This window comes from Cricetulus griseus, chromosome 9 (assembly GCF_003668045.3).
Source record: "Cricetulus griseus strain 17A/GY chromosome 9, alternate assembly CriGri-PICRH-1.0, whole genome shotgun sequence".
NCBI lineage: Eukaryota > Metazoa > Chordata > Mammalia > Rodentia > Cricetidae > Cricetulus > Cricetulus griseus.
The window spans coordinates 6,300,874-6,585,055 of record NC_048602.1 but is presented as its reverse complement, the minus strand read 5'-3'; the positions used below and the strand labels follow the sequence as shown (position 1 = coordinate 6,585,055).

General features: G+C 50.9%; 6 protein-coding genes across 24 annotated transcripts in view; 3 read left to right on the top strand and 3 right to left on the bottom strand.

Moving 5' to 3' along the window:
* The window catches only part of LOC113837214 (protein YIF1B), a 10,693-nt gene extending 1,473 nt beyond the window's left edge, over positions 1-9,220 (top strand). For all 4 annotated transcript variants that reach the window (XM_027430562.2, XM_027430561.2, XM_027430560.2 and 1 more), the window contains exons 2-8: positions 5,305-5,543; positions 5,632-5,736; positions 5,829-5,907; positions 6,017-6,074; positions 6,940-7,095; positions 7,171-7,264; positions 8,937-9,220. In XM_027430562.2, the coding sequence (XP_027286363.1) occupies positions 5,340-5,543; positions 5,632-5,736; positions 5,829-5,907; positions 6,017-6,074; positions 6,940-7,095; positions 7,171-7,264; positions 8,937-9,092 (852 nt within the window). In that variant the 5' untranslated portion in view covers positions 5,305-5,339 and the 3' untranslated portion in view covers positions 9,093-9,220. The remainder of the gene's footprint in view (positions 1-5,304; positions 5,544-5,631; positions 5,737-5,828; positions 5,908-6,016; positions 6,075-6,939; positions 7,096-7,170; positions 7,265-8,936) is intronic.
* On the bottom strand, positions 9,217-10,625 carry LOC113837215 (immortalization up-regulated protein-like). The gene is made up of 4 exons (XM_027430564.2): positions 10,474-10,625; positions 10,282-10,358; positions 9,573-9,644; positions 9,217-9,395 (listed from the first exon to the last, which is right to left on the bottom strand). The coding sequence occupies exons 1-4, from the start codon at positions 10,493-10,495 to the stop codon at positions 9,288-9,290; spliced, it is 279 nt and encodes a 92-aa protein (XP_027286365.1). The 5' UTR covers positions 10,496-10,625; the 3' UTR covers positions 9,217-9,287.
* Positions 10,626-18,152: 7,527 nt separating this feature from the next.
* Spint2 (serine peptidase inhibitor, Kunitz type 2) lies at positions 18,153-41,074 on the bottom strand. Of its 2 annotated transcripts, XM_027430565.2 has the most exons (7): positions 40,527-41,074; positions 24,847-25,017; positions 21,963-22,022; positions 20,928-20,981; positions 20,223-20,384; positions 19,946-19,984; positions 18,153-18,703 (listed from the first exon to the last, which is right to left on the bottom strand). In XM_027430565.2, the coding sequence occupies exons 1-7, from the start codon at positions 40,630-40,632 to the stop codon at positions 18,537-18,539; spliced, it is 759 nt and encodes a 252-aa protein (XP_027286366.1). In that variant the 5' UTR covers positions 40,633-41,074; the 3' UTR covers positions 18,153-18,536. The 2 variants fall into 2 exon arrangements, with proteins under 2 accessions (XP_027286366.1, XP_027286367.1); XM_027430566.2 differs by lacking the exon at positions 24,847-25,017 and having other exon boundaries at positions 18,155-18,703; positions 40,527-41,071.
* A 2,449-nt stretch (positions 41,075-43,523) lies between these two features.
* On the top strand, positions 43,524-48,123 carry Ppp1r14a (protein phosphatase 1 regulatory inhibitor subunit 14A). Its single transcript, XM_027430567.2, has 4 exons — positions 43,524-43,888; positions 45,841-45,921; positions 46,385-46,417; positions 47,538-48,123. The coding sequence occupies exons 1-4, from the start codon at positions 43,688-43,690 to the stop codon at positions 47,664-47,666; spliced, it is 444 nt and encodes a 147-aa protein (XP_027286368.1). The 5' UTR covers positions 43,524-43,687; the 3' UTR covers positions 47,667-48,123.
* Positions 48,124-57,141: 9,018 nt separating this feature from the next.
* LOC103161811 (zinc finger protein neuro-d4) lies at positions 57,142-71,079 on the top strand. Of its 12 annotated transcripts, none has more exons than XM_035449415.1 (12): positions 57,142-57,227; positions 62,763-62,923; positions 63,025-63,132; positions 64,783-64,910; positions 65,143-65,232; positions 66,301-66,379; positions 66,600-66,731; positions 67,588-67,638; positions 67,731-67,850; positions 69,058-69,170; positions 69,725-69,806; positions 69,953-71,079. In XM_035449415.1, exons 1-12 carry the CDS (start codon positions 57,196-57,198, stop codon positions 70,021-70,023), a joined length of 1,167 nt encoding a protein of 388 aa, XP_035305306.1. In that variant the 5' UTR covers positions 57,142-57,195; the 3' UTR covers positions 70,024-71,079. The 12 variants fall into 12 exon arrangements, with proteins under 12 accessions (XP_035305306.1, XP_035305305.1, XP_035305307.1 ...); XM_035449414.1 differs by having other exon boundaries at positions 69,695-69,806; XM_027430579.2 differs by lacking the exon at positions 57,142-57,227 and adding an exon at positions 60,882-60,979 and having other exon boundaries at positions 69,695-69,806.
* A 2,781-nt stretch (positions 71,080-73,860) lies between these two features.
* On the bottom strand, positions 73,861-279,702 carry Sipa1l3 (signal induced proliferation associated 1 like 3). 4 transcript variants are annotated; one of them, XM_027430581.2, is made up of 22 exons: positions 279,472-279,702; positions 192,276-192,352; positions 161,702-163,531; positions 159,337-159,467; positions 150,887-151,075; positions 150,090-150,264; positions 148,459-148,562; positions 145,242-145,399; positions 138,367-138,943; positions 129,406-129,680; positions 125,642-125,893; positions 124,138-124,275; positions 111,081-111,208; positions 107,930-108,048; positions 105,720-106,147; positions 97,774-97,995; positions 86,355-86,520; positions 85,401-85,647; positions 82,824-82,967; positions 79,278-79,413; positions 77,581-77,662; positions 73,861-75,762 (listed from the first exon to the last, which is right to left on the bottom strand). In XM_027430581.2, exons 3-22 carry the CDS (start codon positions 163,218-163,220, stop codon positions 75,622-75,624), a joined length of 5,331 nt encoding a protein of 1,776 aa, XP_027286382.1. In that variant the 5' UTR covers positions 163,221-163,531; positions 192,276-192,352; positions 279,472-279,702; the 3' UTR covers positions 73,861-75,621. The 4 variants fall into 4 exon arrangements, with proteins under 4 accessions (XP_027286382.1, XP_027286385.1, XP_027286383.1 ...); XM_027430584.2 differs by having other exon boundaries at positions 85,401-85,644; XM_027430582.2 differs by lacking the exon at positions 279,472-279,702 and adding an exon at positions 267,073-267,699.
* Between the last annotated feature and the right edge of the window lie 4,480 nt (positions 279,703-284,182).

Genomic DNA, 284,182 nt, shown 5'->3' with positions numbered 1-284,182 from the left:
TAAAAGCTGTTTTCTGACACATGCATACACACACACACACACACACACACACACACACACACACACACACACGGGGAGCGGTGGGAGAATTAAGAAGAATTAGTTCTTTCTGAAAAGGGTGCTGAACAGATGGGAATGTGGGATGCAGTTATAGAACTTAGTTGTTGGGGGATTTTTGTTTTGTTTTGTTTTTCTTTTGTTTTTGAGACAGGGTTTCTCTGTATTGTTTTGGAGCGTGTCCTGGAACTCACTCTGTAGACCAGGCTGGTCTCGAACTCACAGAGATCCACCTGCCTCTGCCTCCTGAGTGCTGGGATTAAAGGTGTGCGCCACCAACATCCAGCCAGAACTCAGTTATTAGGGCTTGTAGTATTGTTGCTTCCTTAAAGAGGGCATGCCTAAATGATAAAAATCTAGGGGATTCATGCAGGAAAGGAGGGGAGCCCTGTGCCAAGAAAATAGACTATTTAGTAGATATGGAGGAGGGAAAAGAGGACCCTGGGCGTTGTGAGACAGAACAAGTGAGATGAGAACATTGAGCAGAGCCCTGACATTGGCAGGTGCCCATAGGGACGGTGTTCCAGGATGTTTGAGTTGCATGATAAAGCAGAGATTTTGTCGAAGTTGGGACCTGAGAGGGGGCCTGAGGGCTAGGACCAGAGTGGCTGGCAGGGTTGAGGATGGGTCACACGGGCTGTCTGAATGTGATTCTTAGCACAGTGGTCTTTGATCTTAGGCAGAAGATGAAAAAGTTCATGCAGGTGACATGGCACATGCCTATAATCCAAGCATTTGTAAGGCAGAGGCAGGAGGATTACCAGTGAGTTCCCAGGACAGCAAGAACTACATAGTGAGATCTTAAAAAAACAAAAAGACAGATATATGCGTATCACAGGGCAAGGACTGGTGGTGTAGGTTTATAATCCCAGCTGTTTGGGAGGCTGAGGCCCCTCAAATTCAAGGCCAGCCTTACATAATTAGTTCCAAGTCAGCCTGGAGATTTTAGACCCAGTTGTTTCTATTTATTTATTTATTGGTTTTTTGAGACAGGGTTTCTCTGTGGCTTTGGAGGCTGTCCTGGAACTAGCTCTTGTAGACCAGGCTGGTCTAGAACTCATAGAGATCCACCTGCCTCTGTCTCCGGAGATCAAAGATGTGCACCACCAACCCCCGGATGTTGTTTTGTTTTGTTTCTATTGAGACAGACATGCACCATCACACCCAGCAAGACCCTGTCTTTAAAAGCCTGACGATGGTAGTGCACATTTTTGATCACAGCACTCAGGAGGCAGAGGCAGGTGGATCTCTGTGAGTTCGAGGTCAGCCTGGTCTATAAAGCAAATTCCAGGACAGCCAGAGCTGTTACACAGAGAAACCCTGTCTGGAAAAACCAAAAACAATAAAAAGTAAAAAAGGGGCCTGATGATGCAGCTAAGTAGTAGGACCCCTGCTTAGCATGCACAAGGCCCTGGTTCTCAGTAGTCCGTTCTTCAAAAGAAGCATCTGGTCGCCTACTAGAGACCGCTTTGGTGGCACTAAGGGCAGGCAAGGAGCCTGGTATAGTGGTGCACACCTGTGTTCCCCGCCCTCCAGAGAATAGTGAGTGAAGGCAGCCTGAGCTACATAGCAAGGCCCTGACTCAAAAACGAGGGAAAAAAAGAAAAAGCAAGTAGGCAGGACCCAGTGAGGCCCAATGATAGTGACAAAGTGGGGGGTAAGAGACACTGGGGTGAGAAGTAGGGGACTGTTGGCCGGACGTCAGAGAGGGCCAGGTGGGCAGAAAAGTGCCCAGAGGCAGCCAGTAGTAGTTCTTGGAAGCGGAAGACCTGAGGCTGGACCCGGAAGGTGTCAGAGCAGCCGGAGATGGAGCCAAAGGCGCTGTGGCTGTGAGAGCTCATTGTGAGTGAAAGTGCCCTCGGTGAGGGGAAGAGAGGAGGGCCAGGGTGGGAAATCGGGTCACCCATTTCTGAGAGCTGGAAAGGACCCAGCCCGGAGAATGACCAGGAAGGCAGGAGCATCGCTTGTCCTGTCTGTTGCTGCGTCTACAGCAGGGCCTCATGACAGAAGTCCTAGCCAGATGTTTCTTGGGTGAGAGGGCGAGGTGAATCGGGGGTTTTGTGGTATCTTAGAAGCAGGGTTGGCACCAACTGGGTGGACGGCACCGAATGCTTAGATAGGAGTGGAGGAGTGAGCCTGAGGTATACAGACGACAATTGTCCTAGATACTGGAAGGTTGAGGCAGAAGGCCAACCTGGGCCAGCTACACAGTAAGGCCCTGTTTCAAAAAACGGTGGAGGAGGGCTGGGTAAATGACACAATCAAGGGCACCTTGCTCAAGAGCGAGGACCTGAGTTTGGATCCCTGGCACCCACGGAAATAGGTGGGCATGGCAGTCCAGGCTGTGGTCCCAGCCCTGCGGAGGCCAAGACGGGATTCCTAGGGCTTGTTGTCCAGCCTGCATAGCCAGACCGGTGAGCTGCAGGCTCAGTGAGAGATTGAGAAAGACAGCTGGTGTTGACCTCTGGCCTCTGCACATGCATGCACCCTGAGTGCACACACAGACATGGACACACGGAGTTAGAGAGGGGGCTCCTCGGGTAAGAGCACTTGTTGCTCGTACAGGACCTGGTTCTGTTCCCAGCACGCGCATGGTGGCTCTCACAACAGCAGGGGAAACTCATACCCATATATAAACAAGTAAATTCTAAAAACAAAACATGTTTACATAATCCTCCCGCCTCAGCCTCCTGAGGGCTGGGATTGTAGATGTGAGCCTTCCAGCTGGGCTGGAAGTTTATGAGGGTATCACAACAGTCAGCTTGATAGACTACAGAGGAGATAATTGACAGGCAGGTTCACTCATGGACTGATTGCTACTCCCCAAGTTGCAGTCCTATGTACACAGTTCCCAGTGGCTTGCTCAACAGTCGGGATCTGGGACCCTGGGGCTATCTCCCCATACAACACCTCCCACCCCTGCTGAGACCAGTCTTGGAAGGTAGGGGATTCCTCCCACTTCCTCTCCACACCCCAGCTCAGCACCTTTCAGCATGCCCTGCCCCCTGGCTCTGTACATAAATGGCCACTTTCAATATTGCCACCCCCAGCAATGTCCACCCTGGTCTCTAGCCTGACCCACTCAGCAGCCACTACTCTTCCAATGGCTTACCACCCTCTCTTGAAGTCAGATGGAACTTTTTTTTTTTTTTGGTTTTTTGGAGACAGGGTTTCTCTGTGTAGTTTTGGAGCCTATTCTGGCACTCGCTTTGGAGACCAGGCTGGCCTCGAACTCACAGAGATCCGCCTGCCTCTGCCTCCCAAGTGCTGGGATTAAAGGCCATGTGCCACCAACGCCCGGTGTCAGATGGAACTTTTACAAATTATTTTGGGGTTTTGTTTTTGTCTTATGCCATGCTGGAAACTGAACCCTCTATCTTGTAACCCTGTACCTTGTATATGCTTGGGTCAGCACTCTACCAGTTGTTTTTTTTTGGGGGGGGGGGCGGGGGAGAAGGTTGTGAGTGTTTGTATGTGTTTGTTTGAGTTTGTATGTGTATGCTAGAGGTCAACTTTGGATTCCATTCCTTATCTACCTTGGTTTGGGGTTGTTTTTTGTTGTCTTAAAGATTTTATTTAATTTTATGTTGGTGCGTGCGTGCACACGTGCCTGTGGAGGCTGGGGCAGGGTTCGATTCCCTGGAGTTAACTTTACAGGTGGTTGTGGGTGCTGGGAATTGAACTCGGGTCTTTTTTTTTTTTTTTTTTTTGGTTTTTCGAGATAGGGTTTCTCTGTGTAGCTTTGGAGCCTATTCTGGCACTCGCTCTGGAGACCAGGCTGGCCTCGAACTCACAGAGATCCGCCTGCCTCTGCCTCCCGAGTGCTGGGATTAAAGGCGTGCGCCACCAATGCCCGGCTGAACTCGGGTCCTTTATAAGAACAACCAGGGCTCTTAACCACTGAGCCATCTTCCCAGCCTCAAATTTCAGCTTTTCTTTCTCCTATAAAATGCGGACAAAGGGGGCTGGAGAGATGGCTCAGAGGTTAAGAGCACTGGTTGCCCTTCCAGAGGGTCCCGAGTTCAATTCCCAGCAACCATGTGGTAGCTCACAATCATCTATAATAAGGTCTGGTGCCCTCTTCTGGCCTGCAGGCATACATGCAGATAAAACACTGTATACATATTAAATAAATAATTTTTTTTTAAAAAATGTGAATAATAGCAAGCTGCCTTGAGAAGCCCATTGCCTGCTTGCCTGGGTGTATCTTACTTTCTGGGATTCTTAGAGAAGCCCACACCCATGCTCTCTGTGTGTCTTCTCTTTCTGAGAGCCTCTCTCTTAACCCTTGTGCTTAAGCCTAATTGGAAATGTCTTGTTAAATCCCAACTCTGCCTCACTAAAACTAATTTTAACGTGGTAATAGCACCAGTAGAATCGGGCTGGCTGTGAGTGAATGAGCTATCGTGTTGTACACGTGGTGCAGGTCAGTGCTCGCTCAAGGTTAAATGATCATAGCACTTACTAGACACTCTTGAGCTGAACACCTGCTCTGCTGTGCACTGAGCCGGGCTTTTGTACTAGCCATGTAGCTGGCTGGGCGCTGTTTTGCATGTGTGTCCCATAGGGTAAGTGGCCAGTCTAGGCTTGCTGTAGGAGCTGGGGCAGTCAGCTGTGAAGTAGGTGCTATTTCCGCCCCGGGAACCTTACAGTGAACAAAAGAAAGAGGTCCTCTGCCGTTGATGCTCGGTGCTGTCGACGTCAGTGGGGAGGGATTGGTGGGTGCTGCCAAGAGAGGTACAGTGTATATATGCAGCGAGACCTTGGGGAAAGAGGAGAGAGCCATGGAGTGTGAGGGGAGAATGTTCCAGGCAGAGGCATGGCTAGAACATAGGCCCTGAGCCAGGTCAGGGAACACTGAGACGCCCAGCAGTGGAGACTAAGGGAAGTCATGTATGGAAGGAGTAGGGACAGGGGGGCCCTGTTTGCAATGGGGGTACAGGGTTTTGTACACAGAGTAGGCACCGGGACCATGGAGCTGTCATGGGCACCACCATTTGTCTGGACAGATGAAAACTGAGGGTGAATGGTGGGTAGGCAGGTGCTGGGTGACGGGTGGATGAATTGACCATGGCAGGTGAGTGGATGGATAGATGACGGACAGACAGAGGAATGGAGGGGTGCTCGGATGGCAACCCATCTGACATCCCAGCCGGGGCTGTTTTGGTGATGCTTGCCCCAGTTGTCACCGGAGCAGGTAGTAGAACCCGTGCCGAAGTAATGAGCTCCCTCCGTTTTCCTCTGCAGCCTCAAAGCGGAGGGTCCCGGCGTCCCAGCCAGGCATGGCTGATCCCCACCAGTTTTTCGATGACACAAGTTCAGCCCCGAGTCGGGGCTATGGAGGCCAGCCGTCACATGGTGGCCTGGGTTACCCCTCCCCTTCCTCCTCACACGAGGCAGCCTTCCTGGCCGACCCTATGTCCAACATGGCAATGGCCTATGGGAGCAGCCTGGCCGCTCACGGCAAGGAGCTGGTAGACAAGAACGTGAGTAGGCTGGCCTGGCTGGGCTGTGGGCTGTGGGCAGGGGCCGCCAAGGGCCACAGGGCCTCAGGCTTGAGCTTTGCCTCCCCAGATTGACCGCTTCATCCCTGTCACCAAGCTCAAGTATTACTTTGCTGTGGACACCGTGTACGTGGGCAAGAAGCTGGGCCTGCTGGTCTTTCCCTACCTACACCAGGTCAGCACCACCCGCTGCTTAGCACCTGCCTGAAAGCAGGGTGGGGGGGACCTCACTCTGGGTTCCTGCCACTCCCCCAATTCTCCCCACAGGACTGGGAGGTACAATACCAGCAGGATACCCCAGTGGCCCCCCGCTTTGACATCAACGCTCCAGACCTCTACATTCCAGGTTGCGCCCTCCCGCCACTGCCTGGGCATGTCTGGGGCAGACGTTTGGGTGTCTGATAGCTAAGAAGGGTCTCCTTCTTCTGACAATTGTCTGTGTCTGCCTTCCACAGCCATGGCTTTCATCACCTACATCCTGGTGGCCGGCCTTGCACTGGGGACCCAGGACAGGTAAGGATGCCGGAGCAGGGAAATGGGGTGGGAATGTGAGGCCAAGAGTTGGCTGAGACAGTTGTCACATCAGTGAGTGACGTTCTTCACCCACCCACATGAAGTCCACTGTACCCTTTTGTGCTGGGTGACCTTCTCAGTCCACGCTTCCTTCCCGTTTTCCTCACCCACAAATCTGCCCTTGCACTCACAGCTCCCTAAATGAGCCGCTCCCCACCAGCACCCCTGTACTCTTGCTCTAGTAGCCTCTGGAACGTGTGGTCTAAGAGGCGGTCCTGGCCTCCCCCACCCTATTCCGTCCAGCTGTCTGTGGCTCAGAGACCAAGCCCACTCCTTGCTCACTCTGCCCCACTGTGGCTGCAACTGCTGCCTGCTGGCTCGCGGCCTTTGCATATCCAGTTGGTGTCTTGACTCAGGAAACAGGCTCTTCCCCTCCACGCTCCCAGCACCTGCTCACTCACTGTGGTTCCCATCCTGTGTCACTTCCTGACCTCCAGGCTGTCAGGCTCCACCTCTCACTCGTGGCTGCCTGTTCCTTCCCTTTGGTGGCACCAGTGGGTTCATTGCTAAGGCTCTGGGATAGGGCAGAGCCCGAGGTCCTACCCCACCAGCTCCTGACTCTTCAGGCTTCAGCTCAGCTGTCCCTCCTTTAGGGAGGAACCCTCCCGGTACCCCTCGCAGGGCTCAGGGGTCCCTCATTCAAGTCCTGACCCGAGTGTCACTGTCTGGGGACAGAGCCAGATCCTTGTTGGTGGTCCCTGCTCCATCTCCAGTGGCCCGCAACACAGGCTGCTCCAGGGGAGATTCAGGGGATGCCTAAGCCTCCAGCCCCATGACAGAGCAAGTGTGGTTGTCACTCTGGCAGGTTCTCCCCAGACCTCCTGGGCCTGCAGGCGAGCTCGGCACTGGCCTGGCTGACCCTGGAAGTTGTTGCCATCCTGCTCAGTCTCTACCTGGTCACTGTCAACACTGACCTCACCACCATTGACCTGGTGGCCTTCTTGGGCTACAAATATGTCGGGTGAGTGCCCCTACCCTGCCTGCTGGTCCCGGACCTTGGCCTCTTCTTCAAACCGCTTTCTCCCCCCACTCTCAGGATGATTGGTGGGGTCCTCGTGGGTCTGCTCTTTGGAAAGATTGGCTACTACGTGGTGCTTGGCTGGTGCTGTGTGTCCATCTTTGTGTTCATGGTGAGTGGGGCTTTCGGGGTGGGCAAGACTGAGACCCAGGCCTCCTGGACAGACCTGGGGAAGTCTTCAGAGCATCCAAGTACAGAGAACTTAGAGCAAGCAGAGTCATAGTGCTGAACTGGGGGTGCTTAGAGCGCCCACACCTGGGAGCTAAGAGCCCCCCTGGAGGAGGGAGTCTCCTATGTGAGTCCTTTGGGAAGAGCAAGAAGCAGTCAGGAAGCAGGGGCCAGGGTTGCCTGGCACAGAGGCTCTGGGTTTGGTACTGGCCCTTACTTCTGTTCCCATATCCTGGGCTCTCTGCCAGCATGCCCCTGGAGGGAGACTGAGTCCTTCCAGTCCTGATTAAGGGCAGTGGGGACTGCCACCCTTAGGTTGGCCCTAAGCTGTACTCAGAGTGAATCGTTTACTTCTTTGTAAAATGGGTTGTCTCATGACTGCACGTCAGGGTCTTAGGAGGATTTAGACCCAGCATGCGTGAGAAGCAGAGGGCAAACACTGTCGGGTAATTCTGACCCGCTGGGGAGATGGCTCCCTCAGTAAAGATGACCTGAGTTAAATCCCTAGACTCCACATTAAAAAAAGTCGGGGAGGGCTGGAGAGATGGCTCAGAGGTTAAGAGCACTAGCAGCTCTTCCAGAGGTCATGAGTTCAATTCCCAGCAACCACATGGTGGCTCACAGCTATCTATAATGACATCTGGTGCTCTCTTCTGGTGTACAGGCAAAACATGCAGATAGAACACTGTATACATAATAAATAAATAAAATTAAAAAAAAAAACTTTAATCCCAGCAGAGGCAGGTGGATCTCTGAGTTCGAGGCCAGCCTGGTCTACAGAGCTAGTTCCAGGACAGCCGGGGCTACACAGAGAAGCCCTGTCTCAGAAAAACTGTAGGAGGGGGAAAGCCCCGAGTGGAGGTTTGCCCTTATAATTTCAGGGCTGGGATGTGAAGAAGGTGGGTACCTGCGGCTCACTCATCTGCCAGGCTGGCCTACTTGGGAAATGCCTGGTTAGTGAGAGACCCTATCTTGGGGGGAAAAAAGGTTGACACCCAAAAGTTAGCAAGTATGTGTGTATGTGTGTACACACAGGCACACACATCCAAAAATCTCTGAGCATCTGGGGCCTGTCTGATGGCTAAGCAGGCCAAGGGCACTTGCCTGACCACCTGGGCTCTGTCCCTGGAACCCACAGTGGAAGGAGAGAACTGACTCCTACAAGTTGTGCTAACTTCCATACCAGAGCTCAAATGCTCAAACCCCACCAAACAAATACATGAATATTAAAAAAACAAAACAAAACAAAAAACGAGTGTGACTTGGGGCTGTAATTCCAGCACTGAGGAGATTGAGGCAAGTTTGAGGCCAAGTTGGTCTACATAGAAGGTTCCAGGCCAACCAGGGCTCCATCAAGATCCTGCCCTGTACTCCTCTCAAAAAAGACAATGCACCCGAGCATGAGAAAGAAAAGAGCTCTTCTAGCTTGTCTTGAAAACGTGTCTTCTGGGGCTGGGTAGGGCACTGACTGACTGGTAGGAGGGGTGAGGACCTGCGTGGCACGAGGGAGGGAGGAGACTGTCCCGGGAGGGCGGGAGCTGCAGCTCCTCCCCTGAATGACATGCTTTGCCGCTGGACCCCACGCTGACCCTCCATCCTGCCCCCTTGCCACGCAGATCCGGACGCTGCGGCTGAAGATCCTGGCGCAGGCGGCCGCCGAAGGGGTGCCCGTGCGCGGGGCGCGCAACCAGCTGCGCATGTACCTGACCATGGCGGTGGCGGCCGCGCAGCCGCTCCTCATGTACTGGCTCACCTTCCACCTGGTGCGGTGAGCCGCCCGCCCGGCCTCCAGCGCCGCATTCATCTCGCCCGGCCCGGGCCCCCTCCGTTGTCCCCCCCCCCCAGCCAAGGTGCTCTTGTCGCCCCCTGCACGACCGCAACAATAAACCTGACGGGTTCAGCGCGGCCTCCGCTCCTGACCGGCAGGGGGCGCCGGGGAGCGGGGCGGGCCGCCAGCTTTTAATGAGTCAGTGGGCGGGCTTCTTCTCCTGCTTCTTTTTCTTCTCCTTCTTCACCTTGGGCTTCTTGGCCTTGTCCGAGGCGCCTTCGTGCTTCTTGCAGCCAGCCGCGTGCTTCTGCGGGTCCGGGACGGTGGGCGGGGCAGGGGGACAGGGACAGGGACAGGGAGAGGGAGAAGAGGCGGCCGGGTTGGCAGCGGAACTGGACCTGCCCCACCCAGGATCCGCTCCTGATCCGGGCCCGAGTCCGGGTGCTGCGGGAGAGAGGGTGCAGGGAGAGGGTCGGCCCCTTACCTTTCCCTCCGCCTCGGAGTCGCTGGAGCTGCTGCTGCTGCTGCTGGAGTCCGAGGAGCTGCTGGCTCCATGCTGGGGGTGGGGTGGGGGGTGACAGTGAGGGCTGGGCCATGCTGGGGGGGTGAGGTGGGTAGGGGTGACAGTGAGGGCTGGGCCATGCTGGGGTGGGTGGGGGGTGACAGTGGTGCTGGATGGGGCTGGGGGGTGAGGTTGACAGTGAGGGCTGGACCATGCTGGGGGGGTGGGTGGGGGGGGGTGACAGTGAGGGCTGACCATGCTGGGGGGGTGAGGTGGGGTAGGGGTGACAGTGAGGGCTGGGGCCATGCTGGGGGTGGGGTGGGGGGTGACAGTGAGGGCTGGACCATGCTGGGGTGGGGTGAGGTGAGGGGTGACAGTGAGGGCTGGGCCATGCTGGGGGGTGGGTGGGTGGGTGGGGGTGACAGTGAGGGCTGGACCATGCTGGGGGTGGGGTGGGGTGGGTGACAGTGAGGCTGGACATGCTGGGGGTGGGGTGAGGTGAGGGACAGTGAGGGCTGGGCCATGCTGGGGGTGGGGTGAGGTGAGGTGGGGTGGGGTGGGGGGTGACAGTGAGGCTGGACCTGCTGCTCGTGCAGCTTCCCACCCAGGCTGGAAGGCGCAGATGCCCGGGACACAGCCAGTCCCCATCCTGGGCCCTGGGGACAAGATGCCAGGAGGTGGGGTGACTTACCTTGGGCTTGTGGCCCGGGGCTTTGGGAGGACAGTGCTTGGGGTTTCCCTCTGGCTTCTTAGAGCCGGGGCCCACGGCTGCAGAGAGGGGGGGGGGGTTAGATGCGACCGTCCCTTCGGTGGGAGCCCCTGGATTCCAGTCCGGCCCCACCTCACCGCCAATCCAGCAGACCCACCGTCCCTGGGAGCCTACCTGCAGCCAGGTCGAACTCCATGGCGATGATCCGTCACTCCGGAGGTCAGAGGCTTAGGTAGTGCCCGGGGCAGGGGTGCGGCCGCACGGCCTGCCCACCTCAAGAATCCGGCGAAGCCCCGCCCTCCGGACCTTTGTGCCCCCTGAGCTCTTGGGCCCTGACTCATTACCCTGCCGCTCCCAGCCGCACCCAGACTTTCCCCTGTGGGAAACGGGGGTCATGAATCACCCCCTTCGCGGGCGGGGGTGCTTGCTTTGAAAGAGGCCTTCCACGTACACTGAACAACGTGTCTGAGGGGTTTGCAGCCCACGCTAGAGCAGCATGGTGGCAGGTGGGAGGGGGCCTCAGCAAAGTTGCACCCAGGGGTGATGGGGGAAGACAAGGCAGATGGTTAGACTCGGGGCCTGGCAGAGGAAGTGCTTGCGAAATGTGTTGCCTTGTTTTGATAAAGACAGGTGCCTCAATTTGGGCTGTAAAAACAAGCACACCAGATAAGTGGCTTAAGCAGTAATTTAAACCTCGCAGGTGTCCAGGCTGGGAACTTGATATTCAGGCATAGGCCGAGAGAGCCCTAGAATGCTTCCTGAAAAGTTCTCTTGGCTTCTTTCTTTCTTTCTTTCTTTCTTTCTTTCTTTCTTTCTTTCTTTCTTTCTTATTTTATTCATTGAGACAGGGTTTCTCTTTGTAACAGCCTTGGCTGTCCTAGAACTCGATTTATAAACCAGGCTGGCCTCGATCTCACAGAGATCCACCTGCCTCTGCCTCCCTGCTGGGATTAAAGGCGCACCACTACTGCCCAGTCTTTTTTTGTTGTTGGTTTTTGGTTTTTCGAGACAGGGTTTCTCTGTGTAGCTTTGGAGCCTATCCTGGCACTCTCTGGAGACCAGGCTGGCCTGGAACTCAGAGAGATCCACCTGCCTCTGCCTCCCGAGTGCTGGGATTAAAAGGATGCGTCACCAACGCCCGGCTTCACCCAGTGCTCTTAACCACTGAGCCATCTCTTCAGCCCCACCTTGGTTTTTCAGATATCTGGGTGTAGGCTCTAATCCCACTCAAGACTTTCACTCTCAAGGTCCTATTACCTTCAACAGTACCACAGCTTTTACAGACACAAACATTAGTTCCAGCCTGGGTGCAGGATTGTAATTCTGCTTTTCAGGAGGATTTAAAGTTCTGCTGTAGCCTGGGCTACATAGCATAATGGAGTGCCGGCCTGGTAGCACACACCTTTATTTAATCCTACCACTTGAGAGGCAGAGGCAGGCAGATACCTGAATTCGGGCCAGCCTGGGCTCTATCCTAAAAAAAAATGAGGCTGGTGAGGTGGCCCATTGGGTAAAGACACCTGCCAAGGCCAGTGAGCTGAGTTCAGTCCCCAAGGCCCACGTGGAGGAGAGAGCTGGCTCCTGCAAGCTGTTTTTGGCCTTCCTCGGGTACACACAAAACAATAAAATAATTATAATAGAAAAATGTTACAAACAAAGCGCCTACTCATTCATAACTGCAGAAGAGAGCCTCTGGGTGGGAACAGGTGGCTATGCGCCACCCCAGACGCCTGCTTAAATGTCTGTTTGCAGAAATGCCAGCCCTGGCTACTGCAGGCCCGTCGTTCTAGCACACACTTGGTGCTTACCATTATCTGAAACACTTTTTTTCCCCCTTGGTTTTTTTGAGACAGGGTTTCTCTGAATTTGAGGCCAGAGTGGTCTACAGAGCAAGTTCCAGGACAGCCAGGGCTACACAGAAACCCTGTCTTAGAGAGAGAGAGAGAGAGAGAGAGAGAGAGAGAGAGAGAGAGAGAGAAAGATAATAAATGAAGATAGGAAGGGTGTTATACATACAAGAGTTCAGAGGTTCAAAGGCCTTCAGGCAGGCAGGAATGCTGTCTGAGGACATCAGAATGGAAAGATAGGAGGGGAGCGGTTGGAAGGGAGGGTGAGCACCTTTGGTCTGTATCGTGAGGGGGGTGGGGTGGGGGTGTGAGCAGTGATGGTTGGGCCCGAAGCTCATGCAGGATAGGAGAGAAAGTCTGTCCAGGCCTGAGGGTGGAGACCCTGTCTGCTTTGCTCCTCACCCAGACAAGTGACTCAGAGTGGTGTGTATTGTCATCTGGTGACTTGTCAAGGTTTACCTCTGACTGGGGAGTGCCGACACACACACCTCAATTACCCTCACTAGGCATGGCACTCTGGACCTCTTTTCCCCGGTGTAAAGGGGGACAAGTGGCCTGTCGTTCAAGCCCTGGAAAGGAAGGAGAGGTGGAGGGTTACTAGTGAGAGGCCACTCCAAGCTACACAGTAAGACCCCGGTCTCAAAACACCACGTTGAGGGGCTGCAGAGATGCCTTAATGGTTGAGAGCACTTGATCTTGAGAAAACCCAGGTTCAATTCCTAGCACTCACATGGTGTTTTGAAACTGCGTCTAAGGGCTCTGGTACCTTTTTCTTACCTCCATGGGCACCGGGCATGTACATGGTGCATATCTTAGGGTTTCTGTTGCTGTGAAGACACCATGACCACGGCAACTTTTACAAACATTTCATCGGGCTGGCTGGCTAACAGTTCAGAGGTTTAGTCCATTTTCATCACAGTGGGGAGCCTGGTAGCATACAGGCAGACATGGTATTCGAGAGGTAGCCGAGAGTCCTATATCTTACAGGCAGCAGGAAGTCAGCTGAGACACTGGGTGGTGTCCTGAGCCTAGGAAACCTCCAAGCCCACCCCCCACAGTGACACACTTCCTCCACAAAACCATATTCACTCCAACAAAGCCACACCTAATAGTGACACTCCCTGTGAAATTATGGGGCACATGTATAGGGATGATCAAAACGCTCATACACACAAACCTAAAAATGAAAAAAATAAGCTGGGCAGTGGTGGCGCACACCTTTAACCCCAGCACTTGGGAGGCAGAGGCAGGTGGATCTCTGAACTCAAGACCAGTCTGGTCTACAGAGTGAGTTCCAAGACAGCCAGGGCTACTCGGAGAAATCTTGTCTCTAAAACAAACAAACAAAGAGATGGTTCGGTGGTTAGGACCATGTGCTATGCAGAAGACCTGGGTCAAGTTTGCCTGAACCCACACCAGGTGGCTCCCAACTGCTGCTTCTGACCTCCACAGGCACAGGTACACACCTGGCATACACTCACACAGAAACACAAGTCTATTTTTAAGACAATAAGCCAGTCCTGTGTGGTGGTGCACACCTTTGATTCCAGCACTCTGTGAGTTTGAGGCCAGCCAGGGATACGTAGTAAGACATCGTCTCAAAGAAACAAAGTAAGTTGGGACTGGGGACATAGCTCAGTAGGTAAAGTGACTGTCATACAACTGAGTTCAGATCCCCGAGCCTGGGGAGTTCGAGTACTGGACAAGGTAGAACACGTCTGTAACCTTGATGTTCCTGGGGGTGAGACGGGAGGCAGAGATATACCCAGAAGCCCACGGGCCCACTGGGCCTGCACACCCAGAGCAAACAAGACCTTGACTGGACTGGAGAGAAGGCTCAGCAGTTAAGAGCACAAACACCGACTGCCCTTCCATAGGACCCAGGTTCAATTCCCAGCACCCACATGGTGCTTCACAACCGTTTATAACTCCAGTTTCCAGGAATTAGATGTCTTCTGGCCTTTGCTGGCACTTACACTCACACAGATACACACATACTCATAACTAAATAACAAAATCTTGAGAGACATAAAAGAGATCTTGTCTCGAGGTAGAAAATAAGGACCAGAATCTGAGGTAGTCTTCTGACCTCTGTGTGCTCCAGTGTGCAAGTGGGCACACACACACAGAGAGGGATGGACCTTACCTCAGTGGTAGAGCACTTTTCCCAGAATCCAATGAGGGGGATGGGAGTGTGGCTCAGTCATAGAGTACTTGCCTAGCAAATACAAGGTCCTGGGTTCTGTCTCAGTCCCACAGAATAAAGTAGAAAATAAAGCAAAAAACCCAGCTCTCTTAATGTAAATAGCTTTGCAGAATCTACGTGCCCTAAACACGCAGTGTTCATTAATGTCAGCTGCACCTTTAACCCTCCCCTCCACACTGAGGGCCAGTGTTGGTGTTGAGCCTACTCCTCTGCCCTGACCTCCACAGTAGCTTGGTTTATAAGCCTGTCCACCAGGCCCTGCTAGAGTGGGGCTTCTCAAAGCCCGTGCACAAAGCTTAGTAGACCATGGAGCAGCAGAGGCTTCTGTACCCTGGAGCTACAGCGACTGTCTTGCTATGTTGGTTTCAGAGTTGGAAAGCAGGGGAGGACATGGCTTTGGCTCTAATTTGCACCTTCCCCTTCTCCTCACCCCACAGGCACTGTGCTTGCCCTTCAGGTAGTCTCGAATTCGCTGAGATCCAGGATACCAGCTACCAGCGCTTAAAGAGCTGGTGTCCCTTTTCTCACGTGTAAGCCCAAGTTGGTGGGAAGCCAGAGTGAGTGAGTGAGAGTTGGACGTCTCCTCTCAGGTCCCTCGGCCTCACTGGTCTGCACTCCTCTACCACACAGGTGGGGGTGTAGGTCTGTTTCTTTGCTTTGCTACTTCTGCCCCCAAAACCTTGGTGCCAAGGGTGTTAAACAGTGCCATTCTGCCCTTCCAGAAAAGGGTGCTTGCTTTTCAAATGGTCTGCAGCAATGGGTTCCTCTCCCTTCTTACCTGGAGAAAGGTATCCTCGGGGGCTCACTGGGGATTTGCTACTTCAATTTATAAAAATGTTTCTGGTCCACACTTACAGTGGGCAGGGAAGCCAAGATGCCGAGGGACCCAGCTGTTGGGACAGTTATATGCATTTCCTGGACTGCTATATGCCTGGGTTCCTCCTACATGCTTGAGGTCACAAGTTTGACTGGAAAAGTTGGCTTGGTTTAGTCTTTCCCGGAGTTTCCATGAACAGAGGCCCTGCTCCTATAAACAACATTATCCCCAGTCAACCACAACCGTCTTCCTTCCCATCAGACCAGCACTGTCCTGGCCTGTGACCACCACCAAAGCTTCGGTGGTCCTTCGGACACTGATCAGCAAATCTGAGGATGCGGTAAGGGGCCAAGCTGGGCTCCACACAGTTGTCAGTCCAGGACTTTAACAGGACCCCAGAAGAATGCGTATATGACCATTCAGTGAGCTGTGACAACAGAGGGACAAATAGCTGAGGGGTATAGCTCAATGGTCTGCCAATTGCCTAGCATCAACAAAGAGGTGCTACAGAGCTTAGAGAACCTTCAGACAGCTTTGTATCAGAGCTCTCCCCTCCTCCCTAAACATGGGAGCTGCAAATGCAACTTGGAAGAAATGACCTGACCACTTACACCTTGAAGCCCTAAGGTCTTGGGTTCCTGGTAGCAGGGTATGCCATGGATTCCAGAGAAGAGCTTAAACAGCTTCTTCGAGTGCCAGTTGCTCACCACAGAGCCTCTTGTGGGGTTTGATGTGAGCACAAGACCTGCAGGGGCAGAGGCCCATGTGGAGGGACTCTGCCGGCAGTCCAGTTTCCAGCCCTAAACCATGTGGGCTTCTGAGTGTGTGGCTCCACTCAACACTTTGGTTTTTTCGAGACAGGGTTGGTTTCTCTGTAGCTTTGGAGCCTGTCCTGAAGCTCGCTCTTGTAGACCGTCTAGACTGGCCTTGAACTCAGGGATCCGCCTGCCTCTGCCTCCTGAGTGCTGGGACCAAAGGCGTGCAACCACCACCACCCAGCTCCACTTAACACTTTGATTAATCCGACCAATAGAGGGCATGGTGCCACTCCTTCACCTTGTTTCACCCCAGGCAGCAAAGTGAGGCATCACTACCTCTCCATCCTGAGCCTTAGGCCTGAGAAGGATTAGCACATTGTTTTCTTTTTTTTGTTTTTTCGAGACAGGGTTTGTCTGTGGCTTTGGAGGCTGTGCTGGAACTAGCTCTTGTAGACCAGGCTGGTCTCGAACTCACAGAGATCCGCCTGCCTCTGCCTCTGCCTCCCGAGTGCTGGGATTAAAGGTGTGCGCCACCACCGTCTGGCGGATTAGCACATTTTACAGGCTCTATCATCCAGTGGACCTGACTGACCTGTGACCTTTAGTGTTACTGTCAATCACTATAAGAGCCAAAATGACAACCTCTATTACCATAAACAGACATTCTGTGGTCACCAACCCCAAAAACATAGAAGTGGCATGAAGACACATAGGACATTTGGCTCCAGAGCCATTCATAAACTTGATGTGGCTCTCTGAGGTGTGTGTGCATGCGTGTGTGATGTTTTTGGATCTCCTGGAACTGGAATAACAGATGGTTGAGAGCCACCGTGTGGTAGTTGGAGATTGAAAGCAGGTCCAAGAGCCATCTCTCCTGCCCAAATGTTCCTATCTTTGAGACAGGGTCTCACTGTATAGCCCAGGTTGGCCTCGAACCCATTATCCTCCTCCCTCTGCTTCTGAGTGCCAGGATTACAGGGGTGCACCACTACCTCCAGGCCAGACTCTCTTAGAGTGGCCATATACTGGAGAAGCAAGGACAGTGCTTACTTTCAGAAGGGTGACCCAAGAGATGATAACAGTCTACCAGGGATCATGCCTCAGGACTTATGTGGAGGACATGGAGTTTCCATGAGAGTCCAGGGGGGAAGGAAGCCCACAGGGAGGCAAGGTGGCAGGGCCTGGCAGGTCTCACTTGGGGGCCCCATCAGCCAGTGCTGTGACAGGCTGCATCTTAGTCTAGCTGGCCCACACCCTCCAAGGTCATGAGAATGAAAACGGCCCCCTTAGGCTCATAGGGAGGGGCACTATTAGGAGGTATGGTCTTTTTGGAGTAGGCGTGGTCTTGCTGAAGTGTCACTAGGGATGGCCTTTGAGGTCCCTCTCTTCCTACTGCCTGATTTAAAATGCAGAGCTCTCTGGGCTCCTCCTCCAGCAGAACATCGGCCCGCACACTGCCAGGACAACAACGGACTCAACCTCTGGACTGTAAGTCATCACCTCAATTCAATGTTTTCCTTTCTACGAGTTGCCGTGGTCATGGTAACCCTTCACAACAAGAGAAACTAAGACACCGTCCACAGCTGTACCAAGGGGTAAACTCTATTCCTCAGTGAGTCAGTGATTATTCAGGAATGTGGCTAGGAATTTCAAAGTGTAAAAAAGGAGCTGGAGAGATGGCTCAGTAAGAGCACTGGCTTCTCTTGCAGAGGACCTGGGTTTGGTTCCCAGCACCCACGTGGTGGCTCACAACCATCTGTAACTCTAGTTCCAGGGGATCCAACACCTTCTTCTAGCATGGTACCCCTCAAGTACCAGGCATGTACATGGTACACAGACATACATGCAGGCAAAACAGTTATACTCATAATATGACAATAAATCTTTTGCCTCTGCCTCCTGAGTGCTGGGATCAAAGGTGTGTGCCACCACCACCTGTCAAACATAAATCTTTAAAAAAAAAAACTTGTGAGGGACTTTGGGGTGCAGCTCCAGGTGCAGGGACACACACCTGTGATGTCAGCACTAGGAGCAGCATCAAGGTCACATCATCTCAGCTACAAAGCGTTTAAGGTCAGCCTGAGATACACAACACCCTGTACAGCATAAAAAAGAAAAAACATACTCTGTCTCCAAAATGAAAAAGGAGCAAAAGGCCTGTCTGCAGATGGTACGTACATCAAGTCCCGAGAAAGACGTTAACAGATGTTATTAATAAGTCACAAACAAACAAACTACTTAGTAAATTTTATTTTAAAAGGCCCATTTCATTAAACACATATATTTTCAGAATCCCAATTAAAAAACCTTTATCTACTTAAAAAAAAAAAACCCACATAAATCACACAAACAAAGCAAGCTACCAGAAGAGGAATGCTAGTGGGCTGAAGGAGGCAATGGGTGGAAAGGCGGGTTGGGGGGGGAAGCTACTGAGAGGACGGAAGTCAGGGAGGTAAGTAGCCAAACAGGACAAGGAAGAGCCTCTCTGCCCTCCCTGCCACGGGAAAACAAAGACCAAACTTCCCTAATGATCTCATAGATACAAGCAGTGGCTCTGTTTTTAAGAAACATGTTTTCCCCTCCCTCCTGTTCTCCCAGCATCGGGGCCTTTACAAGACACAGGTGTTCTTCACCAGCTGTTCCTTGTCATCCCCAGTGCTCCAGACGGTGCGGAGAGCACGCTCCTGCTTCCTGCGTGCCACACGGACCAGGCAGACCACAGAGGCCCCCAGGAGGAGGATCAGGACCATCACGAAGAGCCCCACCAGGACCACCGCTGGGAATAAGAGGGGACAGGTAAGACGAGGAGGGACATGGACAGAAGGCCAGCAGGGTGACCCCAGAAGAGGACCAGATGCCTCCTCAACCTGAGAGTCTGGAGAGACGGCCTGCCAGCATGGTCCCCTGTCATGCCACATACACAGAACGGCTCGTGTCCTTGATAACTTTGTTTCTGTATGTTTGCCAGCATGGATTCCCTTAACTCACGTCACAAATGGTTGTAAGCCGCCATGTGAGTGCTGGGGATGGACCCTGGGCTGTCACATTGGAAGCAAGTGCCCTTGCCTGCTGAGCCATCACACCAGCCCTATTTCGGTTACCTGAGACAAGGTCTCAAGTGGCCCAGGGTGACTTTAAACATCCTATGTAGCTGAGTCTGGCCTTGAACTCCTGAATGGCAACAGATGAACCTCGGCAGGTGGCTGCCTGAGCAATAAGCCTGGCTGGTGAGAGTGTACCCAGCAGTACTGGGAGGGACCCAGGGCTCCTGATTGCAGGTGAGTAACTGCAGCTGCCCCACTGCTCAGCTGAGAAGCTTCCTTTCCAGGTGGAGCTCCATCTCCTGGCTCCCCTCCTGCACTGGCTATTGGATCTATCTACCCTTTTGGAGCAATCCCCTGCCCAACTCCACCCACAACTAGCCCTCAAGACCTGGGCACCTCTCCAGCCCCAGCCTTGAGAACCAGATTCTATTTCTAGAACAAGGCAGACTTGTAAGCCAGGTCTTGGCTCCTCAACAAGGAAAAAGATCAAGAGAGAGGCCAAACCAGTATGGCAGGTTGATAGGACAGCACTCACTGCCTACACACAGGCCCAGAAGCAGAAGTGGGAGAATACAGGGTCTCCTCACCAGGCCAGACTGGTCTTGACACCCCTGACCACCTCTTCATTCCCCAAGGAGGTTAAGTCCCCTCCACCCCCCTGGGTTACCCTCAGGCTTGTGTGTGAACTCCATAGGATAGGCCTGTCTGCCAGACACTCCTTGTGGCCCAAACAGGCTACCTAGGGATTCAGGCTCAGCCTCCACTTGTATAGTGTTTACTGTAGGACAAATGTTCACAAGTTCCAAGCTGCTAGCCCCTTTCATATAGACACAGCACTCTGCCACAAGGACATTCCACTGAAGAACAATATTTTAAACAAGGCAGAAAACATAGCTGGACAGAGCCCAGTTAGTCCAGGAAGGCCAGTGGCAGGGAGGTGGGAGGCAGGGAGAGAAGGCTAGGAGGCCACTTACCTTTTACTCCAGGGGCTAGGACAGGATATGTCTGTTTGCCTAAAGAGAACACAAAATCTGAGGTCAGTACACCATGCTCTCCATCCTTTGGGCTGGGACCAAAATGGGTCCCCTCAGCCTCCTGAACACTAAGGCTCTCCCCAAGAGCCCTGGAGGCTCTGAAACATTGTCATTCAAGGGTCTGATAGGTATTTCCAAAGCCCTCATTTTAGGGAGCAGGACAGGGAAAGGGCCTCTCTAGGGCCCCATAGTCAAGGGATGGGGTCAGTTGACTTGCCAGAGCAGCGCTGCATGCACGCCTCCTGGGAGAGGTAGCTGTTCTTGTTGCCCCGGCATCCGCCGTAGATGAAGCTGTCACAGGAATTCTTCTCAACGTTATAGTACCAGCGAGGGAAGGCTGCACGGCAAGGCCCAGTGACAGCCTTTGGGACACAGTATTCTACAAGCAAGAGTAAGGAACCCTCAGGAGGACAAATCAGCAGGGTCAAGCCTAGAAAGCCTACAGACAGCTCAGCAGGTGGAGTGCAGTCCGCACTCTCCAAGAGCAGCAGAGCCAAGCCTAGAGTGCTTACACGGACAGCTCAGCGGGTGTTGAGAGTGTTGAGAGGGCCATCCGTCCAAGGCCTGTGGGTCAGACTTCCAGTACGGCCTGGGGACACCAGCCTTACATTTCCTTTTCTGTTTTGTGTGTGTGCGCGCGCGCGAGTGCTCTCTGTCAGGGGACCTTCACTTTACACAAGGGAGTTACATACAGGCAATAGCTCCTATGCACAGCACAGGGCTGTGAGAGTTAAGGTGTGGTTAGTTCTAGAAGCACACAATGGCTGTCTTCACTCTGCCGGCACTTTGAAGCCTGACAGCCTGTCGTCCCAATCCCTGCTCTAAAGTACAACACCTGGGAAGGTTTGGAGGCCCTGCCTACCAAGTTCCTCCTAGTGAGTCTCAATGCCAAGCACATAAGGACACAGTTTTGAAGTTATACCTTCATAGTTGAAGATCTCACCAGAGAGGTCCTCAGAATCCTGCTTCCTGGGAACTGCAACATGAAAAGTGTGGTTTAGGAGGACACAAGACAATTGGCTTAGCAGGGCTGACTGTAAAGGGCCCATGGAGGGAGCATAGGCAGTGTCATAATTAAAGGAGTGGACATATCCCTTGGTCCTGATGTCCTCTGGAGCACAGGACACACTGATGAACACTGGAGGTAGGTGGGACTCCTGTCACTGCAGTGGTTACCAAGGAAACTAATCTCAGCCATGTTTCTGAGATGATCAAGAAAACAGCTTTGTTCACTTTCTGACAAACCCAGAAACTTCTGGGGAATTTCCTTCAGAGATCCAGGCTGGAAATAAGGGTTGCCATGCAGGGTCAAACAGCCAACAAGGGCCTGGAACAACTGGGAAGTGCTCTAGCCTGACCCCCAGCTTTCGCATAAGGCTTCGGAGCACCAGCAGCTACCAAACTCCACACATGTGTTGTCAGAGATGGGAAGACCAGGGCCCAGACTGTGGAACTGGCCACTGGGGGCTGGGTTATCCCCATCAGGGTTCTATAGCTCCTCCCCCTATCCGTGGAAGGGCTGGCCTTGCTGGCCCTGCTGAGGCCCTGGCCTGAGGCCTAACCCCAAGGGTACAATCACTAGTAGGGACCACTCACCCAGGCTCCTGCGGCAGAGTCCCTTAAGCATAAAAGAGGAGCAGGGCGGCTACTGCCAGCACTACAAAGCAAACTAACACAAAGCTCTAGATGAAGGACAGCAGAGGACAGAGGGGCGGGGTGGCAGAGGGCAAAGGACTTCTAGCAGGAGGGAGACAGCAACCCCAGTGGGGAGCAGAGGACACAACACAGCAGGCACAGCCTGGAGGGCAGGGCCTGAGCCTCACACCTCTGCCCAAAAAGTGCCTGATGCTGGTGCACTGGAGGCAGATGTGGGCGCACTTTACGATCCCCAATTACAAGTGTCCCTTTCAGTCACCATCCAGGCGGCCTTCACTCTACCCGGGTCTTAGGAACCTACCACTCAGGACAGAAGAGTCAGCTCCATTTCCGGTCCTGGCCACACCATCAATGGTGCTCCCTGTGAGGGGACAAAGACCAGAAAAGAAAATCAGTATCAAGTGGGGCCCTATGTGCCACAACCAGTCCTCGTTTCTTCTTTCCCTGGAGTCCCCGGGGCTGTTTGAGGAACTGGGACTGTCTGAGGAGTCAGCACAAGCTGAAGCAAAAGGACTCACAGTCAGGGCTCCCAGGGCCACCTATTCTGCTGAGCCCATCGCCCCCGCCCCCCCCCCCCGGAAGTCGAGCTACGACATTTAAAAATTATTTTGTGTGTATGCATGCATGCATGTCTGTGTCATGGGGCACATGTGAAGGAGTCAGTTCTCCAGGCTTGGCCTTTACCCACTGAGCCATCTCACTGTCCCCATCTGAACACAGATCGTAAGCAGAGAGAGATTAGTGGAGATGCTGAGGGAAATGGTAAGACACACCTGTGAGTGGGTGTGCCCTTTTCAGGGAGAGCTGCGCCTCTACATTAGTAGGTAGGGCCGATTTTCTTGTATTTGTTTGTTTATTTATTTGGTTTTTCCAGACAGGGTTTCTCTGTATTGCTTTGGAGTCAGCCTGTCCTGGAACTAGCTGTTGTAGACCAGGCTGGCTTCGAACTCACAGAGATCCGTCTGCCTCTGCCTCCCAAGTGCTGGGATTAAAGGCACCACCAACGCCCGGCTGCGCTTTTCTCTTAAATGTTAAAAATAAATAAATAAATAAAAGTGTGTATGCCTGAATGAGTATGAGTTTATGTGTTCCACCTGCCTACAGATGCCTGATGCAGTCAAAAAGGGGTACTGGATTTAGGAACTGGGATTACAGGCAGTTGTGAGCTTCCTGATGTGGGTGCTGGGAACTGAACCCTGGTCTTCTGTAAGACCAGTAAATGCTCTTAACACGAAGCCATCTCTCCAGCTCCTTATTTTGACTTTTTGAGACAGGTTATCATCCTGTCACTGAGACTGGCCTGGAACTGTATAGTCCAACTGGCCTCAGACTTGTAGAAATCCTCCTATAAGAGTGTTAGGCGTGAGCCATCACACCCAGTTTGTATTTTCTTTATCTAGAATCCTTAAAGGCACAGAACAGTGCAATGCATTCAATATTGCTGAACCACACACACACTCTTGAAATGGCAGAGAAGACACACTGTGCATGGTGACATACCTGTAGTCCCAACTACTCAGCAGGCTGAGGCAAGATATTCAAAGCAGCCAGCCTAGGCAATACAGAGAGACCTTGTCCCAATAGAAGGGTGGGGGGTGGGGCTGGAGTGGAGCAACAAACTTCAAAACAGCCTGTTTATTATGTGTGGTGTGGATGTTTCTTTTTTGGACAGAAGATCTTGCTGTATTGCCCAGGCTGGTCTCAACTCCTGGAATCCACCTGCATCAGCCTCTCAATTTTGCAGCTGGGTATCACCATGCCTGGCATCTGATGTCGTTGTCTCTAGTACAAATTAAGATAGTAGGTGGAAGTGCCTGGGGCTGGCCTGGCCAGATCCCCTCAATCTGCCTCCTACCTGTGCCCTCATCAGGCCACTTTCCGGCAATGTGCTAGAAACCTTGCCTCTGTAGACTGAATTCGGGCACAGGGACACTCTGGTCCCCTAGGAGGTTCTAGTTCCCATTACAAGTTAATAAACTGGCACACACCCTCAACAGAACTGGCAAAGGACTCCAGGGACCAGAGGCTTTGGCAATTTTCAGCTTGCCTTACAGATTCCTTCCCACGAGAGTGCCAAGAGACATACAACCAAATGCCCACCAAGAGCTGTGCAGGCCCTTGTAGCTGGGGTCAAGTTCTAGACCACATCCAGGGGGATAGTGAGTGCCTTATGCCCACTGTCTCCTGTTCATGCTCACTCCAACCCTCTTTCTAAGACGGTCATAGCACAACAAAGGGGAGCAAACAACATTTCCCAAATCTTCCCCTGACACAGGAGAGGAAAACACAAGAAATAACATTTTCTGCACTCAGTTTCTGGATGAACCAGTTACCACCCAAAAGGTGAAGGACTGGCCTGCACCATCTAAAACCACACCCTAGATAGGCATGGTGGCGGGCACCTATAAACTAAGTACTTAGAGGCAGAAAGAAGCAGCAAGATAAAGAGGTTAAGACTTCCTTGGACCACACAGTAAAAGCACACATCCCCAAACAAGCAAACTGTCTTTCCCCATGCTCAGCCTGTGCACTTCACCCACTGCACAAGACCTGACTGCTGATGGCCTCACACCACCTCAACATGTTCATCTGACTTCTGAACGCACAGCTCCAAGCTGAGAGAGTAGACAGAAAACCACAAGCATCACCGTTTGTGGGGGACTGACTGTGAAACACTGGGGCTTAACAGAAAACCATCACGGTTTCAAGTCATCAGAAAAATCTGCATGCTCCGAAAGGCTGTGCAAAATCTTTGTGAGCAGCTAGGCCCCAGCCTTGGGGACAGCATCGAGGGATCAGGACTTGGAGCTCTCTGCTGGGGCTTCAGGTTTTATTTGAACTGTAAGGGTCAGAGCCTCGTAAGTAAAGACTGGGAGGAGTGTGGATTCCAGGGAGCATACTCCAGCACTAACACAGCTTCGTGAGCTTTTCGGGTCACTTGTCTCAGAGGTTAAGAAATAACCCTAATTTTAGCCTGGAGAACAAGGGCCTGTAGGAGTGGATCAGGAGGCCAGGTGGTAGTTCAACTCTTTCCAGTAAGAAGTAGAGAGCATGTTGTGAAACCAGTATGGCCACAGGACCAGCACACTGGGCCTGCTTTTGCATCCCACCCCATTCCAGGTTCTGGACCCAGTCAACATCCTAACTGAACTCTAAACATCAAATTGTCCAAACTCCAGTCTTACCAGTGACACCAGCACACTTCTCAAGACACTCCTCCTTGCTCTGGTAGTTATTGCCATTTCCTTCACAGCCTCCATACACAAATGGCTGGCAGGACCCATCAGTGACATTGTACCACCACCTGGGGATGGAAGCCCGGCATCTCCCCACTACCTTCGAAACTCCACAAGACTCTGAAACAAAACAGAACCCATGTGGGTTGATGGGGACAGTCCCGGGGTCAAAGGACACACACACGTTCTATAGGAGGAAGTCTGTGTCTTCAAGACACTCCAAAGGGGAAGCAAAGTATTCTGGGCCTACCAGTTCCTCCTGACCTGGTCCCAAAGCCTGTCCTGACACTGTCCTCCTCCGATGGAGAGAAACACCTGATGCAGCGGCAGCTGCAGGTGGCTTCTGTCCTCGACACCCCTTCCTTAACGGGGGCACAGTGAGGAGTGAGGGTACGGCTCAGCAGAGCACTAGACAGACACATGCCAGGCCCTACAGTCCTCTTACAAAGACATTCGGATACAAAACCCACACTCAAATCCAAGAACCTCATAGACAAGCTTCCTAACCCTAGTTTCTCACCTCTAAAGGGCAACCCAGCTTGTGGGCTTGGGTTCCAGGGAGTCCGAAGGTTTGTTCCACTTCGATCAAAGGGAAAAATACCAACCACAGTATTCCAGACACATTTGCAGTCACTGTTAGAGGCTGGTCAGGGGGCTGTGAACAAGGCAAGGGAATCGGCCTCAAGAATGGAAAGCCACCAGAACCTGATCACAGATCCCATGTCTTCCTCTGCAGTGCACACTGTTCTGTGTGCCCAGCCTGGAGGCCAACCTGATGAGCACCCAAATGACAGCTCTCAGCCCAACTGTCCCAGAGCTGCTCTTGTTCCTCTCCTCCACTGGAGATAATCTTGGGAAATGCGAGGGGCAGGTTTATGCTTCCGCTCCATCTCTCAAATTGTTATGATGATGGGCATGGAACCAGACGTTCTCAAAACATCAATCTATACACACAACACACTGCTACTGTGCAGAACAAAAACTTCCCCTCAGCAACTCCCATACATGCCAATCAATCTCAATGAACTAAGAGAAAAGGAAAATTTCAGGGCCAGAGAGGTGCTCAGTGGGTAAAAGGACTAGCACAAGCCTGATGACCTGAGTTCAACATCTGGAACCCCCCCAAAGGGCTGGATGCAGTACCACATTCACTCCCAGCCCTCCTGCAGCATGGGCAGAGTTAAAGGTGCTTGCTGCTACTCCTGGCTTTCATGTAGGTACTGGTCCTCAAGCCTGTGACTTGAATCATCTCCCCAGCAAGGCTCATGGCACAGGTTTGTAACCCTAGCTACCTGGAGCAAGAATCAGAGGGATGGAAAGTTCAAAGCCAGCCTGAGGAATTTAGTAAGCCTGTCTCAAAACTTAAAAAAATCCAGGAAGAACCAGTGACACCTCACTCAGTGGTAACATACTTGCCTACTAAGTACAAGGTTCAAGGCTACCACAGTAAGAAAAGAAAAAGAACCAGCTGGCATACACCTATGACAGACGCTTTTGACATCATGCCAAAGGTCACAACACACAGAATGGATCAACAATGCCCAGAGTAAACACACGGAGCAGAATCTTCTGGTTTCGACTTGGCCCAGCATACATACTGTCAGGTGGGGGAGGCAACGCTGCTAACAGCAACACAAAATGAAGAGGACCCATGCTAAGCTGAGAGTCCTGGTGGCCACCAATTGTGGTTCTATTGTTGCTTTCTGTGGTTTTAGGTACAGTGTGCTGGCACACACCCATAATCCCACCTCCTGAGAGGTAGAGGCAGGAGGATCAGGAATTTAAAGCTAACCTCACTCAGCAACACAGTGAATTCAAGGCTAGTATGGCCACCGAAGACTGGGGAAAAAAAAAAAAAAAAAAAACCCTAAAACCAGAGCACTGGCAAGATGGTTTACTACTTTCAGCCAAGCCAGACAGCTTAGCTCAATCCCTGGTACCTGCACAGTAGAAGAGAATCCACTCCCAAGAGGTGTTCTCATCTGACCTCAAGTGCAATGGCATGCTTTTCAGAGGGCGCATGTGCACAAATACACACTAAATAGAAAAACAAACAGGAAAATGTAATCTTCACAATGAAACAGAACCTCAAATAACACCCTTTGCTTCCAAACATGAGCACTGAAGCTTGGAGAGAACTAAATTCACAGTGATCTGCTCAGAGCCCAGGTGCTGGGACAAGGTCTCCCGAGAGCAGCGGAGGGGCCCGAGTGGCATCAACATGCAGTGGGAAAACACACAGCCAGCAGAGCTCCTTGGAAGCCAACATTCCTTGGGCCCTTTATCGCAATCTGAGGCCTCTGCTCTCAGTTACGGGGTCACTCACAGTGACATGCCACAAGTGCTAGCCAAGGCTGCAAGGATGTGACTGGACACAATCTCAGCAAGCTATTTCTTAATAAGGGCTTTGACTGTTAAACAAAAAGACTGGAAAAAAAAAAATGACTTGGTTGTGTGTGGTGGCGCACACCTTTAGTCCCAGTACTCGGGAGGCAGATCTCGAGTTTAAGACCAGCCTGGTCTACACAGCTAGCCAGAGAGACCCTGTCGTGAAAGAAGGAAACGTGAATGGTCTGGGTATCTGCAGGTAATCACGAAAGGTGTGTTCCCTGCTTGTTTGTTGGTTTCTTTTCAGCGCTGAGGAAAAGCCCAGGGCCTAGACAAGCACTCTACAGGAGCTACACTGTGGCCTCAAGTCCTATTGGCACACTCACACATACTAAAACACAATGGTTTTTTTGGGGGAACAAGGTCTTTACAAGTGGCCTAAGCTGGCCTCAGCTTCCCAAATGCCAGGATTACAAGCACATCCAACCTAGACTACAAAATTACTTCCATCACTTCCAAATTCAGTGAGAAAATCAGGAAGGCTGGACAGATGGTCATCCATTCCTAATTCCAGGACTCAGGCAGAGGCAAAGATCACCCCAGATTGAAGCCTAGCATGGTCTACTCAAACTGAGTTCCAGGCCAGTCAGGAGAACAGAGCAAGACTCTGTCTTTTATACCTCCTATCCCCTCTCTCCATGAAAACCAGGAAGAAGCTGAAGGGAATAAATCCTAATTTGGCAGGCATTCAGAACATACACTGCTGTAAAATTACAGACTGGTGTCTGGGAATGCTGTCCAAAGGAAACTGGTTCCTCTGGTTCTCAGGTCACTAGTTTTAACCAAGACAATCTGCCAATGGTTCACATGACTACACACCCTGCTCTGCCAAATGGAAAGAAAGAGCTGTTGTCGCTTTTTTTTGAGAGAGGGTCTCTGTGTAGCTTCCCTGCCTTCCTGGAACTCTAAGAACTGGGAGCCACCAAGCACCACCTGCTGCCATCTTTAACAAGGTCATTACACAAAAGTTTAGGATCACCAGTGTGCTTTATAGGCTTCAAAAGACAGACCTAATTCTTTTTTTTTAAAATACAAATACTGCAGCTGCAATGCAAGTTTCCTTTAGGAATATACCAAATACGCTGGAGGGACAGGAAACAGAGACTCTAATACCAGTGTGACGCTTCTATGTATTATCATTTCGTGGTTCCGGAGACTGAACCGGGGCCTCACATGTGGTAGGCAAGTGTTCTACTACAGGGCAATGTCCCCAACCTTTCTCATCTTCCCATCTGGTCTCTCATCTGGAGCTTGGTGTTTTGTTTTTTGATGAGACAGGGTTTTATGTAACCAGAGTTGGCCTTGAACTTGTTTTATGTAGCTGTGGCGGCTTTGAAGGAGTGATCCTCTTATCTCTACCTCCTCTCCACCAAGGCTGGGATTCACCACTATACCCAGGCCTTTTTCTTTTTTAAGGCAGCATCTCACACAGTAGCCCAGGCTGGCTTTGAACTCAAGCCTCAACCTACTAAGTGCTGAGATTACAAGTGTGCAGCTCCATATACTCCAAACACCAGGCTTCTTATGTTTCTACAGTTCATTCTGGAAGGACGTGTGTATTCAGGGAATGGAACCCAGCTAGGGTGTGTGAGACAAAAGCTCTATCACTGAGCTACACCCCAGCTTCCAAACTTACTGGGTTTTTTGGTTTTTTTTTTTTTTTTTTTTTTTGAGACAAGGTTTCTCTCTGTAACAGTTTTGTCTCTCCTGGAACTCACTCTGTAGACTAGGCTGGGCTCGAACTCAGAGATCCACCTGCCTCTGCCTCCCGAGTGCTGGGATTAAAGGCATGCACCACCACTGCCAGGTGAAAAGCAATCTTATACCTGTCATCTTTAATGTTTGTTAAATTGCCACAATTGTAATCCCAGCACTGAGAAGGCAGGGAGGCCAATCTGTGCTACACAGTGAGAACCTGTCTCAAAATAAAACGAATTATCAAAACAAATAATCTGGGTACAGATGTAAAAACAGGTATTTACATAGCATATTCATTTTGTGTGAGACAGGGCCTTGCCGAGCAGCCCACACTGACCCTGGCCTTACTATGCAGACCAGGCTGGTCTGGAACTCACAGAGATTACCCTACATCCAGCCGCTTCTTATTAATATTGAGAATTGAAGTGCATTTCTTCCCCCACATAACAGATTTTCTGGTATTCTCCCCATACTTCCAATGACATGGCACAGGCCATCACTTGGCCTTTTCTAAGTCTAGAACCACTTGTAACATTGTAGCTTTTTCTCCTGCAGTGTCCAGAACTTGATCTAAGGGTGGGCATGGTAGTTATGCACTCTTAATCCTAGGACCTCACACCCAGCACTCAGGACGCAGAGGCTCTCTGTTGAGAGTTCCAGGCCAGCCTGACTGCACAGTGGGTTCCAGAACAGCCAGGGCTGTCTAGTGAACTGTATCTAAAATAAAAATAAAGCTCTGCTCTGAGTTGCTTTACTCTACAAAAGTCTGCTGCCTTCACTCCCCCGGGACATGGCACAGAAGGAGCACCGCTCTCTTCGCTTCTGTGAAGCTTTTCAAGCCTCTAATGGGGGCAGTGTCTCCTTGGCCAGTTCTCCCACCAGTGTGGAACTTCATGTCCAGGGTTACTGCTTTCTCTCAGGTACATTGTGTTTTTTCTGCAGTCCCCTCTTTACTCATTCCTGTAAGCTGTCACACAGGTTGTCACAGGGATGAGGGCAGTACAAATCACATGCTCTGCTGTGTACATTAGCCAAGCGGCCAGACCGCATCAGCAACCCCTCAAGCACCAGTGACTCACAAAGCATCTCAGCAGCTGGGCCTGCTCCCCATCCCCAGCACTCACAACTAATGAACCTCAGAGGCTCACACACGAACCCTACTGCAGAGCCTCACATTACCCAGGAAAACTGGTAATGAAAATTCCGACATGTGGAAAACTGCCTTTACCACAGGCCAGCATGACAACACAAAAGCTGTCGCAGACAATGCACAAATGGATGGCTGCACTACAACAAGCCTTGTTTACATGCTTTAAAACTTCATTTCATAGAGTTTCCAAATCACAACATAGTGTTCCCTGGATCTTGTTCAACTACTCAAAAACAAACTGCTGGGTGTGTTAGCACACACCTGGAAATGCAGCACTTGGGGGTGGAGGCTGGCATTTTTACAAGGTGCAATTTAGGGCCGGGAAGACTGGTGAGATGGTTCAGTGGACTCTGGCCTTTAAAGCCTAAGAACCTGAGTCTGACCCCTCGATCCCACAGTGGAAGGAGGAGACTGACTTCTAAGTGCGTGGTGGTACGCTAGTGCTCCCCCACTCATGTGCATCGTCATACACATACATATGGTAATGAAATTAAAAAGATAACACGTCACTTCTTCTTTGAAGTGTTTAGAAAATGCCATTCACCACATGACATACTACAGCTTGAGAAGTGAGAACCCATATCCCAGACTTTGAAGGTTTGCATGCCCCACCACACATTTCTCAGTTTATTCTTTGTCAAAAAGCCTAGACCGTGCAGAAAGCAACTCAGCTCTCCTCATTACAGCCACTTAGAACTCCTAAGAGTAAGGACCAGAGGGAATCAGGTTATTAGCTATGAAGATCTTCAGATATCGTGAAGCCCGCAGGCCACACAAGCAGCAAATGTAAAGATGTAAGCAGGACATGGTGGTGCACAGGGTTAACACCAGTACTCAGGAGGTAGAGGCAGGTGGATCTCTGTGAGTTCCAGCCCAGCTAGGGCTCTGTAGTGTGAGTGGAGAAGGAAGAAGAGTGAGGAAAGAAAGTGGAAGGGAGATGAGAGAGAAGAAAAAGAGATTTCACAGAGCAGGGCCAGCTGTTACCACATCCACACAGGGCCTGGTGCCCACAGATCTACAGCTGAGAAATCCCACCAACACATCTGTTTGTGCCGGCAAAACCACCAGAGACATCCAGATAAGGGAATACTCCAAGCTGTTAAAAATAGACACGTGTGCACCAGGGTAGAAAAATGTCCAAGACAGAGGAGTGAAGAGCAGAGTGGTTTTTTAAGTTAGAGTTTAACAAATGTAGCTCTGGCTGTCCTGGAACTCACTGTGTAGATCAGGCTAACCTCAAACTCAGATCCATCGATCTACCTGCCTCTGCCTCCTGAGTGCTGGGATTAGAGGTGTGCACTACCACACTCAAGTGTTTTTATGATTTAAACTTTCCCTTTTTAATTTAGAAACATATGATGCTGTTGATAAAAAGAGGCACAGTGCTGCATACCTTTAATTCCAGCACTCAGGAGGCAGAGTTCACAGCCAGCCAGAACTGCATAGAGAGAATTAGTCCCAAAAACATCAAAGGAAGGAGAGGTAGGGAAGGGAGAAGAGGGGAGAAGAGAGGGTAAGGGACACAGCTCTTTCCCACACTCTTTCACTTGTTTTCAAGTACTAAAAATATAATCCAGGTCTTTCTGTACAACAGGCAAGCTCCACTCCCAGCTCTGAATTTTAGGAGCAACCCTAGGTACACCACATCAGACTGTAAGGTAGAGACTCCCAGGTACTGGTCACCTGCACACAGGGGCCTGCCATCTGCATCAATGAGCCTCCATTGGTCTCATCTCATGAAGGCGTTACTTTTGCTTTGTTTTTCCAGGTTTCTCTGTGCAGCCCTGGCTGTCCTGGAACTTGTTCTGTAATCAGGCTGACCTCAAATTTACAGAGATCCACCTGTCTCTGCCTCCCTAAATGCTGGGATTAAAGGAGTGTGCCACCACACCTGCCTGAAGGCATCACTGTTTAAAACCTTTATTTCATGTGCATGCTTGGAACCCTAAACAGTTAGAAGAGGGCGTTGAATCCCTGGAATTAGAAATAGCTGAGAGCTGCCATGAAAATGCTGGCAACTCACCCCAGGGTCTCTGGAAAAGCAGCCAATGCCCTTAAAGGCTGAGCCACCCTGCAGTCTGGACAGCACATGACACACCTTTGCGTTTAGTTTACCGGTAACCCAGGCTGGCCTCCCACCTGCTCTTCCCTACTGCTGCCAATCCTGGGCCTTTTTGTTTTCTTTTCTTCTATTATTTATTTTCCTTTTGAGACAGGGTCAGCTTAGCTCTGGCTACCCGGAAAAACTCTATGTAGACCAAGATGACCTTGAATTCACAAAGATCCACCTGTCTCTACCTCTCGAGTGCTGGGATTAAAGGTGTGTGCCCTTCTTGCTTTCTTAAATCTTTAGTCATAGCACTCAGGTGACAGAAGCAGGCAGATCTCTGAGTTTGAGGTCAGCCTGGTCTACAGAACAAGTTCCAGGACAGCCAGGGCTACACAGAGAAACCCTGTCTTGAAAAAGGAAAACACAAAAAAAAAAAAAAAAAAAAAAAAAAAAAAAAAAAAAAAAAAAAGCTAAAAACCAAGCATAGGATACAATGACAGTCTCAAAAAACAGAAACGCCACAGGTACATGTGTATGCACACATTCACATAAATTTCCCCACCCTCAACTATTTTACACTAGGTGTGGTACCCCCTGTCCATATTCCCAGCACTCCGGCACACCAGGGAGTCAGACGGGAGGATCCTGAGTCCCAGGCAGTCTGAGCCACAGAGACCTTATCTGAGAAATACTTGTCATGTCAGGCTGGGATGTAGCTCAGTCACAGAGCAGAATTCTTGTTTAGAATGTGAATGGGTTCAAATCTCAGCCCACTGAAGAGGCTACTTAGGGTGGGGTGTGGCTTAATGGCAGGGCAGAGCTCCCTGAGGAAAACTGTGGACCAGTTTGGGAAACAGATGCTATATGGAAGCCGGGAGAGCATGCAACTTCACTATGGGAATCTAGAGGCATGTCAGGGTGAAAAGGCGTTTCCTGCCTTCTCCCTTTTCTTGGCTTGTGTCAAACGACCTCCTACCTTAGCCTCCTGAGCTGGGATCTCACATCAGAGCCACCCCTCTCAGCAGGGATGCTCTTAAAGATGCTCTTGAAAGTCCTGAGATGGAGGGAGTGTGGATTATCTGCATTCAGAATAAACTGGGCCCATCAAGTGGGGATGTGTGCTTGCCCTCATCTGGAGGGGGACTTCCACAAGGAAAATTATAATCACACCCCAAATTCAAAGGGCTTATTATAACCTGTATGAAGTACAAAGGAAATGACCAAAGGGAGTAACACAGTAGGAATCATTTAGCAGAAGTACGCAACACAGATTGCAGAATACCTGGAGTCTGGGAAGGAAGCTGTTCCAGTAAAGAACTAGTGCATTCGTCCTGCCTCTGACTGGCTAGCTTCCTGGCAGCTCCACCAACCTTGTTTAGTTCCTTATTCATACTGTGGAACTGCAACACAACACAACACATGAGGATGGCAGAGGTGTGTGTGTGTGTCTCAGAGAGAGAGAGAGAGAGAGAGAGAGAGAGAGAGAGAGAGAGAGAAGTTGAGTACATTCAGTGGGTGACGAGAGTTTTATTTCAAGAGCGGCACTGTAAGGAGGGAACAGACTTCTACAGGTTGTCCTCTAGCACGCAAACACATGTGAGCACAGGCACACCCACACCCACAAATAAACATTTACAAAATCTAATGAGGGGCTGGAGAGATGGCTCAGTGGTTAAGAGCACTGGCTGCTCTTCCCTAGGACCAAGGTTTGATTCTCAGCACCACATGATGGCTCAGAATCACCTGTAACTCCAGTTCCAGCGAGAACACCATCTGCTGGTCTCGAGGACACACACATGGCGCATGGATAGAAATTTAAAAGTCTGAGTCTAATGGAAGAATAAACTTTTAAAACAGTACTGAGAATGAATGCAGGCCTCACACATGGCAGGCAAGGGCTCTAGAATTGAGCCACATCCCACCCTCTCTAGTTTCCATTTTGAGGAAGGGCCTCATGAAGCTGTCCTGACTGGCCTTTAAAGCTTTGATTCTTCTCCCTGGTAGTTGGGGTTATAGGCCTGTACTCCAGGCCTGGACAAAAAGCCTCCTATTCTTTGGTACAGCAAGCCCACTTTCTGGCTTAAGCTGGCCAAACACAGTGGTGTGAGCCAAGACTCCATGAGGAGGCTGAGCAAGAGAACTGCTTCATTTTACTAGTTCAAAGCCAGCATGGGCACACGTCAAACACTAGTTCAAAATCCCAACCCCACAGTTTCTAGGCGCTCTGGGGCTAGAGCAAAGGCCTGCCTATGAAGCCACCATTTCCCTGTGTGTTGCTGAGGACATTATGAACATAACTAGACGCTCTGGGGCTAGAGCAAAGGCCTGCCTATGAAGCCACCATTTCCCTGTGTGTTGCTGAGGACATTATGAACATAACTGGCAGAGCTTCTGTCTGTGTGATTTACACCAGTTAGGTATTTAGGAAGTATCAAAGTGTTTCTTGGCAAGTTCATTTGCAAGCACTGGCCTGTGCCCTTCCCTTAAACTTAGCTTCTGGCTATGGAACAAGCCATTAATCTTTTATTCTTCATTTTGAGACCAGGTCTCATGCAGGCTAGCCTTGAACTCAACTGCTATGTAGCAGAGGATAACCTTTAATTCTTTCTTCCTCCCCCAATCCCCACTGCCAGAGCGCTGGAACTACAGGCATTAAGGAAGATCCCCGCCGGGACTTCAAGCATTTGAGGAAGCAGCCCCTCGCCATCAATCTTGAGGCTATCTGGACAAAGTAGAACGTCAGTTTGCTTCCTCTTCATAGATCCCCACCCCCACCCCAGATGCATTCTGCTGCCTTGCCCATTCACTGCCTAAAGCTAAGCAAAGCTAGGCACTGAGAACTTAGGTGTGAAGATTACTTATCAATGACTAAAATAAGCCAGGTGCAGTGGTGCAGCTCTGTAACACTTGGGGGCCAAGGCAGGACTACTGCTATTTGGCCAAAAAAGGAAAAACTAAAAGCTTTCAACAAGGACTACACACTTTATGAAGGCGGAACTAACCATATTGACACTGCAAAAAAGAGGGTGAGCAGCAGGTTTCACTGGAATTCAACAAAGCAGGTGACGGACAGGGAAAGATAAAGTCAAAACAGCCCCGGGCCAAACAGGACAGCCATAAGAACCCCTCTCCCCTGCTGGATTTCTCAGGTGACAACAGCAATGTCTCCAAGTGGTCTGGCCCCTCATCTGCACCATGACACTTTGGTATAGGAGTGCAAATAAATAAGGAGTTGGGAGGCAGAGTGAGGGATCTGGGGAAAAAAGAAACCTGGACTTCAGCTACTGTCTGCACATCTGGTGTGTTTTCCCCCTCAAAACAAAAAACCACCAGAAGACATTTTCTGTTGTGGTTGTTTAAGACAGGTCTCAAGTAGCTGAGAAGGGACTCAAACTCCTGACCCTTCTTGCCTCAGTTTTCTGAGATGGTATTACAGGCTGGCATCATCACACCTCTTATGTTTTATGTCTTCCTTCCTTCCTTTCTTTCTGGTTTTTTCGAGACAGATTTTCTCTGTAGCTTTGGAGCCTGTCCTGGAACTTGCTGTGTAGACCAGGCTGGCCTCAAACACATAGAGATCCGCTTGTCGCTGCCTCCCGAGTGTTGGAATTAAAAGCCTGTGCTGCGGCCACCACCACCTGGTATGACTCTTTTTCATAAAAGTGGAGAAACCGGACAAGAAGACACTCAGGGTTGTTTTGCTAAAAACATTCTTGTCTATTGAGACTCATTCTAGCCTGGTACTCCTTGAACTCCCGATCTGCCTCTACCATGCCTGGACTTGTGCTGGGGTTTTTTTTTTAAGAGAGAGGTTTCACTACATTGCCCAGGGCTTATCTCAAGTGATCCTCTTGCCTCAGTCTCCCAAAACAATGTTTTAACCCTGAGGTTCTAAAGGTGATATATACTTTATACTCATACTTTATAAAGTAGGTACTTGCTGGGTTGTGGTGGCTTACATCTTTAATCCCAGCACTCAGGAGGCAGAGGCAGGAGGATCTCTGTGAGTTCAAGACCAGCCTGGTCTACAGAGTGAGTTCCAGTGCAGCCTCCAATGCCACAGAGAAACCTTTGTCTCCAAAAAACAAAAAAAGAAGTAGGTACTTACTAAGTACATATTGGCTAAATTAATACATATTTCAAACAGCCTTGCCCACAACAGGACAACCACCTCGTCAATGTATCCAGCTGACCCCAAGTCCAGATGAACTTCAGCTCTTAAGCTGCCATGCTGACCATCAGGGTCATAACCACCCATGTGAGCAAGGAGACTAAAGAGCCGGGGACTAATGGCATGTTTCGGGGACTGGTGGAAAAGCATGTCTTGCAATTTAGGTATCTCGAAGCTGTAAGTAACCCAGGAGGCTAATGGAAACTGACGCTTGCTTCAAAGTCAGTGGAGGCTCTGGAATGAACACTGCTGGGCTCAGCTCCAATGGAAATTCCCAAGAACCATCAACAAAGAAGCCAGATCAAGTAACCATTAACAGCTAATGCCCGAGGTGCAGCTAACAGTTACTGGCAGCAGGAGCTGAACTTAAGTGATGACTCTTAAAGGAATTTCCAACTTGGGAAAACTGTATTATCTCATCTTGTAATTATGATCAAAATTATATTATTTCAGCCAAGGTAGGTGGCACAAGCTTGTCATCCCAGATATTCAGGAGGCTGAGGTAAAAGATCCCAAGTACAAGGCCTACCTGGGCCACAGAAGGAGTTCAGGGCCAACCTAGGCAACTTGGAGTCAGCCTCAAAATAAGCACATACATATAATCCCATTACTAGAAAAGCAAAGGCAAGATAGTCCTCAAGGTCATCTTCATGTTATGTGAGGCCAGTTTAGGCCATGTAAGACACTGTTACAAAATAACAGACATAAATGTAAAAAAAAAAGCATACAAAGTGATTGTCTGACATAGGTGAGACTGTAAGTTAAACCCTCAGCCCTAAAAAGAAAAAATTCAGGGCCCTTTAAATATCAGGATTATCACCTAAGGCCTAAGGAAGTGACACACTTGGTAAAGTATTCCTCTTTTAGGAAGTAGCATGTTCCCCAAAAACTGACATACGTGTGTGTGTGTGTGTGTGTGTGTGTGTGTGTGTGTGAGAGAGAGAGAGAGAGAGAGAGACAGAGACAGAGAGAGAGAGAGAGAGAGAGAGAACGAACCAAAGGGAGTGCAGTCCCGTGATACAGCCACAACCCAAGACATACAGGGCAGGCAGGTAACCCAGAGAAGGAGTATCAGAGTCTTGGAAGTGTCTTGTCTCACAAAAGTTCTTGGCTGTACCCATGGGTGCCATGTGGAAACACAGGCCTGTATTTTGCTCAGGTCCTATCAATCAGATCTTCATACTTTCAGGCAATGTCAATTCCCAACTTTGGAAATCATACATTTATCTTAGTTGTAAGGCCTCCTGTGTCTCCATGGCAGACTGAGACTGTCCCTGAATGCTGGATGGAAACACCAGGTGCAAGATCAGCTTTACTCTGCTTGCCTAAGTAACCAGTGACACCCTTCCTACTGCCCTCAGTCACCAACAGTCAGGCCATAAAACATCAGCCACACCCATTCAAGGTTCTCCACAACCCTCAACAGCCTCCATTCAACTCCAGTACCCTTTCATTTCATCAGTCTCTTTTCTGAACCTTTAAAAAAATTTTTTTAACCCAGTTGGTTGTGGTGGCACACACCTTTAATCCCAGTGCTCAGGAAGCAGAGATAGGTGGATTTGAGTTCTAGGCCAGCCTGGGCTACAGAGAATTTCCAGGACAGCCAGAGAGCTGCTTAAACAGAGAAGCCCTAATTCAAAAAACAAGCAGAAAGAATAAATTTAATTTAAAAAATTTAAGGCTGATTTTATATGCATCAGTGTTTTACGTGTGTGTGTGTGTGTGTGTGTGTGTGTGTGTGTGTATACATACATATATGTATGTATGTATGTATGTATGTATGTATGTATGTATGTATATATATGCACCAGGTGCATACCTGATGACTGAGAAAATCAGAAGAGGGCATCAGGTCCCTTGGACCTGGTGTTATGGCTGTGAGCCACCATGTGGTCCCTGAACTGAACTGATCAACCCTCTGCAAGAACACTGAGCTGACTCTCCATCCCCATGAGCCACCATGACACCTTTCTCTAACCAGCATCTAGATGCCTGCTTCTCGGAGCATTCTCCCTCCACCCTCCCTAACCTCTTGTGGAAAAGAAAAACAAACAAAACCATCTGTCATCAAAATAAAAGGCTGTGCCATCTGACTACCCAGGGCCTCTCTTCTCTGTAATCCTTACCTGTCTGTCTCAGGCTGTTATTACTTGTGGGGGATTTCCAGTCAAGACAAATGAGCCTCCTCTGTCTGTCCTCACATCACTCAGTGTAACCCTAATGTTTACATTTCTTCATCACCTGTTCCATCTAGTTTTCTAGGTGTCAACCTGCAGGCCCTATTCCCCACCTTTCAGTGCCCCTCAACCCCTGGTGTAGATAAAATTCCATGAACAGCCTTTCACATCCACCCCTGTCCTCCGCCCTTCACTTCCCCTTGTTGGCACTGTGCAGCTAAACATGCCAGAGAAACACCCCACCTGAGTACACGATTTTGCTTACACTTACACACACACACACACACACACACACACACACACACACACACACACACTACCCAAAACTGCCTCCTGCCTCAGATCAAGCTGTTGAAGCTTTCAGACAAACAGCACTTGAGATAAGTGAGGGCAGAAAGGTCAGTAGGTCTGGCCAGGGGCAGCAGTCAGGCCAAAGCCAACAGGCAAGGACTGCTCAGCTTGCAACCTTCCTAAGGCCTGTGGCGGCACTCCCACATCAGGCTGGTCCCAGGCTTAGAGAACATGCAGAAGCGTAACCAGAGGTAGTCGCAGGCCAGGTAACTCCAGGTACAAAGTGACAATTATGTCTTTATCTGAAAAAGCCCCTAAGGGCTGCTGGAGGCTGGTTTATGCTACAATCATCAACAGCTGTGTTCCTAACTCTGGATCTAGAGCTGAGCCACTCGCTCCCCACTGGCCCTTGGCATTCCCAACTTTTTTTTCCAGTCTTAAGATACAGGGAATAAACCATTTCTCAGAAGCTACCATAGGGATAGCCTGCCTGCCTGCCTGCCACGCTTTCTGCTTTCCCTTTCATCCAATAGGCTGACCAGAAGGCCTTGCGCTATGTGGCTGCCGTCCATTTCTCACTCCTCTTCTCCTTCCTCACTCCTGTTCCAGCCTTGGGGACTGTCTTTTCCTTGACCACAACCAAGTTTACTATGGACCAAGGCTTTTGTTTCTCCACTACTCCCATAGGACACTGATCCCAAGGTCTCGGTACGACTGCCAACCTCCTCAATTCTTCCTGCTAGGACTCAGACGTCACCTTCCTCAGACACCCTCCCAGCTAGGGTGCCCCTCATCTTCTATCACCAGTTCGGCCTGTCTGCGGGTGCCGCTTAGTCATTTAGTCTTTGGCAAGTACTCTGCATTTAAGTGTGTGCTCGCCATCTCCTCTCCCACTGGAATCCAAGCTCCGCGAAAGGAAGAACCTGTCTCGTCTGAGTCAACTCCTATCACCAGGGCTAGCGAGCACAGTCGTCGTCACCGCCACTCGGCGGGCACTCCAAGCGTCTACTACTCAAATCAATGAACTCTTTTCAGAGCCGGCTAGCGCTTGCTCAAGTACTAACGACACTTGAAGAAGCCAAGGCCAGCTGCTGAATGCCAATACCAACAACACTCTCCTTCCTCCCAGGTGCCCGGGCCCGGGCTGGCACCCTGGCCAAGCTCCTCCCGTCTGCCACTGTTGTTTTTTTTTTTCTTCTCGCTTCGGGACCTCACTTCGGGAAGGCTGCTGCCCTTCAGCAGGTGTCCTCGGAGCGACTTCCCTGTACCCAAAGCTGCCAACGGGGCAGCCAAACAAACCCCCGCCTCTGGAAGCCTGGCTGCCCCCCCCTTCCCTCTCCCTCCCTCTCCCCAGGCTTTCTTTGGCCATGCAGTTTCCGCCTCGTTGAGTTCCTCACCCACTTCCTGCCCCTGGGGAGACCAGCGCCGCCACGCCTTCCCGGATCAATGTCCCCCAGCTCCCTTCCCAAGGGACACTTGGCTTTACTCTTACACCGCGGCGATCGCCCGCTCGCCCGCTCGCTCTCTCTCTGTTGGCTCCGATGTGTCCCCAGCCTCCCTCCCACCTGCAAGGCCGGCTCGCCCCGCACACCCTCGCCATCCCCGACGCCCCAGCGACGCCCGTGCGCCCCGGATCCCCTCTCCAGCCACCCCCGTCCCCCCGTCCCGCTCCTCCTCCTGGATGCCCGCCCGCGGGGCCCTCACCGTGGATGTCTCGGTCTCCGCCGGCCGCCTCGGCCCCGGAGAGGAGCAGCGAAGCCAAGAGGGCGAGGAGCGCCCGGCCCCGCCGCGGCCCACACAGCTGCGCCATGACCTGCCGCCCGCGAGCCGGGCCCGGAGCCGCCGCCGGCCGTTAGGGTCTCCCGGGCAGGTGTGGAGGGCCCGCGGCCGCGCACGCGCCCTGGAGGCCCGCGCGCTCAGGTGCGGCTGCGCCCGGAGCGGGGGCGGATCGCGAGGCGGCGCCCCCTTGGGGGGGGGGTGTTGTTTGGCTTTTTTTCTTTTTTCTTTGGCGCGTACGGGTCCCGACGCGCCCCTGGACGCTCGGCGGCGCTTCTACCCGGGACTGGGGGAAAGTCCACACGTCCAGACGTCCGGGGGTCGCTACCGCGAATGGCGGCCGCTGGGAAGCCAGAGACGCCGGCGGCCGGGCTGGGGGCGGAGCGCACCTGGCGGGGCGGGGCGGGCACGGCGCAGGCGCGGAGGGCGGGCACCTGAGCCGCCGCTCTCCCTCCTTCACCTGGGACCGCCCCCTGGCTCCTGGGACGGGGCGTGGCTTGCGTCTGCCCCGCCCCCCCCAGCGGCGCCCGGGCGGGAGGGGGTGATTCCCGCGGAGCGGAGCGCTCTCCCTCACCCTTGTTCCGCGCGGGTTTTGAGCGCGACGCCACCACGGCGCCTTTCGCTCTCGCGCTGGGACCAGGGCAAGGGATACGCAGTTCTGGGTGAAGCCGAGGCTTTCTGCTCGCCTGGCTTCAGCCTTTTCCGTCACGGGCGAGGGCTTTATGCTGCCGAAATTCGGCGATCGCGGAGCCACGACCGAATGTCCCGGACTCGGAAGGGACCACGCCAGACTGGCCTGTGTGTCGTCAGACGGGAGCAGAGGGAAGAGTGACGAGGAATGCGATGGGGAAATCCTAGGGCTGAGCGAGCAGGGGGTGAGACGGTGAAAACCAGTGCGAGATAGGAGCACGCCCACACAGGTGCCCTGCTCAGCTCGACGGCCGGCCAGGACTGCCTGGAAAGAGGATCCCCCAGACCCTGCACGCGAAGACACGAGTACACAGTTATAGAGGGGTCTTAGGACGAAGATCAGAGCCTCAGGATGCGGGAAGACACGTGTACACAGTTACAGAGGGGTCTTAGGACGAAGATCAGAACCTCAGGATTCGGGAAGACACGAGTACACAGTTATAGAGGGGTCTTAGGATGAAGATCAGAGCCTCAGGATGCGGGAAGACACAGTTATAGAGAGGTCTTAGGACGAAAGTCAGAACCTCAGGATGCAGGAAGACACACACAGTTATAGAGGGGTCTTAGGACAAAGGTCAGAGCCTCAGGATGCAGGAAGACACACACAGTTATAGAGAGGTCTTAGGACGAAGGTCAGAGCCTCAGGATGAACAGACCTGAGCTGAAGGGGGGGTGGGGGCAGAGGAGACCCACGGAGCACTACAATAGAACCAGGGTGGGTTTCTGGGAAGGGTGTCCCAGAAACAAACTGGATGAATGAAGCCGGACTAACAGGAGTACCGCATCACCGCCAAGACAATTAAAGTGATCACAGTATCCCTGAAAAGAGTGCTCTCAATCATGAGGTGGTGGCGCTTGCCTTTAATCCCAGCACTTGGAGGCAGAGGCAGGCGGATCTCTGTGAGTTCAAGGTCAGCCTGTTCTACAAGAGCTAGTTACACAGGGAGCTACACAAGGCAACACTGTCTTGAAAAACAAAACAAACAAACAAAAAAAACAAAAGCAAAAAAGAAAAGATAAGGAACAAATACCGAAAGCATCAGGAGCAGTGGATACATACATCTTTTTTTTTTTTTAAGATTATTTTATGTGGGTGAGTGTTCTGCCTGCATACATACATGAGCACCACACGTGTGTGCCTGTTGCTCACAGAGACCAGAAGAGGGCATTAGGTCCCCTGCAACTAGAGTCACAGGTGGTTGTGAGCCGCCGTGTGGAAGCGGAGAACTGAATCCAGGTCCTTTGCAAGAGCAGCCCGTGCTCTTAACTTCTGAGCCATGTCTCAATGCCCCCCACCCCACTTTTGAGATAATTCTCACTGTGTAGCAAGGGCTTATCTTGAACTTTCATGTATCCTCCTGCCTCAGCCTGTCTTTGCCACCTCACTTCGGAAGCTGGGATTCATCATGCCTGGCTTTAAAAAACATTATTTGTGTGTGCGTGCGTGTGCGTTCCTGTGTGTGTGTGTGTGTGTCTGCCGGTGCTGTGGTACATTTAGAGGTTTGAGAATAACTTGCAGGAGTTGAGACAGAATCAGGTCCTTAGGTGTAGCTCCAAAAGCCCCTTTATAGGTGGAGCCATCTCACCCTTCCGGGCTTTGCTTGTTTTGAGGCAGGGTCTGCAGCTCAGCCTGTCCCGGAACTCAGAAACTGTGTGGTCCATAAACTCCTGAATCTCCTGCCTCCACCTCTCCTAAGTGCCAGGGTTACAGGCAGCTGACGCCACTCAATAAATACTGTGTGCTGGAGGAAATGAACACAGGAATGGATAAAAGGGCGGATAAGTGAGTGAATCAATGAGCGAGGTAACTACATGATGGTTCAAGGGTTAGGCCCAGCTCAGATTCCCCGGAGCACTAGATTAGCATTCCTGAGCTCCCAGGCTCGGTCTCTTTTTCTTTCCTTTTCTTTTTTGTTTCCTAGAAGCTGATAGAGTTGGGTGTGGAGGCTCGAGTCTGGAATCAAAGCATTTAGAGGGTAGAGGCAGGAGGTTGAGGAGTTCAAGGTCAGACGTGGCCTAAAGAGAAGCTGCTGGGCAACCCAACCCCTTAGAGCGAAGCTCCGGCGCCCCTGCAGCACCCCTCGCTGCCGCCAGAGGGCGCACGGGGCCGACCCCGGAGCGTGTCCCGGGACCCCGCCCCGGGGATGTGCACCCGGGGCGCTCTGAGCTGAGTGTCCCCCACCCCACCCCCCCACCCATCTGCATCCCACAGGACCCTGGCTTGAAGCCTGCCCATTAGCCTGCTCGCCTCTGCAGGAAGGGAAACTGAGGCCCGGCGACCGGAGCGGGGCGGGTCCCAGAGCACGAGCCCCCGCCCCCGGCGGCCCCGCCCCGGCCCGTAAGAGCCCCGAGCGCGAGGCAGGGTGCAAAGTGGGGACGGCGGGCAGGCAGGCCAGGCGATGGCAGCGCAGCGGCTGGGCAAGCGCGTGCTGAGCAAGCTTCAGTCCCCGTCGCGGGCCCGCGGCCCGGGGGGCAGCCCCAGCGGGCTGCAAAAGCGGCACGCGCGAGTCACCGTCAAGTACGACCGGCGGGAGCTGCAGCGGCGGCTGGACGTGGAGAAGTGGATCGACGGACGCCTGGAAGAGCTGTACCGCGGCAGGGTGAGACTCGGAGGGAACGGGGCTGGGGGGACAGAGGTGGCCCGGGACACAGGCCTTCCTGCAGAGCCCCTTCGACCTTGGTGACCCTGGTACATGCTCACCGATGCACCGGCAGCGACCTCGGCGACAGACACATGTCCTGAGGCCCTGGTCTCTGTGCTCCGGGGGCATCCAGCTTGTGGACACACAGAGACGTACACCCAGGTTCCCCAGACATGTGTGCATCCAAACGCTTGGGAAAACCCTGTGTGTGTGTGTGTGTGTGTGTGTGTGTGTGTGTGTGTGTGTGTGTGTGTATCGTGTAGCCTATACAGGAGATGAGAAAGAATTGGTGGGCCAGAACCAACGTATTGAGAGAACGGATAGGGAGAGGGGATGTCCTTAAGCCAAACATAGACTTGGGTGACTAGGCAGATAGGGTCACAGCACAGACCATCAGCAGAGGAAGCAACAGTGTACACAGATGACGGAAGTCACAGCCACTCATAGACACAGCACCAGGAGTGAGCCACGCACAAACTTACGGGAACACAAACGGCTCAAGCTAAGGGACAGCATGACACGATAACATGCACACACACAACACGATCACCCTCAATGCCAAGTGGTGTTACAGCTGTACAGAGACGCGTATCAGCTTAAGCCGTAGCCATCCAAGCTCCTATAGCTGTCCTGGGACACAAACTGAATCAAATTACATGGGACCTTCTATTATCGGCTAAATGCCTACAAACCCAAGGACAGATGTCACACACATCTGTGGAAATTGTAGCTACAACTGGAACCGCTAAAGGTGCCTCGGGCATTAGGACCTTTGGAAACCACGCTGGGCATAGCTGCTCATGCCTGTGATCTCAGCAATTGGGAGGCGAGGCAGGAGGGTTAGGAGTTCAAAGGCCAACCTTGGATAAGGAGAGACCCTGTCCAAAAAAATCTAAAACAAACCTAGTGTGGTGGTGCACACCCTTTAGACTCAGCACTCAGGAGACAGCGGTAGAGGCAGAAGCTGGTGAATCACTTTGAGTTCAAGGCCAGCCAAAGATACCTAGACTCTATCTTAAAAAGAAATAAATGGATTGATAAAGGTGGTTCCTATAGCTTATCGTGTCCGGATTTCAATAGCCACATCAAAGCAGCAACCACACTAGATACATTCACTCGGGTGAACAAAGCCGCCTTCATGAGGCCCAGCGCACATAGACGCCAGAGGTCTCATCCCCCACACAGGACAGTGCCCTCACTCCCCAGCTAGGCAGCAGGACTTTAGGCTGGGAAACTAGAGGCTTAGGCCCAAGGGGCCTCTGACCCCTGACAGCTGGGTCTCCATCATGACCAGATATGTTTTGTACCACTGTGCCATGAGCTCTGGCCTTCCCTCAGAGACCTCTGTTGTTCTCAGCCCACCATGCTGAGCCTAGGTGGTCAATTCACTGACCCAGAAGCCTGCAGTGTAGCCCAGGGAGGCCCGGCTGGCCCTAAGCCCAGAAGCCCTTCTGGTCCCCAGGGGAAGGGGCCCGCCCCGGCAGGCTCCCCTCCCCCACACCCACGGCTAAGTAAGACTTTCCCTTGAAAGGGCAGAAGCCAACCTGAATCCCAGAATCTGACATTCCGAGACTCGACCAGGCCTGCTTTGCCGAGTAGGAATTGCAGCCAAGGAGAGAGCCCAGTGCCAGCCCCAAGGTCTCCGAGGCCCAGCCAAGGGTGCAGGCATCGGGCTGGTACCAGGGCCTGGGCCTCCTTCCACCCAGCTGTCACCCCACTCCACCCCCAAACACCACCCAGATGTCTGTCTCAGTGGTGCTGTCCCTGCCTGCCCCATTATTGCTGCAGGCCCAGCCAGCTGGGCCTCGCTCGGGTTGATGGAGTGTGTACCTCCAGAGCCCTGGACAAAAGGCTGTGGAGGGGGGACGGGGAGACATGGGCCCTGACCAGCCTGCTCTCCCTGACCTTAGGAGTCAGATATGCCAGATGAGGTCAACATTGATGAGCTGTTGGAATTGGACAGTGAAGAGGAGAGAAGTCGGAAAATCCAGGTACGTGGGGAGAGAGGAGAAAGCCGCCCCTCCCCCACCCCAGTCCAACATCTTGCAGGGCCCTGAACGGAATAGCCCAAGTTGACATGTTTATTAAACACTTCCTATGCCAGATACTAAATCCTCTGCAAAACACTACAAAGTAGACACGTTTACCACCATAAGGAAAATGAGGGCCGGAGAGGTTGAATCCTTTGCTCAGGGACACACAGCTCATCTTGACTAGAGCTGGGAGCCAAACCCAGACTGTCCTTTCCCCTCTGATCTCTCTGCAGAGGCCTGGCTTTCTGGCCTTCTGATCTGGTGGTGCAGCCCTGGCTTGGCTTGTGTGCCCCGGCTTGAAGCCACAGGGGCAGTTCTGACCGTCTTTTGTCTTGCTCCCTTGGGGAAGGGGAGGGCTCCAAGGAAATAGATGTGTCAGTCATTTACTATTTTTTTTTTTGTCCCCACCCACCCCTCATAGGGACTCTTGGAGTCCTGCAGGAATCCCACGGAGGTGAGTTTCTATCCTTACAGGATTGGTCCCCTCACCTTTATGGAGGAGGCGGAGGCAGGCCTAGGGAACTCCTGGGAGCCCCCATCTCTGTCCTGTCTTTGTTATCACTGTCTGCTCCTCCTACCTCCCATCTGCCACCCGCTCCACAGGCAGCTGCCTCAGAGCCCCTCCCCCAGAGGCTCCGGTTTCTGCACATATGGTACCTGCCCCTTGCTGGTTGTCTTGGGGGGGGGGGCTCACCCTCTGTCCATCTCTGTCCCCTGTGACTGTCTCTACCATCCACCATCCTGGGGTTCCCCATCTACCTCTTGGGGGCCTCCCATCCTGCAGGTCCTGGAGCTGGGCAGTCCAACCACTCCCATTTCCTTCCCTGCTTTAAAAGGGAAAATATTCATGGTTCTCCCCTCTGCTCTTAGCTGCCTGAGGGACACACGTCACTGCCTGTCAGTCTGCCTGGAGCTGGCTCAGACCTGGTCTCTGGGGACTGTTTCCCAGCATGAGAAACATCTTCTGTATGAGCCTGTGTCTGTCTGTAATTCTCTCTCAGCTCTGGGTTTTAGATTGTCTCTCCATGTCTCTCTATTTTTACTTCATTTTATGTGGATACGAGTTTTGCCTTCATGTATGTCCATGTACCACCACACGCATGCCTGGTGCCTATGGAGACTGGAAGAGGGTATTGGATGCCCTGGAACTGGAGTTACAGACGATTGTGAGCTGCCATGTGGGCGCTGGGAACTGAACCTGGGTCCTCTGGAAAAGCAACAAGTGCTGTTAACCACTGAGCCCTCTTACACACACACACACACACACACACACACACACACACACACACACACACACACTTTTTCTTGAGATAGGGTCTCAGCATGTAAATTCATAGCAACAATTCTCCTGCCTCCGATGAGATTACTGGCCCAGGCAGTAAACACACACACACACACACACACACACACACACACACACACACACGCTGTTCTCCTGTCTATCTTAGTCTCCCTCTTCTCTCTACTTGGCTCCAGCTCCTGCTTTGAAGAAGTTGATTCTGAAGAGGAGCTGGCATGGATGGGGTGGGAGGCCTGTCTCCTGCTTTGTTCTCAGAATCCTTCTCTGTCCTTAGGACTTCATCCAGGAGCTGCTGGCCAAGCTCCGGGGCTTACACAAGCAGCCGGGCTTCCCACAGCCCAGCCGCGCAGATGACCGCAGCCTGAGCCCCCACCAGGACCGGGCCCACACCGCCCCACCCTGACCGACGCCCACCTCTGTATTCCACCCCCAAAGCCCAGATTGTTTCTAAGTTGTATTTAATGGTTCTGTAACTGCCTCCAGTATCTGGCTTTTCCTCTCCCTGCCACTGGCCTTCTGCAGCCCCTGCCCTTGGTCCCCAAGCCACAGCTGGCCCTGACAGATGGAAAAACATTCCTCCTTGCCACAGAGCCTGAGAACATACCCTGCTGACCCCGAGGCGTCTTGGAGACTCACATCCTGTCCCCACCTCCCCCCCCAAAAAATAAATTCAGCCCCAACCAGGGCAGATCCCTGGACCACAGGACATGTGGTGATGCACACAGCCAGCTGTGACCTCTGTCATCTCCCCATAGGGCATCACACAGCCATGAGGCCATTAGTCCACTCCATGGAGAATGTGCTTGGTGTGGCGTTGGAGTTGAAGCCACAGGCCACCAATAAATGACATTCAAATGGGAGAGAAGGGCGTGGTGATTGGTGAGAGAGGGTGAGAGCAAGACCAAGGGTGGAAAGAGCCCTTAGCCCTTGGGGTTGAGAAGCAGAACAATAGGACAATAGAGGGCTTGCCCAGAAACCACCAGTGATAGCTAGGGGCCGTGGCTGGGCAGTAGAGCTCCTACTTAGCATAAAGTAGGCTCCATTCCCAGCAACACAAAGGAAAGAAAGGAAAGGAAAGAAATCCGGGAGGGCTTTCTGGAAGAAGCAGCATCAAGGCAACAAGAACTTCCACAGGCTGTTTCAACCGTATCTTCAGACTGAACTTGGAAGCAAAGTGGTTCCGGTTGGGGGTGATGTCAACTATTCATCAGGATGGGCATTTCCCTAGATCTAGGCAGAGAAGTCCAGTGCACAAGGATTATGGATGCCTTCCATACTGAGTTATAGGAGTCCTGGAGGGTCTCAGAAGTGGACAGTGGCCATTTAACACCAGCCTGTGTGTGATGAGGCAGAGTGGCTGCCACGGCTGAAACCCTGCTCCCAAAGTCGGGATGTCTAGGAAAACATCTCACCATCTCTCTAGTGCCATTGCCCACCCCGCTGCCTCTCCAGGATCAGGGTTCGGTCCTGGAGATCTGAGCCATAGACCAGCAGGCAAAGATTGGTTAGCATCTGGGACACCTTGGCGGTCCAGCCCTGCTACTGGCCTAACTATCCCTAGGCAGGCTTCTCAGCTTTGAGCCTTCTGTCTTGGGTGGAGGGTGGAGGGTGGAGGGGAGGGGATGTCTAGCAGCTCCCATCACCTGGGTTGCTGTCCCAGGGCATTGCGTGAGCTGGGGCACCTTCTACTTCCCTTTCACAGAACCTGTTTTCGGTTCCTAGTGGTGGTGGAGGTGACAAACCCCAGGTTAAAGCTCTGGGTGTTCACAGTGTTGGAGGTCTCAGTTTCCTATAGAAAACAAGAAACCTTACAGATGAGCCCCAGGTCATCAGTACCACTGCCGAAAGTCACACAGCCAGGGCATGGTGGCGCTCGCCTTTAATCCCAGCACCCAGGAGGCAGAGGCAGGAGGATTTCTGTGAGTTCGAGGCCAGCCTGGTCTACAGAGCAAGTTCTAGGACAGGCTCCAAAGCTACACAGAGAAACCCTGTCTCCAAAACAAAAGCTTAAGCGGAGGACAGTGCTCTTTAGTCCTGGTACTCGGGCCAGAGGCAGAAGGACCGAGTTACAGGCTGGGTTCTATAGTCTGCCCTTTGTCAAATAAGTAAAATAAAAATGACAAGGAACCGCCAAGATGGCTCAGCTGGTACAGGGGCTTGCTGCTCAGCCTGAGGGCTTGAGTTCAGTCCCCAGGTAAAGGTGCTTGGCTGTGTGGTCTTGAGAAGTCCTTTGACCTCGCAGAGTCTCCATGCCTACATCTTCGAATAAAGATGATTAAAAGGGTGCTGACTCCCGAGGGCTGTGTGGTTTCCTGAAGAGATGCGGTGTGTAAACATGACGAAGCCCAGCATGTGGAAAGGGGCCAATCGCCCCAACCAGGAACCTGGGAGCTCTACACCACATGCCATGTGGTGCGAAGTCCGAGAGGCTGACCTCCTTCACTGTCCTCTCACTGGGTCCCAAGCCTGCCCTTGGACCCACACCCCACAGTTCGTCTGCTCTCAGGGTAGAAAAATGACGTTTTTCTTACCATCACCTCCCAGTCTCCGCCCACCCTGTTCCCTCTTCCCCTTTCCTCCAAAATTGTCTTACCCCCCCCCCCAACTTTGGTAAAAGTACATTTCCGCAGCTCAGTGACACCTGTTGTCAACAGGTGTGACAACCCGAGAATTCCATCTTGAGGACCCACGTGGTGGGAGGAGAGAGCACACTTCTGTGAGTTGTCCTCTGACCTCCACAGGTGCCCTCTCCCAAATAAATACTTTTCAAAAAGTCAACTTCTGGCAGTTCCCCCAGTAGTCTGTCTGTCTTTGTCTTTCTTTCTTTCTTTCTTTCTTTCTTTCTTTCTTTCTTTCTTTCTTTCTTTTGTTCTCTCTCTGTCCTCCATTTGGTGATCTGTCTTTTAAAATTCTTATTTAGATGCATGAATATTTTGCTGCATGTATGTTTGTCTGTGCAACGTGTGTGTGCCTGGTGCCCAAGGGCTTCAGGAGTCGGTGTCAGATCCCCTGGAACTGGAGTTGCAGCTGTTATGAGCTCCACGGGTTGCTGGAAATGGAACCTGGGTCTTCTGGAAGAGCAGCCAGTGTTTTTTTTGTTTTTTGTTTTTTGTTTGTTGTTTGGTTGGTTTGTTTTCTGTTTTTTGTTTTTTTGTTTTTTTGGTTTTTTTGTTTTTTGTTTTTCGAGACAGGGTTTCTCTGTGTAGCTTTGGAGCCTATCCTGGAACTTGCTCTGGAGACCACGCTGGCCTCGAACTCACAGAGATCCGCCTGCCTCTGCCTCCCGAGTGCTGGGATTAAAGGTGTGCGCCACCAACGCCTGGCTGCAGCCAGTACTCTTAATGCCTGAATCAACTATCCCCCCAAATAAATATTTAAAAATATTTTTTGTTTCGTTTTTGTTTTTTGTGGTGTTTTTTTGTTTGTTTGTTTGTTTGGTTGTTTTTTTTTGTTTCTTTGTTTTGTTTTGTTTTGTTTTGTTTTTGCCGCTTTAATCCCCAAACTTGGAAGGCAGAGGTAGGCAGATCTCTGAGTTCCAGGCCAGCCTGCTCTACAGAGCGAGTTCCAGGACAGCCAGGGCTACACAGAGAAACCCTGTCTCAGGAGGGAAAAAAGGTAATTTTTTTTCCCCTCTCACTCTGTCTGGTCCCCTGTTGCTTTACTGTAGTCATCCACACACCTGGTTTCTTGCCTACATGGACCTGCCACCGCGCTTTCCTGGGTCCCAAATTCTCCTGTCACCACTGCCATGAAACATCTGTTGTTAGAATTAACCTGATTAATTTCTTCCACAAAATTTAGTGTGCCACCAAACTACCCATGCATTTGTCTTGAGATTCGTTGCAGTCGGTTAGAAGTTGCTAGCTACCAGTGCCCCCTAGTGGCCATATTTATCTAGCTGCAGCCTGTGCTGACATGAAGTCTCCTCCTGGCTATTTGAGCCTTTCTGGCCTCTCTCCTTCTCTCCCTCTCCATCCATCCACCTACCATTCTTTCTTGTCTGCGTCTCACATTGCCCGGGCTGCCCTCAAATTTCCTACTTAGCAGAGGACGAGCATGAACTCCTGATTCTCCCACATCCACCCGGGAATACGGAAATTACAGGCAGGCAGCAGCTTGCCTGGCTGTGGGAATTAGTTTTAAAACTATATATATTCCAAATCCAGGTCTGGGTCAATCCCAGAACTCTGGAGGTTGAGACAAGATCTCAAGTTCAAAGGCCAGCCTAAGATATGGTCAGAGTCTGAAAATCAAAGGCTGAAGATATAGCTTAGCCTAGCATGTTCCAGACCCTGGGTTTGTACTTAGGCATTGAAAAAAGAAAGAAAACAAGATTTTATTTTGACTTGGTATCTAAAGTTCTGTTCAAGCTCAGCTGGCTCTACGTTTTTTTTTTTTTGTTTGTTTTTTGTTTTTTGTTTTTTTTTTTTTTTTTTGAGTCAGGGTTTCTCTGTAGCTTTGGAGGCTGTCCTGGCACTCGCTCTGTAGACCAGGCTGGTCTCGAACTCCTAGAGATCCATCTGCCTCTGCCTCCCGAGTGCTGGAATTAAAGGCTTGTGCTACCAATGCCCGGCCGGTTCTACTTTTCTATTGCTTTGGGCCTGAGGTGAGACAGGGCATCTTGGCGTGTGTGTGCGCGTGTGTGTGCGTGCGTGCGTGCGTGCGTGCGTGCGTGCGTGTGTGTGTGTGTGTGTGTGTGTGTGTGTGTGTGTGTGTGTGTGTGTTATAATGGGGGTGTGTGGGGGTGCATGAGCCAGAGGAAGCTACTCCCCTCCTGGTGTCCCTGAAGCAATGCAAGATGGGAAAGCACTTGGAATAAGACACTCGATGAGGGCCTGTCCCCAGTGACCTACCCCTCCAACCAGGCTGGCCAACTACTAGTTCATTCAGCTACCAAGTTCTCCGTGGATAATCCATGGAAGTCCCTGAATCCATGCTGCCTCATCAGGCTGTGCTGCAACTGTCTTTGTAGTCTAGGCTGCTCTGGAGCTCACTGAGGAGCCCAGGTTGCTCTTCTTGAACTTGAAGTGACCCTCCTGGCTTTTGTTTTTTTTTTTTTTTTGAGACAGGGTTTCTCTGTTGTAGCCATAGCTGTCCTAGAACTCTCTGTGTAGACCAGGCTGGCCTTGAACTCAGAGATCCAGCTGTCTCTGCCTCCGGAGTGCTGGGGTTAAAGCCATGTGACACCATCACTCAGCAGCCTTATTTATTTATTTATTTATTTATTTATTTATTTATTTATTACATTCCAATCCCAGTTTCCCCTTCCTCCTCTCCTCCCGCTCCCCTCCCTCCTCCCCACTCCCATCTACTAAGCCTGTCCTATCATCTAGCTGAGGCAGGACCAAGGCACCTCTCCACCCTCACACCCCTGTGTCTAGGCTGGGCTTGGTATCTCCCCATATAGAATGGGCTCCACTGAGTCAGTTTGTGCATTAGTGTTAGGTCTTGAACTCACTGCCAGTGGCCTCGTATATTGTCCCAGTCACACCATTGTCACCTATATGAAGGGAGTCTAGTTCGGTCTTATGCAGGCTTCCAACTAGTCCTTTTTTTTTTTTTTTTTTTTTTTTTTTTCGAGGCAGGGTTTCTCTGTGTAGCTTTGGAGCCTATCCTGGCACTCGCTCTGGAGACCAGGCTGGCCTCGAACTCACACAGATCCACCTGCCTCTGCCTCCCGAGTGCTGGGATTAAAGGCGTGCGCCACCAACGCCCGGCTAGTCTTAGCCTTTTAAGTGCTACGGTTGCAGGTGTGAGCCACCATGCCTGGGACATGGTCTCATGATGTAGCCCAGGCTGGTGTCTAGATGGAAATCCCCTGCCTCAGTATTGCCCCATTCTGGGTTACTCCACGCTCAGTTCCTCAGCTCCATTTCTCTGCTATAGTTTATCTGAAGGAAACACAGCTGTCTCTTCCATTCCCTCCAGCCACGGGTTGGCATTTCCTCCCCTCCTCTCCACATGAGTGTCAGGGACTCCATGGAGCTAGACTGTAGTCACAGCTGGAACCCGGCACCTCTGCATGATATGCTGGTGCTGTACTTCCGAGCTGCGCCCAGGATTCCTTCTCTTTCCTCCAGACACCCAGCCATTGTCTCTATCTCCCTGTTGTTTTTCCTGTGTGTTTAACTCTCGGTGATGCCAACCCAAGTCTCCATTCTCCATTCTAGGAGCTCTTGCTTGTCAGCCCTCCGACTTCCCTCAGCACACCATAAAAGGTCCCAACTCCCAGCTGTCTCTCTCACCTGCCCTTCGCCTCCCGACCACACCATGAAGCCATACCTGGAATCCAACAAGCTCAACACACCCACCCCAGAGGTTGCACAACGTGGTCTCTCCCACGTGGGCTCCCAGCTCAGACCGCTCAGGACATGGCACCTCCCGTCCCTCCAGCGGCACCAGCCACAGGCGTGAGCCATCTTTTTCATCTCAAAGACTTGTTGCTTTTTGCCCCCCAAATTCTCTATGCATGAACCCTGTCCATTCTGCAGGGGAGGTAGTGTAACAGCCCAGAAGCCATTAGACCCTAGTCACATAGAAGGAACTGGAGTCTCGGCAAATGTGAACTGACAGCAAACATATATATATATATATGTTTTTGGGGGACAGGGTCTTTTGTAGTCTAGTCTGGCTTCCAAACTGATATGTTGCCACATCCTGGCTGGGACTTGGCTTGACTCGGGCAATGAGGGAATGAAGAAAGGGCAGACACGTAGACAGTAGACACACGTACAGAGAAACTGGGGCCAGGTGGGCTGTGCTTGTCCTGATGGACGGCCCTTACTACTCAATAGCTCAGCACCGCAGCGCTTAGTTATATGATGCAAAAGGGGTTGGGCTAGCCCCTGTCAGGGGGAGGTCTCTGTAGACCAGCCGTCTCAGGTTGCAGTCATCTGGGAGGAAGAAGTGACAATTGCTAGTTTTGCACACACTGTCAACACTTGGCAAGGGAAGGTATTGCCATCCCCCTGAGCCTCGGCCTTGGGAGAAAGGCTTTGCCACTCCCATGGGTCTGAAGTATTGGGTTCCTTGATGTGGCTGTGCCCGTGTCAAACAACACACCCTTACTCAGGACTTCATCCACTCCTGCACATTCGCTCAAGGCTTTCTGAACACCCCTCAATGTTATCGAACATGATTTTGAACTCCCGCACCTGGGTTCACAGGTGCAAGCCACCTCTGCTGACGACAGGTAGGCACCACCGCACCTAGCTGTAACACAGGAGTATGAGGCCGGGGTGGGGATCAGAACCGGTGCCTGTGTCCTGAATAGGGTCGGAGGTTCAGCACTGAGTCGGTGTCTCCCTGGCTGGCCCCAGATCTGAGATGTGGCTTCTCCATGCCACACAAGAACTGACTCTGCGGGACAAAGGCTGGGCCACAGTGCCCTCTGGTGGCCAGTTCTTTCGATTCCTGATTGAAGAGAAATGGCCAAAGGTTTAAAACACTTTTAAGCTCAGCACTCAGACATAGACAGGGGCAGAGGCAGTCAGATCCCGGAGTTCGAGGGCAGCCTGGTCTACAGAGTGAGTTAGTTCCAGGACAGCCAGGGCTAAACAGAGAAATCCTGTCTCAAAAAACAGAAGCACAAACAAACAATAATACAAATAAAAATAGCATCGGTCCCCAGCACTTGAGTGACAGAATGATCAGGCATCAAGGATGAAAGAGATCAGGATGCAGACTTTATCCAGTGATCAGGATCAAGGGGACAGGTTTAAAAGTATCCATACACAGGTCAGCCAGAAACACAGAACACATCGCTTTCAGGCAGCTAGCTCAGGGGCTCCTTAGGGCCATCCCATAATACTCTGGGGATAAGTAAAGATACCTATTTATATTCTGCTCCCTGCCAGGATATATTTCTCCAACTTGCTATGCAGCCAAAGCAGGCCTTGAATTCCTGCTCCTCCTGCCCCAGCATCCTGAGAGCTACCTATTAAACTCCCTTCTCTCTGCCTGGGGCTCTCCACAGGGTGACCTCCCTAGCCCAGAAGCCCCCAACCTGCCTTCAACTCAGGCTGCCCAGGTGTGTGGCAGAGCACAGCTGGTCACCTTCTGTCTGCTGGGTGCTGGGCTTGTGCCTCAGAGATGCACAGGGAAGAGGGCAGTGGAATAGGGGACCAATTGGGAATTTTATTCATTCATTCATTCATTCAGGCAGTGAAGACACTGCTGTAAATGGGCAAGGTTTCTCTGTGTGGCCCTGGCTGTCCTGGAACTTGCTCTGTAGAACAGGCAGGCCTTGAATTCAGAGATCTACCTGCCTTTGCTTCCTGAGTGCTGGGATTAAAGGCACAAGCTACCCCTGCCCCCTGAGAACCAGTGTTCTACTGACTGGAGGCAGAGAGTGAACTAAATATTATATTATACATATACACATATATTATAATAGGGATGATAAACATCCAAAAGAAAAGGTATTTCCTGGGCCTGGTAGTATAGACCTGTAATTGTAGCGTGCACAAGAGATAAATAATGAATTCAAAGCCTGCTTAGGCTACAGTGTGAGTTCAAGACCAGCCTGGTCAACTTAGTGAGACCCTATATGGAATAAAAGGTAAAAAGGAGGGCCAGTGAGATGGCTCAGTGGGTAAAAGCCTTTGCCACCAAAGCCTGATGACCTGAGTTCTGTTTCTGGGACTCACGTGGTGGGAGAGAACCTCCTCCAGTAAGTTGTCCTCTGACCCCCCACCAGCCCCATGAACTGTGGTAGCCCCATGAGTGGGCATGTGGGAATGGCCACAGAATTCATTAAATATATATATTTTAAAGTAGGACTGGAGAGATGGCAAGCTGAGCCTGAAGTCCCCAGTTCTATCCCCAGGACCTGCATAATGGATGGAGACCGTTGTTAACTGTTGTATGGGGGTTTGGGATGATGGGATTTGCTGTGGGTGTGGAATGCTCTAAGAAGGAGCCAGAAGGATGACTCTCTCTCTCTCTTGGAACACAATATGCTTTCTTCACAGTGGTCTACAAGACCTTCCACCATCTAGGTGGTCAGCCCTTGCTCATCTCAAACTTGCCTCACTTTCAATTCACGTACTGGTATCTTTCATTTTTAAGATTTAGTTTTAGATTCATTGATTTTATTTTCTCTATATTAATGCTTGCTTTCGTGTGTACCTTCGGCGTGTCTGGTGCCCACAGAGGCCAGAAGAGAATGTCAGACCCCTGAAGCTGGGGTTACAGGTGATTGTGGCCAGCCCACAGAGGGTGCTGGGACCCGAACCTGGGTCCTTTGGAAGCACAGGAAGAACTCTTAACTGCTGAGCTACCTCTCCAGCACTAGAATCTGAACTTCTTGCTATGTTCCCAGGGCTTAGCAGAGTGCTGACCATAGGTGCTCAGTCAATGAACAAAGACATTGATCAAACCCATCTGTTCCAGGATAGCTTTACAGGTTAGAGCCACTCAGACAAGCAGGCACAGGAAAAAAAAAATATTCCACACACCCTGTGGGTCATCCACATCCCTTGGGGGTGGCGGTGGCGGTGTACTGAACTAGATAGTGGAGGAAGCCCCATCTGGGAACCAAGCATCCCCAGAATGGGAAGGAAGGATGCTCTGGAGGGATACCCAGCCCCTCCTTGTATCCCTAGCAACCAATGGGTTCGCCATCCTCCCAACGGCCCCTGGGACGTGTAGTCCCTGCAGGGGCGCCCTCGGGCGCCGCCGTGCGCCCCTAGACTCCAGGTCCCGTCGTGCGCTGGGAGGCGCGGGGATTGGCTGAGCCCCGCCCCCGGTCCGCCCCGCTTCGCTCGCGCCGCAGCCCCAAGAATGAATGAAATCGTAGCGCGCTGGGCGGCAGAGCGGGCGGCGCAGGCCGGGCTGGGCCCCGCGCGCGGCGGCGGCAGCGCGGCGGCGGCGCGGCGGCGGCGGCGGCGGCAGCAGCGCCCCGGGCCGGAGGCGGCCCAGCCGAGCGGGCCATGGCCACCGCCATTCAGAACCCGCTCAAGTCGTGAGTGTCCCCCTCCCCAGGCTGGACCCCCCTCACCCAGGAGCCGATCCTCCCCCAGCGCTCCCCGGGGCTGGGGTGGGGGACGCAGCGCGTGGATGGTAGGGGTGGTACTCGGGGACCCCCTGTGCGCCCCCCCCCCGCTCCCCTGCAAGCCCTCCGCCCCCTGGGGTTAGGTATGGGAGCTCTGGTGGGTCGCGAGGGCTCCTCTTTGTCGCTGTCACTGAAGGAATGTGGCGCGGGCTAGGGGGTGGCGGAGGCCGTGTCCCCACCCAGAGTGGGGGTAGGGGCTTCGCTCGCCTACTCCACCTCTGCTCCCCGGCGTCTTGGGGCGGGTGCACGACTGACTGCCCTGCCCCGGGCGGGTGGGAGGTGCCAACCTCTAAGTACCGACCTGGATCCTCAGGCTCCTCACCGCCCATTGCCCTCGCCAGAGCACCGTCCTCTTGTCGGGTCTTTCTCCCGGAGCCCCGCGGCTGCAGAGTGGGAGCTGGGAGCATCCCCGTTTGAGTCCTTGCCGCCTCCTCTCTTTGCTCCCGGGTTTCCAAGACCTCCCAGTCCCGACGTCTGTGTCGGCTCGGACCGTGGCCACCCTCCTTCTCCCCGCCCATACCCATCGAACGCGAGCGCCTCCCATCCCTTTGAGGACCCGTGCCTCGGGAGCCGGTTCCGCGAGCGCCTCCCTCTCCCGGAATTCCCTCCCTTTTGGCTCGTCGCTGCTCTCCTTTGAGCGCTGGCCGCCCGCTGGGCCCGGGGACTAGGAACCCGGACGCCTGGGTTGGAGGCCAGCCTCTCCCCGCTCCTTGCCACCCGACGCCGCCTTCTCCTTTTTATGCCTCCCTCTCTCCGTCCTTCCCGGGGATCCCGGACCCCCGGGTCCCAGCGCTCTCCCACCGCCACCAACACCCCCTCTTTCCCTGGCGGTGACAGCCGGCTACGAGTGACAGGAGCGTGGCCGCTCCCGCCCTCGCTCCCTGCAGGAGAGCGGCACTCCCCTCCCCCGCTCCCGACCGGGCGGAGGAGGCGGAGGGCGAGCGCCCGCGGCGGGCGCCGCACAAAGGGGCCGGGGCTGTCTCCCCCCCTCTCCCCACCGCCCGCACTTACAGACTTGACCTTGAGCCTGGAGCGCTGGGGTGACAGGGGGCGTGTGCCTCCAACCCCCATCCACCTACGGAAGGGTCGTTGGAACCAAAACCCCTCCCCAGTTGCTTCTGTTTCTGGGATGGGGAGGGGGATGAGAGTTGGGGGGGGCAGGGATTCACAGGCACACGCCTACAAGGGAGACCGTCTGGTGCCTGGGTCAGTGCGAGGGGGAGGGCAATGGTAACGAATTGTGCTTCCCTTTTGGAGGGACACCCCGAAATCGGTGGACACTGGAGTTCCAGTCTGGGTTGGTGGGTCTGTAGACAGGTTGGAGGGAACATGTTTGGCACTCTGCAGGAGCGTGGAGGACAGTCAGAGGGGACTGAATGGCCAGGGTCTCTTCTGGTTACTTTCCAAGGGGCCTATTGGGCTGGAATTGGGGGCACACTCGTCCCTAAGGAGTGCCAGAGCCACAGGTCGTGGTGGCACACGCCTTTAACCCCAGCCCTAGGGAGGCAGACACAGGGGGATCTCTGCCAGCTTGGCTTATATAGTGCGCTCCAGGCCTTCTGGGGCTAGAGCCAAATCCCCTCGGGAAGGCGAGCCCGCTGGCACCCGCTTTAGCTCTTCCTGCCTGAATTCACACTGGGCTTGAAGCCTTTGGTTTCCTGCTCTGGGCCTCAGTGTTACCGAGTGTGGGTTGGGCGGCATAACTGTTTGTATCACCTCACGGGGGCAGCAGTGAGGTTCACAGGGGTCGCCGAGTTATTTAGCAGACATGATCTTACAGGGGCTTGGACTTTTTGCTTGTGTGCCACCGTGTTGGGCTTTTTAGTTTTGTTTGTTTGTTTTTAAGACAAACTCTTAAGAACTCTCTAGCACAGGCTGCCCTCAAACTCAAGCAAGCTTCCCGTCTCAGCTCTCTGAATGCTAGCTAGGCTGCTATCTGAGCCACCGGACCTCACTAGAGAGGCCAGCCATCTTTCTAAAGCACTGACCCAAAGTATTGGCTGTTGCTGTGGGTGTAAAGAGTGACTAATATTATAACACAGGGCACTGGACTCTGGAGCAGGAGCATTGCTTGGGCAACTGAGAGGACTGGGAGGCTAGCTCTGAGGAGAGTGGGTGGAGAAGAGTCTGTGATGGCGATGGGCGAGGAAAGGGCAGCCAGGCCCTTTCCTAGCGGCAGCTGGGACTTCTGAGGTGACACACCTACTACACTCAAGTGAGGACCCGACCTGGGGCAGGGGTGTGAGGGCAGGGTGAAGATAGAGGTGTGGAGCCGGTTGCGGAGGGTGCTGGGGATCTGGTGGGCGATGGAGGTGAGAGAATGGTGGTAGGGACCCTCTGAGCTGAAGGAAAGGGCATATCATGACATGGTGCATGGGGGGGGCAGCACTGGGGTGTGGAGAGGAGGCTGAGTGAGGGGGCACCAGCATCCCTCTTTTAATTCCGGGCAGGAAGTGAATCAGATGCCCTACCTACGCTGGGGAAGGGGTGGGTCAAGGTCTTGAATGACTTGGGGACATTTGTGGCAGGGAGTTAAGATTGGGGGTGTGTGTAGTTCAGGAAATCTTGAGTCTTAGCCCGGTGGGTGGAACACCCCCTGCTGGACAACGGGGTATTTGTATTAACACTTGATATGCTAATTTATGCAGCCACTCAAATCAGAGTGCTAAGTTATTCCCCAGAGGGTGTGTGTGTGTGTGTGTGTGTGTGTGTGTGTGTGAGAGAGAGAGAGAGAGAGAGAGAGAGAGAGAGAGAGAGAGAGAGAGAGAGAGAGGGAGAGAGAGAGACTCGGTAGGTCAGCTCTTCGCTGGGGTTCTGTTAGGAGGATAGGGTGTGTGGATGCCGAGGGAGAAGAGTGGAAGGGACCAGGTGAATGAATCTTTCGTCTTTCAGTGCTACCTTCAGACAGCAGTCAGGGGCAGAGAACAGGTAAGGTTTCTCCTCCAGATCTCAAAGTCCTCGTCTGGAAAATAAGGACAGTAATAGTTTAGTCTGGGGAGAGCTGTGTTAAGCAAATGTTAAGTAACCACTCAACGTATATTTGTTGGACACCTACTAGGGCGGGCAGGCATTATTCTTTCTAGAGCGGCGTAACCACTTTATGCCTTGGTACGTGTCAGATCCTCTTTGTAGATGTCTTCTCTGTGGAATAAATGGATTTATTAGTACTTGCCAGGTACTATTTCTTCATGTGGGACTGCGATTGAACCCATGGGCTCTCGATCACTTTCTTTTACCAGAACCACCCCCAAGCCCTGCTATGTATCTTTGAAAACACTTTACAGCGACTGGTGTGGTTTCACACACCTCAGGGAGGCAGAGGCAGGAGAACTATAGTTTGAGGCCAGCTTGAGCTGGACAGTAGGATTCTGTCACGAAAGCAGCCACTTACCCTGTCACTCATCTACTCTTCAGTCCGATGAGGTGTTATAACTATTTTCTAAAGGAGGAGACAGGCCCAGAAAGGTTAAGTCATGTGCCCGAGGTCCTATCAGCGAGGATCTGAGCCCGGGAAGGATGACGACAGTCCTGTAGTCCTGCGGAGGAGTGGACCCGGGTGACCGACCGCGACAGTCAGCCCTGGGACACGATGGGTGCTCCAGAGTTTGGAGGGCATGGTGGGAGAGGTGGCGTCAACTCCGGCATGCTGGTGACACGGCTGGGTGGGCACTGGCGAGGTCTGGGCGCCTGTGGCGGGGCGTGAGTGAAGGTGGGGTGTGTGAGAGCCTGCGAGCCGAGCGTGGCTGTGTGTAAGCGGCCACGTGCGCGTGTGTGCGTGCATGCGTCTGTGCACGTGGGACCGGGGACTGCGTGATCCTCCATCCCCCGGTGCCCCGGGTTAGAGGACCCGCGGGGGGACTACCACTCCCGGCATGGCCCGGGCGCCCCGCCCCGCCGTCCTGATTGGCTGAGATCCGCGTGCTCCCGCCCCCCGGGAATGAATGGATGGGCGGCCTCAGCGCCCGCCCGACCGCTGGGAGGACCGACCCGGCAGGGACCTGCTGGGGGCAGGACCCGGGGAGCAAGATGGCCACGGTCATCCCCGGCCCCCTGAGGTGGTGCGGGCGGGCGAGCGGGCGAGCGGGGCGAGTGGGAGGCGGGGGCGGGTCTGCGCGGCCGCGCGCGCGCGCGTGTGCGTGTCTCTGTGTGTGTGTGTGTGTGTGTGTGTGTGTGTGTGTGTGTGTGTGTGTGTGTGGCCGCTGGGGGTGGGGCCGGTGGGGTGTCAGGGGGCTGTCACCGTGTGCGAGCGAGCGAGCGGGGGTGCGAGCGTGTGTGACTGCGGGTGTCTGGCAAGGGTGATGTCCGGGGCGGGTGCAGGGCGTGGGGGAGGGGTCCCCCAGGGCTTCCAGGGGACGGGGGTCATGTCCCCTCCCGGGGATGCCACGGTCTGCAAGAGGGGGAAGCGGCGTAGGGAACCTGAGTACACGCGAGTCGAGCCCACGCTACCTTTGTCTTGGGGCGTGGAGTGTGTTGTGCGACTTGTGCGTTGCTTTTTTGTTTTGTTTTCTGGCCGGATGTGTGGGTATGTGCGTATGGTTGTCTCTTTTATTCTGCACGGTGCCCATCTGGGCATTCGGGTCCCCTCCGAGTGTGTGCGCGCGCGTCTGCTGAGGCTGCACCCTCGAGGCTGCGTCTTTGCACGGGGAGGTGTGAGGCTGGGTGCGAGCACGGGCGGACCTGGCTGTCCCTCCGTCTCCGAGGCGTGTACCTGTGCTTGGGAATGCGCTTCGAGTTTGGGGTCGCGTTTCCCCCCGGGTGTGAGCGTGCGCGCGTGTGACTGCGTGGTCTCTTTGTATCGTGTGTTTGACACCCCGTGTCTTTGGAGAGAGGTGTGTGGGCAAGCCGCTTTGGACACCGTGCGACTGTTGCGACGTTTGCGCGTAGTACGTTGCCACGCCGGGGGGCTTTGTGGACAATGTGTTTATCTTGGGGGTCTCTGGATGCGTGGCGTGCAGAGGTAGTTTTATGGCCTGTTTCTGACCCCAGTCTGTGTGTCTGTGTGTCTGTGTGTGTGTGAATGTGTTTGCTTCTCCTTTGTGAATTTTGGGATATGTTTCCCTTTGTGTGTGAATCCCGTGTGGCCATGTGCGATTTGTTTGTTTTGGGTGTTTGGCTACGTTCGTGTGTGCATGGGTCCCGCTGCTGCTGCTGCTGCTGCTGCTGCGTTTCGCTCTGTGAACACACTTCTTACTTAACCTGAGACATAATCAAGTTCCAGGTAGCGGCCTCCCAGCCAGCCAGCCAGCCAGCCAGCACCCCGCCCCGCCCCCGGGTCCCCAGGGATGGGAGGAGGAGGAGGGGGAGGGGGCCCTGGCTGGTTCGCCCTTTGCGGACCGGCGGCGGCGGGAACGGGAGGCCCGGGGCGTGGGGGGGGGGGTGGTGGTGGAGGGTGCTGGACCTCCCTGGCTGACAGCCGCTCGCCCGCTGCTCGCCCGCCCCCCTCAGCCTCGGCGAGGACTTCTACCGGGAGGCCATCGAGCACTGCCGCAGCTACAACGCGCGCCTGTGCGCCGAGCGCAGCCTGCGCCTGCCCTTTCTCGACTCGCAGACCGGCGTGGCCCAGAACAACTGCTACATCTGGATGGAGAAGACCCACCGCGGGCCTGGTACCCGCCGCGAGGCTGGGGCGGGGCGGGGCCTGCGTCCCGGGGCCGCACGCTCACTGCCGCCCTCCCTCCCTCTCCCTCCATCCCTCCCTCTCCTCCAGGTCTGGCCCCAGGACAGATCTACACTTACCCCGCCCGCTGTTGGAGGAAGAAACGGAGACTCAACATCCTGGAGGACCCCAGGCTGCGGCCCTGCGAGTACAAGATCGGTGGGTGGAGCTGTGGCCCCTGCGCCCGCTGTGGCCCCCATCGAAGTCCTCAGCCCCACTGCTGTCAGCCAGAATGTAGCCTTTATTTCCCCTGGGTGTCTCCACAACAGGCTATCTGTGTCGTCGTCGTCCCCCCCCTCCCCGTGTCTTGAGTTACTTCCTTTGAGTTTCTGAGCTTCCAGATGTACCTGCTGTGTGGGCCGTGGCGAGCAGGTGTACGGAGGACATCCTTTTATCTGTGTCTAGATAGATAACTGTGTGCGCTCCCCTGTGAGCCGGGGTACGCCCATGTCCCGCTGTGTTTCTTTCTGTGGGTGCTGGAGGGCATCTGGCTATCTCCCTGTGTGTTTGGATGACTTAGTAGTGTTTCTCAACCTGTGTTTTGGGGTTGCGTATCCGGTATCCTGTATACCAGGCATTTACATTACGATTCATAAGGGTAGCAAAATTAAAGTTATGAAGTAGCCACGAAATAATTTTGTGGTTGGGGGGTCATTACAACATGAGGAACTGTATTAAAGGGTCACAGCGTTGGGAAAGTTGAGAACCACTGAGTTGAGTGTCTCATTGTAACTGTTGCTGAGTGTTTTAGAATGCCTGTTTCTTTCTAGGTGTTTCCAAGTGTGTGTGTGTGTGTGTGTGTGTGTGTGTGTGTGTGTGTGTGCTGGGACTGTGTATATCTACCTCTTCTGGGGGTATATATGGTTCCACCAGAATGTCCTGCTGGGGTCCTGATGCTGAGAAATTGCTATGGAGATTTTCGGCTTGTTTCTGTGTTAGGTGCTTCTTGAGGTGTGTGCTAGTTCATAGACTGACTGGAGTTAGTGCTTTCCCAAGTGTGTGTTCATGAAGGGCAGACGCAGGTGTGTCCCCCCCCCCATGTGTCTCCTCTGTGTGTGTGTGTGTGTGTGTGTGTGTGTGTGTTGTTCTTATATCAGGAGTGCAGGCTGGCTGTGTCTTCCTGTGTGTATGTGTGAGACTTTTCAAGTAGACTACCTGTGTTTCTCTGTGTATGTCTGTGAGTGTCCAGGTATATCATAGGGCCTGGGTCTTCCTAATTAATGTGGGTCCAGATCTATTTGTGGCTCTGCCATCTCCTTCTGAGTACCCAGGGTTTAATTGTATGTCTTCTGAGTGTGCAGCTATATTCGAAGGTCTGGTGTGTCTGACCACCTATCTGCATGTCCTGCGTGTGTGTGTGTGTGTGTGTGTGTGTGTGTGTGTGTGTGTCTGTGTGTATCCTATTCAAATGTTTAACTTTCTTTGGGTGTGTCTGAGGGCTGGACTTTGACTACACAGCTGTTTACGAGGGCCTATATTGTTTCTGAGGGTTTCTGGATATATTCAGCATTCTGGCCTTGTCTTTTTTTTATTGAGTAGAGCTGAGGGTGTGGCTGTGTCTCCCCAGGATCTGGGTACACTTTCCAGGGCCTGAGGTTGAATCTTTATGTCCTTGTTGGCTGAGTGTATGCTGGGTGAGGGAGAACCTGTCACTGCCACAAGAACCATGCCTGTGTCTGTCTTGGCCTTGCCCCCCAACCCCTCTGCAACCTTCTGCACTGCAACGCCCCCCACCACCCCCCACTGCAACCTGGGCACTCTGCAACAGTCTCCTCGATTGACACTGCTTTCCCTGTGGACTGTTCCCAGATTGTGAGGTACCCCTGAAGAAGGAGGGTGGCCTTCCGGAAGGGCCAGTCCTCGAGGCTCTGCTGTGTGCCGAGACAGGAGAGAAGAAAGTAGAGCTGAAGGAAGAGGAGACCATCATGGACTGTCAGGTAGGAGCTCCCACCCTGACTGCAGGGCCGCTCTCACCCTGTCACCTGTCACCACTTGGCCTTCCTGCTCTGAACCACCTGGCTCCATAGGGCCTCTGGGTACCCTACGTCTCCATCCTCCCAGAAACACCGCTGCTTGTAGAAGGCTCCCTGACTCGCTCTCCCGCCCCACCTGCTGCACACCAGTGCCCCCACCTTCTTGACCCCCCAATCTCCCTTCTACTGGGCCCAGAAACAGCAGTTGCTGGAGTTTCCGCATGATCTCGAGGTAGAAGACTTGGAGGAAGACATTCCCAGGAGGAAGAACAGGGCCAAAGGAAAGGTATCTTCCGGAAGCTTCTCCCCACCACCTCCTCCCCAGAGCTGTATGTAGGAGTAGAGACTCAGTGGATTATAAACATTTCCAAAAAAAAAAAGCTTGCGCTGTGGATCAGACCTGTCTGCAGAGCTGGGTGTGGTCCTCCACACACAGAGTCCCAGTGCCTGGGAGGCTGAGGCAGGAGAGCTGCCTCAAGTTTGAGACAAGTGAATTCCAGACTATTCTAAACTACATACCAGAGACCCTGTGCAAAGAGAAATAAAAAAAAAATTCTAACCCAAACCAACCACCCAAATAACCACTCCCTCCCGTACACACAACACAGAACAACCCAAAATCTTCTACTGGATGCCCTTTATGCCAGCACTCAGGAGGCAGAGGCAGGTGGGATCTCTGTGAGTTTGAGGCTAGCCTGGTCTACAGAGTGAGTTCCGGGACAGCTAGGGCTACTAAGAGAAACCCTGTCACAAGCAAAACAAAACCAAAACAAAAATCTCCAGTAAAAGCAATAAAAATGTGTTAGAGCACACCTTTAATCTCAGCACTAGAGAGGCCAAGAAAAGAGGATCTCTGTGAGTTCAAGGCCAGTCTGATCTATATAGTGAGCTCCAGGACAGCCAGGGACAGCCAAACAGCAACGACAAAAAGAATTATCTTCATGTTTGTACTGAGAGAAGTCGAAGACTTATAGCTAGAAAGTTTGCTCAGTTTCATGTGCAGGTTGACTTGCTGTTGTGGGGTGCAGATGGAACCCAGAGTTTCATACTCACATGACAACTGCTCTATCACTGAGCCAAACCCCAAGACTGAAAAGAAAATTAAATTGTTTTCCAGTTTGACTTTCAAGTCTAAGTGAAGAAGCCCAATAAAGCATGGCAGCAAACCCATAATCCAGAGGCAGAAGGTCACTGCATGGCCAGCCTCTTCTACATAGTGAGTTCCAGGACAGCCAGGGCTACACAGTGAGACCCTGCCTCTGACAGCAACAACAACCAAACTCAAAAAAACCCAAGAATGAGGAGCCTTTCCCTGGTTTTCTGGGCTCCTTACTCCTAACCCTCCTCCTTGCAGGCATATGGCATTGGCGGTCTTAGGAAACGCCAGGACACTGCTTCCCTGGAGGACCGAGACAAGCCGTACGTCTGTGATAGTGAGTTCTGCAGAGGGGAAAGAGAGAGGAAGCGGGCGGGGGTGGGGGGTGCGGGGTGCGGGGCGCCCAGTGACCTCACACATTATGGCCCTTGTTCTGGTAATGGCTCTTGGGGAAAGGGAGTGTTCTTTGGGAGAGGGGATGGATGGTATGATCCTGGAGGCCAGGGTGGAGGCGGCGGCCTTGGTGTCTGACAACTACCCACTCACTCACTCTTCAGTCTGTGGGAAGAGGTATAAAAACCGACCAGGGCTCAGCTACCATTACACCCACACCCACCTGGCTGAGGAGGAGGGGGAGGAGCACACTGAGCGCCACGCCCTGCCTTTCCACCGGAAAAACAACCATAAACGTGAGTTGGAGGGCCAGGGCTGGTGGGGGAGATGCCTGGGTGTGCGGTGGGGGCAATGGAGCCTGGTAGTGGCTGGGGAAGGGAGGTGGGGGCTCATTAGACATTTCTGGAAAATCTCCAGCCTAACGGTTCCCTCCCCCACCGACCATAGGGATGCTGGCTCTGGGGTTGCCATGACAACCAACCATCTCTCTCTCTCTCTCTCTCTCTCTCTCTCTCTCTCTCTCTCTCTCTCTCTCATTCTCTCCCTCACTCCCTGCCCGGGCATAATATTTCTGGGTCTGATTTATTGTTTCAATTAGAGCTTGGGGGGGGTGATAGATAACTCCTCTCCCTCTCTGGGCCTCCCTTTTTCCCTTCTCTGCTATGCTAGGTCCAGGGGCAAGGTCTGTGGCCCCCAGGGTTCTTGACACCCACCCACACCCGTTCCATGCCATGACAGCTGAGCCATGGGGGAAGGGAGCTGTCTCTCACCTGCCCCTCAGAGTGAGCTCCTCAGCAGCCTCAGGCCAGGCCCAGAACCTCCTGTGCTCTTGTGTCCTCCTGAATAGGTCTCCTTACCAGGTCTTGCAGAACTGCCTGCTAACTGGTGGCCCAGCCAGGCAAGCTGACTTGAGGGTGCACACACGTGACGGGGAGGCAGTCATGGTCTTTTGCTAAGGTTATACCTCTTGCCCACACTCACCCAAATAAAGAGAACATAGAGTTACGCCAAGTTTGGGTGAGATTTGCCCCTTCCCCAGCTGTTTTTGCTGCTTCCCAGTGCCTGGGCCAAAAGTCCACCCCTGGGGCTGAGGCTGGGGACAGATGGGACCTTGCCTATAGTAAGAGCCCCTTTCTGTCCCCCCACCCCCAGAGTTTTACAAAGAATTGGCCTGGGTCCCTGAGGCACAGAGGAAACACACAGGTAGGGGCACCTCCCTCCACCCTGACGTTTGCAGCAGTCTTTGACTAGGGTGCCCACCTGTCCCGTGCCCACCGCTGCCTGCTGTCTTTCAGCCAAGAAAGCACCAGACGGCACTGTCATCCCCAATGGCTACTGTGACTTTTGCCTGGGGGGCTCCAAGAAGACTGGGTGTCCCGAGGACCTCATCTCCTGTGCAGATTGTGGGCGATCAGGTGACACTCACCACATTTTCCTGGAAGATGCAGGGGAGGGGACACCCCAGAATTCAAATTTGGGGAATGGGAGGCAAGGGAGTAAAGACCCCAGGGCACAGTAGTTTGGCAGAGCCTAGGGGCTGCCCCTGCTGCTAAGGACTGTGGGAAGCTGAGCGGGATCAATGTAGGAACAGTATGAGGTGTCATGGCTTTGTGTCTTCCTGGTATGGAGAATGGACAGAAGCCGCAGAGGCATTGTGGGTAGGGGGACTGAGGTACGGGAGTAATGAATTGCACCACCTGGTTGCTGTAGAGAACAGACTAGAACTGTGGTTAATAGAATGTGGTTTCTCATGGAGGTCTCATGGGTAGTAGCATGGGTAATGGATTGTGGTTGTTGCAGTATGGGTTGTCTTGGCAATTTAATACAACGGAATGTGATTGTTACGGCATGGTGGACCATGGCTGTGAGATGCCATGGGTAGTGGCTGTGGGGACGTGGCTACTGGCCTTTGGGCAGTGTGGGCAGTAGCTCTGGCTGTCAGGCTGTGTGGGCTGTTGGTGTCTGGCTCTGTGGGAAGTAGTTGTAACTGTTGGGTGTTATGGGCAGTGGCTGTCGGGCTCTGTGGACAGTGGCTGTGGGTGTTGGGCGCTGTGGGAAGTGCTGTGTGCAGTGGCCACAGGTGTGTCTGTGCTGCTTTGGGAGAACAGACTAACACTGAAAGTATTTATTGTCAGTGGCGGTTTGTTTGCTGGTGCCTTGTGTGGCATGGCCTTTGGTTTCATGGAAGCGGTTGCTATAGCATCCTGGCTGGGAGAAGGCGGCTGCCACGTTGCTGGGGTTAACATGAGGGCTGGCCGCCGCTCTGCTGTGGGTATTGGAATGTGGCCGCCGAGTGCGAGTGAGGTGCTTTAACAGACTGTGGTTGCCACAGTGTTGTGGGTGGTAGGACGCGGTTGCCACAGCACCGTGGGTAATGGAATGCGGTTGCCATGGTATTCTGGGGAGCAGAGTGTGGTTGTCATGGTGGCTGAGTAGGAGACTGTGGTGGCCGACACACAGCTGCTTGCCAGCAGTCCTGCTTCCGGATGTCTGTCTGTCTTGGGGGTAGGGTCCCCACCACCAAGCTCATCTTGACCTCTGAGTCAGGGGTGGGGGATAGAGCCATTACTTCCCCAGGGGTACAACGACCTGCTAACTGCACCCCTGCCCCTCGGTCCCCAGGGCATCCCTCGTGTTTACAGTTCACGGTGAACATGACCGCAGCGGTGCGGACTTACCGTTGGCAGTGCATTGAATGCAAGTCTTGCAGTCTGTGTGGCACCTCGGAGAACGACGTGAGTACCTGCCTGCCCCACCTCCCGGGGCACACCTCCGCTGCCCCTCCAGCCTGGCTGCGCTGCTTTTGCCCGTGAAGCCTAAAGCCTTCCTTGCTCATCGCCCCTGGGTGACCAGCAGTAGCATCCGTTACTGTTGTCACCAGCGCCCCTTGACTGGAGCCTGTCTCTGTACACCCTTCCCGTCTGACACCTCCCAACCTCCCTTGAGGCTGCTGTTGTTGTTCCCACTACACATAGAAGAGGCTGCTGAGCTCAGGGAGGGAGAGTGATGCCTGAGAGGCCACCACGCTGAGAACATGGCAGGGCCAGGATTTGAACCTATGTATGTGTACTCGTGGCTCCCAAGCTGCTTTGGGCCCCTGAACATCATTCCGTATTCTGTAGTTACAAAATCCAGACGACAAGCAAGGCCAGTGGGCTCCACAGTACAGACTGGAGAGCCAGCTCTCTCAGAAGAGCCCCTGGGGACCTAGCCCCTGCCCCAGCCCCCCCACCCCGGTTTCTGGTGCCCATGCCCCCAGGGTGCCAGCTGGGCGGGTCTCACCCCCCAGGACCAGTTGCTGTTCTGTGATGACTGCGATCGGGGTTACCATATGTACTGCTTGAACCCTCCCATGGCGGAGCCCCCGGAAGGTGAGGGAAGAGGTTTGAGAGACATGGGGTGGGTGGGTTGGAACTCTGTCTTCCTGGTGGCAGAGACCATGTGCTCTGGGTGGGGACAGGTGGGGGGCGCCCTTCTTCGGTTTGAGTCTAATTTTGTCTTGTGGCTTCCCCCGCAGGGAGCTGGAGTTGCCACCTCTGTCTTCGGCACTTGAAAGAGAAGGCCTCTGCCTACATCACCCTCACTTAGGCCTGGCTCTGCTTCTCCAGGACCTTTGGGTGGTGCTAACTTTCCTGCCTCGAGGAGCTCCTGGCTCTTCCCACCCGGTGTCCCCAGGGGGAGGGAGGCGGTGGAGCACGGAGGGGACCAAGGCGTTCTTCTGCAAGTGGAATGTTACCCTGTGGGTGGGTGGGTCCTGTAAGGCTCCTCCTGCCCCCCTCCATCCCTTGGCAAATGGGCACCAGGGGCTTCTGCTCCCCTCAAAGCCATACCCCGCCTCTGGGCGGGCATAGGGGGGTAGTGGATGCCATCTGGGGGCACGGAAAAGCCTTTTTCTAAAGAAAAAGACAAAAAGTAAAAAAAAAAAAAGGAAATTAATATATACAAAGAGTCCTATAAAGCCTGGCTGGGTGGAGGGGCACAGCGGAGTGTCTGCTGGGTACCAATGTTACCGGTTTCCTGACTGGCCCCTCCCTGCCCCGATTCTGGGGTTGCAATTGTCTCAACTCCCCCATCTGAGGTGGGTACCATTCCTTCCTCACACCCAGGCCAGGTGGGCGATGTGCCCACCCACTGCCCTCCCCCAGGACCCACCGTGGATACTGCATGATGTGAAACCATGGTTTTGAACTCTTCCTGCCCCTCCTTGACAGCCCCACCCTGCGCCCACCCGGTGCCTGCCAGGCCTGGGGCATGCAGCTGGGGGAGGCCGGTGGGGCGAGGCAGGCAGGCAGGCAGGCAGCCAGCCCGCTGCAGCGAGAAGCACAGATTGCAATGGACTCATTTTTTTCCCTCTCTTCTCAGCCCCTTCCCTACCCGGCCAGGCCGGGCTGCCTCCTGCTGCCCCCTCCCATCCAGCCATTTTGGGGGTGGTGAGGGGGTGTGGTTGTTTCTTGTGGTTGTGTGTGTTTGTTGTTCGGGTTTTAAAAAGGGAAATTGAGACGGCAAGTGGGGGAGGCGGAGGGTCTGGGGGAGTCTACCCCCAATCCAGGAGTGCCCCCCTTGCCACCAAGTCTCCTTTATTGCCTGCCTCTGCTGTGAATTAACTTGTTCTGTGTATTAAACTGGGCCTGACCCCTCTACCCACGACTGCCTCCTTCTCTAACATCCTTTGGGGTGTCACCAAGATGGGGAGCCAAGAGGCCTCATTGGGGTAGAAAGCACTGTGGCCGGCCCGCACCCCCTTGCCCCTACACCCTGCCTCCCTCTGGCTTTGTCCCAGCTCCTCCCTGTCTTGCTGCAGAGAAGAGGGGGATGGGGTGAGGGGCTCCCACCCAGCCAGCTGTGGTTGCCCTAGCAACGGGCTGCTGCAGCTGCAGCGGGAGGCAGCTCAAAGAGGGAGGTGGGAGTGCGGGCTGGGGGGAAGGGAGGGCTGGAGAGACCCGAAGGCAGCCCCCTCCCGGGCTGTGGTGAGGAGATGGCACCCCAGCGTGGCTGGTTGTCACCTGGGATTCCCTGCCCTGGGTGTGGCTAAAGTTGGAGATGGGCAGGAGCACATCTCGAAATACAGGGACTCAAGGAGACATGGGGTGGGGGTGGGGGTGGGGGGTGAGCGTGGAGAACCAGGGCACTGATCAGGAAGGGGGAGGATTCTGAGGTCACAAATTTACTGAATGAATAAAGGACAAAGCCGGAGAGATACACAGATGAAGAGAGAGCCCCCCCCCCCCCAAGAATTCCAAGGGAAGAGAACAGAGACAAGGATGGAGGACTAGTCCAGAAATTTAAAAAAAAAAAAAAAAAAAAAAAAAGGCCAGGCTCTGGCAAGACCAGGGGAGGGTGAAGTGGACAGCATTTTGGAGAGAGAAGCAGAAAATTTACCAAGTCAGGAGGAAGCAAAAGGCAGGCAACAATAGACAGCGATGAGGGGGTAGGTGGGTGGTGTTTTCTGGTTAGAAGGCAATGGTAGCAAACCGTGTGGCTCAGAATCCCAGCATTGGAGGCTGAGGCAGGAGGATGGTGACCTGTAGGTCTCCTTGGCTACACTGTGAGCCTTCTCTTAAAAAAAAAAAAAAAAAACTGGGTGGGGTGGGGGACAACAGAAATCTGGAGTGCCAGCCAGCTGAGGCCAGAGATAGAGTGGCAAGCTAAGAAGAGGTGGGGGAGGGGGGGCAGGAATAACTGGGGCAAGGAGGGAAGGGACTATTGGCAGCGCAGGCGCCATCAGGGCTTGGCGTGCGCTTGCGGGTGCGCCTGTGAGTTGTGGGGTGTTGGGAGATGGTGGTTGGTGTGTCTCCCGGGCCAGGAGAGGATGTGAGAACAGTTTGTTCCCAGGTTCCCTCCTCCCGGCTTGGCCCGGGCTGGTGGGGGGAGGGCAGGGCTGGAGGATGGGGCCCCGAGGAGGGTGCAGAGTGAGGATGTCTGAGTAGCTGGGAGGGCCTGATTCTCCACTGGATAGATGCAAACCCTTTCGGGAGACATTTTTAGGGGGCAGGGGTGCGGAGAGGGCCAGAGTTGAACTCATACACAAAGAGGCCAAGGACAGCTAGTTGTGGGGGGTGAAGTCCTGTTCAGAGAAGCGGTGTTCCCTCGGGAAGTGGGTCCTTGGGATCTTCCCGTGGAATTCCTGAGTCTGAAATCAGTTTGCCTCAGTGTCCACAGACGGAGTTTTAAATTGCCCCCACCTTGCCTCCAGGAGGGCCACAGAGAACCTGATCCTGGCCGTGGTCTCAGGAGTGTGTTGGTGACACTTCCCTTGTGGATGCAGAGGGAGCTTCATCACGTAATTCCTACCTCTGACCCCTAGAGGCCTGGGGCTGGTCTCCACTGCAAGCCACTCCTGGACTGATGGCAGAGGGAAGTCCATGCATGCCACAGTGGGGCTCAGTGGGCGGGGCAGAGTAAGCAAATGAGGTGGAGATGAAGAGGTGTGGCTTGCAGCAGGTGGGGCCCTTATGGGGTAGGGACTTTGATTTTTGAGTCCCACAGATTAGGATAGTTTTATTTTACCTGAAATCCTGTGTTTTTGTTGGTTTTGAGACAGGGTCTACATGGCCCTGGCTGTCCTGGAACTCCAGTAGACCAGGCTGGCCTCAAACTCAGAGATCGGGGTGCCTCTGCCTGCCAAGGGCTGGGATTCAAGGCGTGGACTTTCTTGTTTTGCCGTTTTTTTTTTTTTTTTTTTTTTTTTTTTCCTTAAAACATCAGAAAAAGGAATAGGGTCCCTTGGGTCTGGAGTTGTGAGCTGCCATGTGGCAGCTGGACATTAGTGCTCCTCTGGAAGAGTAGCTGGTGCTCTTAACCACTGAGCTACTTCTAGTCCAGAAGTTTTTTTTTTTTGTTTGTTTTTTAAAAAGGATTATTACCACTTATCTTGGGGATAGCTTGCTATAGAGCTGAGGATGACTGTGAATTCCTGATGCCCCCTCCCTTCAAGAGCTGGGATTACAGGTGTGCGCCAACACCACCAGCTTTTTCCAGTCTCTGGGGAGGTAGGCTCTTGCTGGAGAGTCCAGGCTGCCTGGCCTTGAACTCTCAGGGATCCTCCTGCCCCAGCCTCAGAGCGCTAGGATTAGAAGCCGACCACCGCCTCCCCCTTTTGAGACAGGGTCTCAGAGTGTAGCCATAGCTAGCCTGGAACTTGCTATTTCAAGCAGCCTGGTTCAGACTCAGAGATCCACCTGCCTTGCCTCCTGAGTTCTGGTATTAAGGGCGTGTGTTACCATGCCCACCCTGTAGACCTAGCTTTTTTTTTTTTTTTTTTTTAAACTTTAGCACAATTCTACATCCTGAGGGGCAGATTTGTGTTGTCTGGATGCCAAGGAAAAGCTGTAAGGGCTGGTAAGTGTATGCTGTACTGCAGGGGTGTGACATGCGTTTAAGGGAGCCTGCGCCGATTTTCAGGCAGCTGCCTGTGAGCACACCAGCCATTTCTATGAAACGTTTATTTCCTTTGAAACCTCCTGAAACATGCCAGAAATCTCAAGACAGGGATGGGGGGAGACAATAAAGAATGATAAAAAAATCCAAATGGAACAAATCAACATGGAAAAAAAAACCTGCTGCTATCTCCAGCCATCAGATGGAATATCAACCTCAAATTAAATACTTTTTTTTTGCAGAAATTCTTACAAAAATAATAGAACAAAACCAAAAATTATTAATTTACAATTGTCAATGTACATGATTAGGTCCCCAAAATGATTTGAATGATCTGAAGATTCGAGGAGACACATTAAAGAAAGAGAGGGAGGGAGGGAGGAAGGGAGGGGTGGAGGATGGGAGGGGCAGGCTCCAGGTCCGGTCGAGGGAAGGGGGAGGGGCAGAGGCTGGAGAACCCTTCAGAAAGGGGATCAGGAGAGGAGGGACGTCACAGTAACTGGCCAGGGCTGAGGGCACTGGGTAGCCTGGCCCGCCACCATCATTCCACGGTGGGTGGAGGACATGGCAGGCTGCTCCCTCACAACCCGGGGTTCCCCAGAGCCAGAGGCGGGTCATAGGGAGCCGTGGGTACCCTCCTGCCCTCCAGCCTGGCACATCTGGAGTGTGTGGTCTCAGAGCCCTTCTCTGGAGGTCAGAAGAGAAGGTGAAGGGTCCTGGGCTGAGGGCTGGGCCATCTAGCCATGGCTCTGGACTCACTCTATGCTGCCAACTGGTCCCTACCTGCTGCCCCCACATCCCTCTGGGTCCTCTCACTGACCCCCAGCCCATGGGGGCATGTCTCGACCCTGGGGTTGGGGAATCCACAAATCGTGGCCATTCAAACTTGTTCTGGCACAACTCTACATGAAAAAATAAATATATATATATATTCTTTTCTGTTTGTTTTTTAAAGAAGGAAAGAAAAAGGGAATTTGTGTTTCCTGGGTGAGCAGCATAGACCCAGACCGAGCTGCCCCTTATTGCCTTTGGAGAACCAGCATCTCTGGGGGTTGCACTGAGTGCTCCCCGGGGAGCACAGTGAACATGTCTGGTGGCCTCTGGGGGCTGGAGTGTGGCCAGGGAGACTTGAAAAAGAAAAGAGGACCAGGCAGGTGAAGGCTGTGCTTCAGCCCTGTCCCCGGGTTCCTTGCTGCCTCTGGAGTGGGAGGCAATGGCCTAGTTGTGCTAGGGGAGGAGCCCATGGCTGGCCGGATCAGTAGCTGAAGGCAGAGGGGCCTGTGGCTGCTGGAGAGGAGCTGATAGAAAAAGATCGTATAAACAGTCTTAACTGTACAAACAGGGTTTCTCAAAGGAGTGGATCTGGATGCTAGGGGTTCCTGTCTATTCTGGGGGCCCCAGGAAAATAATTTAAACTCTATGAAAGTGCTCCTGGTTTCTGTATGGAGGGGGGCGGAGGGTGATGTCCATGCTGTCTGGAGCCAGCGCACTGGGGACAGAAGAGCCCTGGACCATCAGGGAGTGGGGAAGTAAGGGCCCATTTTGTTCCACAGTTCTCATGCAGGGGCTCCTGGGCCCCTCCCACTATCACAGCTCCAGGCAGCTGGCTCCTAGAACAGGCTACAAGGCCTGCAGGGCCACAGGCAGCAGCTGACAGGGGCTGAGACACCAGCAAGCTAGTTCATTACGCTTGGGGCTCCTAAGTCCCTAAGGAAGGGTGCAGGGCAGTGGGTGCGGGGCTGTGGCTGGATGACCTGTCACCCCTGCAGCCAGAAGCCACTGCCTGCCAGCCAGGGAGACCCAGGTGCCTCAGAGTTCCTTCTCCCTGCTGAAGAGCTCGGCGAACTTGCGCAGCTGCTCACTGGCGGCCTGTGATTCCTCCTGCAACCGCTGATTGTTCTGCCGAAGGCTTGCCACCTCTGACTGCAGCACCACCTTGTCCTGCCTCTCCTGGGAGGGCAAAAGGGCTGGGTTAGGTACAGTGGCCAAGGGTGCTCCTGGTAGTGCACAGGAACAGACCAAGCCACTAGGGCAGGAAAGGCCTGGCTGCAAGGGTTCCAATCCCAGCCCTGTCTCTCCAAATGGACAATCCTGGGCAAGTTACCTCACTTCCTGGCCTCGACTCTGAAAGGCGGAGTGGGAAGCCTTTGAAATGGTTTATTTTTTTTTTTTAGACAGGGCCTTACTATGTAGCTCAGGCTGGCTTCCAATTTGCAATCCTCATGTCTTGGCCTCCCCATGGCTGGGATGGCTGGGATCACGGGTGTGTACCACCACTCACAGTTGGAAGTAATCATTCAGAAGTTATGTTATTGTCCCATCCCACCCCACAGCCGCCAAGCCTCCAGGAGGACTGTCACCTTCATTTTCCTGGAGGGAAGAGCCAAGTTTCCCTACATCAAGGCTGCCTGAGCAGGCTCTGCTCTTCTGAGGGTGCCTTGACACCCCAATGCCGGGAATGTCAAGGCCATACTGCATTAAGTACTGGGGTGGGGATCTGAACCAGGGTCCCTGCCTTCTGTATTGAGGATGTCCTGCCGAGGCGCTGCTGTTTCCTGCCTTCAATTACCCCAAATATATAAGCAAGTGAAGCCTTCTCCAATCCTGTTTCTCCTCATCCCTCTATACCCTCAGATGGGCACACAGATGCAACAGCTCCAACTGAAATGTCGCTGGTTATATGTCCTTTCACACAGGACTTCCTTCCACACAGGACTTTCTTTTTTCTTTCTTTCTTTTCCTTTCTTTTTGAGAGAGAGGCCTTCTCTCTGTATAGTCTTGACTGTCCTAGAACTCACTCTGTAGACCAGGCTGGCCTTGAACTCAGAGATCCACCTGCCTCTGCCTCTGCCTCCCCAGTGCTGGGATTAGAGGCATGGGCCACCATCACCCAGCAGGGCTCTCTTAAAAGATGTCCTGATGCCAGCTGTGGAGGCACACCTGTAATCCCAGCTGTGGAGGCACACCTGCAATCCCAGCTGTGGAGGCACACCTGCAATCCCAGCTGTGGAGGCACACCTGTAATCCCAGCTGTGGAGGCACACCTGCAATCCCAGCTGTGGAGGCTGAGGCAGGAGGATCAAGGCCATTCTGGACTACTTCTTACTAGAGTTATTGGCTTTGTCTTGCATGTTAGTCAATGGCTAACTACCATTTATCCAATTTAACTCATTTTTTAATTTATGTGTGTGTGTGTGTGTGTGTGTGTGTGTGTGTGTGTGTGTGCAGGTGTGTTTACAAGTGCATGTGTGTGGAGAGGGTGCCTATCAATCTTTACCTATTTCTTTGAGGCAAGGTCTCTCTGTGAACCCGTGGCTATGATTTTTTTGGATTGGCTAGAAGCCAGCAATTGCCCCTGTGACCCTCTGGTCTCTGCCCCATGCAGAGCTGTGGATATAGATGCTATGAGGCTCAGCTAAAATTCTTATTTTCATTGGCTGGAGACTTTTGCTGAGCGAGTGACCTATAACCTATATTATCATTCTCCCCTTGATGGTCAACATCTGGCTCCCAACAAATTCACTATGTAACTGAGGATGACCTTGAACTTCTGATTCTCCTTCTTCCATGACCTGAGTGCTGGGATTACAAGCAACCACCATCATGCCCCGGGACCTACAGCTTGATGTGTGTGGACAAGCACTCTATCAATTGGGTCACATGTCAAGTTTCGCTATGCTTGCTAGATTTTTCCACGTCCTCGTGACCATATTCCAGAGCAAGCGGAGGGGACAGGAGAGGAGGCAGGAGGTGCATCGCAGGCCTCACCTTCTGCAGGTCTGTGTGCAGCTGCTTCAGCATCACCTCCAGTTGGTACACCTTGCCTGTCAGGTCCAGGGGCGGCTCCTCACTGGAGAGACAAGGGATCGGGTCAGTGCCGAGGCTTGCCAGCCTCTTGAGAAGGGTTCTTCCTCACAGCGGGTAGAGACTTGGGGTACAGGGCCCTCTGGTCTCTGGGGAATCCGCACCTTACTCAAAGCCCAGGGGCTGCAAGGCACAGATGAGCAGCTCTGTGGAAAGCCAGATAGTCCCTTCCCACCCTTGGACTCAGGCTATCTGTGGATGTAGGATGAGGAGGTACCAGGCCAGGCCAGGGCTGGGTGGGGGCTGTCCTGAAATATGCATCTGCCCCCAAGAAGGGGTGTGTGACTTTAGGAAAATCTCATGAGATACAAAGAACTTACTCAACCTGTTATCTAGGTAGCAGGGTAGACTGAGCCCATTCCAAGCCCAGAAAGTCCACAGTGGCCAAGTGGAAAACAACGCCATCAATGACAACGACGAGACCTAGGCTACTTTGCTCTAGGTGGTCAGTCTAACAGAAGCCCGAGCTTCTGGCCTGGAAATGTGTCATGCCACTGCTACAGGACAGGAAGCCCAGTCTGAGGCAGAGGACGCTGTCCCCACCAAAGGGCTGGGGGTGGGACCCACTGGGATGGCTGGGTTCTAGCTGTGGAAACAGGTGGCATTTCCTGGCAGAGCTGGGCTCTTATACTTGGAGGGGTTTGGGAAGGGCTGAGGGGAGGCTGCTAGGTCCTCCTGGCTCTCCTCCTCCCCCCCCCCCCCGTCCCCATCTCAGGGAACGGCAGGTACACAGGAAGGTGGGAGGGGAAGGGCAGGAGTGGCCCAAGGGCCACAGGTCCCCAAAGCCTGGTATCTGTAGCTACAGAGGTCCATACTTCTGATGGCAGTCAAGGTCTAAGACCAAGTAGGCAAGTAGGGTGTAAAGACCAAGTAGGGTGTAAAGAAAAAAAAAAATATATGTATCAAAACTTTCCTCCAAAAAGGCTTCCAGGAACCAGTAAGTGCTGTGCAGGCCTGTGGCAAACAGATGTCCCCGTGGGCAGCATGGCAGATGCTCTGCGTGCCCTGATAAGTCCCCTGTGGGCGGCATGGCCCTATAGGCTTTCTTTGCCTGTCCTTCCCTTTCTGCCGAGTATGAGTACTCTAATGCACTGCATTCGATTGGAGGGGCCGGGATGCGAGGACAAGGTGGACCCTGTCTCCTTGTCCTCCCTCCTCACGGAGCCTCCCTTGCAAGGGTGGAGCTGCAGCTTAGCACCCATAGGATGCTGAGGCGGTCTGCATATGCCCAGCAGTGTAGAGAAGGTGAAATGTGATGTCAGGGGCCAGTCTGCATCACTGGAGGATCCACCAAGGAGGGGATCAAGCGACAGGCAGATGGAGAGAGGCAGAGAGCTGGGGGACCAGGGAACTCTTGGGAGCATGGCTAGAAGTATGTTAGAAGTATGACGGATCTGCTGATCCAGTACCCTGGGTAGAGCCAGAGTCCGCCTGGCCACTGGCTGGTATAACAACTCTTGCCAACAGACAAGGGACCTCCTGCTCTGGGAGCAAAGGCCCACGTGGCCTGTAGCACCCACCCGTTCGTTCCTCCTTTGTGCAGACATGCTGCCGGTTGAGCCCTGGAGTGATGGGACGCCAATGTTTCCACAGAAACTCACCTCATGGTGGGGGTAGTCCTAGGAGTCTGGGGGCCCCGCTCCAAGCTCAGGTGGCTGTGGACAGGACTGTGTGCAGGAGGGATCTCTGGGCTCAGGGCTGGGTCATTTAGAGAGAAGAGTGAGACAGCTCTTTGTACTGCAAGGGAATGAGAGGAGGGGACTGAGTTCAGGGTGGGGCAGGCAGGCCTCAGCTGGTCCTTGACTGACACCTCTTCTTGCAAACCCTGTCTCCATCCTATGCTGCTTTCAGACCCCTCTCTGAGGCAGGGTCTTATTTTGTAGCCCAGGCTGGCCTTGAACTCAGTGATTCTCCTGTCTCAGCCTGTTGAATGCTTGGATTTCAGGCAGGAGCCACCACATTTGGGCTTTTCTCTTTAGAGGCAGGGTGTCATTCTGTAGCTCAGGTTGGCTCCAAACTGCTAGCTACCCTCCTGTCTCAGACTTCTGAGTGTTACAATTATAGATATGGACCACTAAGCCCGGTTTCCTAAAATTTGTGTTGTTCTAATGACTCCGTTTCTTTCTTTCCTTTTTCTTCCTTTCCTTTTTCTTTCTTTCTTTTTTCTTTTTTAATTTTTTTTTATTAGTTCAAGTTAGGGAACAAGCTTGTTTCACATGTAAGTCCCTTCTCCCTCTCCCTCCCCTCACCCCCATCCCTCCTGCCCACCCCCAACCTACCCCCCTCCCCATCCACCCACCACTCCCCAGGCTCTGCAAAGTCTGCCAGATCTTCCTGTGCTGGGCCTGGGCCCTTCCCCATGTGTCCAGGGCCAGAGTGTAACCCTTCACGTGGGATGGGCTCTCAAATTCTCTTCTTGCACCAGGGAAAAATACTAATCCACCACCAGAGGCTCCCTGGAGTGCAGAGGCCTCCTCATTGACATCCATGTTCAGGGGTCTGGCTCAGTCTTGTACTGGCTCTTTCTTTCTTTTTTTGAGACAGGATTTCTCTGTGTAACAGGCCTGGCTGTCCTGGAACTCACTCTGTGACCAAGATGACCTTGAACTCACAGAGATCCACCTGCCTCTTCAGGTGGATCTTTAATCCACCTTCAGATTAAAGGCGTGCCACTCAGTCTTTTCTTCCTTTTTAAAATTTATTTTTAATTATATGTGGTTGCGTGCATGCCTGTGGAAGCCAGAGTGTGTGTAAGATTCCCCTTGGAGGTCGAGTTACATGTGGATATGAGCTGCCCAGAGTGGGTGCTGGAAACCAAATTCAGATTCTCTGGAAGAAAACGCAAGTTTTCTTAATCAGTAAGCCATTTCTCCAGTCCAGAATCCAAAGATTTTAAATGGGATCTTGCTATGTAGCTCAGGCAGGCTTCTGAGATTCAAGAGAGCACAGCCTTCCAAGTCCCTCCTCTGCTCCTCCTGGCTTTCAGGTCTGGGGCTGAATATCCAAAAGCCCTCAGAAACTCAGCAGAACTATTATTAAGGCTCATACTACAGTATAAGTATACCATATTTATTCCAGGCAGGGGCTCTACCACTGAGCCACACCCCCAGCCCCTCACTGGGGGGGATTCTAGGCAGGGGCTCTACCACTGAGCCACGCCCCCAGCCCCTCACTGGGGGATTCTAGGCAGGGGCTCTACCACTGAGCCACACCCCCAGCCCCTCACTGGGGGATTCTAGGCAGGGGCTCTACCACTGAGCCACACCCCCAGCCCCTCACTGGGGGATTCTAGGCAGGGGCTCTACCACTGAGCCACACCCCCAGCCCCTCACTGGGGGATTCTAGGCAGAGGCTCTTCTGCTGTTCATCTCTGAACTGCAAGTACAAATTCATCTAATAGAACTTGTAGGGCAGAGAGATATTTTACAGATGAACAACTGAGGCATGAGGGGTTAATGGCTTGTCACAAAGCTTCTCACAGGCAAAGCTGGGGATCACACGTAGGCAGCAGGCTCTGGTTTCCTTGTCAACCCATTTGGTACTTCCTCTGCTGGGAGCCAGCCAGCTGAGCTCCATTTTTTTTAGATCTGGTCCTGTCCCCACTGCTTGCTCTCCCTCCCAAAGTCAAGAATCCAAGTGACTCTCGGTCTGACACTGCTTAGTAATGGGGACATCAAAGTAAGCCTGATGCCCTTGGAGCATATCTGTGGTACACCCCTAGCACCACCAAAAGAAAAAAAAAAAAAGTAAAATGAAAACAAAGCCAGGGAAGTTCCATTTTAGTCAAAACAGTTATTATTTCCGACTATGGTGCTTTGGATAGAGGTCGTCAGGAATGATGTCTACCTAGTTCACACGGGCCATGTGATGATGTCATCTAGGTTGGGCTGAGAGGCTGTGTATTCCTGAATCACAAAGAACTTAAAATGGTTGGGCCAGGTCAGGCGTGAGGCCACATCCTTGCAATCCTAGCACTGGAGAGGCTGAGGCAGGAGGACCACAAGTCTGAGGCCAGGGTGGGGAACTCTGAGGGAGGCATAATGGCACACACCAATAACGCTAGTACTTGGTAGATGGACACAGGAAGGAACAAGGCCGGCCTGGGCTACATGAGACCTATCTAAAACAAACAAACAAACAAACAAACACATTTATTCAATTGTTCATTCAGCATTGGGGATTAAATTCAGGGTCTTATAGCTGGGTGGTGGTGGTGCACACCTTTAATCCCAGCACTTGGGAGGCAGAGGCAGGTGGATCTCTGTGAGTTTGAGGCCAGCCTGGTTTGTAGGGCGAGTTCCAGGACAGCCAGGGCCACACAGAGAAACCCTGTCTCAAAAAACCAAACCAAACCAACTAACCAACCAACCCAACAAAAAACAACCCAGGGTCTTCCACATGAGATCTTACCACTGTGCTACACCACCGCTCACAAATCTGATCTGAGTTGGGCACATGGCTACATGCCCAGTCTACTGCTGCAAGAAAGCACACACTCATGGCCTAGGCGCTGGTGAAGAAGTTAGTGGAGACATGACGGCCAGAGCTCTAACAGCTCTGGGCAGGAGAGGCCCCCACAAACACAGAGCAGTGGGCCGCCAGGACTCTGGGCCCTACTCAATTTGTTGAGTCAAACCTGTAGTTTGACTGTGTAACCAGGACTTTTTTTTTTTTGAGATGGGTCTTATGTAACCTTCAATAGGGCGCTGTTTATGGAGGGCTTGCTCTGGGGCCACCTTTCTCTTGGGGGGGGGGAAGATGTTTGAGACAAGTTTTCTTTGTGTAGCCCTGGCCATCCTAGATCTTGCTCTGTAAACCAGGTTGGTCTTGAATTCAGAGATCTACCTGCCTCTGCCTCCTGAGTGCTGGGATTTAAGATGTGTGCCACCGCCGCCCGGCTGTGGGCCCACTTTTTTATATGCAGCATTTCTAACAACCATCATGCAGTCAGTCCCAGGCAGTCGGTGAGGGGTCTTCTTCAGTTAATGGGGGATTAGAAGAAGTCACTCGTCTGGGTTGCATGGTTAGCAAATCACAACACAAGGTCTTAACTTTGCTGTCTGTGACTCTGGAACCCAGGTGTGAGTTCCAGCAAAATCACAGGGATGGCCACTGAAGATCAGAGAGGCTGGGCAGAGGCTACCTACCTTCGTAGGCCTTGGCAGCATTCACCAGGCTGGACCACTCAAGGCCAGTAGCCGTGTCTGGTAGTGGCATCATTCCAGGGTCAAGCCGCCGCAGGGGCCGGTCCCGTCCATCAGCCAGTGAGAGCTCTGAGGCCGAGATGGCGGCTATGTGGGAAAGTGCGGACATGGGGGTGACTGAGCATGACAGTGCGCAAGGGACAGAAATACAGATACTTCACACTGTTCACATTAGGGAGAGGCTTCGGTGGACAAGAGCACTGTGATCCTGGGTGTCTGTGTGGGCAGTTTTCTTTTTGGGGCCAGGAGAGGTGTTTCTGAGGTGATCTTAGAGCAAGGCTCTGCACCAGGGAGACACCCAAGAGGAAAACACTCCTATGGAGCAGTCGGCATAAAGTCCCCGAGGTTTAAGAGACACCAAGGAGGGCCCCCCCGCCCCGGTGGCTCAGAATGAGTAGAAGGAGTTAAATCAAAGAAGAAATGCCAAGCCTTGTGGTCACCATGAAGACTTTCTCTTCCACCTGAAAGTGGATGGCCCCTTGTGAAGAGGTGTGGACAGGATGTCGGGCTGTCCCCACAGCAATGCTGGAGAAGGGAAGACGTCCTTACAGTCCCATGACAGGTCTTGTCAGGACTTATGGTCCATCAAAGGCTTTGTGATCACCTCCGGATTTGTTCTTACAGAAAACACTCAGCACTCCTGGAGTTTTGAGACATGTTTATAAGGACTGACAAATAGAGGCCACTAGGCCTTGTCCGTAGGGGAAGACAGCCAGAGCGGATGGGGCTGTAACGGGGAAGACAGTGCAGCGTGAGCAGGCATGAGTGGGATAGGAGAACCCAGAGGCTATGGGCTTGACAGGCAGAGGAGAGGGAACCTGGGCCCAGATGGGAGAATATGGCAGAGATGGAGGAAGGAGCTCAAATCTGCTGTTGAGTCTGGACCTGCGTGGGCAGTACTCTCTCAGCTTCTGGCTTGTATTGGGTATGTCCTGTGTGCCAGGCCCCACCTAGAGCAGGCAGGGTTTCAGGACTGAGGGCAGAGGCAGGAGACAAGGGTGGACTTAGAAAGCATGGTTGTGGGCTAGTGTCAAGGGATGGCTGGGGTGCTCTGTCGGGTGGGCAGGAAGATGGAGCCGGAGCATGGGAGACAGCCAAGGAAGAGCAGTGACTGTCAGGCCTGAAGGAAGAGCACAGCTATTTGTGGGGTGCCCTGAGGAATAGGGCTGAGGCAGGGCCTGGGGCTAAGAGCCTCAGAACGCCAAGGCAAGGACAGTGGGGCACCATGGGAGGACTAAAAATTTTGAGACAAATTTGAAGCCTGGTCTACACGGAAAGACCCTGTCTTAAAAAAAACAAGATAAAACAAACAAGACAACTCCCCTACATAAAAGGTAAAGTATGCCACACATTTCTTAACACCCCCAAAGCCAGGCAGCACCCTATCCACCTCCCATCAGCACACAGCACCCCACCCATCTCCCCGCCACTCCTTTCAGGAAGGGTTATGGAAGGTAGCTAGGAGTGAGGGCTCCTGCCTAAAACCCCAGCATTCTGCACTTAGGGAACTGAGGCAGGAGGATCTCTGCGAGTTCTAGGCCAGCTTGGTCTACATAGTGAGTCCCAGATCAGCCAGGACTATATAGCCAACCATGCCCAAACAAACCAATAAGCGGACGCCAGTGTGTCTGGATGGAGCTTGCCCACAGTGAGCAGGGTTGGATCCACTGCGTGCCAGACAGGAGAGGAGGCTCACAGGGTGAGCCATGAAGCCTTAGCTGCTTTGCCATTTTTTTTTTTTTTTCTTTTTCAACTGAGGTAGTTTCTTGCTAGAATTCCAGGCTGGCCTCAAACACGCCATGCTCCCACCTCCAAGTGCTAGAATTACAGGTGTGTCAGCATGCTGGCGGCAACATGGCTTTTTCAGGGGATGATGTACCAGTACCCCACTTACAGGACACACTCAATAAACACCTGCTATATGAAATAAAGGAGTGGCTAGTTTCACTCAGGAAATCCCCCTAAGCATGGCATGTTTGGGAAAGTCAGGTCATTAGGTAAATATTCAGAAAATGGGATGTCTAGGTGGGAACAAGGGGGCTGATGGGAACAGGGGGGCTGGTGGGAACAGGGGGGCTGATGGGAACAGGGGGCCGGTGGGAACAGGGGGGCCGGTGGGAACAGGGGGGCCGGTGGAGCAGGGAGGCCGTTGGAACAGGGGGGCTGGTGGGAACGGGGGCTGGTGGGAACAGGGGGCTGGTGGAACAGGGGGCTGGTGGGAACAGGGGGCTGGTGGGAACAGGGGGGCTGGTGGGAACAGGGAGGCTGGTGGGAACAGGGAGGCTGGTGGGAGCAGAGGATATAAGCACCTGTCCTTGGGGAAGCTGACTTCGTCTGGTCTCAGGCGACCCAGCGTTGGGCCAGTAATATTTGTTCCTTGAAGCCCCCTGGATCCCCTGTGCACCCACCCTTCCCTTGCTCACGTAACTGACCACAGAGGACCACCAGGTGCCTCCCACCTGCGGTGCACCCTACTTCCCAGCCCCGGGGGACCTGCAGCCCTAGGATACCCAAGCTTACATTTCTTCTCTGGAAAGCCGTTGCCAGTGGCTGGAGCGGTGCTAGGTGGCCCGCTGGGTGGGTGGGGGTGCTGGTGCTGCCGACGGGCGGGCAGTGTGCTGCAGGGGAAGGCGCAGGTGCTGGTGAAGAGCACATCGCTGGGCAGGCCAGGGTCCAGGCTGGCAGGGCTGGCAAAGCTGGGCTCCCGGCGCCCGCTGCACAGGCTCTCATCTGACAGGGTCCGCTGCAGGCTCTTCTGGGGAGACTGCTGCCAAGACAGGGCGGGGCAAGGGATTGGCATGCTGGGCTCGTTCGTGGCTCCTGTCCTCAGGGGCTTCTTGGCAAGTTCTTACTCACCCAGCCAGCATCCACTTCTGAACCCTACTGGTCAAAGCACTAGACTTCCCCGAAAGGGCTCCCCAGCCCTGACTGTGGCCCCTGGCTTCCAATCCTAGCCTCCAGCTGTAGCCTTATATGAGCACTTTGCCCCTGATTCTTATCAGATATGGTTTCAGCTAGTCATGTAGCCCAGGCTGGCCTGGAACATGCGATTCTCCTGCCTCAGTCTCCTGAGGACTGGGATCACAGGTGTGTGTGCCACAGTACCCAGCGAAGGGCTGTCTTGGATCCCACAGACTGCCTGCCTGACCATGCAGGACAGGCAGGGGCAACGGACGCACCACACCACACCACACCACACCACACCACAGCCTGCTGCTTTGGTCTGTCTTTGGGCGGTGGGAGCCCACCCTGCACGTGGGTCCTGTGCTCTGAACAGCTGGGTAGGGCCATTTTCCTCTTGGGCTCTGGGAGAAAGATGTGAGACCCAGGCTCCCTGGGGTCCTTTCCAACTGGCTGTCTATGACAAGAGACACTCACTTGCACACCCCAGCAGGGCCAGCAGACACCAAAGGCTGGGGACATGAAGGAGAGCATCCCCCCTCCCAAACCGGCCCTAGGCCAGCAGCCACGCACCCCTGCGTCCCGATCCTGCTCTGGCCCCAGGTTGTCCATAATGATGAGCTTCTTTAGGTCGTCCTCGATGGTCGACTTGTAGTTCTTCCGTGGGGACCGGAGGTCTCGCAGGGACGCCCTCAACCGAGGCTGACCAAAGACATTTTTTGCATTGGTGTCCACCTGCCTGGAACGAGAACACTGGAGTCAGAGGGCCGTAAGCTGCCTCTCGGGTTCATCTGGCCAGGAGACGATTGGCCGCCACCCAGTGACTGCGCCTCCTCTATATCACCCATCTTATGCTGGGAACCTGCCTATTCCAAGGGCTGTGTGTGGTACAGCAGGCAGGGACTACGCAGCCACCTGCAGGAGGGGACGGATTCCAGGCAGGTGAACAAAGGGGACCCTATGTGTGAGACAGAAATAGGTTTTGGTCAGCAGTGGTGGCGCACGCCTTTAATCCCAGCTCTTAGGAGGAAGAGGCAGGCGGATCTCTGTGAGTTCAAGACCAGTCAGGACTACACAGAGAAACCCTGTCTCAGAAAACAAAAAAACAAAACAAAAACAGAGAGAGAGAGAGAGAGAGAGAGAGAGAGAGAGAGAGAGGGAGGGAGGGAGAGATGTTTTGAAGCAAGCAAGGCTGGGTGGAGGGTAGAGACTGGAAATACTCTTCCGAGGGGTTGACATCTGGGGGTTGGGTCAGTCAAGGGAGGAATCCACACAGAAGATTATTCCAGGTGGAAGAGCGAGCAAGTTGAGGCTGAGATGAGGTGAGGCCAGGGAGGAGACAGGGACAGACTGCTGGAGACTTGTGAGCCACAGTGTGGATTTGTGGTTGCTTCCGGGGAGCTCTAGGGGTTGAGCCGCCCGCTGGCCAGTGCTAGGTCCCAATGTGTATTCCAGGAGGGTGGGTGGGTGGGTGGCAGAGCTCACCAGGGTGGGCAGGGAGAGGCGAGCTCGTCCCTCACAGGGATGATGCGGTATCCCAGAAAGCACTAGGAACTCAGGCAGGTCAGTGGGGTTTCCTGTCCTGTCACAGGGGGATAACAGATTCCCCCACACCACAGGGTCCTTGAGGGCCAATTGCCACCACCCTAAGCTTGGCCCCCACTCCCAGTGTCTGTCTGCCTAGTGGTTGTCTCTCAAGGTGTGAGCTCTCAGTACGGCTCTAGCTTCATGCCTACTGTCAAGATGGTCAAGAGATCAACCTTCTCAAACTGTTGATAATAAACTCTTTTATAAGTTGCCTTCATAGCAATAGAAAAGTGACTGAGACAGTGTCCCATAGCTGGAGAACACCTCAGAGACCTGCTGCTCTGGAATCTGCTGCCAAGCACCTGGCTGGCCCCTGACAGAAGCAGATGTTTGAAATGGAGGCTCTTGTGGCTCCCAGCTCTCTTCAGACCAGCCTGCTCGCTCATGGCTCCCGGCCTGCTACCCAGAAGCCCGAGGGCCAGTGTGACTTGTAGGCTTCCTCTTCTAGTCTAGGACTGACAAGGCTGAGGGGAAACCTGGGCTCTGACTTTTGAGACACCACCTTGTACTGGGGCTCTGAATCTACACAGCAGGGGCTGGGTGTGTGTGTGGAGCTGCTGGAAGAGGGTTTGTTCAGCACACACTAAGCCCTGAGTGCCAGCTCTAGTACCACACCTAATGCCAGGTGTGGGGGTACACACCTGTAAACCCCACACTCGGGAGGTGGAGATGAGAATCAGGAGTGCAGGGTAATCTTTAACCATGGGCTGAATCTGAGGCCAGCATGGGCTATATAAGATATTGTTATAAAAATACAAACCAAGGGGCTGGAGAGATGGCTCAGAGGTTAAGAGCACTGGCTGCTCTTCCAGAGGTCCTGAGTTCAATTCCCAGCAACCACATGGTGGCTCACAACCATCCGTTATGAGATCTGGTGCCCTCTTCTGGTGTGCAGATATACATGGAAGCAGAATGTTGTGTACATAATAAATAAATGAAATCTTTAAAAAAAACAAAAACAAACAAACAAAAAAAAACCAAATCAGATGAGGGGCTTGCTGCTCTTCCAGGGAACACAAGTTTAGTTCCCCAAACCTATGGTAGGTGGCTCACAATCACTTGGCACTCCAACTCCAGGGGATTCAATGCCCTCTGTTGGCCTGTACATATGTACATACATACACACATGTATATCCCACAACACACACATATACACAGAAATAAAATAAAGAGAACCAAACAAGCAAGCAAAAACCAAGGAAGCCACTCTCATGAACAGAGGCTTGTTTTTGTGTTTATGTTTTTTTTGGGGTGGGGAGATGGGGGGGCGCGGCTATAATATCTCTCTCTATAGCCCTGGATGTTCTGGAACTTTGTATGTTTTGGTTGCATGTATGTATGCGCACTATACCTGTGTCCCTGGTACCTACCCACAGAGGCGTGAAGAGGGTGTTGGATCTCCTGGAAAAGAAGCCAGTGCTCTTAGCTATTGAGTTATCTAACCAGCCCTTATTTTAAATTAATCAGTTAATTTCTGTGTGGTGATGGGATCAAACACAGGGCTTCATGTATGCTAGGCAAGTACTCTATTACAGACTATACCTCAGCCCCCTGGGCCCCCCTTTCCTTTGTTCTTTTGCTTGGCTTTTTTGAAATAGGGTCTTGCTATGTGGCTCAAGTTGGCCTGGAACACATTATCCTCCTGCCTCAGTCTCCTGAGTGCTAGGGTTACAGACAGGAGTCTCCATGACTGACTCTGCTGTGTCATCTGTTTGTATCACAGATGGACTGTGTATGATATGTGTCATGTGCCCACGGAACACGGTCTCGGAGCTATGAGGATTGCTCATCACCTCTGGGGAGCAGGGGTCACATGCCATGGTGGAAAGACGGGGCTTCCTTTTCTGATACCCTGCTGGATTTGAGTCTATTTTACCCAGAGCATGTGTTACAACAATGACCATCTCTAGCAGCCTAGAGCAGGCTGGCACCTGACCTTCAGCATTTGTTACTGGGGCCCTAAAGGAAATAAGCTGTCTTGGGCTGCAGGGGTGGGGGTGGGGGATTTTGAAGGCTGTGTTTCCTTTCTGTTCCTCAGTGGCTGCCCTTGCCGGTTTAACAGAGGTGGGTGGAAAGGGCATTGAGGGCTTCTTGTCAGGCCATACTCCTCCCCAGCCCAGACCTCTAGGTCTAGGGCTCAGGCTCCCTCAACATCTCTGTCCTTACTGGGAAGGAATTCTCTGGGCATCTTAAAAGCTTATGGTTGGGAGGAGAGTAGGGAGAGGTCAGATGAAGCACACCCCACACAAATGTTCTTCTGAAGTAGCGGGAAGGCCTCCCCTCCCCCACCTCTGAGGAGTTTTGGCTTTTCCCAGAATCCTCAACTCAGGGTCCTCTGCTCTAGTGAGGAGGTGGTTTGCCTCAGTGTAGCTTCTGTGGAGAAAGCGTCTTCCAGCCTTTTCCTCTTGAGAGAGTATAAAAAGACCCATGGTATACAATTAAATAGGTACTTCCTCCACCACTGAGCCACACCCCAGCCCCTCACTGGGGGATTCTAGGCAGGGGCTCCACCACTGAGCCACCCCCCCCCAGCCCCTCACTGGGGGATTCTAGGCAGGGGCTCCACCACTGAGCCACCCCCCCCAGCCCCTCACTGGGGGATTCTAGGCAGGGGCTCCACCACTGAGCCACGCCCCCAGCCCCTCACTGGGGGATTCTAGGCTGACCTGCTACCATTGATCTCCATCCTAAAAAAGGTTGGTTTTAACACCTCTTAACCTCTTCTTCTTTGTCTAGCTCTCTGGTCTCTATAGTTGTCTAAACCTAATGATCTTTGGGTCGATGGCTCTAAACCATTCCAGGGAAAAGCCACTCCATGGCTCTTAAGTACAAGGCCATTTTCTATGCCCTACCATGAAGCCATTGCCAAAAGATGTGAAGGCGAAAAAGCAGAAACCCAAGTACAGCTGGTAACCATGTTGATAGAGACAAATGGGAGGAGCGGCGCACACTCCTGTGGCAAGCATTCAGGAGGCTGAGGTAGGGGGGACTGGTAGTTCAAGGTTACCCTAATTTCAAACAACAGTAATAAAAGACTCAAAAAAGAAAAAATGAAGGGGGTTGCTGAAGAGATAGCCCAGCAGTGAGGGACGCTTGCTGCCCTTGCAGAGGACCCAGGTTTGGACCCCAGAACCCACACCATGGCTTATAACCACCTAGAACTCCTGATCTTCTGGACTCTGCAGGCACCAGGCATGCCCATGGTGCACATATGAAAACGCAGGCAAACGCCCATACACTTAACTTTTAAAAGGAGGGTGTGGAGCATGGGATGCTCATGTCATCACGTGTGCATGGTCATGCTCAGCACTCGTCTGGAAGGATGCACAAGAAATCAAACAGTGGCTGCTTTTGCAGAGGGGCTGGGAACGAGGAGAGAGCCTCTGCTTTGCACTGTTATGCTGGGCATGGGGATGCCCATCTGTAACCCAGCACTGAGGAGTGCTTGCTATGAAAGACTGATATAGTCTGAGTCCCCTCCCTGGAGCCCACAGTGGAAGGTGAGACCCTACTTCTCAAAGTTGTCTTCTGACCAACAAAGGCCTGCTGTGGCATGCACGTGAGCACGGGTGTGTGTGCGTATGTGTGTGTGTGTGTGTGCATGCTCACACACATACACACTGAAACCACCACTGCAACCACCACCAACAAACGAAACTAACAACAACCCCCTCAATTAAAACAAACAAAAACACCACCACCAACAAAACCCAAGCCAAAACCTTAAACATTCTGCAGTATTTAATTTTCTACCTTCTGTATTTTACCTTTCAAAACATATATGAAGGAAAGCACCATGCTCACAGATCTGTCTAGCACTCCTAGACATAACTCTGATTTGTCTACACTATCTAAACTCAGAGTTCACCATGCTGTGGTTTAATTCTACCAGAAAAAGAACAACCAACTGAAGAGATGGCTCAGTTAAGATCTAACCTCAGTTAGATTCCCAGAACCCACATGGAGGCTTAAAAATATCTGTAATTAAGCTGGGTGGTGGTGGCGCACACCTTTAATCCCAGTGCTCAGGAGGCAGAGGCAGAGGCAGGTCGATCTCTGTGAGTTTGAGGTCAGCCTGATTTACAGAGTGAGTTCCAGGACAGCCAGGACCATTTTTCAGAGAAAGCCTGTCTCAAAAGAACAACAACAACAACAACAAAAACCAAAAAACAAAACAAAAACAAAAACAAAACAAAAACACCTGTAACTATAGTTCCAGGGGATCTGATGTCCTTTCTGGCCTCTACAGACACTGCATACATGTGGTGCAAAAACATATATGCAAGCAAAACACCTGTGCACTTATACTAATAATAATTTAATAATATACTAATACTAATAAAAACAGAAGAAAATGGAAGCTGTGCACACTGAGCATACTCTAGCAGTGGCAGTTTCTTCCTGGGACAGACAGGGCAGAAGTACAGGCAAGCACTCAGTCAGGCGTGGCTGTGAGCCATCCCAGCCAACGTGGTGCTCTGGCCTCCAAATGGGGTGGCTCCCTTGGGACCAGGTTAATTAAGGTAATTAGTATGGCTGTCAGCCTGGCAGGGCTGAGGGTTCTGCCAACATGGCTGGCAGCGGCCAATGGGAAAAGGTATGGACGGCTCTAATTGTGTGGGTAATTGGTGCCCAAGGAGAGGCTCCTATGGCTCCTTTCTTGGTGGCACGGAGATGGAGCTCAGGTTGCCGAACCTGAGGAAGAAGGGAGCCTGCAAGCTACGGTCAATCACTGGAAACCAGCACCCATAGCCCACTGCACCCTCACCACTCCTGTGGCAGAGGCATTAGTCTTCAATCTCGTAGCTGGGGAAACTGAGGCTGAGCAGGCTGAAGACCCTTGTGGCAGGCATGTCTGCCAGCCGCTCTGAGGCACACAGTGACTTGCTCACGAGATGAGCAGAGTTCAGCATGTGGACCCTGGGCTGTGGCTGGACGTTGTTTTGTGTGTGTAACCGCGTGCACACGCCTGGGGCGGCCATCTTTACTCCCCGGGCAAGGGCACTGATATTTCTAGGCAGTCAAAACCAAGTGGTGTGGGGCTTGGAAGTGAACTTAAGTCATGTGACCCACGGGAGTACATTCTTAACTGCAGCTGTAGGGAGCAGCTGTGGCAGAATGCCACCTCCTGAGTACTAGCTCCCTCTCCCAGGTCCTGGGCTGCCCCATAATGCCATGACTTGTCTCTGGTCCCCGCCATGGTCCTGTGTGAGTGCGTTGTTCGTCCCTCTTCATGGATGCGGGTGTTCATGCCTGGATCCCATCCTCAGCCGTGACTGGGGCCCTGTCTTCCTGACTGCCACTCAATTATGTTGCGGGCCCTATGGTGTCAGTAGAAGCTGTTGTAGGGGCCTCCTGGGCCTAAGTCTCAGTCCCTCAGACAAGGGTCATTGGCCCCTAAACTACACGTCTCTATAATACGCTATGTCCGTGGTGCTGAGGGAAGTGAAAATGTGCGGCTGCGCCCTAGAGGAGAGGCTGAAGTGTGGCTACAGCAACCCTGTATGGTTTCTCTGGCCACAGAGCTACCTACCTGTGAGTTGGTGCCAGCCTTTGAGATGGGCCAGCCTTTGAGGTGGAGGCACCAAGGAGGCAGAGGGTACCAGGCGAGGAAGGCTGCATGTTCTACTCCCCTACCTCTGGCACAGTGTGGCCGTCCTAGCCTGACATAACCTTCACCAGTTAGCTCTCTGCTTGTAGACTTGGGATGAGTGTCCCCCCCCGACCCCCCAAATCCTCACAGTCTCCCTATGGTAGAAACTGCCACCACCCTAGTTTAAAGAGATGGATCCTGAGGTGAGCAGCCAATGGTGGGCCCCCACCCCTTGCCATCCCTCTGGTGGCCGAGTGAAGGGAAGCCACTCACTTGAGAGCTCATTGACAAAGCCAGCAAGATGAGGCTTGCCTGGCCATCTTTGAGGGTGGTTGGCCAGAGCCAGCATGATGCCCCTGTCCTGGCAAATGCTTGTCCTCTGCAGCACGATATCATCTTGCTGTAGAACAATCCTTTAGTACCCTCAATGGCTAATAAAAGCTGATTGGCCAACAGCCAGGCAAAAAAAACGTATAGGTGGGGTGATCAAACTGAGGACAACTAGAGAAAGGCGAAGTCAGGGAGAGTTTCCAGGAGCCACAGAGGGAGCAGGACATGCTGGAGGACAGGTAAAGGCACGAGCCACATGGCCGAATGCAGACTAATAGAAATAGGTTAATTATTTAAAATGTAGGAGTAAGTTAGGAACAAGCCTGAGCTGAGAATTTATAATTAATATAAGCCCCTGTGTGGCAATTTGGCAGTGGCTCCCGGGACAGGGCCATCTCATATGCGGGAGATGAGATGCCAATGGATAGGGTCCTGGATTTGCTGTGCCTTGTCCAGTTGGGGACCTTGGGTGAGGTACTAACAGTGCCTTTGGGAAATGGGGTGAGAACAAGGACCCTCGTGTGGGGTTGCCAGGAGGGTCTAGGCCGGGCAGTAAAGCCTAGCTCACAGGACGTACTCCCTATGCTAACGCAGTGTCCTCATGGGGCACCCACTAGTGGGTGTCTAAAGCACCCAGCTTTAGACAAGTCCCGTTGGGATTGTGAGACACCCATGACCAGGGTCATGAAAAGGAGGCAGAGACATTGAGTAGGTCACTCTGGTGACCTTATGGAAGGAAACTCCAAGGCTGTCAGGGGTGACAAGTGCTGTGACCAAGTAGTCCAGGCTGAAGGGCTCTGATTCTCCTGCCTCTGGGAGGTGTGTGCCACCATACCTGGTGAGAGTTTTGTTTTTTATTGGCACGCTAGGATTGGAACCCTTATGCAGGCAAGGCTGGATTTCTACAACTGAGCCTGACCCCTAGTGACAGCATTGTATTCCAGTGATAGTGTGTCTAAAGGAGTCAAAAGTGGTGCTTTCTGAAAGCCTGGGTTGTATGAGTCAAGAGTCCCTGTGAGTGATAAGGTCATGATCTGGAGATGCTCAGGGAAAGTCCGAGTTAAAAGCACCATGGCTGAGCTGCAACTCAGCAGAGGAGACCTTGCCTAGGAGGCACAAGGCACAAAGCAAAATGACCCACGCCCTAGCAACTTCATAAAATGGGAAGGTGCAGCCGGGCAGTGGTGGTGCAAGCCTTTAATCCCAGCACTTGGGAGGCAGAGGCAGGGAGACTCTGCTGCCCCCTCCAGAACTGTAAGACATTCATTCATTCATTTCTACAGTCTAAGTTTGACCCTGCGGCTCCACTCAGGGGCAGAACATGAGGTGGGTGGGAACTTCAGACAGAGGAAGTGACCACATGAGGAGAGAGTAAAGAGGACACCAAAGGAGCCACAGGACACAGGAGCATGTGGGGTTCTCCACCTTAATCACAGTGTGTGTGTGTGTGTGTGTGTGTGTGTGTGTGTGTGTCTTGACACACACAGATGGGCACGGGGACGGTACTCTTGCTTATTGGGGTTTAGAATCAAATGAGATCCATGGCTTGTACATTTACTGACCCAAGCTACCCCAGTGTGTCCCAGAGAGGATACAAGTGTCCCGTGACCAAGACAGTGGTGCCTGTCTCCCAAGTGGGAGAAATGTGAAGTAGAACAGACTGAAAAGACACACACTGACCGTGGGGATTCACCTATCCAGGCTGCAGAGGCCTGTCTGGAGATGGCATTAGCCTTAGACTATCTGGAAGAGGCAGTGCAAAGGCCCTGGGGTGGGGTCGGCATGCCCTGAATTTGAGGCCCAGAGAAAGGTCGGTGCGGCTGGGGTAGAGTGAAGTGTGTGGCAGAGCAGGCAGGAGGTGGGCAGGAGTCTGGGCAAGGAACGTGGTCCATAAGCGCTTGAGAAAGACCACGCCCGGTGACCTGGAACCTCCAGTGTTAATCCTGAGGCAGGGTAGGGTGGGGGGGAGGGGGAGCTGGATATTGTAAGAAGAGGAGCAAATGGCCAGATTCTAATTTTCAGAGTCCCCTCTGGCTGTCAGTGAGATTTGTGAACTGGATTTTCAGAGCCTGCTGATACCTCCGGGGATCCTCTTCTGTCTCCTGGTGCCTCTTTCCCCCCAAGCTCTATGTCACCCACAGATTTAAACAGCTCCTCTTCTGTCTCCTGGTGCCTCTCCCCCCCCCCCAAGCTCTATGTCACCCACAGATTTAAACAGCTCCATCCAGGTCAGCAGAGAAGGTTTTGAAGAACAGATAGAGGAGGGCAGAAGCTCCTCACCCAACAGCATAGGACTGATAGGTCGAGGAAGATGGGAGAGAAATGGTCTTGGGGTCAGGGAAGAACAGTTAGATTACAGCCAGGAAGATGCTGAATAAAGGAGAGACTCCAGTTTTGCAGCATGGAACTGTGAACTCTCTAAAGATGACAAGGTGCCTGTGTCTGGTCTTTATCACTGTCAGGTTGCTAGGAATTTCCAAGTCCACGCTCCCCCACTCAGGCAGGACCTTGTGGCTTCTGTGGTTTGGGGCTGAGACATGCAGGGCCACAACATAGGCGCTCTGGTCTTGGCTATGTGGACTCTGATACAGGGGTCATCTCCCACCAGCAGGGAACCCTGAGCCTCAGTTGCCCTATTTATTAAGTAGTGAGAATGTCATGCCCTCATAGAGCTGTTGTGAGCCTTTAGTAAATGAATGCACTTAGAAGGGGCTGGCAAGATGACTCAGAGGGGAAAGGTGCTTGCAAAAAATGGAGGACCTAAGTTTGATCCCCGGCAGCTACCCAGAGGAGGAGAGAACTGCTGCCTGACATGTGTCTTCCGACTGGCACACGTGTGCTTCTCTTCAGTACAAGAATCAATAAAGTCCATCAATAATCTTGTTGGTTTGTTTGTTTTTCAAGTCAGAGTCTCTCTGTGTAGCCCTGGCTATCCTGGAACTCACTCTGGAGACCAGACTGGTCTCAAACTCACAGAGATCCACCTGCCTCTGCCTCCCGAGTGCTGGGATTAAAGGAGCATGCCACTACTGTCCAGTTTTTTTCTTTTTAAATAATCTTCACATATGAAAAATAACTCAGAACTGAGCCTAGCATCTGGTAAGTACAAAGTAAACACTGGTTATCATATTTTCCAATTAAAAACTACAAGTATTTTGAAGTTCTTTTTTCCTTTTTAGGTAGTGTAGGGTATTAACAATAATTTATGGATACTAAGTAATACTACCATTGAGTCACATTTCCAGTCCTCCTTTACTGGGGAATACTAGGCAGGGGCTCTACCACCGAGCCACACCCCAGTCCCTCATTGGAGGATTCTAGACAAGTGATCTTCTGAGCTAGTATACATTAGCACCAAAGTTCGTTCCTTCCTTCCTTCCTTCCTTCCTTCCTTCCTTCCTTCCTTCCTTCCTTCCTTCCTTCCTCCTTCCTTTCCTTTTCTTTCTTTTTCAACACAGGGTGTCTCTGTGTGGCCCTGGCTGTCCTAGAACTTGCTCTGTAGACCAGGCTGACCTCCAACTCGGAGATCTGCCTGCTTCTGCCTCTTGAGTGCTGGGATTAAAGGCGTGTGCCACTACCACCTAGTACCAAGGCCCTTTCTTTTCTTTTCTTTCTTTTTTTTTTTTTTTGGTTTTTCGAGACAGGGTTTCTCTGTGTAGCTTTGAAGCCTATCCTGGCACTCGCTCTGGAGACCAGGCTGGCCTCGAACTCACGGAGATCTGCCTGCCTCTGCCTCCCGAGTGCTGGGATTAAAGGTGTGCGCCACCAACGCCCGGCCCAAAGCCTTTTCTTAATTGCACAGCCCACTTCCTCTTTCTTTCACGTTATATGGAGCTGGAGAGATGGCTCTCAGCAGTTAAAAAGTGCTTGCTGTATAATCGTGAAGCCCAGAATTCAGATCCTGGGACCCATGTAACAAGTCAGGCATTCTACCCATCCTGCAACCCCAGCCCTGAGGAGGAACACAAGATCTTGCTGGATTCTAGTCTAACAGAGAAAATGGGAGACCAAAGTTCAGGGAGAGACCCTGCCTCAAAGCAATAAGCAGAGAGCGATAGAGAAGGATGCCTGATTGTTTTTCTGGCCTCCACAAATATGCATACACACTCACATACAAATAAAAAAGTGAACAAGCAAACAAGTAAGAGCCACGGAGATGACTCAGTGGGGGTAAAGCACCAGTCATGCAAGTCACATGACCCGAGTGCAATCTCTGGAGCCCATGTAGAAAGTGGGACGCTGTGGTTATCTATCCAAACTGCCAGCATTCCTACCAGGGGTGGGAAGCAGGGACAGGAGTGCTGAGATCACCGCTGCAGACCACCATTCTCAACTAGTTTCTACTTTGCCATATTTACTGTCTCCCCCCTAACCTAAGAACATGGATCTTTGTCACCTGTCTTCTTCACAATTGTAGACCCAGGGTGTGGGATATAGTGAGTTACCCCTTTCCTGTCCCAGTGGTCTCTCGGTAGCACTTACTTCTTAGTGTCAGTGAACGGAAGTGGCCGTGCTGGGGGCTCGTCTGTTCTCTTCCATCCAGTTGGATGCTTGTTGTGTGCTGGTTGCTTGGAGAAGAAAGATTTGGGGACGGACGTGGAGAGCTGGAAGGGGCTGCACTGGGTGAGCTGGGAGGGCCGGGGAGTCTCTGCACTGGCTGTTTTGTAAACCTGAGCTGGGTAGCCAGCCCTGGAGCCCATGTCACTGCAAAAGCAAAGACAAAGAAATGAGTCACAAATACATGGCTGCTGAAGCAAATCCCAGCAACAGTTGGATATGGAGGTGCATACATGTGATCTGGGCACTCGGGTCAGCTGTAGCCACACAAAGTTCAAGGCCAGCTGGCTTATAGGAGAGGCTGTTTTGAAAAGGAGAAGAGGCTGGGGCATGTTTCTGTGGGCAAGGCACTTGCTGCACAACAGTGGGGATGGATTCCCCAGCACCCACATAAAGGCTGGGTGGGTGTGGCAGCCTGCCTATAATCGTAGCAGGCAATAGGGACAGGACACCCCAGCAGGCTGGAACCAGTGAGCTCTGGGTTCAAGTGAGAGACCAGGTCTCCATTTATACACTGCAGAATGATTAAGAAAGATACCTGATTGGCACACACCTTTAATCCCAGCACTCGGGAGGCAGAAGCAGGTGGATATCTGAGTTCGAGACCAGCCTGGTCTACAAGAGCAGGTTCCAGGACAGCCAAGACTATCTCGATAAGCAAAAGAAGCCACTAACCAAAACCAAACCCAAATATTGTTTCAATGAACTGGATTGGACATGTTAGAAGAAAGCGCCCTGAGGCAGTGTACAGGAGCTATTAATTCTCCAGGTGGCAATGATGGGGATGTATGGAGGCAGAAAGTGAAATTAAACCATATACAGACAGTTCCAAGTAAAAAGGAAGTGGCCACCTGATACCTCAGTTGCAGAGGCGGTCACCATAGACCTCTCCTTCAACTTGGTATTTGTGTAGCTGTGAGGCCTGTGGATGAAGAATTGGACTCTGCTTCCAGACGAGCAAGGCTGCAAGCCTGCTTCCACGTGCACACTGGCTTTGTCCCTTCCCATGAGAGAGGCTGCTTTCTCCTGAGAAATGAGCCATCAGTGATGCTCCCTGAACTGCAAGTGTACGGATCTGGCCTATCCGGGGCCCCTGGCATCGTGAGCCTGTGCGATGTTACTGCTCCACCCAGGCTCTGATTCAGGGGCTGGTAGGTGATTCCAGAGAGGTGACGGTACAAAGGGAGAGCTGCAGCCCTGCCTTTGGGGAGAGCAGCGTTAGCCTGGGTGCCAGTGACACCACAGCTGACTGCAAAGATCCTGGACACATTTAGGGCTGACATTAAACATTTCCTGCACACCACCTCATATAACACCTAACACTCCGGGATGCAGGAATCACTGTCATATTTCAGGCGGGGACACTGAGGCTCTGAGAGCCTAAGCAACTTGCCCATAGTACATATGGGATGGACGGTTGAGACAAACCTCATGCTTTCTTCTGTAATCGTGGGATGATTATCGGCAGGATAAAGGCATACTGAACAGATAACCCAGCTATGGATGAGGCCCTGTGCCAAGTCCTTTAAATTCATGGCCTCACTTTGTCCTCATGACCTTGGACCCCAGCTCCATTATTTTTATCTTCAAATTTTTAGACACAGGGTTGGTCTCATGTACCCCCCCAGGGTGGCCTCCAACTTGCTGTACAGCTGGGGATGACCGTGACCTCCTGATTCTCTTGCCTCCACCTCCTGAGTGCTAGGATTACAAGTGTGTCCCACCATGTCCAGCCTGGGCTCCTATTACTAACCCATCTGATGCCTCGGGGGTTGGGCTCAGAGACCAAGGGCCTGAGGGAGTTCACATGGTAATAAGTGGTGGTACTGAGATCTGGATACACAGCGTAAGGTGGCCAGGTAGTAACAACATGCTCACACAGCCCAGGGGGCCAGGCTGCTCTCCGCCTGGCTTACCTGTTGAATCCCCCCCCCCCCCCCCCCGTGTTTGCCATGACCTGAGAGTGTGGCATGATTATATTCTGTGATTCTGTGGCAGGATCTTAACAGCAGCCACACCCACCCTGTAGCCTCTTCAGGAGTGACACAGAAAGGATTTGGAGTGAGGACTTCATCTGGATCTTAGCCCATCTGCTTGCTACCTCCACCAGGTGCCACCCGCCAGGATTGCCACAGGGGCCCTATGGGAATGTGCGACACTCCAGAACTCTTTGTGGTTTCAGCTCATGCAGACGCGCAGAGTCCCCCACAGGCCCCACTCCATGTCACCTCCTGTGGCCTCAGTTTCTCCACATTTGTCTTGTCTGTAGAAGTTACACAATGCCATTCCTCAAAAACCCAGGAGTGTCTCTACCCCAGCGCCTCTGGGCTGCCCCTCTGCCCATCGGTCTGTCGGGTACTCCCTGAACCCCTTGAGTCCTAGGAAAATAGACTGGGTTTTCCCCCTTGCCTGCTGTTACTCCCTCAGCAGATCTACCACGTGTGGCCTCTGTCTCCTGATACAGGCAGGGCGGGCCCCGGTAGACCCCCGGATTACCTTTTAGGGCTGTGCCCGAGATGGATTCCCCAGACAGATCCGGAGACTGCTAGCACAGCCCGGGGAAGCAAAGCCACGTGCTTCCTGCCTGCTGGGAACGCCCAGCTGCGTCAGCTCCACGTGGAGCAGACTCTCTGACTGACAAATTGTTCTGGAAAGCAGGATACTTTGGCATGTGCACTGCTCAGGGGCCAGGTAGTTATGCGTCTCGGCTTGCTGGGCCATTCAGGTGCCCGTGACAGGCGCCAGCACCCGGCAGGGACTTGGCAGCTGGGCTCCCATGACGAATGTCTGGGGTGGGATGGGGTAATATTTGTGAAGGTGCTGAAGTCATGGACCTGCACAAGTAGCTACAGGCTGTGTGGGCTTTGAAGAAAGATCTGGGGCCAGGGAAGTGGGTGGGGCCTCTCTGGGTGTGGCCAGGCCCATCTCTTCCTGACAGTTTTCAAATTCTGTCCTCTATTCTCCCTTTCCTTGAACAGCCTGTTTCTGTCAGAGAAGACTAGGTGCCCCTCCTTTAAAATGAAAGATCCAGCCTCACTGTGTAGACCAGGCTGGCCTCCACCTCACGATCCTCTTGCCTCTGCCTCTGAGTCCTGGGATTACAGGCCTGCAGTCAGAGTGATAGTAAAACAAACAAACAAACAAAATATCTATCTATCTATCTATCTATCTATCTATCTATCTATCTATCTATCTATCTATCTATCTATCTATCATCAGATTATGGGCTTAGCCACCTTATATCCCATGCCCCCAAGGATCAAATCTTAGCTGCTAACAACAGTATTGTATCTGCTAGAGCAGGGCTCCTGCCCCTGTGCCAATCTGACCTCCTGCCATGCTTCCTTTGGCTATCTGCCCCAACCTCTCTGGTCACCTGATATTCCCAGAGCACTGCAAAGCAGGCCAGTTAGGCCCTGGCATTTGCTGTCTGGCTGCCAGGACCCTTGTTTTCTATGGCAAATCAAGACACTGCCTGACTCTCCATCTCTCTCCTCAGCCTTGATTGCCATCTGTGTATCACTTGGTTGCTGTCTGTCTGTCCATCTGTTTCCTCTCTGCAGTAGAATGTCAGCTCCACAAAGAAGGGACTGCCCTCCGTTCCCTAGAGCACCGAGGTGTCTAGAACAATGTCTAAGGGAGCTGGGCTTGGCCGGTTGGAGAAATGGGCTTCTCTAGCTGCTCCCCTCCAGCCAGAGTGGCCATGGATTCTCACTTACACCAACCAGCAGCAGCTCACCTCCTATACATCTGCTCCAGGCCTGCACCCTCTCCCAGTTAGCCTCGCCCTCCCTGGGACTCCACCTCCTGTCTTGCCCCCAAACCTCCTTTCAAAGCCCAGATCTGGGGCCAGGGAGCCAGTTCAGCAGATAGAGCCTGGTGACCTGAGTTTGATTCCTGCAACCAACGTAAAGGTGAAAAGAAAGACCCGACTTCATAAAGCCACCCTCTGACGCCCTCATGGGTACCATGGCTTGTGTGGCACACCGTGTACACAAACACAGTGTATCTGCCCGGTCTCCTCCCGCTGAAACCTTTCCTGGCTGTCCTTGGCCCTTAGCACCAAACCCACATGGGCAATGGAGTGCCTTGATAGGCTCCCTGGCCTGTCGGGCCCGTTGCTCAGGGACGCGCCAGCTCCGCCAGCTCCCCCCAGCCCTTTGTACCCACGGCTCTCCATCCTGAGAACCCCCTCCATAACCCCATCTTTCTCTTCTGCTTTTTAAATTTGAGGCAAGGTCTCACTCTGCATCCTAGGCTGGCTCAGAAATGACCATCCTGCATCAGCCTCCAGAGTGCTGGGATTAGCAGGACCTGTGCCACCAGGCCAGGTTGGGTTTTGTTTGTTTATTGTCAATGTCCACAGCCAGGGCTATGGGGCTTAGCATATGCAAGGCCCTGAGTTTGATTCCCAGAAACAACCCCTTGCACCCACCCCCACCCCCCAAAATTACAACACAAGCACCCACATAACTGCACCCCAGACTGAAAACAGCCAGCCAGCCTCCTCTGAGCTCCCATGACTTTGTTAACATCTGCCTGTTGTCTTCCTGGGGCCGGCCAACACTGGGCCTGGCACACACGTATTTGGTCATGAATAAACGGCAAGATCTAGACTACAGACAGTGCTGCGGGATGGAGACAAGGCACAGAACGCTCATGACCGAACGCTTATGACAGGCCTGTTCAGACAAAACCACCACCTGTTCTCTGGGTTCTGGGTTCAAGCACCATGCTGTCAGTCATCCCCAAGGACTGGACGGACGACGGTAGATGCAAAAGGCTGTGGGGCTGCCTGCTACCAGGGATGGTGTGGTCAGCAGGTGGCAAGGGTGCCTAGGGTCTCCTGAGACCAGGTCTTGCCCAAATTGGTGACCAGTGACTGTGTAGGGGAATAAGTGCGTATCCATGGAAACGTGAAAACTGGGCAGGTGGGAAGAGAGCAGTGGGGGACATTGACAACTCACTGTGCTGTCTGGAATGCCGAGGTACACACGCACACGTGCGAGAAAGATTGGGGGGGGGGGCAGGAGGAGAGGCAGGCTCTTGTCCACATGGCCTGAATCTCACAATCCCTGTCTTAGCCTTCCCTGTGCTAGGGTAACAGGTGTGTATTATGACACCTGGCTGAATACGTTTTTTTAAAATTATATCAGTTCTAAAGGTGTGGTGGCAACAAGGGGTACTTCCAGCACCTCAGAGACAGAGGCAGAGGCAGGAGGATTACCACAAGTCTGAGACCAGCCAGGGCTACACAGTGATTATTTTGCTTCAGTCTCCCAAGAGGCTGAGATTACAGGCCTGTGCTACCAGGTCCAGCTCCCACTAACATGCCAAGAACAGGGACCACAAGAGGCTGGAAATGCTCTGCTGTGCTCTCTTGCCAGGCAACAGAGTAAGGTCCAGTCTCAAAAACAGATACACCCTCCCACCGGCCCACCCCAAGGGAGAAGAGAGCAAGCAAGCCATCTTATCCCATTGACGGTAACTGGTCCAGGGCAGTGTCTGTAAATCAGGGGTGGGCTACAAGTGCTGCTGCTTCCTAAGGAACCGTATATCCATTTAAGAGAAAACATCTCCCTCCTCTTTCCACCCAGATCACCTCAGGCACCCCATTTTGGGAAATGCTGTTCTACACTAAAACCCGTTGCCTAGGAGAAAACTTCAGGAAGCAGCTTTAATGAGTAGATAAGAATGATTTGCAATTAGCATCAATTGTCTATATGCAAATTAAAGCTCCCAACCACAGGGCCCACTTGTATAGTGGGGCTCCCCTCCTCTCACTCCCTCCATTTCTGGGATCAGCAAATACTTCTCTCAGATACGGGGTAATTGTTCCCACCCCCCTGCCTCACCCACCATACACGCCTGGCATGGCTCAAACCCTATCCATGGATCTCAAACCCTACAAATTTTTTTTTTTCTTTGCAGCCCACCCCTGATTGAACCTCACTGTATACCTCCAGACTACTTTTAACTTGTGTTTGTTCTGAAAGTCTCACTAAGCTGCCCAGGTTGGCTTTGAACTTGTGATTATTTTGCTTCAGTCTCCCAAGAGGCTGAGATTACAGGTCTGTGCTACCAGGTCCAGCTCCCACTAACATGCCAAGAACAGAGACCACAAAAGGCTGGAAATGCTCCGCTGTGCTCTCTTGCCTTCAGATCCCTGCACTATTCAGTAGGCACAGCTCTGCCTTGTTATGAGTGACGGCTGGACTGTCATTCATGATGAGAACAGGCCAGAGTTACATAGGCCCCACAGATCTCTAAGAAATATATGCTGAATGAGTGAGTGAATGAATGAGTGAAGTAAAGCCGTTAGTGAGGTCAGACGTTAAGAACTACTTGTCTAGGAAGGTGGCCTAAGATAGCTCCCTCACTGTCTTTTTCTTTGTCTCCATGGCAACCCTCCTGGGCTCCTTCAGATCAGGGTAGCTGGGGACTCCTAACCTACTGGTTTTCTTTTCTCTTCCCCAACTCTCTCTGTTACAGACTGTTGGAGGAGTCATGAAATCCTTCCAGCAAGGACGGAGCTATGTTCAACCGTTTATGACTAGAGCCGATCAAAGCATGCTGCTAACAAGAGACCAGCTATTTCCATACATGAACACAGCTCTCTCCCATTGGCCTCCCCACTTGTGCTTCTCAAAGTGTGGTCCTGAGACTATACCTATCGACAGCTAAGAGCTGGAGAGATGGCTCAGCAGTTAAGAGCACTGACTGCTCTTCCAGAGGACCCGGGTTCAACACCCAGCATCCACACTGTGGCTCACAACCATCTTTAACTCCAGTTCCAAAAGACTGATACCCTCTTCTGGCCTCCTTGGGCACTAGGCATGTATGTGGTACACAGACATACATGTAGGCAAAACACTCCTACACAGTTAAAAAAAAAAAAAAAAAAAGAAAAGAAAAAGAAAGAAGCCAGCTGTATGCATTATACAGTTAATTATAGAGTCCAAGGTGCCAGGAAGTGTTTTATCCCAGGAAGGCGGAGTTTGGGTGAGGGTCCTGGGCTTAGGCTATGAGGGAAGGGAAGCTGCAGGCCCTAGCAAGCATGTCAGAGGGGCACCTGGAGGGACCACGCTGGTGCTTCTACAGAGCACTCCGTCTCCCTTTCTCTGGCAGACCGTTTGCTGCTTTCTGGGAGCACCAAGTATGTGGGTTAGGACTGCTGGCTGAGGTAGCCGTCACTCTCCCACCTACCTCCCTTCTCATGCTTCTTAAATACGGTCCTGAGACTGCACCCATCGACAGCTAAGAGCTTAAAAAAAAAAGTATACTCTTGCACCCTGCCCAACCCACTGAGGCAGAACTCAGGCTTTGGGGTGGGACGCTAACTCGAGTTGATGGGGATGGGGTTTGGGGGCTACCGCTCAAAGCCAGAGGCTGGAAGGCCAAATATGCCTTTGCAGATACCTCAGTTGCAGCTGGGATAGTCACATGACGCCACCAGCTGTGGATGGCTGTGGGGAAGCCTTTGCTTTCTCTGTACAGAGGGGGTAGCAGAGATGCTGCAACTCCCCTTTGTTCTCTGACCCCATCTTGAGACCTGAGAGCCTGCCAGCATGGTACGGGTAGGAGGACAAGAAGCCAGACTAGTCCTCAAGGCCTATCGAATCACATGGCAGCCTACTCTACCCTCTCTGGACTCTGAGTCACAAGACTTATACTGCTATTTATTTCAGCCACAGATAAACACACTTGTGACAGATAAGGTCTGAAAATTAAGAGAGCTAAAACACCACTGGTTCTAGACAGCAGCGAGAGAAGACAGAGGGCCAGCAAGTACAATTATCAGCAAGCAGGTTTTGGGGAAGGAGAGGTGGTCAGGGTCCCCCGGAAGACCAGGAGCTGGTGTGGCATCTCACCTGGGTTGCCTTGGTGGGTCTCGGCTGCCCCCGACCAGGCCTGGAGGGGTGCTGGAGCCTGAGGAGTACAGCTTTGGCCGGTAGCCCTTGTTCTGGCCAGCTACTACAGGTGCAGGGGAGACTTCCCGCCTTCGGTCTGCAGGGTGGGGTCTTCCAGCTACCTCCCGGCCCCCGCCACAAAGGCCTATACTTCCAGGAGGCTTGTGTGGCTTGGTGGGCCTAGGTGCTTTGGCCAAGGACATACAACTGGGGCTGGAGGTGTAGAGCGTGGTGTCGATGCCACTGTCGCTGGAGCCACCCTTGGAGAAGGGGTCCTGCTCTGGTTCCAGGGGGTCCAGAGGGTCGAACCATCGGTCATCACTGTGGCTGCTGGAGGCGTTGCTGGAGAGGGTATTGCTGCTGGAATGGCTTGAGTACTGAGGTTCACCCTGGAAGGCAAGGCCGGCTTGTCATCTTGACTCTAGGGGTGGGAACCTCTGCCCACACTGGCACCCCCAGAGCCAGGCATGTCCACATCATGGCTCCTTCCCTACTGGTAGAGCTACCCTAGACAAGACTTTTTCCCTGCCTCAGTTTATATATTTGTAAAACAGGTGTGTGATGAAAAGCTCCAACTCAGATCAACACATCTCAAACTGAATGCTTCTCGGGCTCCCTTCTTCTTCCTTCACTATGGCACCTCCATCTTTCCAGCACCTGCCTTGCAAACCCGCTGCCTGTGTATGGCATACACATGCTGGAACCGTCATGACGGCATCTTCCGTTCTCCCTGGGTCCTGTCTGTCATCACCTCCCACAGGGCCACTGCAGCACCCTCCTCTCCATCTCCACATCTCATTTGATCCCGATGTGGCCAGAGGAGAGCTGCGAGCATCTGTAGGGAATCATGACACCCCCGCCTCCTGGCTTGAAACTCTCCTGTGGCAGTATCAGGGGACAGGCCAGAGTCCTCATGGAAGTTCACGAGGTCTTGGTGGTCTGATTCACGTTCTGACACCACCGTCATCTCCCTGTCTCTCTAACCCCGCCTTGCTGTTCTCTGACTGTGCTAGGCGCAAGCCTCAGGGCCTTCGCACAAGCTGCTCACTCTGTCCTTGACACTCTTCTCTGGGCTCTTTTTATGGCTCATTCCTAACTTCGTTTAAAGTCACCTCCCGGGCTGCAGTCATCTGACAGGAGGGAGCCTCAATTAAGAAAATGCCCCCATAAAATCAGGCTGGAGGCAAGCCTGTAGGGCAGTTTCTTAAATAGTGATTGAAGGGGGAGGGCCCAGACACTGTGGCTGGTGCCATTTCTGGACTGGTGGGCCTGGGTTCTAAAAGAAAGGAGGCTGAGCGAGCCATGGGGAGCAAGCCAGTAAGCAGCACCCCTCCATGGCCTCTGCATCAGCTCCTGCCTCCAGGTTCCTGCCCTGCTTGAGCCCTGACTCCCTTCGTTGACGAACAGTGTCGTGCAAGTGTCAGCCCAAGGAACCCTTCCTCCCGACTTGCTTTGGTCGGGTTTTCACCAGAGCAGTAGCGACCCTGACTAAGACACACTCCCAGGGTTTTGCTGACGGTGTTAGCTAGGGCAGCAGTGTCCGTCAAGCAGCCCATAACTGGGCTTTCTTAGCAAGTTATAAATGCTCCTGCCCATTCATTGACAGCTGCCCCACTAGGATGTCAGCTTCCTGAGGACAGTGGCTTCTCTGTCCTCCTCATCACTGCGGTCACAGGACTCCATTTCCCTGCCTTCTTGGTAGAGATGGAGTGCTAGCCATTGTGACGCAGACGGAAGTGACTCATTCCATCTCTGGCCTGGGCTGAAAAATCTCTCCCTCCTATCCTACTGCATCTCCCAGAGAGGGACCCAGAAGAGGGTCTGGAGGCCCCGAGGGACAGCACGTGACATTAGGGAGCCCGAGTTCCTGATCCACCCTGTGCTACCAGCACAGCATCCTTCTGGGGGAAAGACTGACCTTCTACGGCATACGGCCACTGGAATCCAGATGGGTGTAGAAACAAGAGGAAGGAAAAGATTTGTCAAAAGTTACTCGGATGGAGGTTGGAGCCCGGATGTGCCTGTGGCTGAAGATGTGCCCACTAGAGGCCACACCCAGGGAAAGCGCCTAGCCGTGTGCCCAGGGAAGACACCAGCTGCAGCCAGCCACTACAGGCCTCACTCCCTGTACTAGGCAGGGTAGGGTGGGGCAGGACGGGGCACAGACTCACTTTGGAATGCCTGTTGGGAGAATCTTTGCCAGCTGCGTCCTGCCTGGAGGGATGCTTGATGCCACTGCTTCCAGCCATGGCTGAGAGCCGCGACTGGGCCGGCACGTGCCACAGAGGCTCTGTAGGAAAAGAAGAGATACACTGGTTAGGGGTGACGCAGGCCAGCATCCGAAGAATCTACCCTAAAATACGGCTGCATGGTTCCACGATTTGACTAACCTGTCTGCTCTGCAGGCTCTACCAATGCATGCCTTGTGCCACAGCAGCACTCAGGAGGCAGTGCTGAGCATGTATGATGTGCCAGGAGAGTGTGTTGTGGTTAACTCAGAGCCTTGTGTGGTTAACTCAGAGAAGTATATGACCAACCAAGGAGGTTGAGCACATCTGCCATGGATGGCCAGCTGGGGTATCTCTTTGTACAGGACATGCTCATTTCCTTCCCATCATTCTAGGAGATTCTTTAACCTCACTGATGGAATGGAAGGTCTTTAAATTTTATTGAACTTCTATTTGGTTCATTTCTGTGGGCACTGGAGTACCATGGCATGCATATGTGTGGAGGTCAAGGACAGCTTCGGGGAAGTGGTTCTCTCCTTCCACTTTATTTAGGGGGTGGTGTCTCTTGATCTTTCTTCTGCCTCATTCCAAGCTAGCTAGCCCAAGATTCCAGGTGATTCTCCAATCGCTGTCTTCTATCTCGCAGTACAAATGCTAAGATTACAGATGCATACCGCATCGGGATTACCGACAGACACATCTGGATTATAGATACACACCGCATCTGGGTTACAGATGCACACCACCACATCTGGATTATAGATACCACATCTGGATTATAGATACCACATCTGGATTATAGATACACACCACATCTGGATTAGATACACACCACATCTGGATTATAGATACTACATCTGGATTATAGATACCATATCTGGATTACAGACAGACACATCTGGATTATAGATACTACATCTGGATTATAGATACACACCACATCTGGGTTACAGATGCACACCACCACATCAGTCCTTTTGTGTGCATTCTAGGGATCTAATGCAGGTTATCAGGCTTGTGTGGCAACTACTTTTACTCAAGTCGTCTCCCTAGCCCTGTATTTATTAAAATTTTTATTACTTTATTTGTGTGTGTGTGTGTGTGTGTGTGTGTGTGTATGTGTGTGTGTGTGCGCACATGTCCCTGGGGATGGGATTCACTATATAGCCCAGGCTGGCCAGGGACTCATTTTGAACCTACTCTTTCAGTCTTCCCAGTGTTGGGACCGCAGAGGTACACCACCGAGCCTGCCTGCATACATCAGTTTGCTGGACAGCCTCAGGACGACTGAAGTGGGTACTGGAACCATCTCGAATAGAAGGCTACCATCAAGCCTCAGAGAGATTAAGTAACTTGCTTGAGATCACACAGTCAGAAATGGTCAGGCAGGAAGTGCAGGTCAGAGTCTGTGCCACCTAGTCCCTCGCCTTTCTGGGGTTCCCTGCCTGTCAGCAACTGGCAGTAACCACAAGGGCTTGGAAAATATTCTAAGAACAGGCAGTCCTGGGGCCTGGTAGGCACAACTTATTAGACCCTCAAGGGAAGGGGTCACCGCAGGGGTCCTGTGTCTGACTGGAAACTTACTGCTCAGCCCATGGGAGCATGAGCTTCCAGCCCGAAGCTGAAGCTCCAAGGGCAGCCCAGGGCACCCTGGAGCCCATGTTCCCTCTGAGGTGCTCTGTGGGGCAGGAAACATGGCTGTATCCACACCCTGCGGATGGTGATCCAACAGGCTTCAGTTCAAATCTCAATTATATCACTCACCAGCAAGGACCTCAGGCAAGTGACAACCCTCCCTTCCTTGTCTCACCTGCCTCACTTCTGCAGTGGGGCAGTCACAGTGCCTGCTGCGGTGACTCAGTGGGAGGGAATGTGGGGCACCTAGCACAATGCCAGGTATGTGACGACCACACAAAACCAGGCTGCCGATATCATGACTGCTCAATGCATGGGGGTTGGGCAAAGCCCCGCGTCTGCCGCTGCTTCGGACGCTTGCCATTCCTTGCCATTCTTCGTGAGTTTTCCTCTCTCTGGGTCTTCCACATGTTCTAAACTTAATGATTTCTCAACACAGATCTTCTCAGTGTTACCTGAGTGCATGTGTGTCAGGGAAGGAAGAGGGTACTGGGGCTCTAGGAACAGAAGGGAAATAAATGGGGTCTTATGACCCCCATTCTGGGGCTGAATGCTGGAAAAGTCTCCCCATTTTATACTTTGCTGTGATAAATGACCCAGGCAACATTTCTCTCCTTTTCTGAATGGAATGGGGAAAAAAAAAAAAAAAGACACAAATCTGTCTTGGAAACAGATCACAGACCCGTGAGCATCACCAGACAGGACCGGCCCACTGAGGAGGAACAAATGGTGCCATACGCCCTGGAGGCAGCAGAGAGATGCACAGCAAGGACAAGTCAACCCCCTGCCTGGGACTGAACCGCTATCCCTGGTTCAGGACTCCCACACACTGTGCTGAGTCCTCCCTGATGCTAATCCTGGGCACGGGGCTGAGGTCACCTTTCCCAGCTGCTTGGGAGCCCTCAACACCTCCCAGGAGGACACACCTCTGCTTTCTAACACTGTATTAACCATCTTCCTTTGGAGCCCACCCTGTTTCTCCAACGTCCTTGGGCTTCAAAGGGGCTACAAGGTTGTTACAAGAGAGTATGTTTAAAGTATTCATCCAAGTGGTTCAACGCTCTGGGGTGTGGCTTGTCAGTTTCTTGTAAAGTCAGCTATGCGATCCAACTGTTTGATGCCTAGGAACACGTGCTCATGTGGTCCCCTCAGGATCCCTCAAGCCTTGAACTGGTCCCCTCAGGATCCCTTAAGCACTGGAGTGGTGTACTCAGACCAAAGAGTACTAAATACAGAAATCCCATGCGACATTCAGTCACGTGGCTGCCTGGCACTGGCATGACATTGAGCCATGGAAACCAGAAGCGTGTGAACAAAGTAGACACGGTACGATTTTATATTATATTAGTCTATGTAGTCTAAAGCCAGCCAAAAAGAAGGGAGTTCACCTGTGAGACAGACCATCAGGGAGAGGCCTTTAGGGGAGGGGCACGGGGCACGGGGGCCCACGATGTCTTACCTGGTTTTGGGCGCTCCATGGTGCTCTCCTGGCTAGTCAGGCCACCTGAAGAGGAGTCACCGCTGGACATCCCATCGTGGATAAAATGAGGGTCAAACGAGAGTAGTGGGTGTGGGGCGGCTGTGTACCTGCAAGCAAGAGAGGAACAAAGGTAAAGTCCCAGTGTGACAGCACCAGATGAGCCTGTGACCTGCTTGCCGGTGGCTTTTTAACACTCAGGAGACTCTGCTGTGGACTGGAGCTGCGGGCCAGGCTGGGCGAGGCAGCCCGGTGTCTGCTATTAACTGGAGCTCAGCAAAGAGGCTTGCCCGGGATGCCTGCCAGGGGGTGGTGGCAACAGGGAGTGCAGGGCACAGCAGGCGTCTCAAGGAGGGAGGGTGCAGTCACTTGGGCGATTGCCCTGCTTATTCAGGGTTCTGTCTCTGGGCTGTGGAAGAGGGGGTATCTAGCCTTCCTGGGAGCTTTGGCCCCAAGCTCATTGCAGACTCCCCTTTCTCTGAGGGAGCTAGGAAAATCAGGCAGCATTTTGTGGGTACAGAGCATCCAGACTGGATAGGATAAGTTTCACACCTCGCTGCTGTCTTTTGCCTGGCCAGGTATAATTGATTTGTAGGCCGGGGCCTCAGTTTCCCTAGCTGTTAGGAGGTGATCACAACAGGCCTTTCCTTATGGCACTTAGCTTGTGTCTGCCGTCTGACACACAGGGAGTTGAGACATCTGGCCCACAGGCTATGACAGTGTTCCTCTGCTGCTGGAGGAAGATTCCACGGTAGGCAGGGCCCGTGGGTTTGTGGCTTAAAAGACAAGGAAGACTTGGACTCAAACCCCAGTTCTCAGTTGGGCAAGAGTTATAGTTGTTTTCTGTTTTGCTGGTGGTGGTGGCGGCGGCGGCGGCGGCGGCGCATGCCTTTAATCCCAGTACTCGGGAGGCAGAGGCAGGAGTCTCTGTGAGTCTGAGCCGAGCCTGGTCTACAAAGCGCGTGAGTACCCCGACAGCCAGAGCTGTTACACAGAGAAACCCTGTCTTGAAAACTAAACAAAACAAAACATATATACTATCACATTTATTAATGTGTGCACATGTGCCTAGACTACAACACATATTTAGAGGTCAGAGGGCAACTTTCAGGAGTCTTCTCTCTCCTTCTACCATGTGGGATCTAGGAACTGAACTCCAGTTGTCAGGGCTGGCAGCAGGCGCCTTACCCACCCAGAAACCTCGCTGGCTTGGCCTTTTTGTTTTCGTCTTGTTCTGAGGCAGCATCTTGTGTAGCCCACTGGCCCAGAACTGGTTACGTAGCCAGAGATTACCATGTTTGGTCCCCCTGCCTCCCCCCTGCCCTAGTGCTAGGATGATCAGTGTGTGCACTATACTGGGCCGAGCCGAGGTTTTGTGTTCGAGAATCAAGGCTAAGGTTGGGGAAAGGAGACATATCAGAGATGCACCCAGACGGCCACACATACCACAGGCAAGGGCCAGAACTCTGGGGAGATGGTAGTGGAGGAGGGCTGGGAGTTCTCGCACTGTGGGGGCTGCCATGGACACCTTTATTTTGGGGCTTGGATTGGAATGACACTCCCCCGCAGAACTCATGTTTTAGAAGCTTGACCCCAGTTGGCTGTGCTATTTTGGACGGTTGTAGAAACTTAGGGAGGTGAGGTCTAGCTGGGAGAAATAGGTCACTAGAGGGCTCAGACTGTCCTTGGTCAAACTGCTGGCCTGTTTTCTGGCCTGCTGTGATAGCAACAGTTATCTCCCCCCACCGGCTCCCACAAGCACACAGAGCCATCCGTGAAACCATACATCAGTTCTTCTCCTAAGTTGTTTTTGGCAGACACTTGGTCACAGTGACACAAAAGCAAGTTAACTCTCTGTCCCCCTCTGTCAGAACACGGTCCATAATGGAGTGTGTGAAGGGTATCTGAGTGCTGGTGAGAAAATTCCAAGAGATGGAGACAAGAGTCTGACGACCTGCTTCCTCAAAGACACGGAAGTGTTCTTGGAGCATGTTTTCATGCTCCTCCCAGATGTAGCAGATAGGAGTGAGTTTACTTCAGATTATTCATTACAACTGGCTATGGTTGTTCATATGTCTCTACGGAGACCATGGTTTTTTTTGTTTTTTTTTTTTTTTCCCATGTGAGGCTTGTCCTGGTGACTGTACACTTTCCTCAAAGGATTCTTCTTAACCTTCGGATCATAAACTGTCTTATGCTCTGAAGGAAGCTGGCTATTGCACGAGACTTTAGTCCGCCTCACTCACTGGCACCATTCTCCCAGGTCCTACTGCCTCCAGAGCAGTGAACACCCCTCACCTTTCCATGTCAGTCGACGTCAGGCTGAGCCACTCATGGAATGGCCTTTTCTGTCTATCTGGGGCTGGGTCAAGGACAGGAACATGGCACAGTTTTGGCTAAAATGGGGGTTTATACTATTATTAAGACTCCCCCCCCCCAGACAGGGTTTCTCTGTGTAGCTTTGGAGCCTGGCCTGGAACTCACTCTTGTAGACCAGGCTGGCCTCGAACTACAGAGATCCGCCTGCCTCTACCTCCTGAGTTCTGGGACTAAAGGCGTGCACCACCAATGCCTATTATTAAGACTTTTACAAAACATTTGTGGCTTTCTATTTCCACCACATCATGGGCCAGATTTCCTGGCCCCTGTGACTGGCTTGATGACAATGATTAGTTCTCACCAATGATCTGGAAGGGGAGGTGACAGCGACTGGGACGATAAAAGCTGCTGGGACAATCTGGGTTCTGAGAAGTCTTCTGTTAACCAACAGTGCAACTTTGGAGTTAGCCCTGAAATCACTATGTAGCTAAGGATGAACTTGAACCTCTAATTATAGGTGAGTGCCCATTTTGGGAATCTGGGCCTTGTGCATGCTAAGGCAAGCGTTCTACCAAGCGAGCTACATCTCCAGCCTTCTTTTCCTTTGGTGCTAGGACTGAACTGAGACCTTGGGCGCATATTCTATCAATGAACTATGTAGCCTCAGATCCCAAATAAACCTGTGTTAAACACAAGTTTCAGAGATTTTCCAGCAAAACCTGACTGGAATGGGAGGCCTGGAGCCCAGGGGCTTCTGACAATCATCTCCATCTCCTTGCTCCCAAGAAAGGTAAGGAAACACATCCTCTGTGGGTAATGGCACTTGTTGTCAAGTTTGATGACCTGAGTCCAATCCCTGCGATCCACATGGCAGGAACCATGTGTGTCAGGAACCATGCTCACGCACCTGCATGCATACACACACATACTCACAAACACACACACACTCACAAACACACACACTCTCACACACTCACCCACACAAATACACTCACTCTGTGGTGGTTTGAATGAGATGTCCCCTATAGTCTTGGGCATCTTGTTCGGTGCCTTGGTCGAGGACAGCCTGGTCTACAAGAGGTAGTTCCAGGACAGCCAGAGTTAACAGAGAGAAACCCTGTCTCAAAAAAAAAAAAAAAAAAAACCAACCAACCAAACAAACAAAAATAAACAACAAAGTAACAAAGTATAAAGGCTCAACTGTTCAAGATGAGGCGAACCCTCATCTCCTCTCCTAGCCTCCATGTCTGCTGCTTCTGCTCCTCCATCATGGCCTCTAACACGTTGGGATCAATCCATAAGCCAACTACACTCTTCTACGACTTGTCTTGACACTGATGTTTTTATCACACTAATAGGAAAGTAATGATATAGACGGCTTCTCATCTCCTCCACATCTGGCGTGGCCTAGATATAGCACCATGAATAGCTCTTGCCTTCTTGCCATTAGCCAGCAGCTGAGGCTGTTGCTGAGGGGACTGGGGATATGACAAGGGCCACATGGGATAAATGTTCCTCGAGCCCACACTGCCTGGGCTGCCTCTGTGGTGTCTTTGGCTAAGTGACCCAGCGACCAGCTTTGGATTCTTAGGGACCGCTGAGCCCCGTGATGGATGCCGATGCTCCCTGCCTCTCTGGCCTTCACCTCAGGAGGGTGTAGCAGGAAGGAGAGGTGATGAGCCAAGACCCTCAATACTCAACAGAACTGAATGACCCCTCAAATCTCCCACAAGCCTGAAGTCAGGGCTGTGCCTATAAAAAAAAAATCCTGCTCCAGCTGCCAAGTTTAGCTCCCAGTGGACACTGGACTTTTGGGAAACTCAACTCCATGCTCCTGTCAAGACAGACTATCCTTCCTCCAACCCTGCCCCGGCCTTTCGGTTCCCCCAAAGGGTCCAAAAGTCCGTTCTTATTTCTATATTTATCTGAGGGCCCAGTTTGCAGTAGTTCAAGTGGTTTTACAAAAGCAGTCCTGATACCTCGCTGGCTGTCCTCACACACAGCCAGCTGCCTTGGGAACACGCTCCACCATGGCTGGAGACAGAAGCCCTGACTGGATCATTCGGTTACCCACAGATCAGTGTCAAATCTTAAGCACCAAAAGGAAATGCCAGTAGAAGCTGACATCAGCCAGGGGAGTGTGGAAAGCACCAATGGCCCAGTGTCTACTATGCATGACCTCCTTGGTAAGAAAAGGCCGACTGTACTTCAGCACACTTCCCAGGCTCCTTTGCAGTTCCCGCCAATGGAGTAATCATGAAAATATGTAAGAAATCTCCTGGGAGGTGGGCAGGAGAATGACAAACTCAAGGTCAGCCTAGACAACTCCATGAGAGAAACTCTCAAGATACAAAGTAACAAGGCAGCTGCAGAGGTAGCTCAGTAGCAGAGTGCTTGCCCAGCCGGTGTGAGACCTTGACTTCAGTCCTGGTACTGAAAAACTCGGGCTGGTGTGATGGCCTGGGTCAAGGAAAGGGTAAAGACACCCGCCTCCAAGCCTGACTGCTTGAGTTAGATCCCTAGGACTCACTCGGTGGAAGGAGACAATCAACTCACTTTAAGTTGCTCTCTGACTTCCACACCTGTACTTCCAATGCATACACCCACAAATATACATACGCACACAGACTAACTAAAAATGTAAAAGACAAAAAAAAAATAACCAACAACAACAACAAAAAAACCAATCCAAATCCCAAATGAAGAGCAGGGTCTCTGACAACGCCGGAGAAAGAAAGCTGCCCCGATGCTATTTCTCCTTACACAGATAACTCTAAGTAGACAGGCGTGTGTCTGGAGCTGGCTGCCTCTCTCAGCTACTATTCCCATTTCAGGACAGGCTGCACTGTCACCAGTCACCTCGTAGCTGTTTTCTTTTCTTTCTGGTTTTTCAAGGCAGGGTTTCTCTGTGTAGGTTTGGAGTCTTTCAAGGAACTCGCACAGTAGACCAGGCTGGCCTCAAACTCCTAGAGATGGGCCTGACTCTGCCTCCTGAGTGCCCAGTAGCTGTTCTGTTTTGAGACCAGTTCTCACACATCTCAGACTGGCCTCACAATCACTAAGTAGCCAAAGATGACCTTGAACTTCTGATCTTCCTGCCTCCACCTCTGAAGAGCTAGGATTACAGGTACAAAGCACCGTCTCAGCTGCTTTCTGCAGTGCTGGAGATCTGACCCAGGACCTTACACAAGCTAGCCTATCCTTGTCTCAGTGTGTGTGTGTGTGCACAGCATAGGCTAGCCGTTAATCTTAGGGTTAATCTTATGTCATTCTTAGACATTAATCTTATGTCATTCTTCAGGAGTCAGCCACCCAAGTTTTTGAGACAAGGTCTCTCACTGGAGTCTGGAGTCAACCAATTAGGTTAGACCTAATTCACCTGCTCGGCCTCCACAATACTGGGATCATAAACACACATCATATTCACTTGTGTATGGGTTTATGTGCACAAATATATTGCACATGTGGGAGATGTCAGGTGTCCTCCCCTGAGATTCTTTCACCCTATTTAGGATTTTTTTTTTTTTTTAAGTCATTTGCACATCAAGATCACCAGTTAGCTGGGCTGGCCAGCTTTTGAGATCTGAGCCTGCCTAACTCTGCCTTCCCAGGACTGAGGCTACAGACGTGTGCAGCCATGGCTGGAGTACTAGGGACTGACCTCAGGTTCTCTTGCTTTTGAAGCAAGTGTGTCACTGACGGAGCCATCTCCCCAGCTGCTGTCTGTCTTTCTGAACAGGATTTCTTTTATCTCCATTTTCTGCGGTCTGACCTGTGCTGACCATTCTCTGGAAGGCTGGGATGTCCCATCTGGGGCCATTTTTATCACTTGCAAATTTGTCAACCTCACTGAAATGAAGACATCGCTTTCTCTTGCCATGTATGCAGAGCTCTGGGCAAACATCCCTGGAAGAAGGGGGAAGGGGGGACGGATGGCTGTCTTCCATCTCATTTGAGATGGGGTAATTACTCTGTTTTCTTGAAGAATAAAAATCACTTTCTAGATGAAGGGTTTGAGGTTCTGATGAAGGGCTGAGTAGCTGTAGTTCTGGGGCCGTAAGGAAGAACCTGGGTGTATTCCGAGAAGGTGTCAAAAGAGCATCAGGGCCAAGCTACTAGGAGGCTGGCTTGAGTCTTCCATTCACCATACGAAGGAAAGACCCAGGGTGGAGATGAAGGTGGACAGGCCCAGTGTGAAGCCTACCTTCACTGATGGGGGTTTACGGGGCAGGGGACAGGAGGGATAATGGGTGAAACAGCTACTGTTAGCTGTCACCCCCCAACCATCGCTTTCGCTGGTGGTGGAGCCACGATGCTGCAGTGATGGATGACCTTCCCTCTGTCACATGACTTACATAAGTACTGATGGCTTATGTAAGTTCTAGACATCAATGTGACTTTGCCAGAAGCTGACTGAGGGGTGCGAGAGACCTAGTTCCAGCATTCTAATTTTATTTTGAGAGTGGGTCTCATTATGTAGTCCAAGCTGGCCTTGAACTCTTGATCCTCCTGTACCAGCTTATAGACTGCTGTGATTACAGGTGTGTATCAATGTGCCTGATAAATTCTTTTATTCTTTAAGTAAAGAATAAATCTATCTACCAATCTATCCAACTACTTAATATTTACTGTTTTTAAAAAATTATTTTTATTTAATTTTATGTGTGTGAATGTTTTGCCTGCATGCATATATGTATCCTATATATACCTGGTACCTGTGGAAGGCAGAAGATGGTATTGGATCCCATGGAACTGGAGTTACAGAATGCTGTGGCCACCATGTGGATGGCTGGGAAGCAGCCCAGGTCCTCTCCAAGAGTAGAGAGTGATCTAACTACTGAGGCATCTCTTCACTCCCTAGAGATTTGTTTATTTTTAATTTATGTGTATAAGTGTTTTGGCTGTATGTATGTATGTATGTATGTATGTATGTATGTATGTATGTGACCCATTTGAACTCAGTGCCTATGGAGGTCAGAAGAGGGTACTGGATGCCCTGGAACCTGAGTTACAGATGGCCGTGAGCCACTGTGTGTATGTGGGAACTGAACCCTGGTCTTTGCAAGAGCAACCACCTCTCTTAACCACCTCTCCGCCCCAAGTCTGTTCAAGATATTACTTTTCTAAAACAAATATTTTGTAATGACAATGACCTTTGATTTCATGAGGGAATCTTGTTTGTTCTTCCTTCTGCTTTGTAAAAAATAAAAGATAGGGTCTCAGGATGTAGCTCTGACAGGTCTGGAATTGACTCTATCAAGTTCTTCCATTTTGAAAACAAAAAGCGGTGCTCGGGGTTGGGACTTTGTTCAGCTGGCATGGTGCTTGCTAGCATACACAAAGCCTTGAACTCGATCCCAGCACCACATAAATCCGAGTGGCATCACTCCCCTGTAATCCCAGCACTCAGGGGCTCAGGGTTATCCTTGGCTATCTGATGGGTGTGAGGCCAGCCTGGGCTCCCTGAACCCTTGTGAATGAGGGTACAAGCAAGCTAATCGCTAGCACGCACCACTGCCACTCTGCACCCACTGCAGACATGCCTTCTTCACCAGGACTGACTGCAACTCTACACTAAGCGGAAGGAGCCCCCTTTTCCCTGAAGCTACAATAATAAAAGTAACCAATGTGCTATGATAGCTATATCGGGTGGCTTAGGGTCATGATTGTGCTAGGAACAACTGACCAAGCTCAAAGTCAGCTATAGGCAGAGAAGGAAATGCTGAGCTATGATGAGTCACAGAGGCAAGGGCTAGGGACCACTGGAGCCCGCAAAAGTGAGCTGTGAGCTAGGAAGAGCTATAATCCCAGGAGAGAGTCTGGAGAAGCTGATATGCAGCTACCAGCCCTGTGTGTGAGACTGTGTGTGGGTCTTCAGGGGACCATGCATGTGTCGAGGATCTGGGAGAGCTTAGAATTCTCGGGGAAAGGAGATGGTGAGGGCCAGCCTCAGACAGCCTCAGGACCAATTCTGTCCAGACTGCTTCCTGTAAGCCAAGGGGATTTACTTTGCGGAGCCCCAGTTTTGCTTCTGCAGATGGGGATAAGAAATCTACCTCATGGGGGCTGGAGAGAAGGCTCAGAGGTTAAGAGCACTGACTGCTCTTCCAGAGGTCCTGAGTTCAATTCCCAGCAACCACATGGTGGCTCACAACCATCTGTTATGAGATCTGGTGCCCTCTTCTGGTGTGCAGATAGACATGGAAGCAGAATGTTGTATACATAATAAATAAATCTTTAAAAAAAGAAAGAAAGAAAGAAAGAAAGAAAGAAAGAAAGAAAGAAAGAAATCTACCTCATGAAGCTGCTGGGAGAACTCCCTGAGATCCCGTAAGACTGATAAGTGTGACCAGAGAACATCCACTTAGCTCCTCCCATTCATTTTTGCTTTGAGTAACAAAAGCAGAGTAGGAGAAAGGCTGGCTAACCAATAAATTGCTGGAGCAATCAGACATTCTTGGCAAAAATGGAAACTTGACCTAAACCTCTGACCTGCAGTGACACCCACACAGGTTATTTTTGAGGATGAGGCAGGAAGAGAGACAGAGAGACAGACAGACAGGGTTAGAGATACAGCTCAGTGGTAGAGCCCCTGCCTAGAATCTCCCCAGTGAGGGGCTGGGGCGTGGCTCAGTAGTAGAGCACTTATGTAGCATTAGAGAGGTCTTGGATCAGTTTCCACAATGAAGGGGTGTGGGGTAGGGGAATCAAGGACTTAACAATGCCCAACATTAAAGCATCTGATTTATATTAGGAAAAAGAATGATAGTTTATACATCAGAAAAAGTTTTTTTTTTTTTTTTTTTTTTTTTTTTTTTTTTTTTTTAGTTAAGACTCTACAAAGAAGATTTGAAAAGAAAAACTCAAGGCTGATCATACAAAGCTCTCAAACACCGCAAAGCACTGGGTGAACTAGAGACTGGGCGAGAGGCTCACAGACATTTCACTGGAGAGGATACATAGCTGGCAGATCAGCACACAAGATGCTCAGCACTGTTGGCCCTCAGAGCAATGCAAATTAAAACGACAATGAGACAGCACGATGCACCCATCAGAATAGCTAAAATGAAAAACTGGTGACAATGCCACATGGCAGTGAGACTGTGGAGAAACTGGATCACACATATGCTGCTGCTGGGAATGTAAAACGGACTTACCACATGGTAAGCGACTGTACTGGGCACTGATCCCAGACAAATGGAAACTTATTTCTATGCAGAAATGTGTATGTTTGAACATACATGTTACATGTTCACAGACTGAATATTTATAATGGCCCAAACCCAGAAACTTGCCGAGTATCTTTATCTGGATGGATAACTTAAACTGGGTTAACCTGAAGGGACCAGCTTCTCTTTTGGCAGCCATAACGGCCGAACACGTGCTCTATGACCTTGTCTTAGTCACTAGAAAGTCAGATGCCTGCCTCGTGACAAGGAACCAATCAAAAGTTAGCTGGTGGTGCTATGCTTTATAACCCTGGGTGTGCTTTATGGACAAGCGCACAGCAATGACGCACAAAGCATAGCAACCACCCTGGGAGGGCCTATGGGCCATAAGAACCAATTAGCCACGCCTGGAGGCACACCAATCGTGAGTCTGTGCGTACCCCTAGACACTCCCCTTACACTGTCCTATAAGATCTCTCGGGAGGCCCTAGGCCTTGTCTTTTGCTAGCCATCCGCCATGGTGGGTGGGTGAAAGTCCCGAGCTAACATGGGGTTAGCTCATTAAATTACAATAAAGCCTCATGCAGTTTGCAGCAAGCTCTCGAATCCGCCTGGTGATTGGGGTGACCGCAGTTGTGGCCTGGGACCCTGGATACCTGAGCTTTCCGGGGGTCTAACAAACCCATTTTATCAATGAGCTGCACCTTCTTCAAAGCAAAAAAACCTGTAATTTTGTTTTATTTTATGAGTGCTGCCTGCATGTGTATATTTGCATCACGTATGTGCCCAGTGCCTGTGGAGGTCAGAAGAGGGTTTAGATCAGCTGGAACTGGAGTCACAGACAGTTGTGAGTTGCCATGGGGGGCAGGGAGCCGAGCCTGGGTCCTCTTCAAGAGTAGCCAGTGCTTGTAATTGCTGAGCCAGCATCCAGCTCCCTTACTTTTTATTTTTGAGGCACAGTCTCACTAAGTTGCATGGGCTGGCCTTGAACTCACTCTGTATTCCAGATTAGGTGTGAACTTTTGACCCTCCTGCTTTTACCTCTTTTAGTTTTTTTTTTTTTTTGTCTATCTTACAGAGTGGCTGGGATTGCAGGCCCTTGACAGCAGGCTCCGCCCTACCAATCTGTGACTAGCCACTTGCTGCCATTTGCAATCTTGGTCCTAACTGAGGCCCAGGTGTCACCCCAGCATGCTACACATTCCAGAATTTTCTTTGCCCCCTCCTCCATCCCGCTATTTTGCTCATTCATGCCCTTCCTCGCTGTGGCAAACTCCCACCACCCTGGACTGGACCTCCTGGGTAGAGGTGTGCTCCTCCTCCTGCTGATGGGCTCCTCAGCCATGTGATTTGTGGGACTATCTCTCCAGCACAAACAAAGGGGGACAGCAAGGACCCTGGCAACCGAGTAGGCTGAACATTCCTCCTAGCATGGACACACTGAAAGCTCCTGGGGTCCCGTGCTGAATGAGTACTGAAAAGTAGCCTCTAAGATGAACAGTGGGTTCCTCTCCCCCTTGATCTTCTAAGAAAGGCTTAGCAGCCAACAAGGTGCAGAGTGGGGGGTCTCAGAGCACCATCCAGTATAGGCCTTCCCGGACAGAAACTCAAGGGAAGCCCAGGCCTATGTGGATCAGTCCTCCTTGGGTGAGAACCTCAGTTTGGTGGACTGGTCCCTGCGCTACAGGCAAGTAGTTTTGCTTCAAATAACCTACCCGCTCCTTCCTGTCATCACTATAGACCAAGAATTTGCTACGTGTCAGACCCAGGACTCGGTGTAGGCATGGAACAGCCTAGCAAGCTCCCAGGCCTTGAAGCAAACTCAAACTCTTTTCCCTTGTGCATATGGGTATGTGCCGTGCCCGAGTGGCCGGCCTCTCTCTGTCATGTGTGGCACACTCCTGTGCCTGGCCTCTGTCTGTGTTCTTTGTCTCCTTTTTTGTCCGTTTCTCTTTTCTATCTGTCTTAACTGGGCTAAGGGAATAGCAGTTGCTTGCGACCACAGAGGGAGCTGAGGGGCAGAGCTGGGCTCTTCCTTCCTTGGGGCAGGCTTGAAGGAGGATCACAGACACTCAGGTTAGGAGTCTGGTCTCTTGTGAAGGGCTTCCTGTTGTAGAATATTATTGTAACTGGGCAAAGATGTATTACGTTTGTTTATGCAGCCGAAGATTACTTTAACTGTGTAAAGGAGTGTTACTTTTGCTCATGCCGAGTTTGTTTAATTGTAAAACATGGGTTGCATTTGTTTCACTTTGCCTGTCTAAAACACCTGATTGGTCTAATAAAAAGCTGAACGGCCAATAGCTAGGCAGAGAACTGGATAGGTAGGGCTGGCGGGCAGAGAGAATAAACAGGATAAGAAAAAAAGAAAGAAACAAAAGGAGAACAAGAGAAGAATTCAGAGGAGAACAAGGGAGACTCCCCAGGCAAGAAGCCAGGCAGCCGCCAGCCGCCCAGACAAAGAGAAGCAGTGAAAGTAAGTTATACATAACAAAGGTAAAAAGCCCTGAGGGGAAAGGTAGCCGAGGAGGAACAGGTTAATTTAGATTAAAAAGAGCTAGCCAGAAACAAGCCTGAGCTAGGCCCAGCATTCAAAACTAATAAGTCTCTGTATCATGATCAGGGAGCTGGTTGGTGGCCTGAGGAAAAAAAAAAAAAGAAAGAAAAAAGCCTGCTATAGTTTCCAGTGAGGAAAAGACTGGGTAACATGAAGAGACTACCTAGAACCCTGAAAGAGGAGGAGGCAAGTGGGGCTGGTGTGTGGCATTCAAGGGACTGCAGTGTTCCAGGGGCCTTGGTCAGTCATAGTGAGGGATAGAGGATGTCTTCTGAGGGCTCTGGGAATTCCAGGAGGGTCGGCCGGCCAAGTCAGCCTAGGTATAGGTAACCGTCTGGGCAGCTGGACCGCAATGTGGGGGAAGGGGTGGGAGGCATTCAGAATGGATGAGGCTCACAGCTCCACCTGGAGGACGGGGGATGGGGTGGGACTGTCACTGACTCACTGGGAGGCCCTGGGATACCAGAGCTGAAGACAGGCAGGAACAAGCTGGAATCAGATCTCAGGGGGCCTTGAATGCCAAATGGTCCAGTTTGGGTTTGCCCCAAAGGCAGTGGAGAGCTGTGGAGGCTTTGGGAAGATTGCGTATGCTGCCAGGTTGGCTTTGGCTTTAAGGGGGAAAGTTGGGAGTTGGATAATGCTGATGGCCTAGTTTTGATGGGTGAGAACTACAGAGATGAATGGGATGCTGGATGGCTTTGCTCCAAAAGAGTGATAGAGGTGTCCAGAAAATGGCGACCCAAATTCTCCTGCTAGGAGAGCCGGCGACAAGCTCTGCCCGATCAGCCTAGCTCTGATTTTTTTTTTTTGTTGTTGTTCTGTTTCTTTGTTCTAAATTTTAATTTGACATTGCTGATACCCTGATGGTCATCTGGTGACCTCCAGGGGTCCATAAACCCCAGAACATGGCAAATAAGATGATGAGGTCCTGAGAATAAAAGCTCAAGCAGCATCCACCAGGTGACATCATTTCAAAAGCAAGGGGAACTCTGACCTTTCCGGAGATGGCTTGTATCTTGCGTAGGTGGCAGAGCCTGGGGTGGAGAAGCTCCCAGAAGGCTGTCGGTAGGGAGGGACTCTGTCGGCCCCTGCTGGTGATGCCGTGAAAGGTGTTTCTGGGAAGCTGACAGGCCTGCCGAGACACAGGAGAGAGGAAGGAGGAAGCCATGAGAAGGCAACGGAGGCGGACAGCAGACTTCACCCTTAGGTCCAGCCAAGTTGCGCCTGGTGGGAAGGCAGGAAAGCCCGCCACTTTCTTTCCTCAGAGCCCCATGTCAGCATCTGAAGCTAGGACAGGGCCACTGCGGACAAGATGTTCCTCTGTCCTTCATTTTAGGGAAATTAAAAAAAAAAAAATAAAAAGGTTTATTTTGTGTATGAGTATCTTGCCTGTATGTATAATGTGTGTATCACATGGGTACCCAATTGCCTGCAGAGGGCGTCAGATCCCCCGGAACTGGAGTTAGAGTGGTTGAGCCACCATGTGGTGCTGGGAATCGAGCCCAGCAGATCCTCTGCAAGAACAAGAGCTTTTAACCACTTCATTACAATCTTACAGAATTTACAGGGTCTCACTACTACCTAGACCAGACTGGCATCGAACTCACAGAGATCCGCCTGCCTTGTCTTCCAAGGGCTGGGATTCAAGGCGTGTGCCACCTGCCTGACTCTCATATTCTCATATTTATTTTTTGCAGAATGGGGAGGGATGGAGGGCCACACCCCCCAGCATTTATCTGGAAATATAGGATGCACTCAAGTGAGTATCTCAGCTGGGGCTGGGGGTACATGCAAGCCTGTAATCCAAGATACTCAGAAGTCTGGAGCAGGAGCTTTTCAGTTCAAGGCTAGCCTGAACAACACAGCAAGATCCTGTTCTAAAGAAGGGAGAGAGCAAGCTGGGGATGCAGTGGTGGGGCACTTGCCTAGCATGCCAAAGGACCTAGGTTCAATCCTCAGCATCACTAAATCAAACAAAGCAGTGTAAGTTAAATACCAATGCAAAGTCCCTGAGGTGACTACCAGCCCAAGGACTCCACAGCAGCTATGACAGCCACCTGGACGGGCTTCTCCCTCGGCCTGCTTCCCTAAAGAGGCCAGTCCTACAGGGTTTGTTATTGGCCTTTGAAAAAGCCTTTACTAACCTCACACAGAGAGCTATCTGTCCCCCCACCCCCAGGGCCTGTGGGCCTGCCCAGGAGTAACGGGGGAAAGAAGAGACGCTGGACAGAGCAGAGGGATGAGAAGGGAAAATGGCCTGGCGTGGGGCACACCTTTAGTCCCAGCGCTCAGCAGGCAGAAGCAGGCGGATCTCCGAGTTCAAGGCCAGCCTGGTCTCCAGAGTGAGTTACACATACAAGCTTTGTCATAAAAACAAAACAAAACAAAAGAAACAAATAAAAAAGGTAATGACCAAGGGGAGGAGGAAGAGGAGGAACCAGGGTGGGGGAGAGAAGGGTGTGGGAAGGTTGTGGGTGAGTGGGAAGTGATGTCCTTACCTCTTGCTGTGCAGTGGCTGGGACTCTCGGAAGGGGACCATGGGTGTCTGCTTCGGGAGTCGGCTCAGGGACTGGGCATGGCCGGGAGTGGCAGGGGTGGTCCACTTGGTGGCTGGCAGAGAGTTGTGGGAGGCAGGCCCGCTCCACTGCCAGGGAGCATTGCTGCGGTAGGGGGGCCGGCCCCCAGGGGTGGTGGTTTCCGACTCCGTCTTGGGCTCCGAAGTATTCATATCATAGGTCTCTGGCCACCCCCTAGAAAAACAAGTTTATCAAGGTCTGGGCCCACTAGCATGCAGGCCTTTTGCTTGAGGGGGCCTGGCTGTCTGGTTTACGGCAGGCCAACTCCAAACCATGCGGGTTCATTTTAAAGGCAGAGTGGCCGCTTTCAAATTAGGGCCTAGAGTTTACCAGCTTAGAATCCTAGGCCAGGACCCAACACAGGGCTACAACAGCTAGACTTGAGTCCCTCTTCCTTCCTCCTAGTCTTGGCTTCTCCTGGTCCCCTCCCCTTTTCTCTTGCCCAGTCTCCTAGTCATTGGTGTCTTCAACAAACCAGCCCTCCCATCCCCCAAGCCATTCTTGGGTCAGAAAAGCCAATGTCCTCAAAATCAAAGGACAGTCTCTGCCTTGTTCCCAAGAATCTCAAATGCTGCTAGAAGAGGAGCAGGTGACCTACTTTGCAAGGTGGCAAACACACACACACACACACACACACACACACACACACACACACACACACACACACACCCTATGACACCCAGAACCCTGGAAATAGATGCAGAGCAGCCTGTGTCTGGCGGGCACACGCACCACGGTGCAGTGATCCTGCCTGGGGCTTGAGGATCCAAGCTGGGCTGGCACCTCTGCTACTGTCGTCAAAAGACACACAACATGGGAGGGATCCTGAGCTTACAGAAGGCTGAGCTCAGGAAAAAAAAACAAAACAAAACAAAACAAAAAAACACCTCTCACATGACAGGAGCTAAGCTCTGAGAGGCAGGCCCAGAACGTTGCATCTCTACAGACACTCAGGTGTGCCCGCTACAGAGCCGTGCCCGGGGACCTGAGGCTACGCTCCAGTCCAGGGCCCTGCTCAGGGTACCTCTCTGTGGCAGTATGGTAGAGCTGACGTTCAGCCGGTCCTTATGGCTGTTTGGGGGATCAGAAGCCCCCAGGCACCTGGTAGGAAACTGTAGGGACTCAACTGTCCAACAGAGCTAGCAGACAGACCAGGCTGGCGGAGGTGGAGGAAAGCCATTAATTATCCTGAGAACTGCTGTGTGCTCTCTGAGCCAGGCGGATTCCACTTCTGGATGCTAGACATGTTCATGTGACCCGCACCCAACCAATCAGAAACACCTCTCACCTCACACCGGGACTGGTGTAGCAGTGTCACAGGCTCTATCTAAGCAGTTCCCAGCAGAGCAGGGAGAGCAACCTGGTAGCCACTTCTGGACTATCTGGGGTGGGGATGGAGGAGCGTAAAGATCTATTTCTGCGGGTGTTGCTATGCCGGGGAGAACCAGTCCAGAGCTGTGCCACCTGTGGTGGGAACCTGACTGAGAATGGCAGTAATTGAGCTGAAGACCTTGAATTTTGGATCCTCCAGCTTTCATGCTGTCTGCACCCTCTTCCATGTGCCCTGAGTCTTGGAAAGGATGCTATAAGCGCCCCATCTATATCTGAGCTTTCAATAGTCGTGTATCCTCTGTACTTCAACTAGTCTGCAGTCACCGCTGACCACTGTGAAAAGCAGCTCCTGCGACCAGAGCTGACACACCACGACCTGTCCGCCTAAATGGTTATTTAGTAGACATTTTGATGGGTCCAACAGGTTCATTTAGCAAATGGCTGCAGTAGTGTCCCCAGTGGGGTCTGTGGCCTTCCAAGCCAGGTTTATATAGTAAGTGGATTCCCTCAGGGGGAGCAGGCCTCTAGTCCAACCAAAGCAACTGACTGCCCTGCCTCCACTCCACCACTTTCTGAGACTGGGTCTTTCTTCATAGGCTAGCCTCAAATTCAGCCCTCCTTCTCGAAGCCTCTCAAGTGCAGGAGTTACAATTGTGTATCTGTCCTCCCAACGTTTGTTTGTTTTTTGTTTGTTTTTCAAGACAGGGTTTCTCTGTGTACCTTTGGAGCCTGTCCTGGAACTCGCTCTTGTAGACCAGGCTGATCTGGAACTCACAGAGATCCATCTGCCTCTGTCTCCTGAGTGCTGGGATTAAAGGCGTGCGCCACCAACGCCCGGCTTCCTCCCAACATTTGTTTGTTTGATTTTCCTTTTGGTGTGTTTGTAGGGGAATCTCACTCTTTAGCCTTGGCTGTCCTGGAATTCACTATGTAGACCGGACTGGTCTGGAACTCACAGAGATTGACCTGCTTTCTGCCTCCTGAGTGCTGGGATTACAGGTAGTACACAGCTCTATGGACTTTGCCAAATAGGAAGGTGTGGAGTCTAGGCCATCTGTATTTGGTGACTTGTCATCTTTGAGATCTACAGTGCATTAAACTAACTGCAGACTGAAACGGGTGGGGTAGGGTGGGGTGGGGGGTGGGGTACATCTGTATTGAACAGGTAGGGAACCTGCTCTTGCTTTTGTTCTCTAAGTAAACAGTAGAGGGCTGGAAAGAGGCCTAGGGGGCCAGGTGCACTTGCTACTTCATCAAGAAGGCTAGAGTTCAGACCTCAGCACGAGGTCAGGTGGTTCACAAACACCTGTAACTTCAGGCTTCAAGGGCACCTGTACACACACACAGCCTATAGTAGCAGTCTTCCAGGCTTTCTGGTTAGGCTGATTTTTTTTTCCCCCTGCTGCTGCTGTTTCTGATAGGGTCTCATGGAGTCGAGGCTGTCTGTGAACTTAATACAACACAGTGGGGCCTGGCCTTGAACTCCTGACCCCAGGCATACACCCCCAGACCTGGTATATCCACTTCATGGTCTGTCTCTCCCTGCAGAACACAAATTCCACTACTCTATGCCTAGCACTGTGGATGGAGTTTGCATATAGTAGGGAGCCCAATAAATGCCTCAGGGTGTCCTGGGACAAGCTGCTTTCCCACTGTGTGTCTTCTAGGAAATGTGACTACCACAGCCCACATGGATGCCGTGGAGGTGCACCCACAGGGCTTACATTAGGGACCAGTTCCCACAAGCATTTCATTTATTCCAGCCCGCTGCCATCAGCACTGCTGTTATCACAGTGGTTTTCAACCTGTGGGTCATGACCCCTTGGCGGGTGGGGGGTGGGGTGAGGGGGGTGGGGGTGGGGGTGGGATGGGGTGGGGGGAGGGGGGGGGAGGGGGGTGGGGGGGTGGTGTTGGTTGAAATGACCCTTTCACAGGGGTCATATATATCCTGAATTTCAGATATTTACATTACAATTCATAACAGTAGCAAAATTGCAGTTGTGAAATAGCAATAAAAGCCGGGCATTGGTGGCGCACGCCTTTAATCCCAGCACTCGGGAGGCAGAGTTAGGTGGATCTGTGAGTTCGAGGCCAGCCTGGTCTCCGGAGCGAGTGCCAGGATAGGCTCCAAAGGTACACAGAGAAACCCTGTCTTGAAAAACCAAAAAAAAGAAATAGCAATAAAAATAATAATTTTATGGTTGGGGGGTCACCACAACATGAAGGATTGTATTAAAGGGTTGCAGCCTTAAGAAGGCTGAGAACCACTGGCCCCAAGGGCTTGAGCGAGTATGACAGGGAAACCTCTTGCAGTCATCTTGGCCCCTTCCCGCCTCTTAGGGCAATGCCCTTACCGTCGGGGAGTGCCGTCTTCAAAAGGCGGGATGATGACCACCTTCACGGTGACGGAGGTTCGCAGCAGGTCAATCATCTGGTCGTGGCTCAGTGTCACCACAGCCACCTTGCAGATCTCTACCAGTCGGCTGCCTTGCCGGAGGCCAGCCTGCCAGGCAAACCCATAGTCCTCCACTTCGGCCACTGTCCCATCGTACTTGACGTGGAAGCCCAGCTGCCCCAGCCCATTCCGCCGCAGGGTCATATCCACCGTCTCCCAGCCGTTGGTCATCACCTGTGGATAGCGGGTGAGATGAGTTTCAGCTGTCTGGGTCAGATTAGCCCCCTCTGAGATGGACTGACAAGCCCCATTTGCCCTCCAGGCACTACCAGGATCCCAGATGGGTGAGCATCACCAGATCCCAGTCTCTCCTGGTTTCTGGTTTCTGAAATATGCACATGCCACTCTGTGGCTGGTATCTCAGCGAGGACAGCAGCCATGGGCTGTGTTCTCCAAATACTCCTGTCTCCCTCCTTCCTCCTGCCTGAAGGGACCACACCTCTCAGCCCGCTGTAGCCAGATGTGTGAGCTGTAAGGCAAGCAGGCATGTCCTTTTGGACTAATTCCCTTTTGGTATTAATTAATTTTGTGGCTGCACGTTAGGCAAATGTCTTATCACTGAGTCAAACCTCAGCCTCTCTCACAGGTGGGTTCTAGGCAAATGCTCTTACCACTGAGTGACACCCTTAGCTGCTGCTTCTTTTTTTTTTTTTTTTTTAAGATTTATTTATTTATTATGTATACAGTGTTCTGTATGTATGCCTGCAGGCCAGAAGAGGGCACCAGATCTCATTACAGATGGTTGGGAGCCACCGTGTGGTTGCTGGGAATTGAACTCAGGACCCCTGGAACAGAAGTCAGTGCTCTTAACCTCTGAGCCATCTCTCCAGCCCCACCCTCAGCTTCTTACTGGTTGATCCTAGGCAAGTGGTCAACCACTGAGTCAGTCAGTCAGTCTCTCTCTCTCTCTCTCTCTCTCTCTCTCTCTCTCTCTCTCTCTCTCTGCGTGTGTGTGTGTGTGTGTGTGTGTGTGTGTGTGTGTGTGTGGCATACATGTGTGCATATATGTCCAGGCAGGTGTATATATAGGTCAGAGAAGGACATAGAGTGTCCTCTATGATTTTTCTGTCTTACTCCCTTGATGCTGGGTTTTTCTCTGGGCCTGGAGCTTGCTGCTTTTTAGTTAGGGTAGTGGCTAGAGAACCCTGCTGATTCGTCTGTCTCTCACCCTCCCCCCCAGTTGTAGTTAAGGTACACATGGCCAAGCCTGGCTTTTTATGTGGGATGCCAGGGATGAAACCACAGGCTTCATCCTTTTTACAAGTGTTCCTACCCCACTGAGCATTTCCCCAGCCTTCTTTGTTACTTTTACTTTTGAAGCAGGGTCTCTCGTTAAATTGCCCAGGCTGTCCTTGAACTTTGGTTCTTCTTGCCTCAGTCTCCCTCACAGCTACAACTACAGCCTGGGTGAATATCTGTCAGTGTGAGACTGTGTGAACCTTTGGATTCTGCCATCGAGACCTGTAATATTCTAGGTGTGAGGAGCTGTCTGGACCGTTGGAGGTCCGGGGCTAGAATCCAGTGGAGCAGAGTCCTTTGGTCAAACTCAGGATAGACCTGTAATGTAAGAAATAAACCTCACTGTTTTAACCACTAATATGTCCTGACATGTGTAATGATGATCCTAATTGAAGTGGGGAAAGTGTCAGGTTACGATATTGTTTTTGTTTTGTTTTTTTTTCAAGACAGGGTTTCTCTGTGTAGCTTTGGAGCCTGTCCTGGCACTTGCTCTGGAGACCAGGCTGGCCTCGAACTCACAAGAGATCTGCCTGCCTCTGACCCCCAAGTGCTGGCTCATGAGAGTCTACAGGTAACTAATGGTTGCTGGGGAAGGTAGAGATATTTTAGGTAGTGCTGTAGCCACTGACTGGCAAGTTGTTCATGATCTTATAAATAAATCCTTACCCAAGTTCTGGGAAGAAATTCTAGTTAAATTTATCAGTCACCGATAAACAATCAAACAAACAAACAAAAAACCCCAAACAAACAAGGTCATTGAGATGGCTCAGTGGATAAAGGCGCTTGCTGAGCAAGCCTGGTACCCGAGTTCAATCTCCAGAACCCATGTAAGGTGGGAGAAAAGACTTCACCAAGTTGTTCTCTCACCTGCATGTACGATACCACCCTACATACATGCATCCCACATCATGTACATGTACACAAGAATGAGAAGCAGAGATTTTTAAAATGAAAAAAAAAAAAACAAAAAAACTAAAACAAAAGATGACCGTAGCCAGCTATGTCTTCAAGGCAAATTATATCAAGTGCTGCCCCCCCATCTCCTAAACCGATTAAAGAGAAAGATGTGTGCAGCCCCAAATGTCCCGAGAGAGCTCATTTCACTGCTAGAGATTATGTTACTTAATGTACCCAGGAGAGGGTGGACTTCTACTCTTTTGAGTGGCAGAGTGCTTGCCCAGCCTACGGGAGACTTTGGATTCACTCCCCAGAACACATGTTTTATGTAACGAACTAAGTGTTCATACACACCCACAGACACGTATCCAAATCAATCATACTCTGTTTATTTTGAGACAAAAGTCTTGTTGTGTAGCTTAGGCCTGCCTCAAATTTGCCATTCTCCTTTGATTGCCTAAGTCCGAGGATGACAGGTGAGTGCCACCATACCTAGTTAAACTGGTAACACATTTTTATAGGGAAGGAATGGTTGTGAGCCACCATGTGGTTGCTGGGAATTGAACTCGAGACCTCTGGAAGAACAGTCAGTGCTCTTAACCTCTGAGCCATCTCTCCAGCCTGTTATGGATGGTTTTAAGCCATTATGTGGGTGCTGAGACTTGAACTCAAGTCCTCTACTAGACCAGCAAGTACTCATAACAGCTGAGCCATCTCTCCAAATTAGTGCTTACACTGTTGAAAATGGTTATCAAGAGGAGTTGTGTGGTGACCTGGATAGTTTTCGTCAACTTGACACAAGTTAGAGTTATCTGGGAAGATGAACTTCAAATAGGAAAATGCCTCTATTAGGTTGCCTATAGGTCAACCCATAGGACATTTTATTTATTGCTATGGGCGGGTCCAGCCCACTGTGGGTGGGGCCACCTCTGTGCAGGTGGTCCTGGGCTGTAGAAGAAAGCAGGCTGAGCAAGCCTTGGGGAGCAAGCCAGGAAGCAGTGTTCCTCCGTGTCCCTGCTTCAGTTTCCCCATGCCAGGTTCCTGCCCTGAGCTCCCGCCTTGGCTTCTGATGACGGATGTAACCTTTCCTCCCCAGGTTGCTTTTGGTCATGGTGCTTTATCACAAGAGAAACCCTGACTAATACAGGTGGCAAATCCAAATACCACCCAAATTGCTGCTGTGGTCCTGATTTGGACTGTGAAGATCTGGGAAGGGAGGGAAACATGTGTGCCTAAAACTAAGTGCCACCAGACAGCGCCCAGCCTTCGTTGCTGGGGATGCACTTTGCCGCTTGCTTCATAGAATTGGAATTGACCCCGGGGCTGGCAAATGCTTAGCCATAGCTGCACCACCAATCTGCATTTCAAAACACTTCATTTTTTCATGCCCGATTGCTACCGGTGGAGCTCTTGAATGAGATGCTCAGTACCCTAGTAAAAGAGGCCCAGAGTGGCTGGGGGGGGTGTCGTGGCTCACACCTTTAATCTCGGCACTGGGAGGCAGAGCCAGGTGATCCCTGAGTTCAGGGCCAGCTTGTTCTACAGAGAGAGTTTCAGGACAGCCAGGGCTGGGTAGAAACCCTGTCTTAAAAAACAATAAACGGGGGCTGGAGAGACGGCTCAGAGGTTAAGAGCACTGGCTGCTCTTTCCAGAGGTCCTGAGTTCAATTCCCAGCAGCCACAAGGTGGCTCACAACCATCCGTTATGAGATCTGGTGCCCTCTTCTGGTCTGCAGAGATACATGCAGACAGAATACTGTATACATAATAAATAAATAAGTAAATATTTAAAAAAAGAAAAACAACAAACACTCCAATAAATAAATAAATAAATAAATAAATAAATAAATAAATAAATAAAAGTTCCAAAGTGTTCACACTCTGACCTGTGTGAGGGAACAGTAAGAGGTCTCCATCTATAAAAAGCCTTTCTGGCCTCCAATGAGGCAGCAAGACACGGAGGCAGCCCCTTACTAGGACAGGAACCTGCTGAGCTTTGACCCGGGCATCCCAGCCTCTTGCCCTGTGAGCAGTACAACTCTGCTGTCAAAAGCACACAGGTACAGCACACTCACTTGTTCCGTGGCTGGGGAAGCGGTGGTGCTGCTGGCTGCAGGTGCCCCTGGACGGCAGTGCCAGCATCTATGCAGCCTGGCTCTCCACTTCTGAATGAGGCAGCCCTCTTCCTTACTGCTCTAGTTCCAGTTTAAAAGCCACCTCTGCAGGGCAGGTGTCCCCACAAGCTGTCTGTAACCCATGGGGGCTGTGTCATTGATGGCTGTCACACTTGTGCTCCACAGGGAGGACATCCCCTTGGCCTACCTTACAGATGGCTGTGAGCCACCATGTGGTTGCTGGGAATTGAACTCAGGATCTCTGGAAGACCAGCCAGTGCTCTTAACCTCTGAGCCATCTCTCCAGCCCTAGACTTCCCTGGATTTTTAAGAGAAGCAAAAATAACCCAGAACAAAATATCTAAAGAAGAATCAACTGGAACTCCTTGGATGGTGAGCACGTAACACGAAAGCACATGGCAGATGGTAGCAAACGGTGTGGGCTTACTGGCAGGGTTTGCAATCTAGATAACAAGACCTCAGGTGACAAGCCACCAAAGGCCTGCAGGCAGGGAGGGACTACACCACGGGACAAGCAAAGTTTCAGTCAGAAGGCACAGGCAGTTTAAAGGCCCTGAGGTTGGACACCTGCACCTAGCGGGATCAGCAAGGAAGGAGCACACAGGCCCCCACCATGAGAAGGCCTCTGCCTTTCACTCAGGGTAAGCTAAGGGTTGGAATACAGAACTCAGGGGATCAGATCCCCAGATTAAGAACAGATCACAGTGAAACAATGGTGGCGTCAAGGGAGATTGTGTGTGTGTGTGTGTGTGTGTGTGTGTGTGTGTGTGTGTGTGTGTGTGTACACCCTGCGCACATGTGTGTGCAGGCTCCTGCAATAATTTGGGAGAGCCCAGGCATGGTGACATAGTCAGTCAATCTCTGCATTCCCGAAGCTGAGGTACAAGACCACAGCTTCAGCAAATCCTAGTGGCGCACACCTTTAATCCTAACAGAGAGAGGCAGAGGCAGGCAGACCTCTGAGTTCAAGGCCAGCCTGGTCTCTACAAAGTGAGTTCCAGGATGTCCAGGACTCCACCCTGTCTCGAATCACCCCTGCCCCTTCCTAAAGAAGACTGCAGCTTCAAAGCTATCCTGGGCTACATGGTGAGAGCATGCTGTAACTCCCCTCCCCCAAACCCAGAGCCCTGGGCAGCTTGCAGGGGAGGAGGCATGGGAGTGGGAGAAGCAGCTGGAGGCTGCCTGAAGGTGGCACTGACAGATGGGGTGTGGATATGAGAACCGGGGGTGGTGGTGGTGGTGGTGGTGGTGGTGTGCCTGGCTGGCTGGTTCCAAGTGCCCTGACCTCCACAGACTTGGCCTTTACTGAGTCAGGGAACAAGGAAGCATGGGAGAAACCCCAGCTTGCAGTCACCGTGTGAAGTTTTTCGGGGTCACTTGGGTAGTCCTGGGAAGATTCTGAGGAAACAGCTAGAGACCAGTCTTGTGTTCGGATCTAGGCTGTCAAGTGAGAACAACTTGGAATCAGACCACAGTTCTGCTACCCACAGGCTATCCGGGCTCACGTGAGTTTCTGTTGCTTTCTGAGCCTCAGCTTCAGCTATCAAATGGAAACGAGAATAGCATTGGAGTCTGTGAGGACATAACTCACAAACCTCACTAATCAGCATTTGCTGAATGCCTACTGTATGCCAACCCAGTCCTAAGTCAACGAGATCAGGACGGGATCAAACAGATGGAGACCCCAGGGTTCAAGCCTCACCTTACCCCACCCAAGTGCTAACCAGGACCAACCCTGCTTAGCTTCCCAGCAACTGTGAGATCTGGCACATTCAGAATGGCAGAGCTGTGAACCAGACCTCACTTTATAGCACAGCACTGAAACACTGGCCACAGTGGTTTCACCAAGATGCAGGAATTGTGAAGTCAGGGGAGCCAAGAGCAGGGGTTTATCCAATCCCACCTGAATTTAAGGGAGTGAAAAGACCTTCAAGGGCTCGAGGACAGCTACCTCCCAATCACAGTGCTACTGGGAGAGGTCACAGCCAACAGTCAAGCAAGCTTGCCTCAGCAACGTAAGTCACGGAACCTTTAAAACTTTTGTTATCAGCTGGGCAGTGGTGGCGTACACTTTCAATCCCAGCACTCTGGAGGCAGATGAGTTCCGGGCCAGCCTGGTCTAAAGAGTGAGTTCCAGGACAGCCAGGGCTACACAGAGAGACCCTGTCTCAGAAAACAAAAATAAACCAAACACCAACCAAAAAACCCCACAAATAACATATTATATATACAATGTATATATAATAAAATGAAATAAAACTTGCATATTATATAGGATTTTTTTTTTAAATACTGGAGACTGAACTGAGGACCTCACAGTGCTGGGCAAGTGCTTTCCCACCAAGCTCCTGCCCTAGCCTTGACACGAGATCACTACTGTTTCTGTTTTCCAGCAGAGGAAACTGAGGCATTATGACAGTTACTGTTGCTTGCCAACTTGACAGAATCCAGAATCCCGGGGGAGAAGAAGAGCCTCTGGGCTTACTTGTAGGTCGGGTTGTGACGAAGCTAAGTAAGGTGGGAGGACGTGCCTACTGTGGGTGACACCATTCCCCGGGCTTGGACCCTGGACTATACACAGTGGAGAAAGTGAGCTAAGTACTAGCAAGCATCTGTTACTCTCTGCCATGACGGATCCCTCAATCTCTTGTCACTGTGACTTCTCTGCCATGACGGACTGTAACCTAGGGCTGTCAGTCAAGTGTGTCTGGCAGTCACACGGTCAGAAAATGGCAACACTGGGGATGTGGAGCCAGATCTCTGGTCTCTAGACCCTGTACTCTTTTTTATTGTTGTTGCTTTGCTTGTTTTCCGAGACAGGGTTTCTCTGTATTGCTTTGGAGGCTGTCCTGGAACTCGCTCTGGAGACCAGGCTGGCCTCAAACTCACAGAGATCCGTCTGCCTCTGCCTCCCGAGTACTGGGATTAAAGGCGTGCGCCACCAACGCCTGGCTAGCTCCTGTATTTTTTTTTTTTAAAGATTTTATTTATTATGTATACAACATTCTGCTTCCATGTCTATCTGCACACCAGAAGAGGGCACCAGATCTCATAACGGATGGTTGTGAGCCACCATGTGGTTGCTGGGAATTGAACTCAGGACCTCTGGAAGAGCAGTCAGTCAGTGCTCTTAACCTCTGAGCCATCTCTCCAGCCCCTAGACCCTGTACTCTTAACACCTGTGGAATACGGCTTTCTCTGGCATGCTTGGCACTTCAGGGTTGACCTCAGTACACCTTCCTGTGGAGTTCAGGTTTGGCCTCAGCACTTCTCAAAACAATGTTTTAGGCTGTCATTACCAACTAATTTGTCACTAGTCTACCACTTCGGTTGGGCCAAGAGTTGAGTCTGAGTTGTTCACCAGGAAGGAGTCTAAGATTTCTCAGCCCTTTCCCTGACCTGTCCTTGTGGTGCTGGAGATGAAACCCAGCTAAGCATTCTGCCACCAAACTAAACCCCTATTCAAGGATTAGCTTGTTTTTGTTTGTTTGTTTCAGGTAGGGTCACTCTGCAGCTCTGGATGTCCTGGAACTCACTATGTGACCAGGCTGGCCTCGAACTCACAGAGATCTGCCTCCCTCTGTTTTTACCACCCCCAGTGCCACAGACACAATTGTTATTTACTGTAAGTCTTTGTCTTTTAACACGAAAGTCAAGTCATTCAGGATTATTGTGACTACTAGTATGGAACTAAATCCAGCCACACATTTTAAGTTTGCTTCTGTTACTTTACTTTCCAATTATTTTTATGTTCCTTGTCCCTCCTCTAGACTTTAATGGCCTTTTGATATTTGACATGGTGGTGTGATCTACAAATGTAGTGGGCCACATTCATAGCCTTCTTGGGTTGTGATGCTCAGGGGCCAAAAGTTAGATAAACCTGGTCTAGAACCTTTTTATTTATTTTTTACTTTGAAGTGTGTATGTGTCTGTGGGTAGGTATATGCGTGAGAGTGCAGGGACTTAGTACCCACAGAGACCAGAGATGTTGGATACCTTTGAATCTGGAGTTATAGGCAGTTGTGAGCTTGGCACTGAACTTAGGTCCTCTGCCAGAGCAGTGTACAATATCACCCTTTGGGTCATCTCTCCAGCCCCCAGGAACCTTTCGCTCTATTTTAAGTCTCCCAGAGAAAAGCCCTCTTAGTTTGGGTACTGGGAATTGAACCCAGGGCCTTTACAGTGCTCTACCACTGATCTTATACCGCTAGCTCCACTTAAAATTTTAGTGTATGTTTAGGCTTGCATCTCCTATCTACTTTTAGGGTCAGTGAACACATAATATTTTTGTTCTTTCAAGGTGAAGGAATGGGAAACCATAAATTCCTGATCCATGCCTTCTCTAGGAGCAATGTGGATTGAAGGATTCCCCAGACCCCCTGTGTGTGTGTGTGTGTGTGTGTGTGTGTGTGAGAGAGAGAGAGAGAGAGAGAGAGAGAGAGACAGAGAGACAGAGAGACAGAGAGACAGAGACAGAGACAGAGAGAGAGGTAGTTCTGATTCTTAGGGCTGATGTATGTTATGTCTGGCTGCCTGGGCCAGGCAGTACTATAATACCCTGGAACCTTCTGCTGGGCCCTCTTTCTCACCTTCAGCCTCTGGACAATGTCCCTGATGTCCTCCACAGAGCCCTCTGCAGCCTGCAGGAAGATGTGGTCCCCTCGGCCATAGAAGATCTTTAGCGTGGAGGAGTCTGGGGTCCAGCCAATGACGTCCCCACAGTAGCAGTTGAATACCACCTCCTTGGTACGCAGGTCCAGGAGCACTACAAACTCATTGGAAATCCCCAAAATGCAATCGATCTCCACGCCCTGGGCGTAGTCCTGAGCTGCCACTCGCCAGGCAATGGCTCCAGCACTGTGCTGCTCTGCTCCTGCCCTGGCCTTTGTCTTCTCCTTCTTCTTGGAGGTCAGGGAGATGAGGGTGAACTTGCCGGACGAGTCAATGGGGGTGTTGGAGACACAGCTTTCAGCCAGGTCCTTAAGGTACTCCTGTCGGGTTCTAGTAGCCATCGTATGGAATTTGTCAGATTTGTGTGCAGCGTTCTCAGCATTAATTACCTTGGCTAGCAAAAAGTCTCTGAAGACATCAGACTTTCGGAATGTGGTTCCATTAGGGATGGGGGGACCAAAAGGAGGAGCATCTTTGGATCGGGTCACAGCCATGCTAAGGAGGGAGAAAACATTCAGAAATGGAAAAAAAAATTACAACTCTTTAAAAGCAATAGGATATATTGTAACCCCAGCACTTGGAAGGTGGAGGAAGGAGGATCAGGAGTTCAAGGTCAGCCTGGGCTACTTAAGATTCTGTCTCTAGTCAGGGTGACAGCAAGCCAGGCATGGCCAGCCTGGTCTACATAGTGAGTTCCAGGACAGCCAGTGCTACACAGTGAAATCCCCCCCCCTCTCTCTCTCTCTCTCTCTCTCTCTCTCTCTCTCTCTCTCCCTCCCTCCCTCCCTCCTGTCTGCTGTACTGGGGATGGAACCCTGTGTAGCTAAGCAAGGGCTCAACTACTGAGCCATACATACCCTAGCCCTGGAGTTTCTCTTTCATGAATGGAAGTATATATACAAGCAGCAAGTTGCTAGTTAATTAGACTGGAAAGTTGAAGAAAACGTCTTAGAGCATATATACACATATAACTTATATATATTCTCTAAACACACACACACATACACACAAGCACGCACACAAGGTGCTGAGGGTCAGACTCAGGGCTTACATATGTTGAACAAGGGATTTACCATTGAGCTGTAACCTCAGCCACCCTTGGTTTTCTGAGACAGTCTCAATATGAAGCCCAGGTTGACCCTGAACTTGAGACATCTCATCTCAACTTTCCAAGTGCCGGGGTCACAGCTACCACTCCTGGCTCCTGACTTGATTTAGTCTTGTTTTATATAAACTATGTGCTAGATTACAAAAAAACAAAACAAACAAACAAAGAAAACAAAACAAAAAATGAATAACTTTCTTTCCTCTTTACCATCATAGTCAGATACAAGCTTATCGACCTTTCTGTAGCCTGGTCACATGATTTGATTTGGCCAATGCCTTTTGAGTGAGGGCCTGAACTGTGCCTGAGTGTAGGAGGAGATGGAGGGACCTTTTCTTTTGGTTTTTCAAGACAGGGTTTCTCTGTGTAGATCTGTAGACCAGGCTGGCCTCAAACTCAGAGAGCCACCCACATCTGCGAGTGCTGGGATTAAAGGTGTGCACCACTGCCTAGCAACTATACTTTTCTACTCTTTTGCCGCAATGGGATGGCTAGGTCCTGATGGATAGCCTACTGGTCCCAGAGAAAATCTGGTACAGGCTTGGACTTTAGCTGACTTTAAGGCTGAAGTTTTTTTTTTTTTTTTTTAAGATTTATTTATTATGTATACAGTATTCTGCCTGCATGTCTGCCTGCTGGCCAGAGGAGGGCACCAGGTTTCATTACAGATGGCTACCATGTGGTTGCTGGGAATTGAACTCAGGATCTCTGGAAGAGCAGTCAGTGTTCTTAAACTCTGAGCCATCTCTCCAGCCCATAAGGCTGCAGTTCTATGCTGACTTGTTACACACCATCAATGGAGGATCTGCATGCAGAGCACATGTGTGGAGTTTAGTTCTTTATAGATTACTCTGAAAATCTGGAGCTAGTGTGGCACATACCTATAATCCCAAAACTCGGGAGGTAGAAGGCAGGAGGATCAGATATTCAAGATCCTCCTCAGCTATGTAGTATGTTCGAGGCCAGCCTGGGATTCGTGAGACCCTTTCTCAAAAGAATAAATAAAGTAAATAAATAGACTACAGGTTAAACAATACCCTATGCAACCCAAACACAGTACAATGCTTGCTGGCATTTGGCTGACCTCTATGGCACCCTCCCCTACCCTGACAGGGAGATGGTATAACAGTCACCCATCTGTTTGACCAGGGCTTCCGGAATGCTCCTCAGCTTTGCGGATATAGCACTTCCTGTCTTTCCACAGCTGCTGACAGAACATAGGAATGAACAGACGCTATGAAGACAGAGAAGTGCTGGCCAGGGCAGGACGGGGGTGCTGGGGTGGAAGGCGGCTCTCCTGAGGAAGTGACAGCTGAGATTTCAGGACAGGATGGGGACACACGAGACAGAAGGGACACAATGTGGGGCAGGGTACAAGCACAAGCAGACAAGCCAGGGGTCAGAGGGCAGGCGGCGAGGAGTGGGAGGCGTGCCACGCAGGGCCCGGGAGGTGCCTCACACTTCTGATCTGCCATGCTTTTTGAGAAGAAGGCCTCTGCACCGGGGGTCCCACAAGCTTAGGCTTCTAAGTGAGCCTGGCCAACAGGTGCCACCTGATGATGTGAGGCGAGGCCACCTTATACTATGTTACTCCATGTACTGCATTGCCTATTGAGACGATACAGTACATCAGGGGTAAGCACACCCTACGATGCCCGTGCAGTGACGAAACCAACCGAGGCCCTATCTCCCAGAGAGTATCCTCACTGCTCAGAAGTGTACAGCTGTATTCACTTTTCTCCCTCCTTCCCTGCTGGGCCATGATAGTGGCAAGGGCTGAGGGCTTTGGCTCTTGATGCTTTATTCACAGTCAGGTGGCCCTGTCCCAGCGCCACGCCTCTTACCAGCTTCTAGAAACTGTCTGTGTCAACCCTGGGGTGGGCAGGGCTGGCTCTTTGCTGTCCCTGGTCTGGATGCTTCATTTCCCACTCGTCCCCTGAGCCATCCCATCCACACTGTCATCAGCCTTCGGTTAAATCCTCGGTGGGGAATGGCAGCAGTGGGCTTCTGCTTCCTGCCAGGTTCCTGACAGAAAGATCACCGTGGCTGCCTCATGTGGCACTGAGCAGGAGCAGGAGTCCCAACGATTAGCCTGACACTCACTTCCCATGTCCATCCTTCGAGTGTAGGAGGGCCACACTCATACCACCCTGGGCTCCATGGATTCTCCTGCCCCAGGGAGAAGAAAATGATTTCCACCAATAAGCAAGGGTATGTGCGACTACAAAGGGTAGCATCAGTGGGCCAGCCAGGTCAATCAGGATCGCTGTCGCCACTCTAACAGAGCAGCTGACACACAGAAGGGCCCTGCAACTCCCCGTGGCACTCAATTCTTAGCAACACACTGGCTTTCCTCATGGCCCTGACTCACGGTTTTAAGACATGTGATGGAGCTGCTGAAGGTTCTGGACCAAGGAACAGCTGGTCCCTCACTTTTAGCTTGAAAAACAAGCAGAGGCTCAGGGAAGATGCCGGTGGCCGTGAAGAAATGGCAAAAGATGAGAACTCAGTGCACAACCAGATGTGTGGCCACCAGGCCCCTGGTCCTCTGGAGCTTAGTCGGCGCTTCCAGAACATGTGCAATTACTAATTCAGCAACTGTTTTGTCAGTGTGTGGGAGAGGACATTTGTGTTACCAGCCCTTTAAGGTCCTCTGATGTGTGAGCCAGGCACAGGTACCTGTAATCCCAGCACTTGAGAGGTGGAGGGAAGGACAATCAGGAGTACAAGCCGTCTCTGTATACACGGAGTTTGAGGTCGGCCTGTGTTACATGATGCCCGTGTGCGCATGCGAGCACGCAAATGAAATTCAACAGGGTCAGATCAGAGGGCAGGGCAGGGCAGGCTGGCCTCGAGATTCTTCCCACAACTGGGGTTAGAACACAGAGTAGGTCTCCCCCAAGGGTGGGTACCTTGGAGTTGGTAAGGGATAGTTGTGGTTGTTATCGCTAACATTTTCCTTCTTTAAAAATAAAGAAAAGAGGGAACAGTGAGGCAAGGAAGGCAAAATGCTAACATCTGTTCAATCTGCTGGCGGGCACATGGGTGTCTGTTCCATTATTTTCTGCACTTTTCAGAATGTTTAAAATATTGCATAATAAAAGTCTTTTAAAATTAAATTGTGAAAAAAAAAAAAAAAAAACAGGAAAGGGCTTGCATCAGGCAGAAGTCACCCTGGAGATCAAGCCTGAGCTTGCCTGGAAAAGCGGGAGGTGGGGGCAGGCTCCTGGGACCACAAGGCAGAAGAGGAAGACGGCAGGGAGCAGAGCGGCATACCCCTAGAATCCCAGCACTCAGGTAGCTGAAGCAGGAGAATCACATGTTTGAGGCCAGCTTGGGCTATGTAGTTGAGTGGCAGGCTAGCCTGAGCTATCTAGCAAAGCTTTGTCTCAAAAAAATGCCAAGGGCCATGGCTGGGGCTATAGCTCATGGGTAGCGCTTGCCTAGTCTGAGTGAGGCCCTATGTCCAATCCCCAGTACTGCCAGAAGACACACGTATGTACATGCATGCCCAAACGACCAACGCACTGTGCCTCTAAACCCCGAGGAAATTCTGAGTCATGGATGCTTTGACGTATTAAGTTGGACATGGCAGCTCATGTTTATGATCCCACTTCTTGGGAAGCTGGAGCAGGTGGATTTGAGGCCAACCTGAGCTACATAGCATGTTTGAGAACAGCATGGACTATATGAAACTGTCTCAAAAATAATACAAAACAAGCTTTGGAGGTCAAACAAACAAAACGAGGGCTTGGTGGTAAAGCGCTTTGCCTAGCGTGTACAAGGACCTGCCTCTGGTCTCCTATCCTGTGAGGAGCGATGGGAAAAGGGCTACCTCCACACTCCCGCCCACCTTGGAGACACAAGCAGGATGCTTCCTTTTCCTAGGCATGTCTTCTGTCACCAGGGCTACCTTTCAGGTGCTGAGAAGCAGCAGTTGTCAATTAAAGCCTGGACTCATTTCAGTGATCTCAGTCCACAGAGTCTAAGGCACCAGCCAGCATCCTGCAGCTTCTGTGGGACATTCCTTGGGCCAGGGAATGACTGGCGGTGCTGGTCCCTGGCAGCCACCAGTCAATGCATCCAGCACAGCAGTTCACATCAGCTACAGCAGCATGCTGAAATCAAACTAGTAAGCACTGCTAGCTCCACCAAGCCCAAGCCCACCAGTGCACACAGGCAGGGGTCCTCGCGCTCCCACATCCAATGCAGCCATCTCCTAGACAGCTACATACTTCATGTCAGCTGCAGTGAGTGCAGAAACACCGTGACTCAGTGCAGGCGTCAGCAAACAATCCCAAACGTCCATCCTGGGAGGGCGGCGGGAAACCGTCACCCAGCTGCACAATCGAATGGCTGGCAGTTATATGAAAGAAAGAGCATGTCATGTCCTGGTATTCAAAGACCTTGAAGAATGCTGAGTGGAAGCCTCTAGGCTATACAGCAGACAGAGGCTCTAGCCTGCCAGCACTAGTACCGGGACATGGAAGACTACTTACATGGAATCAAGATACAGAAGCAGCATGTGTGTTGCCTCGGTGAGGCTGGCTGGGCAGGGAGTTTGATGCAGCTCTAGCTACATGCTCTTCTCTGGATTTTATAGCATGTTCAAACAATGGGAAACAACACACCCGCTTCAGGCCCTAGTCTGCAGGGACAAGCTGATGGCCCAGGCCTGGGTTGCTAGGTTGGGTGAGTTTGAGGATCCAGCTCTACGATGCTCCTAGTCTCTAAGGGCTTTCCCTTTGTCTTTTGGGGATGGCCACTAACTTGGGGGAATCCCTGATTTCGGAGAGGGCACAGAGAAGGCTTGGGACCTGGGTTGGATGTCTGTGTGTGAACTACAACCCCTGATTCAACATGCCTGCCATTCTAACATTCAGGGGCTGAGGCAGGAGGATTACAAGTCTGAAGGAAGCCTGGGCTATACAGTGAGACTTTGTCCCCAAACCTTCCCAAACCTACTTCTCAATTCTACCTTACAAGCAGGGCCACTCATATAGGTAGTCCCGGGGAGCTACCACCCCATTTTCTCCCAGCTCTGCTCTTATGCTCCTCTGTTCTTATGCATAGGTGCTAGGCCAGGCATTTAGTTTCCAAAGAGGTACCTGACTCCAGCAGGCCAGAGGGCCTTCCACAGGGCTCCTGCAGAAGGCTTAGGGACGTGTGTGCTTGTCTCTTTCTCCCTGTCCCTCATTTTGAGATAGGGTCTCACAAAGTCCAGGCTGAGTAAGACCTTGGACTTCTCATTCTTTCCTCCACCTCCCGAGCACAGGGATTTTAGGATTGCACCACTCTGTTTGGTTCACGCAGAGCTGGGGGTCAAACTCATGATTGATCTTTGTGGCTGGTAGGCAACCTCTACAGACTGAGCTACACCCCCAGCCCAATCAAACCTTCCCCCATCTGTAGCAGGCAGGATGTTAAACTAAGCTGCCTTCCAGGACCATGGAACACCCAGCTGTGACTTCCCTCGATGTGCTCAAGAGCCAATACATACAAGTGTGTCTTCCTTTGAAGCAGACGGAAGCCGGGTTTCTATCATTTACAAGCAGAAACTTCCAAGAAATATAGGCCCTGATGGGACCAGGAGCCAGGAAGTGTGCTGAGGTGGCATCTGTGACGGGGCACATCTTCCCTGGCCCCTCAGGGCCTGGCTGTGCATGGGACAGGACTCTGGTGCCATACCTATAGCAGACATTCTCAGTGCACGGGTTATGGACTCGGACGATGATGAAGACGTGCTGGAAGTGCGAGCGGATGTTCTTAGGGGTGAAAGGCAATGCGCCTGGCTCCTGGAAGATGATCGTCACGATGTCATTCCCTATGTGCCTCTTCCTCAGCAGCTGGAAGCAGAGAGGAGGAGGTAAGGCTCACAGGCCAGCTCTAAGAATCCTACCCAGACTGCCTTGCTGGCTCCCCATGTCCACTCCCACCAGAGGGCGCATGTGAGCACAGGAACCAGCCTTGTCCCTAGATGCTCAGAGCCCTCTGGCTCCTTCTCACTCAGGGGCATGGATAAAGTCAAGGAGCCCTCACATGCAGGACCCTAGCCTCTTGACACCACCGGTTCTCCTGCCCACACCTACCCGGATGCTCTTCAAACATTCCAGAAAAGCCTTCCTCTTGCAAGCAGTGGGAGTGGCTGTCCCTGCTACCCCAGAGCCCCAGGTGGCTTCCTTCCTCCTCAACAACTCAGGATTTTTCAGGATTTCTCCAAGATCTGCCCTGCTCCCCAGCATGCCTCTCTTTGCCCTCTTGTGTTCCCTACCCGATATTTATGGCTACATTTTGCACGAAGGCCTTCCTCTACTTGCCCCTTGTCTATCTCTTCCTGTTCAGATTGTCAGTGACAAGAAAATGGAACATTGTTTTGGTTGCTGCCTGTGAGCAAAGAGCCTGACATGTAGGAGTGCTTGGCAAATCTTACTGCAGAGGGAATCAGATGGAGGCCTTTGACCTGCTCAGGCCACATAGACAATGGCAGATTATCCCCAGAATACACAGGCCAGGCCAATTGTAGGTGGCTCTCTCTCCTGGCCTCCTGAGTTGAGATTCAGATGGTCCAGGGAGCCATGCCCTCACTCCTGCTTCTGTCTCCATCGGAGAACAGAATGGGTTTCTTCACAGTGTCTTGTTTACTTGCCAGGCTCACACCCCAACCCTCTTTTTTGGAGGGTGGGGGAGACAGGTCTCACACAGTCCAGGCTAGGACGTAAACTCAGAATGCAGCCAAGGATGAGCTTCAACTCCTGATCCTCCTGCCTCACAAAGGGAGTTGGCTACCATGCCTGATTTTTGTTCTGTTTTTAACTATGCATTTTGAGACAGTTTTCCTAAACTGCCCAGGCTGGCTTTAAGCCACCAAACTGGCAGTCTTCTGCCTGAACCACTTTATCCAACCCGTTAGTACTTTTTTGTTTATTTTGAGACAGGGCCTTCCATGTAGTTCTGGATGTCCTGTAAGTCCTTAAGTAGATCAGGCCAGCCTGGAACTCATAGAGATCCACCTGTTTCTGCCTCTCTAGTGCTGGGATTAAAGGTGTGTGCCAAGATACACAACACCAAAGATTTAAAAAAATTTTTTTTTCATGCTTTTTGAGACAAGGTTTCTCTATATAACAGCCCTGGCTGTCCTGGTACTCATTCTGTAGACTAGGTTGACCTCAAACTCACAAAGATCTGCCTGCCTCTGCCTCTTGAGTGGAATAAAGGTGTGCACCACCATGCTTGGCTGGTTTTTAAATTTTTTTACTTTTGTGTGTATGGGTCTTTTGCCCACAGGTATGTCTGTGTACCATGTATGTGCTAGTGTCCTTAGAGGCCAGAAGAGGACATCAGGTCCCCTGGGACTGGAGTTAGAGACAGTTGTAAGATACCATATGGGTGCTGGGAATTGAACCTGGGTCCTCTGGAAGAGCAGCCAGTGCTCTTGAGCACCGAGCCATCTCCAGCTCTTGGGCCTGTTAGTTCTGTTAGTTCTTTATGTTGTCTGACCTGCATGAATGAAGCTGCTAAATACAAGACTTGCTTCCTGTGGTGGACCTCAGATAAGGTTCACCTTCCAGTGACATCTTAAATTCATGACCTCACTGAACCTTCCCAAAGCCCTGAGTGGTAATAACTCACGAGGATGCTTTTCCTAAGATGAAAGCTTGGCTCAGAAAATTTAAGAGTGACCTGTTCTCTGTCACACAGGAATGAAGGCCAACAGTGGGATCCCAACTTGCTTCTGGTTTTGACTCTGCAGGACAAGCTTTCTCCAGCCTCCAGTACTCAGGAACAGGCCCCTGCTTCCTACAGGTATTGGCTGGCTCATGCTCAGGGCCCATGCATGGAAGCAAACATCTTCCCCAATACCCATGAGGCATCATCAGGACCACATTGTTACTGTGTGGAGGAAGGACCGGCAGCTCAGAGAGGTGCGCCATCACTTTCCTGTGGCCACAGAGCCAGCAAGGGGGGAAAAACTTAAATTCATGTTTAATCCTGATGCCACTGCTTTTGGAAGTGGCTTGCATTTGACTAGTTTTCACCTACAGAATCTACAGTGTGACCTGTACTGACAAGGCACAAACAACCCACAACAGCCTATTTTCTAAATTCTTAGCACTCTGGGTCCCTGCCCACTAAAAACTAGGAAGAGCTATGGCATGGGCTCAGCTGGCTTGCCATGCCCCAAAAAGGGATCTGGACACAACTGCAGCCTCCTTGTCATTTTCCAGCATCCACCCTTTATCTTCCTGGAACCCCCATCATTCCCCTGGGCGATCACCTCTCTGTCCCCTAGCCCCTGAACCATTCTCCCTGTCCGGAGTGGCCATGTAATTTAGACTCGGCTCACAGGCCCACTCCACTCCACCCCAGTCCCAGTCTCTTTTCTCTGGTGTGAATGAAAGGTAGGGGTGAGAACATGGACAGTGGGAGCATCTCTGGCATTGCTAGAAAGACCTACAGAGAACGGGGGTGGGGAGGGTAGGGGGGGCGTGTGAGGATTCTTGAGATTGTTCAGACCTCTAGATCCAGCCATATCTAAAATCAGCCCTCTCCTAGAACCCTGGGTTATGTAACCCCATCTTATGCTTTGCTTATGCCGGTTTGGTTTGAGTTTGTGGTCAAATTCTGTTGACTCATTTACTCTTCTCGTTCATAAAAGTGGCGATGACTCAAGAGACCCTGAAGGAAGACGGCACAGCTGGAGGTGAGCAGGGTGGCCAAGGAAGATGTGGTACCCAGAAGGCTTCAAACCACATCAGACATTGTCTACAACTCTCGGGGAAACAGCCGTGGTTCTGAGCGTCTCCAGGACCGCCTCAGATTCACAGACCGTGCCAGAAGAGCCATCACGGGGCAGATGGGGATGGATGGCCACCAGTCATAGGACGGTGGATGCTTTGAGACTGACCTGCTGCCTGTTGTTGGGGGTGTAAGGAAGCAGGGTCGAGACGTGGAACATGACCTCGTAGTCCTGGTACGTCGTGTACAGAGAGTGGGTCCCCGTGGAGTCCGCTGGGATAGAAACACCAGTTAGTACCACAGTCTCTAAGGCCCTGGGCTTCTGTTGTACCCCACAGGCCATCTGCTAGCTTTTGACTTACATCCACTCTTTCAAAAGGAAAGAAATAAAAAGAAATCTCCCATTATATATAATTATTGTTATTTTATTTATTTATTTATTTATTTATTTATTTATTTATTTATTTATGGTTTTTCCAGACAGGGTTTCTCTGTGGCTTTGGAGGCTGTCCTGGAACTAGCTCTTGTAGACCAGGCTGATCTTGAACTCACAGAGGTCCGCCTGCCTCTGCCTTCTAAGTGCTGGGATTAAAGGCATGTGCCACCACTGCCCGGCCCTAATTATTGTTATTTTAAAAAGACAAAAGCCAAGCTATGTAGTCCAGAATGGCCTCAAATTTGGTCTTCCTGACTTAGTCTTCCAAGTGCTGGATTACAGCATGTGCCTCCACACCTGGTTGTGTGGGTGCCTTTAGAGTTTACTATATGCAGACAAACCCTTAATATATTGCCATGTTCTCAAAATACTTGGCATGAAAAGGCATCCTTCAGTACATGTTCTCCTGAGACTTCCTGCATGTGACAGGTGGCTCTCACCTGTGCCCCTGCTCTGCAAGCATCATATAGTCCTGTGAAGCTCCCGAGTGTCCTCCAGGTGCCCACAGCACATGTGCAGAGCACATGTCAAGGAGTGTCAGACAAACCTCCCTAGAACACACGCTGTTTTCCCAAGCTGGGGCACTATTAATCCTAACAGAGCTGCTCAAGCCCTTTCACTGGTCCGCACCTTCACCCTGACACTACTAGACCTTTGAGCTTCTGCTGGTCAGGCAGACAAGAAGAGGTGGCTCCTTGATACCTCAGTGGTCCCTCCTGAAGTTTCTGAGAGTAGAATCTAGGTGGCACTGAGAGTAGAATCTAGGGAAATGCTCCATCTTGAAGCAGCATCTGATCCTCCCTCTGCCCTACTTACTTATTGTCTGTCTGTCTGTCTGTCTGCCTGCCTCATCTATCTATCTATCTATCTATCTATCTATCTATCTATCTATCTATCCATCCATCCATCCATCCATCCATCCATCCATCCATCCATCCATCCATCGAAACAAGGTCTTGTTATATGCTGGCCTGGAATTTACTATGTAGACCAGGATGACCCCAAACTCATAGATATCAACCTGTTTCCCCCTTCTAAGAGCTGGGTGGGATTAAAGGCCTGCCCCTTGTCACTTCACTTTTTTTTTTTTTTAAATCGAGACAGGGTTTCTCTGTGTAATAGCCCTGGCTGTCCAGGAACTTACTCTGTAGACCAGGCTGGCCTTGAACTCACAGAGATCCACCTGCCTCTTCCTACTGAGTGCTGGGGTTAAAGGCGTGAGCCACTATTGCCCAGCTGTTTGTTTTTGAGACAGGGTTTCACTGTGTAGAAGCCCCGGCTGTCCTGGAACTGGCTCTGTAGACTATGCTGGCCTGGAACTCAGAGATTTGCCTGCCTCTGCCTCTCGAGTACCCTCTACTTACTCTTGACATCCAGCTGGGCGGCATACTTGGTGAAGCCCTTCAGACAGACTTTCTCACCCAGGAGGTCCAGGAACTCCTCGAAGGCAGGGCCAGCCTCCTCGTTGTTGTACATCTCCTCCTCTGAGCTCTGGCCCGCCTTGCAGTACAGGATGCCGACCTTGTGCTTGCGGCACAGCTGTGGAGGCAGAAGAGCAGAGTGGGTCCAAGGAGGTTGGAGGGGAAGGGACAAGTGGAGTCCTGAGGTGCTGAGCCCAGGTACTGCTGGGACCACTTGGGAACTTGAGCCACAGCCAGGGAAGGAACCAGTGTGGGGCATGTCCCAGAGAGGCACAGGAAGGTACCCACTCTGTCATCTGTCTCTACATGGCTGTGTGAGTGAATGGATGATGCTTGTGAGCCAGAGTTTGGAGCTGGGACTGACTTCCTATAGGAGATGACTGGGCATGGGCTGAGACTGTGCCAAAGCTAACCCTCAGCTACGTGGGGTCTACATGTCTGGAAGTCCAAAGGCGATGCCAGGGGCTATGGCAGGGCCAGATGGCAGTGAGTGGGTTTGTGTTGGTGCGCTGGCACACACTCCCTCTCCCTCTCCATGTAAACCTTGTGGTGTCAATCTCATTCCCAGGCTGTTTCTATGACACTGCTCTTGGTACCCTTACAGTGTGCTGATAGCTCCCTCCTGTTGCTCAATCTAGCTGAAGTGAGTTTGGTACTTGCTAAAAATAAAAGCAGAGAGGGAGACGGAAAGGGTTGCAGGATTAGGGCTGAAGGCTGGGGCTCCTCAGCCCCTGGCTTACCCCTTGCTCATCGAGCTTCAGCAGCTGCTCTGTGACTTTGGGAGTGTTGAGAGCCAGTCGCAAGCAATGGATGTTCAGCTCCGGGATGACATATTCCAGTGCGTCCTTCAGGGGCAGGCCCCGCCCTGTCCCGTGCTTGGTGGCTGTAGGTGTGGCATCCTCTAGAATGGAGCCCCGAAGTGTGATGAGCTGTTTAGCAGAGAGAAGGATGGTCAGGGGTGTCTCAGGGCTTTGAGGGGGCTCTAGCATATGAAGGAGCCTGCCTTCACAAACAGGTGTAACTCAGCGTGGGGGTATATTTCTGTAATCATAGACACTATGAAGGTCAAGGTTGGATGATTTCGAAGCTAAGGTCAACGTGAAATATGCAGTAACTCTGTCTCAAAAACAAACAAACAGGGGCTGGAGAGATGGCTCAGAGGTTAAGAGCACTGACTGCTCTTCCAGAGGTCCTGAGTTCAATTCCCAGCAACCACATGGTGGCTCACAGCCATCGGTTACGAGATCTGGTGCCCTCTTACGGTGTGCAGATAGACATGGAAGCAGAATGTTGTATACATAATAAATAAATAAAATCTTAAAAAAACAAAAAACAAAATTAATATCCTCCGTGGGACAAAAACAGGTCCTAGGTGAAGGGGAGGCTGAGAGGCCATGCATCCCCCTTTCTTTAGCACACACGCTGGCTGCTGCCTCCTCTGTGCCAATCTCTCCCAGGTGCAGAGGCGAAGAGAGCTGACAGTTGGGTGGGGAGAGGGAGCAAGTCTGGAAGCTGGACCCCAACTGAACAAGAGGGGCCCCACAAAGAAGGGGCTCTCGGTTGTTCCTGCAACCGCTCATGCTGTAGATATGTATGTCTCACACCAAAGACCTGCTGGTCTAGAGTGCACCTGGGTCTTGAATTGTGGCTCTTGCTGTTCAACCAGTTTCATGAAAGACATCATTACCAGGTACTCCCATTTGGTCTGTCCGTATACATGCATCTCTCTCTCTCTCTCTCTCTCTCTCTCTCTCTCTCTCTCTCTCTCTCTCTCTCTCTCTCTCTCTCTCTCTGTGTGTGTGAATGTATACACCCTTTAAACCCTCTCAGTTGGTTGTGCTGTTAGTCAAAGGCCACCTCAGACCTCTTCCTCAGATGCTAGCCCTTCCCAAGCTTTTCCTACAATGACCATGTGACCAATTTCAGACAATGAAATGTGAGAACCCTGTCTGGTCAGGACTTTTTACTGGCCCGTGTCTTCTTGCTGGGGACATCCGTGTAAAGGTGGACATCTGAACTGATCCTGATGCTCCTGCCTCCCAGTTTCTTTTTCTTTTTTCCTTTTGGTTTTTTTAAGACAAAGTTTCTCCGTGTAGCCCTGGCTGTCCTGGAAGTCACTCTGTAGACGAGGCTGGCCCCTAACTTAGAGATCCACCTCCCTTAGTCTCCCGAGAGCTGTAATTTTGGAGACAAGGTCTTGCTATGTAATCTAAGCTGATCTTGAACTTTCAGAGATCTTCCTGTCTCAGTCTTCTGAGTACTGTAAGTCTAGGCAGGCACCAAGACGTTTCAAGATACTTTTGCCACCCAGTACAGACTCATGTATGTGACTGTTACAATACACACAAAAGGCTAATACCTAGTTGCGTACCATCCGGACTGAGACTTGGATATTCTGACTTCCAGGACCAGTTTATTCTAGCCTACTTTCATTATTTCACTATCTTTCATTATTGTTATTATTATTATTTTGTCAGGAGTGTGTTCAGGGGGCGAGGGCTGGAATAATGGCCTGCTAGGCAAGTGCTATAATTCAGAGCCTTGTGTCCAGTTGACAGTAACTATTCTTTTGTTATCTGGTTTCCTTCACCCTTTGAGTCAGGATCTCATGTAGCCCAGGCTGGCCTCAAATCCCAGATTCTGCTTTTCCCTCTTGGGTGTTTCTCTCTCTTCCTCTCCCTCTTTTTCGAAGCAGGGTTTCTCTGTGGCTTTGGAGCCTATCCTGGAACTAGCTCTTGTAGACTAAGCTGGTCTCGAACTCACAGAGATCCGCCTGCCTCTGCCTCTCGAGTGCTGGGATTAAAGGTGTGCTCCACCACTGCACGGCTTCTCTCTCTCTCTCTCTCTCTCTCTCTCTCTCTCTCTCTCTCTCTCTCTTTGAGACAAGGTCTCATTCTATAGTCTAGGTTGGCCTTGAACTTGAGATCCTTGTGTCAGCCTCCCAAAGCACAGCTGTGCCACTGTGCCCAGCTTGGTTTCTTTCTCTGAGGACTGTGCATATGGGATTCCACCATGTTGCACTGAAGGATAAAGTCTGGGTTGTCATGGATTTAGTTCATCCCAGTGATGCTGAGCACAGCTGTTTCGAGCATTTGACGTCTGAGCAGCACTGTTTGGAACATCCAAGAAGCACCTCTTGGTGCCCAGGAACATGTTTCCTTTTGGGTTTATACCTAGGAGACAAATTGCTAAATCACCCAGACATGCTAATCTTCAGTTTTAATGAAACTGCCAAGTAGTTTTCCAAGTGCTTGTTCCAATTTACACCCTGCTAGTCCTGAGAGTGCCTGTAGCCATGTCCTCTTGACACAAGCTTGACTCTAGCCACCAGATTAGGCCAGGCCCTAGGCCAGGCTGAGTATGTGGAAGCCCCAGCAAGAATGTACAGAAAGACACCTGAAATACCACAAGAAAAACAAAAAACCCTCCCCCAGGGCCTGTTCCAAGCACCCAAACACACTGTTCCAAGCTGCAGTTTAAACACAAGAGATGATTGGAGTTAGCTGCAAAAACATGCTCTAAGTCAACAGATACACGAAGCAGCAAAAGCATGCCCTGATTTGCTGCCAGGCACGCAGCCCACCCTTGCCAAACAGGACCCAGGCAAGAGGCGTGTGGAAGGAATGGAGTGATCTCATGGTTGGGAGTTCCCAGTTTGGATGAGGTCATTAACAAACAAACACTTCTCTTATCATGAGCAAAGCAAGCATGAGGCATGGGGAGCAGCCATGTCTTCAGGGGTTTTGCTTTCCAGTCTGGGAAGCCTTGGGGTTGTGGGTTTCTTTAATGCACTCACAGGAGCAGCATCTTTGTATCCTACTGACACTGTTCTAAAGCACTCTCTGCTGGAGTCAAGAGCCAGTGTGGACCAAAAACCTGCTCTGGAGACAGGTGGCTTGTGGCTGCACTTGGCCCCGGGCACTGCCCACCGCTGTGCACTTGAAAATCTCTCGGTTCTTCCATCTGGCCAGGGGACGAGAAGCAGGGGCATTGGCGGGTCACGAGAAGCTGCCTCTCCTGATCCTCTGTCATCTCCCACTGGCACAGCAGCCCCTCCCCAAAGTCCCATTGCCAGCCCGTTTTCTCCATGGCAGCCGGAGTCAGATCTGCTGTGAGCGCTCTGACATCTGGTATCCCTTTACTGAGGGTGACAAACCAACTGAGCTGTAAAAAGGACACAGTGCCACATAAGCAAAGAGGGACCCTAATGTCAGGGTCAGGCCCATGACCAACCCATATGCACGTTGGCTGCTCTTGGTGCTGGGTGGCGGGAACCCTTCAGGGTACTTGAAGTTCTGTCAGCCTGAGTCTGACTCTCAGCTTCACCTTCTCCCAAGCTCTGGAACCCTGAGCAAACTGCTAAATTTCTCACCCATCTCTCGTTTCTTCCCTCCCTTCCTTTTTAGCTTTTGAAACCATTTCATGGAGCCCAGGCTGGTCTCAAACTGGCTTTGTAGCTGAGGTTGCCTTGGGCTCACTCGCCTCACAAACACTAGGATTACAAGTGTGCCCCACTATATTTGACTTGGTAGGTTTCTTCTGATAACCGAGTTTTGCTATATGGTCCTGGCTGGCCTGGAACTTTCAGTATTTCTTCATTGGCAAAATGGGGATAAGAATGCCTGCCTCCTCCTCCATTGGGCAGGGGTGGCTGTACACACCTGCAACTCAAATATTCTGAATTAACTGAATAGGATTGAGAGTTTAGGCCAACCTGGGCTAGACGAAGACTCCAGTAAGGAAGTTCACACACAGAGCTTACTGCTGTACCCGAAGATGGCGAGAGCTGGGTATACATTTGCCAGTCACTGCGGCAGGTGGATAAGGGTCACATGTACAAAGCCACAGATAAGCCAAAATCTTAAAATGCTTTAAGGAGGAGGCTGTGGCCCCCTTCCCACTCCTCCTCAACAGGATGGATCAGAGATATGAGGGGGCACATTCACAAACCAGATGCACCGGCTGAACACAGATATTACGCTTGTTTTCTTCACTTTGGAAGATCTTCCCCTCTCAACTTGGCATACTTATGTACTATTGAAAGTCCTGACAATCAGCATTAGGACAGATATGTATGTACGTATGTATGCGTGTTCTGCTACATAAAGTAAAAACTCAAACTCCTAAGCTTACCAAAGCTAGAGCCCAACTGGACACAGTAGCAAATGCCTGCAATCCTAGCCCTAGCACTCAGGAGGCTAAGGCGGGAGGACTGTGAGTTCCATGCCAGCACTGGATACAGAGTGAAGGCCTGATGTGAAAACAAAACAAAATTCAAAGGGCTGTCAAAAACTCCCCCTTGTCAGGCTGAAGGAGCACTGGGCCAGATGGTCCGAGGCTGGCCAGGGAACCCTGTGGGTCATCTGAGAAGTCACTGGCATGGGGCAGCCAGGGGTCAGGTGTGTGGTGCCTAAGCCCAACCCTGAGTTTGCTCCTGCCTCGGTGGGAAGCTGGCTCTGCCCAAGCTCACATACCATCTGCTGAGAGACGTGGGCCCACTGGAGCCTGTCTGCTTGGCGGCTAGGGGTGGCCATCTGGGACAGGCCAGCCTGCTGGCTTGGAAAGCAGCCTGGGCCAGAGGCGAGTGTGTGGACAGGAGGAAGGAGCCCTATCTATCTATCTAGTTCCCCAGCCTGGTCTCTGCCCTTCTGGAAGAGTGACAGGTATGATAGGTTGTCAGTCATGGCAGGATCTGGTACTCAGAGCTCCTCCTGCCCTGAAGCCTGTGCAGTCACTTCCCAGCCTCCGTGCAAGAGCCTGTCCCCACCTCTCTAGGAGTCAAGTCACAGCTCCAAGCCTGCTCTACTGAGAAAGAAACCAAGACACAAGGAACAGTAGTCACCTGTCCAAGTCACGGGGCCGATGAAGAACAGCCCAGAAGGCACTGGGGGGGGGGGGTAGACAGGAGCAGGGCATCTTGGACCTGCCAATGGGTGACCTTGGAAAAGTAATTCTCTGCCTGGCTCCAATGTCCTCGTTGGGAACATTGTGGAATGAGGTGACAATGACCCCTCTGTGGCAAGAGTTGGGACGATGTACCTGAAACACTGCGGAGAAAGGTTTCTGGGCTGCTGGCTCGATATTTGGGTCGTCTCTCTACCCTGCCTCCATGATGGAAAGGGCCCTATCGAGGAGTGAGGCAAGCCTGGCAGTCCACTGTTCCTTCTCCAACTCCAGATGATGGGAGGGCCCCAGGCGCTCACAGGGCAGCTCTGCAGGGGCCTGGACCTGGAGCTGGGTCTGCATGTGGTCAGTAGGTGAGGGCAGACAAAGGCTTGCACGGCGTGTGTGAGACAGGGTAGAATTCATGCTGAAGCTCAGGCTGGCCTTGAACTGATGACATTCCCAGTGCTGCATTTAGAGCTGTGAGGACCACCCCAGCTCTAACTCCCTACGGTCCTGGGTATTTTAGAGTGTCTGAAGCTCTAAGTCCCACCAGAGTCAAATGCTTCTCTGTTGTCTCTTCCACCTTATCAGTACGTACCCTGGCACGGGCTATGAGGGCGTCTTGTGTAGCATTGACATCCCCCCCCCCCCCCCCCCCCCCCGAGAGAGCAGTCTTTTCAAGCTACTTTACTGCCTTAGTCACTACTATACCCCCGAAGCCCAGTTTGGGGCTGTGAAGTGATGGCATTCAGTAAGTCTTGGTGGGATGAGTGCATCTTAGATCTGTGGCCGTGAGGTCAGGGTGGCACAGAGCCATTTCCAATAACCAAACAGGAACCAAGGCAGAAAAGCCATATGCTGGCCTGCTGAAAAAGCACTGGAGTGCCCTATATAGCGAGTTCCAGGATAGGCAGAACTACATTGTGAAACTTTAGCTCCAGGAAAAATAACTTGGGCTCAGTTCCTAGAATCTACATGGTGGCTCACAACCGTTTATAACTCCAGTCCCCAGCGCTTCAATGCCTTCTTCTGACCTCCATGGGCACCACATGCAAGTATAAGTCAGCTGAGTTCTTGTATCATGAGCAGGTCCAGTGTTAGGGATGGGGGGGGGTGTCCAAAACTGTGTCAGGTGACTCCCTGAGGCAGCTGAGTGGGGTGGCCAGAGGATGATGGACCGAGAGACAGGCCCTGCCTCTCACTGGAGGGTCCTAACTGCTCTGCATCTGCTTTGCCATAAATGAGGACAGGAATGCTGCCATCAGACTACGAGACTGGTGTGAGGTAGCCTAGGCAGAGGCAGAACTCGGCCTGGCACTGCAGTGCTAAGCCTGTTTGCAGTCATTGCTGCTGCAAGAATATGCATCTCTCGTGAGGGCACACACACACACACACACACACACACACACACACACACACACACACACACACACACACACACACACACACACGGCTTGTCATTTCACCAGCGGCTGACCACGTGTCCTAAAGTGCTCTGAAGCTGAGGGAACTGTCACCTCACATTACGCCTTGGTGCTCAACTGGCCAGAAAGGTGAGCAGAAGGAAAGACCGGCTATGACACGGGTCGAGGACCGCCTGCCGTCTGGGCATGTGATTCTGGGGGCCCACTCTCTTCAGCTGCCAGAAAGCCTTGTGTCATCTAGTTGAAAGCCTCTGCTGGGTGGGGCTCTTGTCCTCAGTGCCTCATCTGCCTGCCAGGATGAGCTCAAAAACTCGGCTGGCCCCAAACGCAAAGTAAACTCCCTGGCAGTGGTAGCCTGCTGGGTTTTTACGCCAGGGTGTAGGCCCGGCACACAGGGCTCCCCGGTGCGTAGGCCTGTGTTAGCTGGCGGCTGCCTCTCTGGAAATACTGTCTTCGCTTGGCTCTTTCGGAAGGTGCCGTCACTTCATCATTGTTGTTGACTGGTTTTGTCCTGCTGGGGATTGAACTCAGAGGCAGGGAGGGAGGCACCTTTCTGTCAGATGCCCTAGTGCATGACCGCTATCTCCACTATTCAGAGTGGAGGCAGGAGATCAGGAGCTCAAGGCCAGCTTTGGATACACGGCGAGTTGGAGGCCAGTTTAGACCACATGAGATAAGTTTTCAAAACAAGAGGAAAAAACAGCCCACCATTCCCGCTGAGTATTTCCTTCTGCTCTTCCCTCTTCTCCTGGGGCGGCTCCCAGGGAACTGTCAATCTAAGCACCAGGGCGGTGGCTATAGCCCTGAGGCGCAGCGTGTCCTAGATGTGGCTACCTATCTCTCTCGCCCTCTTTCACCTGTCAGTGCCTGGCCAAGGCGTGGGCGTGGGATCCACTCAGAGCCAATCAGGGATCCTGCCTACATGAATCATGCTTCTGTGTGGAAAGCTAATCCCGTCTAAAGACCTGGACAGTGGTCTCTCTGCCCAGGACTGAAGAGAGAAGGAGGAGGCTGAGCCAGCCAAGCTGAGCACAAGAGGACTCAAGTTCTGCAGTCTTGGGGCTGGAGAGATGGCTCAGTGGTTAAGAGCACTGGCAGCTCTTCCAGAGGTCCCAGGTTCAATTCCCAGCCCAGTTCCAGGCTTCTGACACCTTTCACACCAATGCACATAAAACAAAGTTAAATTTAAAAAACGTTCTGCAGTCTTGTGGAAGACCCAGTCAATCTCTACCTATCTGTACCAGGTTCCATCCCTCACCTATAGTTACAGAGATCAGTGAAATCTCTTTGTGACTTTAATCCAGCCAGAAATAACATTTCTGTCACAAATCACTTGTACTGGCGTGGGGGTACAGCATTATGCCTTCACCCATGGCTGCAACCTGTTATACAGGGGTGGCTGGGCAGGACAGTGGGACTCTTCAGCCCAGAACGGAGCAGGTTGGTTGGTGGTGGTGAAAGCCGTTTATCATGATGGCAGGGCTCATTACGATGCCCCGGGCCTTCCCTGACTGAGGCTTGGAGTCTTCCTGAATTCTTGAGTCCTGAAATGGCCCCTCCCCCTCAACCACACCTTTTTTTTTTTTTTTTTTTCTTTTCCCCTCTTATGTTCATTGGAGTCAATCTCTTGGGAATAGATTTTTGTGATCCTGAGCTTTGACGCCACCTGGCCTGGCTTCTTTTATTTGCTGCAACCCATGTGATTTCTGAGTCTTAGTTTTTCCTCTGTAAAATGGACAGACTCACAGGATCACATTACTGTGTCTCTTAAGAGACAGAGCAAGGATGTCCTTGGCCTGGAACCTGGTAGAACCAGGGCATAGAAATGGGAGGGGATTACGGCTCCTATTTACCCAGCATGCCACTGTGCCGGGCCCTACCTCTCGGGTCCGGAAGATGATTCTGTATTGGTACTGAGGTCCGTGGTCCTTATGATCTTCCAACTTCTCCCGCTTGATGCTCACTGCCACGGGACCCAGCTTTTCATCCACGCCGAAGTAATTGGCATGCTCTGCAAAGGGAGCATGGAGACATATGGTCAGGTATCCAGAAGGAGAGGGCATGGCCCATGGCGATTGGCCCATGGCGGTCTGCTCATGGCGTACTGGGAGGAGGATAAGGGGCAGGGTGCAGTCTCACACAAAACTCAGGAATTTAAGGCCAGTGGAGAAACCCTAGGAGTTTGATCAAAGCCTGGCTTTCGGTACCAGAAAAGTCACAGGCCTTTTCTGAATCTCCGTACTCTCATCTGAGGAACAGGGACCCAGAGGCTACCCACAGTTCAGAGCTGGTGTGTGACAGGAAGACCACAATGATGAAAGGCTTGGAATAGTACACAGCGGGTCATCAACCCTGGGCCACTGAGATTAATCCTGGCTCTGTTAATGGCTTGCCGGGTTTAGCTCCCATTAGCTGTTGTGAAGCAGTTAAGCCCTGAGCCTAGGGAGTCTCCTGCCAGAAAAAATTCTGGGTTGAGATTAGATATAAGGCCCCAGCCAGATCACATGATGGGATTCTTTGCAGTCAAATGGGCTTAACTCAGCAATGTGAGGATTAATTGAGTTAGCATGGCACCAGGCTGGCACACAGGGAGCATATAGCTTAAATGCTGGCCATTAGTAGCGTAGGGCCTCCGATTTGTTTAGGGCCCTGACACAGATCCCTAGGTCATGCCTGCATCTGACTATGTATCAGACCTGAGTAATGGAAATACTGAGGGTGACAGACATAAATGAGCCAGGGAGCCAGGTTTCTGATATCCCCCCTTTCCTGGACAAGTCGCTGAGAATTGTACCCGAAACAGTTCTTTCCGATATCCAACCCGAGCGTTTTTTGTGTGTTTTTTTTTTTGCCTCATCCCACCAGCAGCCTGTGTGACTCCTGACGTTATCAGCAAAATTTCAAGAACACAGCAAATACCTATTTCTTGTTCTCGCTCTGTATGTTTAACTGGCAGCCCCTGTTTTCAGACGGACCTGGGTGAATCCAAGGCTAATCCCAAATAATGGGTGCAAACTAATCAGAACGGCACTGCCCATCACTCCACAGGTGGGAGGGTGTCCTCTCCTCAAGAGGCTACCGATTTGCTGTTGATTTTTTTGTTTGTTTTTTTCTTTTCACCTGCATATGACACCCAGCATCTAAGAACACGGTCAACGCTCAACAAACATTAATCTCAGGCTTCCATGGCTACAAAGGAGTCATTTCAGAAAGGCTACTTTAAAAAATTTGGGGAGCAGACAAGTTCTTCCTATATTATCCTGTGTTGTCCTTGAATGTGTTTATGTAGACTAAATTGGCTTTACACTGGAAATGCTCCCACCTCAGCCTCAATACTGGGACTCAACTGTGATCATCGTTGGTGATGCCTGGAAGGAAATGGCTACCTCCCTCACCCTTTACTTTCTTTCTTTCCCTTTTGAGGCAGGCAGGGTGGCACCATGCAGCCCAGGACTACTTCAAACTGAAGATTCAGCTGCCTCAGTCTCCTGAGTGCCCTACCGTACTCTGCTTCTTGGTGAGTTCTTTTTTTTTTTTTTTTTTTTTTTGGCTTTTCAGAGACAGGGTTTCTCTGTGGCTTTGGAGGCTGTCCTGGAACTAGCTCTTGTAGACCAGGCTGGTCTTGAACTCACAGAGATCCGTCTACCTCTGCCTCCCGAGTGTTGGGATTAAAGGCGTGCGCCACTACTGCCCAGCCTTGGTGAGTTCTAACAACCAGCGTGAAATAGCCCTTTCACCCCTTAGGCACTTTTCATCTTGGAATCCAGGGCTACTGAAAGGGCCCCTCAAGGTGCCTCATCAGCATTCTTTAGCTAGGACCTGGATGGAATTCTACTTTACCCCTTTTGCTGTTTATCTTAGTGCCATTTTGGGTAGGGTACCGGGATCCACTAGCATCAACTCCTTTTCTCCCAATGAGGCCAATCTTTGGGGTGAACTGTGTCACAAAGCAAACAAGCTATCAGACAGGACACTCCAACCCATGGTCTAACTCGAGATTGGCTCCAGAAACCACTCTGAGCCCTGTGGAGAACCTAGCTGACATCTGTTACAACTGCCAAGAACTGTTTATTTTTGGTGGTGCTGGGGCCTGAGTACTAGGCTGTTGCTCACTGTGTCCTCCCAGGCACCGAGTATGCCCCTGTTTTCCCGGCACCCTCAGTAACGAGACAGGGTCAGATGAATAAGCAGTGGGTGTTTTTCAGAGGCAAGCTGGGGCCCCAGCCACTGGCCAGCATCAATCACCTTTGCCCACGAAGTAGTCCTGGTAGTATCGAGCACCCAGGTCCACGTGCTCGATGCTGTACTGCCTGGGCCGGCTTTGTGTCCTCTGCTGCTCCTTGGGCACCTCCAGCACCGAGATGCTAGCATTTGTACGGTGGGTGCTCAGGGTGGGCTCCGCGATGTGGGCCTCGCTGCTGCCCCCCGGGGAACCCATGGAGGCCCGGGAGAAGCTGACATTGCGCTCTCGCTCCCCACCGATCTCATTGCGGAAGTGTGGGCAGCTAAGCAGAAGGTCATTGCTGTTGTCGTCCCCCAGGTCCTGCTCCAGGTTCTCTTTGCAGTTCAAATCCTCCGTGCTGGTGAAGGCTGGGTCCAGGGTCCCCAGGCTGTGGGCCCGTGATGCCGTGAGGGTCGCCATGGCTGAGGCGGCTGAAGCTGCTGAGGCCCCTGTGGTGGTGTTGCGTCTCTGGGCCACTGACACCCTGTTGGCAGCTGCCTCGTTGAGGTCAAATAGCATGCTCTGCACGTCAAAATGGGCAAAGCTCTTCTGGCACACCCATGGTCTGCTGGCTTCCGGGGGGCTTCGACCCTCCTCAGTCTCTCCCAGAGACCGCCCCACTTCCCCCTCAGGCTTACTGCTCCTCAGTTTCCTGAAGATGGACGAGTCCACAGTGTCCCCACTGCCCAGGCCCCACGCGGGTTTCTTCCGGGCCTTCTCCTTCTCCTTCAGAGGCTGCACAGTCTGAAGGCTATCTTTGGCAGGCTGGCCATTACGGGGGTCTCCCTTGGCCCCACAGCTGCTCCCTGAGAGAAGGGTGCCGGGATCCACCCGCAGGAGCTCACTGAGGTTCTGGGAGCCCCGCGCCTCTGGCTGCTCACTGCGGAACTCATTGAGGATGTCAAAGAAACTCTGTTCCGGCACGCCCTGCACATCGATGGAGGACGTGCTGCCATACTCTCGGAAGAGGGGCAGCACCCCTGGGTGCCGGGCTCCCCGCGCCTCACCAGGCTCCTCCACGTCACACTCACTGAGGGTGATCTCGCTGCTGCTTCGATGCCGCAGAGGGAGGAAGGCCCGGCCAGGGGACCGGGGCCACCCATCCTGGAATTCTACATCTTTAGACCTCCTCCTGGAGAGTCGATGGTAGGCTCTGGACCCTGAGGAAGCTGGGGTGCTGGAGGGGAGCTGTCCGTTCTGAAAGTTTCTCATGGAATGGGCCACTTTGGTGACCTTCACACCATCTGTGTCCTGTGAGGGGCTGGGATTGCTCTGCTCTCTCAAGGCTTCTCGCTTGGGTGGCCAATCAGCCACTCTGGCACGCACGCCCATCTTGGGCATCGCAGGGGTGGTGGGGCTAGGGCGGGTGGTGGCAATGGCTGGGCTCTCCCCAAGAGGCTGGGACATGCTGCCGTTCTGGGCCCAGAATCCCATGGGAGTGTAGTCCCCAGGGTGGGGCCCAGGGAGGATATCGGTGCCCCTGGCCCCACAGCTCGTGGCCAGGTCCACCCCATCATTAGCAAGAGGCCGATAGGTGGTCATAGTCCTCGGGCACTGGAGTGCTGCTGCCCCTGGAAGTCGTGGTACAATTAATTCTATGGGGTCCCCTGGCCCTCAGCCATTGTTCAGGCCTGCCAGTCCTAGGACAAAGGGTGCTGGCCCCCGGAAGTGCACTTGAAGGTTGTCAGCCTGGACAGTCCAGTTCTTCACCATCGCTGTGGACAGCGGCGCAAGTGCTGCGTCAGGAGGCAGGTGTCATCCGGGGGGCTCCAGATGCACTGGCTCAGTAGGGCAGAAAGAGCATTGGCTGCAGGCCATGGCCCGTGGGTGGCGCAGGCATCTTCCCAGCCATGCTGCAAGAAAAGAGAAGGAAGAGTGAGCCACGCCCAGTATACACTATTTCCCAAAAGGCAGGCGATGGGGCTGTTTTGGGAGAGGACCCAGCTTTACTCATTGGAAAAGATTATTATGGAGTGAGCCCGCCTGCCCGCCCTCCCCTTCCTTCCTCAGACAAGGTCCTGCTGTGTGGTTTTAAACTTGTAGAGATTCTCCCCCCTCTTCCTCCCGAGTGTTGGGATTATAGGAGGGCACCACTATGTGCAGCCAGAGTTTTTTTTTTTTTTTTTTCAAAAGCAGAGAAAGGACTGTGATGGCCATCCCATCACAGCTCCACCTCCGTTAACTCCTTGCCCTTTCTGTTTCATCCATTCATCCAGCCATTCTGTTTTTGTGGTCCTGGGGATTGAACCCAAGGCCTATGCATGCCAGGCAAGCACTCTGCCACTGAGCTACATTCCCAGACATTTTTTCCCTTCATTGCTGTATTAGAAACATTTATTGTGTGTGTTTGCTCTTGAATACTAGAGAGCATGTGTAGAGGTTACAATGGTCTGTGGGAGGATGGAAATGGTTCTCCTTCTACCATGTGGATCCTTAGGGACTGAACGCAGGGTGACAGAGTTGGTTCTCTCTTTCCACACGTAGGTTCTGGGAACTGAACTCAGGCCATCAGACTTGGCGGCAGGTGCCTTCATTCACTGAGCCGTCTTGCCGGCCCCTCTTTGTTTTGTTTTGTTTTGTTTAAAGCACTTTTTTTGTTTTGTTTTTGGAGACAGGGTTTCTCTGAATAGCTTTGGAGGCTGTCCTGGAACTCACTCTGTAGACCAGGCTGGCCTCAAACTCACAGAGCTCTGCCTGCCTCTGCCTCCCAAGGACTGGGATTAAAGGTGTGCGTCAAACGCCCAGCTCCCTCTTTGTTTTTAAAAATATTTTATTTTCACTTCCTGCACTCCTGGAGATGGCATCAATCTCCATGAGTCAAGTAAGTGCTCTGCCACTGAGACAGAACACCAGCTACCAGGTCATTTCAGCCATAAATACTTTCAGTTCAGGTCTCTGGCAGATAAGATCTTGAGAGGAAAGGAGAAAGGAAGGAAGGAAGGAAGGAAGGGAAGGAGGGAGGGAGGGAGGGAGGGAGGAAGGGAGGGAGGGAGGGAGGAAGGAATACCATGATCTCATTTCATATCCACCAGAGCTCACAGGAACTCTTTATTGCCCAGTGGCACTGTCTCACTCAGGTCCTGGTCTCTGTTATCTCACAGGGTCTTCTGTTGAGTCGGTCTGCTCTGGCGGATGCTCTTCCTGTCTCACCCACTCCGTCACAGCTACCTTCCTTTGTCCTACTGCAACGCTTGAGGAAGGACCAGAGTCCTGTCCGGTGTGGTGGCCACCCTCGGGATCCCCGTGATTCTGTCTAACGTGTTCCCCTTGTCCTGTATTTCCTGTGATCTGATGGAATTGCACAGAGGGCAGGCTTACTGCCCACTTGCTCTACAGCCTACTTGATCCTGCTCCCCTGCCAGGAAGAAAGGGAAAATGACAAGAGAAAACCAGAGCCCCAAAAGATTCAGGGGAAAAGCTGCCAAAGGAATGTTTCCAGTAACTGTAGTCATTAACAGACACTCATGTCCAATCTTAGTGCCTCCTCCACAAGCACCCCCCCCCCAAACCCCCAGGACTCCATATTGCTTCTGAAGGAAACCCAAACTCCTTCTCCTGGCCACAAGCCACCAGATCTGGCCCCTGGCTACTGCCAAAACACCTGTGTGGCCTTCCTCACCTTTCTGGGGCGCTTCCAACCTAATCTACCTGCCAGGCCTGTCACCCAGTCCACTTTCTTCCCATTTTTCTTAGCAGTTGTCACCAACTGAATCTCTTTTGTGTGGGATCTGTTTGCCGACTGCCTCCACCGCCAGGTTGTCAGTTCCAGAGTGGTACGGCCACCTGTGCTGCTCGCAGCTGTGTCCCTTAGCCACACTCCTGCCCGGGATGCTCTGGCACTGTTTGGCGATGGTGTCATGTTGACCGGAGATGAAGCATGCACCCTGCTCCACAGGCGAACAGGGAAGGAGCTCCAATTTCTAACACTCCCCAGAATCATTTCTCTCTGTCTCTCCCTTGAATGAAACTCCCTGCTGGAGAAGAAGGGGAAGAAAGCCTTCACCATCTGTGGCTGGAGCTGCTCGGTATCCCAGGGATGCTGCCTCCTCTTCCTGCTGGCAGGACTGACTTTAATTGAGATAGCACAGGGCTGGGGTGGGTTGAGCACCTGGCTTAGAGTGACCTGTAACTTCTCTGTCCCTTGGTCTCTTAGTGTTCTATTGCTGAGCACAGCAACTCTAATAAAAAGAGAGCATTTCATTTGGGCTGGTTTATAGTTTCAGGGTTAGTCCACTGTCCTCAAGGCGGGAGCACGGTGGCACGAGGGTAGCATACATGGTATCGATCCGAAGTCAACAGGCTTAGAGACTCTTGGGCTTTTAAAAGCCACACCTACTCCATCAAGGCCAAACCTTTTAAATCCCTCTCAAGTGGAGTCACTTCCTGATGAGCAAGCATTCAAATATAGGAGCCTATGGTAGCCATTCTTAATCTAAGCACCAGTCTCTAAAGCTAGCCACTCTGGTCAAAGACCCCCCTCCTCCCCCACAGTGCTTGCCTAACGAGGAAGTGGATGCCCATAAGTCACGTAGTGGGTGTTTCCTAACATGTTTAGAGGTGCAGAGTGAACTTCAGGGAAAAACAAACAGGAGACATCAGCCTCTGAGACGGGAAGAAAAAAGTCCAAGAGGGAGGGGAGGGATCAAGATGGCCTATTTCCTGTGGGTGCCCACGGTTGAGGGGGTACAGGAGCATTCCTTGAGACACTTGGGAGACAGGGGGAAAGGCCAGACCCCAGGGAGGAAAACAGGGAAGGCGAAAGGGGAGGGGCCCATTGTGAACGGCACAGCAGGGGCGTGGTCCTCAAAGTGGGTCTCAGGCACCCCATCATCTGAGAGGTGAGATTACCAGATTGCCTCAGCTTTCAAAAGCAGTCAGAAACCTGGAGTTTCATGCCGTTTCTCCCCAGCTGAAGAGCAAAAGCAGCAAGGGTGGCGGAAACAAAACCTGGTGTGCACAGAAGAGTTCTAGGAGACACTCCCGGCTCAGTGTTTAAGAACACTGTAAGTCACAAATGGTGGGCAGGCTTCACTCTTCGTGGTAAACCACGCCCACAAGCTTGCGTTTCCTGTCTATTAGTGAACCCTTAGCTTCTGACCTGGGTCTTGCAGGCTCTACTGCTGAGCCACATCCCAGGCCTTAATTTTCATCCTCCAGCTCTCTTTTTCTCTGTGTAGTCCTGGCTGTCATGGAACTCAGTCTGTAGACCAGGCTGGCCCGAACTCACAGAGAATTGCCTGTCTTTGCCTTCTGAGAGCTGGGATTAAAGGCATGTGCCACAACCACCCCCGTTAGGGCATTTTTTTGGTGATTGATGGGGGAGGGCCCAGCCTGTGTGGGTGGTGCCATCCCTGGGTAGGTAGGTGGACCTGGGTTCTGCAATAAAGCAGGCTGACTAATCCGTGAGGAGCAAGCCAGGAAGCAGCACCCTCCATGGCGTCTGCATCAACTCCTGCACTTACTACTTTTGATAATGAACTGTTATATGGACCTGTGAGTGAAATAAACCCTTTCCTCCCAAAGAAGATTTGATCACGGTGTCTCAGCACAACAATAGTGACCCTAACGGAGACAGAAGCACTCTGAGAAACTACAATGACTGTCCACAAAGTCAGGGGTAGAGAGGCTGGGGTGCAGCCTCTGGTGACTGGTGGCTGTCACAAAGTGGAGATGTTCTTATTTATGGACTGACTCTACCATTAAACTGTTACACAGGGAGGCTTCCCAGGGCAGCCTGTGAAGAGCTGTGCTCAGCGGTGGGTTGTACGGTCCAGGCTCTGCACAGACGGCGACCTTCCTCTGAGGTCACACGGGCTGGGTGGCTCAGCTAGAAACCTGACTTGCTGTGGTATGTACCTCCTGACATATGGGTTCTCCTGCTGGAATTTGGCTTCCAGTTCTGTAGACACTCTCAATCATACTGCTGTAAACACACACAGATGTTCTACAGGCCTGGGGCTCTGCACAGATCCCCTCCCCAGGCATGCAGCTGGATCTCTCTGTGCTGTTCTGAGTTGAGTGGTGCCCACAGCCTCGGGGGTGGGGGTGGGGGGATGGGGGGGTGGGGTGGAGGCTTGGTGAGTTGTCCCATGCTACCTAGGTCTTCCCAATAGGAAAACCAATTAGGAGAGAAGCACAGCGTATGCCCCCCAAAACGAAATGGCTAGGCTCCAACAGTGGTGTGCCATGATGGACCAGGACCTCACTCTGTGAGGTGGGGAAACCCCGCTTCTCCATCATCACTGCCCTTCCGGGTTGAACATCCCAAACTTGAAATCTGAAACATTATAAGCACCATGTGGACACAGTGACACACACTTTAATCCTAGCCCTTGAGGGGTAGAGCCAGGGAGGATCTGAAGTTCAGGGACATCCTTGGCTACATAGTGAGTTAAAGGCCATTCTGGGATACACGAGACCCACCCATTCATTCATTCATTCATTCATTCATTCATTCATTCATTTTCAATTTTTAAGGGTTCAAGTGCCAATATGATGCTAAAAGCGGAAATTTCCACTGTTGAATTCTGGTCCCAAGCATTCTGGGCTCCACTTACACTCCTATTCTTCCAGAAACCTTTGCAGGGAGTCTCCCCACCCCACCCCACCCCACCCCCATTATGGAAATAGGGCAGGGTGGGCAGAACTTGGGGGAGGGGAGGTGGTTCGTCCTGTATTACGGGAGGCCCACAGTACACCTGGGCCTACAGAGTGTCTGTCACTCAGTAGCAGGGCGCTGGCTTAGCTTCTCCTGGAGACTCTGGCTCCCTCTGGCCGGTGTGCCCCTGGTCCTCACACGCCCTTGTCCCTCTGGCCTTCCCCCGTTTCTGTAAGTTTCCCACCAACTTTTGTGTCTGAATGAGATTACCAAGTTTGGCTTCTGTGGATCAAATGCCAAGAAGGTGGCTGAGGAAGTGAGTGGGGGAAGAGGTAGGGAAGCCCCCGGGTCTGCACAGAGCGATACCAAAGGCAGTCAGCAGGGCCCACGGGGCGGCAGTCACCAGATACCATCCAATGGTGCCAATGAAGACATAACTGTTTTCTAACTCGGGGTCCTGGGATGGTTGCTCTAGTCCTGGTTAGAGAAACAGGACCATGACATTGGGTGCATATATCATTTCCTGCTGCACAGCCTCACACAGTAGGGACATCCACCAAGCCCATTTCAAAAATGGGGCAAGGACAGTGACGTGACCAAGTCACCCAGCTTGGCAGGGAGCACAGTTAGGATTCAAACCATGACTGGCTGACTCCCACCCTTGACCACTCTGTTATGATAAAGCTCGAGGGGGACCTTGTTGGGGGGGGCAACTTTCATGGATTCCATGGCAGGTGAGGGGTGACCTAGGTGGAGGGACAAATGTGCCAGGCAGACAGAGCTTAAGTGAGAAGTTTTATTAGAAAAGGGTAAAGAAACACAGAGACAGATAGAAAAAGACCTGTCTGCCTCAGGGGAACAGCGGAGGGGGGGTGTGTGTGTTTCGGGCAAAGAGAGCTGGAAAATAGAGTGTAAGTAGGCAGGGACCTATCTTTTAAGGGGTCCTTTGCACCTGCGTACAGACTACGAAACCATGGAACCCTGGGCTGACCAGGGTACTGCCTGAGTGCATTCTGCCAGGTGACAGGGCCAGGCCAGCATGATGCCCGAGTCCTTAACACTCTGCTCTAAATAAAAGACAAGTGTACTGTGAGGCTACACGGAGAGGTGCCAACAGCTTAGTGGTTCCAGGTGAAGCCATGGGTTTCTCTTCCTGGCCGCCCCCGACTCCGTGGAAGTTTGGGCAATACCAGGGTGCATGTTACAGTACCCAGATCTCATTAGGAAGAGTCTATGCAAAGACAGTCCATTAGCCCACAACAGCAATCCGGGCCTTGACCATAAAAATCTGCTCTGTATTCAGTGCCAAAGAAGCCAGAGATTCATGTATTTAACTGAAAAGGGCAATGTGTGTCTACAGCTATTGCCCTAGTAACCTGCCCTGCTTTTAAGGGTGTTTAATAAGGCGTGTTTCTTTCCCCTTGGGAGAAGAGAGGAATAGTGAATGCAAATCATATATTGAAATTCTTGGTGTGCACTTTATTTTTATACCATGGCATGTCAAGGCAGGTGCATGGGCGTTCACACTGCTGTCGACATAGAAGAGCTACAACGGCCTCATGCGCATGAGCAGAGGAGGGCTGAGTGACTCTGGATGACTCAGTCCAGGAAACAAAGCACCTGTAGCAAAGGTGCGGACAGAGCAGTGGAGAGATGTGAGATGTCCCTGCACAGCTGGGGGACGAGCGTGCACACTGACTGTGTGCCGTCAGCCTGAACACGTGCTTATAGCATGCTAAGCACATGGCAAGGCTTTATGCACAGACCCGTTTAATCCACAGAACAAGCCTGGGAGGGAGGGGCTGATGCAACCCTTGCCTTAAAGCCGATGTGTGTGGTGGTGGACGCCTCATCTCAGTGCCCACTGCATTGACCAAGGGATTGAAGCCAGCCTGAGCTACACATCAGTCTCTCTTGGAAAACAGAATAGTCTCTGGGGACTCGTTCCTTCCACAGTTGGGCAGTTCCTGTGTCAGCCTTGCTCAAATGCCCCCAAAGAGTCCCAAGGCCCCTGGTGACCTGCTTAGACCACGCCATGCAGAGGCTGAGCTCACTCAAAGGCTTACACTGCTATATCTCCGTTGTTTTATTTTGCCCTCTTGTACAGTTGAGTTCATATGGGTTAGAAGCTCGTGTGATCAGAGAGAGAGAGAGAGAGAGAGAGAGAGAGAGAGAGAGAGAGAGAGAGCAGCTAACGAGTTGAGAGTTTGTGTCATTAGTTCTTGGAGGTCTCCCCGCACAGCAGCTGTAGCATCGAGGACTGAAGCGAAGACCACCCAGGTTCCATTCTGACTGCCACCAAACTAGCTAGATCTCGGGCACACAGAGGAGCCTTCCTATGTCTCCATTTCCCATCTTTAAGATGGAGAAGATGATATGGCTTCAGTCTGAGCAAAGTCCTACATCTGCTATGTCAAGGCTCAGCACACTCAATGCTCGGCGACGTACCAATATACCAAGCAAACCAAATGCAGCCTTGTAACAGCTCCTTCTGAATTATAGGAATAGCAAGCCCCCTTTCCCGGGAGCCCAGAGCCTGGGTCGGGGCGGTGGTCCCTGGAATACCTGTGGGATCAGATGAGTGAGGGAAGGTGTCCCACCTCCCCCAAAGCACATGTGGCTTGAACGTCTTGTTCCATCTGGACACAGTCCCATTCTCTCCAAATGTGACTCTGAAATGCACAATTGGAAAGAGATGCTTCCTGGCCATGAGTTTTGGGACAGCCCACCCAGGAGCAACAGCTATGTCCTAGAAAGGGGTGGGGGGAGGGGGAGGCATGACAGAACCAGACCTCTAAGGCAGGAGGAAGAGCCTGTTGGGTGACTGCATGTTGGCAGACATGGCCTCTGCTCCAGGCTGCCTGTGGGTGTCTCACTAGCAAGCTCACTGGCAAACTGCAGTACAGGGGTCCACTGCTGCTGCCTCTCACTGCTGCCCAGAATCCCACTATCGTCATAACGGACATCTAGTAGACGGATGGTTCACTTGGGCAATAGCCAGGCTGAGACTACAGAGAAAACACTTAGGGGGTCCCCCTGGAAGGCTTGCTCCTGTGGCCAGGCTAGGCTCCTGGGTAGAAGATGGCATCCTGTCAGCATGGAGCCTGACTTGCAAGCTAATTCCAGCTAATTGCCACCGAAACCTGCTAAGATCACATCTGTTGGGCCTGGAGATTAAATCAATATTTGACAATCTTGATTAAACACAGCCAGGGAATCCTTGTAAAGGAACAGCTGTTCAAGCCCCATCCTGTTCCTGGGGGTGGGGGCAGGGGAGGGCTGAGCTGGAGAGCCTTCACCTAAGGACAGCTGTGTGCTGGCAGTATACTCGGTATGAGTGGAGACCCCAGGAGAGTGGTCAGAAAGCCTTCTGTGGGTAGAGAAGGAGGAGAGAGAGGGGTGCTGGATATACCTTAAATTGAGCCTTGTCTCTTAGATAGCGTTCTCCTGCCACGGTGGTTTATCCTAAGTGGTCCCTGATCCCTGACTGCCATAACCTTGTCAGAGCGCAGGACACCAACACCTGGGCTCAAGCCCCTACCAAGTGAACACCAAGGCAAATGCACTCAAAATAGGGGAAATATCCTAGCTGACCCACTGAATGGGAGAGAAAGAGTGGGGATCCACACCTGGGTTTGGTTGACTCCAAGGTCAGCCCTGTGACCCCTCACTGGATGTCACAAGTGGGAGATGCCCCACCCCCAAGTCTGTGGAGCTGAGGCCCAGCTGCAGCCTGCTCCATCCAGTCCCAGAGTCTTCCCATAGCAAAGGTGTCTCGACCCCCAAACCCTGCTAATCTCTCCTTTTTTGTATTTAGCTTCCCGCCAACAAAATTGCCTTTATACCCTGCCGATTCTATATGGCACTTCTGGAGAGGGGGGTTATTATCTCCCCCACTTTACAGAGTAGAGCTCTGGGGCTCAAAGCACCAAGCCATCCACTGAACTCGAGCCTTGCCACATCAAATCCACAGCCATCATAACCAATGTCCCTAAATACAGGCCCAACAAATGCCAGCCCCCAATCTAGTGACTTTGGCAGAAATGCTCAGGCTCTGGTATCAGCCTGCAGAGGATCAAACTGCAGCCCCACTAAGTACTGTGGAGAACGACAGTGTCACGTCAGCCTGCTAGTGTACCCAGCAAGAAGGTTCCCAGGAGGCACTCTGCACAGTAAATGGCACACCATAGACAATGGATATATATATATATATATATATATATATATATATATATATGTATTTATATCCTCTGGAACTGGAGTAAACTGTAAACTGCTATCAGGGTTCTGAGAACTAAACCTGGGTCCAAGTGCTCTTAACTGCTAAAGCCATCTTTCCAGCCCCACCGTGGGTTCAGCTCAGGACGAAGAGCTTGCTTATATGACAGTGAGGCTGAACTTACAATGCACTGATGGCGGGGAGGATGTCAGACACCCAGAGGTCTTCAAGACACCGGCCACTCACTCACCGCTCTCCCTCTGGCTCCCAGGATGGTGCTGTGGTGAGGGCAGCGACTCTTCCCCATGGGAGCAGGGAAAGGCGGTAGAGATGGCTTGGTGGCTGAAGTACTGGCTACTCAAGTGTAAGGGTGTGAGTTTGAATTCCCAGGGTTTGCATAAAAGCTAAGCACGGCAGCATGCACCAGTAACACGAGAGAGACAGGCAGACCCCAGGAGTTTGCAAGCCAACCAGTCTAGCCTAAATGTTAGGCTAAATTCCAGGTTCAGTGAGGAGCCCTGCCTCACAAAAATGTGGAGAGCAATGGACCCTGAATTTGATCTCTGGCATCCACAGGCACACACACTCGTGCATGCGCCGACTCCCAAAACAGCATCCGAAGCTGCACGGCCACCGCTGGCTTGCAGTTCAGGCAATGCTCATGATCTGGTCTCCCCCTCATTCAGAAACAGAATCTTTCAATCTTTCTTGGTTACTTCGATCAGAGAATGAAGCACAAACAAAAACAAACAAACAAACAAACAAACAAATAAAAAGAGAACTGTAAGAACATGGAGTTCAAAAGAATGGCATATTATCTTCTGTATTAAAAAAAAAATCATGGGACTGGAGACACAGCCCAACGGGTATGAGAACTAGTTGCTCTTCCAGAAGACCCAGATTCAATTCCCAGCACCCACATGGCAGCTCACACCTGTCTGTAACTCCAGTTCCAGGGCTCTTGATATCCTCACACAGATACACATACAGGCACCAATGCACATGAAATAAAAATAAATTTAAAGAAATCACAGTATTAAAAAAAACATGTTAAATATTTTGTGACCTGCTTCCCTTCAACCTGGGTCAACACAGTAGAAAGATCTAGAAGGCGGACGGTGGTTTCGATGGGTGGGGAGTAATAGTGTACAAGTACGTCTTCAGAGTCCTCAGAGACCCTGAAGCTCCCCAGCGTCAGCCCCTGTCCTGTACTACAGCGCAAGGCACTTGGGAAAGCCTCTGCTGTACCAATGTGGGCGGCTTCATTCTGGGGTTGCATTTTTTCCCTCTAAGTCATTATAAAGAAAATTTAGAGCTGGATGTAATGGTGCAGACAGCAATCCCAGCAGTTGAAAGCTTGAGGCAGCTGGACCAGGAGGTCAAGGTCACTGCAGCTCTTTGGTGTGAGGACAGCAGAGAAGCATGAAGCCAACTGAGCCACATTTCTGCCTCTAAGCAATGTCTTAGATACATAACTTTTTCTGAGTGGTTCTATCCTAAGATTATACCCACACAACTTCACACATGTATACCATGTTTATTGATGGTATCACTCTCCTGATTGCATCAAACAGTCCTTATCCCTATTAAAAAAAAAAAAAAAAGAATTCACTCAGCTGGGTGGTAGTGGCGGCACTCGCCTTTAATCCCAGTACTCAGGAGAGAGAGGCAGGAGGGGGATCTGTGAGTTTGAGGCCCGCGTGGATTACAGAGTGAGTTCCAGGACAGCCAGGGCCACACAGAGAAACCGTCTCAAAAACAAACAAAATGGGCGTTGGTGGCGCGCACCTTTAATCCCAGCACTTGGGAGGCAGAGGCAGGAGGATCTCTGTGAGTTCGAGACCAACTTGACCTACAAGAGCTAGTTCCAGGACAGCCTCCAAAGCCACAGAGAAACCCTGCCTTGAAAAAACAAACAAACAAAAACCAAATAAATAAATGAATAAAATTAAAAAAAAAAAAAAAAGGCTGGGTGTTGGTGGCGCATGCCTTTAATCCCAGTACTGGGGAGGCAGAGGCAGGTGGATCTCTGTGAGTTCGAGGCCAGCCTGGTCTCCAGAGCGAGTGCCAGGATAGGCTCCAAAGCTACACAGAGAAACCCTGTCTCGACACCCCCCCCCAAAAAAAACCCAAAACAAACAAACAAAAAAAAACAAACAAAACAAAAATGAAACCGTCACTTAGTCTAATTAGTGCTCCTGAGTGTACATGGGCATGGGCTATCCACCACTCTCGCTTCCTTAGCAGCCAAATAGTCCTCTGCTAGGGGTGGGGCCTTGTGAGACAGGCAACTTTATAAAAAACGTTTTATTTATGTGCGTGCGTGCGTGCGTGCGTGTGTGTACGTGTGTATTATGTATGTGTATGTGCCTGCATGACTTTATGGGCATAAGGGGTTTGAAATGCCCTGAACTGGAGTTCCAGGTGGTTGTGAGCAGCCTGGCATGGGTGCCTGGAACCGAATCTGGGTGGGTCTTCCAGACCTTAACCGACCAGTAAGAGCCCTAACTGCTGAACCATTCCTCTAACTCCTCAGTCGTTAGGTCTGCCGTTGGAGACCTGCAGATCTGTTCTGGGTCTGCACACGCACCTGTTCTGACTGGGGTGTGAGATGTGCACACACGTGGGACACACAGACTGTCCCCTTTCTCTCCGTTAGTGACCCCACCCACCCGCCATGGGCAGGGTCTGTGTGAACACAGGTGCTTCTGAGGTGGGAGGGGCCAGGAGATGGGGCTGTGCCTACAGAGGCCGCCTCAGAGCAACTCTCCACAGGTCATCTGGGGACAGAGGAAGGAACCTCCACCCACCTTCAAACCACCTTCAAAAGGGAGGTGGGCTCCTGCTTTCCTTCCCACAGCGGGGGGTGGGTAGGTGTCATAGACCACAAGGGATGACAGGAGGGCAGGAACATGAATGCCAGCCCTACGCCTGCAGCCACACTACAGAAGGCGGCTCTGGAAGGGTTAGTTTCTTCTCGGGCCCTTTGTCCTGGCTAGCAGATGGTGAGAGCTGGCTGCTCCGTGTATGCCTATCACTCTGCCCCAGGGCAGTGTTGCAAAGATGGGGTCTCAGGCCAGGTCGAAGGAGACAGGCTGCAAGGCACACTGCACACACACATATGCACGCATGCATGCACACAACGCGTGTGCACCAGCAGCTGCGAAAGGACCTGGCATGTCCCCCTCTTCAAAAACCACTTCTGACCACAAAGGCTCACCAGTTCTGCAACTTGTTTCTGTTCTGCCCCCCCCCCCATCTCATTACATAGCCTTAGCTGGCCTGAAACTCACTATGTAGAACAGGCTAGCCTTGAATTCACAGATGCACCTGCCTCTCCTCCTGAGCACTGGGAGAAAAGTTGTGCACCGCCACGCCCGGCCTTGTGCTTGTTTTAAAGACGAGGTTTCACTATTCATAACCGGGGCTGGCCTCAAACTCATTATCCCTCACCTGTGCTGGGGTGACAGGAATGTGCTACTGGAAGCTGGGGTGTTAGCCCCACCATGCTTCTCTGTCTAGACAATCCCTCAGACTCATTGGTCCAGGGACAGCTGCTGACTTGCTTACTGAGCAGCTTATCTACCTGGTGTTTCTGTTGTGCATCCAGTAGACACATCAGCCACATAAGAGCAAGACCATGGAACAGGCCACACCTGCTTGTGTGGCCCTCCTCACCAAGGGCCTTTGAGACAGTCCCAGCCAGTGTGTGCAGGAGGCCCACTTCCCACCAGCCCCTGCTCTAAGCACTGTTCATATGCGGGCTCATTTGATCAGCACAATCCTTCTAGAGAGAGAGAGAGAGAGAGAGATTATTGCTACTTCCATTTCACACATGAGAAACTGAGGCACAAAGAAAGTAACTTGCATAAGGCCCTGCTGCTGTAAGAGGCAGAGCTGGGTTCAAATCCTGCCCACCGACTAAGAATGCTCTTAATAGCTAAGCTTTCCTGGCCTTGCACCATAACTGAAGTTGGCATTGCCTGTGGCTTGAGGGCACCCTGAAGCCAGGTCTGAGTGGCAGGCAAAGTTCACTTCCTGAGGCAGAGCAAACACTCACTGGCGCCCCAAAGCATTCCAATCCCTCCTCTTTTGTTCACCTGCCAGCCCTGGGGCACACTACTCACTTTAATACCCTTGGGTATTAACGTGTTAATCTTAGTGCCTGGACTCGGGGTCACCAGCACTGGCTCTAGAGAAACTTTCCATTCCTTCTGCTTCTTTGCTGAGTCCTCTACTTGTCAATACCCCTCCCCAGCCAGAGGCAGGAGCTATGCTCGTGCACACAGACAGACAGACAGACAGACAGACAGACAGACACACACACACACACACACACACACACACACACACACACACACACACACACACACACACACACACCCGCCACCCACCTGTCCACAGCCCAAGGCAGGCAGTGACCCTGAATCAAGCCTCACAGATTCACAGGAACACAGGCAGGTGGACACTCCCTGAAGTACTTTTTGTTGTGGCGTATAGTGGCACAACTTAGTACCTCATACTAGGGGACTAGAAACGTGAGATGTGGCAGGGAACACTAGGTGGCTTTGGGCCATCTCTGCTGGTGCACAACAGTGTGGCTAGCTCTCAAATACAAGCTGTGAGGTGAAAACCATGAAAACCACGTAGCCAAGGCCAGTTCTGGAAGCTGATGCTTTATCGTTTGTTTGTAGACAGGGCCTCTCTACATAGCCCAGACTACCCTTACTCTGTAGACCAGGCTGGCCTCAAACTCACAGCTATCCACCTGCCTCTGTCTCCCACGTGCAGGGACTAAAGGTGTGAGCCACCACACCCAGCTGGAAGTTGATTCCTTACCAGAGAACTTCCAGAGCTATATTCCTTAAGGATAGACTTATATTAGCCGCAGTCACGCCATAGACAGTTTGAAAAGAGGTAGTAGCGGCTGGAGGGACAGAGAGAAAAAAGGAAGCAACTCCACCCAGTGCCAGGAGGAGGTAGTCGTTTTTTCCGAGCAGCAGACAAGCCGTATGGCGCTAGTCTCTGCTCCTCTTCCTGCGGGGATGCGAGGGTGAAGGAGGCAAGCAGGAGGAACAGGACACAGGGCACGGTGCTTCTTCAAAGGAAAACCACACTGCTTTGTTCTCAAAAGCCACCAATCTGTTGACACGTGAGTGTGTGAGCCCCGGTCAGGGACTGAGCGCTGAGGCCTCTCAACCCTGTGGTGGGCACTGAGATGCCAGCTCAGTCCCCACTTCCCAGCCTCAGGAAGGGGGGGGGGACTCTAATTGGTCTACGGCAACAGGGTGAGTTGGTATTCTCTGATCTGACTGGCCAACTGGTGGGGACACATAGCTGAAGCTCGACCCACTGGAGCCAGAGAGGATTTATAACTTAAGGGGGACAGCATCCTTTCAAGGTACTCTCCCTCTCAATGCTTGTAGACAAGGCTCCCCATGTCGCTGGAAGCCATTCTGGGACCTAGGGGCCTGAGCAGGAAGCCAAGATTGAGAACTGGTATCTGTGACACACATGTGGAGCTCCTGATTATATTTGTCTGAGCTCACCCACCTCTGGACTTCTAGAACATATGAAAGGGCTTTTCTGTTTGGCCAGATGGCACCAGTGTGTTTGCTATTTGCAAGCACAAGAATCCTGATGGAGATGGATAGCCAGCGGTCTTTGCTTTGTTTTGTTGTTCGAAGACAGGGTCTTGCTATATAGCCCAGGCTGGGCTTGAACTTGCTGCCTCAGGATAACAGACACGTGTCACTATACTTGGCCAGTAACCTTTTGAGGAAAGGTTTTTTTTTTTTTTTTTTTGCTTTTTTTCAAGACAGGGTTTCTCTGTGTAGCTTAGGAGCCTATCCTGGCACTCGCTCTGGAGACCAGGCTGGCCTCGAACTCACAGAGATCCACCTGCCTCTGCCTCCCGAGTGCTGGGATTAAAGGTGTGTGTCACCAATGCCCGGCTCAACCTTTTGATTATTAAAGAAAAATCTGTACAAACGGGAAATGGGCAGCAGCAGGAACAGGAGGAAGACCACTCTATCCTTGTATAAAGAGACAGTTTGCAGTTCTCAAGTGGTGTGTCCCCCCACGCAAGGGGCACAGGACAGTTTTTGGTCCAGTATAGGCGGGGCTCAGGGAATCACCAGCAGCGGCTCACTGCATTCTCCCCATCTTGACAACAGCTGCTGTGCTATAGCAAGTTCCTGAGTTCCTGAGTTCCGCTGCCCCTGACAGCAGCAGGGGGCTCATCCTCAGCTGCTGGGCTGAGGATGAGAGACAGCCCCGAAGCTGGCTAGCTCTCCTGCAGCTGCTCTGTTCCTGCATCAAAGGTCAGACTTTAGGATCTGGGCCTCTGCTGTGAGCGCTAAGACGGCACATGGCCCAAGGACCTCAGCACAGGGACCTCCCAGCGTCCCATCTCCCCATCAGATGAAAGGGCAAGCAAGAGGAGTGGGAAACAAAGGGTTGCTCTCTCTGAACCCAGCCAGTCCCGGGTCTAATTGCTGCTCTCTCTGTAGGCAGTTGGGCGCACTGACACCGCTTGTCACATGAATTTGGAAAGCACTTGGCAGAGAGCACATGGCTGTTTCATTACTATTGTTATTTGACAGTGTGTAGCTATGGCTTTAGTCACCGAAATATAGTTACATGCCGAAAAATGTCCCTGTTTTAAGAATACATTTGATGATTTGTGTGGGGGGTTGGTGTTCTTTCTTTTTGAGACAGGGTCTCAGATGTTGGCCTGGAACTCCCTAGGTAGCTGAGGGTGATCTTGAACTTCTGATCCTCCTGTCTTGGCCTCTGAGGTGTTGGAATTACAGGTGTGAGCTTCCATATCCATCCAGTACACTAGCTACTTTTCTATTCAAGGCAACTTCTACAAGGGAGGGCTTATTTGGTCTTATGGCTCCAGAGGGTTAGGAGGCCGCTACCATCATAGAGGGTGTGAGCAAGCACCAGACACGGCTGTAGGAACAGCTCAGAGCTTAACATCTCACAAGCACGAAACAGAGGGAGCAAGCTCCAAACGGCATTCCTAGTGACTGACTTCCTCTAGCAAGGCCACACCTCCTAAGACCTTCCCAAAGAGTGCCACTAACTGGGGACCAACTATTCAAATGCCAGAGTCTGGGGGGAGGGGGAGAGTCCTTATTCAAATCACCATAGCCACTGATAGAATTTTGACATGTCTACAACTGTCTAACTCCAGATGACCTGTACTGAGTAAACTGTCCCCACCACCCCCAAACAGCTCCTCTTCCTTGCCCTACTTCTCAGGAAAGGATCTCACTGGCACTCACTCCAGTGTTTGGGGCCTTGTGGAGGCCCAGGGGTGAAGATAAACCCATTTCCATAGGAAGAAAAAGCCGGGGGAGTCAGGGCAGCTTTCTTGTGCCCAGTTTTCTTCCTTCCTCATCCTGCTGAGTGACGATACAACCAGGACTCTGGGAGTTACCTTTGACCCTGTTACTTGGGGGCTCGTCTACTGCCCTCCTCTCTGGGGAGTTGGCTTTCTTTCACATTCAGGGGCCCTGACTGCTGCTCTCTCACACCCGATTCTTATACCCCAATCTCTAGAGCTGCTAGAATCATTAGGAAATGCAAAATCTGGTCGGTCGGCTCTTGACCTCTCATCTATGGTCTCCTAAGCTCTGCCCACCTCCTACATCTGGGGAACCTCCTCATTCCTTTCTCTCTTCCTGTCTCACTGGAAACTTCCTATTTTGTTCTTGAGACAAGGTTTCCCTATGTCGCCCAGGCTGGCCCAGAACTCCAGATTCTCCTGTCTTAGCCCATGCCCCTACCTGGCACTAAGATTACAGACATGTTCCACCATGCCCAATCCCACAGACACGCTTTTTCTTTTTTTAGAGACATAATCTCATGTAGTCCAGGCAGACCACCAACTAATTATATAGCTTGGGATAACCTTGAACTCCTGACATTCCTGCCTCTATCTCCCAAATGCTGTGATTACAGGTATATATCACCACATATCACTGGCAATTTTTCAAATGAAAAAAGCTTCTTTTTTTTTTTTTTTTTAGATTTTGCATTTGCCCTTATTTATATATAACAGATTCTTGGAGTCCCTTACTAGAGAACTCTAGCAAGACAGTATCTACTTTTCCTGTAAAGAAACAGAAGAACAGTGTGCATCCAGTGACTCCATGAGGTTAGAAGGACAGTGCTAACGACAGCCACCACCTCCTGAGCTGGGTATGCTAGGAGCCATTTAACCTCATCAAAGAAAATTTTTACTAAGATTATTGTAGAGCTGGGTGGTGGTGGTATACACCACTTCAGAGGCAGAGGCAGGCGGATCTCTGAGTTCAAGGTCAGCCTTGTCTATAGAGAAAGATCCAGGACAGCTGGGTCCACAGAGAAACTCTGTTCCGAAAAACAAACAAACAAAACCCTCTAGAACAGTATCATAACCAAAATGCAAATTATTTCCTGTCCATGGTCCTTCCAAGGATTGGGTGCTGCCCTGCCCATCCTGCTAGGATTACATCGCACTCAGCTTTTCCTTTTTTTTTTGAAAAAATTATAATGTGTGTGTGGCAGGATGGTATATAGGTGCCATGGCAAGAATGTATGGAAGCCAGAGGATGACACTGTGGTTGGTTCTCTCCTTCCATCTGTATGTGGGTTCCAGAGACTGGAGCTGTGTGACCAGGAAGTTACATGCTAAGCTATCTTGCCAGCCCATTATTCAGGTTTTGTGTGTGCGTGTGTGCGTGTGCGTATTCTGTTCTGTGGTGACATATTGTTTATGATCTAACAAATAAAGCTTGCCTGAAGATCAGAGTGCAAAGCTAGCCACAGCCATAGAGGCTAGGCAGTGGTGGTGCACACCTTTTATCTCAGGACTCAGGAGACAGAGGCAGATGATCTCTGTTAGTTCAAGGCTACCCTGGGCTACACAAAACCGATCTAGTCTCAAAGAGAAACAGAACTCACACAAAAGTGACCTCAGCACTTGGGATCCCACACCTTTAATCCCAGCACTAGAGAGGAACACAAGGCAGGAGGAGACAGGAGCTGGGGGGGTGGAGACAGATGCTGTCTGGAGATGCCATGTGAGGAAAGGATCGCCTCTTTGGTCTGAGCATTGGTAGAGGTGAGAACTCTCTAGTGGCTGGCCACTTTGCTTCTCTGATCTGCAGCTTTAACCCCATTATCTGTCTCTGTGTTTTTATTATTCATGCTACTGTTCTCCATAAGCTCATCACGTGCATGCTTGTGTATTCACCACCATCATGACAGGAGCAGGAAGGGTGATGGCTGAGCAGTACAGCATTTGCCTTCAGTGAGGCCCTGGGTTTCGTCCCTGTCCTCTGTTCGGGAAGGGTTTTGTCACTGCAGAGATCCCTCGTGCTGTTTCTTGTTTCTTGCATGCCCATCCTCTAGCTGTGACCAGATGCCTCTATGGCCCAACTCTGTAACTCTTCTATTTAGAAACGTTGCACACGGGGCTCACTCCGCAGGCAGACTGAATTTTCTCACTGAGCATCGTCTCCCGATGGTTCCTCCAGCCTGTCCTGAGTCTCCACAGCTGGTTCCTTTTTCAGCCTGCCCCATCTCAACAGAGCTTTCTCTGCTGAGGACTATGGCACAGCCCACAGGTTTGTTTACCTGGACACCTGGGCTGTTCCCAGATTTGGCAAGTAGTAAAGCTTTTATGAACAATGGTAGGCAGATTTCTGTGTGAACCCAAGTCCTATTTCTCTGGGCTGAGGGCCCAAGAGTGCAACGGGCTGGGTCATATCACAGCTGTGGGTTTAGTTTTTAAGAAACTGTCTGTGTGTTTTCTGGATGGACACCTTACTTTACGTTCCCACCAGCACTGTCTCAGGGACCCAGCTCTCCACACTCTTTACTGGTGACTCCCTTTCACTTCTCCTGTGGGGCTACTGTGCATCAGGTACCATTCTAGAGCTGGGGATGTGGCAATGGACAAGACAGGGACTGTGACTGAGCCGTAGTGGCATCCAGGAGGATTGGGAGGCCAGCTGTGCTACTTGATGAAGACCCCACCTCAAAACACCAAAAGACAGCTCAGTGGCTGACTGGCAGAGGCAGGCAATACATAAATCCACCCAGCAGTTGTGGGAAGGGCCAGAAGGAAACAAACAGGTGACATGATAAAGGATGAGTATCCGGGCTCTGGCGACAGATCCAGGCAGACTGGGTCCCGATCCCGACTCCGTTTACATCTACCGTGCACGCACGGCACAGGCAAGGGACCTGACTTACTGCATCTCAATTCCCCATCTGTAAAACCAGATGGTAAGCCTGTCTCAACAGAAGCAAGAAGAAGGCTGGGGGCGTAGCTCGGCAGTACAGTGCTTGCCTAGGTCCAATGCCAAGTACTAGCATAATATGAAAACCACCTTCACAGGCGCTGGAGGATTAAGTAGCTGTCCATGGCAAAGACAGGCCTGAGGAAGACCAGCTGCATACAGGTGTCTGCCAGCACCCCAGTCATGAGGCAGTGCCACTAAGAAGCCACGTGGCTGTGAGGGCCTCCAAGCTGTGCACAGCACAGCCCCATGTTCTGAAGGAACACCCACTCTGCTAAGGACTGACAGCTGTAGCCGCAGCAGAGGAAGGGAAGCCAGGCTGCTCACTTACCCAGCAGCACCCAGCAGTAGTGGCTACCGGGGCAAAGTGGGGAACTTGGGACTTTCCACACCCTGGGGATCTGACGCCATTCCCTGGTGGGCTGAAGAGTGACAACAACACCTTCTCTGGGCCCACAAAGAAACCACGTTTGGGAGATAAAGGGGATGTGGGAACCCCTCCTAGCCTACCTACCTCTCCCCAAACCTGGCCCAAAAGAGAGAATCAAGGGAGAGGCTTGGTTGACATCTTATGAAGGAAACAGGGAGATGGGGCAGGAATATGGGAATCAGGTAGCTCAGGCGGGGGCCTGGGACAGATTGAGGGTACCTACGTGGAGAGCAGGAGGGGGCCTTGTCTCTGAGAGGACAGATCCATGAGTCATGGCAGCCTAAGACTTTTCTGAGCAAAGTCAGAGCTGCAGTGACCTGCTTTGTGGGCCTCCCATGGCCTAGAGTGACCAACAAGCTGCTTCCTTCCTTCTTAGGAGTGAATCTAGAACTAGGGCACCTTCTCCTGTACAGAAAGTGACTTTCAATCCTGCAGGTGGGGCAGCCAGGTGGCGGGGCATGGTGGCGGGGGATGGTGGCGCCTTGGACCATGAGCCTGGCTTTCCTGGTGGAGGAGGGTACCAGGATGCTAAAGTCTTGAAATCAAAACCAAATTGCATCTTCCTTCTTTGTAACCCTTCCATTTGATTATAGTCCCAGAGGTTGGAAGCTGAAGCAAGAGGATTAGCCTGGGCTATAAGACTATCTCAAAGAAAACAAACCAAATGGACCACTCAAACCCTTCCTCTAACCAAACATCCACCCATAACACCCAGGGCAATGGAAAGACAGACCTTGGTTTTGTTTGTTTTTTCAAGACAGGGTTTTTCTATGGCTTTGGAGGCTGTCCTGGAACTCCCTCAGTAGATACGGGCTAGCCTCGAACTCATGGAGATCCGCCTGCCTCTGCTTCCCAAGTGTTGGGATTAAAGGTGTGCACCACCACCGCCCGGCTAAGACAGACTTCTTACCATAGTTCACTGGACCCACTGTGGCCATCCCTGTTGTTTTCCCCCATGAGCTGGAGCGATGTCAGCTTCTCCAATACACCCACAGCAAGCCCCTCCTACCTCAGGCCCTTGTTTTGAAGAGTTCAAGTGCAATGCTCCACATGAGTTTCCCACATTTGGGAGAATTGCAGGAGTCAGCACAGCTGGAGTGAGCCTGGCTCTTGGCAAACCACCTTCGTGCATGGTAAGTAAGGGAGATATTCTGTCTCCCACAGACAACCAGGGCCCTGGCCTGCCATTGCATGGCTTCCCATCTACCTTCAAGTTGAAGATGGATGATTGCTGTTTCAGAAACACCTCTTGTCTGCACCCCATTCTAGAAGAGGGTTCCTTCCTTCTGCTCTTTCTCTAGATGTCTGTACTCTGTCTTTCTGGTTAATTACCCCAGGTAAGCCACAAGGCTATCATTGAGACTGCTTACCCAGATGGTGGGGTTATGAAGTCAGACTCTTGGTAATGCAGTATTGGTTTTTTGCTTATTTTTTGAGGTGGGGTTTCTTTAACAGCCCTGGCTGTCCTAGAACTTGCTCCTTAAATCAGGCTGGCCTTGAACTCACAGAGATCCACCTGAGTGCTGGGATTAACGATGTGTGCCATCACTTCCTGATCCTGGTTTATGAATGGAGAAGGTATGTCAGGCCTGACCCCAGCACCAGGCACTCAGGAGTTTAATTTGGGGAGCACCCAGGTAGCCAGACAACATTTCCAATGACCCTGCTTCCTAACACCTGCTGGCAACAGGAGGTCAGGTAAACAGAACTCAGGTCACATTCCAAGGGCATTTCCCCAGAATGCTGAATTCCCCAACCTGAGAGTCATTTACAATGTTTGTATTTGTATGGTTACTATCTATTACATGTGGCTTAAGCATCTGAGGGACATACTAAATGCTCACCTGACATATCTGTGGGGCAGTGTTGTAGAGCTCTGTGTCACCTGTCCCTTCCATCAGAGTCTACATGCCAGCTCTGTGTCCTTCTAGTCCTCAGATGGCCTCAGCTTCAGGGGCCCTGTTCTTCCAGCTTCCTCCCTCTGCATTTGGCTCCATCCCCCAGCCTCTGCCTCTCTTTACATTCTCTCTGGACGTTAGCTGTTCTGTCTCTAGGTATATCCCTCCTCCAGGATATCTAGGTCCCCTGCTTTTGTTGAGGATCCCGATTTTCCTTCCACCTAGGCCTCTCCTGTCCACTCCATAACCACATAATCCTGCCACCTGGCCATCTCTCACAGCTACCCAACCAGCTGGAGCTGTGTGACCGCCGGATTTTCACATCTCCTTCTACACCACTCTGTAAGGCTCCACACGGATGCATTGTTGTGCAGCAATTTCCTCTGAGATAAAGCATTCCACCTTGGAGGGGACCTCATCAAGACGCAGGATATTCTTTGTGTTTGTTTGTTGTGGCTGAGACAGAGTCTCATTATGTGGCCTTGGATGGCTCAGAGCTATGTAGACCAGGCTGGCCTTGAACTCATAGAGATGGGCTGGCCTCTGCCTCCTGAGTGCTGAGATTAAAGGTGTGCACTACCATACCCGATGAGAGACCCAGGATGTTATAAAGGGAGGTCAAACATTCCATTCTACCTAGAAGCTTCTTAAAATCAGGAAGCAGCCAGGAAGGTGGTGGTACAAGCCTTTAATCCCAGCACTCAGGAAGCAGAGGCAAGTGGATCTCTATGAGTTTAAGGCCAGCCTGGTCTACAGAGCGAGTTCCAGAACAGCCAGAGCTGTTACGCAGAGAAATCTGTCTTGAAAAACGACAAAACAAAAAACAAAACAAAACAAAACAAACAAAAATCAGGACTCAAACAACACAAGAGCTTCAGGAAGTCTCCCAAACTGACGAGAATTAGCAAGTACTTCTCTTGTGTTCTCACAAGAACTGTGAGGCACTCTCAGACAAGACAAGCTGCCTGAGACACTTTGTAATCTGTACAGCTGTATCAAATTGTGCGCAAGCTGCATGGCTGCACTTTTGTGAGCCATCATGTATCCTGGGTATGCTGCGAATCACTTCTGTTCCTCTGAGTAGTTCCTCACTGCGCTCCTGTAAGTAGCTCCAATAAAATTCACTGGCTTACTAAGTTGGACTTTGATGGCATCCTTTGGCAATCTGTCACTGGCTCCCTATTTGAGGCAAGAAGACATCTTGCCTCACATCTCCCAGGAATAGTGTTGACATGTACCCCAACTCACTACCCTCACTACTCACCTGGCAGTTGGGCTCAAACCTCACCTAGCCTCCTCCTTCCTCCCACACCCACATGCAGGCTAAAAGGCCCTCTGAGTATAAATGGGAGCCAATCTTCCCTCACCATCTCTGGCTTTACCATGGTGGACACTACAAGGGGATCCTGCTGTGTAAGGTCCCACTCACATGTTGGTCCCATTCCCCAAAGCCCTGCAGGGGAAAGGCTTAAGTCACTAAGAGGCCACAAAGCCAACTGGCACTCATCCTGTTGTCTTTGTTTTTGAGCTGCTGGAGTGGGTGTGTGACAGCGTTTCCCTGTGATTATCACTTGTATTTCCATAATGACATTAAGAGTGCTGACGGTAACAACAATGACAATGAGCTGTGGTTGGACTCTTGACGGTTTTTATCAGGAGCTAAGGCATAGCTGTGGACCCCTCTCCAAAGGGTCCAAGGCATTTTGGAATTCTGAGCAATGTGGGTCTTAGGCAAACCAGCAGGGGCTGGGGAGTGCTGATAACCCATCCCAGGGGGAGTTCTGCAGTGATGATGGATATACCAGTGCGGACACACAGTCCCCCGGGACCCAAGTGCCCACAACCACACCCCCAGCCATGCCCCCAACTCCTCACTGGTGGACTCTTAGACAGGAGCTCTATACTGAGCATTACATCTTAGCCCCCAAATCTAACATAAATTTTGACTTCAAGAGTCGACATATTTCATAGAGTTGATAAATATAGATAGGTGGTTATGTTGACTACATCTTCAGTGTTAAGTTAAAAAAGTACATTTATTGTGTGCCGAATGTGCAATATACATACTGTGTCTCTCTCCTTCCATTGCGTGGGTCCTGGAGAGAAACTCAGGTCATCTGGTCTGTCAGAAACGCCTTTACCCTCTGAGCCGTCTTGTCAGCACTGTTCCTTGTTTTGCTCTTTCTTGAGAAAGGGTCTCTCAATGTAATCCTGGGGTGCCCTGAGCTTCTGTCGATTCCTTTTGCGGGGGAGGGTACTGGCATTAGGGGTGTTTACTGTTAAATTTCAAACCTGGGACAAAAGGCTGAGGTTTGAACATATCAAAGCGGACCTGGCCTCCAGCTTTTCCCAGCATCCCTCAGTCCCTACCTGTCAGAGGCATGGTTGGCATACCCTCCACCCCAACTCTCCAGCCCAGGGGCTGGGCTGCCCTTGTCCCAGAAGCTCTCCCTATATAATCCGGCCATTTTGGTTACCCACCCTTTTTCCCCTTTGCTCTCTTGGCTACTGCACCTGGGTCCCCTCTCCCCACGTGGCCCAGCTCAGTCATGTCCACTCTGGGCTCTCCCCAGATGTCCCTGCCTCTGAGTACAGTCTCCCACACAGCTACAATAAACCTCCTCCACCACACTTTTGTATTTCTTTTCCCATTCATTTACTACCATAACCATGTGGAATACCAAGCTTTAAGATTTTATGTGTTTGTTTCTGGTTAGTCTCTCATGTAACCCAGGATGGCTTTGAACTCCACATCCTTCTGGCTCCACCTGTCCCTTCTATGGATTGCTTGCTCCTTTACTGGGATCCTGGCCCCTATCTCTCAACTCCACTCAGTCACTGTCTGTGCCGCCTTTGGGCCTCCACCAATGACAGACACCTCCTCACAGACACCTGGAACTCTCTGTACCTTCTGTACTGAGCACAGCAGCCATAGATGCCTAAAGACAGTGGACTTGATCACTTTGTATTTCAGACTCCCAAGCAGGCTTGGTATACAGCAGGTGCTGCATAAATACCACACGGATCTAGTCAGTAGCCACTGTACTCATGCTCTCCCCCTTCCTAGCTTGAGGTGGCTCAGAGACCTGCTCACTCTGCCACCCTCCAGTCCCCAGCTATGTCTCTCAGCTGTGAAGCTTCAAGATGGGGGGAGCCTCAGGCCCTGGGCCCCTGAAGCACCACCAATCCTGCTCTGCCTGACCTGTCATGTGCCCCCAGTAGGGAATGACATTTATAGTGCTCGCTTTAGGATTTCATGTTAATTTGTTGCCACGTTGGAATCTCACTCACTAGAAGGGGAGACACTGTGATGAGACCCGGTGGCTAGGAGGAAAGCAATAGTCTCTGGCTGCAGGGGGTTACCACAGGGAAAGACTGGGGGAGGGGCAGACCAAACACCGACTCCCTGGGAAGTGCCACATCCACTTCCTGTTGGGAGGATGAAAGGTCCCACCCAGAGTTGATGTCTTTGGATAAGGCTGCAGACTGCCTCATCAAACACACTCTTTAGGGCTCACAGCCAACCTCCAGTCCCCAGAGACATGCTGGAAAACCCTATTAGCTGGAGGATGCTTCAGCAGCAAGGGTGCATGAAGGGTGTGGGCTAATTCGGGTTGACAACCTTCCGAAGAATCCCCCACTGGGGCACTGCCCTCCCACTCTGTCCAAGAGGATAAATCACACTGTCAGGTCTGATTTGGGACTCGGGCGATGGGCTGCGTAAAGCATCCATGTGTTCTGGCTTCAGAGGTCAAGGGCAGCCACAATCCCAAAGCCAGTGCTAAAAAGCCTAGGGACTTCATGAGAAACAGGGCTAGGAGACCAGCAGCTGTGGGTCCCTGGCACACACGAGAGAAAGTCCTGTTTTCTTTTGTAAAACTCCTGGCCCAAGCATCCGCTGCAAATTCCCATTGCCAGAAGACAAGCTCTGTTATATCCAGACATTGAGAGTTTGGAATTTGGTGAGGAAGGAGCACCCGTGGCAGCAGACAGAGCTAACGGTGGTAGTTATGGTGGGGCTGCGGCTGCGGCTGCGGCTAGTGGTGGGCAGCTCAAAGGGCTAATAAATATGAGCTGCCACTGTCACCTACCACCGCCACCCCTATCAGAATTAGCACCAGAATTAGCCACTAACTGACCTTTGTGCCAGGGACTGTCCCAGGTTCTTAAGTTTGTAAGCACATTTCACCTTTGGAACCACTTCTTGGGACAAAAGGCAGCTCCGATGGCTTAACTGCCCACTTGGGGCCAGCCAGTGTGGTCCACCTGAGCCCGGAACCTGGGCTGGCTGGACTCTGAGCCAGTGCTCTTGGGCCCTTTTCATTTTGCTGGCTTGGAGAAGGCTGTCGGAAGGCAAGCGAAGGTGCCCTCGGTAGTTAGGAATCTTCACTCTGCCAGCATGCTGCACCACAGGGACGAACACAGACAGACACAGGCAATGCCAGGCAGGCGGCACAGTGGGGCCCTTTAGACAGGATAACCAAAAGCGCAGGTGCTGTGTGTTAGGAAAGGGAGATCAAGCCTAAGGGCTGCAAGGAGAACAGACAACTGGTGGGGCACTTTAGAACTAGACCAGACTAGTAGGAGGAACTTATATACACGTGTGAAACAAGACAGGCTGCCACCTCGGTCCCTGGCTGGGAGAATTAGGACAGGGCTCAACAGACGGTAGGTAGCCTAGCCTGAAGGGTCTCTGGAGACAGGCTGCACCAATTCCACCCAGGCCCACTACTCTGTAAGCAGCCTCCCCACCCTGTGCCTCAGTTTCCACGCCATTACTACAGGGATGTGACTGCAATGACCTCACAGGGTGGGCATAAGGGCAGCGTGAGCTCATGCATAGAGAGTGCTTACAGCAGAGCCTGGCACAGAGTCAGCTCCCATTAATACCAATTATTACTGCTCTTCCCCCCTGTGGAGCCAGACATCGCTGGCTGCTTTACCATCTGACTCGCTCCCTTGCCCTTTCCTCTGGCTACTTCTAGAAAGGCTGGAAACTTAAATGGAATTTCCAACCTGACTTGCAGAAGGGGAAGTGATGTGACATTGTTCTGCCTGATGAGATGTAAGTGGTGTCATCTAGGGGATTCTGGGAGGGCTCAAGTTGTCCAGACTTAATGCACGAGTCACTGGAGTTAATCCCTATATATGCTGTCTGGAGCTGTAGCAGCAACCCTTGACCATGAGGAAAGAGGCCCACAGAAACAAGGAGGCTCCAAGTCCTGACCCATCACACTGTAAGAAACTTCTTTTTCTCAATCAAAGGATGCTAGCCTGACAAGGGCCCTCCTTCTTGTCCTCTGCACCAATTAGCCAAGGCCGTAGCTAACAAATGGAGAGGCTATGGGGACATTACAGAGATATCGCAGTACAAACTGTCACAGGGGAGACAGAGCTATCGGCTTATGCTGACCCTGGTGCATGCAAGTTTGAGGAAAAGTAGAGCTTTGTCAGAATCTCAAAGTTCCCTCCAAAATGTCTGAGTTATATTTGGAAAATGGTGGCGGACTGACAGGAAAATTACCTGACACACAGACACCACCTTAGCCAAGTGAGTTAGATGACCAATACTGGAAATAATACAGGCAGACACCCTGGGTCCCTGGGATGATACCCTGATGATGGGACATCACTTCTGTGATATTCTTCTAAATGACGAAATAGCACCTCAATAGGATACATCAAACACACCTAAATCCAGACACTGGAAAGTCCCAGGGCAGTGAGCTTCCTAAGTCACAAAAGCCAAGAGAGTGCTGGTAAGAGTAAGAGAGGAGAGTAAGAGGGCCTGGTGCAGAGGCAATCCCAGTGCTAGGGAAGCAGGAGAGCAGATTCCTCTAGCCAGTGTGAGACCCTGTCTCAAACAAAGCTGGGTGGTGGTGGCGCACACCTTTAATCCCAGCATCCAGGAGGCAGAGGTAGGAGGATCCCTGTGAGTTCGAGGCCAGCCTGATCTACTGGAAAAACAAACAAACAAACAAACAAACAAACAAACAAACCAAAACCAAAACCAAAAACTCCAAACAAACCAAGGTGAACAACAACTGATGCGTACACACACCTGCAAGAAGCAGTCTCTGACCCTGAGGCCATCCCACAGACAAGCTCTAGGGACCTGGCAAAACTTACCAATATGGAAAGCTCAGAGAAGAGCCACTCAGTTCCCCCCGAGTTCAGTGCAGTCCCACAGCTAGACTGCCAGTCAGCACCCAAAGCCAGACTCTTCCAGCCTCCCATCACCCACAGTTAGAGTATCCCAGTCCTCGGAGGCCCAGGCACTGCTTTCCCAGCATCCTGCCACAAAGGCTGGCATCAACGGCATTTGGGAACGCCTCGTTAGGAACCAAAAGAGTGTATGCCTTGAAACTGACTTCACTGCCTAAAACTATCACAGATTATCAAATAGCACAATGCTTGTTGCGGAGGATGGGGGGGCCTCCCAAATTCTCCCAAATTTAAGCTGCTTAAACCTACACATTCAGATAAGCATTTACCATCCTACATACTTTAACCGTGTGTGAGCACCTATGCTGCTGCTGCTGCTGCGTCTGGAACCTACAGAGAGAGCAGCATACAGTAGGGTGTGGGGCTGTTCTGTCTCCCTATGGAGCAGGTTCACAAGAGAATTCCTTCGTGTGAACTTAAAAACCAAACCAAACCAAACCAAAAGACTAAAAACCAAACCAAACCAAAATCCCCACAACAGTGAAGTTTACTCTTTGTAAAATTTAAGTTGAATTGAAATAGTATAAAACCAAAACAATCTGGAGTGTAACTGTGCTGATGAACAAGGCTCTGAGACAAACGAAGTATTGCTGAGCACACTCCAGAAGCACCTAGACTGCATGGCTCTTTCCTTAGATGGCAAAGTAAAATACAAAGTGTACGTGTGTGTGTGTGTGTGTGTGTGTGTGTGTGTGTGTGTGTGTGTGTGTGTGTGTGTGTGTGTGTGGTCTGTGCGTATGTGGTGTGTGCCAGAACACTAGCAGTGAATGACAGTCCTCACCCCTAAGGGAGGATGGGAGGTGGTGGGGGTAGTGATGGCGACTGTTACCTCTTCTCTGATAGTCTTTGTATGCATATTTAAAAATAATAAAGACATTATGTGTATTACCAATAAAATTTAAACAAATAATAGCCACTGTACTTACCTCAGTTTGCCCAGTGTGCCTTTCAGGTCTCACGAGAGCCTAGGTCAAAGGCAGAGCCAAGGTCAAAGGCGATGCACCTATTAAAAAAAAGGAAAAACAGAAGCTCATGCCTCTGGCCAAGTGATTCAGAGCTTTCCTGCTGTAACAGCCACCTGTCATATTTGACAAAATCGATCAGAGCCGGGCACTGAGAACCCGAGAAGCCCTCGAGGAGTAGAAATTCTAGTGGTGGGAGGAGGGGACTGAATAAACACACAACCCAAGACCAGGGCTGGTCGGTGTCAGGTGCAAACTGAGAACAGAAGATGGGGGCAGGGCTGCCACAGTGCGCTGAAGCCTCCACCGGGAAAGACACCCAAATAAGTAAGATCACAAACTGTGGCCACCCTGGAAAGGGCTTCCGGCCAAAAAGCGGCTGCTGCAAGGGCTCTGAGGCAGGAGAGGCTCTGGGCAGGAGCAGCCAGTAGGCCAGAGGGGTGGGTGTCATGACAGCGAGGACAAGGGATGGATATAGAAGTGTGGGACACATAGGGACATTTCTTTCAGAGACCTGTGTGCAGAGAAACGAGACAGATGAGACTTTTCTGACATAACTTTGGGTGCACGAGTATTTGGTATGGTTGCATTTGTCTGAATGAAAATGTAAAGAAGTAAGTGTGGTGGGGGGGGCAACGTGTGTATTCACTTATGGAGTCAGAGGACAGCTTTTGGAAATCGGGTCTCTCCTTCCACCTTTACGGAGGTTCTTGGGATTGAACGCAGGTCATCAGGTTTTAATGGCAAGTGCTTTATCCAAGAAATCAGTCTTGGCAGCACATGTGGGTTATCTTAACATGTAGTGATTCTGTTCATGTTACAGGTGCCAGCACAGGCTGGGCCCGGAATCAAGAAGAGATCTATACAGGCAACCCACAAATGTCCACAGTGAATGAATCCGAAAGACTGCAAAGGAACCTGATTCTATCCAGACACCAAAATATCTCCGGAAAAACAAAACCAAGTATGTGCCTGTTTGCTTTTCTTTCATTTCTTGTGCGTGCATGTGCAAGAGAGAAAGGGAGGGAGGGGGAGGGTGTGTGTGTGTGGAGAGGCTGACTGCAGCTCAGGCTGTCGGAGTACGCTTGGCCACGCCCACACATTTGGATTACTACTTTAAATTTGAGGTCTAAATTCGGTGATTTAGAAATAGATGAGTAAGCTAGGCGTGGGTGGCGGCACATTCAGGAGGCTTAGGGACAGTGACAGACACAAGTCCGAGGACCTCTGCGCGCGAACACACACACACACACACACACACACACACACACACACACACACACAATCCAGACCTGGCCTAATGTTTAAGTCACTATACTGCCGCCCCCCGGGCCCCCCCCGCCCCCGAAGCCAGGTGAGCTAAGCAATGACCACCAGTTCGAGAGCAGGTAGAGGAAATGTGAGCCAATGGATGACTTACTGACTCTGGCTTAAAGTCATGTACAACCCCTTATATCTGCTAGGGACCATCTCCTGACCCTCTGAGAAAAAAACAACACAGAGGACCAACACATGCACTGACCCAAAGAGCCAAGAGGGAGGAAGAGACAGCACCCTGACCACTTCACTGGGGGCCCCGGATCCCATGATTCCTGATGCCATTGATAGCAGGCTCTCCCAGGCTGAGTCTGTATATTCCCTCTTTTACATAAGCAGAATGGCCTGAATCTCTGTACACACACACACACACACACACACACACACACACACACACACACACACACACACACACACACACACACACAGAGCTCCCAACTAACAGAGAAGGGCAGAGGCCGCTGCTGCTCTTGCCGATTCCCAGAGCTGACTACCAGGCCAGGCCATTTAAGGAAGCGCAAAATAAAATTAGAAACTCTAACTTCTAACTATACATAGAACCAGCAACTACAGGAAAACACACACTTTGGAAGAACCCGGAAGCAGTCCCTTGCTCGTTCCTCAGCTGGCCTATGAAGCCCTAACAACTTTAACTTTTAATATGTTCCAAAGGTGGGAGGGAAACAGAGACACCTCTTTTATTACCATCAAACTTGTCATTAGCAAATTCCTGGGATGATCAGGGATACCCGAATCAAGTGCTTATAAAATTTTACTAGGCCCTTTTAAATTGCAATGGACATTGTTTTTCTGCCACTCTTATTTTTTTCCCTTCCATTACAGTAACACACATTTTTTTTTTTTTTCTAGACAGGGTTTCTCTGTGTAGCTTTGGAACCTATCCTGGCAATTGCTCTGGAGACCAGGCTGGCCTTGAACTCACAGAGCTTTGCCTGAGTCTGCCTTGAGAGTGCTGGGATTAATGGTGTGTGCCACTATCACCCAGCCTGTTTATTTTTTGAGACAGGGTCTAACTATGTGGCCCTGGCTGTCCTGGAACTCACTATATACAGACCAGGGTGGCCTAGAACTCAGAGATCCATCTGCCTGCCTCAGCCTCCTGAATGCTGGGATTAAAGGTATGTGCCACCATTTCACACTACAAGCCCCCCCCCCCAAGACAGATTAGCCTGAATTCAAGATTTTCTGCCTTGGCTTGGGACTTCCAAGAAGGCAAGAGCACCATGGATCCCAGCTGCACCTGGATTTGTCTATTTTGTTGTGGTTGTTGACAGGGTCCACCTGTCTCTGTCCAGAGTGCTGGGATTAAAGGCGTGGGCCAACACACCAACACAACGATGCACCTGGCTCTTTAAGGGCACTAGCAGTGACATGTGCTGGCACCTTCCTTCGGAGCTAGGAAACTGTGGGTTGTAAGAAACAGTGAGGCCCATCTGCCTGCCCGGAGTCACCCCCCCACACACACACCCCCACACACAGTGTGGAGAGGAAAGTAAAGAACAGCACAGGGGACAGAAGTGTGCCCTCGCAGGTGCCCCAGCAACCCCTGCATGTCCATGGCTGTGGCCCATCACTCACAGGCCAGGCACCTCACTTTCCACAGATTTACAGCAAGAACAAAGTTCCAGAAAAGAAAGGTGGTGGCCATATCCCAGTGGGGACTCCCATGTTGAACTCTTCCTCCTCTTGGCTACTGTCTAAGTAGGCCTATCAGAGCCGACCCTGGGAGTAATGCTGTTGCAGAGACAGGGACTGACCAGGGCTTATTTGCCAATCTGAGGCAGATTCTTATATAGGAACAGCTGAGTCAGGCCAGTTCTGGGACCTTTGTGTCCCTGAGCTGTTAGCTTCCCTCTGAGGTTTAAGACAGGGCAATATCTGTCCTCATGGTCACTTGTATTTAAGGGAACACGAACCTTTCAAGACACCCTGCTGCTTCCTGCATGGGAGGAGCCACATCTCAGGGATGTCACAGACGACTGAAGCTGTGTCCTGAGGGGCCAGGTAAGGGAGCACCCTCATCTGGTCTGACCCATCCACTCAAGGGCAAGCACTCTGAGGTTCCCATGTGCAGAGACTTGTCTGGGGACCAGGGAGGACAGTCCCCAGTGAGACTGCAAAGACCACCACAGCAAGGGAAGCCCCAGGCCCCCACCACACAAGTTCACAGTAGTACAAAAGCTTCCTGTTTCACAAAAAGGGCTTTCAGGGCAGTGTCAGAGTTGCACAATCCCATGATCACTGTGCTGAAAACCAACCTTTTGGGGGCAATGTGCGGGCTAATGACCTTGGATTTGGCCGTCACTGAAATCCCCTGAAGCAGGCACTGCTGTCATGGCTGGGCATGCTCCTGGCAGCCACCTGGTGAAGCAGCCTTTCTGCCCCGAACCAAAGGCTTAGAAACCATGGAGGGAAACCTCTGGAGCTGTGAGCTGAAATGAGCCTTTCCTCTTTTAAAATTCACTGTCTTAGGTATTCTTTCCCAGTAATGCAAAGCTAATGAAAACGGTCCTCATTCACCTCCTGTTCTTTGTTGTTTGTTTGTTTGTTTGTTTGGAGACTTGGTCTCATCATGAAGCCAAGGCTGACCTCAAATCTGAGAAGCTCCTGCCTCAGTCTTCTGGAATGAGTGGTGTGTGCTACTTCACCAGGCCTGGCCAGACACTCACTCTTAGCAGGTATCACGATGAGTCGCCAAGTCTCCCTCCTCCACGCAACCAGCTGTGTAAGTGGCTTCCTGGGCATTCTAGGCTGAGTGAAGGAGACACACAGCCCTGTGGCCGTCCACCATGTGCTGCGTTCTCCTTTCCAGACTGTCTGAGAGCTTCCCATGGGGCACCGGAAACTCACCGACCAAGAGTGGCTCACCCCAGCCTTTCCAGCCCCAGCCCGTCTGTCTTTGAAATCAAACCCAGGAAAAGATCTGTTCATTCAAATGCCTTTCCCTACATTCCAGCAAAGAGCTGATATAGGAAGAAAGAATTCTGCCTTGGGAAAACCGAGGCCCTCAACAGCCGATGAGCTCATGCTGCAATTAATCACGATTTCTCTTATGACCTACATTCTATTAATAACCCACGTTAGCGATTTAGCATGTGCTTTCGGTGACGGATCCCATCCTTGATGACTATGACTGGGTCACTAGCTTCAAGGACCTTACCTCCTGGCCGGTCCACACTCTGACTGGCCTGCCTCTGAGCCAATGGTGGTGCCCAGGCCACACCACAAACATACACTGCAGGGGTCTGCTCTTACTGCCTGCAGGCAGCCCAGGTTGGCTGGCTGCATGGCTCACAGGCAGACCTCTGCAAAGAAGCGCTTACAGAAACCACACTGTGTGACCATTTCATATGCAGCAGATTGGCCAAAATGTCAGAGTCTGATATCACCAACTGTGCCAGTGCTGGAGCTAGGGGACTCTCAGTCACTGTGGGTGGAAACAGAGCTGGAACAAACGCTTTTAAAAAGAGAGTTGGCAAATTTCTTTCTTTGCTTTTTTTTTTTTTTTCCCCCAATAGGGTCTCACTATGCAGCCCAGGCTGGCCTTGAACTTCCCATCTTTCAGCCTCTGCCTCCGGAGTGCAGGGACCACAGGTGTGGGCCACTGCCTAAGCTCTGCAACTTCTTGTAAAGACAAGAGTAACTTCAGTGACATGTTCATTCTCCATGTGTCCAAGGGTCCCTGCAAATTCCCAACCTGACTCTGTGTGTGTGTGTGTGTGTGTGTGTGTGTGTGTGTGTGTGTGTGTGTGTGTGTGTGTGTGTGTGTGTGTGTGTGTGTGAGTGTGTACCTGTGTAGGCATGCCCATTGACAGCTTCAGGGAACTGGCTCTCTCCTACCACGTGGGTCCAGGGGATCACTCAGGTTAACTCAGGTTAATCACTCAGGTGGGTGCCTTCACTGGTCAAGGCCTGCAGGCCACATTCTTAACAAATCAGGTGTCCTGGCTAGGTGGGTTTTGTTGTTGTTTTGGTTTTTCAAGGCAAGATATTTCAGGGTAGCTTTGGAGCCTGTCCTGGCACTCGCTCTGTAGACCAGGCTGGCCTCAAACTCACAGAGATTCTCTTGCCTCTGCCTCCTGAGGGCAGGGATTAAATCCATGTGCCACCACCGCCCAGCATCCTGACTAGTTTTTATGTCAACTTGACACACACTGGGCTGGGATGAGGAACATTAGTAGAGAAAATGCTCCCACTAGATTGGCCTGTGAGCCAACTGATGGGGTATTTTCTTGATTAATGATTGATGTGGGTGGGCGCTTTCTACAAGGGGCAGTGCCCACCTCTGGGTGGGTGCTCCTGGATGGTATAAGAAGGCAGGCTAAGCAAGATATGAGAGCAAGCCAGAAGGCAGCACCTCTCCATGGTCTCTGTATGAGTTCCTGTGTCTAGGTTCCTGTCTTGCCTGAGTTTCTGACCCAACTTCCTTGGATGATGGACTATAAATGGTAAGATGAAATTAACCCTTTCCTCCTTAAGCTGCTTTTGGCCACGGTGTTTAACCACAGCAATAGGGACCCTAACTAAGGTACCAGATACAGAGATTTACTTTGCTTAAGATCTCATAGCAAGTACGTAGGTAGCAGAGAGGACCCTGACCCAGGGGACCCCACTCTAAAATCACCACCAGTACAGCAGGGAAGAGAGTGGGCTTGTTCTTGACTCTTGTCCCTATACCTACAGCATATCAACAGCTCAGAGACACACAAGCGAACAGAAAAACTGTCCAGAAGTCAGCACGGGAACATAAATAGCTACATCACCTTAGGCAGCTGTGACATTTGTCTTCCTTTGTTTAGCTCTGGCTTGTTTGAGACAGAGCTCACTATGTAGCCCACGCTATGACTTCTTAGCTCCTTCATCTTTCTCAGCTTGGAATGCTGATGTGACAGCTGGATTTGAGGTGGTCCCCCTCTGGGGACCCTGGCTTCCTGGCAAAGGTGGGTACAGCTTCTCCCTCCAATGTTGTTCTGTGACCACTTGAAATGACAGTATCACCTGTGTATGGAGACTCACAGCCAAATGCCTAAGACACCTGAAAGCCAGGCTTCAGCAGTTGTTGGCTGCTCCATCACACAGCCGAAGGTTTTGTGTCTTAAAGAGACAGACTCTGCAGAAATCAAAGCTTCCCACCCAGCAGGACTGACTAAACGCACCCAGAGAGGCGATGTGTGGCCTGAATTAATTCTCAGAAGACCCAAACTGAGTCTAGCTTCTCCCTCAGCCTCTAGCTTCTCCCTCAGAGTAAAGGTCATGGTAGGGCTAAGCCCAGCCTGCCCACGTGTCTGCATGAGCTCTGCTGGCTGGGAAATCCTGCAGAGCTCACTGAGTCTTTCTCTTCCTGTCACTAGCCATTTGCTGGAAACGCCGAGAGTTAGGTCCCTTCCTGCAATGAAAACAGCTTGTCGGAGTGGCTTCCACCCGTGGGTGCATTTTCACAAAGCATTCCCCCAGCCCCAGCGATCAGGTGAAAGTCAGGACAAAGATCAAGCCACCAGAATAGGTCAGGCTCTGGTTTTTTAATCCTCTTCTTCATAATATAGTAAAAGGGGAGAATTTATCAGTGGAAACATCCAGTTACTTAACCTTTGCGTCTCTTCATCTGGTAAGTGGCTCTGGGAGGAATGTACTTAAAAATGACTCTGTGACAACTGTTTACAGCAGAATCTGTCATCAAAAAAGTTCTTAATAAATGTGATAATTTATTCATGCTGCTGGTGACAAAGCAGGATTTACGCTAATCTTAAAGTCTCATCCACTGATCAATCAGACACATGGAGAACTTCGTGGCCTGATTCTGGCCACTTGCAGGGGGCTGGGGTAGGATAGGGGGCAGTCTGAGGGCCCAGGGTAATGAGCAGAAGTTGCTGTGGCTCAGGTTCTGTGGGAGGAAACAGACAACAAACCTACTGCAGTGGCCAACTGCCCACCTGGCAGCCATGCTTCCTTCCCTGCAGGACTACATTTCCCAGCCTCTCTTGCAGCTGGCTGTGGCCATTAGTGGAAGGGGGAGGCTGTTATGAAGCCTTGAGGAAAATTCCTCCCCAGAAACATAAAGCTGGATGACACTTTTGTTCCCACCCCCTTGCGACACGACAGACTCATTAGCCTGACTGCAGCAGCCATGGTGGCTAAGCTCCCTAAGGATGACTGATGGCTTTGTGACAGGGACAGTGAAGCAGGAGGATCCTCGACCAATGATCCTGCCTCTCTGGTGACCTTCAGACAGCCACGCTGGCCCCAGCTGCCATGTTTGGACATTTTACTCAAGAGAGAAACCACCTTCGGGGTTGGAGAGATGGCTCAGCGGTTAAGAGCACTGACTGTTCTTCCAGAGGTCTCTGGGTTCAATTCCCAGCAACCACATGGTGGCTCACAACCATCTGTAATGGGATTTGGTGCCCTCTTCTGGTGTGCACTGTATACATGATAAATAAATCTTAGGAAGGAAGGAAGGAAGGAAGGAAGGAAGGAAGGAAGGAAGGAAGGAAGGAAGCACCTTCTGTGGAGCCGTGTTTCTGATCTCTGCTACTGACAGCCTTTTGCTTTGTTTTGTGAGAAATGGGTTCTCACTGGCCTGCTGAGTAGCACAAGCTGGCCTCAAATTTATGGTGATCCTCCTGTCTCTGCCTCTCAAGTGCTGGGATTTCAGGGGTGTGCCACCACAACTGGCTTTGACAACCATTTGAAATGCACCGCTCAGGTGACACTGTGGTCTCCCACACAAGATGAGCGGCCACAGAGACTCAGCGGCAGGGCACCTACCATTTAAAGCGTCCTCACGCTTCAGGACCTAGTCTTTCTACAACACCAGGGAGAAAGCAGCACAACACTCCTCAGAAATCGGCTCCCAATATGGTTACCCTCATTCTGCTTTGGGAGGTGAGGTGGCAAACGAGCAACAGGAGATGTGTTGAGTCATTCATTAAGCAACTCGAGCACTGTCCTACAGCGGACATATGGAGGAAAAGTGCCAGAGACTGCGAACAAAAACACACGCACGGACAGGCCCTTACTGAGCTCACAATCCCAGGTAGCCAGCAGAAAACACTCAGGCAAACACATGCCTGCCTAAGTACAGGTGTTGAGGAGTACTATGCAGGAAAACAGTAAGAGTTTAACCCTAGAACTAAAGAAAAAAGTAAGCTGCATGAAAAAGACACACACTAATTGAACAATGGCTAAAAACAATTACCATCCACCCGTACCATGAATATTCAGCCATAAAAGGAAAATAAAAAAGTGACTTTGTGCACAATAGAGATGATCGGTGGAGACATAATGCTAAGTGAAAGAAACCTGGCACAGAGACACAGATCATGTCCACCTCATCAGCTGTGACTCGGGACTGGCTCCCTTCCCTCCTCCCCTGATAAGGGAGGGAGGGGTTGCTGTGGGGACAAGAGACGCTCACCTTCACCTCCTTCTCCTTCTAGGTTGACCTGGGCACCATCAGCTGGGGACAAACAGGACTAATGTGGCAAGGAAAGGGACAAGGAGTGACCCAAAAGGTCATCAGTCTTGCTTGACTGACAAATTATGTGTCCCCTCTGCCAAACACGAGACCCCGGGGACAGGGGATGGAAAGTAAGTGGAGGGCATGTATTATCCCACTGAGAACAGACTGGGCACTATTGCTGGAGAGCAGGGTGCTAAAAGTGCCCCAGAGCGGCCCAAAGACAGTCCTGTGACAACTGTGACAGTTCTGTGGCCATTTACAGCATGTTAAAGACTTAGCAGGGAGCTGGGCATGTGTTTAATCCCAGCACTTGGGAGGCGGAGACAGGTGGAGTTCAAAAGAGGCCAGCCTGGTCTACAGAGAGAGCGTTCCAGGATAGCAAGGGAGACACAGAAATACCCTGTCTCTCGGAGGGGGTGGGGTGGCAGTGCATCCATGCCCTCTTGTCATCAACAGAGGCCCAGGTGAGCATCAATGATCAATGCCAGTGCCATTGCTCCCACTCTGGGCTCCTGACACTGACCCACAGATAAGGCACCTGAGGACCCTGCCAAGTCCCCTAGACAGGACCCTGGGCTAAGCAGGCTGAGGGGCATGGAAGAGATGAACCAGTCACATGACACAGTGCTCACCCCTTCCTTGGCAGCCAGGGGCATGAAAGTGCCTTCATCTGCTCATCACTTCTTGAGGAATGAGCGTCTGCTTTATGTCTGGGGTCTGCTTGGCAACTGTGACCATGCTGCACGGAATATCCCTTTGTAGCAGGGCCCGTTCTTTCTGCAGGGCGTCTCTCAGGACTGGCAACACTGGGTCAAAGGATGTTACACTGTGAACTGATTTCCAAGTCAAGCCGAGTGTTTCCCTTTTTGTTGTGCCTCTTTGAGAGGACAGCCAGCACAGGGGGCTGCTGTGTAGGGGCTCAGAATGGCAGGGGACAGGCAGAGGAGCCTGACTTTCCCTGCACACCTCTGGTGCTTTCTTCCATGCCTACTCTGCTCATTCAGAGAAGTAAGAAGCCCTCCCCTGCTGTCTTCTGAAAGGTCACAGTGATTCACACATCCCCCAGGAAGCAGCCAGAAGACTCACACAGCTCATTCATGCCCTAGATATTTCTCCTTCAAGGCTGTGTGTGTGTGTGTGCGCGTGTGCGCGCGCACAAGCGTGCGCGCAATCCTTTTCCCCTCTGCTTTTCCTTCTGAAGCTGGAATGAGCTGAGACATGTCACACTTCATCATCTTGAGATCTGCGGTCCCTCCAGGTCTCCAGCCAGTAGGAGGCACAAGGTGGACTTCCAGAGATGGGAATCTGACAAGCATCCTGACCAGCACATGAGGCCAGGGCTGGGGCCAGGTTTCCAGGGCCTGTGGACTCTGATGGCAGGAGATAAGGGCTCATACTTTCTCCTCAGGGTCTATTTTCAACTACCCTGACAACTGGATAACATAGAGTCCCCTAGAAGCCTGAAGCCCTTCTGAGAGGGTGAGGGAGGTCACTGTCAGCAGCAGCAGGCGGTGGCGGGCGGCTATCACCCATGGGATCTGCATACAAAGAACAATGCCAGAAGAACCAGAAAGAAGGGGACAGAGCCTGAGGGGAATCACCTCATGGCGACAAGATGCCTTCCCATATACTTCCTGCTGCCTGGCCCCTTCAGTGTCGGCCCAGAGCCAAATCCCGGCCAGCTGGTGCTGAGTCCAGGGAAAGCAAAGCAGATGTGAACTCTGCCATGGTGGCTGGAACTTAGCTGAGGCGGGAAAAGTCACCCCAGGGAAGACAAGGCATGGGAGAGCACCAGAGAACGTCCTAAAGTCGAGCATCCCCTTGTGTATCACCAGCATGGATCAGAAGGGCGGCTGCCATCTCTCCACACAGCCATTGGAGCTGGGCTTGGGATGGCTTTCTATGCAGCCCAGCTCTGAGTGCCCAGCCTTTGCTGGGCATGAATTCCCTTGCCCGCAATCCTTCTAGATTCACCCTGGAGTTGCGACTACAGCAGCCTGGGGTGGGAGTGGGGGTACCTGACTGCCCAACAGCAGCAATTGGTTAATAAACTGATGTATGCAGAGAGCAGACTTCTCCATCCTTCTGTAATTAGCAAGCTCTTTGTTGCCATTTGGCTCCAAACTATATCCAAATCCATTTCCATGTCTTCTCTTTCCATGCCCAAGCTACCTCCACCATCGCTCGCTTAGACACAGTCATCAGAGCCCGCTCTGGTCTCAAGCTCACTTCTGCTTTCCTGTAGCCAGGCAGATAGAACTGATCCGAACAGGAGCCCTATCCGGTACCTTCTGTCCCTCAACACCTCAGCCGTGCACAATTGTGCATGCCTATTGTCCCAGCATCTCTAGAGTTGAGGGGGGAGGATCATTTGAGACCAGGAATTAAGAGGTGGGTCTGGGCGTCACCTCTCTGACCTCATGTTACCCTCCTGTACCCAGCACCACCATGACACTGGATGTTCTATGTCACCCGCTGTCTCGGGGCCTCTGCACACTTTCCTGTAGCCATTCTCAAAGCTGCTTCCTGGCCAGTGAGCTTTTCTTTATGCATGAGTCCTCATCAAGGAGGTAGAGTTCCTCAGTGTCCCCACTCAGGCTGCCTCTACTTCTACTTCTCGAGGAGTATTTACTGCAAATACTGCAAAGTCTGCGGTTGCAGACTTCCTTTGTCCCAGATTGAATGTGAATTCTACGGTTTCTGTTTACAACGTATCTGGGACTCTGCAGGCACCCACGAGACACTGAGGACACATGCCAAGTGAATGCTCTCAAGGCTCTTTGAAACGCCATGCTACATCCAGAGCTGCGGCTTTGGCTCAACAGTTAACAGTGAGCACTGTGCTTCCGCAGGACCCAAGCATGAGTCCCAGTGACAGGTGACCCATAACCATGTGGGGATCTGATACTTCGTGTGCACACACCCAACCCACTGACATAGACATACACGTGATTGAAAAATAAAAAGCTAAACTAGGCCCACATGGAATGCACAACTCATATTGGGTAGAAAATAAGCAAACTGCAAATATTCTTATGCACAGAAATCGTGAAACCCTCTACCTATGATTCCCTAGTGCACAGCTGCCCTTAACAAACGTCACCCAAGCCAAAGGGGGACACTGGCCAGCTGGTTAAAGACGGCCAGGCGTGACACGCTTCTCAGGCTAATAGGCAAGGCCCAGCACAAGAGGCCCAGACAAGATGGCAACCTGTGTCATCTCACAAGCTGGTTTTGAAAAGGGATTTGTGGGTAAATGGATGTCTTTTAACAACACAAAAGACAGTCTACAGGGATTTCTTGCCCCATCCCAAGCAGGTAAACAGTGGACCTTCCTGCTCTTTACAGTCCACTTGTGGAGGGGCAGGTCCTGGGCCTCAGTTCACCCTTGTATGGGGGGGGGTTAATCCGGCTTGTTCACACCCATTCACCACATGCTCACTAAGTCACTAAGCAACTGTTATAGGCCAGACACTGGTCTAGAGGTGAGGATATGGAACAAAACACACAAGACCATCCTCCTGAAACTCACATTTTTCCAGGGTACGGGGGTGGTGGGGGTGGTAGTGGTGTAAAAGCCAACACAATGTCAGGCAACAATTAGTACACCGTGAAGGAAAATAAATCCTGGACAGAAAATGACAGGGAGACTCATTTAGACAGTGTTAAGACAGGCCTTTCTGAAGCAATGTCTCAATCCTCTATGCAGAGTCCCGAATAAAGAATTCAATAACACATACACACACATACCATGTAACCATATATACAAACATTCTGTGATTTTATTTTTTGGTGGTAGTAGTAGTAGAGATGCAACTCAGGGCCTCACACATGCCTGTCAAGTGCTTTACCATTGAGCCATGCCCCCAGCCCCTCACTGGGGGATGCTAGGCAGGGGCTCTACCACTGAGCCACACCCCCAGCCCCTCACTGGGGGATTCTAGGTGATTTCTACAACAACTGAGCCACACCCCAGTCATTCATACATTCAGAGTATTCCAAGGCAGAATGGAACTAGCAAAACTTTTACTCTCACTCCATCTTTTCTTAGGTAAAAGTGGTGTTATACTATTATTATCAAGGAAACAGAGTGGTGTTGCATGCTTCTAATCCAGAACTTGTGAAGTAAAGGAATAAAGACCACAGCAAGTTCAAGGCCAGCCTGGGGTACATAGCAAGTTCTGGACCACAGCTACATAAAGAGACCTACTCTAAAACAAACAACTACCACTACCCAAACAACCAAAACAAAACAAAACAAAAGGGATCCACTTCTGTGACTGGTGGCACACGGGCAGCATTTTCAAGGGTGAATTCGGGCTTACCACACCCACGGATGAATGCTCTGGTTACAACCCCTGTCTTCTCACTCAAGTGAAAACCCAGGCTCTATGGGCTTCAGTCCCCACCCTTCCACTCCCAGTAGTGTCGGCCAACAGTGTGGGAGGCCTTGTTATGGGAGCAGACGAGACTGGCTTCCCAGAAGACAGACCCTCCGCTTGCTTTCTGAGGCAGATAGCAGTCCCTAGCCACGGACAGGCTAGAGCTTGCGCAGGCCTCATTGTTCAACATGTCCTTCCTACCCGAGAGGAGTTAGAAAGGGGTCGTTCTTTCCATTTCTCTGCTTGGTGCATACCATACCCACAGGCCATGTAATTAGGCCCTCACCCCATTTTCATAGCTGGGTAGTGTTCTACGACACAGGCCTGCCTCATTCATTCATTCATTCATTCATTCATTCATTCATTCATTCATTCTGCACCCCACCCCCACCTCTACACAGGCAGGACTTTTTGTTTGTTTTGCTTTAAATAATTTATTTATATTTTATGTGCATTGGTGTTTTGCCTATACATATGACTGTGTGAGGGTGTCAGATGCCAGGAAACCAGAGATATAGACAGTTGTGAGCTGCCATGTGGGTGCTGGGAATTGAACCTGGGTCCTCTGGAGGCGCAGCCAGAAAGTACTCTTAACCTCTGAGCCATCTCTACAGTTCCGGCAGGATAATTTTTTACAAGAAAATTTGTGTGTGTGTGTGTGTGTGTGTGTGTGTGTGTGTGTGTGTGTGTGTGTGTGTGTGTTACATGTGTGTTGGTGAATGTGGAAGCCAGAGAGGGTACCAGATCCCCTGGGGTTGTTGGAGTTACAGGTGGTTATCAGCTGCCTGAATGGGTGCTGAGTGTTCTGCAAGAGAGCAACTGTTTTTAACCATGGCATCGTCTATCTAGCCCTATTTCCCATCTTTTAACAAGCATGCTGTTTAAAAAAAAAAAATAGCAGGTATGATGGCTCACATTTCTTTCAGATGTGGGAGGCAGAGGCAGGTAGCTCTCTGTGAGTTTGAGACTAGCCTAATTGACATAGAGACTTTTGGGACAACAAGGGTAACTTAGTGAGTAAATAGATAAATAATCTTGGACATAACCATTTCTCACACTTGGGAACAGCTGTATGCAAAAACTGCCTACCACATCAGGCAGAGAGATGGTATCCGGTCCCCTCCTACCAGCAACAGACAAAGCCCACAGTGCCTGCTGAGGCTTCTGCTCTTCCCCCCTGGGGAGGGAACATATTTTCTCATCATGATTTTGAGTGGTGTTTCTCTCATGCACAGCATGGAAGATCTTTATGAGTGTCCAAAGAGGCTTTCTTTCCTACACTGGGTGGCAGACATAGCCCTCCCCCCTGGATGGTATGCTCATGCCAGCACGCAGTGCCTTCTACCTCTCTCACCCTTCTCTTTTGCTGTCTAGCCTGGGGGGGGGCGGTGGAGCCTAAGGCTGGACTTCCTGTCCTGACTGAGTCTGCACGGCAGGTCTTGACTTGCCCCATCTATGCCAAGTACTGACTATTGTGCAAACCCTGCCCATGCATGCTTAGGCCTCCCAGCTCTTCCAAACTGACTCTATACCACCTCAGGGCCTTTGACTGTGCTGCCTCCCATCCTGAAATAACCCTTGGTACCATCTTTCCCGTAGATTGGAACTCAGGAGCACTTCCTCACTAGCTTATGTCTTCTTGGAAGCAGACTGACTCCAGGACCATCTATTTCACTGAGATCTGAGTCCTCCAAAACCAACACCTGGCCTGCCACAGAGACGGATGGCTAGGCACTTTGCGGAGTGACCGAGACAAGCGTTAAGGAAGAGGCAGGTGGCTCTCAGGACACAGCATGCATACCACACTCTGCCTTCTTTTAGCTGGCTCTGTTCTGTTCAGCCCGCGTGTCTCCTCCTCCTGCAACTGTGTCTGAGGCCAGGGGGTACGGACTTCTTCCGGATGCGCACAGTACCTATGCTACCCCCATGCCTCTCCTCTCCCAGCCCTCAGCTCTCTGAGTTGCCACTGTATATGGACTGCCCCTGGATGTGGATGACAAGCTCTGAGAGAGCGTGGTGTGGTGCCACCCAGTCTACTCCCTTGTCCCCAGCATCATGGAGCTTAGGCTGGACCCAGAGCAGTGGTCAATAAGTTTTCAGAAATAAACTCGGGCAACAAAGACTTTTCCAGAAGAGGAAAATTCAGTAAACAACTCAATGTCAACGAAACACTTAGCCATCCACAGCCTCCACACACAAGACAGTGTGTATGGCGAGATGAGATGGGTTTGGGACTTGAAGCAGGGGAAAGGGGAAAGAGGACATTTCCTGTGACCTAAGCAGGAAGAGCAACAGCTGACAGGGGACAGGGAAGGGAAGGTCCTTTAAATAGAGGAGCTGGTGTCACCTTTGATCCTGGCTTGTGTGCCCAGCCCTTGGCTCCTATGGGACAGGCTGGCTGGAACTGAAGACACTCACTCAGAAATGAAGTGTGGCCATGCTCTTTCTAGAGCTCCCTGTGTCTTCAGGCCATAATCGGGGCCTCATTTGTTATTTCTTATTCCGTCCATACTTCAGCTGAGGGCACAGAGGTCTACCAGCCATTGGCTCCCAGGGCTGCAATGGCAACCTGGGCTCCTGCTGCTGTGCTGTGCTGTACCTCCTCTTTGGGGCCTCACTCTGTCCACAGACATCTGCTGAGGTTCAAGTTCCCCATTATGATGGCTACTCTTTTTTTTTTTTTTTTGAGATAGGGTTTCTCTGTGTAGCTTTGGAGCCTATCCTGGCACTCGCTCTGGAGACCAGGCTGGCCTCGAACTCACAGAGATCCGCCTGCCTCTGCCTCCCGAGTGCTGGCATTAAAGGCGTGCGCCACCAACGCCCGGCGGTAAGAGCCACCTTTAATCTGGAAGACACCTTCTGCTGGCAGTATACATAAATGACATGGAAGACGGAAGCCTGATTTCTTTGCCTGCTTGCTCTCATTCTTGCAGGCAAGTCCGTTCCTGGCATTAGAATCTATTTCCTTGGGAATCCAGCATATACTGAAGGCCCACTGAGACAACCAGCCTCATGGGCTGAACAACTCCTGGATTCTCTATTCATTCTATCAATTCCGTTCTTCTAGAGAACCCCGATTAACACACCCACAACCTTGGCAATGGTGTCGCTCACGTTAGTCTACACTATGATCAGCTAAAGAGATGGGGAGACCTGTGATGGGTAAGGGTGAGAACAACCTCCACACAAATCTGGTAAGCTCGGTTGCCTCTGGGAAGACAAAGCTTGGAGACAGGGACAGGGACAGGAAGGAGACTGCACTGTACAGACAGATACTATATACTGACGCTTCAGTGAAGAGCCAACTAGACGACAGTCCCATAAGATCACACCATCTAGTAATACCGCGTCTATGTTCACACAATGATAAAATCACCCAAGAATATTTTTCTCAATTTTTTTTCCTTCCTCAAGCATGAAGTGATGTAAAACTGTGTTGAGCTGGGGGTGTGGCTCAGTGGTAGAGCACCCACCTGGAATCCACCAATGGAATGGTGCCAAGCAGAGGCAACCACACTTAGCAGTTTTGTGGGGGGTGGGGGAGGGTTGTTCTTCCAGATGCTTCACCCACCTAACAGTGTTTGCTGGCTTCCTCCTCTCCACAACACATTTTACTTCCCACAGTCCCCATGAGCCGTGCTTCTCTTTCCAGTGGCAGCTGCACACACGGGCCTAGAATCTACCAGTGAGGCTTGGGGATGTGCACCTTGGTAGTAAAGCATTTGCCTAGCATACGGAAGGCCCAGGGTTTGTTCCCCAGCACTGAAACAAAACAAAACAAGGAAATATAAAAATTCTGTATAGATTTTAATTATCAACACTTGAAAATATTAGCTACTCAACAAATGGGTAGAATCACTCACTACTCTGGTACATACAGAAATGCACATAGCCACAGTAAGCTGGTATGCAACTTAGATCCAACCAAAAATGAGGGATGGTTGGATCCTGATTGTGGGGGCTCAACTACTGACTAGATGTACGGCTTGGGCAGAAGACTGTCACCACTGTGGGAGAAAAGACAGCAATGAGACTGCACTGGTAGGACGCCACTCTCCCCTTTCCTCAAGTGCCAAGTGGGGACAAGAATCCTTATTGGACTCAGGATGGTGGTGTGGCTCTAAGAGAGTGACGCAGGTAAGTGGCCAGCACTCACTACTCAGTGTATCACAATCCGGAATCTTGTACACTGTTGAGTGGAAATCACTTGAAAGTGTTGTATGAAAACGCTCTGCCTACTGTGAGTCAGCCATTCCAAAGGTAGCTATGCAAGACAGCGCAGCAGCTAAGGGTGCTTGCCACCTGAGCCTGGTGACCTGACTGTGAAACCTCCGGAACACACACATAAAGGTAGAAGGAGAGAACTGACTCCACAAAGTTGTCCTCTGGAGTCCACAAGCATTCCTAGGACACACAGGTGTGTGTGTGTGGGGGGGGGGCATAGAAATTATAAAGAAAAAACAAAACCAGAAGGTAGCCAGGTGTAGTGGCTCACACCTGAAATCCCAGCACTGAGGAGGGATTGAAGCCAGCCCGTATCTGTGACAGAGTGAGGCACTATCTCAGAAGAAGAGAAGCGGGCTGGAGGGATGGCTCAGAGGTCAAGAGCACCCGCTGTTCTTCCAAAGCACTGAGTCCCCAGCAACCCCCACACCAGGTTACTCACAACCACCTGTAACCCCTGCTTCAAGAGACCTGGAACCCTCTTCTGCCTCCTGGGACATCACACTCATGCTGTATCCCCCCCACTCACACACACACAAATAAAAACTTTTAAAAGAACATAAATAAAAGAAAAGCAAGCAAGGAAAAAAACTCATAAAGATAGCTGTTGTTTATATTATGTGACTATGAGTGGCAAGCTGGGTTGATCACCTCAAATTCAAAAATGCTCCCAATCCAAAAAAGTGCTGATAAGACGACACAAGCGGCAAATCCAATGCCTGACGTGAAGTTGCATTCAAAACTAGTATGCGTGTAACATTATATAAAATGATTTCCAGGTTATATGGATCAAGAGATATTTCAAACACAAGTGAATTCGGTGGCACTCCCAAGAGAGCTCACAACTATGCAAATATCCCCAAATCTGTAACACTTCTGGTTTCAAGTATTTTGGATAAAATGACTCTGGGGGCTGAGGATATGGCTCAGTGGTAGAGCTCTTGCCTAGTGTGCTCAAGGTTCTGCATGCAACACAGCTGCCACAAATGAATGAATGAATAAATGAATGAATGAATGAATGAATAAACAAATAAATAAATAAGCATTTAAAAAAAGTATCTTTAACCTCTGTAATCACTTCAGTTATTCCCTTATTCAAGTTAAAGTGAGGCACGTTTTGGAGAAGAGTTAAACCGTTCACAAGACACGTGGCCGTTGTCTTTATGGAGTTGACCTTACAGAGGTGGGACTCTGACTATGCAGGTTTCACAGCCCAGAGAGGAGGGTGGGCTGCGAGGGGCGGGCCCTTTGGAGCTATGTGGGAAGCTATGTGGAGGAGGCGTTGGCATCAGCCTAGTCAGAAGGGCTAAGGGAAGGGGAGCACATGGGCAAAGACGAGTGGCCCAAGAACAGAAAGCAAAAGTCATGCACTGCACAGCAGAGGGCCAGGGGGCCAGAGGGCACCGTGCAGAGGTCACAGCAAACTAGGCTTGGTGGGCCATGCTGCAGAGAAGCTCTGCCCACAGGAGACTGCATCTAGGATCTGGGAAAGCAGTGAGTCACTCTGGCCTTGAGCAGACTAGCTGTGACCCAGCTGCAGTGTCACTGCAGTCAAGAAGTGACCCAACCGCTGTCCTTAAGAGCCCTGCTTACATGATCCCAGCTCATGGGACCTACGAAGAAGACAGTCAGGGACAATGACCTCAGTCTGGAGCATTCATTTCAGCTGGGCCTGTCTCTAGAACCTACTCCTTGGCCCTGGATAGTCCAGGGAGACACCTTCTGTTCCTCGAGTTACTCTGGATGCAGGCTGAGAATGACTCTCTGGGAGGCGCGTATAAGGTACGCAGCTGAGCAGTTCATGGATGGCCAGGGCTCCCTCCCACCAGTACCAGGAAAGGCAGGAAAAATGACTTCCCAGGTAGCAGAGTGAATAACGTACATAGAGGTGGGAGGGGAGAGTGGGGAAGAGCACCCTGGGAGCCACGTTCACAGGTGGGTGTCCCCAGCATTGGGGGTTAAGGATGGGAGTGACCACTCTAGTCCATCCTTCTAGTGACGGTGACTGTTTCTAGGAAAGTCATATGACCTATGTTATCCAATCAGAGAGGAGCTCGGAAGCTTTACATCATGATTAAGAGACAACTAACCTCCCTCCCTCCTTCCCTCCCTCCCTCCCTCCCCCTCCCTCTCTCTCTCTGGACAGGGACAGGGACAGGGACAGGGTCATACAACTCCAATTGCTGCTGGCAGCTTGACCTCCAGCCTCCAGGGAGGCCAAGATGGAAGGTGATGCTGAAATCAGAGGTACCGATAGATAAAGGACAGAAACCAACTAGGTCACTGGGAACAGTCCTGCCCTCCTGGCCAACCAGTGCAGACAATGGCTCCGCCCCTGGGGTTTCTGGTAGGGTAAGCCATTCCCACTCCCACCCAGGTTCGTGCCAGGTCCAGTTGCTATTTGTCACTTGCAGCTAAGGAACTGCCTGGCCCACAGACCTTTCTGAGGCTCTGCTTTAGTTCCTTGAGCCCCATCAGCATCCTTTGGTTAAATCCTTTGGCCTAAATGGCTGCTGTGGAGAAATCTGGCCCACGACTAAGCTCACCCCCTGCTGCAGCTTCCCCAGCTGTAAAACAGGGAAATTATAAACACTTGATCAAAGTTGTTAAAAGGATTAAAAATTATTTAAAGATGCCTGAGCACACTTAAGCTCAGTCATGTGTGTGCCACACAACATTTTAGCATAGAAGATGGTGGACCCGTGAGATGTGCTGCCTGAAACACCACAGCTGTCTCTCTCATCTGAGGACACTGGATGGTGTTGGTTAGCACAGCAGAATTATTCTACAACACTGAGAGGGAGCTGAATGGCCTCAGTCCCAGGAGCAAGGAGCCACAGCCCTCCCTCATCTTGGTGGCAGTTCCTTTGTTCAGGTCACAGAGTCCTTTCTTCTCTATGGCCAAGAACAGCGAGCCCAGTTTCCGCCAGGAGGGTAACAAATCAGCCTTGGTGGGGGGTCTGAATGAAAAGACTGCCATTGGCTTCTCCAGAAGCTGGGTGGTAGAGGAAACTCTCATGAGCTCATGTCTCCATCAGACACAAGCTGGACTCTGGCGTTTTCGAGCACAGGCTGAGGCTGGCTGGCACCATCCCGAGAGGAGACAAAAGAGAGCACGCGGGGAAGGGGGAAATGTGGCATGGCAGGCCCTACAACTGACTCTGGCGGGAGGAGGCTGGAAGGCTGGATTCCAGCCACATCCGCCCTCCATGCGCAGCTCCAAGGCAGCAGGAAAAAGGGACCCCGCCACGTCTGTATTTACAGCTGGGAACTGGCACCAGCATGGGAAACTCGCAAATAAACTCCGTCAGGAAGTGAGAGGTGGAAGATGCTTCCATGGCAACGCCCATCTGGAGATCCCTGGCCGCAGCTGGAAGCGTTCAGAGGCAAGGCTTATAGAGATGGACATAGCATTCATATTTTTCTGTTTGTACCCAGACTTTTACACTTCAGCTACACTTCCTTAGGAAGCCTCTGTGAACCCCTTGTTCTCCAGCCCCAAAGCCCCACTCATCTCCTGAACACTTATCCAGATGGCTGCATGTTCCTGGTCTTTTCCTCCAGACCCATGGGCTCCAAGGAGGGACTGTCTGCCTTGCTCATCAGTGCCCGGCCTGGAAGAAGTGCCCGGCCGTAAAGGAACTGTTTTGTTCTTGATTTACTGTTATTCCTAACTTCAGCTAATCGGAAGTGCACGGCTGAGAACAGAATGCTTGCTACCTCAAGAAGGCCAATTTCAAAACAAGATTTTTTTATCAACAAAAAGTGGAAACCCCACACCCACAGAATGCTGAATCCTTACCTTCCACCAGATATAAAATGTAATTCAAAATGCATCGGAGATCCCAGTGTGAGAGCCCAAACCACAGAACCCTCACAAGACATGGAGAAAGACTTCATGGCTCTGAACCGGGCAAGGATCCCTCAGTTACAACACCAAAAGCACAGACAGCAACAATAACCAAAACAGATCCAACATCTTTGAAAGATTTGTGTATTAAAAGACACTATTCAACAGGGTAGGAAAGCTGCCTATGGGATGAGAAAAAAAAATATTTGCAAATCACTTATCTGGTAAGAGGTTAGGGCCAGCAAGAGGACTTAGTGGGTAAAGGCTCTTGCCACTTAAACCTAGTACCAGAGTTCAATCCCCAGAACTCAATAAAGGCGGAGGAAAGAACCAACTCCACAAAACTGTCCTCTGACCTCCACCACGAAAATAATAAAAATAAAATAAAACAAAACTTTTCAAAAAGAGGTTAATGCTCAGAATGTTTCAAATATAAGCCCAATGACAAAAACAAGCAATCTGGGTTGGAGAGATGGCTCAGCGGTTAAGAGCAAACTGACTGCTCTTCCAGAGGACCTGGGTTCAATTCCCGGCACACACGGCAACTTAAAACTGTCTGTAATCCCAGTTCCAAGGGACCCAACACCAATGTACATAAAATAAAAATGAGCTTTTTAAAAAAATAAGCAATCCAATTAAATATGGGCAAAGGACTTGAGTAGTCATTCCGCCAAAGAAGAAACACCAAGACCATGGCTCACAACGAATCTCAAGGGTCTTGGTTTCTCCCTTAGAAATTTGTCAATCATGGGCTGGAGAGATGGCTCAGCAGTTAAGAGCACAGGCTGCTCTTCCAGAGGTCCTGAGTTCAATTCCCAGCAACCACATGGTGGCTCACAACCATCTGTAATGAGATCTGTTGCCCTCTTCTGGCCTGCAGGCATATGCAGACAGCATGCTGTATACATAATGAATAAATAAATCTTAAAAAAAAAAAGAAAAGAAAATGTCAATTAGCCGGGTGTTGGTGGCACATGCCTTTAATCCCAGCACTCGGGAGGCAGAGGCAGGAGGATCTCTGTGAGTTTGAGGCCAGCCTGGTCTCCAGAGCGAGTACCAGGATAGGCTCCAAAGCTACACAGATAAACCGTGTCTTGAAAAATCAAAAAAAAAAAAAAAAAAAAAAGTCAACCAAATGGGATGTCCCCACATTAATTATTAAGGTGGCTTTAAGTGCTGGACATGGTGGTGCATGCTTTAATCCTAGCACTCAGAGGAGCAGATCTTGGGTGACTTCAAGGCCAGCCTGGTCTACGAAGCTAGACACTGTCTCAAGAAACAAACAAACAAACAAACCAACATGGCTCCAAAGTCTGAAAAAAGAACTGGAGAGGCTAAGACCCTGTATACTGCTGACATGGGTGCCAATGAGGCGGCGGCTGTGAAAACGTGAAAACGCTATGGCAGGGCCTACAACACTTACCGGAGAATTAACCCAGCCCAGCAAGCCCACCTCTGCGCACATCACCCTAAAGCCATAAAATGCATGGGGTGGCACAAGCCTGTAATTTAGCACTTGAGAAGTGGAGGATCAGGGGCATCTTCACTACACAGAGAATCTGGGGTCCTCCCATCTCAAAAAAAAAAAAAAAATCTGAAGCAAAACAAAAACGAGTACACTCATGTTGGTTATTTGCTACAGCCAAGAGGCAGTCGTCCATCGACAGATGAATGGAATATGAATCAGACTTAAAAAGACTGACACATCCCCCATCATGGATGACCCTGACGACATTACTACAAGGAGCACATTAGGGACAAAGGGACAGATACTACACAGCACACTTAGTATATGTATGAAGAGTGCTCAGCTTCACACTGACAAGAGGGAAGAAGAGCAGTTGCTGGAGCCTGAGGAACCATTGTTTGCTGGGGACCAAGTTTAGCTTGGCAAGATGGAAATTATTCTTTAGATGGATGTGTGACAGCTGAGAACAATATGAATACATTTATTGCAACAGACTGCACATTTAAAATAGTTAAAGTGGTCATTTGGAACAATTACTTATTTATCAAGTAATATAACAGAATATCAGAAAATTATATTCTTGAGTACTAGGTTACTTGTGGGGGACCGAATATTGGGCCCCAGGTTCTGGCTGTCAGCAGTGGTGGCGCCAGGAAACTCCGGCCCACTATTGCATTGTTAATTAACACCAGGCTGTACTGTTTACCTGGTCTGAGGGTAATATGCCTCTTATTTGCATCTGTATGTGCCTAAGCATCTGTATAGGCCCTCACCTGGGCCCAGGGGCTGGTGGTATGGGAGTAACTAGGGCACAGAAGGTTAGGAGCTAAGCAGGCGAGCGGAGAGAGAGAACAAGAGAGAAATGGCTGCCTCGTAGTGTTAGCAGGATGTTAAGAGACACCAGAAAAGATGGCTAATAAACAAATAATTCTAGTTCCACAACATGGAACTGAGAGCTCTCTGAAGATGACAAGATGCCTGTGTTTGGTCTTTATCGCCGTTGCGTTCCTAGAAGCTTCCAAGTTCACACACCCCCACTCAGGTAGAACCTCATGGCTGTCGTGGGTTAAAGCTGAGACAAGCCGGGCCACGACAGTTACTATACAATTTACATATTTAAGGGGAACATAAATACATATATATGTATAAAATATACACACATGCACATAAATATATGTTGTGGAATCATCACCACAATCAAAGTAGATCTAAAACAGCAAAACTGATGTTATTTTATCACAAAAAAAATGAAATGATTAAACCTAATAGCAAATTTCATGTTAGGTACAAAAAAAATAAAAGAAAAAGAAAAAAGAAAATAGATCTGGAGCTCTGACAGAGGGCAGCAGGGATATCGAGAACCAGGATGGATGCCATGGGGTGGTGATCTTTTATACAAGGACTTCTGAGTGACAATTTATGTCCGGTGCGAGTGCAGAAATAGTCTCTGGGGACACTGGACAGGAAACAGAGTTGTATTCAGTGAGACCATCACTCGAGCACAGATGCCACGGCACACCTGCTTTCTTATCTCTGTGTGCACGAATACACATGTGTGTGGGTGTGGATGGGAACATAGGCCAGATGACAACCTTGCCTGTCACCCTCAGTCACAGTCCACCCTATTTTTACAACAAGGTCTCTTGCTGAACCTGGAGCTGGCCAAGCTGGCTGGTCTGGTGAGCCAGTGAGCCCCAGGACGGGGGTCCCCGGGGGTGTCACTGGGCAATTTACATGGATGCTGAGGGTCTGAACGGAGATCTTAGATGCTTGACAAGTACTTTACCAACCCAGCCATCTTCAGAACCTATTTCCTGTCTTCATACCTCTAATCCCAGCACTCACTCAGAAGGCTGAGGCAAGAGGATCAAACAGTTTCAGGCCAGCCTGGACAACAGAGTGAGACCTCAAAAAGGACCAAAAGGTCCATCAAGATGCACACCTGCAATCCCTGCCCTCAATTAAGAGGCAGAGGCAGGAAGATTAGAAGTCTAAGGTCACCCTCAGTCACACCAAGTCTGAGGTTAACTTATGCGAGCAAGCATGCACACTCAAACAGGAACACTCGCACACATAAACAGGTGCACGCATCTGCATCCCTTTCATGCGTCTCAAGAAGTCTTAGACAAGAAAGAACTGTACAAAGAAGAATATAAAACTATTCCTAACCGCCCACCAAAGGAAACCACTGCAAAGACCTACAGTCCATTTCCTTCCGGTCTTTTCCTGAGGAGAGGCTGTGTGTACGAGGAAGCAGGTGGCATATTCTCTTTTCAAAAGTCTTTCACCCAGGCTTTCCCAAAAGATTTGAATCAAGTGAAATACAGCGTTTGTTTCTACATAGTGGGGTAGACTGGGAATTCAAGGCCAGTCCCAAACGAGAGGCCCTGGAGGATGGAGCGTCTTTTCCCGACAGTCTCTGCATCCATCCAGCTAGTACAGGGTAAAAGCACAAATACAAGTCAGATACAATACTGCTATAGGCAATATTAACTGTGCAACGTTAAAAAAAAAAAAAAACTTGCCAATAGTATTTAATTAAAACACTACAAACAGTATTTAGTTAGCCCGTATTATTTTAGGAGGTACACACAGCCATCATTTCACAGATAAAGAATGGAGGCTCGAAGAGGTCTAGTGACTTTCCCAGTGTCAGATGACAAGTGATGCAGGATTTGATCCCCTGCTTTACAGTGCAGATGACCCTGCAGTGAGGACATCAGCTACAAGCTTCGGCGGGGCCAGGTTCCCAGTGTCCCGATTGCCAAGAGTGTCATCATGGTTATTCATCCTTCTCTGCAGACTCGCTCTGTTTCCTAAAGGAAATGAGAGATCGCTGGAATTCAGCAAAAGTGAGACAGCCGGAAGCTGCAGCTGACCACAGGCACACGTGGGTCTTCTGTAGGGCTGCCCGGGAAAAATTCCTAAGCGATGACCTTACTGCACAGACCGAAGGCCAGATCCTGGGTGGGTCACCCTCTGCTGCCTGGGACACACCCAGTACCAGATGGGACTGGGTTCCTTCTACCTTCTACAGGGTGGTAGGAGTAGAGAGAGGACACACAGGATGAGAGCTGGGTGACTCACAGCCACTAACTGCCCAGGAGGCTGGAGGAGGGCCGGGTGGCCACAGGTGTAAAGACACAAGAGGACAACAGAGGCTGGGACCTGGTCAAGGCCCCACAAGGCTCAGTCAGTCACACCGATCCTTGCAGGAAAGCATTCATGGCTTTCCCCAGCTCACAGGGAAACCAGACCCACCGGTGTGAGGAATCCTGGAAATGAACCTCTGGGGAGTTGTCTCGCCTTCCGAGCAAGAAGAGATGAGAAATCACAACTTCTCGGGGAAAGCTAGGATCATCCGGAATGCTGAGCCAGGAGAGACGCACAAGAGAGGAAACGCCTGGCAATGGCAGCCCCAAACTACTTTTGTGGAGCTTCTCACCGCCATACGTTCTCATTCATAGTTTCTGGCTCTATGTCTGTCTGTCTCTCTCCCCCACCCGCTGCATTGTTTTGTTAACATTCCAAAGAATTTTTAAAAAGGTGTAATAAACACCCATGTACAAACCCCGACTTAACAGCTGCCAAGACGGCAGCGTTTGCTTCAGCTTCCTTTTTCCCCCATGCTGAAAAATTGTTGTTGTTTTGAGACAGGGTTTCTCTGTGCAGCCCTGGGTGTCCAGGAATTTACTCTGTAGACCAGGCTGACCTCGAACTCCTAGAGATCCGCCTGCCTCTGCCTCCCAAGAGCTGGGATTAAAGGTGTACACCACCATGATTGGCCTGAATTTTATTATTATTAATTATTATTATTATTATTATTATTATTATTATTATTATTATTATTATTTGGTTTTTCGAGACAGGGTTTCTCTGTGTAGCTTTGCAGCCTATCCTGGCACTCGCTCTGGAGACCAGGCTGGCCTTGAACTCACAGAGATCCGCCTGCCTCTGCCTCCTCAGTGTTGGTGCATGCGCCACCAACGTCCAGCTCCTGAATTATTTTTTAAAGCAAATCCTGGACACCATGTCACTCCAATATTATGTATGCATTTCAGTGTGCAGCTCTGAAGAAGAAGGGCCTTTAACCTGGGTGTGGTGGCATATAACCAGAATCCCAGCACTGGCAAGGCTGAGGCAGGGGAATTGCTGCAAGTTTGAGGCCAGTCTAAGCTACATAGCAACTCCCTCAAAAAACAATACAAAACGGAGGCCAGAGAAAGGGGAGATGAGGTGAGGGGTGTGTGTGTGTGTGAGTTGCGAAGACACTGTGGGCATTATCCAGTGTGCCTGTGATGTGAGGCTGGTTCTGTTCCCAATCAGAATGAGCACAAACAAGACTTAGAACCAGGACTGACAGACTCCAGAGCAGGGCCACGGGGTGCCTTGGTCCTTGAGACAGAGCCATTATGCCTTTCTGGAAGGCCACTTTACGATGCAAATCCAAAAAAGCTTAGCAGGCCCTGGGCACCTTCTGACTCAGATCTTCCACTCCTGTCCTCATCAGAGGAAGGGCCTGATGTCAACCACGTGCCTGGCAGTGCCCAGAGCACGCTCCTCAGAGATGTGGAGACCGAGGCACAGAGATGCAAAGTCACGTGGCCAGCATTACTCAGCTCCTCCATGCCAGCCAGAGTCAGGGCTTTGACCCTAAGTAGGTGCTGGCACGATGCCAAGTGAGGCCTTACAATCAGGCCATCGCCACAAGCTCCTGGGCACTCCCCGACTCTAATGGTGAATGTCTGCTGAGTGGGACCCTCCCAACATGGGGTATGAGGTGGTGGCAGCTCCATCAGCCCAACTGTTTAGGGGAAATGATGGCGCCACAGCACATGCGTGTAGCATGTATCCTATGTAGTGTGCCCAGCTCCCTTCTTCCACAGAACCCCTCCACAGATAGGCACCATTACTATTCCCTGGAGCTGGTATAAAATGGGGTAGGGATCGAGCATTGAGGAGATGTCTTTAATCTTAGGCCAAACTCTTTGAGTTTGAGGCCAGCCTGGTCTACATAGTGAGTTCCAGGGCTACATGGTAAGACTGTTTCAGAAAAGGAGATGGCATTGAGAGATGCTGGGCCACGGATACCAAATTTTCATTACACAAGGGGAACAAGCTCAGAGGATGCAGCTGTATATCACAGAGACCACTGCTAAAAACGATGCGGTGTAGGTTTGAAACCTGTTCGAAGCAGATTTTAGACATTTTTACAACAGAAAATGATGATGGGAAGGAATATGCGCGGTAAGAAGATTTACCCACCCCACGGTGTACACACGCACCAAAGCTCTGTGCTGTGCTCTCCATGGGGTGGGACTCAGCGGGAGAGTCCTGGGTTCCAGTCCTAACACACCTCCAGTCATCTCAAACTTCAATGTCCAGAATTCCCATTTATCAAAAGGAATGAAAATGAAGACTTCCAGTCCTCTTTCCACTAGGGTGATAATCAAGGGGCTTTGTACCTGGACCCAGCTTGTTAGCACACTGAGGGCAACATGGCTCGGGGCACAGCCTACGACATGGGGGAACCCACCTGGTGGTCAAAAGCTGCACTCCTCCAGACTTCCTGATGATGAGAAAAAGGAATCCTAAACAGCCTTGATTAGCCACCAGCCCACACGGTCCCGATCCACTCCTACTCATCCTGTGCCCTTTTCACGGGGCCACGTCCCCATACCACGGGGCCACGTCCCCATACCACTTCCCTGTGTACCTGGCAGAACTCACGCTTCCCTTCAAAGTCCAGCCATCACAGCTCCACAGCTCTCCCAGCTGGGCCCAGGCTGAATCTGTCTTTCCCTGACTTCTCCACATGGAGCTCAAACTCATCAGCCTGTGTTATGGGCATCTGGGTGTCTGGGCCTCCTGGAAAGTGGTACCTACAGGAGGCAAAGCTATGGGTTCCACCCTTTGCTGGGCACTATAAGCTCTTTGGATCCTGGCAGGTCATTCTCTCTTCCCTCCTGAGGCGATTTAAATGAGAATGTCCCCCACAGGCTAGTACAATTGAATGCTTGGTTCCCTGGAACTGTTTGGAAAGGACTAGGAGGCGTGGCTTTGCTGGAGGAGGTGTGTCACAGGGAGTGGGTTTGGAGGTTTCAAAAGTGCCATGCCTGCCATGCTCCCGACATGATGGTCATGGACTCACCGTCTGAAACTGTGAAGTCAGTTATTTAAATGTCTTCTTGTATGAGCGGCCTTGGTCATGGTATCCCTTCATGGCAATAGAAAAGTAACTAAGACACTTGCAATCCTTGCTCCTTCTGTCTAGAGGAGAAGGAACAGTCTCCAGCCACAGCACACACTGCCTGTGCGGCTGAAGACCATTCCCAGCCCGTCTCTGTATGTCTTGCACTGGACACACGGACATTTTTCACAGCCTCTCCTGCAGCTAGGGGCAGCCACTGACTGCTTTATGGACAAAGAGATATAAAAAGCTCTAAGGGTATGGGTGTCTGCGACTCTCGTGTCCTTCTGCTTGGGATACTGTACAACCAGTGTGATCATCAGGATGAGGCGGCCTTTCCATGACCACATACAGTCAATAGATGAACCAAACGTGCTCACAGGGCTGTGAGGTAAACAGGAGTGTGCCTGAAGCTGCACAAGGGTGACTTGGAGCCTCTGCATTGGTAGTTAGGCTTGTCTCCTCCGGGCTGTTTGAAATGACGTCAAGTCATCACCACCTGGCCCAGATTCACCAGGCATCCGGTTACCTGAAGTCCGAGGTGTCCCCAGCAGACAGCCTCACAGAGTGAAGACTCAATGCCATCCAGCCCAGAAGCACTTAACACATCGACACTCACTCGGCATCAGCTAGCATTCTTAAGAGTTCTCACAACCGGCTTCGCCACACCTCATTTCTGATCCCACTGCAGGGGCGGGAAGGTGCTGGCAGCAAACACTCTGTCCATTTCATCACCCTCCCACCACCTCTCCTGGAGGGGTTGCAGCTGCGGGGCTGTGTCTCCACTCTGAGTGGCTGTCATCAAACCTTCAGTGACACTTGAGAACCAAGAGGAGGTGTGAGGAAGGCCAGCAGCCTGCGGGGCAGGCTGCAGCTTCTGAAGAGCAGCAAGCACCAGGGCTGGTCCAGGCTGACCTGCACTCCTCCACTCCTCCACTGCGGCACCCGCCCGCTCCTGTGGCCACTGTTCACCCCTGCCTCAGACCCTGGTGCCATTATTTACTTTGCACTTTGCTCTGACTAGCCTCATTTTATTTTTGGCTTCAAAACCAACAACAGCCCCACCCAGAGCAGAAATGGCCATGGAGTCCTAGGCTTGCTGCACTGTTTAAATTCTTTTCCTGTTACGCATGAAAATAAAAGTATGGCTATTAAAGCGTTGAGTGTTTATTCAAACATCACCTCCAATTACCCTGTGGAAAGAGCGGGCTTTGGGAAGCCTGCCCTTTTCTCTCCAGCTTCCCCTTTTCAATTCACATTATTTATGTCGTCAAAGGCCATCTCTCTGGAGAGAAGGAAGTTTCCCACAAAACCAGGTAGAGGGCCCACATAATCACCTCTCATACCTAAGATGGAGTTTCCCAAAACTAACCTCTTCCTAACACTGTTGCGTGCCCTTGTGCTCCTCGCTTGGCTGCCGGGCTCTGGGTCACTTTCTTAAATGATCACTAGAATCGGATGGCTCACACTTCACAGGCGCTGACTCACAGGGTGCTCGCAGCATCTTCATGATGTAGGGACCTTACTTTCCTAGGCTGGGGATGAGGAAATGTAGCCCCAAAGGTGAAAGCCACCCGCCCAAAGCCTGGGAGCTGGGAGTGATGGCTCCAGAGAGAGGCCCTGCCCTCACCCACTGGTGACACTACCTCCGACAGAACCCGAGAGCTCACTGGGGATAGGCTCTGGGCTAAGGACTTTACATGAGCTGACCTCAGAGTTACCACCTGTTCCCCACTCCCACCCAAATAACTCAATGAAGTTTTAAAATGAAGAGCCTGAGGCTCAGGGAAGTGAACTCACTCGCACACAGCCAAAGAGCCAGCACAGGTGCTGCCTGGCATGTAACTCCAAAGCTATTAAATCGCAGGCTCCAGCACCCCAAACCCATGTTCCCCAAGAGTCCCCCTTCTGTATCTTGTCCCTAGCAAGGTCCTGAGAGAAACCAGTCTCCGAAGCTAAGGAGTGAAGGAGGAGGGTCACCTCTGCAATGGAGCCTGAGCAGCCTCTGGGGCAATTCTACAGGGTGGACTACAGCCGGCAGATGCCATCCCAGGAACTCTGCTTGGGCCACTGCCACTGGACACACACTCAGGATCCAGGCCAGGACTTTCCAGGGTGGCAGTGACTGACCAATGAGAGTTTTCTCCTTGCTCTTGGGTTTTCTCCATGGACAATGCAGTGGGGAGGAGGGGTGGGTAGCGTGGGCTCTCTGAGCATGGGAACATCTGGTCCTTCCTGTCTTCCCATGCTCGCAGGACCTTCCTCTGTCCCCAGACAGACTGACTGGCCTGGCTCTACCTAACCATCTTGTGTAGCCACAAAACGCTTCTGAGTGGAGATTTTGAGGGCTAGGGTGTAGCTTGCCTAGGCTTTATGAAGCCCTGATTTTTACTCCTTAGAGGGATGTATCTCAGGCTTGTAATCCTCAGAACTCAGAAAGTAAGGTTCAGAAGGTCATCAAGGTCATCCTTGGCTACATATCCGGTTTCAGGTCAGTGTGGGCTACATGAGACACACACACACACACACACACACACACACACACACACACACACACACACACACAGTCTTTTAATCCAGATGGCCCACCTTCAAATCTCAGTTTTGTCATTTACTAGTGGGACAAGTTCTTCCTCCTCTCTGTGCCTCGGTTTCCTTATCTGGAAAGGGTTAACCATAATCACTGTCATTAGAGTTGTGGGAATTAAAATCAGAACAGGGCCTGGTATTTCAAGTGTTGGCGACTGAGTTCTAGCAGCCCAGGGAAACATTGCCACTCCATGGGTAACAGGGTCTGCTTGGGCCTCTAAGCATGCCGACAGCGCCCAGCAGCTCGCGGCAAGTCTTCAAGCGGCAGCCTGTCTACCTGGAGTTAGGGTAGGGCTCTTGGTTTCTGCTGACCGGCAATGAGAGTGGCAACCGTTGAAAATTATTCAGCTGTGTGGGATTTTTATTCACCTCCATTCTGGCCAGGAAAAGAACCCCACAAAGGCAACGCTGGCATTCCAAAGCCCTCGAGTCTCACAGCAGTCAGACGAGCATCCTGGGCACCATGACAGTGACACCAACTAACTCAGCTTACTGCTGTTTCCCCTCTGATGCCCAAAGTTATGTCCCCCACCCACACAAGAGGCATTCCAAACAGATTATTTAGTAAATGATGGCCTGGATGAAGATTCTGGATGTTTTAACAAGAACACTCACCACCGCTGGGCCTAAAAGACATTTCCATCTGCACCCCAGGCAACTGTCCCCCTGGTCACAGAGTAGGACGCGAGTCTGAAATGACTTGGATATCCATCTATGGTGGCTCAGAAACACAAGCTGATACTCCTAGGGAGTCTGCAGAAGGCACACTTGAGAAGTTGTCACTTCAGGTCTGCCTTCGAGAGCCATAGGCCAACACATGGCTCCTCTCATGCCAATAGACACCATATGTAGGCCAGGCGTGGGTGAGTTGGGGGAGGGGCTCACACAGTTGCCTTTCCGAGCAGTAACAATGAACACAGCAGTGAATCCCAATTCCTCCCTCCCACAGGATCTGGCTCAGGAAAGCTCCAGCAATTCCCCCCACATACACATACACCCCAGCCAGCAGAGCAAAGCATCAAGTTAATGAACTTTCTAAAGTAGGGGGCTTGGACTGCCTCAGGGAACTGCCCTAATTCCAAGAGAGACCTCAGGCTGAGACATGCCCCACCAGAAAGAACCCCAGCTTCCTAGTCTGTAACCCCGAGTTTAAGCAGGGTCCGCGCCAGAGGGCAGACACAAAGGATACCAACAAGCATGGTCCACCTTCCTCCTCCCTCTTTTACTCACTCGCAAACACAAGTGGCAACCACAGGGAAAGATAAGGTCTCTGTCTAAAGGAAGAACTCTGGGGAGGGGAGATAACCGAGCACAGCTTTTATTTCCTTACCAGAGGCAACTTCTTTACAGAGACCTAAAGGGGAGGCAGGCGCTGGGGGCAAGCCAGCACAGGACCCCGAAAAGCCAAGCTGCCCTGCATGCTACAAAGACCACTGAGGGGAGGGGAGGTTAGGGAAGATGGGGCGGGGCTTGTGGGCCATGGAAAGGACTTTGACTTTCCTCATGTGACAGGGAAGACAATGAATGAGCCAGCCACAGGCTTCTGAACACGAGTGGGACACGATCTGACTCAGGGCCTCACAGACACCCCCTGGCTGTTAGGGGTGGCACTAGGGGCACAGCAAGGCCAGGTTCACAGAACAGGGGGAGTTAGAGGGACGGGACCTGCAGAACAGAAAGATAGGGAAATTGACATGGGAAAGTGAGTCCCAAAGAGAAGCTACACGGTGCCTACGACGTTATTATTAAAAGGGATGTCTGGTAACCTCACACTGCTCCCTACCATCACGATAGGAATGCCCAGCACAATGTCTAATACTAACTCCCTCTTGCTTGCCTAGGCCACACCCACCAACACAGGGGACAAGAGACCCATCAGGAGGGCCACCAAGACATCACTGTGAGTAAGCAGCTGGCCTGGGAGGCCCCCGGCACAGGGAAGCTTGAAGGCATGGGGCCACTGGTTCTCATCAGAGGCCACTTTACCATCCCTATTCCAGGGCATGGTTGGAGAACTTTTTGATTGCCACTGTGGCAATGGGGGAGCTTGTAACTGGCACCTAATGCATGGAGACGCTCTAGCCAACCTATAATGCACAGAGCCAGTCCCACGACCAACAATCCGACCCCAGAGGCACAGTGTGGAGGCTGAAACCCCGGCTGGCTATCTCAAGCTCTGATGACCAGTAGATGAGAAAAACAAACAAACAAACAAAAAGAAACAAACAAAAAACAGAGTTTTGCCCAAGATTCCCAAGTCAGGCCTCTAGGTCCCTGACCTTCAGAGCTGTCTGGGATACAACTGCCCTTCCTCAAACCTCACTAACCCAGAGCCTGTGCAGCAAGGTCCGAGGGTAGCTCTTGGACAGTTAGAGAGTCTAAGGATGTGTGTGGCAGGGAGCTTTGAGAAAAATAATGTCCAGGCCTCAGGGCCCTTACGTAGGTAAGGGGTAAGGAGCAAATTGAAGCAGGCTCGGCCCTGGTTCCAGCTGTCCCTACCTAACTCACTTCAGCAAACAACCAGCCCGTCAGAGTGAAGAGAAGCAGGCAGTCGCCATTGCAGAGGCTCCGCTCAGTCCCCGTTCTGTCAACAAATACCCTGCTGATGCTTAGCTTCCTGGCATCAAATAACCTGCCCCCCAGAAGCAGGGCTGCTTTCTGGCAACTGCAAGCAAGCTCCCAGTCAGATGCCAAGTTCCCAGACAGAGGCGGGCTGATGTGGGGAGTTGGGGATCAATTCCAAGTGACTTAGCTGTTGACAAGAAACTAGAAGAATAAGAAATCCATCTCATTGTGACTTACTCGGGGACACACTGTGTACTGCACACCTGGTGCTGCGTGTGCTTCTAAGCACAAGTGGACACCCCTATGAGCAGATGAGAAGGCAAGGCAAGGCACTGGAGGCCAGCCGGCCAAGTCCAGAGATGGTTAGCAGAGAAGCCAGAGCTGAACTGCAGCCTGACTCCTCTAGCTAGGCTCCTCTAGGCTCTTGGATTTAACCATTTGCTTCCCCCACTAAGATCCTTACTCTAGCTACCAAGCAGGAGACTGAGTTTTGGCCTGGCAGCTGATCCACTTTTCGGAAGGAGAAAGTGGGCCATGCTCCGTTGACAGCATGAGCAGACCACCTTTGGGATGAAAACAACCACATTCTTGGGTGGGAAGCAAGAACCCACCAATAGGAAAAGGTCTTCCCTGTGGCATGGAATCCTGGGAAAGGGCCAGTGAAAACGAGCTTCTCTACCCTACACACCTGAGGGGTCAGGTCAGAGTCAGGTCCCCCAGGCTCTGCCTTCAGACTCTTCTGGCTCTGGGAGCAAAGCTGGGTCCCACAAATCTCCCACTTCTTTTTCTTTTCCTCCCTCCCTCCCTCCCTCCCTCCCTCCCTCCCTCCCTTCTTTGCAAGATAGGGCCTCACTGTGTAGCCAGGCTAGCCTCAAATTCTGTGCTTAGCCTGTCTCTGCAATCCAAGTGTGGGGATTTAAGGAACGAGTCACCATGTCTTCACCATATTCACCCAACTCAGGCCCACGCTGGCCTCCTGTCTGCTCTACCTGGCCCCCAGCTTATGCTCATCTCTGGGTCTTGACACTTGCTGTGCTCTCTGCCAAGCATTGCCTGTCCTGCACTCTGCATGGCTGGCTCCTCTCTAGTCAGATGTCCCCTCCTCAGATATGCTCCCCTCGACTCCTTGACTGTGCAACTATCAGCACCACACACATCACAACCTCCTGGTCTTGTCTCTCCCTCCTCCTCTTTCTCCTTTAGAGTACTCAGGAGTATCCAAACTCCACATACTACAGGCTAAGGAACCATTTTAACGCCCAGTTACTTATCTATTGCTGTCTCTACCTACCATCCATCCATCCATCCACCCACCCAGAGACATGGTCTTGTTAGGTTGCCTAGGCTAGCCTAAAACTCATTATGCAGTTCACCGTGGCCTGAAAGTCATGATCCCAATACAACACCATCTCAAGTGCTGGAAATTACAGCATGTGATACTATGCCCAGACCTGGTTTGGTGTCTTAATAGCACTACCACTGATAAACACCTTTTATCATAGCCCACTCCGGCCCCTCTGCATGGTGGCGCACGCCTTTAATCCCAGCACTCAGAGACAGAGGCAGAGGCAGGAGGATCTCTGAGTGTGAGGCTAACCGGGTCTATAGAGTGAGTTCCAGGACTGAATTAAATGGAGAAAACAAACCTGTCTTAGAAAACAAAACAAAACGAGGCAAACAAACACCGTTTACTTGTAGTGTGTCTCCCTAGCAGATTTCTCGTTTGTAATAGTTCTGGTTGTCTTATGTAATTAGTCCTGGGCACGACAGTGCTTGGCACACACTAGAAACCCTATGAATGCAGTGGTGCATACCTGTAGTTTCAGCACACAGGAGCTGGGGCAGGGGACTATGAGTTTGGGGCTAGCCTGGGCTATATGGCGAGAAAGTATTTCAATACACAAACACAAAGAAAAGGCCTATAAACATTTGCTCAAAGAACACATGGACCTCTGCTTCTAGCAGCTGCTCTCTCCTTCGGGTTCCCGTGACAAGTTCTAGTTTGCCGGAGCGGCCTGCTCGGGAGACACCTGAGGATGGTGCCTGTCATCCACAGCAGCCTAAAGAGCAGCAGTGACACCAGTGGCCGCACTGCGGCTGGCATTCAATGGTCACTCGCTGTGTGCCAGGACCTACGCAAAGCACGTTCCTAGTTCAAAGCCCACTGATAGGCTGGTGATGCTGGGATGCACCTGAGCTTAGAGAAACCTCACTCAGCCAAGGTCACATTTTAATAAGGACCAAATGCACCCGCCCTTAACCCTCTGCCCACCTGCACAGGGCTCAGGCACTGTTCTCCTGGACGGGACTCAGTTCTCAGGACACTCGCCAGGTCGTCTTTCTCCCAACTTCTTCCACAAAGAACACAGAGTTCCTCAGCACTCCATAAGTTCCAACTCAAACCATGTGTGTATTAAATAAGCTCTGACGGGGTCTGACTTCTGAGTCCACGCAGTGCCAAGCAGCCTGGTCTGCGTGCAACCACAGTTCTCAGGCTCACAAGCTGAGAATCATCTCCCCTGAAAATGAACTTGACTCTACACAAACCTGAAGCATCTGGTCTTCAGTTAACACTGTGAAACACCTGATCACAGAGACTAATTCTCACACTGTGATTCCAACTTGTGTAACTTCTCAACTACCCCTGGGGCGGTGCCTAGCATCATCCCCACCCACTGCACCTGAGAAAAGTGAGGTCCTGAGAGTTTCAGTCCTTTGCCCGAGGTCAAGAGCCGGAGCCAGACCTAAACCCTAGGCGATGGCTCCAGGGTGTAAGCTTTTAATAACTACCCTTCACTGCACCTCAATCCCTGTTTAGCATCTGCCAAAAAGATACTGCAAGCAAGTGCTATTTAGCTGTTAAGTGCAACTCATGAGTCACTCATGCACTCCTGAATTTCAAACCTACTGTATGGCCAGAACTGATCTCAGAGCCCTCCTCAAATATACAGGACTGCCAAATGCAAAAGCAATTTCCACTCAGCGTGGCTGAATGGGAGAGCAGGCTAGGCCATTGTGGTATGCGTTACAGAGAAGCTCGATCCCAGGAAGGAATCACTGAGGCTACATAAACCCACAAGGTGCATCTCCATAACCGCCAGAGCAATGTCCTTGCCTACCTGACACCTATCCCTTCTGGACACTTCTGGACACTCTGGTCATGGTGACAGAGCACAGATTTCCCAGTCCAAGGCTCCCTGCCTTGTGTGCCTGCCTCATCTGTGGCCACATTTATAGCAACGTTACCTAGAGGTGCCATTAGCTGCAACACACAGGCTTCAGAAGCCAGGGTTTCTGTGGAGAAAGGGCCCCAAAGAACACATGACCTGTGCAGCTGCCAAGAGCAAAGTGTTAACCAACACTGGAGGCATGGCTGCTGACCTGCTGTGTGGCATAGCAGCCCTGAGCACATCTTCTCATCCACGATTGGTTTCGCGCCCTCTCACCTCCCTGCAGCCAAGCACACAGTGTTTCCTTAGGTCATCTCTAGCACCTTGGACAGCTCCAGATACCCGGTAGGTGCCCCCCAGACCCAAGGGGACCAGTCACCTCCAAAGAGAGGAGTCTAGTCAGGGAGAAGGGCTGACTAGAAGACTTCTGAGGGCCAGTGGGATTGTCCATGGGGTAACTAGACAGAAAGTAAAAAGACTTGCCCCCCACCTCCATCCCCACCCCAGAAGAGAAACCAGTCCTGCAGCCTCTCTCTCTCTCTGGATTGCTCCAGGCCCAGTTCCCAGGACCTGTCTTTGATCTAGAAGATTTAATTGTTTCCCTGATTAGACAGATACAGCTCACGAGGCTCTGGAACAACTGTGTCCCTCACAGGCTTCCTTTCAGCTTTCCAGATTGGAGGCCAGGTGCTTCATTCAGCACAGGCCATGGACAAATGGATCACAGCGCCAAACAAAGTGCCAGCTCCTCCCGATGGCTGCACTCACAGACTCCTGTGCTTGCTAATGATTTGCTGGGCACACCTAAGATGGTGATAGGTGTAGTCTACGGGAGCTGATAACTAGGAAAACTCCGTTCCCAGCCTTCCTTGGAGTTAAGGGTGGTCATGTGGCTTCTTCCACCAATGACTCATAGTCAAGTGGGACGGGTTTGGCCAGAGTCCTCTGCTCCAGTTACCTTGACAGAAAAGCACCCGCAGGACTGTCCTTCGGGAAAGGTGAGGTGCACCACTTCCTGAAACTGCCACTGCTGCCACCGAGTCCCCTGGGCCTTCTGTGCTGCAGAGCTCCAGACAGAAGGCAGTGTGTGTGAAATAATAGTAATTATAATAACAGCTGGCACCCGCTGGTGTCACGCCATGCTGTGCCCATTTTCAGAACATCACAAATGTTATGCCACTTCATCCTGAGCACAGGAGCAAGCGCCAGGTAAGGCTACCATCTTCATTCACACACAGCAAGCGCCAAGAACAGAGCGAGTAACCCCTGACCAACGCAGGACGTGCCAGAGAGGTATTAAACACAGGCAGTCAGGCTCCCGAATCAAAATTCTTTATTTATTTAGGTTTCTTAGAGTTTTGTTTTGTTTGAAACACAGTCTCAGTATGAGGTCCAGGCCGGCCTCAACCTCAGCTTCTCCCTGGTGCTGGGTAAAAAGTGTGTGCATCCTGCCAGCTCCCTAATCAAAAGCGCTGATCATGAACCTCAATAAGGGGGGAGGGAAGCAGGTGGCCAAAGTAGTCTGTGAAAACCCAATCCACTGCTATCGCATACGGGGTACTCACTGTGTGGCCAACTGAGCACAAACAACCCTGTGGCTGTCACTGAAACCATGCCCACAGAAACATGAGAGGCGATGGGACCTGCCCTGTGCTGGCTGATGGGAAAGGACAATGGTGGGGGGCGGGGAGCCTCAGACTGCAAACCTCCAGACGCCAGATCGCACGCACCTCGTGGGAATAGCTTGCTGGGGAAATTCTTACACTGTTGTTAGCCACTAACAGGCTCTCAAGGACAGTCCTGGCCTTTCCTTGGTCACCTACGATGAAGGCCATGTGCACTTGGCCACACAGAAAAACAGGGCACAGAAGGAAACAGGGCAGAATGCCATACTAGGGGCTCTCAGAATCAAGGCCATCTCCGTTCCTTGACCTTGAACAGCCTACATACTGTTCATGCAAGAATGTTCTTCCTCAAGCAACTAAAAGCCTACTCACCCCTCAGTACCAGCCAGAAGCCACAGGGAGATCCAAGATGGATGCTCTTTTGAGTGAAAAAGCCAAGTGCCAACAGGATGTTGAATAGGCTGGCTTTTGTAATAGAAAAGAAGGACATACCTATGTGCTGGTATTTACAGAGCTAAAGGGGTGGAGCAGGCAGGCGGGCAGGCAGAAGGGGAGCAGAGCCCTCTTGCTGGGGTGTCTGCGCGCACACACCTTCACAGAATTGACTTCGCTGTAAGTGCCGAATCTATCTTTTCTCTTGAGTGGCACAAATAAAAAGAAAGCTGGGGTGATGGGGAGCAGGTCAGAGGAGGCTGTGAGTGCCGAGCTGAACAAACACAGACAATGTCAGCCTCCCCCACTAGCCTATGGATTCCTGCGGGCAGGCTGGGACCTGTGCTGGCTGCCAGCCAGGGGCCTGCCCAGCAGCTGGTGCCCCAGGAGTGCTCAGAGTGTGTGAGCGAAGATACCAACAGACCCACCTGTGGCCACACCCCCGGGTTGCCCACAGCTTGCAGCTGGGTTCCACCTGAGGGCAGATAGCAGGGAGCAAGGAATGCAGCAGACAAGAAAAGTCCTGACAGCCAATCTTCTCTAAGACACATGGGCTTGAAGAAAAGTGGGGAGACCAAAGAGAAAATACTGGAGTCTCTTGCAATGACTCTAAAAGTAGCCAAAGATAATACATAACACGACAATGTGGCTGGGTCCTATAAGCTTTATGACATTGAAACCATAAATCTGTCATGTCAAGAAACCTACTGATTTTTCTTCCCCCTATAAACCTTAAAAAAACATAATGCCTGTTCTTAGTTACCTTGCCATACAATAACAGGCAGTGGGCCAAGTCCAGCCCATGGCTCTACTCTACAGTCTGTAGTATACCTACTGTGTTTATATATTTGCTCACTTGAACAAGGAGCAGGTCACAAGCTGGGCCTAGGGGAGCGGGCCAGTCATTTGAACTAATCAAGAAGCTGAGGCAGGAGGATCTCAGGTTCAAAGCCTAACTGGGTAAACTCAGCTGTCTCAAAATGAAACCAACCAGGCACTGAAGGCACAGCTCAGAGGCAGAGCCTTGCCCAGAAAATGTGGGGTCTGCATTAGACACCACACATAAAGTAAAACATCAACAGCTCACAGAGGCGGCCGCTGCGCAAAGCCTATCATCTGAGGAAGGGAAACCAACTTTGCATTTTAAAATTCTGAACAAATTAACTAAAATAATGGTTTTAATTTCTTTCTTTTTTGTTGTTGTTGTTGCTAGCCATTGAAGCCAGGGCCTCACAGACCCTAAGTACCTTCTCTTCTACTGAGCACAACCCAAAGCAAAATAAAACTGTTATAAAGATAATACTAAAGAGAAAAAGATGCCAGGCATGGCAGAGAGAGAAGAGCCCAGGCTTTGGCACGGGAGGTCAGAGACACCCTCCTAAGGGGACTCTGCATTTGCCAGGCACTAAACAAGCGGCTATTTCACAATGTCCGGAGCCTCCGTGTAGCAGGCATCCTGGCAGACTCCCTGGGTTCATGGTTCTGCACAGTACCAGGATATCAGAAAGTGGGACTACTATGTTCTTTGCTATTAAGGAAGCTCTACTGAATGTTACCAAGACTATGAACCCCGACCCCCAAGCAGCAACTGGCCACACGATAGCTGCCTATGGCTGAGGAAGTCCACCTGTGTCAACAGCTGCCCAGAGGTGCACCTTGTGGTCACATCTCTAATCCTGGTCAATAGACACGGTTCCCCAACATGGTGTCACTTAACTGTCACACAGGATGGACCGCAGGACTGTACATCTGAGAGATCATGCAGCCCATATTTATTAAATACCTGTGGTGTGCCAGACTGTGCAGGGGGCATGACTCACCTCATCCTGCCCCCCGAAGCTGGACCTGTAAACTGGGTTTCTTTTAAGGTGTTCTGCTCTGGCTGTGTGTCCCCACCTGCTTCTCCTTTCCTGAGTGTTTGTCCCTTCAACAAGTGTTTCCAGGTCACCCTCTCAAGACCAGGAACTTTTCTCAGCACTTGGCCTCCTCTGGCCCCTCCTGTATTTCCCAGCTGTTTCTCCATGACTGTGAGCCCAGTGAAGAGGCCTTGCAAATCATTGTCCCTTAGCACACAAGCCATGGCCCGAGGCAGAAAACTAGGATACCTGTCCCAACTTCTGGTCACAGCCGCTCACTTTTCCTGGAGAAACCACTGTTTCCTCGTTCCTCCTAGCTCACAGGTGTCTTAGTCAGTATTAACTGTCAACTTGACACAGCCTAGAGTTACCTGAAAAGAGTCTCAATGGGGTAATTGTTGGCTTGTGGGGTTGCCTATGAAAGCTTGTCCTGATTATTGAGGCAGAAGGGCCCAGCCCAGGGTGGGCAATAGCATCCCTCAGCAGGTGGGCCTGGGTCATGTAAGAAAGTTAGCCAAGCATGAGCATACGAGTCAGCCAGAGTGAGCCAGGAAGCAGTGTTCCTCTAAAGATTTCTCCTTCAAGCTCTTGCCTCGAGTTCCTGCCCTGACTTCCCACAATAATGGATTGTGATCAGGAAGTATATACTGTAAACCCCCCTCCCCCCCGCCCCCCAGTGTTTTATCACAGCAACAAAAAGACATGTAGGGGACTGCCAATCACAGGGCTCACCTACACATTTAAACTAGACCAATCATTTCTTCTTGCTATAGAATTATAACTTCAAGTTGTCAAAAAAGTAATAATAATGATAACCACAGTAGCAACAAAATAAAAATAATAGCAGCTAATACTTAGCCACATGTTCCGTACTTGGTATTGTTCTAAACACAACTCAAAAACCAACTTGCTGGATGCTCATGACAATGCCCCTGTTCTCAGCACCTCACAGCTCTCAAACCAAGTGCAAAAAAGGCCAGAAAACCTATGTGTGGGGGGAGCTGGGTGTGCGTACCCATGAGACCAGCTGCAGAATGAAGGCTCATCAGAGCTCCCCTCCCCCGCCGCCACCCCGCTGCCTGGTACAGCAGAGCCTGAAACGATGCACTGGAACATGCCCCTGGAGACATCTATCCAGCTCTACTTCGTCCCGGTTTCCTTTGTGGTCCGGGTTGGTTTCTGTCACTTGCAACCCAAGAACCCCACTTGACAGATGAGCACGATCACTTACTTGGTTTCACACTTTGTGCCAGACTAGCTGACACTGTGGTACTTGAAGATTTAAGAGACATTTTGAGAGGGGCAGTTTCTAGTCCTCTTTCTACCCGAGGGAAAGAAATCTACCAGGAGACAGAGCAGGAGGGACAGCCAAGCAAAGTTTGAGGATAGCCCTCCTCGCCAGGCTCCTGTTGGCACTTCGGGTGGAATGATCCTTAGTTACAGGATTCATCCCATGCATTATGGGTCATTTAGGCCCCCTGGTCCCCCTGAATTCCAATTGTTACCTGGCTCATTGTGAGATCAAAACCACATTCTCCCACAATCCTACACGATCTTCCCACAGTCCTAGGGACTTCATCCCTTGACTGTCTCCAAGTCCCCATGCCTGGCAGCCCCTGTCAACAACTCAGCTTAGATTTTGGTCCTAGCTGGTTTTACATTTTGTAAATGTCAAAAGTCCTTAGAGCCTTGTCCTAACCAGGATGGTCATCACATCCACTGATGCAATGGGTCCTGCAACTCAAGTAGCAGGAGGAAACTGAGCGTGGACAGACACATGACTTGCCAAAAGGTATAGGAGCCTGTCTGCACAGCAGCAGACCCCCCCCCCCAGTCTGCTGAAGTGGGCACTTTCTAAATGGCCTGGGAGATACTCTGCTCCATCTCTGTGGCTACTCAACTGGGCCTCAGAGCAAGCACGTACCTCATGCTGTCTGTCATGTCCTCCCCCACCACTGGGGTCTACGCACGACTGGCCCTCCATACCACTGTGTCCCCCTAGCTCTGAGTATTCCCTTCATGGTGTATTTCATGGCTGGTGTGGTGGTTTGAAGAGGTTGGTCACCCAGGAGTGGCACTATTAGAAAGGGTAGCCTTGTTGAAGGAAGTTATGTCACCAGGGCTGGGTTTTGAGGTTTCAAATGCTCAAGCCAGGCCCAGTGTCTGTCTTCCTGGTGCCTGCCAAGATGTACAACTCTCAGCTACCTCTCCAGCACCATGTTTGCCTGTGTGCCGCCATGCTTCCCGCCATGACGATAATGGACTGAACCTCTGAATGCAAGCAAGCCCCAGTTAAATGCTTTCCTTTCTAAGAGTGGCTGTGGTCATGCAGTCTCTTCGCAGCAATAGGACTTTGCCTAAGACAGCTGGGTTTAGGGCAAGCTACTTATTGAGCATCTGTGTTTCCTGCTTCCTCCTGCAGACTCAGCTCCAGGAGGGCTGTCACTGGCTTAACAATGTTCCGATGTCTGGAAGGCCAGGCATGGCATCTGAGACCCACTGTGTATGTGCTGGCAGTGAGCTAAAGTCCCTCCCTCCCTCCCTTCTTTTTTACAGTGCTGGTGACCGAATCCAGAGACTCACATAAGACAATCAAACTACAGCCCTAGTCTTCTTCAAAATTCATATTGAAAACTAGGACAACAAAGTACTGATTCCTAAAACCTGAAACCAGGGTGAAGGGGCTGACCAAGAGTCAAGGGGAATCAACCAGAGTCACCTGAATCTTTAAGCAGTGACACCGGAGTGGAGATGCCTAGTAGGTGCTAGAATAGAGGCAGGGAATCTAGGCTGGCATGAACACAAAAAACGCAAAAGCCATCATTAAAAATAAAGACCATGGTGCTGGCGAGATGGCTTATCAGAGAAAGGTGCCTACTGCCAAGCCCGATGACCTGACTTTGACACTCAGGGCCTACATGATGGAAAGAGAGAACTGACTCGTTTAAGTTGTCTTCTGACATCCACGTGTGTGTCAGGGTGCACACACACACACACACACACACACACACAGGTTCAGTTGCCAGCACCCACATGGTGGTTCACAATTATCCAGAACTCTAGTGCCAGGACAATTTGAACTTCAAGGGCACCAGACACAATGTGGTATACACATATACATGCAGGCAAAACATTCATACACATAAAATAAGTAAACCTTAAAAAAAAAAAAAAAAAAGATCAGTTATGGCACCTACCTGTAATCCCAGTTCCTGGGAAGCTGAGATGAGAGAATCAGTAATTCAAGGCCAGGCAGAGCTACACAGGAGTTCAAGGCCACAGTGTTATAGGAAACCCTGACTCGAAAACAAATAGAGGTCTGGAAAATGGTTTAGATGCACCTGCTGCCAAGCCTGACGATCTGAGTTCAATCCCTGGGACCAACATGGTGGAAAAAGAGAACTAACTTGGGAAGTGGTCCTGTGACCCATTGCACATACATGTACACTCACACTAAATAAAATGGAAGATAACTTACTTAAAAATCAAAAAAAAAAAAATTACAACATGCACAAGTCAATACCAGGAGAATGAAAGAAACAAATGTGACCTTTTGTGTCATGAATCTCAAACTATTTGCTCAGGCATTTTGCATTCGCCCCTCAGGATAGCAGCATTCACTAGAGACAAGGGCTAGAAGGCCTCTCAGTCAAAACCCATCTGTCCTGGGAGTTAATGACCATACGGCCTTGGGCAGGTCAATTAGTCCTGTGTGCTGGGGAAACGGAGGTGAAGATAGACCCAGCAACAAATCACCTGAAAAAAATCAGGCACACAGCAAGTGCTCAATAAAACAAAACAAAACAAAACAAAAAAAAAAAACAGCTATGTGCGCTCAACACCACCGCCTTCCTTTGCCAGGGGGCCATTCACACCTTGCTGTCTGCTACCTGGGGGCTCAGACTGCCCACTCTGGTGGCTGATGCTCTTAGGCCAACAAATCAGTCCCTCCTCTGCCTCAGGTAACTGAAGAGTCCCAACATACCATCACCACCCACCCAGTCATCTGAGAAGCCAAGCACACATCTCCTGCACAGGAAAAAGGCACCGGGAGAATGCAGCCAGTGCTTACTTCAGATAAACTCAAGTATGTGTGTGTGACCCCTTTGTCCCTCATTAAAGGACAAACAATGGCAGCACAACAGATGTCCAGCCATTCCATTCATGAGCGCTTGCTCTGGTGGATACTAGATGGCAGCGAGCATATGCTGCTCCCTTAGGCAGGCCCAGGTCTCTGTCAGGGGGTCAGCTCCCACACTGGGCACTCTATTGGCTCCAGACACTTTCCTCACACAACATGGCCTCAGAAGACAAGCCAAGTCCTTTTGAAGGTGCTTATCACTAACAAACAAATGTTCCCAAACTGGGAGAGAAAAAGGCTGCATGGGGTAAACCATAGCATTGGCTTAGCCGTGTCTTACTCGCCCCGCACCCCTTTAATAACTGAACCCCTACACTGAGGTCAGCAAAAAAATCTGACTTGAATGAAGAACATCACAACACCTCTACTCCACCCCCCACATACCCACCACCTTTCCTTAACGTTAGATGTGGCCAAGTGGGAGGGGAGCAGGAGAGGTGTGTGCAGATTTGGGGTCAGGTCCTATAAAACAGGAGGTATATTAATTGGAAGGTGATGGATGAGGTTGCCCCTCTATTTTTTATTAGCCTCTAAATGAAATCCAGCATTTCCTTTAATTATGGCACAGATGAACCACTCAGTTTCCCAACACCTATAATGTGTCACCACAGAAATTAGAAGTATTAACACCATATATCGTAACACAACCCCAGATGGCATTTATGCCTTTTGCTACTTGGAAATTGTGGTACTTACTAGATGGATTTGGCTATTCTACACCTCAAATTCACCTTCACATTAAAAAACCTAAATCTCAGCCAGATGTGGTGGTGAACGCCTTTGATCCCAGCACTCAGGAGGCAGAGGCTGGTGTATTTCTGAATTTAAGGCCAGCCTGGAACTGGCCTCTACAGAGCGAGTTCCAAGACAGCCAGGGCTGTTAACACAGAGAAACCCTATCCTGGAAGGAAACAAGCAAACAAAAAAACAAGAAACCAAACCCTTAAATCTCAATACACAACTGATTTCTTCATAATATTGTTTATAAATTTATAATGTATGAAAATGTCAAAGAGTCCATAGCAGTCAAACATAGTATCAGATGTCTGTTAATCCCAGCACTGGAAAGGCTGAGACAGGAAGATTCAAAATTCCAGTCTGGGCCACATAGTGAGACTTTTTAGAAAGGGAGGGGAGGAGACTGGGTGTGGTGGTGTGCGCTTTAACCTGACACGGTGCACAGACACACATGCAGTCACACGATCCATATACCCAAGCTGAGGAGCTAATCTAATGACGGCTGATGGCTTCTGGCAGAAGGAGACTCAGTTTTGCTTTTTAAAAGGTGTGACTTCTGGGTGGACGCCCCATACCCATGTGTATGTATGGGCACAATTGGTCTCAAAGGGCTACAGGGAGAGAAGGCATGGGGTTACGGGTGGGTGGGGAGATGAAGAAAGGAAATGGGAGTGGAGATGATCAAAACACATTATTCTCAAAGAATACAAAATTGTCTTTAAAATTATGCTACAGCTGGGGCATGGCTCAGCCGTAGGGTACCTGACATGGTACCTAACTACAGACTCCAGGAGTGAGGGTCTGGAGATGTGGCCCAGAAAGGAGCCTAGTGTTCATCAGGCCCTCAGTTCCATCCCAAGCACAGCAGATAACAACAAGAATTATGCTGAGTGAAGGGAGCTAGACATAACGGAATGGACACATATTACATTATACCATTTAAATGAAAGATCCAGAAGAGGTCACACAAGTCCATAGCGACAGAAAAGAGATTAGTGGCTGCCAGGGTCTGATGGGAAGGGAAAATAAGTTATGAATTCAGGATTTCTTCTGGGGGTGATGACAATGTTCTGTAACTAGACTGTGATGATAGCTGATCAGTCTTGTGATTACACAGAAACTGCTGACGTGTGCCGTGGCCTCTCTGACATATGAATTATATCTTAACTAAACCGAACACAACAAATTCCTGCCTTAGAAGGAAGCTTGCCCCTCTTCTCTTGCATCCAATCAGCCAGAGTGCACAGATGGTGACCATGTGAGTCCCTTTTTAGCCCACGAAGGGAAGCAGCATCCAAGACGCAACAAGAAAGCAGGGGCCTGGGTCCCTGGGCCTACGACACCGTCACAGCCGCTGTTTCGTAACAGAAAAACAAACAAACAAACAAACAAACAAACAGCTCTCTTGTCTAAGCCACTGCTATTATGTGTCTGCTTCTGCAGCCACATCTAGATATACCACTTTTTGTTTAAGATAGGCTCTTACTATGTAGCCCCAGCTTAACTCAGAGACCCACTTGCCTCTGCCCCTCAAGTGCTGGGATTACCACACCAGTGATAAGACTCATCATCTGAGGCGGGTTTTGGTGTTGGTTTATTTTGGGGGGTGGGGAGGGGGTGAGAGGCATTTCTGTGCAGGAGTATACAAGCCAGAGGCTGATGACACCAGGTGTCCTCTTAATTGCTCTCTGCCTTATAGACTGAGCCAGGGTCTCTCATTGAACCCAGAGCCTAACAATTTGATTCATCTAGTCAGCCAGCTTGCTGCTGGGAGTCCCTGTCTCTGCCTCCCAAGCCACCGGGGTTGAAGAGGGCCACCCTGCCTGCCCTGCCTTCACAAGGTGTTAGGGATCTCAGCTCAGATACTCACGCTTACACAGCAAGACTGTACCCACTGTGCAATCTCCCCAGCTCCCACCCACTTTGGGACAAGGTTTTTGATGTATGTAGTCCAGGGTGGCCTTGAACTCATGATCAGCTTCCCTAAGTTTCCCAGTGCTAGCGTTAGAGTCAACTAAGAGCCTGCAATGGTGCTGACCCAGCAGCATTTCCGCATTGCTCCTCCATGAGACAGACATACTCCTCATTCTGGAAGGCCCCCTACCCCATCTGTGGAAAAGCTTGGTCACTTTCACCACGATGTCAGTTTGGTGACCTCTTCACTCATCTGAGAGGATGGACAGATGGCTTTAGGGAGAGGAGAATGACCTGGAAGGAGGCTTCAGGCAATGGCAGAGTCCTTTGAAAGGCAGGACAGATTCAGAGCTGGAGGAACTGTGGAGTATCTCCATTGGGCATTCAGCAGTGCTTGCCCTGGCCCTGAACACAGGTAACGAGAAGTCTAATTAAAAACGTATTCATCGTCCGACTCTCGTTAATGTGGTCAGGAATGTGTTGGGAGGCATGCCACCCCCAATGGCCCCAAAGACTCTGGGTTCCACTTGGTGCAGCAGGCTCTAAGCCTACAGCTGGGCACACACTCATTTCACCCACTCGTAAAACTCTCACTTTGAAAATTCTCTGCCAAGTTTTTAAAACTTCCGGTCGGACTCCATTCCCTGCTCCAGTGCAGTGGCAACCCTAACCACAGGTTTACAGAGTAAATCGTCCACCTCAACCACACTCATTTAATAAAGGCTGTTTTTTTTTTTTATCATCTAATATGTACTGGGGATATATTGTGATGGAAAAAAACAAGTCTGGGCCTGACCTCCTGGGACTTCCAGCTCAGTAGGGAAGGCAGGCATTAAACACGCAAAGACCAACACAACGTGTAATTAAATATTATGGTAACTGCTATGAAGCTTTGCCAGGCAAGAATAACAAGGGGCCCAGCTGAGCTTCAGGGCTGCCCTGGAGAGGCTCTGGGAAAACTTGATATGCAAGCTGCGATCTAAGGAGCGTGGCCAGGGAGAAGCATTGGGAGCCCAGAGAAGAGCGCACATAAGGAAAAAGAAAGCAAGGTTTGAGGAACTACATGAAGGACTGGCGAGGATCCTGGGTGAGAGTGGGGGGAGGGCTTTACAGGTAGGTCGTGGTCAGGAGGAACGTGGCTGTTCTGAACAAGGTCTCACTCTGTAGGTCAGTCTCAGCCTCCCGAGTGCTGGTCTTACAGACTGAGCCGCTGCGCCTGGCTTGAAGGGTATTTTAAATGCTGACTTGGATTATAATTCATTTGTGCTTCTCTGGCTTCCTTTTCTCTTCATAAAGGGATCCTAATTTTAGTTGAGACCCAGATGTCACCACTTTCAGGGACCTGACATGTCAGAGATGACCTAGGCCTATTACAGGCCTAATTAAGACATCAAATGTCCTCCCACCCTGCCCTGTTCATAGTGATGGAACAGTTGGCCACGGGACCCAAGCTAGCCGACAGAGAGCTGAGGAAATTTCACAGAAGTTTCCACACAAAAGAGGGGCACTCTCCCCTTTTCCCTTAGACCCAGACATTATAATTTGAGGACGGAGTTGCTGCAATCACCTGACAAGTACCACAGAACAACTGAGCGATTGAGAAACCAAAGTGTGGGTGACGACGTTCCCGGCTGAAGCTGGACCTACAGCAGACGACCCCGGGACTTACTCTGTGTTCCCAGCTTCCTCATGCCATCAGAGCTTGGGCAGGACTCTGATGGCTAGAAACAACTGAAGGGCTCATGTGTGGGGCATATGTAAAACATGCCTTCACTTATGGTTTTATGTTTGTTTTCAACACACTATCTTGCTATATAACTACGCTGGCCTCAAATCTGTGTTTCTCCTGCCTTCCAAGTGCCAGGATGATGACCTGGTGGATGCCACCTCACCTGGCTCTTCATTTGTTTCTGAAGAATAGAATAGAAGGGCCAAAAAAGAGAAGCAGCAAGCAATGGGGGCTGTGAGTCCCACTAAAGATGAAGGTGCCAGACCCAGGGGCAAGGCTTTGCTCAGTGCTTGACACAGGACGGCAACTGGCTTGGTGCTGTTATTTTCTGTTGGGGTTTTAATTGTGAAACCCACCATTCACATTAAATATTTTATCTGTTTACTTTAATTTTGCGTGTGTGGTACAAAGAATTGAACTCAGGGCCTTGTGCATGTTAGCTAACACTGAGCCACGTCCCCAGCCCCTCACTGGAGAATTATAGACAGAGGCTCTACCGCTGAGCCACACCCCCAGCTCCTCACTGGGGGATTCTAGGCAGGGGCTCTACCACTGAGCCACACCCCCAGCTACTGGTGTTAAGTCTTACACCCTGCAGTTCCTTAGAATGTGACCTCATCTGGAGACAAAGCAGCTCTAGAAATAGTTCTTTAAAAGTTTAAAAGTATGAGTTCTTGGGAGGTGGAGGCAGGAGCAGCTCTGTAAGTTTGAGGCTAGCCTGGTATACATAGTGAGTTCCAGGACAGCCAGATCTACTTAGTCTCAAAAACAAAATAAAACTATGTATGTATGTGTGTGTGTGTATGTATGTGTATATGTATATGTATATGTATGTATGTGTATACACAAACACACACACACATATGCACAAGGGGCTGGAAAGATGGCTTGCCAGCTAAGAACACTTACTGCTGTTCCAGAGGACCCAGGTTTGATTCCCCAGCACCCACATGGCAGCCCACAGTTCTAGTTCCAGACTATCAGACACCCTCTTCTGGTCTCCACAGGCAAAACACCCATGCACACAAAAGAAACTAAAAATAAGTAAAAACTGGCATAAGATGAGGGCACAGTTGAGTAGGGCAGGCCCCCAATCCAATATGGCCTGGTGTCCTTATAAGAAGGCTAGAGCCCGGCGCTGGCGGTTGGTGGCGCACACCTTTACTCCTAGCACTTGGGAGGCAGAGGCAGGTGGATCTCTGTGAGTTAGAGACCAGCCTGGTGGGTCTACTGAAGGAGTTCCAGGACAGCTAGCTAGGGCTACACAGATAAACCCTGTCTCAAAAAAAAACAAAACAACACAAACAAACAAACAAACAAACAAACAAAGGTCAGACACAGACATGTACACACATTAAAAAGGGTGTAGACAAATGGTGGGGTCAAAAGAATCCAGAAAACGAGTGCCAGGACAGCCTCCAAAGCCACAGAGAAACCCTGTCCCGGAAAAAAAAAAAAAAAAAAAAGAATCCAGAAAACTCCAAGGCCAGCAAGCTCCCAGACACTAGGAGAAAGTCATGAGATGGCCTTCTTCCCAGAGCCCAGGAGGAACCACCCGAGGCCATACCTGAGGGCAGACTGCAGCCTCCAGATCTCTGACACACTTCAATTTCTACTGCCTGAGCCAACCAATACTGTACCTAAGCCCAGAAACACTGCCACCTGTGCCAAATTCCTCGGCTAGTGGGGGGGGGCTGCTGGGCCAGCCTCTGGGGACCTGTGTTCCAGCCCCGGCCTGTGGGAGGAGCTCTCTCACTCCCATCCTGAGTCCTGTCTGCACCTGACACCTGCTTCGCCTCCAACCCCCACCTGTCCCCAGGGCCTAGGCAGAAGAGATAGATGACTGAGACTGAGCATGGGGGCCTGGAGGCTGCACCGGAGTGGGGCAATCCTGAACAGTGCTCTGAGCAGAAGAAAATGCTGAGGAGGAGGAGGAGGAAGGAGGTGGATCAAACTCACCTCCCTACCCAGCTGGCTGGCACAACGGAATCCAGCCTCGCCCACAGTACACTGCAGATCACGGCATGCCCCAGATGGACCAAGCAGTAGGAAGAAGGCCATTAACGAAGTCATCCAGGAGAACTGGGGACACCCTGAATCCCAGAGAGTCCAAGGCTCACCACTGGCTTTCCGGCAGCGTCAGGGAATCTGGACCCGGAAGGGGAGCTCTGTCCAATTCTGCCCTTAGCACCCGGAACAAGTCACTAGCAGCATCTGTCCCGGAACCCAGGGCACCCGCACTCATGCCTGGCAGAGGCCTGCGGCCACTGTGGCAAACTGAGAACCAGATTCCCTCCTCTCCTAAGGAAGGTTTCTCCAAGCGAGATGGTTTTGGACCAAGGCTGTGGCAGGCACCACTAAAATCCAAGTGGGACTGAAACCAATTAGCAGTTATTTCAGGAAAATCAGTAAGTGGTGGATCACAGCAGGCAAGTGTGGGATTTCTGTCTGTGTCTACACCAACCGTGGCTGACGAGGCGGGTGAAGAACGGAGCCAAGGCACATACTTGGGCCGTGCAAAATTAGGTGTCAAATCACAGCTTGTTGCTTCTAACATACACACACCCCCTGAGAGCCTACCACAATCCTGAGGCAGACAGAGGTGGCAATGCCCAGATGTCCTGAGGCGGGATCTCTGACATAAACTTTGCAGAAGATGATGGCAATTAAAATCACTTACTGCACCTAACATGGTGGATGCTGCCCTGGCCATCAGGAAACACTGAATGCCATTCAGAAATGCAGCAGACTGGGATGGTGGCCTTAAGTTTCCATCACAAAAGTTATGAAGAAAAAGCAGGAATCCAAATGTTTAAAACAAAAGACACCAGAAAGCTACTGAGAAGCTGGGTGTGGTGGCGCACCCCTGTGATCCTAGTACTTGACAGGATCAGAGTTTAAGGTCAGCATCAGTAGGTTACACGAGATCCCGTCTCAAAACAACAAGAAGAAATCGCAAGACAGCTGGCAAAATCATCACTAGGGATCACATGTATTTCTTCTCATAAAAGTCACATGCAGAAAGTGACGCAATAGGCTAACATACACAACAACTCGAAATCAGAATTCTCTGTTAAGCTCTTCCCTAGAAATAGATGGAATTCATTCTGTATCAAATAGCCACGACTATTCATAAAACCTGTTACTACACCAGAAAATAATTGTCAATTTCCCCAAAGAGAGTTTTTCCTACAACTCTGATCCATTTAAAAGATTAAAAGGTTCACAAATGCGTGCGCCTCCCCCCCACGAAGTGCACACAAAGCGCCCATATTGGACGGCTCATAATCACCTACGACTCTAGCTCCAGGGGATCTGTCACCTCCTAACTGTCATCATGGGACGCGCGTGCACGTGCGCACGCGCGTGCGCGCGCGCACACACACACACACACAGATACACACTGACATATACACAGATACATAAATAAGAAAAATTTTAAATAATTTTGAAAAACTGGGTTGTTTTTACACTGTACGTTATTTGTATAACCTGAACACACAACTCATAAAACAGAATTTGCAATCATTTTTGGTATTCTATGGGCTGTCTTTTTACACTCTCAATGATGCCCCGTATCACAAAACTCTTCCATTTAGATGAAGTCTAACAAACCTTTTCCTTCAAAGTCACAAGATAACTCCTGTGCTTTCTTCTAAGCAGTTTACAGTTTTAGTTCTTACATTTAGATATGATCTACTTGAATTAATTTTATATAAGAGTTCAGATTCATGCCCGGCAGTGGTGGTGAACACTTAATCCCAGCACTTGGGAGGCAGAGGCAGGTAGATCTCTGTGAGTTTGAGGTCAGCCTGGTCTACAGAGTGAGTTCCAAAACAGCCAGGTTTAACACACCCAGAAACTCTGTCTTGAAAAACCAAGCCAAACCAAACCAAACCAAACCAAACCAAATGTCCTCAGACTAGTGAAAGATGGCTGGCTCAGCAGATATAGATACTTGCCACCCAGGCCTGGTGACCTGAGTTCCATTTCTAGAATCCACACAAGGATGAGGAGGAGAGAATGAGTCCACAAAGTTGTCCTTCGATCTCCATGCACAAACATGGCATACCCCACCCCCTATTGTATGTGCGCGCGCGTGCGCGCACACACACACACACACACACACAGAGAAACACACAGAGAAACACACAGACACACAAATACAGACACATGCACAAAGACACAGACACACAGATACAGAAACACACACACACACACATTTTGCAAAATATTCCTTTACACCGTGAGAAGATGTGTTATCTGTGATTGGTTTAATAGAGAGCTGAATGGCCATTTGCTAGACAGGAAGAGGTTAGGTGGGACTTCTGGAATAGAGAGCTCTGGGAAGAAGAAAGGCGGAGTCACCAGCTAGACACAGAGGCAACAAGACATGCAGGAGGAGAGATAAAAGCCACAAGTCATATGGCCCAGGTAGATGAATAGAAATGGGTTGATTTAAGTTATAAGCGTTGGTGGGATGGGGCTGGAGAGATGGCTCAGGGGTTAAGAGCACTGACTGCTCTTCCAGAGGACCTGAGTTCAATTCCCAGCACCCACATGGCAGCTCACAACTGTCCAGTTCCAGGGGATCTGATACCTTCACACCAATGTACATAAAATAAAGTTAAACGAATTATTAAAAAAAAAAAAGAGTTGGTGGGACAAGTCTAAGCTATAGGCTTAGCTTTCATAATTAATAACTTTCCAAGTCATTGTTTGTGAACTGGCAGCCCCCCAAACATCTGTCTTCTCTCTCTCTCTCTCTCTCTCTCTCTCTCTCTCTCTCTCTCTCTCTCTCTCTCTCTCTCTCTCTCCCTCTCTCTCCCTCCCTCCCTCCCTCCCTCTCCTAAAGGGCTGGAGAGATGGCTCAACAGATTGAGTGCTTTGAGTGCTTGTTGTCCTCCCAGAGAACCTGAGTTGGTTCCCAGCACTGACGTGGGGTGGCTCACAATCCCCTGTAACTCCGCCTCGAGGGGACCCAAAGCTTCTGTGACTCTGCGGGCACCCTCATCACACATGCTCATATCCACACATAGACACATAATTTTAAACAACAACAACAAAATCTTTGAAAAAAATTAAATAACCTCAAAATATTTTATTTAGAAACAAGGTGGGGCTGGAGAGATGGCTCAGTGGTTAAGAGCACTGACTGCTCTTCCAAGAGGACCCAGATTCAATTCCCAGCACCCACATGGTGGCTCACAGCTGTCTGTAACTCCAGTTCCAGGGGATCTGACACCTTCACAGAGACATACATGCAGGCAAAACACCAATGCACATAAAACAAAACAAAAAAGTACTTTTTTTTTTTTTAAGATTAAAAGCAATCGCTGGGCGTTGGTGGTGAACACCTTTGATCCCAGCACTCAGGAGGCAGAGGCAGGCGGATCTCTGTGAGTTCAAGGCCAGCCTGGTCTACATAGCAAGTTCCAGAACAGGCTCCAAAGCTACACAGAGAAACCCTGTCTCAAACTCCCCTCCCCGCAAAAAAGATTAAAAGCAATCAAATTGTAAAGAAACATAAGCACACTCTTTTCTGTAGATGCTATGACCTGTGTACAGAATGTCTGAAACACAGTGCGCTAGGGCATCACATGCACACCGCTGGTAAATCTTTTTCTGGGCACTCACCTCCTCACCCAAAGAACCAGTTCTTCTCTAAAGGCAGAAAGACACAAGTCCAAGGACAGAGAGGAAGACAGGTGCTGTTCTGCATGCCTTTTTGATCCCAGCACTTGGGAGGTGGATTGCTGTGAATTCCAGGCCAGCCTGGTCTAAAAAGCAAATTCTAGGCCAGCCAGAAATACATAGTGAGGCCTTGGACTCCAACAATAACAATGACAAATCACAGGAGGGGGGTGTGATGGGAGTGGAAGGGATTGGGTTCTTGGGACAGTTGGTATTGCCGAGTTGATGGCAGACAAACCTCTGGGCACTTCTGAGAGAGACTACAGACTGAGTTAACTGAATGTATGAAGCACCACCCTCAGGGCAAGGGTCACAGACTGAACACCAGCATCCATTCATTTCTATGGTTAGCAATTACAACTAGAAACTCAGGAGGCTGTGGCAGGGGGACTGAGAATTTGAAGACAACCTGGGTTTATGTAATAGAACAAGAGCTCATACAAAATATCATTAAATAAAACAATCAGCCCAGAAAACAGGAGTGCTGGTGCATGCCCGTAATCGCAGCACCCGGGAAGCAGAGACAGGAGGGTCATTGTAAGTTCAAGGCTAGCCTGGTGAATTTCAGGACTACATAGTGAGATTGTGTTTAGCCAGCCAACCAATCACATAGTCAATTCAACAAAAGCTGTGCAGATTTGTACACTCAGAACTATAAAACAAACCTCCTGAAAGCAACCTAAATAATGTTAAACCACTTCTGCTCTTAGGCTACAGACTAATTTTTAAATTTAGATCTTATGTTATTATTTATTGTGTGCCAGTGCACACATGTAAGCCATGGAGTGCCTGGGGAGATCAGAGGACAAGTTTCAGGAATGGCTTCTCTCCTTCCCCATGGGTCTGGGGATTTGAACTCAGGTTCGTAGCTTGTATGGCAAGCACTTACCCCCCACCCACTGGAGACTATATGCTAACGGGGCAATTCCCACCAAACTGACATGCCTATTGAGTCCTGGTAAGTTTTCTGTGCTAACATCACAAGATGGTCTGGAAAGCTGTAAATGCAAAAGACCCATAAAGACCAAAACAATCTTAATTTTGGAAAAGAAGAGCAAAGCGAGGACTTCCTGATTTCTGAACTAACTACAGAGCTCCCGTGGCACAGCCAGAAGGAACAGGCAGATGAAATGGTCAAAATGAGTCTACAAATAAACCCGTAGATTGATGGACAACTGGTTTTCAAAAGAAGTGCAAACATAATTCACTGGAAGAAAATGATTTCCTCTGAAAAAAAATATGTTGGGATAACTAAATAATCACATGCAGAAAGGTAACTTTTTGTTTTGTTTTTGTTTTGGTTTTTTGAGACAGGGTTTCTCTGTGTAGCTTTGGAGCCTATCCTGGTACTCGCTCTGGAGACCAGGCTGGCCTTGAACTCACAGAGATCCGCCTGCCTCTGCCTCCCGAGTGCTGGGATTAAAGGCGTGCACCACCAACACCAGGCAAGTCCCATATCTTGATCTGCAGTCAATAGGAAGTAGTCTAAGACTTTGTTCATGGCTTGAGCATATATGAGACCTCAAAGCCTACCTCCATGGTGGCATACTTGCTTCAACAAGGCCATACGTACTCCAACAAAGCCACACCTCCTAACAGTGCTATGAGCTTATTGGGGATCAACTACATTCAAACTACCATACAGGGTTTCTCTGTGTAGCCCTGGCTGTACTAGAACTCGCTCTATAGACCAGGCTGGCCTTGAACTCACAGTGACCCACCTGCGTTTGCCTCCAAAGTGCTGGGATTTAAGTCATGAGCCATCACTACCCAGCAACATCCTATCTTTAAAAAAAAATAATCTTATTAAGATTAGAGTAAGGGGCTGGAGAGATGGCTCAGAGGTTAAGAGCCCCCGCTGCTCTTCCAGAGGTCCTGAGTTCAATTCCCAGCAACCACATGGTGGCTCACAACCATCCCTTATGAGATCTGGTGCCCTCTTCTGGTGTGCAGATATACATGGAAGCAGAATGTTGTATACATAATAAATAAAATCTTTAAAAAAAAAAAAAAAGATTAGAGTAAGAACTGCAAATGGGCTGGGGATGTACTTAAGAGTCAGTAGAATGCTTGCTTGGCACATGCAAGGCCCTGAGTCTGATTTCCAGCACTGCACAACACCAGGCATGGTGGCACACAAGTTCCAGGCCAGGGCTTCATGAGGGCTTCTAGTCACTGCTGCAGGGCTGAAAATGGTACAGTCAGTCACTTGGGAAAACAACGGGATCGATTATTGAAAAGTTAACCAGAGCGACCAGCTCACCCTGAATCAGAACTGAATCTATAGACTGTAATTCATGTAGGAGGTAATACATACACCCTACCCCGCACACAGTACTCCAGGAACCTTCAAATCCCCAGAACTTTTGACTCTTTAACGACTGCTGGAATTTTAAGCCAACACTCTCAAGGCCTGGATGTGCTAGCCTCTAGAGAACATGGAAATTCTACAGCATGGACGCTTTTAAGGGGAGCAATAGTCCCTCCCTCCATTTTCACATATGTCCCCCACTCCCTAACACTGGTCCACATGGGAGCCAGCCTGCCTCTGTGGCAGTGGCCTGCCCCCTAAAGTAACAACTTCCCACATCTTGACAAAGGGTGCCGCCCTGGTAAACCTCTAGGACTTCAAAAAGTACCCACGTCAGTTCATGGAGTCACCTTTAATAAACACGAAAGCACCTTCGCTCCCAGACTCACCTACCACAGTCTTTCAGTCAAAGAGGAAATTTGGATTTAGAAACGGGATATTTGGGCCCACACTGGGAGTATGAACCACCCAGCAGTGTAGGTTTATACCTTAAAGGAAATGTTTTTCAGACCACAGGGTTTTCTAAAGTTTATCACCAAAGAAAGAAAGGGAAGGGAAAACACACACACACACACACACACACACACACACACACAGAGAGAGAGAGAGAGAGAGAGAGAGAGAGAGAGAGAGAGAGTGATAAGGTAGTAAAACCAGTTGCTCGTTTGTTTGGACAAGTTTTCCTTATGTTGCCCAGTATGGTCTCAAACTCATGGCTCAAGTTTCCTGCCCTTAGTCTCTCCAGAAGCCTAGACTGCAGACAGGTGTGGGTGGGGTCAGGAGGGTGGACGGTGTGTGGCACTGGGCTGTGCTGAGCTGGGCTGTGCAAACCACTTTATATAATTAACCACACCTATAGCACGGCACTATGTCTGACCTCCACCTTATAAAACATGTATTCTGTTTTTCCCACAAGAATAACCTAAAGTCACCCAAGATTATTACAGATGACAGCCTTCTAAAGTGATGCACAAAGAGAGAGGTGTGAGCTTAACATATCTGGGGGGGGGACACGACAAAACAAAAGAGAATCAATTTACATATGAATAACTTGGCTGACCCATGCTCTAATTCCTAGTGCTGACCAGCAGGAACTCAAGGGTACAAATCCTCAGGACAATGGCAAAAATCACACGTGCCCTGGAGTGGGGGAGAGGGCCAGGGCCAACGGGGTGGGTCAGCCAGGCTGCAGAGCACCCCCACCCCTGCCCAGGGCCTCAAAAGCAAAGCTGCTACATGACAGTGTTTGAGAGGGATTTTCTGGCCCAGTGGGTCAACTCAAAAGACTCTCACACAATTGAAGGAGGCCCGTTGCCTCTCCTTCAGCCCCAAGCACAAGCAACACCCCCCAACACACACACACACACACACACACACACACACACACACACACACACACACAGACACACACACACACACACACACACACAGACACACACACACACACACAGACACACACACACACACACACAGACACACACACACACACACACAGACACACACACACACACACACAGACACACACACACACAACACACACACACACACACACACACACACACACACACACACACACACACACACACCTCCACACCCTCCCACACACGGAGGAAAGAAGCACTCCCTTCCTGCTGGGAATCTGCAGCCACATTTTGGTAGGAAGCACAGCCTGCTCTTTCCAAAGCTGCTTAAGGTGGACACATAGTGTTTAAACAGTTGTAAGGAACTCATCTAAGCACAGTCACCCCAAACCACAAGCATTCCAGGTGCTAGGACTATAGCAGCACCCTGTTCAAAAGGCCCACTAACAGGTAGGGGAGGAACATTTTTTTCCAAACAGGCTCTAGACCAAGGGTTCTCAACCTATGTGTTGTTTGGAATCAACCCACCCTTTCACAGGGGTCACCAAATTATTTAGGTAGAAGCCCCACAAAGACCATAGGAAAACACAGATATTTACCTTACAATGCATAACAATAGCAAAAATACATTTATGAAGTAGCAATGAAACAATTTTATGGTTGGGGGGGTCCCATGAGGAACTGTACTAAAGGGCTGCAGCGTTAGGAAGGTTGAGAACCACAGCTCTAGACTCAAAAGTCCATTTGTTTCTATCCCTATAGAAGGAAACACTGTTCAGAACTCAGCTCCTCAGGCCCTGAGCCTGAAACCAGGAATCTTCTGCAATTTGGAACTGAGCCTCTGTATTTTTAACAAGTTCCCCAGGCAAGTCTGTTGCTCACTTAAGTCTAAGAACCACGAGAAGTCTATGGAAGTGTTTCCCAACATCTGACTCATAGAAACCATCCCAGGGAGAAATTTTAGAGTGCAGATTCTAGGACCCACGAAAATAACTAGAATACTTAGGATTCTGGGTTCCCAGTGGCCAGATCCAGTTGAAAGTGACTTCCAGTTGAAAGGGGAAGAAGGCAGCCTTATGGGTCATATAATTGAAAAGTCCAAGAGTTGTGAAGACTTTATGCAAAGAGTGTACCATTTCCATCCTACCCTTTGGGCCAAGATGACAACCAGCAATATTATGGTTATGCCCAGGCACTTGGCACCTTTTCCCTGACAGGTCCAGCCAAAGACTTGTATCTCTCTCCATTCCTATTGGACAGGCAGGGTTCATGAGCCCTCCCCTGACACAGTCACTGTGATAGTAAGAGGAAGGCTTGGAATGGCCTAGGCCTGCTCTATACACAGCTCCACATCCTCAGTATCCCCATTAGTAGGGCTTCTTTATTTGATTGTTCTATTCCCCTTTTGTTTCTAAGAGTTCCTAAAAGGACTAAAGAGAGAGCTCAGAGGTTAAGATCACTTGATGATCTTCAGAGTCCCTGGGTTCAGGTCCCAGCACCCACATGGGGGCTCACAACTGGCTTCACCTAAGGTTCCAAGGAGTATGAATAAAAGTGGGTTTTTGTTTGTTTTTTTGAAATAGGGTTCTCTGTGTAGCCCTGGCTGTCCTAGAACTGGCTCTGTAGATCAGGAAGGTGCAAAACTCAGAGAGCCACCTGCCTCTGCTGGGATTAAAGGCGTGTGCCACAAGTGCCCTGCTCATTTATTTATTTGTTTATTTCATGGGTTTTCTCTGCCTGTGCCACCACCGCCCTGCTTATTTGTTTCTGTGTTTTCCCTGCATAGATGTCTGTATGAAAATATCATATCCCCTGGAGTTATAGACAGTTGTGAACCAATATGTGGTTGCTGGGAATTAATCCCAGGTCCTCTGAAAAATCAGGCAGTGCTCTTAACTGCTGAGCCATCTCTCCAGCCCCCTGATCAAAGTTTCTTCATCTTAGTAGCTAGCACAGAGTCAAATGCCTGGAGACCCAGGTCTTTGGGATGCTAAGTCAAAACTGCTTGGGTCCAGGAGTTCAAGGTCAGCCTAGACAAGTCAGTAAGCCCTCATCTCAAATAAACAAATAGGGTTTTTTTTGTTTGCTTGTTTGTTTATTTTTGGTTTTTCAAGGCAGGGTTTCTCTGTGTAGCCCTGGCTGTCCTAGAACTCACTCTGTATATGAGCCTGGCCTCAAACTCACAGAGATCCACCTGCCTCTACGTCCAAAGCGCTGGGATTAAAGGCGTGTGACACCACCCAGTGCCCCATGATTTTTTTTTTTAAATACAGAATAGGCCATTCTTTTGAACTCCATTTTTTTTTCTTTCTTTTCTCCAAGACAGGGTTTCTCTGTGTAGCCCTGGCTGTCCTGGAACTCACTCTGTAGACCAAGCTGGCCTTGAACTCAGAGATCCTCCTACTTCTGCCTCCCCAGTGCTGGGACTAATGGCTGAACTCCATATTCTTCAAGGGTTTTTGTTTGTTGGTTTGTTTTGTAACTCTCTGATCAAAGTAACCAGTTCCCTTGAAATTGCCTCCCGAATGCTTATTTATTTGTTTTAATTTAAACATTTTAGACTGGGTGTGGTGGTGCACATCTTTGATCCCAGTGCAGAGGCAGGTGGATCTCTCTCAGTTTTAGGCCAACCTTGTCTACACAGTGAATTAGTTGTAAGCCTGCCAGGTTACATAATTGGATTCCATCCTTTAAAAAAAATACCGTTTAGACTCTTTCCAGCCCAAGCTGAGCATGCATTCTGACTTCTTGACTAGCTCTCTGCTCTACATAACGAGGCATTTCACTGTGGCAGAGTTTTCATGACAAGCACCCTTCCCAAACGGAACAAAGGCTAGTATTCTAGCTACTTCCATATTTGCTTAGCCAGTGCTGTGTCTGCTTCCTCTTTCCCATGAATTGGTTCTTGTTTTAACTACCAAGGATGCCAGCAGGTATTTCCAAAGAAGAGTGACAGTCTCTTAATCACAATTACCAAAATTAGTAAGTGACAGGCCTGATTCTACTGCCAAAGCCATCTGTCTGCCATGGCCCCCACATCTACAGTGGGTTGTTAGCACCTTGTACACACACACAAGTCTCAGTGAAGACACACCCAATCACAAAGAACACTTCCCAGAGAATAATGAATATTTGTTGGTGACCCAATAAGCTACAAGGAGCGCCCCCCCCCAACATAATGCCAACTCACAGGCAGGTTTAAAGTCGGCTCTCCGGGCTGGAGGTGTGGCTCAATGGTGAAGAATTAGCTGGGGAGGTGTGAGGCCAAGGCTTGACCCCAGACTCTGAGAAACTGATGTGTCAAGGAACAAACTCAGCATCTCTGTAGATGCTCTCTTTCCTGATTTGTTTTTTGCAAGAAGGAAAATGTAGGGCTGGAGAGATGGCTCAGCAGTTAAAGAGCACTGGCTGCACTTCTAGAGGACCCAGGTTCAATTCCCAGCACCCATACGGTGACTCACAATTATCTGCAATTCCGGTTTCAGAAGATCCATTGCCCTTTTCCGGCATCTCTGGCACTGACATCTGCAGGCAAGACATCCATACATACACATAAAAACGAATACATTTTAAAAAATAAAAAGGAAAGTGTGTATGCTACACCACATGCAGCAGGGCCCTGCACAGCTTTTGTGGGTCCTAACACCAATCCTCTCAAGCACAACGTTGGGATGTGATTGGAGGCCAGGCTGCAAAGGGCCCTAACACTCCTGAATTTCCAATCACTCCAATCTGAGATCAACGAACAAGCCCAGGCTTGTTAAGTGTCCTTACTGGGCTGATGAGACTCACTGGTCAAGGTCACAGAGCCAGTTGGTAGCTGAGCTGGAATCAAGTTCCATCTTTTCTTGCCCAAGTCCTAGCTTCAACTGAGGAGCACAGTCTGGCTGCAGGAAGGCCACTAAGGATGAACACAGGGGACATTTCCTGGCATTTATAGTACCTCAACAAGACTCATCACAAACGTCTTCAACGCAACATCTATTTTACAGTAGAGATGCACTTCCCCTCCCTTTTTTGAGACAGGGTCTCATGCAGCCCAGGCTAGCCTCAAACTTACTAGGCAACCAAAGCTGACCTTGAGCTCCTGCGCTCCTGCCTCAGACTCCTAAGTGCCTTCACGACCATGTGCAGCTATGAAATGTTTTGAAGAACCTTTAGCATCTCCAATTGAAAGAGGAAGAAATTTTCCAGAGGTCTGTGAGAGATGGCGTGATGATGGCAGGGTACCCAGCTTTCAGTGTATGCCTGTGTCTGAGAGGCTATCATGGAATTCATTTTTTGTTTGGTTGACTGGTTTTTGAGACAGGGTTTCTCTGTAGCTTTGGAGCCTGTCCTGGAACTTGCTCTGTAGACCAGGCTGGCCTCAAACACATAGAGATCCGCCTGTCTCTGCCTCCCAAGTGCTGGGATCAAAGGCGTGTGCCACCACTGCCCAGCTCATCATGGAATTCTCAAGGGGACTCAACATCTTGGCCCCTGCCTAAGCAGCTTCCCATGCAGGGAGCCTGAAGGACAAAAAAATCTGGGACATCCACACATGCCAGCACCCTGCACTGACATTTAACACAGTCACAGAAATCTTGGCCAGATCGACGAGGTGGGGAATCGTGCCCGCCCTGTAGCCCAGCACAGAGCGATAAGGACCGCCAGGGTGGACAAAAGCTGTAGGAATGGCTGCCGGACACACTGCAGCCAGGAGGCTGGTTACTAAGTGAGTCTGAACTGTCCAAGCAGCCTCGGCCTCATCAAGTCCTGATATGCAGAGCAGGCAGCAGCCTCTCTTTGCGGTTCAGTTTCCTCGCTGTGAACGGAAACACCGTCAGTGTGCTTCAGTGAGGCCAGACAGAGGACTCAGGTGAAAACATGGCAGCATTCAGCCAAGCCAGGATGGGTGGCAAATACCTGTGATCCCCAGAACATGAGACACTGAGGCAGGAGGATGGAGCTTAAGGCCACCCCGGACTACAGATTGAGACCCTGTCTCAGGAAAACCAAACAACCAAACAAAACAAAACTGATCAAGGCCTGGTTCATACTAAGCTTTTCAAATTGGTGGAAGAGGCTAGGTTATCTGGTCAGTAGCACAGGAATAGCTCACTATTCCTGTTGATAAATGTTATATATTTATCTCAACATAGGCCAAAATAAATTTCAGATGCGGGATGTGGAAAATAAAGGAAGGCACCCAGCTGCACATGTGACTCAGTGGTTCAGAACTTGCCTAGCATAAATGAGGCCTTAGGTTCAACCCCTAGCACTACAAAAAACAAAACAAAACAAAAAAAAACTTGTTCATTTTAATTAAAAACAAATACAGATTAAAAACAAGAAAACTAACTGCGAAGGCACGCATACGCTCACGTAAATAAATGTGTTTTCACCTAGTAGAAAGACAGTTAAAGGAATACATTTGATTAATAGACACATAAAAAATAAGCTTCAACAGTAAGCAAAGGGAAACGAAGAGCTGGTTTGAGTCACAGTAGCAATGATCTAAGGAGTATTCAGAGCAAGGGTGGATGCGGACGGACGTAGGAAAGTCTGGGCTCCCACTCCAACTAATCAGACTCCGTCCTGATAGAACCTTGTCGGAGCACAAGCCAGCAATAAATATCACTGGTTTTTACAATTAGCCATATACTTTGTTTCAGTAATTGCAACTCTAAGGCTTGTCTGAGTAAAAATCCAAGAAGTAGACAAAGGCTGTTTCTTATGAGATACTGAGTTAGAATATAAAGCAGAACAATCAGTCCACCGGGCAAGGCCCTGATAGGAGAGAGAACCACGCCAGCGACCTTGACCTACTGCCATGGGAGGATCTCCAAAGGGGCCTGCCTTTCAAGAAAAGTAGAAGCCACAGAAAACTAAAGGGTGGGCAGGCAGGCAGGCAGGCCTGGCACACAGCCAGCATGTGAGGGCTCACCACATGCCAGGAGCACTCCATCTTCTCTGCTAGCACAGAAAGTCCTCTCACCTGGCGACTGGGACCATCATCATACTGTCTTCCAGATGTGCAAATGGATACAGGTGCGGCAGAGAAAGCCCATAATCCCAGCATTTGGGAGTGGAGACGAGGGAATCAGGAATTCAAGGCAGGCCTGGGCTACAGGAAACCTTATCTCAAAACAGACCAAGAGAAAACAACAGATAGGCAAGCCATTTTTTGTAGCAAACACCTTTCTTCCCAACACTTGGGAGGCAGAGGCAGGCAGAGCTCTACAAGTTCCAAACCGGCTAAGGCTACTTAGTGAGACCCTGTCTCAAAAGACTTAAAAAAAAAAAACAAACAAAAACCATCCAGGGCAGGGGCAGGGGCAGGAACTAGGTGGAAGGCCAGTCTATTGACGGCAAGACAGTGATGGGAGAAAACGCACATTTTACACCCAGTTCCACCGTTGGAACAGCTTACAGTACATGTGTGGCTTTTCAAGATTTAAATAAATCAATGTAAAAATCTTATAGTAAGGCCTAAATGCAAGGCACCTAAGTGACAAGTTTCAGTTAGTGTCTCTGAGGAAGATCAGTGAGCACAGCAGCAAAACCAGGCTTGGGGGTAGGTAACAGTCCCCTCTAGAGACACCAAGGAAAGCCATGGGACAAGCTCCCTGGGATGGGGCTCCCTTCCTTGCCGGGCATGGGGAAGGTGGTAAGAAGGATTTGCAGGGTGAGAAAACCGTTGGCCCATCAGTTAAGCAGCACAGAGGTGAGGGCCTAGCCACACCTTGCAGAGCCATGTGTGGTATATGCCTAGGTCAGCGATGGCAAAGTCCCTGCTTTCAGCCGTAATAAACACAGTAATAAAAGACATGTCAAGATCTGGGTTCTCAGGAAAGTTATCAGGAGTGCCATTAGTATGCATCATCCCATTCTGAATTCATCAGTGTAGCCGTGGACACTCTGCACAGGTTGTGCTAACACTGTGGACTGATGGCTATCGCTGAAGGGAAGGAGAAGAAGGCTGGATCCACGGCCAGCAGCTTCCAAGCCAGCCCCAAGCAGCTGTGTGAACAGTAAGGAACACTTCACTTGTCTGAGCCTCATGCCTTCTTTCAAAGCAGGAAGTAAGAGTATAAGATAATGAAGCCATGACGGTGGCTCACGCCTTTAATGCCAGCCCTCCAGAGACAGGCAGATTTCCATGAATTCCAGGCCAATCTGATCTACAGAGCTAGTTCCAGAACCACCAGGACTGCGCAGAGAAGCCCTGTCTCGAAGGGGGTTAAAAAGGTGGGGGCGGGGTGGGGGGTTGGGGGTGCTGTTGTTACTGCTGTAGGTTACAGTACTCACAGACCACGCCTGGACTCTGGAGAAAGCTCTACTCTGCTCACTACCCTCTGCCAATTCCTCATCAAGTTCAGTAAGGTCATAAATTCCTCTATGGCACCGATAGACTCTGATGCGCCTTTCCCTCCGGCTAGCCCAGGCTGCCCCAAAGCCTCACCTGCCCTCCACAGCTCGCGCCAGGCCCTCACCCTGGCCCTGCTGCTGCATCCTCTTGGCTTCAGCCATTTAACTGCTCCTCAACACTCCAAATGCACCTGTCTTGCATCAGCTAGCAAAGCCCTTCACCAGACCTTTCATGAGGCTGGCCTGTGACCCATTCCACCTCAGGGACTTTTGTGTCCCAACCCTGGCCCCAGGGAAGCTCCCTACAAGCCCAGCTGCCCAGACTCCCATAACTCCCTCCCCCTGCCAGGTGCGTCTCTCCCACCACTCTGCTTTAATGGCTTCCTAGCGTTATTAACCTCTGACATTCCGTTATTAGTCATTTACTTCTTGTCATCTCTGTCCCTCACCCTGAACAGAAACTCCAGGGGGACCGGCCTTCTCGGGCTCTGTCCCAGGCCTTGAAACATATGTAAAGCTCAATGAATACTTACAGAATATGTCACCAATCAAATGGATTGCATTGCCCTTCACGACACATCAAATACGCCCCTCCCACAGGGGTAACTCTCTAGACGGTAAGAGGCTCTTGGGTCCCGGGCAAGAGAATGCATAACTGATCCCAAAGCATCCAAATGATTCTAAGCGCGCTATTGCTCTAAAGAATTCATGACCCGGATAACGGGGCCAGGTTCAGAGCTCCCCCACCCCCCAAAACCAGGCTACTAAGAGGAATGGCCTCTCTCTCCACCACAGCAGTCCTTCATTGTTCTTTTCGTCAGGGCTGGAAAGCCTCTTCAGAAGCAACACAGTGCTCAGAAGCCTCTTGGCCCAAGGAGGAAGAATGAAACCCTGGCTCTGGGGCAGACCCTAGAGCAGACACGGCAAAGTCAACAAAACACATAGGGGGTGCGGCCGAGTGGCCGCTGTCAACAGTCTAGAGTCGTTTCTTCCTAGTGATGCAGACTGGCAAACGCATCACCTGGCCCCACCTGGCCAAAGGTGAGGCCTGAGGCAACCACACCTGCCCAGGGGACAGCGGGACCAGTATCGGGGTGTGCAGTATCAAGGTCCAGTGCAGAAGGAAGGAATGAACATAAAACCCGCAGGAAGATCGGAATCACTGTTCCAGATTGTGCAGATTAGGAACCAGTCCTCATTTCTAGAGCAAGCAAAGGTTCAGAGGAGCCAGGACCAGGGGTAGGGGTGGGAGGGTGGGGAGAAGTTAAATAAAACGTGCTGTTTCTCTTCCCAGCACAAGTCCAGCAAGATGGAGAGGCCACATTCTAATGTCACAATGCTGGGCAGACCACCAACGACAAAACACACCTAGGCAACAGTCACCCATGGCCACTAAACAGCACAGAACAAAGAAAGACAATGGACTTTCTCCATAGTGCCTACTGGCGTGACAACAGACAGGAGATGGCCCTGCACTTACTGCCCAAACAGGGTGTGCCTGTGAGCTTGTATGCATATGTGAGCGTGTGTGCTTATGTGTGAGTCTGATAGACCAAAGCTGAAGCTCAGCCTCTGAATCCTTTAATCCCAGCACTTGGGAGGCAGAGGCAGGCGGATCTCTGTGAGTTCAAGGCCAGCCTGGTCTCCAGAGCGAGTGCCAGGATAGGCTCCAAAGTTACACAGAGAATCCCTGTCTCGAAAAACCAAAAAAAGGGGGAGGGGAGGAACGGCAACACATAAAGCTTCCATCCTGATAGCTGGCAAACCCTTCATTTTTGTATGGTGTGATGGCATAATCCCAGTACCCAGGAGGGGGTGCAGGATCAGGAATTCAAATTCTACCTGGCCTACACCAGACCCTTTCTGAAACAGACAACAAGCTCATTTTTAGGATATACCACAGATTACTCAAGTTGTTAGTTGCTTGTTCCACTGTTTGACCTCTTCTGTTAACTTAGAAAACCTAATCTGGAGCTACAACTAAGCCATATGAAATGAAACTACATTTCCCAGATCCCCTTTCAGTTATATATGCTACTAAATTCTGAGCCAGTGTAAGTAGAATTTTTGCCTCAAACTTCCATTGAGTCCTTCTAAAGACAGTAGTAGCCCAGTGTGCCAGTTGCAGGGTAAGGATGGCAGATGTCTGATCTCTTAGAGAATACAGCCCTGGTCTGTGTATCACCAGGCTCCTTTCTACAGGAGAAAAATTAATTCCCATTGTACTCACTAATCCACTGCTGTTTTACGTGTACATCATTTCCTTTACCTGCAGTTGACATTAATCCTGACATGTGGCAGTATGTCAAATACACGGAAACTGCTGAGGGCTCCAAAAGTGACACTCTAAAGCAGGAGTACCCAGAGATTGTGGACCTGGGGAAGGGTACAAACAGGAGACCCACGAACCACCAAACTTTCATTAGCTTAAACAGGGACTACCCCAGGACTGGCAGGCATGCTGGATACAGAAGAAAACCAACAATAGCATGAAGGCTGGGTGTGGTGGCACACACCTTTATTCCCAGCACGTAGGAGGCAGAGGCAGGGGGATCTCTGGGAGTTCTAGGACAGCCAGAGCTACGGAATAGAGAGACCCTGCCTCAAAAATCGACCCTGAAAAAGTGACAAAAATGAACAGCAGTGTGGAGAACAAGAAAAATGAAAAGCTCTGCAAATTAGCCGACTTCATTCCATGTCCATTACACTAAGAAAACTCAAAGCTTTAGCCAACCAAATGGGACGAGACATGGGCAAAAAGGAACTCAAACCCTCACACGTCTTTGGTGAAAGTACATGGGGGACAAAGATGCCTACACCAAACAAGCCCGGCGATCTTATTCTAGTATATACTGCAAACTTCCTGTCCATGTACACCTGTAAATAAATGTTAACACACTCGAGGTAACACATGGATAGCAAAAAAACAATCGTGAAAACCAGCAAAATGCCCACTGCCGTGGAAATGAATAGAACAAAAATGCTGTCGGATGAGACAAGTGGGTGGGATGGTTGGCTCAGCGGGAAAGGGGATCTGACACTGAGTCACAACCCGAGTTCAAGCCCCAGAACATGGTGGAAGGAGAGAACCGACTACCACAAAGTTGTCCTCTGACCTCCATGGACATCACAGCATGTATGTGCCCACATATATACACAAAGAGATATAAATAAAGCAAATGTAATGAATAAAACAAAAAAAAGAAAACCACTAAAAAATGCACTCTGGTGGTTTAAAAAAAATCACCTACAGCTACATCAGTCTGGATCAATTGTATTTAGTGAAAAGCATGGTTTCAAAAACTACCTACATATGTTTTGTTTTGATTTGATTTTTGAGACAGGGTCTCAGAATGTTGCCTCAGGCTCCCAATTACTGAGATTACAGGCATGTCCCACCATGCCCAGCCTGAGGAGCTAACTCTTCCAAAAACACTAGAAATTCAAGACCTTGGCTGACTCTAGAACGGGAGGCAGTCAGTCTATGGAGCTGCGATCAGTTCTTGGGTCCACAGTAGACTACTGACTGCCTGTTATTCATGCCATACATTTTTGCTTATATACTGTGCATTACAGAGTATGGGGTTTTCTTTTCTTTTTTTTTTTTTTAAACTGGATTCATTTAGGCCTGAGGATATAGGTTAGTGGTAAAGTGCCTGCCTAGCACATGGAGGAAGGCCTTGGGTTCCACAGCCAAGTTTTTTTCTTTTCAAGACAGGGTTTCCTCTATGTAACAGCCTTGGCTGTCCTGGAACTCACTCTCTAGACAAGGCTGGCCTTGAACTCACAGAGATCCGCCTGTCTCTGCCTCTCAAGTGCTGGGACTAAAGGCATGCGCCACCACCGCCAGGCTAACACCTATTTTTAAACAAGGTACACGTAGATCTAAGCATCAACAAGTTACTCAGAGAAGCAGGACGGAGGTGGGGAAGGAGGGGAATAATGGGTGGTTTCTGCTTTTTGTTTGTTCTGGTGTCATAAGTTCATTTCAGTAAGAAATGTTTCTAAAATAAATAAAGCAATATGGCACGGAATTCACTTCCCGGTCTCTCGAGTCAACTCCGCAATGCCATCCCTGGAGGACATACAGCAAGTTACGGAACAGGCACGGTAACAGTGTCCACTCCAGGGACCCCCATGAAGAAAGTACTTGTGGTGGCTTCACTGCACAGGTGACACCCTCTGTGAGACTGGCTACTTCATGACCGCTTGTCTGACGTGGTTTGTTATCTAATGGAAGACTTAAGCAACAGGCCAAGACCTGCAGATGGCCCTGCAGTTCACTCCCAGGCAGGTTCACAACCCTGGTCCTCACAAGCATCCTAGGAACTTATTCAGTCATTGATAAATGAATGTCTGCTGCCTCGGTTTATGTAACCACTGCTGTGACTGTCTGAACAAACCACTTGTATAGGACCCTACCTAACATGTATGTCTGCTTCTTTCCTGATTGATCCTTTGCTCAGAATAACAATACAGCCTATAAAATTACATTTCCCAGACTTCCTTGCAGCAGAGGGTGATCATGTCGTTAAGCTGTATCTGAAATGACACAAGTGGAAGCCAACTAAGGATTTCAGGAGAGGCTCTGTTCCTGTAGCTGCTTCTCCTTCCTTGGCTTTGCTTCTTCCTAGGAGGAGGAGGGGGGCCTGCAGGCACAGCAGGTGTGGCCTGAGAATAAGGCTGAAGATGGCAAAGCGGATGGAACCCTACTCTCTTCCAGTGAGGAAATACACGCTGTGGTAGCAATCAGTGTTCACAGAACTCAATTCTTATCCTTCCTCCCTTCCTCCCTTCCTTCCTTTTCAAGACAGAGTTTCTCTGTGCAGCCCTGGCTGTCCTGGAACTCACAGCGATCCGCTAGCCTCTGCCTCCCGAGTGAGAACTCAATTCTTGCATCACCCCTCCTTTCACGAGTCTGTGCAGATGCAATGATTTACTTTTCCAGCAGAGGAAAGGAGGAGAGACAGGAGCTAGCTCTCGCCCTAAGCCAGAAGCCCTAAGGAGCCAAAGGCAGAGTCAGTGCTGCACACCTGTGACTTGGGGGTGGACGGTGAGTTTGAGGTCAGCCAAAGCTAGATAGCAAGACTCTGTCCCCAACAAATACAAACAAGCAGACAACAAAAGAAGAGGCCGCTGTCGTACAAGTCTGGCTGACTACAGAAGAAAAGGTCCTGAGGCCACACAGAAAGATGGACATCCCAGGGGCCATTTGAAGGAAAGCCATCTGGAATAGTCCAGCCCCACGCACCCCTTCCTTGCAGCCACAGCAGGGCTCACTGAAGAGGCACCCCACCCAGCTGAGCCTCAGCCAGCCACAGATGCATGAGAAATAATGCTGTGCTGCCATCTGAAGACACTCACGGTTTGGGGAATGTCTTACTGGGCAGCAGTAGTTCATCAGAATGCATCAAGTTTCACAGTGACAAACATTCCCAAACCAAAGTGCTCTCTAACACTGAAGTGTCCCAACAGATAGCTCTTCCGTATTCTGATTTCTAACACAGACTGGTGATAGGGAGGAACACGCCCCCCCCCCCTCTGACTGTGTCGTAAGTACCCATCAGGCACAACTAATCGGCATAAGGATGACGTGTCTATTAATCATCTCTATAATTAAAAAGCATTTAGAGTAGGTGGCTCATCACTGAGCTGGGCCTGGTGAGAACCCTCAGAAAATACCCCTTCTGTCTTGACAAGGGGCATTATCATGCTTCCTGTTCATTCTCAAAGGCCTGCAGAGCTGAAGGTAGCTATGCGGGTCTGACACCTGTGAGATAATTAAAGAAGGCCATCCATTACAAAAGTAACTTTGGAGAAAAAAGTCAGAAACAAAAAGAAAGTACATCAGTAACATCCAGACAAATAAATTATGGCACACCCACAGTGTGTGTCTTGAGACATTAAAAAAGTGCATTTGGAGTGGCCACATGGCTCAGTGGTGGAATTCTTGCCTAGAATCCCCCAGTGAGGGGCTGAGGATCTCAGTGATCAAAACACCAGCCTAGAATCCCCCAGTGAGGGGGTGCCTCAGTAGTACAGGAGTTGCTAGGATAAAAATAATTTTTTTTCAGATTTTTATTTAATGTATGTGAGTGTTTTGTCTGCAAATATATATGTGTACCATGTGTGTGCTTGGTGCCCACAAAGGCTGGAAGAGGGCATCAGATACCCTGGAGTTAAGGATGGTTATGAGCCACAATGTGGCTGCTGGGAACCAAACCCAGGTCCTCTGCAAGAGCAGCCAGTGCTCTTAACCACTAAGCCGTCTCTCCAGCCCTATTTATTTATTTATTTATTTATTTATTTATTTATTTATTTATGGGAAACAAATTGGAGGAATACTGGAGGATTTGGAAATATTTCCATATAGTACTGCTGTGTGTGAAAGCAAAATGCAGGAAAATAAGGGCTGTACTCTCCCTAACAGAATAATACTGTTTCTTATAGCATGACATGGCCATGGAGAAAGTACCTATAGCTTGGGAAAGTACCTATGGTACTTACTGCCGGCAGCAGTGACGGATGTAAGAAGATGCTGATGTGGGAGGGTGCTGACTTGCAGGTCAGGGAAGGGGTGGGGGTGGGAGGGACGAGAGCCCACCAAAACAGGGGCCAGACTCAAAAGCCTCAGAAAGAACCTGAAGTCAGCTCATAAATGCGTAGCATCCCCATTGTCTTCACAAGTCTTCTGGCACAGCAGATGTCACCTGAACTCTCTTGAACGTCTCACTTACACAGATGCTATCAATTAGCACCATCTCCCAGAAAAGGCCCACAGTTCAAGCAGTGCTGGGACTCGAGCATGACAAGAAATGGCTTTTCCTCAACTTATCCCCAAATGATGCTCCTTGGAGCTCCTGGGGAAAGGGACCTGTAGCCACAGCAGCCCTCACACGGCCACAGGCTCTGGAGGGTAAGGGCACATGACTGTCATAGGGCAACACAGGGCCAATGAGGTGCCTCAAAGCCACGGGCTGCTGGGAGAAAGCAGAGAGGGCCACTGACCTTGCTCCCTGGAGAACTCTGGGAAGCCTGCCTGAGATATTTTTACGGCATCGATTGCTGCTATCCAAAGCCAGAGCCAGAACCTGTGTCAGTTCTGACACAGTCAGACTCCTAGAACTCACCGTTTAATTCAAACCTGCTCAGCACAAAGCAAGACTTATTGCCTATTAAAGCAGAGAGAGTGTGTGTGTGATAAACAGAGGCTGGCTGGATCACTCTTATTTCCCCTGCCTTCCTGCCACAGAAACCTGGAGATGTCTTTCCACATACACAGCAGATATGCACATGGGGCTCCCACAAATCCTCTTGCTGAAATCACCCTGTGTTCGCTAACTTGCTAGTGCCACACCTCCTCTTTCATGTTACGTGCCCAAAAGGCCCAGATGAGCCACTGCTAGGTCCCAGGCTGCAAGTCTGAGGGGCTGAGGGCCAGGAAGCCAGCAGCTGGAGGCTGCGGACAGACCCCAAGAATGGCTGCCTGACCACAGAGAGACAGGTGCACAGGCCACTCCAACCACTGCTGTGTGGCTTCTTAGAAATGCTGGTACTCTAGCAAAGCCCAAGTGAGTGCAGCTAGACACGCACCCTCCCACAGGGAGACACCTAGTAGCACAGATTCATTCATAACATAACATAAGCGGGCACCTTCCACATGCCAGGCCCTGTTCTACAAGGATCAAGGGCCTGTACTCTCAGAAGCAACAATGGAGTAGGAGGCTCCCTAGGGACTGAGGAAGGCACCTAAGGAAGGGGACATCTGAGCATCTGAGTAGAGACTGGAGGGAGACGGCTTTGGAGGTAGGGCTCTGAGCTGGCTGCATGTCTACGGGGGGCTGGGAGGGGAGCAGGTGGACATGCCACCTCAACTACACGCACAGGTTCCTAGGAGAGACACAGCCAGGGTGAGGCGAGAACAGGCAAGAGCAACCCCGCCCCCACAAGCTGGAGTATACCAGGTGACACAGGCACCAGAGTCAGAGGAGCTGGGGACACCTCAAAGACAACTCAGTGGGTCCTACTGCTATTTCCTAGGTCCTGAAAAAAAAAGGAAACTGAGTCCCAGGGAGGGAGACTACAAAGCATGTCTATGTCAAAGCATGTCTATGTCAGGCACACAGCTCAGGCTCAGCTAGAGTCACCTCCTCTTTTCCTTTGAGTCCTGGTCTCCATTTTCTTCTCGCTTCCTCAACACTCGGCCTACTCTTTCTTCGGTGTTAGAAACAGAAAGGTAAACATTTCATTGGAGAAGAGGGGGGGAAGGCGAAAGTTAAATAAAAGAGCCAGCGTCTAATTCCCACAAAGAAGAAACACATTGTTAACTTTCTCCAGGAGGGGCTACTAAAGTTAGGAGACACTTGTTCACCTACCAGGAGTCCTGGAACACAGCCCTGATCACAATGCCGGCTGGTGGCTGGTGGCTGGTGGCTACTAGGTTGGACCCAGGTGTGGCTTCTGTCCCTGGTTTTCCCTAGGCACGGGCCACCTGCCCCAGCTCCCTAGGCTGACCCAGGGTGGTGCCTCCTCTGGCGCTGTGGGTGTTTGGAATGCGGAAACGGGAACCAGCCGTGCCAGCTTCTAACAGAGACTTAAAACTTATTCAGCGGCCTCGAGGCCACACCAGCTACCGGAGTTCCCCTAGAGATGGCTCTCTGCACACAGGCACATTCCCAGAGAGGCTGTTTTGCCAATATTCCCTTTGGGGAAGGGAAATAAAAGGATCCCTTACTCATCAGACACGTGGTCATGGGTCTGAATGAGTTGGGGAGAAAGAGCAGAGGTAACAAAGCTTGACTGTTACCTCCCATTCAGGAACAGGCCACCTGTTCAGTGCTGAGCCGGGGCTGGATCCGTGCCACAGCATCCCCCGTCCTGCGCCCGGCAGCTTCATTCATAGCCTGCCCAGCCACAGGTGGGCCCCTCACCGTGCTAGCTGCAGAGGCTGCATGCGGGCTTAATGATTAAACCTTGTGGCGAGACTCTCCAGCCAGCTTTGGAAGCACAGCTGGGGGGCGGGGGGAGTGCCGCTCTAAACATTGCAACCTATCCAGAGCCCCACAGGCAACCCCTATGTCAGAGCCACCATCATGCCTGTCACAGGATGGAGGTCACACAACAAGAGGTGATTACCCAAGCAAAGCAGGTTCCAGCTTTTGACCACTGTGCTAATCTGCCCCTGGAAAGAGCCGCGGCCACCTTGGGTTAGTGACAGCAGGCAGTGAGATCACAGCTCTGGCCCATTAAAATGCTCAATAACAAATGGGGTACAGTAGTTTATGACTATAATCTCAGCATTGGAAGAGGGGGGTAGGAGCAGGTCAAGGCCATTCACAGCTACATAAGCACGTTCAAGACTAGCCTGAGCTATATGAAACTGTCTCAAAAAAAAAAAAAAAAAAAACCAACCAAACAGTTCAAAAACCCTCAGCTGTGTTATTACAAGCTGCTCACACCTGAGCCTTCAAAATGGAAAACAACTGGCTCACACTTATGGAGCTTAACCTCTGGCCATCTGGTGGAAATATATAAAGACTATTGCTAGGTGTGATGGCACCTGCCTGTAATCTCAGCATTTGGGAGGCTGAGGCAAGAGGAATTGCTCTGAGCTCAAGCTCAGACTGGTCTACAGCATTAGACACTGTCACAGCAAACCAAAATTAAAAGGCAAGACTCTTGCTACAGTCTTCATCAAACAAATTGGAGTATGCATTCTGAACCAGACACTGTGGTAAACAAGAACCATGCTGCTCTTGCATGCAGGGGACTTTCAGTCACCTGAGAATAAACTGGCAAAAACAAAAACAAAAAACAAAAAACAAACAAACAAAAAAACCCCTGCAACCAACAGATCCACGCCCATGGGGCATGTTGAACATGTCACAGGATTTCACAAACCTCAATCCCTCCAATTTAGGAGGATGGATCGTTCCCGGCTCCACCTTACAGACACAGAAACGGACACTGTGGGGCCCGGTGGCTTGCCCAAGATCAATAGGGGGCCAAGGAGGACCCAGGATTTGCTCACAGGCTGGGCTACATTCCTCAGCCTTGCTGCTGTCTCTCAGGGCAACCGCTGTCCACAGGCAGGTAGTCACAGTCTACAAAAGGAGTATCGCTCTCAGAGATGGTTGGGGATGGGATGTCAGAGCTCACAACCTTGAGCTGGCCACTGGCAATCTGCACTTCACCTGCATGTCTCCTCTCATTCATGCACCAGCCCTCCAGGGCCCTCAGAGATGAGCCTCTGTGAGAAAGAAGCATCTCAGTCAGAAGTGGGGGGGGGGGTGCAGGGGCGGAGCAGAGTGAGCTCTCAAAAAGCATGCACACTCACCTCCAGTGTTGCTGCCCAACTTGAGTGTCCCTAAATTTTCAGACAAAAATGTTTGGTAGCCAACACAATTCAGGGCTCCTTGGGGATAGGGACTGTGCACAGGTTTTCAAGGGGACATGATTAAAGAGCCGGCAGCTAAGTCAATGAGGTTATTAGGAATCTCATAAGGGAAACAAGAACAGGAACATGCTTGATGCCGTGTCCTAATCTTCCACCGTTTCTACAGCCAATCCACTCACTGTCTCTTCCTGAGCAGTGCTCTGACTCTATCCCCACAGCCACGCCCCCAACCCAAAGGAATGAACCCTGATTGGCCCTGGCCTCTGATTTGTCCAGGCAGGGTTATGTGTTAGGTTATTTGTCACAACGCTATCCCAGGAGACCTGAGAGGAATCAGGAGGTGGGGCATAAATTAAAGGTTCCTTCACTCTTAAAGAGACACACAGTAAGAACAGGGCCCTACAGTGTGCTGCTGGATAGGGCCCTACAGTGTGCTGCTGGATAGGGCCCTATAGTGTGTGCCAACTGGAATGCACACAGATATCTTGCGGCCACACAAGGGAGCCTGATGTCAAGAGAGGTATACAGCCTGTGGCGGAGTGACACAAAGGAGCAGGACTGGGTCCTTACACTTTGAAGAGCTACTGCCAGCCCTTGTATCAAGGCCTGTGGGCTTCTTTGCTATATAAATCCTATTTCCAGCCAGTTTCACGGGGACCTCCTATGACAGCACATCAATGAGTCTGAAAATGTGGCTCCTGGACCCAGAGCCCAGCAGCTCCTGGGGAGCTGTTAGAAGTGCAAATGCTCACACCAGCCCCGGAACATGGGGCTCTCTGGATAAGCCAAGCTGTCTAGCTGTCTGTGATTCTGCAGGTGCAGACAAGGTTGAAAACTTATTGACCGACATTTTCTAGCCCTTTGACCCCATGCAAGCTATTTAAATTCTATAAACAAGGAATAACTGGGTTTAGCTGAAGGGGTTGATGGGAGGCGTAGCTAAAACAAGTCAGTGCACTTGAAGCTCCTAGCACCGCGTCAGGTACACATTAGACACTGCAGTTTGTGATTTGCTACTGCCACCACTACCACCTTTAATGTCAGCAGCCAAAGTCACACCAACTGAGGTCACCTCCTACCTCTTTTACATTTATCTTACACTCAGGAACCAGTCCTATGTTTTGGGGCTCCACAAGGACAATTATCTTTCTGGTTGGCATAAGGGTACGGCAAACAAGAGGGGCCAAAGGTGTTTCTTCTGCCTCCACACCATGGATTCCAGGCTCTCTACCCAGAACCTCGGCCACTGCAGGCCCAGCACATACCATGGGCACCCTAAGCTCAGGCACCAAGATGCAGAAGACTGAACACTGACCTGCCAGGTCCAGTAGGAAGAGATTCTTGTCAGGCTGCACCCAGAGCCTAGCTTGGAGCCATAGCTGGCCAGGGTTTCTTACTGTGGGTGTAATAGCACCGTGGGGCCACTCTGTGACAGGGAACAATGAGACAGACACAGGAAGTCCGATCTCTGGCCACCAACCCTTAGGGTGAGGAGTGACCAAAGGCCCCTTGCTTCTGAAAGGAAGCTATTAGATCAAACGTCATAAAACTCAATGTTAAACCATCCTTGATCCACAAATAGGCTTCTTTTTTTGTTGTTTTTTTTTTTTTTAAATTGTCCAACCGGGTACAAATCAGGAAAGTTTAGTACAACGTGAGGGACTGAAGACTAGCAAGAAACTGGGCCAATGGTGTCTCTGATGAGTTTCTTTTGGTTTCATGCAACTATGGCTACTATGTAATTTTTTTTTTTTTCCCTCGAGGGCAGGGTCCTGTTCCGCTGCCACCACAGGGCTTGCTACTATGTAAATTTTAATACAATTTAACAATCAACCCTGCAATGTCCTCAGCATCCTGGGTCCCGGGTGGTAAAGGGAGAGAACTGGCTCCCTAAAGAACCCACACCATGTGCCCCACAGTACACACACCACCCCCCCACACCCCACAAATGTAAAAGGTTTGAGAAAAACTCAAAGCTCAACATCATGGCATCTGTTTGTAGACACAGCACTTTTAAGTAGAGGCAGAAGGATAGAAGGCATTCCAGGTCAGTCTTGACTACAGTGAGTTCAAGGTCAGCCTGGGCTACATGAAACCCTGTACTCAACCAGAAACAGGGTTGCGGAGATAGTTGAGTAGATAAAGCAGCTGTCGTGGCTAGCGAGCACAAGGACTTCAGTTCCAGCCCCAGAACCCACTTCTGTAACCCTAGGAGAGGCAGACACACTGATCCCTGGAGCTCATGGCCATCCAACCTAGCCTACTTGGGGTTGGGGAGTCGTCTGCATCTGATGTCTCACATGCAAGTGGGAGCGCACAGTCACACACAGGCCTGCACACACAAATACACACACAGTAATATTAAATACCAAATGCATGCTGCCAGCATTTGGGTTTTGCCAACCCTCAGATCCAACATGTCCACACTGAGAAACACACATATACATACCTGCCCCGTGCTGGCCACCCTGGGTATGGAGCTCCCAACAAGTGCCCTTGAAAGAGCAGGGGACAGAGTTAGAACCTAAGGGGCTGCAGGGCTTCCTATGCTCCCCTCCCCCCAGGGAGATGCAGAGCCTGATCTGGGACAAGGTTAGAGTAAAGAGAACAAAGGTTGCCAGCTCTCAGGCAGGATCTCAACACCTCCCTAAGACCTGCAGGAAACAAAGGGGCCCAACCGGCAGAAACTCCTCTGCCCACCCTCCAACAGTTTGTGCCCTTCTGCCTGCTGTTTCTAGGAAGGGATTTCATCACAGGCTGGGAAGTTATACCACCAAAGAGTGAAAGCTATAGGAGATTCCACGTGGTGTGCCTGCGGAACACAAGTTGGTTTCCAAGCATCATAAGCTGCTCCTCTCCTTCGGTCAAAAAAAACAGAACCAAAAGGGACATTTCCGGCCAGGCAGTAGTGGTGGCCCATGCCTTTATCCCAGTACACGGGAGGCAGAGGCAGGCGGATCTCTGTAGTTCAAGGCCAGCCTGGTCTCCAGAGCGAGTGCCAGGACAGGCTCCAAAGCTACACAAGGAAACTCTGTTTTATTTTGGAGGGGGTGGGGGGACGACCGACACATTTCCATGGCCTCTCACTGCAGTACTGACTGTAAACCAAATGCTGGCCCTGGTTCCTTGTGGAGCCTCCACAAGGCCCTACAGAGCCAGGGCTGGGTGGAAGAGGGGCTGTGCTGGCTGTGAGGGGAGGATCAAGGGAGCATTGAAGGCCTCCTGTTGAAACAGGTCTTTGGGAAAAAATGTGGGCGGGGCCTCAGTCAGGTGCTGGAAGAAAACTGATCAGGAAAGAAGGGCCTCAGGAGGACCCTGCCAGCATGTGGCTTCAGGAGCCTGGCCACCGGTGCTCGATGCTGCTTGCTTTACCGAAGGCCCCCAGAACCCCCAGGCAAGTACTGACTTTTGCATAATGAAGAACAAGGAAGGGAAGAGCAAATAGTTTTATTATATAAGTGGACTGAGCAGAGACAGGGAAGTCCCCACATACACCCTTGAGCCTGAAACACACAAATGCTGAGTGAAGTCCCTTGCACTTGATTCTAACTCTTGTTGACAAGACACTTCAAACACACAGAGGTAAAGGGAGGCTATAATAGGCCCTCAGCACCCAGCTGCAACCGTTCCCAACTCATGACCAATCTGGTTTCATCTCTTACTCACCCCCTCGAGCCTGGCCGCCTCAACTTTCCTCCCCAACCCAAGCACTGTGAGGCACATCCTGGGCATCCCAACTGTCCATTCACGGGAATTTCGGAGTGTACATCCTAAAGATAAGGACTCAGCCATGAGATCATGATCACATTCAAAAACTGACAACTTCTCCTATTACCAAATACTCAGATGGCTTTTGTTGTTTTAGCGGAAATGGAAGAACAGGTCCTAGGCTTAGAGAAACCCCAGGCCCAGAGTGGCAGTCAACCTCCCAAAAGGATGTGAGAACTGCTGAAGCTCCCCTGGAGACATGTGGGGTAATCACTAACTTTGTGACTTAAGGGTCTCTGGGCCTCAGTTTCCCCATATAAGAAATAGAAGTAGCAACAGCTCTATCCCATGAAGTAGAATCAAAGGAGACCTTCCCCACAGAGTTCTCTGGTCAATAGTCTTACTGCGCATGTTCTACACACTGGACATTGTCACTAGTAGGAGGTGAGTGCAAACCGTCACCTTGGCAACATAAACTTGTAATCCAACTGCTCTGTTTGGCTTAAAGGTGCAGATCTATCTTGCCCATTCTGAGGTCTCAGGTAGTTCATATACCTAGAAATGAGATCAGGCTGGACCACAGAAGGATTTCTGGTGCTTAGATAAAAGCCAGCATTCCTGAGGAACTTGAGAAACCGGTTCCCATCTGCCCAAAGAAGTCATTTTCCTTACCTCTGGCAGGACTTCTGGCTGGCTACCTGTGACACCTACCAGATTATCAAAGCTAGATTCCTGGCCCTTTCCTCCCCCATCTTATAATCCATATGATCTCTCTCTCTCTCTCTCTCTCTCTCTCTCTCTCTCTCTCTCGACCTGTAGCCCAAGCTATCCTGGAACTCACTCTGTAGACCAGGCTGGCCTCAAACTCACAGAGATCCACCTGCCTCTGCCTCCTGAGTGCTGGGATTTAGGGCATGAGTCACCACCACCCAGCTTCAGTGATCTCATTTGTAAAATGAATTCAATAAAGTTAATGACATCACTGGACTACTTGAGGGAATGACTGAGGATGTGTGTGGAGTGCTTAGCCAGCTACCTGGCAGCAAGTCTATGCTATGTAAATGTTAGTAACTATCATTATTATTGCTTTACAAACTTTAAAGTCGTGTGAGCTGGGAGAGCAGAGATCCACCCTTGTCCAGTGACACCTGCGTTGCTTTGGTGGCAAGCTCATTTCCACCACATGACACTGCACTTGCTGTTCCCTCTGCCTGGAATTCCCCCCCAGGCCCCCAACTCCTGGCACAGCTGGTGCATCTGGCTGATTCGGCCCTTAGCTCACATGACTTGCCCTCCTCGGCCTGGGAGGCCTTCCCTGATCACCCCGCTACAGTAATCACCCTTACCCTCTCCCTCCCCACCAGCCACTCCAGGCTTTTAGCCTGTTATTTTCCCCAGCATACTTAAAAACCATCTGAAAGTGGCAAGAACAGGTTTGTTTTTTAAGTTCTAGTGGGGGAGGGGGGATCATGAAACTATCTGGTTTATTGTGTGTCTCCTCGGGGAGTCTGCAACTCCAGGAGAGCAAGGATCTTATCTGAGCCAGGTGTGATGACTCACGTCTGCAATCACAGAACTTGGGAGGTGGCAGCAGGAAGACAGAGTTCAAGGCCAGCCTGGGCTACACTGCAAGACTTGGTTTCAAAACACAAACAGAAAAACAGAACAGGGCAGATCTTGTCTGTCTCATTCATTGCCGAATCCTCGGTGCCTAGAAATCCTGGCACATGGAAGATATCCAGTAAACTGGTCAACCTAGTAAATAAAATAGGAATAGTGACTCCTGGCCCAAGGCTGACAGCAGCCCAGCAGACACTGAAGCATTTCCTTAATGAAGGAAAAAGCTCAATGAACACCTTGTATATTAGTGGCTATATGGGATTTGAGCTGTTACCCACTCCACCTTCCAAGTATTTTCCCTCTCTTGCAAGTAGGAGGAAGGGTACTCCCTACTGGTGCTCCACCATGAGTCTGCATTGGTTCAAATCGTCTCATTCTGAGCATATCTTCTCTTCATTCCAGGCAGCTAAGCCTCTGACCCTAGAGCCTAACATCTCCAAGCTGTTCCCTGCTTTGAAATTTTTCTGAACTTTTCCTAGCATTTCCAATTACTGGGGTAGTTCCTCCCATGAGCCCCGCAACAAAGGCTTTGGAGTGGCTTTGGATTCCAAAGACTGTGAAGCAGTACTGATGGACCCTATCCTAAAAGTCTGACACAGATTCTCTCTCCACAACTGCACCATAAGGAAGGTACTGGTATCATTCTGATGCTCAGATCCGGAAATGGAAGCCCAGGAGAACAAATGCCTTACCCAAGGGATTCCAGCTAACACAGAATAGTCTCAGAACTTGAATCCAGGCCATCTGGCTCCAAACTTGGTGTTTTCAGACACTATGCAATACCACCTGGGTCTAAGGTAGTGTGACTGCTAAAGTAAAAGAAAAATAATGGCGATGCCCAGCAATAGAACAGCGGAACAGGGCAGGGTCTCTACATCTTTAAGATGTGGGCATGGTCCTTAAATAAGTCAGATCTGTCTGTAAGTACTTGAAGGGATTATGTTCAACACACACACACACACATTAAAAAAAAAAAAGAGTTACAAATATGTGTAGCTTGAGTCAGGCATGATGGCACAACACTGCAATCCCTGTATCTGGAAGGTAGAGGCATGAGGATCAGAAATTCAAGGCCAGACTGTCGTAGACAGAATATTAGGTTAAGGTGTATTAACTTTTGTTTATGCTGCACTTGCTTAACTTGTGAAGCTGTGATTCGTTGCCTGTCTAAAACACCTGATGGTCTAATAAAGAGCTGAGCGGCCAATAGTGAGGCAGGGGCAAGGGCAGGTGGGTCTGGCAGGCAGAGAGGATAAACAGGAGGAGAAATAAGGGAGAAAGGAGCAACAAGGAGAGAACAAGGAGAGGGAGACAGGGGGCAGCCACTGAGCCACCCAGCCAGCCACAGAATAAGAAGGAAAGTAAGATAGAATTTAGAAAGATAAAAGCCCAGAGGGAAGAGATAGATGGGTTAATTTAAGATTAAAAAAAAAAAAAAAAAAGCTGGCTAGAAACAAGCCAAACTGCCAAACTAAGGCCAAGCACTCATAACTAAGAATAAGCCTCGTGCGTGCGTGCGTGCGTGCGTGTGTGTGTGATTTACTTGGGAGCTGGGTGGTGCCCCCACCCTCAAAAGCCAAAAGAGCAAAAACTTTGCATTACACCAGCCCATCACAAAGCAAGTATAAGCCAGATAGGCTATATGGAGCCATCTCACACAAGTGTGGTGGGGACTACACATCAATTATATACAGATTGGTCCCTACTCTCCCTTTTTTTAGAAAGGGGTACAGGAGGAGGAAGAAGAAAACAACCGATATAAGCATATATGGAGAGATGCAAGTGCACACACGCACGCATGCAAGCAAGCAAGCGTACAACCAAACAAAATCACCTCGGCCAAGGGCATCTCCATTTTGTTCACTCTGGTAGCTCCAAAACCCGAGGCTCGATACTTACTACTCACAGTCTAAATGCGGGGTTATTTCAAGGGAAGTGGACTGTGGAGAGGAAGGTGGCACCCCTGTTTGCCTTCTTGCCTCCACAGTGGTTGGCATGTTACAAGTGAGCTTATCTGTCTCGAATACTCCGGGCTGGAGCCAGGAGCACCTCACATAGCACAGGCTAGCCTTGGTCCTCCTGGCTGTCTCTACTTCTGGGATTCCAGGTGGTGTGTGTGTAACCATGCTCAGTTTGCATAAATTCAATCCCCGTCCCCCCTGTCTTCCCTGCCCCCAACACACACACTAAGGCCATGACTAGAGCAATCCTGAAAAAAACAAATATACAGATTGGTCTGGTAGCTTCCCTCTCATTCTAACAGCCGAAAACAAAAACTAAAGGAGATGATATTGCTTTCTTCTATTAAAATGTAAGTACGTTTAAGTTAGCCTTTGCAAGTGATTAATCCTAAACTTGAAGAACACAGGCAAATATACTTTTCAGCTGAAAAAGGCACCAATCTCTGCACATTCTACATTCCTTTTTTTTTTTTTTTTTTGATTTACCACCTAACAACTGCAACATCTGAAAACCGGGCTCACCATTAACTCTTCACCCATTCTACCCACAAGGTTTAAAAACCATTTGCTGTTGTCACTACAAGGGCAAGAACCCAGGAATCAAGTCACTCACTGTCTTACTTACGCAGACAAAAACGACAAAAAGCAAACACAAAACCTCAAATGTAACTAACAGCTATCATAAATTCGATGAAGAAGTTTCCCATCCACAAAGGAAATGGCAAGGGCAGGTTTCTGCTACAGATTAAATCTCAGAGACCTAGGAAGCTCCTTCTCAGCTTCTCGCCCACGAGAGCTCGCGTGTGTGTGTGCACGCGCGCGCGCACATTTTGTGTGTGTGTGTGTGTGTGTGTGTGTGTGGTGTGTGTGTGTGCGCGCGCTGCCTTCCCACACCAAACATTCTCATGCACTTGCAGAGTGTAGTTTTTCAGAAAGAAAACTATCAACTCAGCTTGTCTTTGGCAGGTTAAAAACCACAGAAATGAGTTGCCTGAGCCCAGGCCACCACAGTCTGGCCAAATCCACACTCTGGACATACTACATATGTGAGCTATATGTTCATTCTCGATGACGTCAATGAAACACCCGGACCTTGTCAGAAAAGCCTACCCCAAAGCCATGGTAAAGTACACCGGCAATCTCTGTACTTGGAGACAGAAGGATTGGGAGTACAAAGTTATCCTTAGCAACACTGAACTTAAGGGCAGCCTGGGCTACTTGAGACTCTGTCTCGAAACAAAGAGAAAAGGCCACCTTCAGAGGGGACAGGGAAACCTCCAGCTTGGGGCCAGTGAAGTGATGCTTCTGTAACACGGTAGCTCCATCGTCCTTCTGGCCCATCAACCGGATATGGGAAGACTGGGGAAGACGAGCAACTTCTGAGTTACTGGCTTGAGCAACTGGGCCAGTGCTGGCCAGTTTGCCATGATAGTGACTACTAGATGAAGGAGGAGAAAGAGTTCAGATTGGACATGCCCAGGACATCCCTCAGGGAACATCAAGGAAGTACCAGTATGTGCTTCACATGCACAAAGCCCTGGGTTCCATCCTCAGGACCAAATAATAATGGCAATAATAATAATAACAACAACAACAACAACAGAACTGGCGTGAATATACTGACTTGGAGGAAGAGGAAGTGTTCAAGGAGTGCTGACAGGAGGTCAGGACTGCCTCTTCTCACGTCCTTAAAACCAAAACGTGTTCCACAATTTAACCTTTGCTGAGCAAACTTCAAGGACTGGGGACACTAACCTTGCACTCTGCCCTATAGGTACAGACGGAGCCAGAAAAGGCTTACTGTGGAAAAAGAGGGACATTCACCAAGTGCTTGGGCTCTGTGTTAACCACAGAGTAGCTTCTGGAACCACAACAACCCTGGCATAGAAGTCCTATGACTACCATTTCACAGATGGGACACTGAGGCTGGGAGCAAACGTGTGGGGGAGCTCAGGGCTGTCATGTCACAGCCCACAGTTAGGCAGTCTCTGGGCCAGATGGAGAACATTGAAGAACAATCCTAATACATAAGAGCTGCCACTCAGTGAGAGCTGGCTCAGCCTAGTGTTCAGCAAATCCTCACAACCTTACCAGGGTAATATTGCTATTGTCCCGTTTTTATAAATGAGGGACACGTCTGCAGAAGGGAAAGCCAACTGGACCAGTGTTGAATCCGGCCCAAGGGGGAGACCAAGGCTACAGTCAGAACCCTACTCAGACAGGGTCTCTAAGTTGTTACCCAGAAACGCTGAATAAATGATAGGATTCACAGGCTGCTAAGTGCCAGCAGCTGTGCTCAGCACTTTACACAGGGTGTTCTCATACATCTCCAAAACAGCTCCATGAGGTGGCTTCCATTGAAGTCTCCATTTTACATTTAGTCAGGGAAAGGGAAACTAAGGCACAGAGGCGTGAAGTTAGTTGCCCAAGGTCACACAGCCAGCTGGTGCAGGGCAAAACCCTAACATTTGAACACAAGCCCTCTCTCCTTCACAAGCAAAAGCTCTCGTCGAAACGATGGCAGTTAGCAGCAGCTCCCCTGCATCGGGTGTTAACTATGGACTCGGGTCTTGACGTGCACATGGCAAACTAGCTGGCACCCAAGGCAACCTACGCTGCCTTCGCCTCATTTCCCCAGGAGCTAACAATAACGCCGGCCCCTAGTCAGTATCTTCACGGCGAAATGCCCTTCCTCACCAGATCTCAACATTTCGGAAGCAATTGCCAGCGAAAAGACATCCCCGTGCCCCGTCTTACCGAAGGCAGAAACGAGGGTTCGGCGCGGTTTTCCCAGACCGCAGCTGCGGAGCGGCAGAGCTGGGACGTGCACCCGCGGCTCTTCCCCAGACTCCAGGCTCTTCCCCACAGTGCCGGGCTGCACGTCTGCAAAGTTGAGCCACGCGGGCACGGGACCCGCCGGGGACGGAGGGCGCGAGTCCCGGCGCTGCCGCCCCCCACAGCCGATGCCCACACCCGGCCGTCCGGCCGTCCGCCCGGGCACCCGCCTGCGCTGACCCTCGGGGTCCGAGCAAGCCGCCGATTCCCCACCGCCCTTGCGCGAGCCCCCTCCTGCACCCGGAGCCACGTACCTAGCCGTCCCGGCTGCACGCCCCGCGGGCTCCTCGACCGCGGCGTCCCGCACCGCGCGGCTCGCTAGAGACGCCGCCAGCTCCGGTGGCCCGAGTGACTTCCAGGCTGCCCACTTCCAAGCCGCTTGGCGCGAGGCCTCGTGGGAACTGTAGTTTCTCCAGCGCCAAGCAGCGCGCTGGAGGTGGGGGGGGGGGGAGAGCGAGAGAGCCAGAGAGCCGGCGAGCCAGGCGCGCGGGGGCTGCCGGGAGTCGTAGGCGGACCACCGCGCTGCCTTCTGGGAACGGTAGTCCCCAGGACGCGCCGGTCTCCGGAGGACTTCCGCAGCCCCGAGCGAGGGGCGTGAGGCAGGGAGGCGTGTCTTGCGCCGGCTCCAGCCCGCGAGCCCCGCTCTTCACCCGGCTCGACCGGTTTGCCCCTTTCTCCCCAGCCGCGTCCGCCTTCTCCCTCCGCTCTGGGAACGGTCGCCCGGCTCCCTCCACACGGCTGGAGTCTGTTAGCCCCGCGCCCGCGAGCCTGGGGAGGGGCGGGAAGACCGGAGCCGCGCGCTAGACAACCCCACCCCCTTCCTCCGCGCCGGGCAGCCGCGGCGCGCACGCGCTCTCGCTCGCTCGCTCGCTCGCTCGCTCGTTCGCTGGCTCTCGGGCGGACTCGGGCCTGCGAGGTGGATGCGGGGGGTCGAGGGACGGGGGCTTTTTTTCCCACCAGCAGCAGCACCACCCCGTCTCGGGACGCGTGCGCGTGCCGGGGTGGGCGAGCGTGCCGGTGTGCGCGCACGCGCTCGCCCTGGTGGCTCCGGTCAGTCCGCCAGGTGCGGCGCTTCGGGACTAACCGTTCTGTCGGTGGGGTCCCTCCCTGCCCCCCCTCATCGTTTTCAAGGTAGCTTCCCCAGCGCCCTCTAGGTCTGCTCGTCGGCCTAGGAGGCCCCACACACACACACCCCCCGGGTGCCGCCGAGCTCGCCGTCCCTTGTCCGGGAGTGCTGTCGCAGGTAACCGGCGCGGCTCTGGCCTGAAGGAGGCGGGCACACCTAACCCCTCCCGCCCCTGCGCAACCCGCGGAGCCGGAACGTGAGGCTCCAGACCTGTCCCCGAGAAGGCGGGACTGCCTTTTCTCTCTCCCGGTGCATTCAGTACCCCACACGGTCTGGAAGGGTAACTAGTGTTTGCTGAGCGCGCCCACACCCTGGGGAGTGTCCAGATTGAATCCACTCGCGGAGATAAGGATTCGAGCTCTCAAAGAACAGAAAAAACCACCACCAAAAAAAAAAAAAAAAAAAAGAAACGGTATTGCCGCTCTCACCCCATAAGGGTTTGCGGAGGCCATCGGCTGGAATAGCACAGCCCTTCTAAAACCCCACGCAGACACTCTCTTCTGCTTCAGCCTGTTTCCCGGGAAGGTGTTCGTTATGGCCCGACGGGAAGCACGGATTTCTTCTTACTGGGCCAGAACAAAGGGGTCATTGGATAGCGCATTCCTTCAGCAAAAAAAAAAAAAAAAAAGCCTTATACATCCAGTCCGGGTCCTTGTAATCTCAGGCATAAATAGCTACATTCACTAATTTGCTTTAATTTTTGAGACTGGGTCTTACCATGTACTTAGCTGGCCTGGAACTTTCCATGTAGACTAAGCTGGCCTTGAACTCACAGAGATTGCCTGCCTTTGCCTCCAAGTGTTGGGGTTAAAAAAGCATGCACTATCATACCTGGCCAATTTTAATTTTTACATAAAATCAGGCTGGTAATCCCAGCATTCACAAGGCTGAGGGCAGGAAGGTTACTGCACAGTGAGTCCTGGGCCATCCTGGGATACAGAGTTAGGATGGGGGGGGGGCATGATTTTATATGAAAAACTCCTGAAGCCTGCCTTTCCCTGAGACTATAGGCAGTTAGTGGTTGCTGGGGTAGAGACATTTTCTTCAGTGGTATGGCCAATGGTAAGTTGCTCATGCCTATGTAAACAAACCCTCAGCCTTGTTCTTGTAAGTAACTCTAACTAAACCTTCTGGTTCACATAAATAGTTAAATAAAATTAATTTTACATACAACAGTCAAGATGAATTTTAATAATAAGCCTTGATACATTAAAATGTTATTTGATTGTAAATATGTTTGCTGTTTCAGTTTTACAATTTAAGTGAATTAAAAATATGAGACACTAAGAAAGTCATTTGTGGCATGGATTGTTGTAAACAAAGGTTGGAAACTGCCCAATGTCTGTTAACAAACCAAATACAGCGGTAGCGGGTCTGTAATTTTAGCACTTGGAGAGCAGAGGCAGGGAGATCAGGAATTCCTCGGCTACATTGCAAGGTTGAGGCTAGCCTAGGCTACATGAGACACACACACACACACACACACACACACACACACACACACACACACACACACACGACCAATGTCCATTAATGGGAATCTGAGTAAATGATAGGTCATATACCCTGCATCTGACAACTGTTACAAATGAAGTTTAGCTCTCTATTAATATGAGCTAATCTCTAGATAGAGAATGTATGTATACTATATACAGCACGTATGTAGAAAATGTATATTGTGTATGTGCAGAACACCATTAGAAAGATACAGGCAAGACATTGCCAGGTGACCAAGTGTGAATCCGTAACTTTCTTTTGTTTATATGGCCCTTAGAATTCCAATATTTTTTCCACGTTCATTTTAAAAGTTAATTAAGAATCCAGGCGGTGGTGGTACGTGCCTTTAATCCCAGCACTCGGAAGGTAGAGGCCGGGTGATCTTTTGTGAGTTCAAGGCTAGCCTGGTCTACAAAGCAAGTTCCAGAACATCCAGGGCTACACAGAGAAACCATGTCTAGGAAAACACCAACAAAACAAAAGTTAGTTAAGGGAGAAAAATAGCTAAGTCATAGTGGCATCCTAGGAATTAAGTAGGGGTCTGGGGAGATGGCTCAGAGGTTAGGAGCACATACGTTATTTGAGATCAGTTTCCCTCAAGTTCCTGGGGATCTGACATCCTCTTCTGGCCTCCTCCCAGAGCATCTGCTTTCGTGTGCACATGACCCCACAACCACACAGGCATACACACAGTTTTTAAAAATAATATTAAAGACTCTGTTCTAGTTGCCACCATTAGCTCCCTTTGTTTGGAGCATACCCATTTTAGTACTTTGTGGCCTTGTGCTGGGCGCTGTTATTCCCAGGGATCCAAGCTAACTCTTCTATTCCCTAGAAGCTAGCCCACTGTATTAATGTGTTGTTTGTCTGCCATAATGAAAGTTAAGTGCATTCTAGCCCTTTGAATCTGCCACAGTCCAAGAGTAGTGCTCAGTACTGCCACTGAAAGAACAAAGAAAAGCCAAGATGGCCTCTCTAGTCAACTATTTAGGCCCCTCCGGCCCCAGCTGGACTTCCTACACTCCCATCACCCCAAAGTGAAACCTGCCTGCAAGGCATGGCCTTTTAATTCATTCAGGGTCCTATCTCAAAGTATGGAACACACGTTACCCTCCTTTTGGATGGTTACTTCCAAGAGTACGTTGTACTCTTCCTTCCTAAAATTGAATCACAAAAGTGAGGCACGATAGCAAACTCAAGTGGTTGAGGCAGGAGGACCATTTGAATCCAAAGTACAAGACTAGCCTGAGCACACAAGCTCAAATGCATGCATACACACACACACACACACACACACACACCACCACCACCACCACCACCACCACCACCACCACCACCACCAAGGATACTATGAATATTGCCAGTGGAATTTAAGTTTGAAATGAACACTGCAGAAAAAAAAATTAATGACTCCAATTGTCCCATCGTTAACCAGTTTCGTGGCTAATGCTGTTAGACTCCAGGCACTCGAAGCCAGAGTGCCCAGAGGGAGCCCAGAGGTGTGCACTATGGTGGAGTGCAGTGCCCCCTACAGGCGATTTTCTCATGCCACCTGACTGGACCTAAGAAAAAGGAAAAAAGCATAGACTTTCCACCATAGACAGGACAAAATAACATATCTTAGTCTGTCTCATAAATACTCTGACTACAGACTGAGTGCTACTAATCAATCGTGCCACTAATAAATCATTTCTGAGTTACCAAGTTGATCGTCAATACCATTGGAACCAATTCCTCCAGAACTCATTCCAGACTTGTTTTAGGGATTAACCCTGAAATTAGGGATGGAGTTGGGAAGGGTTTAGGGGAAAGTTTTCCTTTGGGTCACTTGATGAATGAGTTCAAGATGGGAGTGACTCGATGGGTATATTCAAACCAACAGGCGCTAATGGTAACAACTGCAAATTTGTCACACGTGACACCTCAGTGGTTCTGGGGCTTTAAGGAGGACCCCATGGGGTACATTGTAGGTGTGGGGTTGGCCCACAGGCTGTCCACTGGTGTGCAGGATGGGAAGGGGATCACACCAGCTCCTCCAAGGTGGCCAAAGGGAAATGAAATGGAAGACAGTACAGAAGCATGGTATGAACTTGAGAGTACAGAGAGAACCAGGGTGATGAGGCTGAGGCCCAATACCAGACCTCCCAGTACCAGACCTACTCTTGAGTGGATTTGGGGGGCAAGAGCTTCCTCATGACAGGCTGGTAGAAAGAACCTCTTTATATGATATAGATTCGGCTCTTAGTCTTGAGTTGGGGGGTGGGGTGTGGGTGGTGGGTCACTCACATGTTAGCCCTGGCTGGCCTGGAAGGCTCTAATTTAACCCAGGCCAGCATAACACC

Coding starts and splice junctions, on each gene's coding strand:
- Ppp1r14a (XM_027430567.2), top strand. CDS start 43,688: ATGGCAGCGCAGCGGCTGGGCAAGCGCGTGCTGAGCAAGCTTCAGTCC. Junction 43,889..45,840: donor AAGAGCTGTACCGCGGCAGG/GTGAGACTCGGA, acceptor CCCTGACCTTAG/GAGTCAGATATGCCAGATGA. Junction 45,922..46,384: donor AGAGAAGTCGGAAAATCCAG/GTACGTGGGGAG, acceptor CACCCCTCATAG/GGACTCTTGGAGTCCTGCAG.
- Sipa1l3 (XM_027430581.2), bottom strand. CDS start 163,220: ATGACCACCTATCGGCCTCTTGCTAATGATGGGGTGGACCTGGCCACG. Junction 145,400..148,458: donor CCCCCAACAACAGGCAGCAG/GTCAGTCTCAAA, acceptor CTCTGCTTCCAG/CTGCTGAGGAAGAGGCACAT. Junction 108,049..111,080: donor CATGGAGCGCCCAAAACCAG/GTAAGACATCGT, acceptor CTTTTCCTACAG/AGCCTCTGTGGCACGTGCCG.
- LOC113837215 (XM_027430564.2), bottom strand. CDS start 10,495: ATGGAGTTCGACCTGGCTGCAG. Junction 10,359..10,473: donor GGAGTTCGACCTGGCTGCAG/GTAGGCTCCCAG, acceptor CCCTCTCTGCAG/CCGTGGGCCCCGGCTCTAAG. Junction 9,645..10,281: donor CCCCGGGCCACAAGCCCAAG/GTAAGTCACCCC, acceptor CCCCACCCCCAG/CATGGAGCCAGCAGCTCCTC.
- Spint2 (XM_027430565.2), bottom strand. CDS start 40,632: ATGGCGCAGCTGTGTGGGCCGCGGCGGGGCCGGGCGCTCCTCGCCCTC. Junction 22,023..24,846: donor GAAGTGTGCTGGTGTCACTG/GTAAGACTGGAG, acceptor GTCCCCTCACAG/GGAGCACCATTGATGGTGTG. Junction 18,704..19,945: donor CCTAGCCCCTGGAGTAAAAG/GTAAGTGGCCTC, acceptor TCTTATTCCCAG/CGGTGGTCCTGGTGGGGCTC.
- LOC103161811 (XM_027430568.2), top strand. CDS start 61,263: ATGGGCGGCCTCAGCGCCCGCCCGACCGCTGGGAGGACCGACCCGGCA. Junction 61,376..62,762: donor ATCCCCGGCCCCCTGAGGTG/GTGCGGGCGGGC, acceptor CGCCCCCCTCAG/CCTCGGCGAGGACTTCTACC. Junction 66,732..67,587: donor CCGGAAAAACAACCATAAAC/GTGAGTTGGAGG, acceptor CCCCACCCCCAG/AGTTTTACAAAGAATTGGCC.